The sequence below is a fragment of the Myotis nattereri genome (assembly GCF_964212035.1).
Source record: "Myotis nattereri genome assembly, chromosome: 8".
NCBI classification, from domain to species: Eukaryota; Metazoa; Chordata; class Mammalia; order Chiroptera; family Vespertilionidae; genus Myotis; species Myotis nattereri.
The window spans coordinates 37,580,001-37,832,672 of NC_138083.1; the positions used below are offsets into that span (position 1 = coordinate 37,580,001).

Consider the following 252,672-nt stretch of genomic DNA (forward strand, 5'->3'; position numbering starts at 1 on the left):
GCACTTCTATGACATGATTTTTAGTGGCTGTGTAGCATCCATATCTCTCCACCATACTTTATTCAACCAATCTCTTATTGTGAACATTTTACCGTGAGTCTGCTTTTCCCCTGTGAGAAACAGGGCATTGTTTATTTTTCTAAATCTTCATGTTTATCCTAATTATTTCCTTGGGACAACTTCCTAAAATTGGAATTACTGGTCAAAGTGTTTTTACACTTAAAAAGAGATAAATGCAAAATTATAGCTCTATTCTCTCTTACTACAATGAGCATGTAATAAAGAAAATTAGAAAATACAGATAGGGAAAAAACTTCATAAGTTTTCCTAATTCTTATTACCATGATATGGTTAAGAATTTCGCTATAAAACACGTGGCTTGTTTTTTTCCATATATGTGTGTGTGAATGTACACACACATAATGGGATTCCATCATACATGTTGTTCCGTAACATCTTGACCGGTGGTTTGTGTCAGTGAATTTATATCCACAGCATTACTTTTGTCAGCCACACAGTATGTCCTTCGGGGTATGATCCTGGGCATAACCACTCCTGTTGGGGAGAAGATTTCTGAGTATGAACAGTTCTGTAATGAGCATGTTTGGAGAAGATCTTTGCTTCTTATCCGCATCCATCCTTGGGCTGAAGGTAGAGGAATTCCTGGGCCAAGGGGCTTTCTGTTGTTGATCCTGGATCATTCCTGACCTGAGTCTGAATACCAAGCTGGCACAGAGGCTCAACCATGCTTTGTTGGTGTCTCCTGGACGGACCCGCCATCTATAGAACCAGGCAGGGAGCTTGTGCTGCGTGTCCTGCTCTCCGGGCTAATTGCTTAGAAAGAGGCCTTGGCCTTGAATAGGGCCTTTGCCCAGAAAGGCTCATCTGTGCTCCCAGCTCCCCACAGGAAGCCAGGCTCAAAACAAGGCTCACAGAGGCCCTGAGCTCACAGGCCAGTTGCTGGGGCTCTCCCAGCCCTCCTCATGAATATCCTGGGCAGGTCATACACCTTCTTTGTGCCTACAAATTCCCACTCCCCTGAGACCAGGGCAGCTGGAGAATAACGATGACATGTTCCCAGTCTTCATTGTTCTGAGAAGAGAAAAACTTCGTCCAAGATATTGTCGGGCAGTTGGTGCTTAAAAACTGGAGAGCAGGTGTGAGCCGCTGGCCTTGCAGGTGCAGGGCGCCCTGGCTGCTGGCCCGGAGGTGCAGCAAGTGGGTCGAGCTCCACACTGGCGGAAGGTCAGCCTGGGCAGAGGAGAGAATGGGGTGGCCAGTGTGGGAGCAGGTGGCATCATATAACCAAGGTGCTGGGGTGGGAGACAGCCCTGGCCAACGGGGAAGAAGAAGCCCAGAGAGGGAGGAGGAGGGTCGCCTCGTTCGGTGCCTCTCCATCTGCTCTGTTCTCCGGGGTCTCCTTCTGTTCAGACTTGGGAGAGGAAGCCACCTGAGAAAGAGGCAAGCTCAGAGTTAGCCAGACACAGAGGGAGAAAGTGGGGAGTGGGAGAGAGGAGGACAGAGGAGAGGGGGAGCCAGGGGAGGCAGCCACCCCAGAGCAGAGGCCATGCTGTCCAGGCCTCTCGATTGACCAGCACCAGGGTCTGAACGAAGGCCTTCCCAGGGGCCAGACCTTCCAGCGGGAGGACATTCTCAGGCAGCCCCAAAGCACGCCTTGAGATGATGCAGCCGTTGCAGCTAAGAGCCCGCACATCCCTGAGTGCAAGCGGGGGCCCTGGCTGGCTGAGGTCAAGGACCCTGGAAGGCGTGGCAAGTGCATCTGACAGCGAGGAGGCCAAGCAGGTCTGGACGGAAGCTGGCGGGACGACCTCCTTAGGCCCAGCATTTCTGTGTCTTTTCACTCGTGCTGCTCACTGAGTGCTTGTTTACTCATTCCCTCTCGAGTACGACGGAGCCAAGCCATGCTGTGTGGTGAGTTAGAATGTCAGGCTTATATGTGGAATCTAAAAAACAAAACAAGCACATTCATAGATACAGAGAACACACTGATAGTTGCCAGATGGGAGGGAGATTGGGGGTTGGGTGGGAAAGGTGATTGAGAAATACAAGTTGACAGTTACAGAGCAGTCCTGGGGATGGAAGGTACAGCATAGGGAGTGTAACCCATAATATTGCAGTGACTATGTTGGTGCCAGGTGGGTATAGACTTACTAGGGGGATCAGTTCATGAGTTACATGAATGTCTAACCACTGTTTTGTTCACCTGAAACTAATATCATATTGAATGTCAACTGCCATTGAAAAATGGAAAGAAGGACGTTGGAGCTGCTCAGTGAGAACTCGAAGTGTGGCAGCCCAGGCCATGTGCTTCAGGGGGCAGGTCTTTGGTCCGGATTAAAGTTCTGCCCCAACTGGGTCCCTTTTGGTCACTGGATTCAGGTGAGGTTCACCGCTCCGTAGCTTCTTTCCTCTTTCCTTCTCCCGCTCTGTGTTGGGAGCAGCGGGTGGGCAATGGTGTGCTTCCCTCAGAAATACCCACCTGCCCCGGATGGTGTGGAACGTCGTCCCCTAAACCCAAAAGTTGCACATTTGAATCCCGATCAGGGCACATACCTAGGTTTCGGGTTCCATCCCCAGTCAAAGCACATATGGCAGGTGGCCAGTCAATGTTCTCTCTCACATCGATGTGTTTTCCTCCCTCCCTCCCTCCCTCCCTCCTTTTCCTTCTATCTAAAAATCAATAAGCATATGCTCAGGCGAGGATTAAAAGGAACACCCACTGTGCCCACGCCTGATTATGGAAGGCAGGGTGGGCGGCGAACCCGGGAGTCTGTCGGCCACCCTCCCCCGCCCTTTCACCCGGGAGGATGGGCTCAGAGAAAGGACATAGGCCCTCCCTTGGCCCCTTGAGCTTGGGATGGTAGCGTGGGGAGAGCGGGCCTCTCACCTGAGTGGTCTAATAAAAATATCAATAGCTGGCATGCCTGGCACCATCGCAAGTATTTAAATGTAGGGCCTCACTCTTCACAAGAAGTAGGTCTGCTATCGTCCCCATGCCATACACGGAGAGTGAGGCACAGAGATGAAGTAACTCTCTTACCCCGAGATCTGGTAGCCAGCAGGTGGCAGAGCTGGATTTAGAGCTCACATTGTCACACAGGCTCCACATCCTCTGAGCTCTGAGAAGCCTTCGGGTCTGTCCCTGGCTTCCCACGATCGATCGTTCTTTCTCTGGCCTGGGCCCTGGAGCCCACCGCCTGTCTGGGCCACCCCGCTCCACCCAACAGCAATGTGCTCCCTGAAGGCAGCAACCCTGTCCTGCTCCTGGCTGCGCCCCCAGGGCCTAGAATAAGTGCTCACAGCATAGTAGCTGCTCCGTCAAACTGCTGAATGGCGAGGAAGATCTGCCGTGAAGAAGGTGTTACAGGTGGCGTGGTGCCGCCACAGGCATTAGGGCAGTGGGAGGCTGGCGCCAGGATGCCGGGCCAATCTCACCTGTGTGGGGCTGGAGACGTGACTTCACACCTCTGCGTTTCACTTCCCCTGTAACATGTCACAGTGCCTTCCTCCGTTGTGGGGCTCTGAACAAATGCTCCCTGGGTGTGTAGCTGCTGTCAGTATTCTGTTATTACCCGAGGACGCCCCCAGCATTCGACCCTGGGTCTGGCCACTCCTGGTTCTGTCTCCACGCCCTCTCTGATGCTGCCAGGGGCCTGAGGGGGTGCTGGGCGGGACCAGGCCCTCCCCTTCACCTCCCGTCAGGAAAGACTCCCTGTGGACACCTGTCTCCTGCAGCCCCAGCTGCTATTCTTAGTCCCTCCCCGTATTGCTCATCACCAGGCATTTTCCCTCCTAAACTGGCTCCTCGTTGCCATAGGAACTGGGGGAGGGTGGAGATGGGGGGAGGATCCTCCCCCACGGAAGGGAACTTCATTTCGGCTGTTTGGGAGCGGCTGGCAGCGCCTGGAGGAGCTTCTCCCACTGCTTCTCCCCCTTCCCAGACCCCTCCCTGAACAGCATGTATCCTGCCGCTTAATTTATCCAGCATTGTGATCAGATTTAGCAGAGTGCTCAGTGTGTGGGGCCGGCCTGCATATTCATGAGCTGTTCATTCATGCCAGGCGGCAGGCGCCATGGGCAGCGACCTGGGTCCACGGACCCCACCTGAGATGAGGGTGACCTAGGGTCAGGGGTCACGGGCGCTAGCCGGAGCTAGGGGACAGCGTGTGTGGGCATCACTGGGCGGAGGCTCTGGAACCAAATGGGGTTTAAATCCTCCTCTGCCGTTGCTAACGAAGTCTTTTCACCTCTCAGTTTGCTCATCTGCAAAAGGGAACAGTACCGTGCCACCCTGGGTGACTCAAAGGATTGGATGAGATAATAAGGAAATTATTATTGGGGTGAGGTTCAGCCCATTTCACTGTCATTCTTGCTGCTGCTGAGCAGTGGTTCGTCTGGTCTGGTTCATGGGGTTCTCAGGAAATAAGGCAGCAAGATGGTGCATAGTTCTGTTCTGGTGGGTGTGAGGACCCGTGTGGGGGTACTTCTCTCCGCCCTGTGCCTTTCCGCTGATCCACGCTCCCCGAGTGAGCACTGAGAGGTCATCTCCAGGAAGGCAGGAGAAGCACCAGGAGCTGCCCGGCCTCTGGGGAAGGGCCGCAGGGACCACTCGGATGGGTGAGCCCTCCCAGGGGCTGGCATGTCCGTCAGGAGGCCCAAGCTCTGGAGGGAAGCGGGGCTCTTGGCTCCAGGTTCTTCCGGGCCATGGGGATTTCTGTATAGATTCCCTCCATTCACGTCTTCATTCGGTCAGTTTCCTGAACCCAGAACCATGATGGGCACGGGGCCATGCCTGTCGGGAAGGAGAGCCCCGTCATGAAGGAGGTGCCGCCGGTGCGGACGTGCCAGGGTCTCCGGATGAGCCAGATCGGCTACTGTGGAAGGGCAGAGGGGAGGCTTCCCATCGGAGGCGGCTTTAGGTTGAACCTGGAAAACGTGGCTGCGTAGAGATAGGATGAATGAGAAGGGCATGTGGGGCCGCGAAGGCAAAGGCCTGGTCATGGAACTCTACTTGGGAGGTGCTGGCCAGATGGAGGCTGGGGGAACCCTGAGCCCTGGGCAGAGCGGTCCTGGCTTACCTCCGCCATCCCCTGAAGGAGGGCCCAGGAGGGCTCCCCGCTGTCTTTCACATGCAGGTGTGCTCGCCGGGGCCACAGTCCGCCTGACGGGGAAGGGGAGAGAGCGGCTCTGGGTCTCTTGATGAGTCTACAGTTAAATCAGAACAGATGCCATGGAGCCGTGTTGTCATTAGCGAGCTGGTGAGGCTACCAGTGATTCCCCGGCAAACCAAGAGCCCTTCCCGGTGGCTGTGGCCCGGCCCTGCACAGGCAGCCATCAGGGGCAGAGACAGACTAAGAGGCCAGAGCTTCAGCCAGAAATAAGGAAACCAGCAGCTCACACTCAGTCGCTGGCAGAGTGTCCCCATCACTGTCTTAGTTAATCATGACAATGGGGTACTGTTATTTGCTCCTATTTTACAGATGGAGAAACTGAGGTACAGAGAACAAAGGGGTAAGAAGCTGGTTAAGTATATGGATTAAAAATTTTTTTAATATCTTTTTATTGACTTCAGAGAGGAAGGGAGTGGGAGAGAGAGAAACATCAATGATGAGAGAGAATCACTGATCAGCTGCCTCCTGCACACCCCCCACTGGGGATCGAGCCCGCAACCCAGGCTTGAACCATGATCTCCTGGTTCATAGGTCCTGTGGGCAGTGGTTTCCAACCTCCAACAGGATCTGAGGTTTATTGCACCGATAACTGTTAAAGTCCTCGATTCTTCAAGTGATTTGCTTTAAATATGATCAAATTGAGTGAATTCAAAGCTCTTCATGTAACGGTATTGCCCCACTTACCTGCGTTCTTGAGTGGAAGGTAAAGGAACAGTTACCTGGAGCTCCCAGAAGCTCTCTCTCTCACCTGTGCCTCAAGCCAGGTGTCACTGATGTGCTAACGGCCACTCACCTATGACACAAATGCTTGTCTGAATGCTGCTGTATGGCAGAGGCTGGTGTGCCCTGCCCTCCTGCCAAGGTGCCGCTGATGGCTTCTCTGACCCTGCCCGGAGGTGCCCTGTCCTGCAGTAACCCACACAGTCACCCTCCCCTGCTCCAGGAGCCACCTCAACCCAAGGGATGTGAGGTTGGGGTGGAGAAAGACATCCTCACCCCTCACGGATAGTCGCCCATGATGGTAACTCAGGCATGAGCACCGCGCTTGGCCTGCCTGCCTTTCCCAGCTCATTCCCTCATCCCAGCTAAAGTCTTACGCCCTGGGCCTCAGCCAGGTTCTGCATTTGGGAGAACAAAGCCTACGACACCCGCCAGCAGTATGTGTGCCGTCCTGACCTACAACAGCTTTTTTCTCTTTTTTTAAAAATATATTTTATTGATTTTTTACAGAGAGGAAGGGAGAGGGATAGTTAGAAACATCGACGAGAGAGAAACATCGATCAGCTGCCTCCTGCACACCCCTTCATGAGGATGTGCCTGCAACCAAGGTACATGCCCTTGACCGGAATCGAACCGGGGACCCTTGAGTCCGCAGGCTGACGCTCTATCCACTGAGCCAAACCGGTTAGGGCCTTACAACAGCTTTTAAGAGATGACAAAGCCCGTGGATGCCCTCGGAGTGTGTCCATCCGGGGACTGAGGACCAAAATGTGGGGGCCGGAGGCTCTAGGTGGGGAGGCGCTGTCAGCAGGCGGTTCTGGTGAACGGAAGCTGGTGGCGCATGGAAAGACCAGGGACAGAGCGCTTTGCTGTGGCGGCCTCAGCTCAGAGCCTCAGGAGTCCCTGCAGACCTTGAGCGAGGCTCTGTGCTCCGCCAGGGAGGCCCTGATTTGCCCAGCGGTCACTGGGGGCACCTGCTGTATGCTGAGGATACAGCAGACAGCACGTGTCCTTGCCCCTGGGGAGGTCAGTGTCTGTTGGTCAGTTTATGTCACTAAGTTTCAGAGTGGGGTTTTTTTTTGTAAGAGAAACAGAACTTTAACATTTACTATTTATAACAGATAACTACTACCCCTCCCCAGTAGGAAAATCGGTGCTGAATTAGGGTCTCAGAGTTGAGCCAGGGGACCCCAGAAAGGCTGCAGTGTCCTCCTTCCCTCATGTGGGAGCCAGCCCAGTGCACCTGAGGGTTTCCGCTGTGTCCCCACGTGCGATGGTTCTGCAGTGGTGACTGGAACATCCTCCTCCACCTGCCAGGCCTGCCAGGCTGCTGGGAGAGGTCATGGGAGGGTCTGAGCCTTGGGCGGCACTGAACCCGGTGTCAGTCCACATGGACCGAGCATGGGCAGTGGCCTGCACGCGCTCTCCTTCCCTGACTCTTCAGGGTGGAATGAGGTCACTGCCAGGTGTCCTGGATTCCCTACAGACAGGGGTCAGACCCAAGCTGGGGCCCCTGTGGATGAGGCAGGGCCTCAGAGCAGGAGAGCGACCCCAGGCAAAGCGCGTTCTGCTCCATCTGAGACTGGCCTGGTTTGCTTCCAGGTTTTGTTCTTTTTAAAACTGGTTCACTCAGTGGGTATTTAAGACAAAAACCACAGACCTCGGTCTGATTCAAGCAGAAAAAATAGTATTGGAGGCTGGGAATCCGACAGATCTAGGTTGAATCCCAGCTCTGCCACTTACCAGCCGTGTGGTCTTGTAGTGGGGATAAGAATAGCTTTCACCTCGTGGGTTTGTTGTGAGAAGAAATGAGATGAACTATGGAGAGCACCTACTGGGTGCCTGGCACCCAGTAGGTGCTCAATAAGTGTCAGTTACCTTTCCTTATTTCTGAGCAGAGTATGGCTGTAGCCAGTCTCGCTCCCATCCTCAGGGCCTAACAGTGAAATACTGGTTATATCCTAAGTGCTCAGTCAGTGTGTCTTAAATGAATGGTGAATTTCTCAAAGTCCTTTCAAGTCTTCTCAGCTCATTTCTTTCTTCTTCTTCTTTTTTTAAATCTGCACCCGAGGACATGCATTGATTTGAGAGAGAGAGACATTGATGTGAAAGAGAAACATCAATCGGTTGCCTCCTGTATTCACCCTGACCAGGGGTCAAACCCGCAACCGAGGTACGTGCTCTGACCAGGAATTGAACCCGCAACCCTTAGGTGTACGGGATATTGCTCCAACCAGCTGAGCCACCCGGCCAGGGCCCAGCTCATTTCTAACCTCTATCCGCAGGCTGACTCATGTCTTTCATCAGGTCTGGGAAATTCCTCGAGTGCTGCCTCTCTCCCTTCTCTCTGTTGTCTCCTTGGGATTCCAAGTAGACATTGTGATACCTTCCCAGTCTATCCTCTGTGTCTCATCTCTTCCTTTTTCTCTCTCCCTCGCCCTCTCCTCCCCTCTCTGCTGTGTTCTGGATCGTTTCTCCCGACTCCAGTTCACATTTTCCTCTACATCCGAGGTTAAGCTGCTGCTTAACCTTTCTAAGAGTTTTAAACTTCCAGTTAATATATTTTTTATTTCTGGACGTGTGACCTGGTTCTCTTTCAAATCTGCTTGTTCTCTTTGGAGAGCCTCTTGCTCCTTATTGGTGTTTTTGACTTTTCCTATTATTTCTCTAGACACATGATGGGTGTTTATTTTATATTTCCAGTCCGATAATACACATATCGAAAGTCCTTGGGGATCGACTCTCTTGTTTGCTGTTTCTTCTGTCTTGCTAAGGGTGACGTGTTTCTTAAAGGCTTTGAATTTTTGAAAATTGTCTGTGGGAATTCACTGAGGACTGGGTTGAGGGGTTTTCTTCCAGGAGAATTTGACTTTGCTTCTGTTGTGCATCTGGGAGCACCACAGACCTAATTTTGTATTTTTTATACTTTTAAAAATTGAGCACTTTTCTTAAAAAATTAAAGTCCACAAGACGTGAGAGGGATCACTATTGTAACAGCGGTCATCACTGATTAGCAGTGACACTTTATACACATGGAATAATGCAGGGTTCTTTACCTTGATGTAACATTTGTGAGAGTCATCCATATCGTTGTATGTAGTGATAATTTGTGGAATATTTCATTGGATAAATATGCCACAATTCATTTATCCAGTTCCCCGTTATGGACATTTGGATTGTTTTCAGTTTGGTGCTATTGTGAATGAAACAGCTATAAGCATTGTTGTCTATTACTTTTGGTGAAGATAAGCACTTGTTTTTTATTGAGCAAACACTCAGGAGAGAGATTATTGGGCGATTCGGTATATGGACGTTGGCTTTCATAGATTCTGCCAAACAGTTTTCTGGAGCGGTTGTGCCAATAGCCACTCCCATGAGCCACGTATGAGTTCCAAGTGTTCTCCATCCTCACCAGCACTTGGCATTGTGGTTACTGGTTGCTGCTGTGGTGAGGGTGCAGTGATGTTGTCCTCTGGCTTTCATTTGTATTTTCCCGATGATGAATGGCATGGAACTCCTTGTATATGTATTGGTTATTTTGATACCCTGTGTGATACGTGTTTAAACCTGTTTCCCTCTGTGTTGAATTTACTGGAATTAATTGGAATTCACTGGGAAAGTAAAGTGGCACGTACTCCACACATGTAACCCCTTGGGTGGTGTGTAGGGCAGGGTGCGCTGGTCAGTGGGCTCTTGGAAATTTTTTTCAAAAGAACCTGATTTGTAGCATATTCTTATTTCATGTAAACACGCCAAGCCTGGCCAATTTCAAGCTACCAACTGAGTGGGTCACAAAATTCCTGAATATTTAACAAACTAGTAGCCCATTGCACGAAATTTGTGCACATCAAAGGGGAATTAATTAGAGGAAATATTTTAATATTGTTATTTGTCCTTTCTCTAGAATAGAAGTGTCAGAGATGAAAGAAAATTAGTAAAATGTATATGAAAATCTTCTTCCTGTCAGAGTCTGAGGCATGCCACGGGACCCAGAGTCAAGTCCCTGCACACCCATGTGCACCTCGAAATCGCGTGAGACCCAAACCCGGCCGGCCCCACCCCCATCAAGCCCTTCCGGGTGTGGGGGGTGCAGCTTCAGGGCCCCCATCAAGCCCTGCCAGGTGGGGGGCACAGCCTCAGGTCCCCGTCAAGCCCTGCTGGACGAGGGGTACACCCTCAGGTTGCCCAGGACGAGGGGTACAGCCTGAGGTCCCCCGGCCTGGTGCTGGGGCAGGGGACACGGCTTGAGGTCCCCCAGCCTGGCACCAGGGCAGGGGGCGCAGGTCCCCTGGCCCAGCCCAGCGCCACTTAGCCTCAGGTCCCTGCTGATTGCTTGTTTCGGCTCGTTACAGGAACCCCGCCTCCTCTGTGGGTGCAGCCATCTTGTGACGGTGTGACAGAGTGAGTGTCAATTTGCATATTACCTCTTTATTATATAGGATGGCTCCCCTGAGCCAGTATGGATCATCTCTGTGACACCAGAGTGGAAGTAGCGCCTGGAATGAAAGGAATTGATATCTCTGCAGCAAAATATGCAAATTCTCACACTGACTGGTATAAAACAGACTCATAGCAGTTGAGGTCAGATTTTTGCCTGCAATGAGTCAACCGCCAATTAACAGTAAAAGAAGAGCTTTCAATTTACAGAGCTCTTTGGGTTTTCACAGTGCACATAAAAGGTTGTGGATCCGTTTCTGCTTCTCGTCCACTGATGGCAGACTTGCTGACGCTGTTGGGGCATTTCAGGAAATCCTCTTGAACTTCTGTGCAAAGCAGCAAACCATGATTTTGAGCTAACTGACCTCCACGGTCCCTTCTAGTTCTGGGAGTCTACAGCTAAATAGTCAAGAAGTATTCCACTAACTGTCCACTTTGCTTTATTTCTGTGTTAGCATTGCTGAGGAATAGAGTCTTCCACACACAACTTCTGCAACTAGTGACCCCAAAGTTCACTACACAGCTCTTCCCACAGAAGGTTCTGGAGTCAGGCTGCCTGGACCCGAATCTTGGCCCCACCACTGATGTCCCCTTTCACTGGGGACAAGTCACAGATCCCTCTGTGCCTCCGTTTCCTCATCTGGTCATGAAAACTGAGGGTACAAAACACGGAGTTCCTGGAGACCATCCCTGGACTGCCTCACACCTGAGGCCCCAAGTAGCATCAGGTGTCTCAAGTCAGAGTGGGAGGGTATCGGGCAGATGGTTGTAGTGGCCACAAGAGGACCTGACCTTGCCCACGCTGGTTGCAGGGTTGTTTTTCCATCTTTGCACTTCGAATGCCCACAGTGGTGGTCAGGGCAGCCGCTTGGTCAGTGGCATGCGGCCCGAGGCCACTCCCTTCCCTCAGGAAACCCTATGCCTGCAGAGAAATACCCCGCCCAGCCTTCCCAGACCTGACAAACGTTGGGAGTTCACCACATGAGCTATCGCAGACACGATTTCTTAAGTCTTTTTCTTCCCCCTGGAGCTGCCATTTAGATCTGTCTCCTCCCTCTGAAGGGTAGTGGCAGCTGTGACAGACCTCGTGTCCTGTGCTGTCCAGCCCAAAGGACGAAGGATGCTCACCTGCCCCGTGTGGAGGCCGTGCCTGAGCCTGTGAGGCATGAGCATGCCCAGTGGCCCCTCCACAGGCCTTCATCATCAGACTACTCGATGCATATTTTTCAAATTGGGTTGTCTGTCTTTTTCTGATAGATTTGTTGTTGTTGTTGTTGTTAATCCTCACCCCAGGATATTTTTTTATTGATTTTTAAAGAGAGTGGAAGGGAGGGAGAGAGACACATTGATGTGAGAGAGACACATCGATCAATTGCCTCCCGAACACCCAGATCAGGGGTCAGGGATCAAGCCTGCAGCCGAGGTACATGCCCTTGACCGGAATCGAACCCAGGACCCTTCAGTCCACAGGCTGATGCTCTATCCACTGACCCAGACCAGCTAGGGCTTTTTCTTATAGATTTGTAGGAGCATTTTATATGTTCTGGATATGAGCTTTAGGCAGATACATGTATTGAAAATATACCTTCTCCCAGTCTGAGACTTGTCTTTGACCACTCCTTAATGAAGAGTTTAATTTTAATGAAGTCTTCTTTGTCATTCATTCATCATTAGTCTTTGTTATATCTTCTAGGAGATCTTTAAGAAATGAAGATATTTATCCATGTTTTCTTCTAGAACTTTTCTTTTAATTTTTGTGTATGATGGAAGGTAAGGGTCAATTATTTTTTCATATGCGTATCTAGTTTTGACAGCAATATTTTTTGAAAGAACCATCTTTTCCCCACCAAATTGTATAAATTGTTACATAAATGGAATCACACAGTATGTAACCTTTTAGGATTGGCTTCTTTCACTCACCTTTAATTCACTTGAAATATACCCGTGTTGTTATGTATATCAATAGTTTGCTTCTTTTTATTGTCACCCACTATTCCATGGGTGGATGTACCAGTTTGTTTAATCATTCACGCAGTAAAGGCTATCTGTCTGAGTTGTTTCCAGTTTTGGGTTATTATTATTATTTTTTAAAAATTTAATCTTTATTGTTGAAAGTATTATATATGCTCCCCTTTGTCCCCCATTGACCCCTTCTGGCCTGCCCCCACCCCAACCCCAGGCCTTTACCACCCTATTGTCTGTGTCCATGGGTTATGCATATATGCATACAAGTTCTTTGGTTGATCATTTCCCACCCACCCACCCTCCCGCCTTCCCTCTGAGATTCCACAGTCTGTTCCATGCTTCCATGTCTCTGGATCTATTTTGTTCATCAGTTTATTTTATTCATTAGATTCCACATGAGTGAGATCTTGTGATACTTGTCTTTCTCTGACTGGCTATTTCCCTTAGCATAATACTCTCCAGGTCCCTCCATGCCGTCTCAAAGGATAAGAAATCTTTCTTTTTTTATTGCTTCATAGTATTCCATTATATAAATACTCTGGCTTTGTCCAGAAGGTCATCCAGAAGGTCATTTGGCTATCTGGTCTAATTAGCATATTATGCTTTTATTATTATTGATACCACACCTTTTTTATCCGCTCATCTTATTATTAATAAAGTTGTTGTGAGCATTCATGTACAGGTTTTTGTGTGAACATAAATTTCTATTTCTCTTAATTTATATATTATTTATTAATTTATTTATAAGTTGCCCAAGAGTGCAATTTCTCGGCTGTATGGTAATTGCATGTTATACATATGTGTGTGTTGCGTGATATCTATATATATAAAAGGCTAAGCAACCAGCCAACTGGCTGGTAGGTATGACGTGCACTGACCACCAGGGGGCAAACGCTCATCGCAGGAACTGCCGAGCGACAGCAACTTTGCAGAGTGCCCTCTCGCACTCTGGGACCCCTCGGGGAATGTTGGACTGCCAGTTTCTCTGCCGAGGGACCTCACCTGCCACAGGAACCCCACTCACTCCACAGATGCCCTTCGAGCCCCGGTGCCACCCCGGGTGCAGCCGGCTGGGGAGGGACCACGGGAGGTTGGCTCCAGGGCATGTCTGGCTCATCTCACCCAGTCTCACCCCACCAGCCACCTTCTAATTAATTTCCTCTCAATGTGCATGAATACGTGCACCAGGCCTCTAGCATTTATATATTTGAGCAGTGTAGGTTCACAGCAAAATTGAGTGGAAGTTATAGAGGTTTCCCACATATTCCTTGCCCCCACTGTTGTTCAGACTCTCCCATTACCAATATCCCCCATCAGAGTGGTATACTTGTTATAATCTACTTGTTGTGTATCTACAGGGATACATCATTATCACCCAAAGTCCATAGTTTACATTAGGGTTCACATTGGTGTTTTACACTGGGTTTGGACCGTGCATAATCCACCATTGTGGGATCATGCAGAGTAGTTTCACTGCCCAAGAATTCTCTGCCTATTCATCCTTCCCTCTCCCCAAACCTCTGGTCATTACTGATCCTTTTACTTTATCCATAGTTTTACCTTTTCCAGAATGTCATACAGTTGGAACCATACAGTCTGAATCCTTTTCACACTGGCTTCTTTCACTTAGCAATATGCATTTAAAGTTCCTCCATGTCTTTTCATGGCCTGATAGCTCATTTCTTTTTTGTGCTAAATAAGATTTTATTGTCTGGATGTACCACAGTTTACCTATTCTTCTACTGAAGGACATTTTGGTTGCTTTCAAATCTTGGCAATCTAGGTATATAAAAGCCTAAGCGACCATTACGACCTGTCAACCAAACAACTGGTCAAACGGTTGCTATGACGATGCACTGACCACCAGCGGGCAGATGCTCAATGCAGGAGCTGCCCCCTGGTGGTCAGTGCACTCCCACAGCCAACCTCCTATGGCTGGCCAACCTCCCATGGTTCCTTCCCCTCGCTGGCCAGCCCTGATTGGCCCCAATCGCCAGCCAGGCCAAGGGACCCCATCTGTGCACGAATTTGTGCAGCGGGCCTCTAGTTATGAATAAAGTGCTATAAACATTCATATGCAGGTTTCTGTGTGGACCTAAGTTTTAACTCATTTGGGTAAATGTCAAGGAGCATAATTGCTGGATCATGTGGTAAGAATATGTTTAGTTTAGTAAGAAACCAACTTCCAAAGGGGTGGTTTTATTTTGCATTCCAACTTGCAATGAAATAAGAGTTCCTATTGCTCCACAGCCAGCTGTTTTTAATGTTTTGGATTTTGGCCATTCTAATAAATATGTCGTGGTATCTCATTGTTGTTTTAATTAGGAATTCCCTAGTGATGTGATGTTGAACATCTTTTCATATGCTTACTTGCCATCTGTGTATCTTCTTTGGTGAGGTGTATGTTTGTTTGTTTTTGCCAATTAAAAAAATATATTTTTTAAATTGATTTCAGAGAGAAAGGGAGAGGGAGAGAGAAACATCAATGATGAGAGAGAATCATTGATTGGCTACCTCCTGCACGCCTCCTACTGGGGATCAAGCCCACAACCTGGCCATGTACCCCAACCAGGAATTGAACCATGAGCTCCTGGTTCATAGGTCGACACTCAACTACTGAGCAACATTGTCTGGGCCCATTTTTTTAAATTGGGTTGTTTGTTTTGTTACTGTTGAGTTTTAAGAGTTCTTTGCATATTTCCTATAACAGTCATTTATCAGATATGTCTTTTGCAAATATTTCCTCCCAGTCTATGACTTGTCTTCTCATTCTCTTGACATTGTCTTTTACAGAGAAAAAGTTTTTAATTTTAATGAAATTCAGTTTATCAATTATTTCTTTCACATATCATGCCTCCGTGTTGTATTTAAAAAGTTATCATCATACCCAAGGTCATCTAGGTTTTCTCTTATGTTATCTTCCAGAAATTTTATAATTTTGCATTTTAATTTAGGTCAATGATCATTTTTAAGTTAATTTTTGTAAGTAGTGTTAAGTTCTGTGTCTAAATTCATTTCTTTTGTATATAAATGTCCAATTGTTCCAGCATCATTTGTTGAAAAGACTGTCTTTGCTCCATTGTATTGCCTTTGCTCTTTTGTCAAAGTAAGTTGACTATAGCCCTAGCCGGTTTTGCTTAGTGGTTAGAGTGTTGACCCTTGGACTGAGGGGTTGTGGTTTGATTCCTGTCAAGGGCACGTACCTGAGTGGGACTTGTGCGGGAGGCAACCAATCAATGTGTCTTTCTCGCATTGATGTTTCTCTCTCTCTGTTTCTCCCCCTTCTTCCACTCTCTCTAAAAATTAATGGAAAAAATATTCTTGGGTGAGGATTAACAACAACAGCAACAACAAAAAAGATAAGTTGACTATATTAATGCAGGTCTACTTCTAGGCTCTCAATTCTGTTCCATGGATCTATTCTTTCTCCAGTACCCCACTATCGGTTACTGTCGCTTTATAGTAAGCCTTGAAGTTGGGTATTACCAGTCCCCTGACTTTGTTTTACTCCTTCAATATCGTGGTGGCTATTCTGGGTCTTTTCCTTATCCATGTAAACTTTAGAATCAGTTTGTTAATATCCACAAAGTAAGTTGCTGAGGTTTTGATTGAGATTGCATTGAATCTATAGATCAAGTTGGGAAGAACTGTCATCTTAACAATATTGAGTGTTTTTATCAATAAATGTGGACTATCACTCCATTTATTTAGTTCTTTGATTTCTTTTCATCAGAGTTGTTATAGTTCTTGTACATGTTTTGTTAGATTTATAGCTATGTATTTCAGTTTGAGAGGTGCCAATGTAAATGATACTGTGTTTTTGTCGTTGTTTGTTAATCCATTGATTTTTGTAGAGAGTGAAAGAGAGGGGAGGGAGGGAGGGGAGGAGGAAGGGAGAGAGAGGAAGGGAGGGAAGGGAGGGGGAGAGAGAGAGAGAGAGAGAGAGAGAGAGAGAGAGAGAGAGAGAGAAGAGAAACATTGATATGAGAGAGACACATCGGTTGGTTGCCTCCCACATGTGTTCTACCCGGGGCTGGGGATCAAACCTGCAAACCTTCAGTGTGAGGACTGGTGCTCCAACCACTGAGCACATCCGCCAGGGCAATGATATTATGTTTTTTAATTTTAAATTCCATGTGTTCATTGCTGCTATATAGGAATTGACTTTTGTATTTTAACCTTGTATCCTGCAACCTTACTATAATTGTTTATTAGTTCCAGAAGGTCATGTTTAGTTTTATAAAAAACTGTCAAACTATTTTTCCGGAGGGCTACATCATTTGACATTCCCACCAGCAATGTATGAGTGCTAGGTCTCTGCATCCCTGACAGCATCTGACGCTGTCACTGCTTTTTACTTAGCTGTTCTGATAGGCATGTATTCACATCTCATTGTAGTTTTTCCTTGCATTTCCTACTGGCTATGCTGACTATCTTCTCAGTGCTTATTTGCCGTCTGCATGCCTTCTTTGGTAAAATGTCTATTCATGCCTTTTGTCCATTTTCTAGTTGGATTATTTTTTCACTGTTGAGTTTTGTGGAGTTTTTCTTTCTTATATTCTAGATAATAGTCCTTTGTGGCAAGCATTTTCCCCAAACTATAGTTTTCAGTATACCCTGAGATCTAGTAATGTTATTTATTCTTTACAGCTTTATGCTTCATCAATGTACTCTCTACAATTTTTAAAATTTTTATTGAGTTTATTGGGGTGACATTGGTTAATACAATTATATGTTTCAGGTGTACAATTCTGTAATACATCATCTGTGTATTCTAGTGTGTGCTCACCACCCAAAGTCAAGTCTCCTTCCGTCACCATTTATCGCCCGTTTACCCTCTTTTACCTTCCCCTCTGGTAGTCACCATACTGTTGTCTGTGTCTATGAAGGGTTTTGGTTTGGGGTTGTGGTTGTTTTGGTAGGAAATTATAAGGGTCTGTTTTATACATGAGGAAATGGACGCTCGGAGAGGTAGGCAAAGTCACATAGCCAGGAAGTGGTAGATCTGGGATTCCAGTGCAGATCGTGAGACAGGAGAGCTGTGGGTCGTGGACACACAGGAACGGAGAAGTGATGCCTCAGGAAGGTGGTTAGTCCAGGGCTTGGCTGCCTGTGTTCACTAGAGGAGGGCTATTCATGCCTATCTAGGACAAATCCATTTCTTTTTATTAAATTCAAAATGAATAACCCATTGTGCTTTTGGCCAGCCGCTGGAGCTATCTCAATCCCACCACAAACGGCAAATCCTCTAGCTGGAGAGAAGCTCGCAGCTACCTTCATCCAGGCAGGGTCATTCTGGACGGATACCCTTTCCCTTTCTCATGGTAACTGGCCCAAATGGCCCTGGGGATTTTAGCCTATGCATTTCCTCTCCAAAAAATTAAGTTGTCTGTCCCATACAAAGAATTATTTGGATAAGAAGATGGCTGTGATTATGGAGTTTATTTCTTTTTTTTAAATTGAATTTAAAAAAGGGAAGAGTTGGGGGTGGGAAGAGATTAACCAAAGAATGTATATGCATATATGCATAACCCATGGACACAGACAATATTGGGGAGGGGGCGGGAGCTGGGTGCAGGGGGGTCAATGAAGGGAAGAGGGGGACATTTGTAATACTTTCAACAATAAAGATAATTTTTTCAAAAATAAAAACAGCAGGTTAAAAAAATTGAATTTATTGGGGTGACCTTGGTTAATATAATTGTATAGGTTCCAGGTATACAATTCTATATCATCTGTATTCACCACCCCAATTTATAGTCTCTACAACTGAAAGCCGTTGGAATTTCACATAAATTTTAGAATGAGTTTATCAAGACCTTGAAAGGATTTTGGTTGGGATTGGGACCTAGAGATTAATGTGGGGAGAAGTGGCATCTTTCGCATGGTGTGTCTCCCAGTCCATGAACACAGCATCTCTCTCCATTTGTTCAGGTCTTTAACTCTCCCTGTAGGGTGTGTAATTTTCACTGTAGAAGTCTTGCACACCTTTCATTAGAGTTATTATTCCTCAGTATTTGATGGATTTTGGTGCCCTTGTAAATTGTATTATTTATTTAAATCTTATTTTTGTTTGTCGCTTATATATGTAAATACAATTGATTTTTGCAAATTGACTTAGGTTGCTGTTTCTTGAGATTCTACTCAGGTGATTTCCTTATTTCTCTGGATGACCTCTCTTTGAAAGACCTTATCCACTCCATGCCTTCAGTCACTCTGTCTCCAACCCCAGCCTCTCCCCTTACTGTCCATTTTCCTGGACATCTTCTTGAAGCCTCTGGACAACTGGGATGCTCCTTGGCACCCAAGCCATGGTCGTGAAGGCAGAAAACCTAGCTCCATCACCCACTCAGTGGAACCCTTGGATCAGTCATCACCACTCTTGAAGCCTGGAATTTTCTCTTTGAGAAAAATAGTGTTGACCTCACAGAATTGTTGGAAGGTTCCAGGATTGGAACCTTCTTGGTTGCAATCCAACCAAAGAGTTGGATTGACAACTCTTTGTAAAATGTGAGCCGTGGAGCCCACAGGAGGAGCAGCACTCACTGTGTATCCCACAGACACCACGCAGGACACGTCCCGGTGTGCTTTCCTCCTCCTTCCCTCCTTTCCCTTTGCCCAGACCTCCCTTCTTAAGGGCAGCCCTGCCACCCACCCACAGGAGAAACCCGAGCCTCATTCCTGCCTCCTCCCCTTCCCTCACCCACATCAGAATCATTAGCAACAACTATTGACTCTGCCTCTTTGACTTGTCTCTTAACTGTCTCCTTCCTCTCCCTTCTCACAGCTCCAGCCTAGTCCAGGCCCATCATCTCTCCTCTGCACAGTTGTGGTGCCCTCCTACCTCTTACCCCTCTTGACAGCCATCATCCACTCTGACCACCAGGGGAATCTTCGTGAAACACATCTTCCCTGTGCTCTGAGCCCCATCATAGCATCCCGGGTCCTCCCAGATGAAGCCCAAGCTGTCCACCTGCCTCTCAAGGTCTTTCCTCTCAAGCCCCTTCTCTGGCCTGAGCTTTGCTGCTCTCCCCACGCTGTTTGCTTCTCTCTGAATCCCCTGTGCCTCCTCCCTGTTGTCCGTGCCAGCCCTCTGCCGAGAACTCCTGCCTCCCTTCTCTGCCTGCAGTGGGGTTGCCACAGCCACTGAGGTGAGACCCACACTGCAGGGTGGGAGGGTGAAAGGCAGAGTGTAATCTCTGCACACACAACACACGGCATTTTGATGTGACGGGGGTCCCACTTTTGCCAGAAATCTTTGGGAATAACCTCTTCTCCCCTAGGCTTAGCCATCAGATATGAGAGTTGCCTTGAAACCTAGGATTCAAACAAGTGGGTTCAACCAGATGGACTGCTGGGGTTGGGCCAACCAGAAGCTCCCAGGGCTTTGGGCTGGCCTGATGCCAGCCGGATGAGGTGTTTCTCCCAGGTGCCCTGAGGGGGATCCAGAGACTAAGGCAGGTGGGATTTGGTTGTCCCTCTCCTCAGGCCGGTGGTGCAGATGCCCTGGTGATGTCAGCCTCGGGGCTGGCTGGAGAGGGCTGAGGCCAGAAAGGGGCGGAGACCCACCCGTCCACGTCCCTTTATTTCTCCCCTCCCCTCCCATGCCCCAGGGCAGCGCTTGGTGCAGGTCTCTGGGGCATTTCCAGCAAGTTGTCTTCTATTTTTAGCACAATCTGGGCCTTTATTCTGGTTCCACCACTTGGTCCTCGTATATCCTTGGAAAAGTGAATTTACTTCTTTGGGCCTCAGTTTCCCCTTTGAAAAATGGGACTGGGGTTTTGGGAGGATCAGCTGGAATGGCCCCTCTGAAGTGATTGGTGCTATTGATTGAACCCACAGTGACATTTTTATCTTTCCTGCCCTCCCACTTCCCCAAGGGAGAAGCCTTTGTCTTATTCATACCTGAGGCACTCCTCCCGCCGCTGATGCACAGGAGGTGCCATAGTGTTTTCTGAGTTGCATCAGGTAAGGGAGAGTGATTTGGGAGGAATGGGTAGATGTGGGGCACGGGTGCCCCTAAGTGCACGTACCCATCCTGTCGCACAGGCTTTCATTTTTGAGGCCTAACATCCAGGCTCAAATACTCTTTACTTGCTGTGAGACCTGGGGCATGTGATCCGGGAACTGAGGTGTCCAAGCCTTAGTTTCTCTTCTGACAGGGGGCGCTGAGTGATCCCCACCTCAAAGGGGTGTGACCAGAGTCAGGCCTGGCACACAGTAGGTGCTCAGGAAATGGGAACCAACCTGTCCTCTTCCCTCCCTCCCTCCCTTCCTTTCTTCAATGTGAGAGATGTCTCCAAGGAAACGGGAGGAATTATTTTAAGAAAAGAGCTGAGGGCTTGGGTGGGAGCAGATGGTGGCTCAGGCATCTGGAGGCAGAGGCAGGTGGCTCTGGCCCGTCAAGGAGACAATAGAAACCAGTGTCTCCCCATCCCAGAAAGCTCCAGAGCCTGGAGGTAAACCTATATGGAAGAGCAGAGAAAAAGCATTTCTAACATCCCCTGAGCAGGGACAGAGCACTGGACCCGGCTGTGCATTTGACTCACTCGATGACCCTAGAAAAGCCCCAGCCCTCCTGCTTGTTGGCCTGTAGGCAAGCAGGAGGCCCTACTGCAGAGGGCTGGACAGGGAAAAGGTAGGACGGGGACGGGCTGAGTTCCAGGCTTGGAATCATGTGAGTGAAGATACCAGGGTGCTCCTGAGCCTGGCAGAAATTCATCATTCATTCGCTCACTCACTCATTCATTCAGTTCACATCCACTGGGCACCTTCCTGTGGCAGGCAATGAACACACCTCATTTCAAGTCCTCCTCAGAACATCCCTCTTGTGATATTTTTGTCTCCATTGTACAGATGAGAAAACCCAGGCTCTGGGAGGCCAAGTGCATTGCCCTGGTTCACAAAGAAAAAGATTCTTTCCCAGTCTTGTCCTCATTTTCCATAAATGCCCATCACCTTCAATTGAAAATCCTGACTCCTCAAAGGACCTCAAGGTCATGGTGATCCAGTCCTTGCTGATCTTTGCGGCTTCACCTTTGAACTTTTGAGACTTTAGCCGCAGTGAGCTGTCCATCGTGGCTTCATGGACCCCATCTGGCCTTTGTGTATACTGCCCCCTCATGATGGAATATCCTTTCTGTCCTCCCTTTGGTCATCAGGCTAAATCCTGCACAACTCAGACATCACTCTTCCTGGAGGCCTTCCCATGTTTCCGACCCTAGGTCAGGGCCCCTCTGGGATTGGTGGGTTTTCTTGGGTCTCCCCTGAAGATGGCCAGCCTCCTGAGGCCGGAGGTGTTCCTTCTGCTACTTTGCGTCCCCGGTGCCCAGCACAGGGCTTGGCCCACGTGCGTGTCAGTGAACACGAGTGAAGGAAGGAGATAAGGAACCCTCTGGGGTTCCCACTACTGGCTTTACTCATCTCTTCTCTAAACATTTCCCAGGCGCCTCCTCCATGCCAGGCCTGATGTCCCTTCATCCCAGGGAAGACAATAACTCAGGCTTGCAATTCACTTTGTGGTTTATAAAGAGCTTCCACAGTAGACACCACTACCACCCTGCAAAAGTAGGTGTTCATGCTTGTGTCCATCTTTCAGATGTGGAAACTGAGGCCCAATGAGGTTGGATGACTTACCCAGTGACAGCCAGTATGTGACAGAGCTAAGATCTGAACCCAGGCCTGCTCATTCCATATCCCATACTCGTGTCACACTGTGAAAGCAAAGCAAAACAAAGCAGAAGAATCTATGAATGCTCAGAAAAAGTGGAAAGTATAAGAAAGAAGGAAGGGGGCAAGTCCTATGTCCCCCCTCTAGGGTATATTTTATTAGTAGTTTGGGGATCTCCTATTTATTTTAGCTGAGCCTATGGGTGTAAGGAAGTGACCTGGCTAAGGTCACACAGATGCAAGCAGCATAGTCAAGGTCCCAGACTGTTGGAGGCCACAATTTAAGATCAATTCAATGTGGCCCCTGGCTTCACAGAGCTATTTTCAGTCTCATAGGAGAGATGCAAGCATACAAGTGTGTCTTTGGTTGGGTTCCCCCCAAAAGTAGTCCCTGAGCCAGGAACTTGAGTGCAGGTATTTATTTGGGAGGTAATCCTAGGAAGCAGGATGGGGAGAGCATGGAGGGCATGATGGGGTGGGGAGAGAAAGTAAATAAAAGGTGTGTTAGTGAGCAGCCACTGTAACTCCATCCTGCTGGGACCCTTCTGAGACACAGGGAGGAGATGCCTCAGAACTATCTCCCCAAGCAAAGGAGGCTGGCGTTTACCTGCTGATTCCTGAGGATTGTGCCTGAGGGCGGTAACTCCCCTGCATTCCCAGGTTGTCCTGTGCTGGGACAGAGAAAATGCAGAAAATACCCCAAGTAGAGAGACTTGGTGATTGCTTGCAGGAGACCAATGTCTTGGAGCTGTCCGACCTTCCAGCAGCTGTGGCTGGGACCCAGGGTGGGCACCGAGTATTTGCAGCGAGGTATTAGAGAAGGTGTCTGACTGCGTCTTCCTACCCACGCTGGGAGTTTCTAGTTTGCAATGCCATCCTGTGTACATGGAATTTACTAAGTGGGTAGATCCTACGTGTTCTCACCACATTAAAAATGGGAGGTAATAAACTGGACTGAGGTGATTATTCCACAATATATGCACATATCAAAGCATCAAGTTGTGCACCTTAAATATACCCAATTTTTATTTGTCTATGACACCTCACTCAGTAAAGCTGAAGAAAACAAATGGTTGTTAATACCATGGGGGTGGGGTGGAGGGGAGATGAAGTATTTTGGGGCTACTAACTGGAATGGGAAGTGGGGCATAGAGAGTAGGGAAGATTTCCCCAGAATAGGTGACTTTTGAGTTAAATTTTGAGATGCGAGTATTCAATGGGGAAGGGGCATGCCATGAAGAAGGCCCCTCAGGCTGAGATGTGAAACCACTTGTCTTCAGGAGAGACTGCAGAGTCTGTGCCCGAGTAATGGGATTTGACCAGACTGGATTAGGAGAGGGTGCAAAGGCCAAATGATGAAGGGCTTCATATATCAGGACAGGCAGTCCAAATGTTCTCCCCAGGTGGTAGGGAACCAATGCAGGGTTCTGCTCAGGGGAGGGACACAGATCTATGTTTAGAAGATCTCTCTGGGGCTGGTGTGGAGGATGGACTGGTGAGGGGGAGACTGGAACAAGAGCCCTGCAATGGTGGCTGAGCCAGGGCAGGGGCAGAGGAGGAGGAGGGGTCAGACATAATGGCTGTTTAAGAGAGAGAAAGCTCAATGAGGGAGGTGGGATCAGGAGGGGGAGACCAGTCCCCCTCGCTGCAGGAGCTCAGGGAGACTCCTCCCTCTCTGTTTCCCCAAGGGGCTGGCCCAGGCTGACCAGATGCTTGGTTGACCTGGGGCCAGGCATCCCCTGGCCCAATCTTGATGGATCTGGACATTGTCTGGTCTGGTCACAAGCCAAGTCTCATCATTAGCTGGATGTGGTCACTCCCTGGATCTGGTCATTGTCAGGGTTTGTCATTGTGCAGGGCTGGTTGTTACCTGCTACCTAGGGACTCTCTCCACTTGGTTTGAGTCATTCTTTCCTCTTCCAGGATCCCTCTTGAAACCACGGCTCCGGCCTCGGCATGGTCTGAACTGGTGGGCTGATGGCAGGAGTTGGTAGAGAATCTGACATCCAAGGCACCACAGCCTCTTCCTTCTGGGCCCCTGGGCTGTGTCGGCAACCATCCCATAGTCCCACCACTTCTGCTCTCCTCAGAGCCCTGACCGCTTCATGCTGTGCTTGTGTTTGAACACCCTTTCCCAAGTGGACCTGCTTGTACTCAACTCTCTCAACATCTCTCTTTGAGTCTCTCTGTCTCTCTCTTAAAATATGGACCTCAGGTGCACACAATTGAATTTAAAGTATCCTTGGTTCATGACATGATCTCAGCATTGGTCTATGAATGGCCCTGTGTATATGGTATGACACAATATAGTGTAAAATACAGCAGGATATATATACCTGTAAACCACTGCCCACCCCAGGAACTAGAACAGAACCAAAATCTGGCATCACCTCTGTGCTACAGCCCAGCCCATCCCCCAGCTCTCTGCTAAATCACTAATATTCTGCATTTTGAATTTCTCCTTCTCTAGTTTATTTGCTTTTAGTTTCATTACATGTATGAATGCCTAAACAATTTCTTATTTGTTTTTATTTATTCATTTTATTTGAAAAGGTATACTGTATACAGTCTTGTCCTTTTTTTAAATTCAATGCTATGTTGGTGAGAATCATTTGTGTCATTGTATGTAGTTGCGATTCATTCATTTTGAAGGCTGTGTGACTATCCCACAATTTATTTTCTCATTCTTCTGTCAATAGATAACTGGATTGTGTTCAGGTTTTCTGCTACTACAAACAATGCTGCTATGGAGAGATTAAAAATGGCGGCAGAGTAGGTGGATGCTGCATGGACATGCTCCCAGGAACAAGCTGGAATTACAACTGAAATACGGAAAGGCTCCCTGTATAATCAATGGAAAACTCACAGGAGAGAACCCTGATACCCAAGGGCTGAAGGTGGAGCCCGCATAGAGACTGGTAGGAGGGGTGGAGGCACGAAAGGGCTGGCCAGGCACCCACAGACAGGAACTGAAGTCCCGGAGAGATATCTCAGCTGTGGAGGGAGGGGGGAGTGCCACTGAGAACTCTGGGATCCAATCCCCAAGCTGGGCTCCAGAGCAGAGAGCACCAGAGCTGAGGGGTGCTGTCTGCCAGGGAGTGGCAGCTGAAAGTTCCAGCATCTTCCTGAAGGGCCAATGCACAAAAATTCCCTGTGGAGCCACCCATCTTGTGCTCTGGCAGAGGGAGGGTGAAGTGGACTGCAGCTGTGAGAGCAGAACCCAGGACTGAGGACTCGGGGGATCGAGCTCAGAAGGCAGACACCCCAAGTTTCCTGGGCTGAGTCATTCCCTCATGCAGTGGAGGACATCTTTCCCACATAGACATTTGCCTTGCCTGGGGAGAAGAGAGTCGACACACCCTATTGGAAAACACCTTGCCCTGAGGCCACGTAAGAGATTAAAAGTAACAGTTAGCCTCCAGGCAGAAGAAACTGCCCCACCCTGTTGGGAAAAAAAAAATGCTCTCACCACACCTGAAGATGATTTCCTGGGGGCAATTCAAGTCAGAATCCTATTAGTCTGTAAAGCAGTGGTTCTCAACCTTCCTAATGCCACGACCCTTTAATACAGTTCCTCATGTTGTGATGACCCCCAACCATAACATTATTTTCATTGCTACTTCATAACTGTAATTTTGCTACTGTTATGAATCGTCATGTAAATATCTGATATGCAGGATGTATTTTCATTGTTACAAATTGAACATAATTAAAGCATAGTGATTAATCACAAAAACAATATGTAATTATATATGTGTTTTCCGATGGTCTTAGGCAACCCCTGTGAAAGGGTCGTTCAACCCCCAAAGGGGTCGTGACCTACAGTGTAAACAGAGGTGGTCTCTGGAGGCTTTGAGTCTTTGCCTGATCCAGTTAGTCAGAAACAGCCTTTAACACTGTCCTGCATTAGAGATGGAGAGGTGTAGAGGATCTACCTAAAACATAGTCACAAACCCAGACAACCAAAATGAGGAGGCAAAGAAACCCTCAAATGAAAGAACTAGAGAATTCTCCAGAAGAAGAGGTAAATGAAGCAGAGATAAGAAATTTATCTGAAACAGAGTTCAGAGTAATGATGGTAAAAATACTCCACAGTATGAAAAAAGATATAGTAACTATGAAAAAAGAACAGTCTGAGATAAAGAATGACATAACACAAATAAAGAACACATTGGAAGAAATACACAGCAGATTGGGGGAAGCTGAGGATTAAATCAGTGAATTAGAAGACAGAGTTGAAAATAACACTCAATCAGAGAACCAAAAAAAAAGAGCAATTAAAAAACAGGAGGACAGCTTAAGGGAGCTGTGGGACAATGTTAAACATAACAATATTCGAATAGCAGGTGTGCCAGAAGAGGCAGAAAGGGAGAAAGGAATAGAGAAGGTGTTTGAAGAAATAATGGTAGAAAACTTCCCTAACCTGGTAAAGGAAAAAGTCACACAGGTTCAGGAGGCACAGAGAACCCCAAACAAGAAGAACCCAAACAGGCCCACACCCAGACACATCATAATTAAAATGCCAAAAATTAAAGACAAAGAGAGAATCTTAAAGGCAACAAGAGAAAGGAGAACTATTACCTACAAAGGAGTTCCCATAAGGCTGACACCTGATTTCTCATCAGAAACTCTACGAAGGCCAAAAGGAAACGGCATGAAGTACTCAAGGTAATAGAAAGCAAGGACCTGAGACCAAGATTACTATATCCAGCAAGGCATCATTCAAAATAGATGGTCAAATAAAGAGCTTCCCAGACAAAAAAAAAAAAAAATGCTAAAGGAGTTCATCACCAACAAGCCAGCATTACAAGAAATGCTAAAGGGATTGCTGTAAGGGATTGCTGAGAAGAAGAAACAGAGAGAGAAACCTAGCCATACAGAATTAAAATGGCTATAAATAAGTTTCTCTCAATAATAACCCTATATGTAAATGGGTTAAATAAATCAAAAGGTGTAGGGCAGTGGTCTGCAAACTGTGGCCCCTTGAGTGTGGCTCTTCCACAAAATACCACGTGCGGGCACACATGTACAGTGCAATTGAAATTTTGTGGCCTCACTCAAGGGGCCAAAGAGCCGCATGTGGCTCGAGAGCCGCAGTTTACTGACCACTGGTGTAGGGTAACTGAATGGAAACAATGCTGCTATGGATATTCTTGTGCATTTCTCCTAATGCTCTGCAAAGTGTGGTCCGGAGACCAATAGCTTTGGCTTCATCTGGAAACTTGTTAGAAATGCAGAATCTTGGACCCTGCCCTAGGCCCACCAAATCAGAGTCTGCCTTTCAGTAAGATCCCAGTGGCCTTTCTCTGGGCGTTGGCCCAGCATGTGTATGTAGAGGTTTCTCCCACAGTGGGTTTGCTGGGTCACGGGGTACACTGGTGCACTTCCCCTCAATCCTATAGAAGAGCTGCAGGGACCTGCATCTTCCTGACACTTGGTATTGCCAGAGTTTGGGGGGGGGGGGGTGGCAGGGGCGGGGAGGGGGGAGGGGGAGGGGCTTGCCAGTGGAATGGGTGTGAAGTGGCATCACATCATTGTCTTGATTTGCATTTCCTTGATGACTAATGAGTTCAGGCACCCCTTCTGTGTTTATGGGCCATGTGTTTTCCTTCTGCGAAAGACCCTGTAGTGTTTTTCTCTTTCTCTTAAGCTCTCTCAATCCAATACCTGCCTTTGCACTTACTGTTCTCTTAGCCTAAAATACCCTTCCTCTTTACTGCCTGGTGACAGTTCTTCCAGGAAGCCCTCCCTGACTGCTGCTTAGGTTGTGAGCCTCTTAAGCCTTACAGGAAAATTTGGTATCCCTGTCCCACCATTTTATCTCCTAGAGCCTCTTCCTTGCTGGAGAGATTGCAAATCTGTAGGCTTGGCCCCTACAAAGTTGTGGAATTTTTTTATTTTTTCAATTTAGTTGCCATAATTTAAAATGTGGGAGATTTTGCATTTTAAAAAAAATCTGAATTGCTGATTTCTCTTGAAAAAGAGAAAAGATGTACTCCTGCTGGGCCTCATTTCCTACATGGCAACAATCAGCTGGCCCTGAGTAGAGGCTGCCCCTGCCAGATTGTGTGTCACAGTCCCCGTGACTCCATGCTCACGCCCTGCTTAAATGACCTGCCCAGGCCCTGTAGGCATTTAAGTTTGTGATCCTTGCCTAAGTATGCCAGTTGTTTATTCCTCCAAATCGCTCCCATCTTTTCTCTCCTTCACATAACCCTGTCCCTGCTCAGGCCATCAAACCTCTCATCTGGACAGTCACACCAGCCTCCCCTGGCTTTCTTCCAGTTCACTGACCAAGTCACAATCCCACTCAAGAACCAGCAATGACTACTCATTGCCTTTCCAGACACCACCTGACATTGTAAAAAAAAAAAAAAGTATATGTAATCATGTTCACAAAAAGTCTAGAGATCAAAAGAACAAATATCCATGTACCCACCGCTCAGCTTAAGAAATAAACCAGTTTAACTATATTTGAAGTCCATTTTACATTCCCTTCCCTTTCTCCCTCACGGTCACTTCTCTCTTGAATTTGCTATTTATCACTCCCATGTGTGTTTTTACACTTGTATTACATATGTATGTGTCCTTAAACAATATATAGTATTATATTACACTAGTGGCCCCGTGCACAAATTCGTGCACATTGAAAGGAAATTAATTAGAAGAAATATTGTAATATTGCTATTCGCCCTTTCCCTATAATAGAAGTGTCAACCAAATTCACGATCAACAATGACAGATCCAAACACACGCGTGTGACTGGTGCCAGTGAGAGCTTTATATGTATCGCGCATGCGCAAGTCAACTTAGCCTTTTATAGATATAGAATAAACTTGCTTAATTAGACCTGCTTTCTGATTCAGCTAAACCTTTTCCAGCCCAGTGAAGCACCCCAACTTCTCTTTTAGGTAATTGTCAGCAACACAGTAGTAAATATCAACATGAAGCAGATTATTATTGTAGATTACGTAGGGAGAACAAAGGGTACAATATTTAACTGCAGCAGTATTTAACTATATTCTGTGCAGTGAAAAAACCTGAAGTCATTTTCAAGGTCCACTATTTCTTACCTCTTCAGTTGGGTCAAGTTTCTAAGCTTTCTCAATCTCTGTTTTCCAGGTAAGAAATAAAAACCAATTTAACTATTTTGGGTTTATAGAATATAAACCAAATATAGTTAAATTATAGAATATAAACCAAATATAGTTAAATAGAAAATAGAATTTCACCGAGTCTCCTATCTACCTACTCCAGGACTTCTGTGAGAATCAAATGAGATGAGGCATGGGAAAATGCTTCACAGACATTTGGTTACAGTGTAAAATGTTTCCACCTGGTTATAAAGAAGTTGTGTTCCTGGGCTGAGGAAACTCCAAGGAGGCTAGTCACTAGGGAGAGGAAGCTGGGCATTGCTACTTGATGTCATTACCCGGATGGACACTTAGCACATTAGCCATATATATATATATATATATATATACACACACACACACACACACACACACACACACATATCAGAGAGAGAGAGAGAGAGAGAGAGAGAGAGAGAGAGAGAGAGAGACACTAGTGGCCCAGTGCACGAAATTTGTGCGTGGTGGTGAGGGTGGGGGTGTCCCTCAGCCCGGCCTGCATCCTCTCCAATCTGGGACCCCTTGGGGGATGTCCAACTGCTGGTTTAGGCCCGATTCCTGTGGTATCGGGCCTAAACCGGCAGTCAAACATCCCTCTCACAATCCAGGACCGCTGGCTCCTAACCACTCACCTGCCTGCCTGCCTGATCGCCCCTAACCACTCTGCCTTCCAGCCTGAACACCCCCAATTGCCCCCACTTCCAGCCTGATCACCCCCAACTGCCCCCCTGCCAGCCTGATTGCCCCAACTACCTCCCTGCTGGCCTGCTCGCCCCCAATTCCCCCCACACACACCAGCCTGATCGCTCCTAACCACCTCTGCCCCGCTACCATGACTTTGTCTGGAAGGATGTCCAGAAGGTCTCCTGGAAGGTCTCCTGGTCTGATCAGCATATTACCCTTTTATTAGTATAGATGTTTTCAAACTTTATATACAGCTGGCATCAAACTGTGTTTTCTTCTGCAACTTGGTTTTTTAATCCAAAAATATATTTTTTTTATTTTTAAAAACTGTATTGAAGTATAAAATTCATACAAAGAGTACTCAGATGACAACTTAGAATTTTCACAAGATGAATGAACAGTGTGTTTTTGAGATTTATCCTATGTGCATGCGTGTGGCTTGAATTCAGCTGTTTTGAGGATTATGGTGTGGACAGCTTTCGGTTGTCTGAATGCTTCCCTATGTATCCGGTCTCCAGATGATGGACAGTCAGGCTGTGTTCGGTTTTTCACTATTACAAATGATGTTGCCATCAACATCCTTGTACGCGTCTCCTGGGGCCTTGTGTGAGGTATTCTTGAGGCAAAGCCTGCTCATTTTGACCTGACCTTATATTAGCAGGTCGCCCTCCAGCCCTTGGCTCTCGGTGGCTCCCAGCTCAGATGACAAGGTCTTCTAACCTGCTTCAGGCAGTTCATTCTTCTACCTACTGATGCCTTGCCCAAACGACAGCCACCTCTTTGCCTGCCATATACTCTCCCTCCCCTCTCTTCCCCCCAGAACTCCAAACCCACATTTCCTTCCAGGCCCTGCTGAAGCCCCACCTCCTCCAGGGAACTCTCTTGGGCAATGTTGGTCCTTATGGTATCATCTCCTCTGAGTGACATCCTCTCACCACAAAGACAGAGACAAACCTAGACCAGGCATTGGAAATGATGAAGGGAAGCAGTGATGGACCGTGAGGGAGTGTGAGCAGCTAGAATATGCAACCAATTGCCCTGGGCCTTGATGGATGAATAGGAGTTTGTCTGGTAGAGATGGGAGGGCATTGCAGACACAGGGAAAGGCAGAGAAGCACTGGAACAGACATTTCTGAGATGAGGAATGTGGGCAGGGTGGGCACGTGTAGATGACGCTGGTTGAAAAGGGGCTCTGAGGACACTTCAATGCCATCCTTCAACACTGTTGTGACTCAATTTGCATTCAACTGGCATTCTTGGGAGATGGCTGTGTGTGGGAGCCAGGGAGTGTGGGAGCACATTCATTTGACACCTACTGTATGCCAGGTACCAGCAAGAAGCTTGCATCCATTCTTTCTTTGGTTCCTCAACCCCAAGTTTGGGAGGTTATACTAGTGTTGTCCACATTTTACAGATGGAAGAATCTGGGGCTCAGAAGAGTCAGTCTGTAGTCCATGATCTCAGAGCCCCAGGAGAGGTAGAGTGGGTACTCAGCCCAGTTCCATCTGACTCCAGGGGTTTTTAACTCCTCTGGTGCCATAGACAAGAAGGCACCTGGGAGAAGGTTCTGCAGGAAACCCGTCACCAGGAGGGGGGCACAAGTTCCCAGAGGCAGGAGCCCCAAGTTCAAATCCCAGAGCCCTCCGGGCTTGCGCATGTGCTCCGGGCCGTTTCTTCCAGTACGGGCCTCAGTTTCCCTCCTCCGTGGGCCAGCCATCGTCAACAAAGGTTCCTCCTCACCCGCTCTGTAGCCTAGGGCTCCAGGCTTCTGCACTCCCGCAGCCCTGCTGTGTGACCTTGTGCCAGTAGCCTACACTCTCTGGGCAGTGGACGGAGGATCTCTAACTGCCCTTCCTGTTAGCGACTAAGCTGCGCTGGCTACGGAGACCCTTCCCCTCCCCCAGGGTAGCGGGGCATGAGTGGAGGTGAGCGCTAGAAACAGCGCCCGCCCCCCTCCCATCACCAGCCCCAAGCCAGTGGCCGAATCCACGCCTGGTTTTGGGCGCAGCCACGCAGCCCCCTCCCCCGCGCGCTTCTCCCCGCCTCCCCGCCCCCCCTCCCCGCTGCTCTCGGGGAGCCAGGGCGTGCGGCTCCTCCTCCCGCAGCCGCATCTGGGGCGCCGCGCCGGCCAGAGGAGAGGCATGGGGCGCCCACGGGCCGGGACCGGGGCCTAGGCGGGCGGACCTGCGAGTGGACCGAGAGGCGGCGGCGCAGCGCAGCGGCCAGCGGGCCTAAGGCAGCCGAGGCGCCGGGCGCAGGTGAGGGCGCGGGGGTGGCGCGCGGTGGCCCTGAAACCCTTTCTGAGGCTGGTGCGCCCCGTCCCTCCGCAAGACCCCAACACCTGGTTCTTTTCCAGGATAGACCTCCCTAAGCCGAGGGGTGACACTGGCGCAGAAAAGCCCCCCCTCCCCGCCCCCAGCAGTTTTGTCTGCTGAGCCCCTAATCCGCGGGGGCAGCTCTGCGGCTGGGAAGCCCCCTTCTCTGGGAAGGATCTCCCCAATCTAGGTCTCCCTGGACCCTCAAATGAGGGGGCGGTGGCGCTGGGGCCCGGAACCCCCTCTCAGGGCCAGACCCCGCCCCCCCTCCCATTCCAGCTCCTATTCCCCCCAACTCCCCATGTCAAGGGACTGCCAAAGCTGGGAAGCCCGACCCTCGATCTGCAGGGCGGCCAAGGGATGAGGCAGACCCCTCTGCATGGCCCACCACCCTTGGAGCTAAGGAGAGGGAGCCCGGCCAGCGCGGGGCCGTTCCTCCATGCAGCCCCGCCGCCTCCATCCCACCGCGGTAGTCCCGGAGCCTGCACAGCAGGCGTACCCCCTTCCCAAGCTTTTCCCCGGGACCTGGCATCCGGGGAGGGGGCGAGGGCAACCTCCACCCCTCCGGCGCTGCATAGGGCCCCCTCCCCGTTCGGTCCTCAGGAGGCGCCGAACTGACCTGAGCACCTGGACTGGGAGGGAGGGTTGCTCACATGGCTATGGGAGGCCCCCACGTGCGGCTCCCCCGCCCCCCGTGGTAAAAGGGGTTCGCGTTCAGAGCGGATGGCAGGTGGACCAGGTGGCCAGAGAGGACAGCTGGGCCCAGATGTGCCTTCTGAGAGGGGACATGTGCTATCTGGACATGTGATGTCCCCTGGCCTCTTTGGACCACCCTACCTCCTCCGACCCTCCTCCATCCTTAACATTCCTCTCCCTTCTCCCATCCTTCCTCCACTGCCTGTGCTGCAGCGGGGCTGCCAGGGACTGTTGATGTTATGGGGGAAATGAAATGCCGGAAGGGGTGATGGGTTGGCGAAGGCCAGTTGTTGGGGCGAGAGGGTGAACGAGGGGGCCGGAAGATGGGAAGCCTCAAGCTCCGAAGGCAGCCCTCATGGGGGAAGGGTTCCTGCACCCCCCTGCCTACTAGTGGAAATGACAGAGGGGGAGGGGGCTGCAGTCCCCAGCCCAAGGGAGGCTGTGCTGGCCTGCCTCTGCGGCGGCACCTCCCCTCCCCTCCCAGTTCCCTGGGTCCAGGCTCTCTCTGCCTCTGTGCCTTCACCTGTGGGAGGAGCTATGCTTCTGCCCAGCTGGAGGTTGTATGAGACCATCCCGGAAAGTGGCTGTTGGAGGTGCCCACTTTCTGTCCCACAGAGGGGACTGTGGGTTGCCTGGTCCCAGGGTGGCCCAAGCGGCCTGAGCCAGACGGCTGTGAGCAGCAGAGCTGGGTGCGGCCGCAGAGCTGAGTGGCCGATGGGTGGCTGGAGTGCTGGGAGCCACAACCAGGCCCCGGAGCTGGCTGTTGTCCAGTTAGCAGCAGATGCCGAGTGTGTTCCCAGCAGCTCCTGGGGAACACTGCTGTGCACAAGGGGCAGGTGTGTGTGCACGTGTGCCTGCACTGTGGCAGGGGTGCGCCAGGGCTCCTGGGTCCTCCTGGAGCCAGAGACAGCAGCTCAACTTCTGCCGGTGTGGCTGTGTGTGATGTCCATAGCACCCTCCCCTCATTCACCCATCAGAGCCCAGGCTAGGCCTGTGCTGGGTGCTGGGGACATGTGATGGCTGGATGTGGTCCCCACTCTCAAGGAGCCCTTGTTTTGTGTGGGAGGCAGTCTGTGCTGGGCATTCGGGACAGGCATTAGGGCCAGATTAGGGAGAAAGTGTGGGGTAGAGTGGGCCTGGTGGCTGAATTGTGTGGGACCCAGGGCAGCATTGAGAAGGAGCTGCAAGTTTGAGGGCTGTGCCCTGGCTGTGCCTGACAGTGGAGTTGGTGTTTTTGAAGAGGCCATGCAGCACTCGGGAACTAAGGATAAACTGTACTGTAGACCTTTCAAAAGACTCAGTGACGTATTGGAAGCACCAGGGGCACCCACTCTATCTTGTTAGGTTCTTGTGTGGTTTATGGGCCATTTGCTTTATAAATGTCAGCATCTCTACATGATGGGAGGCTCTGAGGAATTGTGTTGGGTACTTTATGTGACAGGAAGCAGGTGGTCTCTATCCGTTCATTCATCTGTGATTGATAGATTCATTCATTCACTCAAAAAAAACATTAAAAATAGCATTATCTGGCTAAGTACATTTAAACACTTCCACTTAAACATTCTGAAATGTGAATTAATAGAATCATTTTAAGATATATTTTTTATTGATTTCAGAGAGGAAGGGAGAGGGAGAGAGAGATAGAAACATCAGTGATGAGAGGGAATCATTGATTGGCTGCCTCCTGCACGCCCCCTAGTGGGGATCAAGCCTGCAACTCGGGCATGTGCCCTTGACTGGAATCGAACCTGGGACCCTTCAGCCCGCAGGCCAGTGCTCTATCCACTGAGCCAAACCGGCTAGGGCTGAATTAATAAAATCTTGAGTGCAGATTTATTTTTTTTTTAAGCACACAGAAGATACCAAATAAATGCCTACAGCTCCTAGGATGAAGCTCAGCCTCCTCCCCCAACTAGCCACCTGTGTAGCCACATCTTGTACCCCCCTCTCCTCCCTCTTTGGCTCCTGTTCCCCTGACCTGCTTGCAGTTCCTGGAACAGGCCATGTTCCCTCCAGCCTCAGTCTTTGCACGGGCTGGTTCCTCTGCCTGAACATCCCACCCTGACCTGCACTTACCTACTTAGCTACTACTCATCATCCAAGTCTCACCTTAGCCATCATTTCCAGAAGAAAACCTTCCTTGATACCCAGGCCAGGTTGTGTCCCTGTCACCACCTTCACAGCCCCTGGGGCCTCTGCCTTCACTACCCAGTCTCCACTCATTATTGGGTGCTTCTTGGTGTGGTTAGTGTGGGGAGAGGCAGGGCCACCTCTTCAGGTCATTCCCCTGGCGCTGAGGACCGGTCTTGGTTCTTCCTGCGCCCTCAGTCCATTCGTCTTGGCTAAATAAATGGACGAACATGGTCTGGGCCAGACTAAGTTGAGGGCTTGGGGGTAGGGCGGAAGCCTTGGCCAACCCCAGTTGCCAATGTGACCATTCCCATGGGTTCCTGGCCTTCACCTGGGTCTGCAAATCCAGAGGCATTTGGCTGACTTCTGTGAAAGTTATAAGCTCATGGCTTCTAAAATCCCAGTGTGTTTGTGGGACCCCAGATGCTTTAGAAGAGTATGGGGGGCCACATGTGGGCAGGACCCTGTGTTTTGGGGAGGAGGTGTCAGTGACCAACTAGTCGGGCATTTATTCCTGCAACAGTTCATTTGCTCACATCATCACCTGCTTACTTGTTCATTTGTTCTTTCATTCACTAGGTCACCAACTGGTCAACCCTCCATTTCCTAGTCTTCAATTTCTTCTTTAGGCCACCAGGGCTCTCAGTGCCCGGCTGTATGCCAGGGCTGGGGACACTGAGTCAAACCCAGGGGCCCTGTCCATAAACTGTAGTCATCTTGCCTGGCCCCTCCCAGCGAAGGAGGTTGGTGCGGTCCCAGTGCTGGGAAGGGGCCTCTAGTTTGGACCTGTGGAAGTGCTTCCTGGAGGACGGCAGGGGATCTGGAGTGGATTTTGGAGGATCGGAGGGATTTGGGTCGATGGAGAACAGCGGGGAAGGGCACTGCTGGCTGAGAGGATGGCCTTGGTAAAGGCAGGGAGGCAGCCCAGGGTGAGGCAGGCTTGGGGATGATGGGTCACATGTCCATTTAGGAGGAGGCCCTCCAGAGCAGGCCATAGGGAGACTGGTCATGGAGGAGGACAGTGTGCCATCATGGTGGGCATCCAGTCTATGCCAGGAGCCCTGCTGTTCTGTGTCCCTAGATCAGGGGTGGGGAACCTTTTTTCTGCCAAGGGCCATTGGATATTTATAACATCATTCATGGGCCGTACAAAATTATCAACTTAAAAATTAGCCTGCTTTGTTTGGTCAAACATGTAATGCCTTGGTGGGATCAGGCCAAATGATTCTGCAAGCCTTATATGGCCTGAGGGCCCGATGTTCCCCACCCCCGCTCTGGATGAAGCATGTCCCCTCTCTGGATTCAGTTGACGACCTGAAGGCTTGGACCCAGTGATCTCAGAGGAGCCCTCTGTGTGCCCTGCTGGGGGAGGGAGGGAGCTGACATGGGACCTGACGGCCCAGGAAGGGAATCTTCAAGGCCCTGCTCCCCTTTGGGCATGCGAGGGGCTGTCACAGGGCAGGCTTGGCTTGCTCTAGTGGCTTTGGAGGGCTTCGAAGGGCAGCGTGTGTTAGCTTCAGAGGCATGGGTCATCGGGGCTGACGAGGAAGAGACATTCCAACAGAAAGCCCTGTCAGAGGGGGAGCGTGCAGGGGCTGGCAGGGTTGGGAGGGAGTGCCCCCTATGTAAACTCTCCCTGCACCTTTATTGGGAAAGGCTACCACCCAGGAAAGGCTTCCTGTGCGTGGCCCAGGGCAGCCCACCACCCACTTCATCCCACTCTTGTGGAGGCCCCTCGAGGAATCACACGACTAGGCTTTCTTTTGTTGTGGTGTGTGGTGTGTTCTGCTCCTACACCCCCTCCACGGTGACCCAGGCCCGGACTGAGGCCTGGAGGTGTGTGCAGCACTCTACAAGTTTGCAGAACAGATTTCATCCCCACATCTTCTAGCTACTCCCAGGGCAGGAATGAAAAGGGGTAGTGTCTCCATTTGACAGATGAGGAAACTGAGGCTCGGAGCAGTGGGTGGCTGCCCAGGGTCACTCAGAGGAGGGGGGTTAAACCCGCAGCGCAGGAGCCCCCTGCCACTGGGTCCCTGGGGGTGCCAGCGGGCAGGGCCCTCTTGCTCACTGATCATACATCATTTCATGAGCCGATGAGTGGGTCCCTGGATCCCTCTGTGCCGGGTTTCGCAATGCCGCCTCCTCCCTGCCGAGTTGTCTGACGTGGCCTTTTCAAAAACCCAAAATGAATGGAAGCAAATTTTGTTTGGAGAATTTTGCTACACCCTTCACTAGGGCTGGTCGCAAAACCAGGCTTGGGGATCCCTGCTGGTGTTGATGATAATAATAATAACAACAGTGTCCTTGGCTAACATCCATTCATTCAATAGAGCATCATTGACCTGACCATCTGCCAAGAGTTTGCACATTGCTGGGCCCTTGATTTCGTGAGCGTCAGCTCTCAGCACCTTAAATCCAGCCTCTCCTTTAGTCCCATCATGCCCTACGGTTACGATCCCCATTTTACAGATGCGGTCACTGGGGCACAGAGAGCTGTCGTAAGCTGTCCAAGGCCCACAGGTGGTGAGATGGCAGCACCAGAATGCAAATCCAAGCCGGTTATGTTTAGGGTCTGGTCTTAGTCCCGGAGGCTCCCTGGCGGGGGAGGGGGAGGTGACATGGGTGCTGAGAAGTGACCACACCTGCAGTACAGAGGGAGAACCAAATGCTTGGTCTCTGGAACCATTCTGTGAAGGGGCAGACCACACACACACGCACACGTGTGTACACACACACACACGCACACACACGCGTACACACACGCACATGCACACACAGCAGCCCCAGGACCCAGCCACAGGGAACGCGGTGGTTGTCTTCCCTCCCTCAGTGAAGAAGCCTGCGCAGGAGCCCAGCTCGGAGTTTGCTTCAGAAATGGCTAAAGCGACCTTTGGTGTGTGAAGGGTCATCTTTAAAAAATACATCATGTGGGCAGGTTCTGTCTTTGGTGGTAGAAATGGGGCAGGCATCCTGGAGTATAAATAAAACACAACACCATGTATCGAGTACCTGCTGTGTACCTAACACTGTGCACACAACAGGGGCTCAGAACCACTCCCAGCAAGGTGCTTGTGATTGTGCAGGGCTGAGGGGTGCTCTGTGCCACCAGGTACCAGGGCTGGGGAGCGAGAACTTGACCTCTGGTCCGGGTGTTTTTCTTTCTGTCGTGACAGATGAGCCTGCACTGAGGGAGGTGGTCCCAGGGGATGGGGACTGGAAGGAGGGTGGTGAACTGGTTTGCTGCTGTGTCCCCGACTGAGTGCCAGCATCTCTCTGCGCATCCTGGTCTCCATCTATTTGTTGGGGTGCTGGGGTTAGGTCTCCAGGGTGACTCTAGCGGGGAATGGAGCTGGGCTTCTGTCTGGGTGGTGCAGGGAGCCCTCATGGTCCTCACCCCTGACCCTCTGCCTGGCCTCCCACCTCTCCCTGTCCCCCAGCCCTAGCCAGAGGGAGGGAGCCTTTCCTTCCGCCCACTGCAGGCTGACTGCGTGACGTGACGCAGCAACCCAGGGCTCTAGAGCGCAGCTTGGAGATGGGATTCAGGTTTGCTAAAGACAGGGGAAGAAAGGTTCTTCCCACCACCCCCAGCTGCCTGCCTGCTGCCTCCCTCCCCGGGCTGCTGCCAAGCCCTGGCACCTCCTCAGCTCTGCCAGATCCACTTGGGTGGTGGGAGACTCAGGGTTGAGGCTCAGCTGAACGGGGCCCAAGTTCTAGTCTCAGCGCGCCGGGGCCTCGCTGTGTGGCCCTGGCATGGCTGCCTGCCTTTTCTGGGCACGGTGTCCTGTGAGCGATGGGCTCCGGGATTCTGAGCTGACGGGGCAGCTGTGCAGCGGTGGCTCTGAGGGGGTTGCCTGTGACTGCTGTTGGAGGGACAGGGCTGTAGTCCAGACATGGGATTGGGGTGAGCTCCAGGGCCTGGGCCGCATGTGCTCTCCATGTGTGCACCTGCCGTGAGGGAGCAAGGTGCTGGGATCATCCCATCTTCTATCTGGGAAATAGGCTGTACGCTGGTGTGTGCTGGAGTGAGGATTTGAACTCAGGTCTGTGTGACTCAGGCATCCAGGTGGGAAAGCAGGCCCCAGAGAGGTCTGTGAGCCTCCCCGTTCTCTCTCTGGGTCTCGGTTTCCCCATCTGTGCAGTAGGTGTGGAGTGAGGGGTTGTGGCTGCCCCTGCCCATCTCTGGGCCCTCACTGGCTCTGCTGGGAATTTTCTGAGCCTCTCACCGACCTCCAGCTCCCATCCTCAAAGCCAAGGTGTGAAGGCAGGCGAGAAGGTGTCAGCATCTCACGCCTGCCTCTCCTCTGGGGAACCTGCCACCTTTGGGGTGTGAGAGATTCCTGGAGGACTGGGACTGTGTGAGGCCTTCCAGGGACAGCTGGGCCGGGCAGAGGCTGGTTGGCTCTGGGTAGCCTGTGGTCTTGGCTGCCGTGAGGCCAGGCCCTCTGCCTGTCTATGCATCTGACCCTGTGTATCTAGTTCACCAGGGACTCTGGGCGAGTGCAGCGTGGACAGGGAGGTAGGGCCGCCCTGGGCCCTTTCCCACCCCTGTTTGTGCATGTGTGTGTGTGGGAGGGGTATTTGTGCATGTGTGTGTGGTTGTGTGTTGTGTGTATATGGTATGAGGTATATGTATATGTGGGGAGTGTGTATATGTATGTGGTATTCGTGGTATGTGTGTGGCGTGTGTGTTTATGTGTATATGTGGTATATATTTGGTGTGTATATGTGTGTATGTAGTGTGTATATATCTGATATGTGTGGGCATGTGTGTTTGTATGTGTGTGGGTATGTGGGATATATGTGGTGCGTGTATGTTTACGTGTATGTGGTGTATGTATTTGTGTATGTGGTGTGTGGGGGTATGTGTGTTTATATGTGTGTAGGTGGGGGTGTACATGGCATGTGTATGGGTATGTGTGTATGTGGGAAGTGGGAGGCATGTGTGTTTATATGTGTGTATGTGACATTGCCCCCACTGAGGCCAGGCCTTTTGTAGACTGTCAGATCCTCTCAACACTGGGAGGCAGATATTATCATTACCTTCCCTTTCTCTCTTTCTAAGTATCATTCAACAAACATGTAAGTGACTGCTGTGGGTCTAGAGCAGCCGTGGGCAAACTACGGCCCGCGGGCCGGATCCGGCCCGTTTGAAATGAATAAAACTATTGAAAAAAAAGACCGTACCCTTTTATGTAATGGTGTTTACTTTGAATTTATATTAGTTCACACAAACACTCCATCCATGCTTTTGTTCCGGCCCTCCGGTCCAGTTTAAGAACCCATTGTGGCCCTCGAGTCAAAAAGTTTGCCCATCCCTGGTCTAGAGCCAGTGCTGAGCATAGCTCAGTGAACGAGCCCCTGGTGCCCGTGAAGCCACAAGCCTCTGGGGAGGCTGGCAGTCATGCCATAAACACCAAGGATGCCTGCAAACCCACCTCAGTGACAGCTGCTGCCACCACTGGGAAGTACAGACCTGACCAGCCGGGGGCCGGGAAGGCTGCCCCAGGAGGGCACCCTGGAGCTGAGACATGAGAGTGAGAAGGAGCTAGCTGGGTGGAACAGCCTGGCCGAGGGCCTGGGCTGGGGTGGCCTAGAGAGTTGAGGGTCTGAGCCTGGAGAGAGGAGGAGGGGCTGGGCCTGAGGAGGACCCAGGCCTGAGGAGGACCCAGGCTGCGGGGCTGCAGATGGGCTGCCGATGCCAGGTGGGCTGGGGTCCTGGCTGAATGTGGATCTGCTCACCGAGGGGTTTCTGGAGGGCCCGCCCTGGCTGTGGCTGCAGAGGCCTTGGCCATCACTGGGTCCAACTCAGGGCATTGAAGCAACTTGCCTGGGCTCCTGCAGCGAGTCAGTGTGGAGATGGCCTCCTCTTCACAGCCTCTCAGCTCTCCCTGTGCGGTGCTTCCCCTGAAAGAGCTGGAGCCCCAGAAGGTTCCAGAGCAGGCAGACTCCCAGCGCTCTCCTGGCCGGTCACGCCCAAGCCTTCCCGGCACTGGCTGGGAGGGTTAACTGTCTGCCTGCCTGCGGAGCCAACTGACCTCTGCTGATCAGTGTGTGGCCAAACTCTGCTGATGCTGGATAGGCAGGGGCCAGGGCAGTGGGCAGCCTGGAGTGGGACGGTGGTGGGCAGGGGCACCGCACGGCCGGCAGCCCTGAAGCGCCAGGAACCACTGGCCAGGGTGGGTTTGATAAATGACAAGGCCATTCCTGGGGGCTGATGGGGAGGCAGCTTTGTGCCTGCAGCCCTTGGGGTGGGGCTGGGGTTTGGCTACAAAGCAGAAATTGGTTTCCTTCCCGCCCACCTCCCCCTCTCAGGTGTCTCTTGGCTTCAGTTTTTATACCCTCTACATGCAGGCAAAGTGACTGATACAGAAACCACACCTGACCCCTCTATACCCTGTCAAGGCCCAGAGCCTGGAACAGTTGATGCCTCTGTCACCTGCCTCGGTGTATTCCTGCAGCCCACCCTGCCCCCATCATGCCCTCACCTGCAGCTCAGCTGAACGACTTGGGACTCCCAGGGCACACCATGTCTCTGGCCCCAGCCTCTGCATTGACTGTTCCCTGTGACTGGAAAGGCCTTCCTCAAAGTCTTCGCTCAGTAATTCCTATTTGCTATTTACTACTGAGCTCAGCCTCCGCTCTCCCCACCCCCCACCCCAGGAGATCTGCCCTCTCATCCCACGGAGTCACCTCGCCCAGACTGCAGAGGCCCACTGTGAGGTCCACTTGGTGTCTGCTCCCCCACCAGGCAGGGGCCCCTCCAGGCAGGGCCAGGCTGAGGCCTGGCACACAGTGGGCACACAGCTCACGAGTGTCTGCTGAGCCCAGTGGCTAGAGTACAGCATGTGCCCCTCCAGGTCCTTTCCCACAGAGGGCCGGGTCACGTGGCAGCTGTCTTAGACAAAAGCCAGGTTGACGTCCCATTGTGGCCCCTCATTCCTTCCCTCCCAGGCCCATCTGGGTGCCGTGAGGTGCTCAGGGGCTGAGCAAGTGGGAAGTTGGCTGGTTGGTTAACTTATTTTAGCTTGTGGGCCCACCAGAGCTTTTTTTTTTTTTTTTTTTTTTTTTTTTGCCAATCTGAGAAGCCAGCTGTTGGAAAGGAATATATTTCTCCTTCTTTAGGCCCCTGAAATTTTGGGGTCTGTTTGTTACTTCAGCCTAGTCCACACTGACTAATACAAATATCAGCTATGTGCCAGGCATTGTCCTAGGAATAGTAATATTCACCTCTTGAGGGGCTGCTGTGAGAATCTAATGCAAACTAGTATGTGAAGGCCTTTAGCTTTGTGTGGCACAGGGTAAGCTCTGTGGATCAGACGAGTTATTTCCGGTCTGCTCTTCTGTCTGAAACAGAGAAGCTGAGGCTGGGAGGGAGGACCCCTGGACAGACTGGGGGCCGCCAGTGGAAGCAGCCCCAGCCTGGGTCACGGTGAAGCTCCCGCTCCGGAGCCCTGGTCACTCCCTCCGTCTCCCCAACTGAAGGCTCACCTTCTGTGTTCGTTACCTATTGATGCATAACAAATTACCCCTGAACTGAGCGGCTTAAAACAGAAATGGACATTTAGATCTCTTTCTCTCACACACACAGTCTACCTCCAGAAGCCGCTTTGAGGGAATCTGGCTCAGACTCGTCATCGAGAGGGTGATGGGAGCGATGCTGGCGGTTTCAGTGAGGTCTGGGCCAGACCTGGGCGTCATCCGTCTCCCCAGCACCCGCAGTGACTCTGGGCCCAGGTGAGGCACGAAGAGGGGGTGTGACACTCCTAAGGTCACTCCGAGACCAGCCTGGCACCCTCAGGACCCACACTCTTACCCACTGCTCCATCCTGCCCAGGGTCAGAGCGGGCGAGGGTGGGGAGGGAAGGCTCCCGCCCTGTGGGGTTTCAGTGCCTGTGTAAAAATGCGGTGTTAATAGCAGTGAGTATTTATGTGCAGCCATTTTAATGCACACGGTTTTTTCTGGTTTTGTTTTTAATCGAAAGAGCAAATTGAGCGGAAGGTGGCCACTGCCTCCGTCCCAAGGGCCCTGGGGAGGCTTTTTGGAGCCACAGGCCGACCTCCCAGAGTGGCCACCGCAGGAGGAAGTGAGCCGACTCGGAGGGTTGGCCCGAGTTGAGTCCTGGCTCTCCTCACCAGCTGAGTGGCCTTGGGCAGATCACAGAAACCTCTTTGAGCCTCAGTTTCCCCATCTGTCCCCATGGGAGAACAGTGTCACCGCCTGCCTTGGAGGCTTGGTGTGAGGGTTCAGTGAGGTTCTGTGTGTTAAAGTACCTAGGACAGGGCCCAGCACATAGGAGGTGCTCAAGAAAAAGCAGCCACTGTTGTTATGCTCTGTCATGAGCCCCTCAAGACACATGCACGCACACACACACGCACACGCACACACACACACTGGAGCCCTCTGGTGTCCCCTCCCCCAGGCCCTCCTCTGTGTCCCCTCCCTCCTCGCTGGCCTGGTTTGTGCATGGCCCACATTCAAGGTGGCAGCTTTTCAGTGGGAGACCAGGCAGTGGGAATCCTTGGGGAAGCCCACCCAGGCCCACCCCTGACCCTGGGCCTGAGGGTGGGTGGACTCCTTCTGCCAGGGCCAGTGGCTGTGGGCCTGTCTGCAGGTGCTCCCCAAACTGCAGGCCTGCCATCCTCCCCCACTCTCTCCCTGTGTGTCCTGCATTGGGGAGCAGATATATTTAGACGAAATACTTTGTTCTGTACAAATTCCACCTCTACTGTGCTTCTGGCTGAGGGAGGCAGGGCCTGTGAGCAGCCTGCCCTGTACCTGGAGTCTGGGCGGCCTCGGGAGCTCTGGGGGCTGCTGCCGGGGGACAGGGCATGCTGATCCGAGGGGTTCCAGGTCTTCCTCTCCACCTCCCTGTCCCCTAGGCCCACAGCTCTCTGACCTTTGGCCTCCAAGTCACAGTTACGCTCAGTCCTCCGCTGCCCTCTCAACACTCAGCACACGTTCTCCCGTGTGGAGTCAGTGGTCAAACGTGGACTCCTGTCTGCTGTGGCCAGGCCCTGGCTGGACTCTGGGGACTTGGAGATGACGAATGAGGGCCTCCCAGGTGGCCACATCCTGGCCTGGGAGAGGGATCACAGGCCACCAGGACAACATCAAGACACCTGTGATGGTAGCAGGGAGCCCTGGGACAAGGGACACCAAGCTGGGGCCGTGGTCAGGGAAGGTTTCTTGGAGGATGGTGTGGTTCGAGCTGAGACCTTTAGGTTAAGTGGGAGTGAGCCAACACTAGAGACAGAGGAGGCACTCCTGGCCAAGGGAACAGCGTGTGCAAAGGCCACACGTTAGCAAGGACATGGCTGCACTTGGGAAAGTGGAGCAGGGAGGTGGGCAGGGACTGGATCTCACTGAGCCCTGAGTGTTGGGCTGGGGGTCTTGCTCCCCAACTCCCTCCCCTACCCTGGGCACTGGAGAACCTGGGAGACCTTCCACAGCAGGGCAGCGGCCAAGTCGTGTGAGCAGGCAGGGCTGCCGGGCAGTGGTCTACCTGCTGCCCGCCAGGCTTGCTCCGCTCCCACGGCAGATGCGCGGTGCCCAGCTTGGTCGGGTGGGAATCAGAAATAGCTCACACGTGCTCAGCGCTTGGTGAAGCAGCTCCCCCCTCCCCCGCCTCAGTGCATTCATCTGCACCGAGTCAAGGACAGCTCAGTGCCTGCGAGCTGGGTGACCTTCCCCCTCCGTTTATTAATATACCGCCCACTGGGGCTGCAGGCAGAACCGGGAGAGTGTGTGGGTGCTGGGAAGGTACAGACAGGGGTCCCCCAGGAAGGGAGATGCTGAAGGGCTGCTGGAAAAGGATACCTGCCCGCCAGAGTACTGTCCAGCCAGATAAACCCCAAGGTGCAAAAATGAGTGTAAATTCCCTGTAACCCACCTCCCTCTGGTGACCACCAGTAACATTTTGATGTCAGTCTTCCAGAAGTCTAAGTCGGTCTGCCCTGGCAGATGGATTCACTCATTCATTCATTCATTCATTCATTCATCGAATATTTGTTGAGTGCTCACTCCATGCCAAGCCCTGTGGCAGGCAGAGGGGACATGGCTCTGAGTGAAACAGACACTCCCCTGTTCTTAAGGAACTCAAAAAACAGGAAAACCAGCAATGAGGCCGACAGGGGAGGGTCGCAGGATCTATGAGCACAAATGAGAGGTCCCAGCCCAGACTGGGGGGTCAGGAAGCCTTCCTGGAAGAGGTGACACTGTGCTGAGGGATGAGAAGTTGCCCTAGCAAAGAGGAGCTGGGGACAATCATTCCTGGTGGAGAGAATGGCAGATGTGCAGGCCCTGTGGTTGAGGGCAGTGGTGTTTTCAGGGAAGAGAAAGGAAGAAGGGGTGGCTGGAGTGTTGAGGTGAGGAAGGAGGACAGAGTGAAGCATGAGGGGATGGTGGGGACCATACCATGTGGAGCTCATGGGTTAGGGCAGTGGTTCTCAACCTTCTGGCCCTTTAAATACAGTTCCTCATGTTGTGACCCAACCATAAAATTATTTTCGTTGCTACTTCATAACTGTAATGTTGCTACTGTTATGAATCGTAATGTAAATATCTGATATGCAGGATGGTCTTAGGCGACCCCTGTGAAAGGGCCGTTCGACCGCCAAAGGGGTCACGACCCACAGGTTGAGCACCGCTGGGTTAGGGGGTTTACATGAAAGCATGGGCTCTGCTTCATGAACACAAGGCCTGGGTTCAAATCCAACTCAGACACTTAAGCCGGCCAACTCCACGCAAGTTACCTAAATGCTCTGTGCCTCAGTTTTCTCATCTGTAAAGTGGGGCCAGGAATGGTCCCTACCTTCTGAGAATGAAAAAATATAATTTTGAAGTCATCTGTAGATGAAGTGCATATGTGCTGATGATTTTGCATAAATCAGGTCATATTAGTCCTGTTCATCTATAGCTACTTTTCCCCTTGATATTGGCCATCTTTCTGAGTCAGTGGCTACAGAGTATCATTATACTTAAAATGTTGTTGTGCAACGTGTTGTAGAATGCATTAATTTCAATTGTATAGTATAGCTTGATCAATTGTATAGTATAGCTTGATTAATACATTCATATATGTGTGTGAATGTCGTGTGTGTGTGTAAAATACCTATAACCTCTACTCAAATCAAGATATAAGATATTTCCAGCTCCCCCAGAAGGCTCTGTCATGTCTTTTCCCAGTTAACTCCCCACCCTTTACCCCTAGAGGTAACCAATATTCTGACTTCTACAACCATAGCTTAATCTTGCCTGTTTTGGACCTTCAGATCAATGGAGGATGCCTCTTCTGTGTCTGGCTTCTTGTGCTCATCACTTTGTCCATGAGGTTCATCCACGTCGTTCGTTGGGTGGGTTGGTAGTTTATTCTATCATGTCTCTGCCTAGTCTTCCACTGAGTGAATATTTCCTACTGTATCCACTTTCAAACAGCCCCTCCCACAAAGAGTTCCAGGTGCTCCACAGTCTCACGAGCACGCTGGTAGCTGCGGGGGCTCCACTATGCAGTCATTTCTAATAGCTGTGGAGCCTGGCTATGCAGTCAGACCACCTCAAACCAGCTTCCAAATGACGTTTAGGCTGTTGCCAACATTTACATGACTTAAAAAAGTTAAAAAAACAAAAAACAAAGATGAAGCAATGAAATAAAAATTAAAAAATAAAATAATGGAAGCCACCTAGATGTCCTTCAATAGATGAATGAATAAATAAATTGAGGCACATCCATTTAATGGAATATTTATTATTCAGCAATAAAAAGAAATGAGCTATCAAGCCACAAAAAGACATGGAGGAGCCTTAAACACAATTACTAAGTGAAAGGAGCCTGTCTGAAAAGATTACATACTGTCTGATTCCAACTATATGACATTCTGGAAGATGTAAAACGATGAGAGACAGGAAAAAGATCAGTAAGGTTGCCAGGGAAGGGAAGGAGGGAGAGATGAGTAGTTGGAGCAAGAGGATTTTAGGGCAGTGAAACTCTTCTGTATGATACTGAAGTTCATGACATTATACATTTGTCAAAACTCATAGAACTTTACAATACAAAGAGTGAACCTTAAGAGTAAACTGTGGACTTTAGATAATAATAATAATGTACCAATATTGGTTCATCAATTGTAGCAAAATATACCACACTAATGCAAGATGTTACTAATAGGGGAAACTGTTGGGGGTATGTAGAAGGCATATATGGGGGAATTCTTGTACTTTCTGCTCTTTTTTTCTGTGAATTTCAAATTGCTCTAAAAAATAAAGCTTATTGCCCTAGCCAGTTTTGCTCAGTGGATAGAGCATTGGCCTGTGGACACAAGGGTCCTGGGTTCGGTTCCGGTCAAGGGCACATGCCCGGGTTTCGGGCTCAATCCCCAGTAGAGAGCATGCAGGAGGCAGCCAATCAATGATTCTCTCTCATCATTGATGTTTCTATCTCTCTCTCCCTCTCCCTTCCTCTCTGAAATCAATAAAAATATTTTTAAATTAAAAATAAAGCTTATTAATTTAAAAATAAATAATAAAAGTAAAATGTAAAAGTATTAAGAAGGAAAAAGAGGAAAACAGCAATCACTGGAGGTGTCCACGGTCGTGCTGGGAACCTGTCCCGCTGCTTGTTCCGGGGTGGTTCTCTTCGTGCTGGGATGACACTCCAGACACGTTTGTGTCTTCATTCCATTCCCTCTGTCCCTGCTCATTCTTGTGGTGGAAGCGCATCCCCAAATTACTTGAAACTCTCCCTGAACATCATGTTTAGTGGCTCCCTAAAGTGGAAGGAGATTTAAATTCTGATGATGGGATTGGAGCCATTGTGTTTGGAGGAAAAAAATGGAGCTTGATAAAGTGATGTTATTGTGGCGTCTTGGAATATGAGTGTTACATTTTAGGAGAAATGATTTAGCATTACAGCATCTTACTTGATACCAATTGCATCTTAGAATCTCAGTACAGTGATCTTCAAATGACAGAATGAGGTGTATTTACATTCTGGAGATAAATGATCATGGGTCTTTGAATAGATGAGACTAACATTTCAAGACTCAAAAGAATTTCCGAACCTCTAAGTTGAAAAAATAGTCAAGGTATTCACCCCGCCTGGTGTTGCTCACTGGTTGGAGCGTCAGCCCTTGGGTTCGATTCCTGGTCAAGGGCAGATACCTGGGTTGCAGGTTCACTCCCTGCCCCCGATTGGGGCCTGTGTGGGATGCAACCTCCCTCGCTCTCTTCCACTCTCTCTGAAAAGCAATGGAAGACGTATCCTCAGGTGAGGATTAACAATAACAACAAAAAACCAGTCAAGGTATTTGAGTGTAACTTATCCCCCCCTCCCCCTTTTTAAAAAGCTTTTACTGTGGGGTAATTACTGAGGGGTAATTGCCATACAATAAATCACAAATATTTAAAGTGTTCAAATTGATAAGCTTTGACAAATGCACCTGTGGAACCATCACCGCAATCAAGATAATGAGCAGATCCATCACAACCAAAGGTTTTTTCCACGACCCTGGGAAATCCTCCCTCTCGCTCCTCTTCCACCCCTTCCCCCTCCCATTCTCTTGCCCCTCCCCTCCCCAGGCAAGCATTCATTGTGTTCCTAGAATTCTATATAAATGGAACCTTACATACTCTTTTTGTTTGGCTGCTTTCACTCAGCATAATTATTTGGAGGTTCATCCATGTTGTAACATGTATCAGTAGTTCATGCTTTTTTTATTGCCGAGTAGTATACCATTGTATTGATTTGCCACAGTTTATGTATTCATTTACTTGATGGATTTTTGGGTTTGTTTCCAGTTGGGGCTATTACAAATAAAGCTTCTATGAATGTGTGTGTACAAGTCTTTGTATGAACATATGCTTCCATTTCTCATGGGAAAATTCCTAGGAGAATGACTGGACAATATAGTAGGTGTATGCTTAACTTTTTATGAAACTGCCAAGGTATTTTCCAAAGTGGGTGTACCCTTTTAAATTCCCGCTAGCTGTGAAGGAACATTCCAGTTCCTCCACATTCTCGCCAACACTTGGCATAGTCTTTCTAAGTTAAGCATTCTAATAGATGTGATATCTCATTGTGGTGTTAATTGGCAGATCCTTAATGACCAAAGGTGTTGAGCATCTTTTCATGCGCTTATTTGCCACTTATGTATCTTCTTCGGTGAAGTGTCTCTTCAAATATTTTGCCTATTTTTAAATTGGATTGTTTTCTTATCATTGAGTTTGGAGGGCTCTTTTTGTATTCTGGATACAAGTCCTATAAAGGATCTATGTTTTGCAAAGATTTCCTCCTCACCCTCTGTCTGTGGCTTGTCTTTTCATTTCTTTAAGAGTGTCTTTCAGGGCACAAACATTTTTAATTTTGATGAAGTGCAAGTTACAAATTTGTTCTTTTATGGATTGTGTTTGGTGTTGTTGTATGTAAGACGTCTTTACCTAACCCAAGATCATAAAGGCTTAGTCTATGTTTTCTTCTTGAAGAGAAATTTTAGGTTTCATATTAGAACTATGATCCATTTTGAGTTCGTTTTTATAAATAGTGTAAGGCATGGATTAGATTTCACTTTTTGCTTATAATTATTCATTTATTCCAGCACCGTTTGTTGAAAAAAAACAAACAACTGGGTTTACTGCATTGTCTGTGTTCCTTCATCAAAAATCAATTGTTCATATGTGTGTGGGTCTATTTCTGGACTCTCTTCTGTTCCATCAATCAATTTGTCTATACCAGTATCAAGTCACACTATTTTGCTCCAACTTTGCTCTTCTTTTTCAAAGTTGTTTTGACTATTATAAGTCCTTTGCATTGCCACATGAATTTTAGAATTCACTTATCAATTTCTACAAAACTGCCTGTTGAGATTTTGATTGAGATCGATTTCAATCACTAGGTCAATTTTGGGAGAAAGAACAGTTTAACAATATTGAGTCTTCTAACCCATGAGGAAGGTATCTCAATTTATTTAGGTGGGTTTTTTTGTGTTTGTTTTTTTTTGTTGTTGTTTTTTAATCCTCACCCAAGGATATTTTTCTGTTGATTTCAGAGAGAGTGGAAGAGAAAGGAAAGACAGAGAGAAACACATTGATTGGTTGCCTCCTGCACGTGCCCTGACCAGGGTCCTGGCCGGGGAGGAGCCTGCAACCAAGGTACATGCCCTTGACTGGAATCGAGCCCAGGACCCTTCGGTCCACAAACTGACATTCTATCCACTGAGCTAAACCGGCTAGGGCTTAGGTGTTTTTTAAAAACATATCCAGCAGTAGCAATTTAGTTTCCCATATTTGGGTCTTTCACATCTTTTGTCATATTTATTCCTAAGTATTTCATATTTTTGATGCTATTATAAAAAGTATTTTTAAGTTTTAATTTTTTTATTATCTTATGTAATATATAGAAATAAAATTGCTCTGGCAGGGTAGCTCAGTCCGTTAGAGCATTGTCCCGATGCAACTAGGTTGTGGGTTCAATCCCTGGTCAGGGCACATACAAGAATCAACCAATGAATGCATAAATAAGTGGAACAAATCAATGTTCTCTCTCTCTCTCTCTCTCTCTCTCTCTCTCTCTCTCTCTCTCTCTCTCTCTCTCTCTCTTCCTCTCTCCCTCTCCCTTCCCCTCTCTCTATAATCAATCAATAAAAATTTTAAAAATTTAAAAAATTGATTTTATATATTGATCATGTATCCTGTATGTTGGTAAACTTATTAGTTATAACATTTTGTGTGTGGATTCTATTGGATTTTTCTATGTAGGTGAGCATGTCATCTACAAATAAAGATAGTTGTTTTTTAAAATATATTTTTATTGAGTTCAGAGAGGAAGGGAGAGAGAGAGAGAGAGAGAGATAGAAACATCAATGATGTAAGAGAATCACTGATCAGCTGCCTCCTGCATGCCTCCTATTGAGGATCAAGCCTGCAACCCAGGTATGTGCCCCGACTGGGAATCGAACCTCTGACCTCCTGGTTCATAGGTAGACGCTCAACCACTGAACATGCCGGCTGGGCTAAAGATAGTTTTATTTATTTCCAGCCTGGATGCCTTTTGTTTCATTTTCTTGCCTAATTGACTTGGCAGGAACCTCCAGGGCAATGTTGAATAGAACTGGTGAGTGGACATCGTGTCTTGATCCTGACCACAGAGGGAAAGCGTTCAGTCTTTTACCATAGAGCATGATGTTAGCTGTGGGTTTTCCCTTTTAGTCTTAGCTAGCATTTTTTTAAAATCCAGAATGAATGTTGGATTTTTGTCAAATGCTTTTTCTGTGTCTTTTGGGATGATCACATGGTTTTTATCTTTGGTCTGTTAGTATAATTAATTAGATTGATTGATTCTCAAATGTTAACTAACCCTGCACCACTAGCATGAGCCCATTTGGCCTTTTAATATACTATTGTCGAATTAGATATGCTAACATTTCTTTTAGTATTTTGGCATTTATGTTCATGAGGGATCATAGCAATTTTCATTTATTAAATTTGTCTGGTTATGGTATCAGGACCCCATAAAATGAGGTGGGAGGTATTTCCTTTCTTCAATCTTTTATCAGAGTGTGTGTAGAATTAGTATTATTTCTTCCAAATGTTTGATAGAATTTCCAGTGAAGCCATCTGAGTGGTGAGTTTTCTCTGTGGGAAAGTTTTATCTACAAATTCAATTTCTTGAATAAATAGAGGACTATTTAGGTTATCTGTAGCCTTTTGATGAGCTGTGGTAATTTGTATCTTTAAGGAATTTATCCCTTTTACCTACATTGTCAAATTTATTGGCATAAAGTTGTTCATAATATATCTGTTATCCCTTTAAAAAAAATAACAGCTTTATTGACATATAATTTACATATCATACAGTTTACCTATTTGAAGTGTACAAATTGGTGGTTTTTAATACCATTGTACACAGAGTTGTACAACCATCACCACATCAATTTCAGACCACTTTCATCACTCCCCTGCAAAAATCCATTCTTATTAGCAGCCACTCCCGGGTCTCTTACCCACTCCCCTATCCTCAGCCTTAAACAACCACTAATCTATTTTCTGTGTCTTTATAGTTGATTATTCTGGATATTTCATATACACAGAATCATACGATGTATGGCCTTTGGAGACTGGCTTTTTCCTCTTAGCTTAATGTTTCCAAAGTTCATAGAAAGTGTAGCGTGTAACAGTACTTCATTCCTTTTCATTGCTGAATGGCACTCCATCGTATTAATCCACATTTTTTCTATCCACCCATCAATTTAAAAACATTTCGGTTGGCCCAGATGGTGTGGCCCAGATGGTGTGGCTCAATGGTTGTCGACCTATGAACCAGGAGGTCATGGTTGGATTTTTGGGCAGGGCACAAGCCCAGGTTGTGTGCTCAGCCCCCAGTCAGGAGTATGCAGGAGGCAGCTAATCAATTATTCTCTATTTTTCTCTCTCTCTCCCTCTCCCTTCCTCTCTGAAATCAAGAAAAATATATATTTTTTAAAAGACAAAAACATTTGGGTTGTATCTTCTTTTTGGTTATTATGAATAAAGCTGTTTTGAACACTGTGGACAAGTTTTGTGTGGATATATGCTTTCATTTTTCTTGAGTATATATCTAGGAATGGAATCATTGGTTCATATGGTCTACGTTTAATCTTTTGAATACCTACCGGGTTGTTTTCCAAAGTGGCTATTTTACATTTCCACAGCAGTGTCTGAGGGTTCCAGTTTTCCCAGATCTTCACCAACATTTGTTATTGTCTGTCTTTTTAGTTCTATCCATCCTAGTAGATGTGAAGCAGTATCTCATAATTTTGATTTGCCTTGCCCTGATGGCTAATGATATTGAGCATCTTCTCATGTGTTTATCAACCATTTGTATTTCTTCTTCCAAGAAATGTCCATTAAAATCCTTTGCAAATGTTTAAATTGGGCTACTTGTCTTTTTATTATTGAGTTGTAAGAGTACTTTATGTATTTTGGATACAAGTTTATTATCAGGTATATGATTTGCAAATATTTTATCCCATTTTCTCGATTGTCTTTTCATGTGTTTTTTTATCCTCACCCCGAGGATATGTTTATTGATTTTTTTTTAGAGAGAAAGACATCAATGTGAGAAAGAAACATCAATTGGTTGCCTCCCTACTGGACATTGAACCCTCAACCTCTTAGTGTATGGGATAATGCTCCGACCAACTGAGCCACCCACTGCCCGGCCAGGGCTTTTTTCATGTTCTTGATAGTGTCCTTTAGCATAACAATAGTGTCCTTTACAGTCTTTTAAAATTTTGATGAAGTCCAATTCACCTGTTTTTTTTCTTCTGTGCGTGTGCTTTTGGGGTCATATCTAAGAAACCATTGCCTAATTCAAGGCCATGAAGATTTACACTTCTGTTTTCTCATCAGAGCTTTATAGTTTAAACTCTTACATTTAGGTCTTTGACCTATTTTGAATAAACTTTTTGTACTTGGTGTGAAGTTGGGGTCAAACTTCATTCATTTGTATGTGGATATTAAGTTGTGCCAACGCCATTTGTTAAAAAGATAGGTCTTTTCCCCATGGGATGGTCTTGGCATCCTTGTTGAAAATCAACTGACCATAAATGCCATGGTTATTTTTTTCCTGGACTCACAATTCTGTTTCATTGATCTATCCTTAAGACAGTACCACACTGATTGATTACTGTAGCTTTTTAGTGAACCTTACTATCCTTTTATTGTCTGTAGTGATGTCACCTCTTTTATGCCTGACGTTGGCAATTTGTGTCTTCTCTCTTTTTATATTTTATGTATACAATTTTAAATAAAATCTCTTTTATATTTTATTTCTTTGATCAGTTGGCTAGAGATTTATCAATTGTATCGATCGTTTCAAAGAACCAGTTTTTGATCGTCACTGAGTTTTCCCTATTGCTTTTTTGTTTTTTCTTTTATTGATTTTTATTCTGATCTTTATTGTTTCCTTTCACCTACTTAGTTTGGTTTAATTTATTTTTCTAGTTTTATAAGGTAAAAGCTGAGGTCATTGATTTGAAACCTGTCATCTTCACTAATATAGACAGTTAGTGTTACAAAGTTTCCCCCAAATACTGCTTTAGCAGCACCCCACAAATTTTATGTTGTCTTGTTTTTATTTTCATTTAGTCCAAAGTATTTTCTGACTTCCCTTTTTATTTCATTTTGGCCTGAGGGTTATTTAGAAGTGTAAATTTCATGTCCAAATATTTGGGTATTTGGGGGGAATTTTTTGTTACTGATTTTTACTTTAATTCTATGTGATCATAGAACATACTTTATATGACTTGAATTTTTTTTAATATATATTTTTTATTTCAGAGAGGAAGGGAGAGGGAGAGAGAGATGGAAACATCAATGATGAGAGAGAATCTTTGATTGGATACCTCCTTCATGCCCCACACTGGGGATCGAGCCCACAACCCTGCATGTGCCCTGACTGGGAATTGAACCATGACCTCCTGGTTCAACACTCAATCACTGAGCGACTGGACCTGGCTTGAATTTTTAAAATGTATTAAGACTTGTTCAGTGGCCCAGAATATGGTCTATTTTGGTGAATGTTCTATGAAAAGAATATGTATTCTCCTGTTGTTGGGTGAAGTACTCTGTAAATGCTAGTTAGGTCAAGTAGATTGATAGTGTTGCTCAAATCTTCCATATCTTTATTTATTTTCTGTTTACTTGTTCTATCAGTTCTTAAGAAAAGGATATAGAAATCTCTGACTGTAACTGAGGATTTGTCCATTTCTCCTTGCATTGCTATCACTTTTTGCTTCATGTATTTGGAAACTTTGTTATTAAATGCATAAATACTTGGGGTTATTGTCCCTCATGATGGATTGACCTCTTTATCATTATGAAATAACTTACTTTACCCCTGAAACATACTTTTTCTCATGTTAATGTCACCTTCCAGTTTTCTTTTGATTAGTGTCAAAATGGTTTATATTTTTCCATCCTTTCACTTTTAACCCATATGTGTTTTTATATTTGAAGCGCATTTCTTATAGGCAGTATATAGTGGGTCTGTTTTTTTATCCAACCTGAAAACCTCTGTTTTTCAGTTGGGGTATTTAGACTATTTACATTTAATGTGATTGTTAATATGGTCAGATTTAAATCTTTTATCTTGTTATTTGTTTTCTATTTGTCCTATCTGTTCTTTGTTTCCCCCTTTCCTCTTTTTCTGCCTTTTTCAAGATTATATGTTTTTATTAATTTTATTTCTCCCTTGTTGATTATTAGCTATAAATCTATTTTATTACTTTAGTGATTGCTGTATAGTTTATATTATACATCTTCAACTTATCACAATCTGCTTTCAAATTATATCATCTCATATATAGTATAAGAAGAATATTACATTCTCATGCTATTATTATGTATTTTACTTCTACATGTTATAAACACAAAATTACATTGTTATTATTTTTATCAAAACAGCCAGTTATCTTTTAAAGAGATTTAAGTTATGAGAAAAATAATCTTGGATATTTACCCATGTAGTCACTATTTCCGGTGCTCTTTATTCTTTTTGTAGATCTGCATTTCTTTCTGATATTATTTGCCTTAAGCATGAAGGACCTTAACTTTTTTTTTTGTAGTGTGGGTCTATCTGCTGGTGATGAATTCTTCCAACTTTTCTATGTCTGAAAAAGTCTTTAAGCTTCACTTTTGAAAGTTATTTTTGCTGGATATAGAATTCTAAGTTGATGGATTTTTTTCTTTAGAGTTTAAAGATGTCTTCTCACTTGCATTATTTTTGACAAAAAATCTGTCATTCTTATTTTTGTTCCTCAGTATGTGATTTTTATTTATTTTTTTTACCTGACTGCTTTTAAGTTTCTTCTCTTCACACTGGCTTTGAACAATTTGCTTTACCTCGGTGTAGTTTTCTCCATATTTCTTGTCTTTGGAGTCACTGAGTTTCTTGAATCTGAAGGTTTATAGTCTATCATTTTTCACACAGCAGAGTGAGATTCAGGCACAGAGAGGAAGTGTCAGGGTCAACAGCTTGGTGATTGCCAGTCCTGGCTCGGTGTCTCTGTCAAGTAGGCCAAGGAATATCTGCATTTCAGGACATTATCTTTTCCAGTGGGACTTGCTTCTGAGGTCAAAGTACACAGTGACAGTAGCCAAGGTGTCAGTTGGCTCGGTATAATTCGATGACTGGGCTACTCCTGATACCTCCTGTGCTGAGACACGGGGCAGCAGGCCCGGGCCAGTTGGGCCCCAGATCCACACTAAGAAGAGGCTAAAAATACACAGAAAATTTAAATAAATCAGAAACAGTGATGGTACATTCCGTTTGTCTATCAAACTGGCAGGTTTTAAAAAAAAATAAAGTTCAGCCTGGACAGTCTAGGGAAATAGGCCTTCCTGGACTCTGTTGGCAAGGGTGTAAATCAGGACCCCCTTTTGTAGGGCAGGTTGGTATAGAATTATCTCAAAACTTGGGATTTCATATATATTTGACCTGGCAATTCCGGCCCCAGGAAATTATCAAAAGAAAACAGTTTAGGTTATTAGAGCCAAAAGATGTGAGTGTGAACCTGGCTGTACCAGTGACCACCTGCGTGACCTTGGGAAAGTTACTTTATCTCTCTGAATCTCTGTGCCAGTAAAACGGGGATTTCATCTCTCTATTATTACCTGGTTGTAGTGAGGATGAAATGAGATTATACGAGGGTTAAATGTAATAATGTGAGGAAGATACTCAGCACAGAGCTAAGCACAGAGCAAATCTTGTGCTGCTGAGGGAGGTCTTGATGATGATTATGTATAGAAAATAGACAAGAAGGATGTGTACCAAAATATCAGACGTGTTCATCTCCGGGAGACAAGTCATTTTATTTTCCAAGAGCCTTTCGGTTTTCTTCCAGTTTTACGCAGTGAACATATATTGCCTTTGTAATAAGAAAACAATGGCGACAGTTAACACACGATGTGTGTCATTCTTCCACAGCCTACCTTTGAAGGCGGTGAGGAGCCCGATGGGCCAGGCCAGAGAAGGGGCAGCGGGGCTGGAATGGACTACGTGACCAGACCCCACTCCCTAGGCCAGGGCCTGGGTTGGAATCTGAACAAAGGCCATGGAGGGAGGTGGTGGAGAATATAGACTCTAGGGCCCGACCTACTTATTCATTTACTGTGTGACCTCAGCCAAGCACCTTCACCTCTCTGTGCCTCAGTTTCCTCATCCATAAAATGGGCATAAATAGGATCTACCTCATAGGGTTGTTGAGGCTTTTTGGTTTTAAGTGCCCAGTTGACAGTAAATGTTAGCTCTTCTCACACTGTTATTATTATTACTATTATTATTATCATAGTCATTCATTATTACCTCCAAAGCAGATGGAGAGCAGAGGGGATTGGCCAAGTGAGATAGATAGCTCAACCCAGCTGGGGGCCTTTGAACAGGCCACCGCTCCTCTCTGGGCCTCAGATACCCCCTCTAACCAATGGGGATAGTAATTTCCACCTTATAAAGAATAAACAGGTCCCCATGTCTAATGCCCACACACCAAAAGGCACCTAATGTTTGTTCTCTTCCCTTTGTGGATGGCCTATTGTGTCAGACAACAAGGAGAAGGGTGGGAGAGGCCATGTGGCCAGGCTGGGATAGGGTCAGGTGCCCCAGCCACCCAAAGGCCCAGGCCCCGAATCCCAGCTGCCTCTCAGTCCGCTCCCCCGCAGCTGTGGAGGGAACAGGAACAACATGGGAACATTAATCTGCCTCATTAACTCACTTTGCTCCAGAGTTGTAGCAATTAGACCTGCAGTCTGGGCAGCATTAGGAGCTGGGCAGGGGTCACTCAGGCTGCTGGCACCCTGCCTGCCCAGCCCCTGCTGACCACTTGCTCTGTCCCTGGGGAGAGGGGCCAGACAAGGCGGTTTTCCTGACATCAGAGTTTCTTGGCTTCTGTTCACTTACAGTCATTCACGTGTGTTTATTGAGCACCTACTATGTGCCAAGGAGACTGTGCCTGCCGTGGTTAGGTGTGGCTGGAAAAGAGTGGGGGAAAGGATCAGGAGGCGAGGTCGTAGAAATAAGGGGGGCATGGAGCTGCAGGAAGGTCTTGGGCGTTTTCCTGAGTCCAGCCAGAATCATCTGAGAACTTGGAGTGAGGAGGTGACGAAATCAGATTTGCATTTCATGAGACTTTTCATCAGGAGAAGGGGTGCCTCGAGGAGGCCAGTGGGGGCTCAGAGGGGAGAGGAGTTGCCTAAAGGCAGAGCTGGGCCACCCAGATCTCCAGTCCATCCAGCACCTCCTCTCCCACCCGAACCCCCTACCTGTCAAGGCCTCCTCAAAGCCAGTGGCCGCAGTTTCCCAAGGCAAGGCAGCTTGTTAGCATCTCACAGAATCCTCTCTGCCTGCTGCCGTGTATATTCATGGAGCTTCCAAGAGGAGGCTCCAGACAGGAGACTCTTTCCTTCCCAGAGCGAAGTCTCACCCTCTCAAATGCGGGAAATGTCCTCTGGCTGGAAAAGGACTTAATATTTTTTCCCTTCTTTTTTACTAGTTAGTACAAGAAAGCTGCTACCTCCCGTTCTGACAGCTGCACCTGGCTGGTTCAGAGCCTGCCTGGTGGGTTGGAGAAGGTGGGGGTGCTTCAGCATCCTCCTAGGCCACCCGGCTTTCGCTTTGGAGTCATAGAAAACGGGGGGCAGAGTTCATACAGGGCATCAGAGCAGCCTACTCACCCTGCTTAGAATGCACCATGTAAATGCAGCTCTTCTCCTTGCACTTGGGTGTCTTTGAAAATTTCAGAGTAAGGAGTCAATAAAGGGGTTTTTATTAACTGCAGGCTGGGATCCTTGGGGTGAGGGCCACCCCCTCCTTCCTTGTCAGGCTTCTCTAAGTGTTGCTGCTACTGGGAAGTCTGCTCCCCGAGCTCCTCACTCCACCCTTTGCACGTGCTTTCCCTCATGTCTCCCGGATTTCTGTTAATTATTCAAGACTTAGTTCCAGTGTCACCTCCTCTCAGAAGCCTTCCCCGATTCCTCCAGGCAGTCATACCTGCCCCCGCCTCTGAGAGCCTCTTGTGCATCTTCCCTCACCAAAAGCCCCTTCACACACACACACACACACACACACACACACACACACACAGAGTGCACAAACTACGCTTTAGGTGCTATGCTCTGTTTTTTGCCCAGGGTATCGGTTCGATTGCTTGTGTCCCATGAGGCATGATTATCCCACATGTTCATGAGGAAACAGGTTACTTGCCCACGGTGAGCAGTGGAGTGAGGATTCGAATGAGTGTAAGACCACGTGGTTCTCTCCCAAATGGCATCCCAGCTCTGCCCTGCACGTCCCATGTCACTTTGTAACACGGGTCTTTTTGTCTGGTTCTCCCTTGGTGGCCTGGGAGCCCCCCTTCACCACCGCCCCCCCAAGGATAGGTCCCAGGCTCTGGATACTGTGAATCCTGCTCAAGGTTGGCACCAAGAAGGCACTTGCCAAATGGGCAAAACCTAGATTCGCCATCTTGGAGATCATTTCCCTGGTCCCCACCATTATGGAGTGAAGGCACAGACCTGGAGTCTCATGGAGCCTGCCTGTAGAGCAGGAAACTCAGGGAGCTGCAAAGCCCCCTCCCCCAACCTACCCACAGGGATGACCAGATGTCTGGGGAGCAGCGTCTCCTTGGACAGCAAGAGGTCGTGTTTGCTGGATTGTTCAGCAAGCATTGATCGAACACTTAGTGTGCCAGGCACAGTGCTTGGCACTGGGGGCACAGCCAAGAACAAACCAGACCCAGTCCCTGCCCGCACAGAACTCTCATATGAAGGGCAGAGGGTGAACAGATGAGAAATTGACAAAAATGCTGCCATGTGGAAAATAATTATGGACAAGTTTGGGGGTGGGCGAGTATTGGAGATTTTTTGGGGAAGTGTTATTGAGGCTGAGCTCCACTGGATGAGAGGGAGCCAATCAGGGAGATGTGAGCTACAGTGTCTTCCGGGCAGACTGTGCAAAGGCCCTGAGGTAGAGAAAGGCTGGGCTCCCTAAGGGAACATGTGAGAGAGGTGTGGCTCAAGGGCCTGGGGGAGGGGACCATGGGAGAGGAGGCGGGAAGCCATTGGTGGCATCTAAGGCAGTGGAGACAGGGTTTGGTTTGAATGCAGTTTTCAGGGGCCCAGATGGAGGCTGGTGTAATTTTCAGGGGAGATGAAAGTGGACTAAGTCAGGACAGGAGCAGGGCCAGGTAGATTTTAGTGGCAGGGCCCACTGGCTTTTGTGCTGAGCTGGGGTGAGGGGAGAAAAGCGATGTCTGGCTGAGTCCTGGAGGTCGGGGACGCGGGCCCTGAGATAGATCCGGTTTACACAGCCAAAGCCCTCCTTGTGAGGATCCCCATCGCGGCCCAAGAACGGCTGGGTCCCTGGCACAGGGTGGACCCTTTCCCCGAAGCCTGTCCCTCCCAGCCAGTGTCTGCGACTGACGTGTCTAGTGGAGGTGAAAATCATGCCTCCTGCCTGTGCCCCAAATTGCCCCCTGGGGTTGGCAGAACACCAGGTGCCCATTTTAATTTTCCGACAGTCTTACTGTTTTATTGTTCCTATTTGAGGTTTTATTATTATTGCTGCTAATGGTTTGAAAAGGCCTTTTAATTAAAGCTGCAGGTTAGAGCTGGTGCCTGAGCCCCTGGGATGGGTGGGAGGAGGCCTTGCTGAGTGCTCACTCCACCCCTTACAGAGCTGGGAGCTTCTCCGCTGGAGTCTGCAGCCCCTTCCTCAGAGCTAAGGCAGGGGCCCTGACACTGAGACCAGGCCTCAGCCCTCCTGCTGTGATGCAGCCTTAAGATTTTCCCAGAACAGGTCACATGACATTAGCTTCCTGTTCAGAACATTCAGGGGCTCCCAATGCCCTTCCTGCAGGGGCCTGTGGGCATGGTGGTGGAGAGCTTGTGGGACACATCTAGGTTTGAATCTTGTCTTTGCCACTTACTGGATGCAGGACCTTGGGCAAGTTGCTTAAGGGCCCACAGCCTCAGTTTGCTGATCTGTAAAATGGGAATGCTGCGTCCCTACCTCTTAGGGTTGTTAAGAGGAAAACAGAGAAGATCCAAACATCTGACGCGGACTGAACACTCTTGTAAACGGAAGTTATGTTGTTGTGGCTACAGGATTGTGAGGCTCACGTAGCAGGTGCTCTGGAAATGTTAGCTGGTCTTGTCACTAATGTCCTTGCCTTCTTCCCTCTCTTCTCCTCCTTTTGTCCTGGAACACGCAGGAGACTTGACCTGCTCTTTACCTTTGCACATGCTGTTTCTCCATCTGTGGTGCCTCCCTCCCCGTCGCCCGCCTGGACACCTTCCAGACCCAGGTGTCAGTACCACCTCCACCCTGGGACCTCGGTTCTCAGAGTGGCCTGAGCATTCCCTCTTAGGGAACTTGATCTCCTGCCTCTAACTGCTGATTTCCTCCCAGGGGTACAAGCTCAGGTGCCTGCAGAACCCGGCAGTTCAGGGCAAAGAGGAACGTTGTGGAGACGAGGACTGCAGCCCTTATATAAGACTTCTGCTTCCAAGAGCTGCTCCCATCCTGTGGCCGGGCTTTGCTCCCCACCCCCTGGCCAGTTCCCTTTGGAGGGTTTGCCAGTCCAGCTCACATTTATTGAGGATCTACTGTGTGTCTCCTTGGGCTACAGGGCACTTCCTGCACTGACTTCCTCCATTTTCATCTTCAAACCAACTATGCCATCTTTCTGTGCCCGTTTGACTGGTAAGGAGACAAAGGCTACAGAGCTGAAGTTTCTCACCCCCAAGGTCACCCAGTTGACAATGACTGATGTCCCATACTGTGCACACACACTTGACCAATGCTGGTAGTTCCATCAGTATCCACTTCTGGCCCAGGGACTTGGCACTTGCTGTTCTTTCTGCCTGGAATTTTCTGCCCCCAGTTTTACAGAGCTTCCTCCCTCATCATTCAGGCCTGAGTTCAAATGTTACCTCCGCAGAGAGCCCCTTGTCCCACCTTTATCCTGCTTTGTTTTGCCCTATGACAGTGGTCACACCCTGACATGTTATACATTTGTTTAATTTCCATCTCTCCCACTGGACTTCAAGGTCAGCAACCCATTTGTTTTGCTCACCTCTTATCTCCAGTCCCTAGAGTGGTGGCTGGTATACACTACCAATAGGTGTTGTGGCTGAGCGACCGCAGACTCTCCTGACATGTGGCCTGTGGGTGGGACTGAAGGGAGGGTGTCTTGGGGTCCAGCATTCCCAGGGGCAGGGTAATTAGAGGGCCCTCCTCTGCCCAGAGGGAAACCCCACCATCAGCCTCTCTCCCTCCTCTGGTTTCTTTTACTCCCTGAATGTGCCCTCAGGACTATGGCCCTGAGTCCAACCAGAGCATTGAACCGGCTTGGCTCCTGCCTGATGAGCACACACCCCTTCTCCTTCCTAGGGCTGCTCAGCCCAGCAGACCCCACACGGCCCCCACCAGCACCCAGTCTCTGCCGTCTCCTAAAGTCTAGTCCATTGGAAGCTTTTGGACGTGGTGGGGAAAGGGAAGCTACACCTGGGAGCTGGGAGGATGGGGGAGAGCAGGTGGATGAGAGCCACAGCAGCATTCCCCCATCTGGATAGGGATGTGAACCCACTTGCAAATTAGAAACAGGCTCAGGAAGGTCAAGTTACTTGCCCAAGGGACAGAGCCAGATTCAACCCCAGCATTATTTACATACCTATGGGAGGTCAGACTTGTTCCAGCCCTGAGGGCAAAGCTAGAACCCAGTGTATCTGGGGTCACTCACCCAATCAAATGACATTATTGTGACCTGTGTTATGCTCTATGTGGGATGGGAGGGGGTTGGGACTACTGGGGTGGGCTCTGGGAAGGCAGTCCAGATTTGGGGCTTGAAAGATGAGCAGGTATCCCCTAGCAGTTGAGGAAGAAGTAGGGGTGGGGGGGGGTTCCAGGTAAAAGGAAGGCACGCCCATGGGAAGCTGGGTCAGCAGCCCCTCCTGTGGCTGCTTCAGGGGCTGGAGGGTGGGGTTTGGGCCACACAGAAGGTGAGGACACAGGCTCCTCTAGCTATCCTGGCTCTGGGATCCTAAGCGTTGTTTGCTGTAGCCGTGGAAGGAGCTGTAATGATAAGACCTCCCTCTGAAGGGGGAGCATCTACATTCAAGATGTTTTAAAGCCCAGACCTACCCCTCTGTCACATGTCCTGTGAGAGCCCATAGGCAGGGCCCACTCATATACCCTCTGTGTCCTTTTGGCCTCGCAAAGAGGAAGAAGGCTTAGACGGGTTTTTGCCTGTCACCTGGGAGTGAGGAGGAGCCAGGGACCCTGTTGGGCGCCCTGAAGCTCTGGGCCCACCTAGTCTCCCTTCATCCTCTTCCCCAGGCCAAGAGGGAATGGGGATTGGCCTGTTCCAGGAAACACAAGCTGAGGCCCCAGAGGGATGGACGCAGAGGTCTGGCTGCTCTGAATTCCTGCCCTGGCTTCATGCCTGCACGGTGTGGGCCAGCAGCCCCTGCCCTGCGCCTCGTGGTCCTGGGCTGTCCGGGAAACTGAGACGTCAGAGGAGTGAGGGAGAAGCCCCTTACCCTCGTGTGATGTGCTAGACACAGTGGGAAAGAGCTCGTGCTGCGGAGACTCAGCTGCAAGTGCAAGGTGGAGCCAGGCAGGCCCATGTGGAGTCTGCCGGAATAATAGTAAAAACCACCAGTCATTCATTTAGTGAACATTTATTGAGCACCGCTTGTGTGCAAGGCCCTGTGTAGACTTCTCTGCCCTCAGGGAGCCAGTCCAGTGGGGGAAACAGTTTTCATATTACCACAAAATAAATAAATTTAACCGTGCAATAAAGTGGAGGGTCCTGATCTAATTGAGAGTGTGTGTGTGTAAGGTCCTTCCTGGGGAAGTGTTGCTTGAGCTAAGCTCTGAAGAATGAGTGACAGTTACCCAGGTGAAGAGGAAGGGAAGGGCATTCTGGGTACTGAGAACAGGCAGACAAAGGTGCTGAGGCAAGAGCGAGTCGGACAAGTGTGAAGGCCTGGGAAAAGGCTGGGAGGCTGGCCCACGGTGAGCCCGGGAGTGAGAACCAGGGGAGTGAGAGCCTGAGGAATGAGGGCTGAGGCTCGGGAGGAAACGGGTAGCCTGTGCAATGGCAGAACTGGAAGCTAGAGCAGGGAAGGCAGTGGTCTGATTAGCATATGATCATGGCAACCCTCATGAATATACTAATCAATCTGGGGAGGGGTGGGTGGGGGAGGTGTCTTTCCTCTGTGGCCGAGGAGGGCCTAAGTTCCCAATACCTGCTTCTGGGAATGGAGCCCCAGGTAGAAGTGGACTGGGGGTCCCTACATCCCCAACGTCAGCTCCTCCCTTCTCCTGGCTATCTCCCAGTCTCTGCACACCTCCCTCTCTCAGGAAAGTGGACACCACGGAAGTGGGAATGATACGGAGTCCTACACACTGAGGATCAGGCCCCATCTCGTGACTTGCCTGCATGGGGCCAGCTTCACAGGACCAGAGCAGCATGAACAGGACGTCAGTGACTCCCTCTCCCAGGGGCACAACGTGGGAGGTGGGAGGACGCAGGGGGGAAGCCACCAGAGGGTCCATACAATCAATAGCCCCAGGCCCAGGGCCCCTGGACATGGGCCCCCAGCTAGGTCGGGGCCTCCACTGGTCTCGGTGTGCTTTAGTCCCTGTAGTCACAGAGTGGCCGCCCCAGGTCAGAGATGTTGGTTGTACCCCAGCCCTGTCCAGACTCCTGGCTGAGTTTAGGGGTAGGGATGGGGGGGTCAGGACTGAAAAAATGTGAGAAGGAGGGGAAGAAGCTGCTTCCCAGACAGGGCCTGAGACCCCAGGTGGTCCCTACAGCTAGGCCTCGGGGCTGTCAGGAGGCTGCACAGGTAAAGGGGGCTCAGGAGCCGGTGTGCTTCCGCAGGTGCTGCATCCAGCGAGCGGGCGGAGGGGGCGGCATCATTAGCTGTCACAGTTAGCGAGTCAGGCACCGCTCAGCTCTCAGTCCGCCCCAGGGGTGAAAGGGAAGGGGACTCGGCCAAGGTGGCAAGGGAGCAGGTTGCGCCAGGCCTCCTCACTGCCTCCCACTGCTCCGCCAGGCTCCTCCTGGGGCCAACAGAGCTCAGGCAGAAGCTCTGAGGAGGGCCTGGAGGACTTCTTCTATCGCCCTCCTTACACAGAGCGGGGAGCTGAGGCCCCTAGAAGGAGCACACGCCCCTTGCTCTGTCCTCTGCCCACACAGCTCTCTCTTCAGATCCTGGAACATTGTACCAAGCTGCTCCCTACCTCAGGGCTCTGCTCAGCTATCCCTCTGCCCGGATTCTTCCCAGTTCTTAGCCATCAAGGATCTCAGCTCACAGGGTCCTCCTGCAACCCTGTCTTGGCCTCTGGTTTTCTCTGTCCCAGGCCCTTGGGACACCTATCATGATTTATAATTGTTTTACCAGTTTTGTCTCTCACCCTTGCTAGGAGGTAACTGTGAGCTCAGAGTCCACATTGGTCTTGTTCAGTGTTCTAACCCAGCACCTGACACAGCACAACAATAACCATAAAAATACTTGCTGTCCTGAGCAGGTACTGTGTGCCAGGCCCAGAGCATCCACCCGCATAGGCCTTCGGTCCGCCCTTTGAGAGAGGCAGTGCCCATCATTCCCGTTTCAGAGACGAAGAATTGCTCCTGTAGGAAGGGGGCAGGATTTGGTCCCAGGCAGTCTGCCCAGAGCTGTGCTTTCATATAGGCTCAGCCCCCTCACTCCCTCTACGCTAATGCACACAGTAGGCACACACAGTAGGCGCTTGGTAAATATTGGTCGGGTGAACATATAGAAGGACAGGCTTCTCCCGGGCTCACCTAGACATGGAGGGAACAGCCAGCCAGTCGCTGCAGCTTCTGCCTCCCAGCGTTATCAGAAGCCACTGGGGCATCACCCTCAGCACCCAGTGGGCACCCTGACAGCCTCCGCCTTCCTGCCGAGTGGTGGCCAGGCTCAGCCCCCTGGGCACCGCATTGGATTTCCTCCTCATTTCTTTGAGCAGATTGAGGAGCGGGAGCAGAGGCAGCCTGTCGGGCCGGGGCTTCGGAGACCAGAGCTTTAATTTCCCAGGGGCCTCATGGCAGCTGGAGCAAACCCCTGAGGCCGGCAGAGGGGGCTGTGGACGTAGGTGCTGCAGCCAGCGGGGGTCTCCCAGGGTTGGATGGAGCTGGGTGGTGGATCAGCCCCCACACCTTCTCCCTGGGATGAGGTCTCCCTGGTGAAAGGGACAAAGACCAGAAGCCGGAGCCTCCACATACTTGCTGTGTGACACTGGGTGAATGACTCCCCCTCTCTGTGCCTCAGACTCCTCTTTGATAAAGTGGGGTGCAGGATGGCTCCAATCTCTTTGTGCACTGGGAGGACCTGGGAAGCTGGCGGGTGGGGGGGGGGTTGTTAATGGGAAGCTGAGGGGGTAATTTGTTGACTGAATGAGAAGGGAAACAGGAAGAATAGGCAGGGGGAGGTGGCTGAGTGGGTACCTGTCAGGGTAAGCGGAGTCTGTTCCAAGCGGGGGGCCTCAGCCTGGCAGCTTTTTCAGCTCCCACCAAAGCCACCTGGTGACAGCCTCAGAACCGCCGATATTGATTAATGGCCACAAAATGCCTGGGCGCCAGCAGCCGCCCCACTCGGTGGAATCAGCTGTGATTTATAGGATCGGAGTCCTCAGAAAGCAACTGTCTGAGCTCAGAGAAACCTCAGACAAATGGGCCAGGGTAGGGTGGGGCCTGGATAGAGGCAACCACAGCCAACTGGAAGGTCTCAGAGACAGATTCCTCTGACCCAGGGTCCTGGTGGAGAACCTGAGGCCATAGAGGGCAGGTGACATGCCGAGGGCCACTCAGCAGAGGGATTGCTCAATGTCAGGACTTGTTACTCGGCCGCTCGAAGCCTGAGGCGCCCCCAAAGCTGCCTGGTGCACACATTTTGTGTCCCTGTTGTTTGCTGGCAGCACAAACCAAAGCCTCCGTGCAGAGCTGGGAGGCACGTTGGGCTTCGCGATGGCCAGGGCCTCTCAGAGGAGGTGACTTACGTGCTGAGCCCTGAGGTATGAGCGGGAGCCAGTCATGTGAATGCTGAGGGAGAGGGAACTGCGTGGGAGACCAGCGGGGGCCGGAGCTCGGAGGGGAAATGGAGGCCTGCATGATCAGGGAAGAGCAAGGAGGGCAGGGTGGTGGCTGGGGCGAGTGAGGGAGATGATGGTGAACAGAGCAGAGGCTGATTAGACCCCCAGCAGTCTTGGGGGCCCCAGCCAGGGGTTGGACCTTTCCTAAGTGCACTGGGAAGGCTCTAGAGGGGTGCCAGCAGCTCTGCCTCACATCACATCATCCAACGACCCCTTCACCTCTGTGTGAAAGTGAATTGGAGGAACACACAGGGAAACAGGGAGCATTCAAGGCAGAGGTGGCTGAGGAGGACCCAACCCTGGAGCTGGGGTGTGTCCCTGGGTTTCCACTTGAAGCCTGTCACCCACTGTGGGCAGTGACCGATTCTAATATCTCAAAACCTGTTCCAATCCATGGTCCCCTGGATGCCCCACACCAGGGCCTGGGGCCCCGTTTCATAGAGGCATCACCACATCAGACCAACTTTATGACTTGCTCAAGGTCACCCAGCTTGGAAGGAGCAGAGCTGGGATGGGAAGCCAGGCTTCTGGGTTCCACCACTCTTTAATGCCTTGCTTGTCCCTTATCTCCCACCTGAGATCAAAGCTGTACCTCCTCAGGGGAAAAATGGGTTTTTTGAGGCTGCAGGAGCCCCCTGTTGGGTGGATTTGAATTATATCTGCGTGTGCGTGTGCACGTGCGCATGCTCCACTCAGCAGGAAATTTGGGACGGGAGCAGCTTGGGTACACGTCGGGCCTTCTCTATGCTGAGAAACCAGGCCAGAGCTGGAGGGGCCCCAACAGTACTGTCCCAGCCCCGCCCTCTCCATGGCACTCAGATGCCCGCTGGCAAGGGCACTGGCAGGCACTGAGTGGCTGCTGGGCTGTGGCTGCAGCTGACACACATTGTCTGTGGGCCCTTTCATGTCTCTGCCTGTGACAGTGGACCCTCCAGCAGGGCAGAGAGGTCACTGTGGAGGGAGTTGCTCACCGGCCTCAGGTGTGGGGGAGTCCTGCTCCCCTTGGCGGGGGAAGCCTGGCTTTCCCGGGTGACACGTGGTAAGTCAGGTCCTTCCCTGGTCCTTAGTTGCCCCATCTGGTCAGTGGGAGTGGGGTTGGATAGATTCCGTGACTTCAAAGGTACATTGGAATCTCTGCTCCCCATTCATTAGTGTGTGATCTTGGGCAACTAACTTTACTTCTCGGAGCCTCAGAATATTTATCTGTATTTTTATATCCATTTTAGTACTTACTTTACAGGACTTCCGTGAGTAGGAGGCAGGTCAATCTCTTAGAAGAGCAGGCATACACCAGGCACCCAAACAAAATTAGCCTCCTGAAATAATAACAAGTATACAATCTAAAAATAATGCCTGGCATTCACTGAGCCTCTCCCCACACCACCTACTGCATTCACTCTTCACTACAGATCCACAGGTCACTATGGTTACTGTCCCCATTTTACATTGAGGGAACTGAGGCACAGAGGCAAAGGGCAGGGCCAAGATCACAGTTCTGGGAAGTGTGGAGCCTAACTGGTCATGGCTCCCTGCCTGTCCCCGGGTACTAATCTTCTTTCCTGGATTACAACCCCTAGAAGAACTTGCTCCTGGAAGTGTTTGCCAAGGGGGACCCAATCTTGGGAGCCTGGCTTGGTTTCAGCACCCCGGACAGCGCTACGGGCCTCCTGGCTGGTGCAGAGGGCCTAAGGCAGTGGTGGGCAAACTCATTAGTCAACAGAGCCAAATATCAACAGTACAATGATTGAAATTTCTTTTGAGAGCCAAATTTTTTAAACTTAAACTATATAGGTAGCTACATTGTTATTAACTTAATTAGGGTACTCCTAAGCTGGCCTTTGCTAAAAACGTCCTCAATCTGATTGAGGTACGTTCGCTGAGGTCGACCCCTTCCAACTCTCCCATCCATACTCGTCCTGTATACTTGTTTCGTCTATCTCCTTTCCGAAAACCGACTTCTGCTCATGGGCCACGAAGTTTCAATCGCACTGTACGTGCGCGCCCGCACGTGGTATTTTGTGGAAGAGTCACACTCAAGGGGCCAAAGAGCCAACCACTGGCCTAAGGGGGTAGAACTGAGTCACAACTGTTCCTGGACCCTGAATGGCAGGTTGTTTTCGGGGGGGGGGAGGGGGCCCTCTACCTCAGTTTCACTATGTGGAGACAGCAGGGCTCTGGATGAGCCAGCAAAGGGCCCACCTATTGCCCTGACTCAAGGAGTCTGCTGGGCACAGGCCCTTCCTTCTGGAAGGAAAGAAGCCAGGACACCACTTCTAGGTCCCAGAATCACCACACCCTCACCTTAGGCTCCAGTATCACCATGGAAACAGATGGAGGATGCACTCCTGAAGACCCAGCTCAAGGAACTCAGTCCAACTTGGCCTTAGGAAGCCCAGGGTCAAGTTTGAAGGGACCTGAGGTCACCACTGGCTCTGCTCTCCCACTGTACAGATGAGGAAACTGAGGCTCAGGGAAAGAAGACTGGATTCCTGGGATGTATGAACTGGAAGGTTCCCAGGGATCAGCTGGCTCTATTGCCCCATTAGATAGCTGACAGAGGACAGATGAGAAAACCGAGTCGAAGGAACCATTCTCAGGGAGGCCTGCAGTAGGTACCCCCTGCAGTTGTCTTCCGGAGGAATCACTGCTTTTCCTGCCTCGCATGTGCCATAATCTGAAAGTATGTGTTTTTGTGTGCTTGGTCTCTCTTCCCTGCTGGGAGGTGAACAGAACTAGGACTGCTTGTTCATGGTCATATCCCAGGACTGATGCATATCCCAGGACATGGTGGTTAGAGTGTGGACTCTGAGGCCAATTAGCCTGGGTTCAAATCCACCTCTGTCACTTACCAGCTGTGAGATCTCAGGCAGGTCACTTCTCCCCTCTAAGGCTCAGTTTCTTCATCTGTTAAATGGAGAGAATGAGATGGTGCAAACACTAATCCTGAGTGTGGTGAGTGCCAGCCAGTGTCAGCACTTGTCTTTGTTACCAGTGAACAGGTGCTTGATGAATAGTGAATGAATGAGCAGGATCAACCTGTCAGTTCAACCTGCCAGGATCAACCTGGCTTTTCCCCAGGACATTAGGGGAAGCCGCCTCCTGAGTCTATTGCGGGTTTTTCATTCCAGTGGACGTTTACTCTCCCGCCTTGGACTTTAGCACACATTGGAATCCCTTGGAGGGGCTCAATTATAGATACTCCTGGCCCCAGCAAGACCCCTGGGATCCGACCCACTGTGGGCAGAGCCCAGGGTCTGCATTGTTATGGGCACCCAGGCTTGTCACCAGGAGCTGGAAACTGCCGGGGCTGCCTCAGGGATTCAGTAATGGGCTGGTGAACAGAGGAGGCAGCCCTGTTCACCTCAGCAGGCCTTGCTCCACAGGCACTGGAAGCCTGAGCAAGGTGCTGGGCCCAGGAGAGGGAAGGATAAACCCCGGAGAGGAGCCACCAGGGAAGGCCTCCTGGAAGCAGCAGGGTTTCAACCAGGCCTTGAAGAGTGGGGTGATGTTGCCCAGCTGAGAGTAACAGATGGCACCGTGGACGGGGGAGCAGCACGCACAAAGTGGTGGAGGCAGGAAAAACAGGTTGTGCCTGGTGTGTGGTGTGGGATGAGCTAGTAGAGGATACACTCAGAGAAGTAGGTGGGGTTTATCTGGATCGCCAAGGGCCTCAGATGCTATGTCTTACACAAGGCCTCCCCCCCCACACACACACACACACACTTCCTTTCTCTGTTTCCCTTTCATCACTTGAAGGTCTTAGGACCAACTTTTCCCCCTTCCCAGTTCTTTCCCACCTACCTCTCTCCTCTCAAAACCACTCATACCCTGACCTTGAAATCTGTTCTCATGAAATCAATCTATGCTGAAGTCACAGTGGCCAAAAATGGGATGATTTGGTGGAGATGGGGACCTAGGGGTGAGGAACTGTGTCTTATAACTGGGGCTTTCAGTACCTGAGCCCAAGGCAGGGACACGAGTGGTGGGACGCAGGCATGATGGAACAGGGAGGAGGCCAGCATCTTTTCACGGGTCATTGTGAGGATAAAAAGTGATGATGGATATCAAGTGTCTATCATTTATACTGGCACATAGTAGGTGTTCAATAAATAATGTGCTCACATGTCATGATTTTCCCCGGAAAGTTCTGGAGTAGCTATTAACAGCTTCCCTTTCAGTTGTATAAGTATCCTGGTCTGGATAATAAAGTATATGGCCATTGCATCAATAAATAATCGCTATTTCTTGGGGAGCTAAATTCCCCATGGTAATTCTGGGAAAGCGGCATCCCCAGGAGATGAGCTGCCTTCCCCACATGACGTCCTTCCTCCCCACCCAGCCTCACTTTCCTGCCTCTGGAGGGACAGCCCCACTGGCACCGTGGTGCTCGCACCAGCCCCTCCTCCCCACGGCCTCCAACCAGCGAGTGCATCTCACAGTTGCCACACATTCAGCCTGTGGGTCCCAGGCGGCTGCTTGATTTCCCTCGACATGTCTCTGGAGGAGATGCCTGGGGACAGGAACATGGTCTGCAGAGGGAGGCAGGTGGCTGGCAGGTGCCAAGGCCAGTTCGTCCCCCTCACTCAGCTTGACCTTGAGCCTGTCTGGCCCCACTCTTGGTACATTTCTTAGGTGCAGAAGAAACAGTTCCCTATGCATGTCAGGGACAGATGAAGTAGTAGATTCGTACCTACTGAGTGCTGTGGGAGGTGGGAGCAACTACCTGGACCCAGTGAGGGCGGTCCCTCCTGGGCAGGGCAGTGGGGTGACCTCCTTCCAGCTCATCCTCCTGGCCCTAGGGACATTTCCTCCGCGTGCTTAGCAGCTGCTCCATTCTGGCCTTCTTGAGACTCAGAATTCAACTTCCTCAGAAACCTGGATTTGCAGGTGCCTATTAAAAATGCATGCCTCACTCTCCTGGTCTGTAAAATGGGCCTGTATTACTCACCTGTTATGTCTGTGGGGGAGAATCAGATGACATGACGGCTCGTCCACTGTTCCGGCAGGTGACATCCCTTCGTTTCCACAAGCATCAGCACAGGCCTCTGTACATAGTCGGTGATTACTAAGTGCTCCCTGGCAGATGGCAGGGTGGAGATGTGTGCTGAGGGGCCCTGTCTTCCCTTTGCAGAGGCCAGAGGAGAGCACAGTCGCTTGCTGCCTGATTCGTCCTTCTTTGCTTGTGAGACCTCTGTGACCCCACCCTGCTTGTCACCTGACAGCACCATGAGTCCCCGACTCAGGAACCCTGAAGGCCTGAGGGATTAGATGCCAGGCCAGGGCAGCTAGACTGAGGGGGCTGGGGAATGGTGGTCTGTGGGCCCAACTCGAAGTGTTAATCCCAACTCTAACATGTGCTTGTTGGCTGACTCAGGCAAGTCATTTCACCTCTTGAAACTTCCAGTTCCCTGCCTGTAAAATGGGAATGATAGAAGAGTTCATAGAGCCAGAGAGACCCAATTGCTTGGCACAGAGAAGCGAGTGGCACCTGCTGCTGCCCCTGGGATTACCTGGTTGGAAGGACCTGGCATGCCATTGTAATGGTGCTGTAAATGGCAGACCCCCTAAAAGACAATAGGGCAGGTGCTAGGTCTCACTCTTTCATTTACTCAGCAAATATTTATGAGCACCTACTATGGCCCAGTCACTGGGCTAGGGACTGTGGATACATTGGTAGGAAAGGGATCTTCCCTTCTGGGCTTAATTTAGGGATGGGCTTATCTGAGCCAGGCAATAGGTATGATGGACTTCAATGGCAGGTGTTAATATATGCTATCAAGCAGGGCAAAGGGATGGGAGAGCAGGCAAGGTTAGAGGATTCTGGGTCCAGGCCCCAGACAGCCTCTCTGAGGAGGTGACTTGACAGAGACCTCAAGGAAATAAGGGCAGGAGCCATGTGGATATTCAGGGAATAGCAAGTGCAAAGGGCCTGGGTGGTAGTGGGTTATTACTAAAGAACAGCTTGGAGTCCCGTGTGGAGGGAACAGAGGGCTTTATGGGGAGGGAGTGGTGGGAGGCGAGGTCATATGGGTGCCTGGAGGCCAGACTGTGTGGGGCCCTCACTCTGAGTGAGACGAGAGTCACTGAGGGCTTTGTGCAGAGACTTGTGTCTTAACAGGACCCTGTGGCTGCTGTGGAAACGAGGCTGAAGAGATCAAGAGTAGAGGCAGGGAGGCCATGGGAGACCACTGCCCTGCCAGGAGAGAGATGGTGGTGGCTGGACCAGGTGGTGCAGTGGAAGTGGTGAGGACTAGTTGGATTCTGGAGAGGTTTCGAAGGTCGAACAGGATTTCCTGATGGATTGACTGTGGGGGGAGAGAGAAGGGGAAGGAGGGAGAGTCGGAGGAGAAAAGACAGAGAGAAGAGATAGTGTTAAAAACCATGAAAATGGAAGAGGTTACCTGTGTTGGCAGAAAGGGGACCGAGTTTGGGCGATTAGAAATGTGTCTGGTGAACTGAAAACCAAGATGTAGGTCTCAGTTTTAAACATAACATCAAGACATAAAGAAGAATAAAACCTTTCCTGTCACCTCCTCCATGCCCAGCCTGGCCCTGGGTGCTAGGCCCCTGAGATGCAGCCATCATTGTCCTGGTTGGTGGGCAGTGGCCCCGAGCAGGTTGGGAGCCAGCTCCAGCTTGCGTGAGCTGTCTCCCCAGTGTGAGTAGCGGCACTGGCGTCAGGCAGGCTGCCTGGTTCCAGGAGGTTCCATGAGCGTGTGACTGCGCTTGGAGTGACTGCATCTGCCCCCACACTGCAGTGTCTCTTCCTCTTCCCAGCGACACCAATCAAGACTGCAGACCGTGCTCACCGCCTCCGCTTACTCCTTAACCCACCGCTTCTGCCTTTGGTTTCCACTCTGCCCCCGGCTACCTGCTCCCTCCTTCCCCTCCCAGCCGAGCTTCTCAGGGTGTGGATTGCACTCACTGACTCCAGTTACTCCTCACCCACTGCAACCTGCATCCCACCCACCTCTCTGTGGTCACTGTTCTCACCAAGGCCACCGGGACCTCCTTGGTTCATCTCTGTCCTCGCCTCCCCCAGGCTGTGGGCGGTGGAACAGTCCCCTGACACCCCTCCACAGCTTGCTGGATCTCTGATCGCCTCTCAGCTTTCTGGCTGCTCCATTTCGACACCTTTGCTGGCTTCTCCTCCTCCGTCAGTCCCTTAAGTGTCTCTGTTTCTCAGGGCATTGTCCTGGCTGCCTTTTCTTTTCAGACCACACCCTCTCCAGGACTCTCATGGATGGCATTTCTTATGCACCAGAAGCACCTCTTACTCAGCAAAGAAATCACAGCATTTCCACTCAGCCCTGCCCCTGCCACTCTGGCCCCTGACTAGTGAGAGGCACCATCATCCCTGTATGGGCCCTCATGGCTACACCCCAGCATCCCTCTGCCCCCTTTCAACCTTTCTAAGTAACAGCCTTATTGGGGAATAATTGTACATACCATAAAGTTCACTCATTTTAAGTATTCATTTTGCTGAGTTTTAATAAGTGTGTACAGTTGTGCAACCATCACCACAATCCAGAAGTTTCCTTGTGTGCGTTTCAGTCAGTCCCCACTCATGTCCCAGGCTCCAGGCAGCCACTGATCTGCTTTCTGTCTCTGTGGTTTTGCCTTTTCTAGAAAGCTCATCTAAATAGAACCACACAACACGTTTGTGTCTAGCTTCTTCCACTCAGCAGCTATTTTTTGTTTGTTTGTTTGTTTTTGTTCATCTGTTGTTGCATGTGTCAGTACTTCACTCTTTTCTGGTGCTGAATTTTATGGATATATAACATTTTGTGTATCTGTCCCTGGGGCATGTGGATTTTGGGCTGTGATGAGTAATGCTGCTACAGACATCCATATACATGTTTTTATGGGGACATACACTTTTGTTTTTCTTGCATTCCTCTCTTGTTTCTACCATCTTGCCAAACCCTGATTTCCACTGGAGGAGCCACCTGGTCTCAGGAAAACTGACTCTTCCTCCCCAACTCAGGGACTGAGCATGTGACCCCAATTAAGCCAATCAGTGTGTTCCATTCCCCAGGCATGATGATTGGTTCCTAGATAGGCATGTGACATAAGCGAGTCCAATCAGAGTGACCCTTGGGACTTGGCTGGAAGAGAAGTCCTTCCACATGCCCCGTGGTGTTATTTGTTGGGAACAGCTGCAGCTACCGTGCCTGCCTGCAGGAAGCCAGACTTAGGAGGGAGCTGACATGGAGAAGGACTGGGATGAGAAAACATTAGCGAAACAGAGCTGGAACCTTGATTGAACTGTGCCTGAAGTCCACCATGATACGAGTTAATCAGTTCACTTTATTGTTAAAACCAGCTTGAGATGGCTTTTCTTGTTCTTGTTTATAGTGCAGGGGTCAGCAAACTATGGCCACGGCCTGCTTGTTCTTATAAAACATTTGTTGGAACATAGCCATGCCCATTCACTTATGTATTGTCTGTGCAGCTTTGGAGCATTGACTGGCCTACAAGCCTAAAATAGTTACCATTGGTTCTTTAAGAAAATGTTTGCTGACTCCTCTTAGAGCCGAAAGCTTAGTACATTAAACCCCTCCCCCGCCCCCACCTTATCCGCGGTTTTGCTTTCTGTCATCTTAGTTACCCACAGCCAACCATGGTCCAAAAATATTAAATGAAAAATTCCAGAAATAAAAATTCCTAAGTTTTAGCCCAGCTGGCGTGGCTCAGTGGTTGAGCATCAACCTATGAACCAGGAGGTCATAATTCGATTCCCGGTCAGGACACATGTCTGGGTTGCAGGCTTCATCCCCAGTGGGAGGCGTGAGGGAGATGGCCAATCAGTGATTCTCTCTCATCATTGATATGTCTCTCTCCCTCTCCCTTCTTCTCTTAAATCAATAAAAATACATATATTTTTTAAATTCATAAGTTTGAAGTTGCACACTGTTCTGAGTAGCATGATGACATCTTGGGCTGTCTGCTCTGGCCTCCCCCGGACATGAGTCATTCCTTTGTCCAGCATTTCCACACTGTATACACTACATCTGTTAGCCTGTATATGTCTGTAAGTCACTTAGGAGCTGTTTTGGTTATCAGATGGACTGTCAAATATCGTGGTGCTCGTGTTCAAGTGACTGCTATTTCACTTAATAATGACCCCAAAGCACAATAGTGCTGCTGGCAATTCGGATATGCCAAAGAGAAGCTTTAAAGTGCTTCTTTTAAGTGAAAAAGTGAGTATAGTATAATAAGATATTTTTAAAAAGAGGCCACATAATAACTTTTATTATAGTATATTATTGTAATTCTTCTATTTTACTGTGAGTTATTGTTAATCATTCTCTTCTTGTGCCTAATTTACAAATTAAAGGTGTGTAGGTAAAGGAAAAAGCAAGAATATAGAGGGCTCGATACTATCCACGGTTCTAGGCATGCACTGAGGGGTTTTGGATAAGAGGGGACGACTGTGTTCACTGTATCTCCTTAGTCACTCAGAGCAGAAACCTGGGATTCACCCTTGACTTCCTTTACCCCTTCCTCCACATCTCACAGCCCCAAGCCCTGAATCTGTCCCTGTCCCCCTGCTCCAGTGCCCCTGCCCTCGGAGACACTGCCAGCTCTCACCTAGATCACACCGCCACCTCCAGGCTGCCCCACAAAGCTACTGGTGACCTTCCTCCCACCCAGACTTGACTAAGGCAGTGAACCCTCCGCTGCTCCCAGGGTCAAGGCCACACTCCCTGGACTGTCATTGCAGGACCCTCATGATGGAGCCCCAACTGCGTTTCCAGCCCTGTCTCCTCGCCCCTTCCTCCTCCTCTTCCCCAGGGCACACAGACCGGCCCCCCACCTGTGCAGAATCCTCGCAGTTCCCAGAACCTGGCATGCTTTGTCCCTCTTTCTCTGCCTCCAGTGCCCTCCCTACGCTGCCCACCTAGTGAACTCCCGTGCATCCTCCCAAGCCCAGCTAGAGCCTCACCTCCTTTCCGATATTTCTCTCATTCCCAGGTCGGTCAGGGCCCCCATGTGCCCCCGGGCTTCCTTCCAGGGCAGCTTCCAGCACCTTGGACTGCCACCCCCACTGTCTAATTCATCTCATTGCCTTCCATGTGGCCTGGCTTGGGGTGTGCACAGAGTAGGGGCTCAAGGAATGTTTGTTTGTGGATCACACAGTAGGAACTCCCTGCCTTCTGCATCAGGCTTTGAATGAGGGACCGTCTGGGCTCTCTGTTAACAAGGGGAGAATGAGGGGCTGGAACTTCCCCAGCCCCCAGGCAGGATCGCCTTCAGAAAGTGCAGAGAAACACCTTCCAAGACGGACAAAATGAACCTTCCAAGACGGACAAGCATGAGCTCCGAGAAGGATTCAGAGGAAGGAAAAGCAGGGCAGGTGAGAGTGGGCCGCTGCGGTGGGCCCTGAGTGCGGAATAGAAATGAAGGGATTACAGGGAAATGTCATTCGGTGAAGATCACCCGTGGCCTCCGGAAGTCAGGGGGCCAGCTGAGAGGAGGCCAGATGGCCAGTGAGGGGGCTGCTGGTCCTGTCAGAACTGCAGAAGGTTTAGGGATTTATGAGACTGGCCCTTTGGAGGATTTGGGGAACATCTGATTTCCAAGTCCTCAACAGAAACACATTTGGACACCAGCTGGCTTGGGCCTGGGTGAACCTTCCCAAGAAGCAGGTGTGGGGGATCCAGGGCAGCACTGGCCTGGGTGACCAGCCAGCTCTGCCCTGACCCACTCTGGGGGTCTTGGCTCCCCCCTCCCAGGCCTTAGGCCCACACTCAGTGCCCATTCCAGAAGTATGTGCTCACGTGAATCCAGTGCACAGAGAGGCAGAGACAGGCCAGGCCCGAACGCCGCTGCAGGGCTACAGTGAGGGGCGAAGGATGCAGTGGTTGTGAAAGGGCCTTGCAGATTGTGAAATACTGTGACACCATGCCATGTCCGCTCCTCTGGGCAGCCATCCTGGACTCCCCTGCTGAGCTGATCCACCCTGTCCACACCCGGCTCCTCACACAGTGTGTAAACCTCGTCCTGGCACCCAGCCGCTCTGTCACAGACCCTAATGCAGGACATGTCCCGCCACCAGGCTGAGCTCCTTGGGGGCAGGAGCAAGTGTGTCAGTCTTCCACATCTGGCTCGGTGCCTGGCGCAGAGCGGGAGTTTGGCAGCTGGTTCTTGAATGACCTTGAATTGTAAAAAAGCAATTAGCTTGTGAGTTCTGGGTAGCCTGGGTTTATCAAAGTAAGGACCAGGTGGCACATGGTAAATTTCTAATGAAATGACAAAATGTTTTGTGAGTTGTGGCTCAAAAAGTGTGAGCATTTGGAAATGCAGTCTCGGGGCTGAGAATGTTAAAAGCCGTGTGGTCCTGCGCTATCCAGTACGGTTGCCACAAGCCACAGGCAGCTATTTAAATTTCACTTTATTCAAAATTCAGTTCTTCAGTTGCACTAGGCACATTCCGAGTGCTCGGGAGCCACATGCGCCTCCTGTTGGACAGTGCAAATGAGAATATTTTCGTCATTGCACAGAGTTCTCTTGGACAGCATTCCTCAGGACCTTGAAAATTCACATCCATGTGTGATCTTTGGCCCTGATAGTTGGGGGGCTTCCAAGATTTGGCGGGGGAGAGCTGGGACTCTGGAGTGTGAACAGACAGGGTTTGAATCCCTGCTCAGCCATTTTCTTGTTGTGCAGTCTGAAACAAAGGAACTTCCATATTCTTCTTGGGGCTCAGTGTTGTCATCTGCAGAATGGGTGATGGTACACTGGAGCAGAGCTGTGCGGTGGAGAGGACAAAGCTGTGTCAAGAGCTCCTGGGTGCTCTGTGCGAGGAGCTGCTGTTATTCACAGGCTGGTGCCCTAGAGCTGTCAGAGAGCGGGAACAGGCTGCACATGTCAGAAAAGTCTTGAAATTTGGAGCGAAGCTGCCCATACTCCTCAAAACTACAGGCAGGGCATGATGAGTTCATCCGGGCCTTGGGGGCCAGTCTGGGGTAGTGGCCAGTGGGCATGACTGGCTGGGGGCAGTCAGTGGGTGAGAACAAGGCTGAAACTGTGGGGCTGGGGCTGACAGAGCCTGGGAAATCATGGACAGGGGCAAAGAAGCTCACTCCAGATCTCCCAGATGCTGAGAGGGGCTTTGCAGTCTAGCTTAGCATGCACTTTATGTACAACTCTCTGCTGTCTACTAGCTGACCAGAGCATATTAACTAATAATAATATGAAGACTAATAGCAACTGTATTTCCTGAGCATTTTCTATACACCGGCACTGTGCTAAGAGATATAATATGTATATGCATTAGCTCATTTAGTCCTTCGTAATCGGTCTGTTAATGTTCCTATTTTATAGCCAGGGGGCACTAAGGTCACTTGTTCAGGGTCACAGGGTGGTGGAGCTGGGGTCTACCGGGGCCCGTGGTTTAGATAAAGTCCGCCCTCCTTATCTACCTGGGCCTAAAGCCCCTGCAGAGCCGGCCTAGGTTAGCTCCTAACCCTTCACTCGTTGCTCCCCACCTGTCTGGTCAAGTTCCCTCGACACCCAGGCTCTCCTTCCTATTTCTGTGTCCTTGTTGTCACTCAGTCTAGGTGACCGCCCCACGTCCCCTCTACCCTCCACAGATTCCTGTTCACCCTTGGAGACCCTGGGAAATCTTGAGGCCAAGAGCTGGGTCTGAGTCATTTTTTGTGTCATAATGTCCAGTATGCAGCTTGGTGCATTGGAGACCTTAATAAATTGTGGGTGGTAGATTGATGGGTGGGTGAGTGAGTGGATGGAGGGGTGGGTGGAGTGGATGAATGGTGAGTCTGGGCAAGTAGATGGTTGGTGGGGGGTTGGCAAAGTGAATGGGTGGCTGGTGTGTGAGGGATGTGGATGGCATGTGGGTAGATGGGTAGCTTGTGCTCAGATGTCCTGAGGCAGGATGGGGCATGAACTGAGCACAGAGCAGTGGGCATGGAGAGAAACTTTGTGATTTGAGAGACATCCGTGAGGGGCAGGTTGGGGGAGAAGGTGATGAGATCCATTTTGGACGTGGGGGCGTAAGGGGCCTACAGAGGGAGAGCTGGGAGGCCGCCGGGGGGATGAGTCTCACTTGGGTGCAGGGGTGAGGCCGGGCTGCACAGAGAGATCTGAGAGGTCCGAGTGGATGCGGGTCAGAGGGCCGGAGGACTGGCCATCAGAGGAGGCCAAGGAACCACGGTCCCTAAGGCAGAAGACCCCGGAGGAACACAGCACAAGCGGGGAGGGCACTGCCAGGTCAGGAACAGCCATAAATCATTGCAGGTGGTGCGTCTGGGCAGCCAGTACCGAGGGAGGCAGGCAGGAGACTCAGTGCTAGAGGTGGGCCGTAAAGGGCGACCAGGTGGAGAACGGCCTGGGGAGCAGTTACCCTGAGCCGGAAACCCCGCAGGCAGAGGCAGGGAGCAGGAAATGAGCAGGTTATGTCCCTTGGAGCTGGCAGCAGGAGCTGGAGAGCAGGAGGCGCCACATCTTTGCCCTGTCCCAGCCGGTACCCTGTGGCCACAGCCTCCAGGGTCTGGGAGGACTCAGGGGGAATTTGGGAGCTGTGTTACTTTGGACAAGTCACCTTCCCTCTTTGGGCCTCAGTTGCCTCATCTGAAACCAGAGCCATTTGCCACTTGCCTGGTTTGCTGAGAGGAGTAAATGAGATGTGGGGCGGGGTGGGGGTGGGGGGGTGAAAATACCCCCATGCATGTGGAAACCCCATAAATGCTATTTTTAAAAACTATTTTTTCATTTCGGTTCAACTCCACATTATATTTATTGAGCTAGAAGGCAAGCCCATTTTGTATGTAAATTAAATTTGTGTATAACCAATACCATTTTACCTGGGCCTGGGAGGCCATTTATTATTTGAGGAGCTCTAAGTCGAATCCTTTTGAAAAGCCCCGGTTGCTTTGTTTTTTGAGGAAGGAGGATTTTGACTTTTCAGGCTTGCAGAGTGAGGCTTTTATTTGTTCCATGTGCGTTTTGAAAAAATCCTCCTGGCTGCTGCACAGGAAATAGACCGAGGGAGGCAGCAGGGTGCCTGGGGAGGCGGCCCGTGCTGTGGTCTGAATGAGAGATGGTGCCGCTGGGACAGGGGTGACTCTGGCGATTAAAAGGAGAGGATTTGAGAGATATTTAGGAGGATAAGAAATAAAGGACATGGTCTTTGGTTTTACAGGTGAGGGGATGAGAGAGGAGGCAGAAGGGACATGGGAGCCTCTTGGCTTCTTGGTTACTGAAGAGGGTGAGCTGGTTCCAGGTCCCAGGTCAGGCACTGATGCAAGAGGGCGAGGTCTCCGGCGAAAGTCACACCCTGGGCCTTGGACACAGAGAGCGTGAGGTGTCCACATGGTGGCAGGCAGAACTGCCCGTAGGAATTTGACTATGCAGACCTGGAACTGCAGCTGAACCGGAGAGAAAAATGTCAGTGGCAGGAAGGAGGGGAAACGCAGAGCGCATGACAATAACTGTTTACCCAGCATCGAAAATACATGTTGAGCAAAGTGTTCACCGAGCACCTTCACATGCCGGGTGCTGTGCTGGGCTCTGGGGATCTGGCCGTAAACCGAAGAGACCAAACTCTCTGCCTGGTTGGGCTGACATTTTAGTGGGAGGGGCAGGCAATAATCAGGATCAATCACTCATTCTCATGTCCTGTTACATAGTGGCAGGTGCCAAGGAGAACAAGAAAGCCGGGAGGATCAGGCCCTGGGAATGTTAGGTGGAGTGGGGGGGAGGGGGGCAGTGGTATCAGCAGACATGGAGGTTGTGCTCACTGAAATCACTGACGCTCACCACAGCCGCACGAGGAAAGTGCTGTAATTACTCCCATTTTAGAAATGAGCAACCGAGTCACAGAGAAATTGAGAAACTTGCCCAAGGTCACTCGGCTATGGAACTGGCAGAGCCTGAATTTTACCTCAAGCCCATGCTCTTCAGTGAAGAGTTTTAACCATTATGCTGAACGGCCTCTCATGGACAAGGTCAAGTCTCAGCAAAGATCTTAAGGAAAGGACGGCATTAGGCTCACGGACATCTGGGCAACCAACATTCCAGACAGAGGAAGAGCAAGTGCCACGCCCCGAGGAAGCAGCAGGGCTGGTCTATTTAAGAATCAGCACCAAGGCCAGAGCAGCTGGGGCAAAGGGGGGAACTGGCGGGGATACCTGCGGCATTCGTAAGGCTGCCAACCGTTAGTGGAGGTGAGTGAGGCCATGGAGTGTTTATAGCAGAGGGTCAGGATCTGATTTGCGTCTTAACCTGCTTCCTCTGGCTTCTGTGTCAGGAGCGACCGCAGAAGCAGGAGATAAGAGAGGACATGGATAATCCAGGTCAGAGATGATGATGGCTCCGTCCACAGTGGTGGAAGCCGTCAGGTGGTGTATGAATGTCTTGATATAATGTGCAGGTGGATCCGGTAGGAGTTGCTGATGGCTTGGATGTGGAGGGTGAGGGAAAGAGAGGCATCAAGGATGACTCCAGGATGTGGGCCTGAGTGACTGGAAGGAGGGGGCGGCTATGGGAGGAGCCACTTCATAAAGTACTTTCCATGGCCATTATCCCTTTTATTTTATTTTTATTTTTGAAAGGTTTTCTGTTGTTAGGCCAACCTTTGCTCAGACATTTAGTAAAGGAGAACAGGTTTTCCTCCTAGCTTTTTTTTAAAAATATGTATATTGATTTTTTTACAGAGAGGAAGGGAGAGGGATAGAGAGTTAGAAACATCGATGAGAGAGAAACATCGATCAGCTGCCTCCTGCACACTCTCCACTGGGGATGTGCCCGCAACCAAGGTACATGGCCTTAACCAGAATCAAACCTGGGACCTTTCAGTCCGCAGGCCGACGCTCTACCCACTGAGCCGAACTGGTTAGGGCCATTACCCCTTTTAATCCCCTGGCTACTCCCTGAGGTAGACATTGAGACTCTCAGGTTACTTGACTTGCCCACTTATCACTTGGCCAGAATGTGGTGGAGCCAGGACCAGAAGCCAAGTGTGCATCACAGGGTTTGGAATTTCGATTCATTCATTCGCTCAGCATCCATTTCTGAGCACCTCCTCTACGCCAGGCACTGCGCTGAGTGTTGACAATGCTGACGAGGGACAGCGATCCCTGCCGTCATGGAGCTCCCAGTCTGGTGGAGGAAGCAGGGTCAGCCAGTCATCATGGAAATGCTTTCCTCACCTCAGCACGACAGGTGGCCGGAAGGAGAAAGCAAGGGACCGAGGAGCCAGTAACCGGACCTAGTTGGGAGGTCAGGGAGGGGGTAAACATGGAGTGCAAAGGGCTCGGGATAGAGGGTCAGGGGGGTCATGGGAGGCTTGTTGGGGAACACTCCCTCGATTCCCAGGCCATAGCAGGAGAACCCTGGGAGGACTGCAGACTCCCAGGGAACAGCTACCCATTTGGAAGTCAAAGAATCTTTTCTTTTTTTAGTGTTGGATTGTTGTAACAGCTTTTTTTGAGATATAATTCACATACCATATAATTTATGCATTTAACGTGTACAGTTCAGTGGTTTTTAGTATGTTCACAGAGTTGTGTACCTATCACCACAGTCCGTTTTAGAACATTTTCATTATCCCGAAAGGAAACCGCAAACATCTGAGCTGTCATCCCCTCCCAGTCCCCCCCTGGCAACCACTCATCTACTTTCTGTCCCTCAGAGCGGCCTGTTCTGGACATTTCCTCGAAGTGAAATCATACACTATGTGGTCTTCTTTCACTTCACATAATATTCTCGACGGTCATCCATGTTGGAAGTTCCAGAATCTAAACGCCATCAGTGCTGACAGGGACGCAAGAGACTGTCTTGTGTGGGGCGTTCCGGTCCCTCAGCAAGGAAGTAGGGGGCCTCCAAGACAGGTCTCGGGACCCCCAGGTCAGGGCCACTGCCCTTCTGTCCTGCACAGGCGCCTCCCTCTGCTCTCGCCTCTTTTCCTTCAGCTTTGGGCTCTGGCTGGTTTTTGCTAAAAGTGACAACTTGCTTGGGAGCACATCCTTCCAAGCCCTGGATCCTCATGCCTTGGCAATTTCATGCCCCGTGGTGCACCTTGAAATCTTTATGCAACTTTAAGAATCTGTGTCCACTAATTCAGAATTTTTGGGGAGTTAGGCATTTTCTTTTCTTGCTACTTAACCACTTTTCATCCAGACGGCTATGCCTGTTTGTCTTGGTTGGTGACCTTCCTCTGGGGGAGGCAAGGGTTCAGTGCCAGGTCTTGGAATTAGATGCTCTGCCTCCTCCTCGGTGTGTGTGCCCGTGGGTAACCACTGAAACTCCCTGAGCCTAGTCCTGCCTTTGGAAAATAGTGATAACCTTGTAGGGCTGTGGGGAAAAGGAAAGGCTGTCAAGCTTGTGAAGGGCTTGGCAAAGAGTGGGTGCAGATACAGGCAGTTAGAGAGGTGAGGGCTTTCCAGGGCCCGGGCATGACCAGGAGAGAAGGATGACCCACCCCCACCACTGATGGCCCCGTTCTCCATATTCTTCCTGTGTACCGACCCTGTTCCTCCCCTCGCACGACTGAGAGGTGGAAGCCTGGGTTCAGATCCTGGCCCAACCTCTTGGATTCTGTGCCCCCGCAGAATTGGTTTCCATTGTGTCTCAGTTTCTCCACCTGTAGAACGAAAGGGTGGAGGGAGGGGGCATGCCACTGAGGCCTCCAAGGCAGCCCAGAGGCTCCTGGGAGGAGGTTATGGGATGGAGGAGCCCCTTTCTTCTCCCAGGAGGACTGGGTCCCTGCTGCTTTGAAGATCCAAGCAGGAGCGGTGGCACCTGTTCAGGAGAAGTGGGTGGAGAGGGACACCTGGCTTCCCTTCGCCTCTTGCACAAGATGTGTTATGTGGGAGGTGATGGAGGTGATGATGCAATGAAGGGCCTCCTGCTCTGAGTGCAGGGACAGGGACAGAGCGTCTCCTCGGTGCCAGGTATTCTACTTGCATTGTCTTTTTAATCCTCACAGGAGCCCTCAGAGAAGGCACTCTTTTTCATTTTTTTTTAAGTCCTCACCCAAGAATATGTTTCTTGATTTTAGAGAAAGGAAGGGAGAGAGAAACATCGATTGGTTGCCTCCCATACATGCCCCAACCAGAGATCAAATCCATAGCCTGGTTATGTGCTCTGACCGAGAATCGAACCCGCAACCTTTTGGTATATGGGACGATGCTCCAACCAACCGAGCCACCCAGCCAGGGCAGAGGAGGCACTCTTAATACCATTTGACAAGTGAGGAAGCTGAGGCTCACAATAGGACAGCTGCCTGCCCAGTGTCATTCAGCAAGTGAAGGGCTGAGCTGTGATTTGAACTCAGGACTGTTTGGCTTTCCTGCCTGGCCCTATTCAGAGAAAATGAGGGAGAAGCAAGACAGGGAGGATCAGAGCCTTTGAAACCAAGCTTCCCGGCTGCTGTGGGGATTTGGCTGCTGTGGGGATTCTGTGGGTGGTAAGAAAGGCATCATAAATATGCATGACATGCAAATAGGCCTCTGAAAAAACAATGTGGGGCCCACATGAGCCGGGATACCAGAGTACTTAGAAAAGCGTAGTGTACAAACACTTGGGTTTTTATGATTGCTGCGTGGTGTGTCCATCCCCAGGGTCCCAGGACCCATCAAAGGGTCTCAGGGTGGAGAAATTATCCCAGGCACCTCCTAATTGACCTTCTCCCCCATCTCTGCAGGCACTGGTGCCTCCCCTTCTGCCAGCTGCCTGGTGGTAAGAACTTGGTCACTCCCAGCACTGCAGGGCCCTGTCCCACACTGGCCACTGCCTCTGATTGAGTGCCTGGAGGGATGTGTGTGCCAGCCCTCGGTCCAGTGCCCGCTCCTGAGGTGACGCCTGCTGGTTCCCGACTGGTTCCTGTTTTTCCTCTGCACGTAGCCCTCTGGTTGGTAAGTAACTGGGTCCGCCGTCCTGGGCACAGTTGGGAAATGCCCAGTTTTGCCACCCAGTGACACCCACATGCTGGTGAGGGGATCTCAGTCCAAGCTCAATTTATGATTTAACTGCTTATCTGTCCAGTCCTCCCAACAACCCAATAGGTGGACATAGTGATGGCTTCCTTTTCGTAGAGAAAACAGCCTCAGAGAGGGGAAGCCACTTGCCTGAGGATACACAGCCAGCCCAGCTCTGTCTACCTCAAAGGCCAGCCCTGGCCACACCCAAGGGGCTGGGCAGTTGGTGATATGGGCTCAGGAAGAGAGGGGGAGGGGTGAGCCTTGCTGGGGCTGAGGCGAGGCCATCAGAGTTCCGGAATCTTGGGGGTCCCTGTTGTTCCTGCCCCTCCAGTCTGTTCTGCCCACATCCCCCCAGTTCCCACCTGGACTGACTCCAACACAGGATGAGGTGCAGGGCCCGGCAGCCTCTCTGACCATCCGTCTGAGGTTGTGCAGCCCACCCCTGGCCACACACCACGCCTGGTCCTGTCATCTTTCCCACAACGATGATCCCGAGAACATACCCCCATTCAGTGCCGGCCCAGCACCTGACACTCACCGTCTTCCTGCACCTCAACCTACCGCCACCTCCCGGGCCACACAGGCACAACTAGTCTAGGTCACAGACGAGGATGCCATGGTTCAAATGAGGGTCACCAGCCACCAGCCAGCACTACATGGGACAGTTGGTTTATGATCTGCCTGTTCATGTGGCCTCTGCTCCCAAGGGTGAGCACTAAACTGCTTCATCCCCTACTAGACAGCCAGGTACCCAGCACAGAGTGGGAACAGTCAATAGTTGTGGAAGGAAGGAAGTTCCTAGATGTCCCTTCCCTCCACTGGACATCATCAGGAGCCCTGAGCCCACGGGCCTTTTAGCTGCTGGGCCCTGCTGACCCCAGAGAGCATGCAATGAGCTCAGGCCTTCAGCAGGGTGGCCAGCCCCTCTGGTCTCTATTCTCTCATCTGCCAACAGCTGCCCAGCCTCCCTGATGGGATGGTTATGAGGAGGAAAAAGACTTGTAAATATGTATCATATGCAAATATTATAGGACTAGAGGCCCGGTGCACAAAAATTTGTGCACTCGGGGGGAAGGGGGCGGGGGTCCCTCAGCCCGGCCTGTGCCCTCTTGCAGTCTGGGACCCCTCGGGAGATAACGACCTGCTGGCTTAGGCCTGCTCCCGGGTGGCAGAGGGCAGGCCCAATCCCTAGGTGCAGCCCCTGGTCGGGCTCAGAGCAGGGCCAATTTGGGGGTTGGGGCACCACCCCCTGTCACACTCAAGGCAGGGTCGATGGGGAGGTTGAGGCGCGACCCCCTGTCACGCACAGAGCAGGGCCAATCCAGGGGTTGGGGCACTGCCCCCTGTCACACACAGAGCAGGGCCCATCAGGGGGGTTGGGGTTCCGTACCCTGTCATGCACAGAGCAGGGCCCATCAGGGGGTTGGGGAGCTCCCTCCTGTCACGCACAGAGCAGGGCCCATCAGGGGGTTGAGGAGCTCCCCCCTGTCACTCACAGAGTAGGTCCGATAGGGGAGTTGGGGCACCGTCCCCTGTCACACACAGAGCAGGGCGGATCAGTGGGTTGGGGCGCCGCCCTCTATCACCCACAGAGCAGGGCCGATCAGGGGGTTGGGGCGCCACCACTCTCACACTCAGGGCAGGACCGATGGGGAGGTTATGGCTCTACCCTGTCACACACAGAGCAGGGCCGATCAGGGGGTTTGGGCGCTGCCCCCTGTCATGCTGATCCCGGTGCCGGGAGGCATATTACTCTTTTACTGTATAGGATAGAGGCCTGGTGCACGGGTGGGGGCCAGCTCGTTTGCCCTGAAGGGTGTCCTGGATCAGGGTGGGGGTCCCCACTGGTGTGCCTGGCCAGCCTGGATGAGGGGATGATGGCTGTTTGCAGCTGGTCACACACCCTTCAGGGTGGGGGTCCCTACTGGGGTGCCTGGAAAGTCTGGGTGAGGGGCTGAGGGCTGTTTTCAGGCTGGGGGTGACTGAACTCCGAAACGCTTCTTTTTTCCTTTTTTTTTTTTAATTCTGGGACAGCTTTAGCTTGAGGCTTGGCTCCAGCTCTTAGGCCTCCGCTCCTGAAAGTAGGTTTCTGGCCTTTGCATACAATGTTGCGAATCTGCTGGCTGAAGTCGGCAGTATTTGTTAAAATGTTTCAAACTGTAGGCTCAGAGGCCTGCAGCTGCAGGCAGGGAACTCCGTCACTGAGGCAACCAAGCCTCATGTTAGTTTCAAGCTGCCTGGCTGCCGGCCGCCATCTTGGCTGACAGTTAATTTGCATATCTCGCTGATTAGCCAATGAAAAGGGTAGCGGTCGTACGCCAATTACCATGTTTCTCTTTTATTAGTGTAGATAATAAAAAAGCATGTGAAGTTCGCTGTAGATAATGTAAGTAGAAGTGCTTCTTCAAAGCCAAGGAGTGCACTTGTGTGGTGCCAGCCTTATTATTAATAACCATGAAAAGAGCCCTATTAATTAGCTGCCCCCAACCCAGCTCCCCTGATCGGTCCCCTGGCTTATTGTAGGGACTGCAGACAGCAGCCGCATTTGTCTGAGAAGCTGTTGTGGGAAAAGAAGTGATGACATCTCAATCTGAGAGCTGTGGGTGTCTGTGGGATTTAATCATTTGCAAATTCTCCTGGCTGTGCCCCAGTCCCTGCGTGTTCTCCCCAGGAACTAGATGTGTAACAGGAGCCACCTGAATAACGTCGAGCATTTCTTGAGCAATTACTATGTGCCTGGCATCTCACTAAGTGCTTCCTTTTCTTCATCATCTCAATTAAACTCAGTGTCCACCTCTGTCCCCCAAGCCAGGCACAACCAGAGGGGCAGGATGTGGCCACTGAGAACACAGCATAGCTGGCAGCCCTGCATGTGTGGCCCAGTGACGGAGAACGGGATTCCTTGGCACGAGCTGGGGGAGCAGCCGTCAGCATTGTGAGGAAAGATGGAGGCCTGGGCGGCAGCGAGGGAGGTGTTACTGCTGCTATTTTGCTAACAAGCTAGTTATTTAAAGAACAGCCAAAGCCCAAGTCGGGAAATTGGATGGGGAGTCTCCATGCTCAGGACAGGAGTCCGGGAGCCTGGCTCAGTCAGCGCAGAATAGCCCTACTTCATTTTTTAATTTGCTTATTGTTACCAATAATAGTAATAATAATAGCACTATAACGGTAAAAAATTGATTATTTTTGTGGAGAAAATAGGCCATAAGGCAGGGGTGGGGAACGTCCGGCCTGTGGGCTGTATAAGGCCTGCGAAATCATTTGGTCTGGCCCTGCCAAGGCAGCTGCAGGCGGGACTTGAAATTCAATAAATCTAGGAGCTTTCCTCATAGCAACATAAACTTACTTTAAGTGAATGATGTTACAAATACCCAAGTGGCCCTGGGCAGGAAAAGGTTCCCCACCCCTGCTGTAAGGCTTGGGAGGGGGCTCAGGAGTGGCTTCTGTGACACTGCTCTATTTATTGACCCAGGAGGTGGTTACGCAACTCTTTGTTTCGTGACAATTCATTCAGCAAGCATTCCTGTTTTATGCACTTTTCTCTATGCGTTATACGTCACAGCAAAAAGGCTGAAAAGCGACTACAGTAATAGTTAATATTTTTTGAACACTTCGTAGATGCCAGGCTCTTACTGAGGGTTTCGGCTCATCTCATTGAATCCTCACGGATCCTCACGGATCCTTACGATCCCCATTTTACAGAGGAGGAAAGTGAGGCTTAGAAAGGTGCAGTTACTTCTCACGCAGCCAAAGAGCACTCAGGTGCAGGAGAAACCGGACAGGCTCAGGCCGACATCACTGGCCGTGTTTGAGGATCGAGGGCCAGGAAGCTCCCCACCAAGGGCAGGGTTCCTCCACTTGTTCCTCAGACCTGTGTCACTGCCTCTTGCATTTTTAAGGCTTAGGAGGCCAGGCAGGTAGCTGTGACTATAGGCAGCAGAGGAGGCATCTGGGAGTCTGCCAAGGGATCAGAGCAGGGCATTTAACCATTTGACAAGTGTGGGAGGATAGGAATGGGTCATCCCTGGGAACAGGGCAGGGGAGAAGGCCAGGGCATAACCAGGAATCATTCAATATAAAAAGCAGTCATCCAGTTGAGATGGAGTCAGACCCAACCTCTGAACTAACTGTATGTGGCCTGAACTGCCATTTCCTAAGGGCCTACTATGTGCTAAGCATGTCCATTATCTTCCTTAATCTTCAGAACAACCCTGTGAGGTCAGTGGTGTTAGCCCCATTTACAGATGAGGGAACCAAGGCTTGGAAAGAGGAAATGACCGGCCCAAGGCCACACAGCCAGTGAGTGGAGGCTTCTCTGCCAGCTCTCCCAGGCTCCAGCACCCCGTGTGTCTCCTGTGTGTGTGGCAGGTACTGCTCGATGCTGGGGTCCCAGCAGGGCAGGCATCTGGCCTGGAAGCTCCAAGCAGTTCTAAGCCAGATCTCTGGGTCCCTGAACTGGTGCTGGGGACATGGCCTGGAGGGTGGCATGGCAGAGGGTGTCTCTAAGCCCTGAAACAGGGGCACCTGCTCTGCAGATGGGGCGCCAGCCCCCGTGGCATTCCTGCATTCCCAAGACATTTATTGAGTGCTAGTCCCTGCTAGTCGATGTCCCTCACAGAGCACACAGCCTTGGACAGAGACAGATATTATACAATCACCCAAACAAATAAGCTGAATAAGCAGAGACTCCATCATTGCAGTGAGGGACGTTAGCATGGTGACGTTATACAGATGAACAGGATAGGGGGGCCTGATGACATGGAACGGTTCAAGATGGCTTCTCTAAGGAGGTGGCCTTTGAGCTGGGACCTGAAGGGTGACAGGGGGTTAGCTGTGCTGAAGGGTGTTCCTGGCAGCATTGGTGATAACAGGACAATTGGGAACCCAGTTGTCTATCACCAGGGGACTAGTTACATTCATTTACTGCAGCCGTACAGTGGCACCCACTGCAGCTGTTCGAAATGGGGCCACGGATCTCAACTTCCTGTTGCAGAAAGAACTTCACAGTGTGTTACAGAGTTGAAAAAGAAGAGGTTATAAAACAGATACCATTTTTTTTGTAAGAAGTATGTGGGGCATGGGGACATGGGAGATCTGCATTGTCTTCTTCATACCTTTCCTGGGTTTGGCGATTTTCCTCAGTGTTAGATCTCGGGAAGGCAAACAGGGGCTTTTAGGAGTTCCACAGTCCTGCCTGGAGCAGTTCTCCAATAAAATGAGATAAGATGTGGGCTGGGGAATCAGCAGATCTGACCACACCTCAGCTCTACCACTTCTTGGCTGTGACCTTGGACAAGTCACTTGCTCTCTCTGATGCTGAGTTTTCCCTTCTGTGAAACAGAGACAAGAATGCCAGTGTGGGGGTGGCTGTGGGGCTTCGGTGAGTTAAAACATGCAGAGGGCTGGAACAGTCTCAGTGTTGGATCGCCGGGGGTGGCGGCTGTCACCACCGTGCCCGCCAGAGGTGCCACCTACTCTGTGCTCATCATGTCCTGCCTGGGCTCTCAGTGCTGACTGGTCCCACAGGCTCAGCTCTGAGGGTCAGACCCAGTTGGGGGATGAGGCCCAGGGAAGTGGACCACTTAGCTGGGCGTACACAGCCAGCTGGACCCCAGACCAGCACCACCCCCAACCCCTGAGCCCCGAGCCCCAGCTTTCTCCTCTGCAACTGTATGTAGGCCTGCTTCCTAAGGATTGGGAATGAGCATTCTCACCAGAGATGCTGTTCTGGGGATACCCTGGCCCTATATTTGCTTGTTTTGGGTTTGTTTTGTTTGTATTTGCCTGTTTTTGATAACCACTACACCTGCCCAGGAAGAAAGATACTACCTATGGACACAGAGTCTTAAAACGCAGAGAGAGAAACTTACACTGGTGAAGTCAAACTCTTAGAATGTGGAATCTTAGTCATACATAATCCAGCAAGAGCAAACTTATGCATTTTACAAGTAAGTTCACTGCACTTTCTTAATGACAGTGATAAATTAGAAACTGCCCAATTACCTACCAGCAAAAGATGGTTAAATAAATTATGGGCCGGCCAGACAGTGGCGTTCTCAGACATGGAAAACATGTCTGTGGCGCCTTGTTGAGGGAAAAGTAGGAGGATAGAAAACGGTGAATATTGTACGATCTCGGGTTTTTAGGGAAATAAATAAATAAATATATGCATGTTCTGCCAAGAGAAACACCCAGAAGGAAAACCATCACATTGTTCATGGGGGTTGCCTCTGGATGGTGAGATATGGACAAGCTCTATTTTTATTTTTGCTTGTATCATTCAGGTACTTTCCAAGTACAAGTGACAGAAAACCCAGCCCAGACGGATTTAAACAAAAATGAAATGTATTGGCTTGTAACTGTAAAGTTCAGAGGTAATGGCTTCAGGCTCAGCTGGATCCAGGGGCTTAGACCCTTTACCAGGACCCGATTTCTCTCACTATTTCTCATCTCTGCTTCCTCTGGGTTGTTCCGTGTTCTTTTTGTTGTTGTTGTTTTTTTAATCCTCACCTGAGGATATGTTCTTATTGATTTGAGAGAGAGAGAGAGAGAGAGAGAGAGAGAGAGAGAGAGAGAAATGTTGATGTCAGAGAGAAACATTGATTGGTTGCCTCCCATATGCAACCCAACCAGGGATCAAACCTGCAACTTAGGTATGTGCCCTGACAGGGAATTGAACCTGCCACCTTTAGGTGTGTGAGATGACGTTCCAACCACTGAGCAACCCAGCCAGGGCAATGTCCCCATGTTCTTATAGGGCTCTTTTGTACAGAGATAAGATGCCTGTCCAGAGGAATATGCAAGACTTCTTCCCAGGTAGCCCAAATACAAGTCTCAAAACTTGAGTCTCGGCATTGATTGGTCAAATTTGGAGGTGTGCCCACCCCTCAATCAATTGCTCTGGTTGGCAGCCTGGGCCTATGCACCGCCCCCAGCTGGGGATGGTGTCAACACCACCAGAACTTCACCAGTGGAGAGTGGGGAAAGAATAGCTCCCCCAAACAGAAATGTGTGCTGTAGCCTAAATAGGCCAAACAGTGGCTAAACACAGCAAATTTGCCTCCTGTACTGATCTGAATTTCCCAAGATGTGTGACTTTCATAATCAGAATAAAACAATGTACCTACAGAAAAGAGTCCTGAGCACAGAACTTACAGTCAGAAGCTCACTGAGGCAGCTTTGGGCTCTCAAAATCCGAATCTCTGAAGTGCCAGTCCAGCTCAGGAAACGTTGGCCCTCTCTGTGTCAGGGCCCATGCTGGGCTGGCAGGGAGCTGTCCTGGCCCTCAAGGGTCTTGCCGTTTTGAGGGGAGCGGGAGAGGCCCATCGATGATTTGTCTGCAATGTGAGTATATGCACAAAAGCCAGACTGGGAGCAAGGAAGTCTTCCTGGAGGAGGTGACACCTAAGCCGAGTAGCTAAGAAGAGTACGGAAAGACCATTGTTGCAGGAGAAATATGTCAAGAACGTGTGGCGGGAGAACATATAGTGGATGAGCGGCAGCAGGTCCAGACCACAGGGGCCTTGAATGCCAGGATAAGAGCTTGGACTTGATCCTGAAGGCAGTGGGGCATCTTTGAGGGATGTTGTGGAAGAAGGGACATGTCAGCAAGCTCAATCTGGCTGGTACTGAGAGCATAACCTTGGAGAGGTCAGGTCAAGGCTCCCCGTGGGTAAGGAGAGAAAAGACCCAGTGGTCCCTCAAAGGGCCCTTCCATATCCCCTGGTCTAAATTATTTTCTACCATGGATCAGAATTTCTGATCCAAAGGTGTCCAGCCATTGCTTGCACATCTTCAGAGATGGGGAGCTCACTTTCTATTCCTTCCGCCTCTGATTAGAAAGCTCCTTCACCCGATCAAGTCCACAATCCTGCCACTGCCTGACTCACACCTGGAACATTTCCCACTCACCTGCCTCTGAGGTCTCTCCCCGAAGTAACCTTCCAGGGGATCTGGCAGGAGCCTGCCTCTTTAGGCCGTAGTGTTCCAAGACCAGGAAGCCCTGGGTGACTGCATACCCTGCTGGGAGCTTGAATGGAGTGGGGAGGGCAGAGTCACATCAGCCTGACAGCAGAGGGAGTGTTTAGGCCTTTGGACACACATCTGCGTCAGTCAGTTTTCCAAATGCCCTTTACATTTACAATCTAAAACCTGTGGCTGAGCTACCCCTACAACAATACAGAGCAAATTAGAGGCAGGTCTGGAACAGGGACCAGTCTCTTCCACCCCTGCCCACTCCCTGGCCCTCCTGCTCACCTCCTCCCACTCTTCAGGGGAGCCCTGGTTGCTTCATCTGCTCAGACTTAGGCAGCTTTTTTCTGGAAGCTCCAACCCTCCCAGATCATCCCCTGATACCCTTGTAAATTTGGAGGCAGCCAGCAAAATCCTCAGGAATCAAATGTTTTGCGACTTTATTTTGACAGCAGCATTTTTTGTTTCTGGTACATCAATGCTGAGACATGCATGAGCCCTGTTTTATGGGTCATCTCTGATACTTCATCGTGCCCCAGGGTTCTCATTTAATCACTCATTTTCACACTCCACAAACGTTTATTAGCACCTGCCAGGTGCCAGGCGCCATGCTATGGAGATGCATTAGAGCAGCCCCTGCCAGGGGAGTTCACCATTCAGCCACGGGGAGAGGCATCTCCATCAGGGGAGCAAGTGCTCTATGGCAAATCAGCGGGAGGTGCCCATCACTCAGAGATCTCTGGGCCAGGTCAATTGGTTCTCACCTGCCTCCTGCTAAACTCTGAGGCCACAGGGCTTGGAGGTCGGAGCGTTCAGCCCAGGACAAAGCTTGGAAGACCTCAACTATTGGGCTGGGGAGTTTGCATATGATCCTTGCGGTAGAAGGGCCCAAAGGCAGGGCAGACCTGAGCGTTAGAAAGGTCCTTGCATTGGACTGGTGACAGCTGGGGGTGACAGTGGGCAGGACCCCGGGGGTGGTGCAGACGGGTGTTCAGCAGGGAGATCTAACAGGACTGGGGGGCTTAGTGGGTGCTGCAGAAGGGAAGAGGGAGGGTTAAGTTTGATCCTGGGAGGGGATTGACGTGGGTTTGGGTGCCCGGTGGACCAGTGTCCAGATGAATCCTGGCAGAGGCTGGGTCAGTGTCCATGAGAGGGCCCGCAGGTAGGGCCAGCAGGGACCTCTTCAGCTGTCAGGACACGTAGAGCAGCAGCCCAGTGAGAACTCCAGGTTCCTGTGTCCCCATCGAATGACTGGGACAAGTTTCTACCCCTTGTGTAGCCTGTTTGTTCGTCTGTAAAATGGAGTGATGGCAGTGTCTTCCCAGTGTTTGTGAGGAGGGTCAGAGGGGGTTGTGTATTGGGCAGGCCTTGCACGGTGCCTGGCACACAGTAAGTGACTGGTTACCGTGGTCATCGGCGCAGAAGTGGCCAAGGGAACTGGGGTGTGCCACCTGCAGAGGGGAAACCAGGGACCTTGAGGGGCCTTGCTCCCTGCCTTCCTGTCCCTGTGGAGGAAGGCTGGTGTGGGCCTGCCACTCAGACCTGGGGGAAAGCTCTGGGGAAAGAGATTCTAGCTTAGACTAGGAAAACCTTTTGGATACAAATTGCTCATTGCTAATGGGTGTGGTGAGCTCCCCATCACTTGGAGTATTTAAGCAACAGCTGCATCACAACTTGACGGAAAAGTCTGTAGAGCATTTGTGATTGAGCTGAGGATCTAGAAGGTCCTTTCTAGCCCAGAGAGTCTGATTTCCTGTTTTTCCTCCTCTGAGCCCCAGCTTTCTCATCCGTAAATATGGGGGAAATAGCAGCCCCTATCTTAGAGTTGGTTGCAAAGTTTAAGTGAAATCATTCAAATAAAGTGCTTAACCCAAATTTAGTTCATAACAGGTGCTCCGTGAGTAGCGCTGCTATGGCCATCACTGATGTTACACTAAATTCTTCCATGTGTTACTTTCATCTGAGGGCTTCAGTGTGCTCATCTCTCAGCCAGGAGCTGCTGCCTGCCTGCCTTCCAGGACCCACTCTCTGCCCTTCTTATTGCCACTGTCTCTGTCTCCAGTCCCCCCAAAAAAACCTCCCGGGAGGTGGTAGGAATTCCAGACCCTCTGGGCCCCTTTTAGCTCTTGCTTGAGCGAGAGTTGGCAGGTTGGGGTGGCGGGCGCCATCCGCCTCCCATATGCTTCCTGCTATTTAGAGGAAAACTCTCCCTGCGTTCCTCCAACCACACGGGCTGACATTTCCAGACAGACGCTGGAATCGGCTCTTTGGGGGATTGGCAGATAAATTTGGCCACGGCTTTTGGGAAAATCTTCAGCCTCACTGGGGAAGCGGAGCCCAGGCTCACTTGACTTCCGTCCACCCCGCGACTTCCTCTGGGGGCTGGAGTGCTGCCCCACAGCCTTGCAGATGAGGGTAAGTCTTACCAGCCAAGCCTTCTCCCAGGAGAGCTTCTGCTCAGGGAGTTGTGGCCTCCAGCTCTGCCTTCAGAGGCAGCAGGGGTTTGCAAGAGGAAGCCGTGTCTCCTCCCCCCCTCCCTCTAAGACCGAGAGCCTGGACATTGCCCTCATCCACTTGGCAGAGGAGCAGATTCTGGATTAGAGACCTGAGTCCAAGGCTACTTGCATCTCTGTGACCTTGGGCAGGTGGCTCCACCTCTCTGAGCCTCTTTTTCTTTATCTGCAAAATGGGGGTGATAATAGAATCTGTCTGATTAAAAGCCCTTAGGATGGTGTCAGGCTCGTGCTAAGTGCTTAACAAATCCTAGCCACTATTACTGTCATCCTCGTCATTGTCATTATTATTATTTGGCCAAGAACAATGCCTGACACATAATAGGGGCTCAGTAATATTCGTGTTTTTCTCTTCTCCTTTCTTACAGCTATAGCTACTTAGGGAATACTGAGACATTTCAAAATTAGCTCAAGTAGGAGTAACCAGTGGCAGAAATGCAAGAATAAGGACATAATGAGTCTGCCATGTCCAGGGTAGAGTATAGTTGGCCAGTCTCCCCCCACCGCCCCCCCCCCCACACACACACACACATACACGGGTGCTCACACACACGCACACTCACAACACACTCTCTGTCCCAAAGTTTCATTCACCCCCCGCGGCAGTCTGGAAGGCCCATCTGCTTGAATTCTGTTGGTGCTGAGATATGAAGCCATACCCTGAGGACATGAGACACAGAACAGCTTGGTTTTGATGGACGGGAGGGAGAGGAAGGCCTGGCTGGAGGCAGAGCTGGGGGAGGCTCTGGGCACCGACTGCAACAGGAGGGTTCAGGGAAGCTTGAGTTCTATTTGGCTGGAGTAGAAAGTGGGTGGCGGGAAGTGAGTTTGAGCTTCATTCAGCACCTCCTGACTGAACCTGAGCAGCGGGCCTCATGCCAGGCACTGGGGGATTGATGGGAAAGATGGGCTTGTTTCCTGCCCTCAAGAAGCTCTGAGGGCAGGAAACATGAAAACAGTGATTAGCTCAGAATTAGCTCAGGTAGGAGTAACCAGAGGCAGAAATGTAAGAATAAGGACATACAGAGGCTGCCATGTCCAGGGTAGAGTATAGTTGGCCAGTCCCACACACACATAATTAACAAGATTCTTGGTTGTACTCAAAGAGACCCAGAGGCTGAGAGAGAGAAAGTGGCATGGGATGGTGGTAGTGGGCACTGGATGGTCAGAGAGGACCTCTCTGTGACCTGAAGTTGGAGCTGATCCTACAAATGCGGATTGGGGTAAAAGGTGGGGAGCAGATGGAACAGCAAAAGCAAATTCCCTTAAATTCCCTGGGAAGGTGGCAGGAGCACGATCCTGGGGGCCTAGAATGTCCGAGCCAGTTCGACTGCTCTTGAGGAAGGTCATTCTGGTGATGGGTGCAGGAGCCTGGTGAGGAAGAGCTGGGAACCAGATCTGTCTGCAGAGATTGAGAGCCTGCTGTGCACGCTTGCAGGCAGTCAGTGGGGACTGTGGACCAGGTAGAGCAGAGAGGAAAGAGAGCACTTCACTGGGGTCACGATCTGAACAGAATCCTGAGACTTGCCCTGTCCGGTTTGGCTCAGTGGATAGAGCGTCGGTCTGAGGACTGAAGGGTCCCAGATTCGATTCTGGTCAAGGGCATGTACCTTGGTTGCAGGCACATCCCCAGTAGGGGGTGTGCAGGAGGCAGCTGATTGATGTTTCTCTCTCACCAATGTTTCTAGCTCTCTATCCCTCTCCCTTCCTCTCTGTAAACAATCAATAAAATATGTTTTTTTTTTAAAAGAATCCTGAGACTTGAAACAGGCCGATTGTTTTTTTGTTTGTTTTAAATATATTTTATTGATTTTTTACAGAGAGGAAGGGAGAGAGATAGAGAGTTAGAAGCATTGATGAGAGAGAAACATCGATCAGCTGCCTTCTGCACATCTCCTACTGGGGATATGCCCGCAACCCAGGCACATGCCCCTGACCGGAATCGAACCAGGGACCCTTCAGTCCGCAGGCCGATGCTCTATCCACTGAGCCAAACCAGTTTCGGCGAAACAGGCCGTTTTTAAGGGAGGATCTGGACCTGTGTGTGATGGAGGTGGAGTCAGGTAAGAGAGGAGACATTGGGGGAACTCAGAGCCAGACCCCAGAGCTCAGGAAGAGTCTTAGAGGAGAGCCAAGTGCTGGGTGTGGGAAGGGCTTCCTCACTGCCTGGAACTGCAGGCAGGACTGACAGCACCCACATGACAGAGTGAGTTCAGGCTGAGGCACACTTATCTGCATTAAACCCAGAGGCCAATTCAGATCGTCCACCTGCTGTGTGTCCTTGGGGAAAATCACTTGACCTCTCTGAGCCTCACTTGTTATAATACCGAATCAGTTGGAATCTCATTTGTCTGCATGTAACAGAAGAAAAAAAATAACAGTGATATAAACACCCAGGAGGTTATTCTTCTCATGTAACAGGGATCCCAGAGGCAGGCAGGCCAGGGCCAGAGCATGTGGTCAAGGGCCCAAATCCCAGCCACCCTGAGCACCTATCTTTCATTCTCATGGCTACAAAATGGCTGCTTCACCTCCAGATCTTGTGTCTGAATTCCAGACAGGACAAAGAAAGTAAAGACGGCATGCTCTCTGCATCTGCCCTTCTTATCAGAACAATAGATTTCCTAGAAGCCCCACTCAGCGGACTTCTGCCTGCATCTCATTTGCCAGGTGCGGTCACATGGCCACCTTAGCTGCAAGGAAAGTGAGTGAAATGATGTTTCTAACTGGGCACTTCTGTTAATTAGGCAAAAGGAAAGAATGGCTAGCAGGATCCCCTTTGAAGCGTCCACCTCACAGGGGCTGTTGGGAAGATTCCTCGAGATAATTAATGTGCATGAAGCATTTAGCACCTGGAATAGAGCAACCTCTCAATTATTAGTGGCTGCCTTAGTTATACTGTTCTGCCTGCATTCACTGCCTCCCTCATTCACTCAGCAAGCACATGTGATGTTCTTGGAACGGCATACGGTCCTGGAGACATGACAGAGGCAGTCCCTGCCCTTTTGGCACTTATACTTAGTCGGAGAAACTCGAAGATTCACTCCTGCCTTTGCTAGTCCTGAAGACCTTGACCTAGCACCTGGCACATAATAGGCATTCAACATGAGTAGTGATCATCATTGTCGTTGTAGTTTCATTGCTGGGAGGACAGAACAGGCATTTACTGAGCCCCTATTATGTGCCCAGGTTGGTGCTGGACACACAACCTCATTTTATCACAACTCTGAGGAGGAGGCCTTGTTCCCATTTCTCAGAGGAAGACACTGGTATTCTTGTGTGCCTTGTCTTCCTCTTCTGCTGTCTCAGAAGTACTGAGTCGCTGGTTTTGCTGGGGGCCCCCTGAACAAAAGCCCTGGGAGTCCTTGAAGAAGGCAGCTCAAGGAGTTTGCCATGAGACCACAAAGGCAGCCAGCGAGGTCAGAGATGGAGGCGGTCAGGGCAGGAATCTAGCTCTCATCAATGGGCGAGGGGCAATAAAACATGGCCTCCAGGATGAGTGATGGTGTGTGACAGGCTGAAGGCTCAGAAATGCTTTTCCTCTTTAGTCAGTGTCTTGAGAACAGGGCAGTGAGCCCAGCCCTTGAGATGAGGTGGCAGCAGGCCTGGCCCTTGCTGCCACTCTGGGCCATGACACGCTGCCCAGTAGCATTCACTACTTGTGTCTGGAATGAGTCCAGAAGTAAAAAAAGAGAAGGCTTGGGAGGCTTACCTGGCTTGGGGGGGAAGGGTTCCCAATAGAGTAGCCCCAGAAAGCCTCCCTGAGGCACCTCAATCACTGGGGGAGAAACAAGAAAACAGGCCTTTGTAATAAAAAACTGCAAATGGGAATAGAAATGGAAGTAGCTCACTCTGGGCCTTGCAAATTGCAGAGCAGGTAACTACCTGGGAAATAGAGGTTTTCAGTGCCACCGCGCCCCCTCCTGGAAGGAGGGGTTTTGACACCAACCTTGGTGTTGGGCTGTTTGGGTGCTGACAGGTGAAGTAGCCCAGTCCCTGGTGTCTCTGAGGGCAGAGGGTGTTGTCCGTGGTGCTGAAGAGAGTTTGGCCTCATCCCAGCCTCCTGGGATGCTATCCATGGTTCTGTCTTCAGAGTTCTCATGAATCCTTTCCAGGACTCGGGGTTTTGGGGGACCAGCTAGGAGGTCAGAGGCTATGGCCCTGGCATTGATCAAATCCAAGCAATATCCAAGATAGGATTCTGGCCCATGTTATTGTCTACCAGGCACCATTTTAAGAACATTTTATGCATTATGCATTTTATTTCTTAGCATCTACCTACAGGCAAGGTACTCATATGTATCCCTGTTTTAGATGTGAGCAAAATGAAGCTTAAAGAGTTTAAGTAACCTGGCCATTCTATTTCCCTCTAGCCTCAGCTTCCTCAGTCATAACAGGAAGGTTGTTGGTACCATTACACAAGTGAATGGATGAGGCCCAGCCTTTGTAAACTGATGCAGGGGTGGAGTGTCGATGGTTAAAGATATCCTCTTAGAGTCTCACCAGGTTTCCTGGAAGGTGTGAGATTTGAGCCAGATCTGAAAGGGGGTGTGCAGCTCAGGGGTGGTATGGAAAAGAAGGGAATGCTTCTTTACTGAGCACCTGCTATGATCCAGGCCCTGTGCTGGGCATGTGACATATCTAGTCAGTCTATCCCCATGAGCCCAGTGGGAAGAGTAATTGGTTCCATGTTACAGATGTGGAAGGAGAGAGGAGAGACTTCCCAAGCCTGTTACTTAGCTAGAAAGTGGGGGAGTTAAGAAAAGCCTTAAAGACTAGAAACCACAGACTTGAACATCAGGCTGGAAAGCATCCTGGGTGTCACCATGTGTGGCCCAGAGAAGGGGCGTGACCTGCTGGGGGCATCGATTCGGTAGCAGGACACAGACTGGATTTGGCTGCCTTTAGCATCTCTTCTCTTGGGTCTGTGGCACCGCCACTCTCCCCTCACCACTGGCCTAGGTTCCAGGGAGGTGAGAATTAGTGTTGTGTTGCAAACAGGGACTAGATGTTAAATAAGCCTGAAATTCAAAGCCTGGATCTGCCATCTGTGAGCTGCCAGCCTCAGATAAGTCACTTACCCTCTCTGGGCCTGTTTCCCCATTTCCAGCAGCAGGGCGCTGTCATCACTGCCCTGCAGGGTAGCTTTGAGGATCAGAAGAGACAGTGGGTGGGAAAGAGCTGCCAAGTTAGTTGTTGTTTGTAGAAATAAGACCCAGAGAAGGTAGGGAAGACCCCCACCACCACCACCACCAAGGTGGCAGAGAAAGTATCAGAAGATATGCATGGAGAAGGGCCTAGAAATGCCACCCTGAGCCGCCAGTTCCACTTCCCAGTGGGGTTGGCCATCAGGCTGGGGCAGCACCTGGCAGTCCTGCTAACAGACATTCCTTCAGGCAGACAGGCGCGAGCTGTAGAGCCAAGTGTCCCCGTGGGGATCAGTGGCCGGGCCAGCTCTGGCTGTTCCCCGACCAGCTACCCTCACAGCTCCAAGCTTAATGCAACCCACAGGGCTGCTGTCATGCCCAATTAGGCTGTCCTGGACCACCTTCTCTCCAGGGTCCTGTTGTGACCATCTGAGGCCCTGGATGTGATCATGGCTACGCCCCTTGGCAGCTCTTTGGCTTTGGGGAGGAAGAGGCCACCTGGTCTTATGATCACCTGTGGCCTCCAAGATCTGACTCCCTAGCCCAGCCCAGGAGGCCTTAGCTCTTGGGCCCAGAGATTTGGCTGCACCCTCCCCACACCTTACCCTGGCTTCAAGGCCTGGCAGTAAAACAACGTAAAGAAGGAAAGAGGGAAAGTGGCAAGTAATGGAGAAGAACAGGGGGAAAGGGAGGCAACTTAGCATCCCCAGCGACCTCCAGCCATAGCACCCACTCCTCCCACCTGCACTTTACGAGACAAGCCTGCCTCGTGCACACTCTCCTGGGAAGTTGTCAGCAGCCCATGCAACCAGCAGGACACAGGATCATCCCCATGTCTCAGCCCCCGAGAGACAATGTGATAGGGGGTCTGAGGTGAGGGCTCAGTCTGGGGCCAGGGTCAAGGGTCATTCTGGGGCTGGAATCATAGTGGAATGCTTTTCATGGCAAGGATACAACTTGAGGCCTTGGCCTCATCTCCAGCACCCATCGACGCAGAGCAAGCATATCTAAGGGAGGGAGAGAGGGAGGGAGGGGAGGGAAGGGAGGGGAGGAAGGAAGGAAGGAAGGAAGGAAGGAAGGAAGGAAGGAAGGAAATGAGGGAGATAGGTGGGAGGGGTGGAGGGGGGAAAGGAAGGAAGGAGGGAAGGAAAGGAAATGCTGAAAGGCTTTCCAGGCAGAGGGAACTTTCACAAACCCAAGCTTAGAGGTATCATTTGAACAGTTTTCCATAAATTTTATCATAAAAATGAATTTCTGCCTGGCTGGCGTGGCTCAGTGGTTGAGCATCGACCTATGAACCAGGAGGTCATGGTTCAATTTCTGGTCAAGGCACATGCCAGGGTTGCAGGCTCGATCCCCAGTGGGGGGCGTGCAGGAGGCAGCGGATAGATGATTCTCTCTCATCATTGATGTTTCTATCTCTCTCTTCCTCTCCCTTCCTCTGTGAAATCAATAAATATATATATATTTTTATATATATAAAAAAGTCAGTTTTTAAAAAAAAAGAAATTAATTTCCTTTGCACTTTGCTTTTTTCACTGATCATGTTTTCAGTGGTTGGCAAACTGCAGCTCAGCAAACCGCGGCTCGCGAGCCATATGCGGCTCTTTGGCCCCTTCAGTGTGGCTCTTCCACAAAATACCAACTTCTGCGCATGGGCCACGAAGTTTCAATCGCACTGTACGTGCGTGCCCGTGCATGGTATTTTGTGAAAGAGCCATACTGAAGGGGCCAAAGAGCCGCATGTGGCTCGCGAGCCGTGGTTTGCCGACCATGGATCTAGCCACGCACAAGTGTAGCTATCATTCATTCATTTCTTCCGCTGAGCAGTATTCCATTTGTACGTTAATGCCAGGTTTTGTCCATTCTCCTGCTGGTGGACATTTCGGCATTTCCATTTCTTTACTGTAAGCAGTGTTGCCATGAACTTCCTCATGAGCGTGCATTAGTGTTTCTCTGGAAGCAGATTTTCTGTTTTAATAAGCACGGCCAACTTGCCTTCCAAGGCAGTTACGCCACTTTGCACTCCTGTTATGGATGTATCCGAGTTCCCATTTCCTCAGCACCTCACCATCAGTTGATTTATCCCTCTTTAATTTCGCCAATCTGCTGGGCAAAAACATCTCATTGTCATTAGCATCACCCAACTATTAGAGAGGCTGAGCTTCATTATATATTTAATGGTCATCTGAATTCCCTGTTCTGCAAAATGCCTAATTCATATACTTTGCCCAGTTTTTTATGGGTCACTTATATTTTTCTTTTTTTAATATATTTTATTGATTTTTTTTTCAGAGAGGAAGGGAGAGGAATAGAGAGTCAGAAACTTTGATGAGAGAGAAACATCGATTCAGCTGCCTCCTGCACACTGCCTACTGGGGATGTGCCCGCAACCAAGGTATATGCCCTTGACCAGAATCGAACCTGGGACCTTTCAGTCCGCAGGCCGACGCTCTATCCACTGAGCCAAACCGGCCAGGGCACTTATATTTTTCTTATTAATTTGTTAAAGGTGTTTATATATGTGGACACTAGTCCTTGTTATGTTTGTTACAAATACTTTCGGTGTGTTGCTTGTCTTTTAATTGTGTGTCTTTTTCACGCAGAAGTTTAAATTTTCGGTGTAGTAACGCATCACTTTTCCCTTTATTTGCTTTTACTTCTTTGCAACTTGTTAAAAAAGGCCTTCCCCACCCAAGGTCATAAAAATACACTATATTTCCTTCTAATAATTTCACAGTTCTGTTTTTCTTTTATATTTCACATTTAGGTCTTTAATCCATCTGAAATTTTATATTTGCATGTGGTATGACATAGGGATCTAATTTTATGTTTATGTGGATAGCCTATTGCCCTAGCAGCTTTAATGGAATATTTTATCCTTTCCTCGCCGATTTGAAATGCCATCTCCACTTTATGTTTAAGTGCCCGTGTATTTATGGATTAATTTCTGGAAGCTCTGTTCGGTCTCATTGATCTCGTTGTCTATTCCAATCCTACACTAATTACTGTACATCGTTGTTTTTCAACAGAGGCATATTGGCATTAGGGGTAGGACAATTCTGTCCTGGCCTGGACCGTCCGGCTCATTATAGATTCTTTAGTATCACTGATCCAGTCCTTGCACTCAATGCCAGTAGAAGAATGCCCATAAGTCACTGTTACATCTGGAAATGTCCCCGTCATTTCCAAAGGCACCCTAGGAGGGCAGGCCTGCCCGCTGTTGAGAACTACCACAAACAGCTGTCTGATGTGGCTTCATATCTGATGGAGCAAGCCCTTCCCCTGCTTCTTGATTCTCCTTTTGCATGATCTCTTTCCATTCTGCTTTGCTGACAGGAATGGAATCCATAGCATGATGCTCTGTCAGGCACCTCTGGAGCTGGGACTCCCTTCAACCAAGGCAGCCCATTCCTTTGGGGGAAGGGGACCTCTGGTTGTTAGAAATTACTGTCTTACACTGAGCTGAAGTTGGTCCCCTGCGATGCACTTGCTTCCCAGGGACCCACAGAACACAAGTCCCTCCTCCTTGGCCAATCCTTCATGGACCTCAGGGAGCAGACATTTCCCTTCCACCTCAACTCTTCTCTCCAGACTCACAAAGTCAGTAACTTCTGTTCCCTCCAGTGTTCCTCGAGGACTTGGCTTCAGTGGCAGGCAGCATGGTGTGTCTGAGTTTGAGTGCGGACACACTGGGTAGAATTCCTGCTCTCCTACTGATTAGCTGTGTGACTCTGGGGAAGTCAGTTAACCTTTCTGAGCCTCACTCATTAAATGGAGATAATAGAGCCTCCACCTCATAGGGTCAAGGAAAGATGTAACTGATTCAAAGCATGCAAGTCCTAGGTATGGTGGGATTGCTCAAGAAGCAATAGCTGTTGACATTGTCCCTGTGAGTGTTGCTTCTCTGTGGCTCTTGTGGTGGTCACTGTCCCATGCCAACCCATCAGGAGAACTGAGAGTAGCACCCAGGTGGGCTCTGGCCAGGGCAAGGACCACCATTGCCTCCTCTGTCTGAGAAACTCAGATGGCCACATTTGCTGCTGGGCTGATTGTGGGGATGACAAACAGGAGTCAAGGCTGAATTTATTGACCCATTAGGAGGGTGCAGCTACCATCAAGCAAGATGGGGAGACTGTGGGAAGAGCAGGTTGGAGGGGACAGGAGTACGGGTTTGGCCACGTCAAATTCTAGATGCCTACTCAACGTCCAAGTGGAGATGTTGAAAGGACAGTTGGATACAGGAGTCCGGATTTCAGGGGAGGGAACCAGGCTACAGACGGAAATGTGTGAGTCATCAGATCTTCCCAGATCTTTTTCTCTGCCATTGTAAAGATGATGTTGTATTTTGTGTGCTTTTCTTATAAATAGAACCCTACTCTAGTTGATCTGCAGCCTTCTTTTTTCACATTTCCCGTGGAGGATTTTTCCCAGGTCAGCACACAGAGACGACCTCGTCCTTTTTCAATATGAGGGCTGCCTAATATTCCACAGCGTGGATGGATGGAAATTATGTTTGTTAATCCTCACCTGAGCATACTTTTTCCATTGATTTTTAGACAGAGTGGAAGGCATGGGGAGAGAGAGAGAAAAACATCGATGTGAGAGAGAGGCATCGATTAGTTGCCTCCCGCACAGGGATCGAGCCTGCAGCCGAGGTACATGCCCTTGACCAGAATTGAACCCGGGACCCACTGAGCCAAACTGGCTAGGGTTGGACACCGGCAGTTTCTTGCCTTCCTCTCTCACTCACTGCACCTTGAGCAACCTTGCAAAGGTCTCCTTGGGATGGGGGGCGGGGTGGAAGGAAGCACAGTAGTTGTCAGGTTTGGGAGTCAGGGAGGTTCAAGCCCCAACTCCAGCCCTGTCTCACCATGTGTCCAGAGCGAGTCACTTCCTTTCTGTAAGCTCTGCTTTCCCATCCACAACACAGGCCCCCTCTCCCGTGAAGGAGTGGTGGAGATTATAGGAGATGATGGATGCCAAGTCAGGGGCTTAGCTGAGACTGTCATGGGCTAAGCACTTGCTCTTTGTGAACTCTAGTAATTATCATATGCAACTGTGAGTCTAAGCTGTGAAGATTTCCCCATTCATTCCCTTGTTTCTGTCCTGCCTAGCTTCTTTTTTTTTCTTATATTCCCTTTTGTAAGTAAGAAAAAGAAACAAGAAATTAGGAGGAGAGAAAATAAAGATAGAAATGAGATCATTCAAGTTATACTTTGCTAAAGGTAGGCTATAAATTTGCCTCAGAGCTTCTTAGTAGACAAAAAAAAAGTGTGGGGGCCGGGCAGTACAAGAGGTAGCATGACTCACAGGGCTCTTGAAAGAATGCAATTAATTGTTCAGTTGTGTGCAGAGTGGCCATGTCTTCAGTGCCATGTATATACTAAGTACAGGAATGGTGTGGGCTGCTACAACTCCAGTCTCCAAAGGATCCGAGGTTCAGGGGGGCTGTGACTGTGGGACCCTAGAGACCAGGATACCACGAAGCGGGGAGCCTGAGCTCTTGGCCTTCCAGTCCTTGGGGGAGACAGCGAGGGCCACACCCACCCTTCTGCATGGCAGAAATGTGCAAGCTGGACCAAGTGGCAGTGCATTTCAGCTGGGAGAAGGCTTCCTGGAGGGAGTGGTATTTGCCTTAGGCCTCGAAGGCCGGTAAGACTTGAATAGTGGAAATAAAGGCAGAAGTCATGAGATCCCTGCCATGTCTTCCTAGGAAAGGCGCAGCAGTTCATGGCCTCTCACAGATAAAGGGAACTTAGAGATTTGCGTTAAACTGCCCTCCCCATGGTGGGAAACGGAGGCCCAGAGAAGGCACATAGAGAGGTAGGGATGCAACAGGCCTCAAAACCAACCCTGTGCCTCCTTGACCAAGACTAGTTCCCTGCACCCCACACCCCCACTCACCAGGGCTCCTGCTCTGGGCTCTGACCCGCCTCCTGCAGGGCCATTAACCACCCGCTCCCTGCCACGTGCTGTCCTTATATTTAACTCCCACGTTTGCTTACAGGGGCCCAGAATAGCAGCCCTGGGACGAGGGGGCGGGTCGTGCCTCCTCTGCCCTTCCCTCTAGTCTTAACTGAACTTCTCTGCGTCATAGCTCCTTCCCCAGGACGGAGCAGGGCCCTGGATCCTGGGCCTCTGTGTCACTGCAAAGAGAGCTGGCTTGTCCCTAAGTAAGACTCAGATGTAAGAGCCACAGTACCCACCCGGGGAGTCCTGGGTGCATACTGAGCTCCAACTTGGATCCCAGTCCAAATCCTGACCCTGGCCTCAGACTGATTCTGACCCCTGACCCCACGCTGAACTCTGATCTTGCCCCAGATGGTTGGCAGTAAGGGACATGAATAGTTGGGGTCAGCCCCTTCCCCCATTACTGCTAGAAAGCTGAGGACCCTCCAAATCAAAGGCCAGTGGTTCCTGGCTCACTGTGCCCTGAGGGTTCTGTCTCAAACACCTGCCCCCCACACCTTGGCTTTGGCCTCAGATGCCTGGAGACCAGTAGCTGTGGGTAATAGACAAACCATTCAGTCCTGCCCTCTCTGACCCTGAACTCTGCATCCCCAAATGGGCTGCCAGCACAGCTGAAAATCTCCCTCCCCCTCCTCCTCATTTGCCTCCTAGCTAATTCCCCGTAACACGTGATCTGTGGTGAGGGCTGAGATATTTATAAAATCTGTGTCCTTCATGATACAGCCAACCCCAGGGACCAGGGCCTGAGCAGCTCTATTCATTCTCTAAAGCCCCAAAAACTTCAAACCACATCCGCCTCAGAGAGCCCTCATCACAGTCCACCTGTCGCCAATTGAAGTCACAGCTCCTGCATTTCAGAGCTGCCCCCTCTCTTTTTCCCTGCCGGACTTGGAACATTATTCCCAGCAGACGCCAAGCCTGGCTGACTGGCTGAGCGGAAGGGAACGGGCGCTGGAAGCCAGCAACTCGGCTCCCGGCTCCCGGCTGGGTGCCTGCGATGACTCACTACCCATCTCTAAGTGCTAATCTCTTTGTCTTGCAAAATGGAACAGTGGCCCCTAAATCCATGGGCTGGGAAGTGGGATTCAGTGAGGTCCAAGGTGCTCAGCTTAGGGCTGGGCAGAGAGGAGCTACATTGTCCCACCCCCACCAATACCATGCGAGCAAGTGGGTAGGACCTGCTCTCACTTTCCCGCAGCCTGTCACGGTGCCTGCAAATGCATCAGTTGGGTTGTCTAGAATCTCAGTTAAAATACAGCTCACCAGGGGAGGGTGGCAGCTTAAGGCTGCCCTTTTGAGAAATTGCAAAGGCTTCTGGGAACATCCTGACTTCACATGGTGGGCCCCAGGGCCTGCTGGGTGACAGGAAGCGAGTGGTTTGGGGTCATGCCCCTGAGCAGTCCCCTGTACCAACACCACCTTCACCAGGAGGCCAGAGACCTCAGAGGTCTTCCAGGCCATCCCTTCCCCTCCTCACATTCTGCCAGCACTCCTCTGGCCTCGGCCTGTAGTCAAGTTCACCTTCTCAGGCAGCTCCTTGCACATTTGGAATTTTTCTTAGCTTGTGCTCTGAAGACCCAGGGGAAGAAAGCCCTAGGTAATCTATGCTATCAGAGTTCAGTTTTAGAGTCACAGTTTTAGGGTCAACTCCTAACTTTTTGTTATTTGCTATGCGACCTTGGGCAGGTCCCTCAGCCTGTGTCCTGTGTCCTTTTCTGTAATATGCAGAGGATGCGAGGTGATGTCGGTGAGGCATCTAGAACAGGGTCTGACATGTGGTCAGAACCTGATCAACAGTTGGGTTGGAGGATGCAGGCGGAGGGCAGGATGCCTAGGCTGGAACGGGCACCTGCCCAGAGAGCGGGGAGGAGCCCACACTGGGCAGGGGCATGTCTCTGAGCAGGTGGTGCAAAGCCAGGCAGACAGAGGGAGAGGCGCTCTGGGCCAGTGGGCACTGCTGAATCGATGTCTGAAGGCTTGACGCCCACAGGCTGTCATGGTGACAGAAGCCTGGGTGTAGAGTGGCAGTTGAGGCTGGAGAAACCGCCTGTGTCATGTCACATAGAACCCTTGTTATTGGGCTGCAGCCTGTGGTCACCATGGAGGCACTGAGGGGATAGGAGGCCTGGACAGGTGGCATGGATTGAAGGGGCTGGACTGGTATGAACTTCCTGACAGGTGAGGGTGGCCAGGTCCAGGGTTGAGGCAACAGGGATGAAAGGTCCAGAGATGGAACTGCCAGACTTGGGCAGTTGGCTAGAAGGGAGGGGAGCAGGGGGACCTCAGCAACCAGCTCAGTGCTAGAGGCTGCCACTAGGATGGGGACACAGAAGGAGCAAGTCTTCCAGACAAGATCCAGAATTCAGTTCAAAGGTGTTGAGTCTCTGTTGACACCCCGGCATGGCAGCCAGGTGCATGGATCCTCAGCATCGCTGGGGTTCCTTCGTCACTCACTCATTTATCGATGCACTCGTTCACTTGAAATACATTTATTAGGTGCCTGCTAAGCTTTGGGCACTGTATTAGGCCCCACGCTATTGCAATGGAAGGATCCAACCCCAGCTTTCATGGGCTTCTCAGTCCATTACAAACAATACGTAAAATAGATGAACAAATGCTCTGAAGACAATAAACCTGGGTGACACGGGAGCGGGGGGTGGGGGAGAGTCCAATGCCTGTCTCTGAGGAGATGGCATTTGGGCTGAGTCCTGAATGAGAGGAGGGAACAGGCACATGAGGATCTGGGCCGAGCGTTCCTGGTGGAGGGAGCAGGAGTGCATGTTCCCTTCCCCATGGCCCAGGAGGGGAGAGGACGCCAGGCAGGCAGTTGGCTGCGAATGGGGGACAGGGAAGGAGTGTGTGGCCTCCTGAGGAGTTGGTTTTGGTCAAGAACTCAGGGATGAGGTTGGGGGCAGGGTGACTGGAGAGCTGGGAGTCATTGAGGCAGAATGAGTGGTTAAAATCCTAAAACGGATGAGGTGCATTAGGGACTGGGGGCTGAATGGGGAAGTCTGGCCTGGCCAAGAGCCCGGGGAGGGCTCCACTGCAAGTGTCCCTCGGGCCTGACGGGGTCAGAGGCCTGAGTTAGAAAACCCTGATCCCTCCACTCTCTCACTCACTGTGTGGCCTGGGCAGGTCTCCTTTTCACTGAGCTTCATTTGCTAAATAATAACATTGATACCTGATCCCCAGAGGGTGATGGTGGGAGAGAAAAGGGCTGTGTGTTTGGGAGGCGCTATGGTGATCTGGAAGTCCGCACCTCTTGGTGAGCTGGAGAGGGCCCGCTGGCCTGGGTTTCTGGACTTGTTCCTCCTTCCCCCTGGTCTCCTGGAGGCCATGCAGAGAGAGCCGACCCGGCCTGACTCGGGGAGCACTGACCAGGCTAGAGCTTGTCCCAGCCTCGGCCTGGAGCTGGAGCTGGAGCAAACTGAGGCAGAAGTTTGCACATGAAGGAGAAGGAAAGGGAGGGAGGCGCCATTCATCCAGTAGCTACTGTGTGGCTGCATCCTTTGGGCACCTTACACTTGTCTTGGAATTAGGCACGGATTGAAGTCTGTATTGTTCAGATGGGGAACGGAGGCTCAGAGAGGGACGTGACCTACTCAGAGTCACACAGTGAAAGAGTGCACTCCAACCCTAGCCTGTCTCTCAGCCAGCCCTGCGGCAGCTGTGGAGGGGGCTCAGGGACTCATCTCCTCACCAGCCGCAGTCTCGCCCTGAGCCCTACTGTACATACAGGGAAGGCGGACTTTGGTGGCAGCCTCCCATCCCCCATGCCACACTGGCCTCTCTGTTACCCTGAACCTGTGAATCTTTTTCTTGCTTCTGGGCCTTTGCCCTTGTTCCCTGCCTAGACCCATATCTATATCTCCCTGACTCCCTCAACCCTTCCCTCCCTGTCTCTCCCTGCTCCCCACTACCCACCACATACTAGTATCTCACCTCATCTTATCCTGTCGTTTCCTACTTACCCTTCATACCATGCATCAAGCCTTCCTTTCTCCAGAAAGCCTCGTCTGACTTGCTCTCCTTAAATGCTCTCCTTAAATGCTGGGCCTGCCTACCCCATCTCTCGAGCCCTGGTCACTGCTGCGTTTTCATTCATTGTGTGGTTATGTGTCTATGATCTCTCGCCCCTGAGAGACTGACTGGTTGCCCCTAAGGGCAGGGACCATGTTTCTTATGGTTTCCACCGGGCCTAACCCAGAATAGGGCACAGGAAACACTGGTTGGATGGGTAGCTGGTGCTGCTCTGTGCCTCTTGTCCCGTGGGGCCCTGAGGCTGTAGGGGGTACAGAGGAGCTGCTGGTCCTTCTGGACACCTGTCCCTCTCCCTCCTCCTGAGACAAACTCCATGGTCCCCATCCCCTCCAGGGTGTGACATCTATTATGAAGCAGTTTCTGAGATGAGCCAGAATTGCGTGGGCTCTGTAGTGCGTGTGTGCGCTCATGGCCCTGGGTGCACGCACATGGGCCTCCGTGAGTAATTCCAGTGGTGCTTCCAAACACTGTCTCCATGGAGAGGCCACCCCCTCCCGCCCCAGCCCCAGGTGGCTTGCCTCTGCCACCCCTTCCAGTTCCCCCGTTCCCCTCCCGGCTTCTCTGTGACCCAGATTCAACCTGCCTCACCTCCCACAATGTGGGGTTCCAGCTTCTGAAAACTCGGGGTTCAGGGGCCTCTCCCCAAACATGCCTCTCACTCACAGTCAGCTCCAGGTTCCAGCAACACTTGTTGAGGCCACATGGAAAGAGAGTGGGTGCTGGCGTGTGACTGCTGGGATGGAACCCAGTTCTCCACCCTGGCTGTGTGGTCTGGGGACACTGATGGCCCATTTGGAGGATCCAGTCTTTACTGTGGCCCAGGGCCCTACAGGATCTGTTCCTCCCCTTACACACTCCCCCTGGCTCCCTCACTCCTGCCACACTGGCCCCTTGCACTAAAACCCTCACCCAAAACACACTGACACACACTTTATACACACTCTGACACACTCCCATATACTCACACTCTGACATGCACACACTCACACACATTTATACTTACACGCTCACACACATACTGATCCACTCTCATATACTCTGAAACTCTGACACACTGACACACACTCACACACAGCAGTTGCTCCCTCACTTTTGCACCTGCCATCCTTCTACCTGGAATATTCTTTCCCCAAGTATCTCCAACTCTCAGTCCTCACTTCTGCCCAAATATTGCTTTCCCAGAAATCCTTTCCTGACCACCCATCACACCCCCTCTTCTTCACCTGCTCTAATTTGCTTCCAAGAAGGTATTGTTACCTGACATTACCTTATATGCATTTCTCTGTTGTCTGTCTCTCCCTGTAGAATGTGAGCTCTTTGAGAGCAGGAACCTGGTCTGTGCCCTGTATCCCAGAGCCTGGATTGCCTGTCATATGGCCGGTGCTTAATAAATGTCTGTTACATGAACAAATGAGCGAGCCTAATTGCTTTAGCCTAGAGCCGGCCTCAGTGACAGTGTGGCCACCATCCTTTACCCCAGAGCACAGTGGAGCTTGGTGAGTGCTAGTCGGGTCTGAGCTGGTACTTCAAACACCTGATCACTCTGGTCCTCACAGTCGGCTCCGTGAGGTAGGCACAAATATTATTGTTCACACTTTCCACCTGAGGGCATGGGGCTTCACGGGGTCCCGGGGTCCCTGAGGCTGGCCGGGCTGATGAGGTTGGAGCCCAGGCTTGCCCAGTCCCAGCCTCCAAGCCCAGTGCTTGCTGCCAGCTGCTAGGTCACCGCCTGCAAATGCAGCAACCTTGGAAGCCCCATTTAAATAGCATCGTGGCAGTGGGCACTGCAGCCTCTGGGGAAGGAGGCAGCTCCATGCCAAGGAGAGAGGTCGGGCCCTGGGGGCTGGAGCTCTGAGTTTTAGTCCCAGGTAGACCTCCTTGTGGGGTGACCTCAGGCCAACAGATGCCCCTCAGTACCCCAGGGGTGCAGTGAGTGAGGTCACTCAGCCAGCTTGAGACCTCTTCCAGGCCCAATACTCCTGCATCTAAGAGAACAATCAGATAGCGAAGGGGCCAGGTGCCTCCAAGCTCTAACCCCCTCACCCAGCACACACATGTACATGTCACACATACACACACACACACACACACACACACAAGATCCCCTGAGCGATAGAGATGAGGAAGTTTGACCTCCTTCTGGGGTAATTCCAGGGGCCCATTGAAGACCTTACACCCAAAGGCAACCTTAATCAGCCTCAGTTTCTTCGACTATGAAACAGAGACCCTAACAAACCCTACCCACTGTCCCAGGGCTGTTGTATTCAAATGACTTGGAGGAGGGAGAATGGCCTTTGTGAGCTGTGACAGTTCACCAGCAGCGACACCCCTATAAGAGGAAGCTGACCTGTGCTCCCGGGGTGAGTTGCTGGAATGAAAAGGTGCAGGGGAATAACCATATGATAGGCAAGTAACCTGAGGCTTGGATCTGGGGCTCGATTTCTCTAAAGTGGTTGGAGTAAGTTATGCAAGCATCAGTGGGGAGGGAAGGTGGGCTCCCTGGACAGACACCCCTGACCTCATACTTTTCCTGAGGCTGCCCTGCCCTCCCTCACCTTGGGGCTCAAGGTCAGTGCACATGGGATTGCCCCAGAGCTTGTTAGAAAATGTAGGTCCCGAGGCCTGGCTGGTGTTGCTCAGCGGTTGAGATGGACCCATGAACTAGGACTGGGCTTGGATTACCTGAGATTGAATGGGGATGAGAAGACAAGGGTTTTATACTCAAGAGAACCAGGTTGCGTTGCTGACTGCTTCCCAGCTTTGTGACCTTGGGCAAGTCACTTCTATTCAAAGAGCCTGGGTTTCCTTATCTATAAAACGGGCCCATATTCCCTGCCCTGCCTGCCTCACAGTGTTTTTGCGATCTCTGAAGTGCTTTGCACATGTGTGTCGTTGTTGGGCCAACTCAGGGAGAGCTGAGAGCATCAGGCTGGGGAGCAGAGCTGCCTTCCTCAGGGATGATGAGCCATGGGTGGTCCTTGAGCTGGGGAAGGGCAGCGAATCCTGTGCTTGGAGCTGCAGAGAACTTCACAGATCCTTCATTCAGCTCCATCAAATTCAGTAACTATTTGTGAGAGGTGAATCAGTTTCAATGCTGAGCCAAGTTGTAGTTCATGAGCCAATTCCAGTGCATTGCATGGTGTGCAGATTTGAGGGTTCCAGGCTTTATCCATTCAGTGAGGTGCGCTTTCGATTAGCCATGTCTACCCAGGTGCAGGAAACACCAGTGGTGGCAAGTTCTATATCTGCCATTCAGGCTCTAGTCCAGAGGCTCTCAGAGGACAGCCTTACCCCCACCCCCTGCCCCACGCCCCCCCGCCCCCAGCACATACACACAGGGACCAGTTTTGTTAGCACAGTAATTGCTAGGCACTACTAGCACGTACAGGGCAGAGAATTCTCAGTGAAGAATCGTCCCACCCGCATCCCACATGACTTTCAAATGTCCGGCCAGCCATTCCAGCAGGCAAAAAAAAAAAATGTTTCAAATTCCCTGAACCTATTCCCTCACTATGTTTTATATGCTTGCAGGAATTAAGTGCTGTGCGGTCTTAATATACCCAGAAGGGTAACTTCCATGTATACCAAGGAAAATATATGCTTTGCCTGCTCAGAACTTTACCAGGACTTGGTCTCCATTTTAGAAAAATCACACGCCCTCCAGCTGGTGGTACTTGTGATATTTGAGTAGCTGACTCAGCAGCACATCTTTCTCTGTGTGCATTCGCTGTCACCAATTCTGCATGTAGGTGCCAGCTTCTGATTCCTTTATTCCGCCTTCTAGTGAGTTGGGTCCCAGCACTCACACTATATTATAAATCGCATTCCTCTCACTTCTCTTTTATGTTTCAATTAGGGCATTGTATTTTTTTTAAAATTATGTGTGTGGGTAGGTAATATCTGTGAATTTCATCTCAGAATAATAAAGGGGGGCATTACCAAGTATTTGCTATAAAAATGAGATTTAGGCCCTCACTTGTTTGGCTCAGTGGATAGAGCATCGGCCTGTGGACTGAAGGGTCCCAGGTTCGATTCCGGTCAAGGGCATGTGCCTTGGTTGCAGGCACATCTCCAGTAGGGGGTGTGCAAGAGGCAGCTGATCGATGTTTCTCTCTCATGGATGTTTCTAACTCTCTCTCTCCCTTCCTCTCTGTAAAAAAAATCAATAGAATATATATTTTTTTTAAAAAATGAGATTTGGGGTCTCATGGCTTTGGAGGGGCTTGAGAACTACTGCTGTGGGCCCACTCCTCCCTGTGAGGTGGGAAACCGAGGTCCGGGGAGGGAAGAGGCTTGTCTTTGTTCATATGGCAAGTGGGAGGCAGAACTTGAAGTTTGTACTTTAGGAAGATTTGTCTCCCTTTGGAATGGGAGGGACACGGAGGCAGGAGACCAATGCAGTGCCTGGGGCAGGCGGTGGGGGGGGCGGGGGGGGGGGCGGGTTGGCTGTGGCCCTGGCAGGAGAAAGAGTGCAGAGTTGAGAGATGATTTGGAGGCCCTGCTGGCACTGGCTGTGGGGTATATGTGTGTGTGGGGGGGGGGGGGGTGCTTTAGTTCTTTCTTGCGGAATTCCTCCCTTTGCCAGAAGAGCTGGCCATCTCTGGCTGGGAACCTGAGAAGAAATCAGGCCACCCCACAGAGAGAGGAGACAGATCTCCTGCCACTGCCCCCAGAGCAACCAGAGACCCAAGCTAGGCCCAGCCAATCGGGCAGCCGTCGGCCACACCAGCTCCCTCCCAGTCCTGCTCCCTAGGAAAATGATGAGTCTGTTCCGAAAAACCAAATATCTTACAATGAATCCAATTAGATTTCATAGGCACATGAAAACACAATCCATCTCAAATGTCCTTTGAAAACCTCCAGCCACAGATAAATATTTTATTCCATTCCAAGCAGTCCCAGGCAGAATATCAAGCAGCATCCAGTCATCTCCCTGCCGGGTGCTGCTGCTTTAGGCCGCGTGTGACCTCAAGCAGGTGTCTCTTCCTTCCTGCGAATCACATGGCCTCACTCGCAAACAGGTTTCCTACCACCTCCGTCCTGCTTCTCTCTCCCCCCAACCCCACCCCACCCCATCCCCCGTGGTGCAGAAGCTCATGTTCATTCATCTGACAAATAGTCACTTGTAGCTCTGTGGCTAGCATTGTGGTTGATGTAGGGGGCACAGCTGTGAACAAGGCAGGCCAATCCCCACCCTTGCAGAGGAAGGGACAGAAATAAACACGTAAACAAAGACTGCTTTGGATAGAGATGAGATTTTTCAAAGAACACAGTCCAGTTGCCGCATTGGAGAAAAATAGGGAGCACCTGTAGACTTGAAGAGTCAGGGAAGGCCTCCCAGGGGAGGTGACACTTGTGCCAAGATCGGAAGTGGGGGAAGTATTCCAGATGAGGGCTCAGCAGGCGCAAAGGCTCTGAGGTGGGAAAGTGCTTGGTGAGTCTCAGGACAAGGAAAAGCAGTGTGGCTGGAGCCGAGTGCGTGAGGCGGAGGAGGTGTGAGAGAAAGCTGGGGACAGTGGCAGGACCCCCCGGGTAAGAGGCGGGTTCATGCTGCATCTCTGTTCAACAGATGAACTGTGAAACCGTTCCCAACTGCAAATGAGCAGGGCTGGGGAGACATGCATCGCCCCAGTAGGAGGGGCACTGAGTCGTGCGTTTGGGCCCAGGTTCCCTGCTGTCGCTCTGCAGATGAGAGCACATGGGCAGAAAGGAACCGGCCCTTATCTAAGACACCTTTGGACCTGGGCAGAGTTATTAGGAGTTCCAATCTCAGTGCCACCACTTACCAGCTGGGCAAGTCACTTCACCTCTCTAGGGGCTCAGTTTCCTCCCCTGCAGGGCTATTAGATGGGCACACGTGTCTGGTGGATCATATGGGCCCAGTGAATGAAATAGTTTGTTATTATGCTGTCATCTCCATTGTATTGACTCATTTACTCCCCCCAGTGACGCTTTGTTACTCTCCAGATCTTACAGTGGCTCAGAGAGGTGAAGCAACGTATTCAAGGTCACACAGATGGAGGAACGGAGATTCCCACCTGGGTCTGATGTCTTCTGTAACGGTTACTACTTTCTCTTGGCCACTCAGGTCTGTGGTCATCTGGACAGTGGCTTGAAGAGAGAGCACAGAGTAGGAAGCTGGAGTCCCATCCTCTGAAAAAGGAAGGCAGAAGGAGGGGTGGCCATGCGCAGGCTGTGCATCTGGCAGAGGAGGAGGCCGGAGGGGATGCAATCTCTGCACGGCCAGCTCAGAGCAGAGGGTGCTTGTGTCTTCTGTAATCCCAGAGGGCAAAGCTGGGGCCCAGGAGGAAATCTCAGGGAGATAGAAAGTCTGAGCTGCCCAGCGGTAGAGAAGATAGCTTCCTAAGGTAGTGAGCTGCCCATCCCTGGAGGTGTGCTAGCAAAAGTCAACATGTTTCCAGAGGAAATGTCTAACATTGCTGCATAACAAGTAGCCCAAAAATGTAGCCGCCTACAACAACAATAGAAATGTATTATCACATGGTTTCTGAGGGTCAGGAATTTGGGAGTAGCTTAGCTGGGTGGTTCTGGCTCAGGAATCTCACATGAGGTTGCTAATCAAGATGTCAGCCAGCCGGTGAAGAGACATGAGAGGTGTAGAATAAGTGGGAGGCCCCCGGCGCCCCTTCCCTGAGTCCCCTCTCGCGAGGGGGCGGGGAGGGGGGCACGCCGGCCAGTGAAATACCACTACTCTGAAAATAAAAAAAAGAAAAGAAAATAAAAAGATGTCAGCCAGGCCCGGCCAGTGTGGCTCAGTTGGTTGAGCATCGTCCTTTGCACTAGGTCAGTGATGGCGAACCTTTTGAGCTCGGCGTGTCAGCATTTTGAAAAACCCTAACTTAACTCGGGTGCCGTGTCACATATAGAAATTTTTTGATATTTGCAACCATAGTAAAACAAAGACTTATATTTTTGATATTTATTTTATATATTTAAATGCCATTCAACAAAGAAAAATCAACCAAAAAATGAGTTCACTTGTCACCTCTGACACACGTGTCATAGGTTCGCCATCACTGCACTAGGAAGTTGCCAGTTTGATACCTGGTTGCGGACTCGATCCCCAGTGTGTGTGTGGTTGGGGGGGGGGGGGCAGGGAGGAGGTTGGGGGTGCAGGAGGCAGCTAAACAATGTTTCTCTCTCACTGATGTTTCCCTCTCTCTCTTTCCCTCTCCCTTCCTCTCTCTGAAATCAATAAAAACATATTATTTTTTAAAAAATATGTTAGCCAGGGCTACAGTCATCTAAAGGCTTGACTGGGACTAGAGGATTTGCTTCCAAGCTCCTTTGCAGGGCTGTTGGTAGGAGGCCTCATTTCCTTGCTCCAGAACCGGTGGAGAAGACACTCCATAGGGGGAGTGCGTGTACGGCATGGGGGCTGGCTCCCCCAGAGCTAGAGATCCAAGAGAGCAAGATGGAAATGACAATGTCTTTTAACCTGGTTCTGAAGTCACATACTGTCATTTCCATAACATCCTATTGACAGGTCAACCCTCGTCAGTGTGGGTGGGGACTGGCTGTCTAAGGCAGTGGTCGGCAAACTCATTAGTGAACAGAGCCAAATATCAACAGAACAACGATTGAAATTTCTTTTGAGAGCCAAATTTTTCAAACTTAAACTATATAGGTAGGTACATTGTTATTAACTTAATTAGGGTACTCCTAAGGCTTAGGAAGAGCCACACTCAAGGGGCCAAAAAGCCACATGTGGCTCGTGAGCCACAGTTTGCCGACCAGGGGTCTAAGGGCATCAGAACGAGACAGACTCTCTGGGGGCCGACATGGAGGCCGGTTATCATAGACTGGATATGAATCAACACTCCAGCATCAGGTGTCCCCTCCAAGCCTGTGGCAGGGTGAAGGCAGGGTCAGTGTTTCAGGTCAGCTGCAAGGCCCCAAGGATGGAACTCAGGAGCAGGGTATGCCAGAGGGGACAGTGGAGGCCATGGTCACTCCAGAATCACTGAGGGGCACTGAGGGAGGTTGCAGGATATTCCTCCAACCCCGAGGGTGCTGTCTCCAGGCACCAGGCCACCTCTGATGTGGCCAAGGGGTGTCACAGGGACAGGTTGACTGCAAAACCCACACAGATCAGATCCTATTTGATCCATCTCCCCTTCTGGAGATCTTTTTTCTGAAAGTTTCTCTAAAGAGACATTGTGTGAGGGGGTGAAGTGGAGTGAGGGAAACAGGAGGGATGGGGCTGTTAAGATGAGTTAGTATCTGTACTTGGAACAGAGTCTGACACACAGTGAGGCTGTATGTGTTAGCTGCTGTAAGTTTTGTGTTCACATGCGAGGGGAGGCATGAGAAATTCCGTAGTATCACAAGACAACCCTGTGAGCATCGGCCTAGCTAATAGGAGGTGCTTACAAGTATTTGCTGAATGAATGAATGAATGAGTGAGTGAATGAATATGAGTAAGCTGCCATCCCAGCCTGTGGGGGCCCCCGTCCAGTGGGGACCCTGACACTCACTCCAGCGCAGTGTGCAAAATGATCTACAGCCTCTGTGAGGTGCAGGAGCTCCTGGAGGGAGAGAGCCGTTTGGGCTGCAGGCCAGAGGGGCAGCTGGTGAGCAGGTCAGGGAGCGCCTCTGGAGGAGGTGGTGTGTGAGCGGGTCTTGCTCCAGATCCGGTGGAGAAGAGCATTCAAGGCAGAGGAACAACACACACAACAGCCAGGAGGGAGCATGGCCTGGGAAGAGTGGTCGATGTGTGGTGGAGATGCTGCCGCAGAAGTGGGCAGGGGCAGGGTTGCAAAGGGCCTTGAATGCCGAGAGGAACGGGGCAGCCAGGGAGGGGTCCTTCATAAGGGAGGACATGGTGGAGTCTGGAGACATGTTCAAAGCAGAAACTCTGGACTTCGGCAACCTGGGTTCAATCCCAGTTCTACTACCGACATCTCTGTGACCTTGGGCAAGTTACCCCTCATCTGTGAAACAGAGGTGCTGACATAGTTAGCTACCCCATGGGGCTGTTGAAGTGAGTCGGACACATAGTGAGGCTGTGCTGGTGTTAGTTATTGTACGTACTGTATGCATGCGCTATTTCGTTAACAAAGGTGGATGGGCCGGGGAGCCTGCAGGGGGCTGGGGACTGTTGAACCAGAGCTGATGAGGGTCCAGTCGTGCAGAGGACATGGGAAGGGAGTAGATTAGGGTGGTGGATGCTGCCACCCTAGAACAGCGGTGACCTGGTAAATGTGGGAGAGAAGAGACGATGGAGTGAAGGCACCCCAAAGTTGGCAGGAGCCCCCAGTCCAGGGCATGCCTGCTCAGAAGCCTCCGATGACTCCCAGGAGCCTGCAGCTTATTATTTTTAATAAATCTTTGGGATAGGTAATATGTTAGCGTGGACCTAAAGACTAGACGCAATGTGGTGTCCTGGATGAGACCCCGAAGCAGAAAAAGGACATTCATGAATTGGGACTCTCCGAACACAGTTTGGAGCTTAGTTAATAGTAATGCATGAATGTTAAGTCCTTAGTTTTGACAAATGTCCCATTGTTACGTAAAATGTTCACGTTAGAGAGAACTGGGTGAAGGTTATCCTGGAACTCTGTGCTATCTTTGCCACCTGGAACAATCTAAAATTATTCTAAAATACAAGTCTTTCTTCTAAATGCTAAAGAAACGTAGTAAAAGTCCCCCTACTACCCTTTCTTCCACCCATCCTGTTTCTAGCTTTTGGGGGACCCTTCCACAGATACGCAAATGAGCAATATTCTTTTGCCTTCTCTTAGACAATTAGTACCATTCTGTAGCAGATGCTGGGTGCCCTGCCCCTACCACCTCATCTCCCTGTCTGGTTCATGCCCACTCCCTCCTCTGGAAATACCCACACCTCTAGCTGAGGCTTCGTTCCAGCCTCCGGGGGAGGTGGCAGTGCCCCGGGGAGTTGCTGCCCCCGGGCAGCCCTCAGCTAGTTCGGTGCAGAGCTCCTCGCTGAACTGAGCGCAGTTGCCCGCAGCTCAGGCCTGTGTGCTTCATTGCTTTCCTTGTTTTCTCACTGTGCTTCCTGGATCACCTCCCCAATAGACTCAAATCCTTGGCCAGGGCCTGCTTCAGAGGGAACCCAGACTAAGGCAAATCCCATAGCCCTGTCCTGCCCTTTGCTGTTTTCACTTCGCAGTGTATTTTGAAAGGTTTTTCCTGTCAGGACTTACAGCTGCCTTATTCTTTTTACAGCTGCATAGTATTCCATAGTGTGCTGGGTCATAATTTGCTTAGCAAGTCTCCTACTGGATATTTGGGTTGTTTTCAGGCTTTTGCTAATACAAACAATATTTTAAGAAGAACCCTGTGTGTAAGGCAAGGCCCTAGAAGTGGAACTGCTAGTGCCAGTGGCCTTTGGGGCCCTGCTCTACTTTGATGGTGGATGGCTTGCCGTTTAAATCTAGAGTCCCTAGGGGGTTACCATGGCCCTCCCCGATCTGACCCAGGCATCTGCCTCTCCCACTCCCTTAGAGCTTTCCCCTCACCACTGGGACAACTTGCTGTTTCCAGCACTGCCTCCATCTCTCACCTTTGACCATGATTTGTCTATGCTTGTCCCTTTATGAACGGCTCTCCCTCACACCTTTATCTGCTGAAATCGTACATGTCCTCAGAGAGCTGGCTGAAATGACACCTCCTCCAGGGAGCCCAGTAAGTATGAAGCCCTCCTTTTGTTGGGCTGCACACCTGGCTTCGACATGTCCTGGAATTTATTTTTATGTGTCCTCTGATTGCTATACATATTTCTGCCTCCTGCACTTGGCTGCCTGTTCTTGAAGGGCTGGAACCCTCTGAGTCACGGAGCAGGCCCCATTAATGTTGGAGGAATTGAATTAAATGTGCTGGCAATTGCTGCATCCTGACCATTTTGTTCTGTCATTTGCCAACACACCCTTCCAGGATGGTCCCTCAGTGGAGGCCAGAATAAAACAGACCGAGGCAGGTGACCTCTGGGTCTTGCCTGCCCTACAGTCAGAATTCTGAGGCCGGAGAGCGGGGCAGTGTGTCCCCTGGATGACCTTCCTGTAATATTCCTCTCCCAGGAAGGTCATGGTGAGCAGGCAGCTAGAGGTTGTGTCCCCTGAGCAAGCCCAAGCTTGGGGCGCTCATGAGGTGGTGGCAGATGGGACATTGTGACCTGGAAGCTGAGAGGCAGCTCAGGGAGGTGGCTGGAGGCATGTGCCTCTATTCTCCCTCTGTAAAATGGGCCTAATGATAGGAAGCACTTCATAAGCTGGTCTGAGGATTCAGTGAAATAATTTATATAAAGTAAAGAGCATTGATACATAAGCTTCGGAAAGTTCTGGAAAGACTTTTGGGGTTCCTGTAAGAAGCACAGCTCCTCTTTATCGAGCACTTGCTGGAAACGTCACTGGGTGCTCTGCACGCACGCTCTTGCTAAAGTTCACAAACACCCTACAAGTGAAAAACCTTAATTTTTAAATTGTGGTGGAATACACACAAAATTTGCCATCTTAAACCTTAAAAGTGGTATTAAGTACATTAACAATGTTGAGCAGCCATCACCACTATCTGCTTCCAGAACTCTTTCATCGCCCCTGACAGAAATCTTGTGCCCATTAAAAAATCACTGCTCACCCCCCATCTTGCCAGCCCCTGGCAACCACTGATCTACTTTCTGTCTCTATTAATGTAACTGTTCCGGGCATTTCATATAAATGGAACCGTACAATACCTAAGCTTTTGTGTCTGGCTTTATTTTACCTAGTGTGATGTTTTCAAGGTTCATCCATGCTGTATCGGCACTTCATTTCCTTACGGCTGAATAATATGCCATGATATAGCAAGTGCAGTATCTTATCCATACTTTCTAGGTGAGGAAACTGAGGCTCAGAGAGGCCAGCTGACCTGCATCGAGTCACACCACTGGCAGGAGGTGGAGCTGAATTCTAACACCTGTTCTCTTTTCCCCTAACGCCTCAGGGTGGCAAGCACTCTGTCCCCAGCTAGTCCCCTTAGCCCAGTGGTTCTCAACCTTCCTAATGCCGCGACCCTTTAATACAGTTCCTCATGTTGTGGTGACCCCCAACCGTAAAATTATTTTCGTTGCTACTTCAGAACTGTAATTTTGCTACTGTTATGAATCGTCATGTAAATATCTGATATGCAGGATGTATTTTCATTGTTACAAATTGAACACAATTAAAGCATAGTGATGAATCACAAAAACAATATGTAATTATATATGTGTTTTCCAATGGTCTTAGGCGACCCCTGTGAAAGGGTCGTTCGACCCCCAAAGAGGTCGCGACCCACAGGTTGAGAACCGCTGCCTTAGCCCCTCACAAAGGCCCCACTTGATTGGGATAATCATCCCGTTTTCTAAAGGAAAATTGAGATGCCCTGTGAGGTGACTTGCCTGGGGCCACACTCTGAATTGGCTAGGACTCCCCATGAGCACAACAATGAATATTACTTTGAAATGGCAGCTGGGAATGGTTACTGAGGTCCCCCCAGAGCCTGCTGGAAGGGGACAGGGAGATGAGCCCTGCCCCTGCCCCTTTCCCAGCCTTATGGTCGTCCCAGTGGTGCCTGGGGAGCTGTCCCTGGGGTTGATGGGAGCACACTCTGCAGCTGTGGCCAGCTGTCCCCCGCCATCACTCCAGGGCAGTTTTTTTGGCTTTTGTTCATCAGCAAAAAAATCATTTCTGTAGACCAGCACCTCCTCCAGGCGTGCTGACTGCTGACTATCCAGTCTGAGCAGCGGGGTGCTGGGGTGCAGCAAGTGCAGAGTCAGGAGACCTGAGCCCCTTGCAGCCTCCACCTGCTGTGTGACCTTGGGCGAGTCCCAGGCCCTGCCTGAGCCCAGTCAGCAAAGCGTAGCATGACAGGTCCAGTGCTGAACAACATTCCACAGTTCGCAGGCTTTAGAGAGGTTTCTATGGGGCCTGCAGAGGGCGGAGACCCCTCCCTGCCCGGCTCCAGTCCCAGGCGAGCATCCTGAGCAGCAGCCGCGTGCCGTGACCCAGCTCCAGGCCAGCACTGTCCCCAGAGCTGTCTGAGGTGGAAACGGTCTGGGCTGCACTGAGCAGCTGGCAGCCACTAGCCAAATGTGGCCACTGAGCCCCGGAAATCCGCTGGTGCAACTGAGAAACTGAACTTTAATTTTTTTTAATATATTTTTTATTGATTAAGATATTACATATGTGTCCTTGTCCCCACGTTACCCTTTACCCCCCCCCCCCCCGCTCATGCCCTCACCCCCCCGTTGTCCGTGTCCATTGGTTAGGCCTATATGCTTGCATGTAAGTCCTTTGGTTGATCTTTCCCCCTTACCCCTCCCCTCCCCTACCTTCCCTCGAAGGCCCGACAGTCCAATCAATGCCTCTCCGTCTCTGGATCAGTCCTTGTTCATCAGTTTATGTTGTTCATTATATTCCACAAATGAGTGAGATCCTGTGGTATTTATCCGCTCTCCAGTTCCATCCATGCTGTGGCAAATGGTAAGAGTTCCTTTTTCTTCTTCCTCTTCTTAAAGAATACCTTTCAGCATTTCATATAATGCTGGTTTGGTGGTGATGAACTCCTTTAGCTTTTTCTTATCCGTGAAGCTCTTTATCTGACCTTCTATTCTGAATGATAGCTTTGCTGGATAAAGTAATCTTGGTTGCAGGTTCTTGCTATTCATCACTTTGAATATTTCTTGCCACTCTCTTCTGGCCTGCATGGTTTCTGTTGAGAAATCAGCTGACAGTCGTATGGGTACTCCCTTGTAGGTAATTGACTTTCTTTCTCTTGCTGCTTTTAAGATTCTCTCTTTGTCTTTTGCTCTTGGCATTTTAATTATGATGTGTTTTGGTGTGGTCCTCTTTGGATTCCTTTTGTTTGGGGTTCTCTGCGCTTCCTGGACTTGTAAGTCCATTTCTTTCACCAGGTAGGGGAAGTTTTCTGTCATTATTTCTTCAAAAAGGTTTTCAATATCTTGCCCTCTCTCTCCTTCTGGTACCCCTATAATTCTGATGTTGGTACGCTTGAAGTTGTCCCAGAGGTTCCTTACACTATCTTCATATTTTTGGAATCTCTTTTCTTTTTTCTTTTTTGGTTGGGTATTTTTTGTTTCTTTGTATTTCAAATCTTTGACTTGATTCTTGGGATCCTCTTGTCTGCTGTTGGATCTCTGTAAATTATTCTTTATTTCAGTCAGTGTATGCTTAATTTCTAGTTGGTCCTTTTTCATGTCCTGCATGGTCTCACTATACTTATTGAGGGATTCATTAAATTTATCGGCGGTTTTCATAAAATTCTTGAAAAACCTTATAAACGTGGCCTTGAACTCTATATCCAGTCATTTGCTTTCCTCCATTTCTGCCATTTGTGACCTGTTTCTTTGTCTCCGCATTTTGGCTGCTTCCCTGTGTTGATAGAGTGGCCCAACGCGCCAGGTGTCCTGTAGGGCCCAGTGGCTCAGCCTCCCCAGTTCCCTGGGGTGGACACTCTTGGTGCACTCTTGGTGCCTTGGTTGTTGTAGGATCACTGGGAGGAATTGACCTCCAGGCCAATTGGCTGTGAGAATCAGCTGTGTCTGAAGTGGGAGAACTTCTGTGCTGAAGACACCCTTCTGGGGCAAGACTTGCTTCAGTGGGGCTTTGGTGCTCACTGAGTCTGCTCCCTGAGTGTGTCCCTTATGGATCTGAGGAGTTGCAATCTGGATGGTCCCCCTCTGACCACTGGATACAGTGGCTCCTGGATCTAAGGAGGTGCTAACTCAGCTTCTGCCTGAGGCCACACAGCAGGAGCCACGAAGAGGCTCAGCTGTGAAGCAATGCAAGCCGCTGCGGGGCCTTGGGCCTTCTCTTGGAAGTTCCGGGTCTGCCTGGCTCGGCTGCAGTTAGGTACATTCACATGCAAAAGCCTCTGCCGCAGCCTGGGTGGGGCAGGGTCTCAGGGAATCAAAGGGCGGAGCAAGCAGCTATGGCTGATTCTCTGCCCAGCCCTAAGGAGTCCCGCGTCTCAGTGACCCGATAATTGCTGCAAGCACCTCTGAGGGAAGGCCGCCCTCAAGTTCGCCCGCTGCCCAACCAGCTTCTCCCTGTATGAGTCCTGGGTCCCCAGAGACTTCCCGGAACCGCAGTTGAGAGCAGTCGGGAGCTTGTGATTCAAAAAGACAGCCTCGTCCTCAGGTGCCACCCCCTTTCCGCGCGCGCGAGCCGCCGCCGTACCTCTGCACTTCACCTCCGCAGCTCCTCTGGCTCTCAGTGTGCTTTTCTTTCCTTCTAGTTGTAGAATTTACACTCAGCCAGGCTTCCTGTTGTTCTGGATGATGTCTGCTCTGTCCTTTGCGGTATTTTCCAATTGTTGTGGGAGGCGGCAATTTCCCGGTGTTTATCTATGCCGCCATCTTAGTTTCTCCTGAACTTTAATTTTTATAGAATTCTATTTAAGTTTAATTAAATGTCTAGAGCAGGTCAAGACAGTTAGGTTTTGAGAACATGAAGAGGGGGAGGTCCACTCAGAAAGTGCCCACAGCCCAGAACACACTCAGCCCTTGTTGGTTGAAGATCTCTAGAGAGTACTGGCCTGGAAGTCTAGGGGCCTGGAAGTCTCGGGGCCTGGGTTCAAATCTCAGCTGCCATCAACACGCCATGTGAACCAGGCCAAACCCCATTCCCTCACCTGAACTTGTAGGTGGCTAAACAGGGACGGTCTGCCTGTGGGTGGGTCCTGTTGGTGAGGACAACAGCAGCAAACACTTGTAGAACACTCGCTGTGTGCCAGGTGCTGGGCTAAGCCATGTGTGTTACCTCATTTATCTCTCCCAACCACCCTTTCAGGAACTGGGCTCAGGGAGGTCCATTAACTGGCTCAAGGTCACCCAGCACCAGGATTCAAACTTGAGGAGGCTGGTTCCAGAGCCCACATTCTCAGCCTCCTGACCTGGAGGGTCAGGGCTGTATGCATCCTCCCTGGGGCCACCACAGGAGTGGCTGGAGCGGGACAGGCCAGCCAGGCCTGCAGTGTCAAGTAGCAGCCCGGAGTAGTAGCCCCAGGTGAGGCCTGAAGGTGCAGGGGTGTGAGGAAGTCACGGTCATAACCCTCTCCTCCTCCCAACTCAGGCTTTTCCTAGGTGAGGACGGAGGGAGTCCTGGCTTGGGTGTCGGGAGAAGAAACTCAGATCAGACCTCATTAACTCCATCTCAGCCACAGACCCTTCTTCCTCTGCCCTGTGTCCCCATGTGCCTTCTAGCATGCGGTGAGCATCAAATTCATCATCTCAATCCTGACACTTTTCGGAATGAAACAGGCAGTAGCCATGAGGGACTCCAGGACAATAGGGAGAACCAAAGCAGGGCATCTGTCACCCTCCTCGCCATGAACATGTACAAGCGCCATCTCTGTGCAGGACCCTTGCTCCTGGTCCAGAGGGACACTCAGAGCTGTCTGTGGTTCCTTAGGCTGGTAGCTCCCATCACAGGGAACCCAGAGGAGGCCTCACCCCCATTTGCAAGGTCATGGAAGACTTCTTGGAGGAGGGGGTGTCTCTTCTGAACTTCAAGGATATTAAGCAAGGAAAGAGGCTTGGGACAGTGTTTTCAGGAAGGTTCTGGGGAACAAAAACACCAGCCCAGTCCATCTGGGACCCAGGCATGGAGAAGAAACAAGAAAGGGGTCTGGGGCAACCCAACAACCAACTCCCTTCCCTGCTGTCAGGCAGCGCCAACCCTCTCCAGTTCCTCTCCCTCTGAGGCTCCGTCTAACTACCTCACTCACTTAACGACTGCTTAGCGCACACCTACTATGTGACACTGTGTGCTTCGTACTGGGGGTACAGTGGAAAATGAAACATGCATGGTCCCCCCAACTCTTAGAGCCCACAGAGCATAGAGAGACAGGTGTTAATCAAGTACACAAGGAACCAAGCAGGTAATGAGAGAACCTGATTAAGTGTTTTGAAGGAAATAAAAAAGAGGGTCAGTCCAGCTGGTATGGCTCCGTGGTTGAGTGTCAACCTATGAACCAGGAGGTCATGGTTCAATTCCTGGTCAGGGCATGTGCCCAGGATGTGGGCTCGATCCCCAGTAGAGGGTGTACAGGTGTGCAATTATTCTCCCTCACATTGATGTTTCTCTCTCTCTCTCTCTCTCTCTCTCTCTCTCTCTCTCTCTCTTTCTCTCCCCCCCTCCCTCCTTCCCTCCCTCTCTCACTGAAATCAATAAAAAAAATTTTTTTAAAAAGGGGGAGTGGAGAGAGAGAGCAGAGTGGGATGGAGGGACCATCTTAGACATAGGGGTCAGGAAAGGCCTCTGAGGAGGCAATGTTTGAGTAGAGACGAATTGACAGAAGCAGCTGGATATGTGAAGAGTTAAAAGGAAGATTGTTCAGGTAGAGGGAACAGCATATGTAAAGCCCTGTGGCAGGAAAGAGCTGGGGTTGCTAGAGAAGTAACAAGTGAGGAGGCTGGCATTTTGCCTGAGGTCATGGGAAGACCTTGAAGGGGTTTAAGGGATCGGGGTGAAGAGATTCTCTTGGGGAATTTTAAGGGATTCCTCTGTAGTCCCTGTGTTCTGAGGTTCTAGGTCCGTGTTTTCTCCCGTCTTTTCTGTGTCTGCAACACAAAGATGAGTGCAGGGGGTGGGAGGTGACCTCTGAAGCCTCAGGAGAGTCCAGGCAGGTTTAAATTCGGCACAGTCTCGGAGAGTCCTGTAAGCAAGCCTGTCCCCACCAATCCCTCAGCCCCAAATCTGCACCCTTCACCCCAAAGGAGCTGCAGCACCCACATCCTGGGCCCTGTGTTGAGAGTTCACTGTCAGGATGGGCGACACCGGAATTGGGCTCCAAGTGGAGGAGGGGGCCTGAGGTGGGGACAGTGCCGGTCACATGTCCCAGGCAGCCCAATCCAAGGCATCTTGTTGACAGAACCACCAGTTAATTGAATGTCATGCTTTTCAAACAGTTGCTATGGACACAGACTTAGGTTGGAAACAGTTTGGACCTTGACCCATCAGGATAACGGAGCTGTCATAAATGAAAAGGATCCTGGAACCTCCACCTGGAGAGCAAGGCTGTGGGCTTAAGAGTCCGATTAATTCACACCAGACTCCGCCCGCTGCCCGCTGTGGGGCCTGGAGCAGGTGACGTTAGCCATCTGAACTGCTTTTTGTCTTCTACCATGGGTGTATTCGTTACCTATTTCTGCATAAAAATTACACCAAAAGTTGGCATCACCTTAAAGCAATAAACATGTATTATCTCACACAGTTTCTGAGAGTCAGGACCCCAGGAGCAGCCTCTGTGGGTGGTTGTGGCCCAGGTTGCCGTCAAGCTGTCAGCCAGGGCTGCAGCCATCTGAGGGCCTACTTGGGGCTGGAGGATCTGCTTCCAAGGTGGCTGACAGGTAGGTTAGTGCTGGCTGTCAGCAGGTGGCTTCAGTTTTCCCCACGTGGTCCTCTCCTCTGGGCTGCTTGAGTGTCCTCACAACATGGCAGCTGACTGTCCCCAGGGCCGGTGAGCCAAGAGAGGAAGGCAGAAGCTGCATGTCTGCTCTGACCTACCTCAGAAGTCACATGGGTCATCTCTACAGTGTCCTGTTAGTTACACAGTCAGCCCTGCTTGTGTGGGAGACAGGGCTGTTCACAAGATCACGAATACCAGGAGCCAGGAGGGGGGGATCCCCAGAAGGCATGCTGGTGGCTGGCTACCAGGTGCACCCACCGTCCCCACCAGGAAGAGCTGCAGTGAGGATTAAATGAGCTCATGTATGGGAAGCACCTAGTACACAGTAAGTGCTCAATAAAGGATCCCTATGATTGGCTTAAACTGAAAACTTACCGCCCGGTAACTGCCTCACTTTCTGCATCATTGCTAGGCACCCTCAAGACCTTCTGCCACTCTTTCATTTAGCAAAAGCTTCTTGAGCCTCTACTGTGTCCTTGCTGGGTGCTAGTGACAGAGCAATGACAAAGACAGGCCCTGTCCCTGCTGTTCTAGACATAAACCCAGGTGATACAGCAGAGAGGGCTGGCAGGTGAGGAGCTGCTTTGGTCGGTCTCTCTGCAGGGGTGGCCTGTGCACCAAGACCTGTTTGTTTGGAGTGAAGGAGAGTTTGTGTAGTGGGGGCAGAGGGGAGACAGAGCATTTCAGGCAGATGTATCAGTAAGAGCAAAACCCAAGATGGGAGTTAACGATCCCTGTTCAAAGAACAGAATGGATGCCCAAGGGAGCAGGGGCAGGAAATGAGGTCTGGAAAGCAAGAAGTCAGAGGAATAAGATTGACTTTTAGCCTGAGAGCCATGGGAGTCTTGTCATCTGGGTGAGAGACGATGGGGGCCTGGCCCCAGCAGGGCTGTGGATGTGGTGAGAAGTGGTGAGGTTCTGGGAAATGTTGAAGGTAGAATTGTTTTCAAAGGATTTGTTGTTGAATAGGATGTGGGGGTGAGAGAAGGAGGAGTCAGGGATGAGTCCAAAGTTTCTGATCTGAGCAAGCAGGAGGATGATGTCATCATAAGCTGAGCTGGGAAAATTGTAGGGGGAACAGGTCAGAGTAGGCAGGAGAACAAGCATTTGATTTTGGACCTGCCAGACACCAGTGCAAGATGTCAAGGAGGCAGTTAGAGATATGCGTCGGGTATTTGAGAGAGAGAGAGAGCGGAAGATGTAAATTTAGGAGTTGTCAGGTATAGGTGGTGTTTAAGTCACGAGTTCGGATGAGATCAGTCGGAAAGAGTGTAGAGGGAAGCCAAGCACACAGTTCCTCTAGCGTTTAGAGGTCAGAGGAGGAGAAGCCAGCAAGCAATGGAGCAGGTGTGGCAAGAGATGTGGGAGGAAAATGGGATGGGTACCCAGAGATGAAGTCACACCTGCCCCTCTCTACCTCTACCCCTTCCCCTATCCCAGGCAGCACCAAGGCTCTGGAGGCCCCAGCGAGCCCATCCTTTCCTTCCCACATTTCATCCTTTCCTTTCCACATTTCATCCTTCAGAGGCCTATGCAGTGGCTGTGTCCTCCAGGGACTGCTGTGAACATACTAGAATGTTTGGCCATACCACCCACATCATTTCCAGCCTTTCATCACTCAGCTCACCCTCCCACGCCCCACTCTAGTTGTCTTTCTCTTAACAACAGCACTCAACATTATACAGGACTATCTTCTCCCTTCATTAGGACTCTCTATCTCTGTTAATGCAGCCGTAGACAAAACCAGCCTTTCTAGTAGCACCAACTACAAAAGATATGAGTAGGAAATCGTAAGACATCTGGGCTGATTAAAGGGAGGGGCTGTGAAGAAGACAAATGGAAATGGTAATGTCTGAAAAGGGGGTTGCATTCAATCAGTTTGTGGGTCTTGACAGTCATACCAAGGAGTTTGGACTGAGGAGGGAAGAAAATCCACCGAAGGTTCTAAATTAGGGAGAGAACACAATCAGACGGGTTTGGGTTCATGCTGGGTTCTGTCCCTAGCCTTGTCCCTGATTGGCTCTCACATGCTCACAGGCCAACCCTGGCTCCAGGATGAGCTGGGATAGGGCAAGGAGGCCCCACTGTGCAGATGAGAGTGGCAGCTGCCGACACAGAGGCACCATGGAGCAGCAAGGGCTCCCAGGGAGGCAGCAGCTTCACTGGTTTCTCCACATTTCCATGAGGGCAATGAGGCTTATATTAATGAGAGGTAATTATGGGCACCCGGATGGGCCTAACTATAGCTCAGAGACAAAGGGAGCCGAGGCAGCCAACTGCTTTCCCTGCAAGGCCAAGGCCTGCCTATTTTAAGACCTCCCCAAGGTAAGGTTCCCATCACCCCTGGGTGTTGGGTGGCCGAGGGACTGACACCCAGGGTTTCAGGAACCCTGACCAAGAAAGCTCAGAGGGAATCAGTGTGACGGGATGTCCAAACGACCTTCACTCAAACCCCCTACTGCTTAGAGATGGACTGTGAGGCCAGAGAGAGGGACCAGTCTGAGGCCACAGCAAGTAAAGAGCAGAGTCAGGATTTGAATCCAGGTCCAACTGTGTGCACTTTCCACCATGCAGGGCAGTATCCCTCCCCTGGAAGCTTGACCTGTCCCCAAGAAGCACTGCGAGGTGATGAGGAGAGAGTGACTGATATTTAGTTACCAAGCACCTAGATGCCAGTGGCTCTCTACAGGACACCACAATTAATCCTTATCATAACCTCAAAAAGGAAAAGTCATCACCTCATGTTATAGAAGAGGAAACTGAGGTTTAGAAGGAGTAATTACATCGACAAATGTCCCAGGGCAAGGAGGGAAAGAAATAGACTCGGTTATGTCCTATTTTAGGGCCAGGAAACACCCTGAGGTTTGCATGGGAAGTCTCTGGGAAACACCTGTGACAGGTGAGGGCTGCAGGATTGGGCAGAGGGAGGAGTTGAAGGGAAATGCAGGTACAACAAGGGCCTCAGCTAATCCCAGGGGGAGCTCTGGAGCTGGGACAGCCCTTAGGGTTGTTCTGAATTGGCCAAGACAGCCAGGCCTTGGTGCCCACACATCAACCAGATACTGGACTCGGGCTGCCCCTGAGGAAGGAGCAGGACCTTGGTGAGGCATCTCCCTTTGGCTGAGAGCAAGTCCTGCTGGTACCCAGCTATGCAATATCAGCAGCCAGTGCTCTTGGCAACTGGAGATATGAGTGCCTCAGTCTGAAGGGGAGACCTGGGCAATGTCCACTGCCTGCCCATCTCCAGATCCTTTCTCATTCCTCTGCCCCTCAGATGAGAAGAACCAGCTCTTTCCCACAAGGAGGTTAAGGGAACATGGACTCGTGTTCTTTGTGGAGCTGACAGGCCAGGGGATGCTGGGTGGCTGCATCAGTGTTAATGAGGCCATCGGTGCTAATGAGGAAAGAAAGAGTGAGTAGCTGTTCCAGAAAAGTTGAAAAACATGACCTATTAAAAGCCTATAGGGACAGAATAGGAGAAAATACTTGCAAATCATGTATCTGATAAGGACTTAATATATAGAATGTATAAAGAAATCCTACAACACCACCAAAAATGACAGAACACCCAATTAAAAATGAATAAAGGGCCCTAGCCAGTTTGGCTCAGTGGACAGAGCATCAGCCTGAGGACAGAAGGGTCCCAGGTTCGAGTCCAGTTGAGGGTATGTGCAGGAGGCAACCAATTGATGTGTTTCTCTCACATTAATATTTCTTTCTGTTTTCCCTCTTTCACTCTCTCTAAAAATCAATGAAAAAATATCTTTGGGTGAGGATTAAAAAAATAATAAATAATATAATTTTTTTAAATGAATGAAAGACTTAATATAGATTTCTCCAAAGGAGGTATATAAATGGCCAGTGAGCCCATGAAAAGATGCTTAATATCATTAGTTATCAGGTAAATGCAAATCAAATCCACAGTGAGATACCAGTCCATACCTACTAGAACGGATATATTTAAAAAAGAAAAGCACACGTGTTGGGCCCAGCCTGTGTTGCTCAGTGGTTGGGTGTGACCCATGAACCAAGAGGTCACAGTTTGAGTCCCTGTCAGAGCACATGCCCAGGTTATAGGCTTGATCCCCTGTAGGGGACATGCAGGAGGCAGTTGATTAATGATTCTCTCTCACATTGATGTTTGTATCTCTCTCTGTCTCTCCTTTCTTCTCTTTCTAAAATCAATAAGAACATATTCAAAAACAACAACAAGTATTGGTGAGTATGTGGAGAAATAGGAACCCCACACATTGCTGATGGGATATAAAATGGCACAACCACTGTGGAAAAACAGTTTGGCAGTTCCTCAAAAAATTAAACACAGAATTACCATATGACCCAGCAATTCTACCCCAAGGTATATACCCAAAAGAATCAAAAGCAGGGACTCACACAGATACTTGTATGCATTGTTCATTATAGCATTATTCATAAACCAAAAGGTGGAAACAACCCACATGCCCAACAGTAGATGAATGGACAAACAAAATGTGGCATATACATACTATGGCATATTAATCAACCATAAAAAGAAATGACTTTCTGATATATATATGCTACAATATGGATCAATCTTGAACACAGTATGCTTAGTGAAATAAGCCAGATACAAAAGGACAAGTGTTCCGGCCGGGTAACTCAGTTGATTAGAGCATCATCCCGATACGCCAAGATTGCAGGTTCGATCCCCAATCAGGGCACATACAAGAAGAAACCAGTGAAGAGATAAATAAGTGGAACAGCAAATTCCTCTTTTCCTCTCTCTCTCTAAATAAATTAATTTTTTAAAAGAAAAAAAATGTTAAACAAAAGGACAAGTGTTATATGATTCCAGTTATGTGATATCTAGACTGGGCAAATTAATTGAGATAGAAAGTAGATTAAAAATCACCAGGGACTCGGGGAGGGCAGAGAATAAGGAGTTATTGCTTAATGGTTATAGAATTTCTCTTTGGGCTGATGAACAAAGTTTGGACATTGGTAATGGTGGTAGTTGCACAACATTGTGAATGTAATTAATGCCACTGAACTGTACACTTACACATGGTTAAAGTGGCAAATTTTGTGTTCTGTATTTTATCACAATAAAAATAAGACCCATGGGAAATAGGTAAATCCATAGAAACAGAAAGCAGATTGGTGGTTGCCAGGGGCTGGAAGGAGAAGGAACAGGGAGTAATTGCTTACTTGGTATAGCGTTTCCTTTTGGGGTTAAGAACATGTTTTAGAACTAGATACACAGCACTGTGAATGTACTAAATGTCACTGAATTGTACACTTTAATATGTTATGTGGATTTCACCTTAATTCTTTTTTAAGGGAGGAAAAAATATCTGTGGGGAAATGAACTCTATGAGATGAAGCCAAATGGGTACTTGCCTTTCCAATGACACATTTGTTAGGTATAAGAAAGTCAGGCAATAAGTGAATTAAGTTTCTAACTCAAAAGATGAACAAGGTATTGGAGAAAAGAAAGTTTCCTGGACCCCAGCGTGGGAGTGACAGAAGCAGAGCATACAGAGAAGGGATGCCATCAGGAAACATAACCAAGGCAGAATCACTGTGACTCGGGGACTGTCATAGTTGGGGTTCCCCAGACACATGCCCAAGACAAGGATTCAAGTGCAAGTACTTCATTTAGGAGTAGACAGCTCAGTGTGGGAGGGGAACGTAAGGCAGGGAAGGAGAGGCAGCCAATGAAAGGAGCGTTATCAGCCTTGGCCGGGTGGCTCAGGGCACATGCCTGAGTTGCAAACTCGATTCCCAGTTGGTTGAAGCATCATCCCATACACCAAAAGGTTGCAGGTGCGATTCCTGGTCAGGGCACATATCTAGGTTTCAGGTTTGATCCCCAGTCAGGGTGCACACAGCAGGCAACCGATTGATTTTTCTCTCACACTGATGTTTCCCCCTCTCTCCCTTCCTCTCTCTCTAAAAATCAATATTTTTAAAAATCCTCAGGTGAGGATTAAAAAAAGAAGAAGAAGGGAGCATTATCAAGCAAATGACCACTGTGGGCAGCTGGAGCTCAGCCTCACTGGGCAGCTCCAGGAGACAATGTCTGAGGCTGGGGGAGGTGGCCAGGGGCCCAGGTTCACACTCATGTGGTCCTCCTAGAGGACCAACACCCTATCCCCTCCAAATCCAGCTGACCCCTTTCTGTCTTCTCTCCCCAGGATAGCCGCTGCCCGGGAGAGGTGACCCGGGCACCCCGCTAGGGTGACGGCCCTGCCCCAAGGGCCGAGATCATGAAAGGCCTCGGTGACAGCCGCCCCCGCCACCTCTCCGACAGCCTGGACCCACCACACGAGCCCCTGTTTGCAGGGCCTGACCGCAACCCCTACCTGCTGTCGCCCACAGAGGCCTTTGCCCGGGAGGCTCGCTTCCCTGGGCAGAATGCTTTGCCAGGGGATAGTCTCTTCCCACTCAACAACCAGCTGCCACCACCAAGCAGTACCTTCCCCCGCATCCACTATAATTCCCACTTCGAGGTGCCAGAAGAGAGCCCCTTCCCCAGCCATGCCCAGGCCACCAAGATCAACCGGCTGCCCGCCAACCTCCTGGACCAGTTTGAGAAGCAACTGCCCATCCACCGAGACGGCTTCAGCACTCTCCAGTTCCCCCGCGGTGAGGCCAAGGCCCGGGGCGAGAGTCCCGGTCGCATCCGTCACCTGGTCCACTCGGTCCAGAGGCTCTTCTTCACCAAGGCACCCTCAATGGAGGGCACAGCAGGCAAGATCGGTGCCAATGGCAGCAAGAAAGGTGGCTTGGAGGACGGCAAGGGCCGGAGGGCCAAGAGCAAGGAGCGGGCCAAGGCCGGGGAGCCCAAACGGCGCAGCCGCTCCAACATCTCGGGCTGGTGGAGCTCCGATGACAACTTGGACGGTGAGGGTGGTGCCTTCCGCAGCAGCGGGCCAGCCTCCGGGCTGATGACACTAGGCCGCCAGGCAGAACGCAGCCAGCCTCGTTACTTTATGCACGCCTACAACACCATCAGTGGGCACATGCTCAAAGCCGCCAAGAACAATACCACTGAGCTGACTGCCCCACCACCCCCGTCCGCACCCCCGACCTCCTGCCCCAGCCTTGGGGTGGGCACTGACACCAACTATGTCAAGCGGGGCTCCTGGTCCACTCTGACCCTCAGCCACGCCCACGAGGTGTGCCAGAAGACCTCAGCCACCTTGGACAAGAGCCTGCTCAAGTCCAAATCCTGCCACCAGGGTCTAGCCTACCACTACCTGCAGGTGAGTCCCTTCAAGGGTCAGAGTGGGGGAGGGATGTGAGGAAGGCACGGTTGTGAGGTCCAACTGGGTCACAGATTCACTTGGAAAGTTGTTTTAGTCAGGCCTCTGTACCCCCCTAGGAAATGGGCGACCCGTGATACCTGCTCATAAGGGGATTCCTTCCACTGGCCATGCTCTCAGCAGACATTGATTAGGTCCCTTCTGAGATCAGCCCTGAGTGGGGACTAGAAATGTCCCTGCCCCGTAGAAGACAAATCTGGAAGCTGTGCCATCTACCCACCTCATAGGAGCAATTGCATGGTGTTCTAATTACCAGCCTCCTGCTTGCTACTCCCACCAGACTGGGTTCCTGGAGGACAGGGACCAGATCTGGTGCAGCTGTATGCCCCCAAGGCCCAGGACAGGGTTTGGCATAGAGGAAGTACTCGGGAAATGTGAAGGAGAGAGTGGTAGATGGACAGACGGACACTTAAATGAACAGAACTAGAAATAAATAAGACATAACCCCAATTGTCAGGATGCTTGGAGAGAGACACATGAACAGTCATGTCAATGTGAGCAGGATGTTCTGGGGAGAAGCACGGAGGGCTACAGGAGTGCAGAGGCCCTAACCCAGTTTGGGGGACGAGCTTTATTCTTTCAAACACGAATGTTTATGGAGGCACTTGTGCACCAACTGCACACTCAAGGAAAGAGGCAGAAAGCTCAGACATCTCCGCTGCCACACATCCCCCAAGTTTCTCAAGGGAACGGAGATGTCAGAGCCCAGGATGTGGGTGGAAGTTAGAGGAAGCAGATTCTAAGTACATGTCAAGATGGAAGGGGCAGCTTCTGTAGGTAATGAGCTGGCATACCTTGGGGGAGGGGAGGATATGCCAGTGCAGGCCTGGCCAGGCTTTGGGAATACATTAGATGCGTTTTGAACCAATGAACATCAAAGTCTGACAAAGGCCTGAGTTCTTGTCATTCTATATAAAATTCCAAAGCAGTGAGACTAAGGGGGAGAAAGGCTATTTTTTTAATAGGGAGAAAATGAAATCTAGGTAGTACTTTATATATTTAAGGCTTTTATGGCTCTCAATCCACTTCCTAGTTTAGAAATATAAGCAAGAGTTTTGGGTGACCTGGGTCTCTCTCAAAATGGTATGGTTGGTCTGATCATGTGAAAATGCTTCCAAAACACCATGAAAGGGTGAGCCTGCAGGCCCTGAGGCTGCGCTGCTTGCTTGCATACAGAGAGGGAGATGGGTGGGGGCTATGGTTGCAACACATTTTGAGCAGAAATATACAAGGCCGTGTTCCCAGGGACAGATAGAGAGGTAGGGAGGCTGGACTAGCAAATGGTTTGGGGATAAAATGTACAGGCTCTCGTGACTGTCCGGGTAGTCAGCCGGGGAAAGGGGTTTGAGAAGGCTGGAGGGAGCCCCTAGGGTGGGAGTCCAGAGATTGACCATCCCTCCCTCAGCTGGGACTTGGCCACTGGCAATGTGGTATTTATGGTGCCTGTGCAGCCATGCTGATTTGGGGAGTGTGCATTTGTGTACCTAGTGAAGAATGGATACGTTGTGTACACTGAGAAATATGCGTACCTGGGCATCCACGGTGAAGTATAGACCTAGTGAGGGTGTGTCCTATGTGTTGAGGAAAAGATATGGTGATCTGGGCACATGTTGAGATGTGTCCATGATGCAATGGTGGCAAGCATGTATGTGAGATGTGTGAGTATGCTCCGGGTTCACGTTGTATACATGTTGAGGGGTGTACACATGATGTAGGGGCTACTGGGGTGCATCCTTGGTGAGATGGGTGTGTATGGGAAAGTATGCTTGCTCTCAGATATGTACACAGGACAAGGCCTGTTTACTCTGTGCTGAGGCACTGAGGTGCATGTAAGTGCTGAGATATGCATCCTCATTCATCACGAGGTGAACATCCACTGCGTGTACATGTGTGTATTAGATGAACGAGGGGTGTAGGCTGTGGGTGCAGCCCTGGAGCAGAGCCTGGCCTTAGAAGGACAGAGGGGTTCCCCTCTGTTGGTTTCTGCCACTGTAACCACTGTGGACTAAGACTGCCTCACAGCTGTGATCTCACTTGCCCTTATCACAACCCCTTCCACAGGTGGGATGCCCGAGGTTCAGAAGGTAAAACCCCTTTCCCAGCTTACCAAGCGGCTGCTCCATCCTGGAAGCCAGCTCTCCAGTGCCTCAGTTTACTGACCTGTGGGATGAGGGATTGTGATTGGCTTGGAGGATGCAACCCCCATACTGATATGCCATCGTTCTCTCCCATCCTAAGGCGGGGTTCTTGGTGTCAGGTCTGGGGACCTCCCTCAGGCCTGCTGTTCTCATCTGTGCAGCGGGATGGATCAAAGCCACCCTCTGAGATGGCAGGGGAGGTGATGAACACTGGCTACTCAGGAAGGTAGCTGCCGTGGAGGCCTTTGTGAGCATACATCCTTGGGCAGTTTTGCTGGGGCACCCAGCCTGGATCCATGGAGAACTCAGGTCGTAGATGGGCAGGGACTTGCGTATGTACGGCCCATAGAGAAGCTGTGGCAGAGCCGGCTCTGGAACCCAGCTATCCTTCCCAGCCCGGGCTGCTTCCATGGCAGTGCCCAGCACCAAAGGCTGAGCTCTCCGAGCTGGGGGGCCCGAGGCTGAGCGGCCGGCGCTTCCCCGGAAGTGTCTGTGCTGAGGCCGTTCCTCCCATCCCCAGGTGCCCGGCGGCGGTGGCGGCGAGTGGAGCACCGCACTGCTGTCCCCACACGATGCGGACACCACGGCGGAGGGCCACATCCCCTGCCGACGCATGCGCAGCGGCAGCTACATCAAGGCCATGGGCGACGAGGACAGCGACGACTCTGGCGGCAGCCCCAAGCCCTCACCCAAGACGGCGGCGCGGCGCCAGAGCTACCTGAGGGCCACGCAGCAGTCGCTGGGAGAGCAGAGCAACCCGCGCAGGTGAACGCGCAGTCCCTCCCCCTAGAGCCCCGCCCAGGCAAGCCCTGCCCCGAAGCCCCGCCCTCTGGTCCATCACGTCCAATCGGGCCCCAGGAGATCTCAATTCTCATCTGAGCCCCTGCCCCGCCCGTGAAAGCCCCACCCACAGGTTAACCCGGCTTCATTGGAGCTCCGCCCCTTCAGGTGAGCCCTGCCCGCACAGGAATTCTTCCCCTGGGGAAGCCTCATCACGCTTCCTACCAGCCCCGCTCACAGGTAAGCCTTACCACCTAGGTGAGCCCCTCACAGTTATGCCCCATCCCTGGGAACCTCTCCTTCCTCCTTTTCGGCTGCCCCCAGAGAGCCCAACCTCACAGATGAATCTTGCCTCAGATCCAGGTGAACCCGAGCCCACAACGATACGAGCCCCCTAGGTGAACCCGCCTTCACATGAGCCTCCTACCTGAGATGCCCGTCCTTAGGTTGGCCCTTGCACTTGGATGAGTTGACTTTGGAAAGCCCCTCCATTCGGTGAACCATCTCATAACTGCCCCCCCCTCCCCGCCCAGTTAAGTTCTGGCCACAGGTGAGCCTCATCCTTTGGTAAACCAGGAAAGCCTCTCTAGAGTGACTGGCCCAGGTAAACCCTACCCTTAGGAGTGCCATCCCCAGGTGAATCCCACTCTCACATAAGACCTGCCCCAGGGAACACTGTACTTCAGGCGAGGAGAACCAAGGTCACCACTTATGTTAGCACTGCCCAGGAAAGGTCAGAGGCCCCTCTGCCCATCCCTCTGTAATGGACCCCTGGGGTGAGCTCCAAGATTGGGAAGGAGGGAGGATCCAGAAGTCAAAGAGAGATAGACAGCCTTCACCTGTCCCATCACCCGCCTGCAATTCCACTATTCAAGCCTTATCCTGTTGCTTTAAGACTTGGAAGAGTTCGTGAAAGTGTGAACAAATGAAACATATGCACACAGAAAGCAGCAATTAAAATGTTAGAGAAAGAGGTGAGGCGTTCACATGCAGAAGTCGCCATGGGGATTAGAACAGAAAAGAATGAGAGGCAAGTTATGGAAAGTCTATCGAATGAGTACAAAACGGGTGAAACTTGGTATAGGGGGTTCAAAGTCCACTGAGGAAGAAAAACAGAAGCAAGTCAGAAACAAACAAAAGAAAGACTAGGGAGAGTTAAAGGAAACAAGCTTAGTCCTAGTTCCCCAACTACTGGGGGCGTAGACCCAGGCTTCATGGAGGAGGTAGTTTGGGAGGACTGAGACAGAGGAAAGACAGGCCAGGCGACAGCAGGACTGAGGCAGTGAGGGGAGAAGCCAGGAGTCTCGCTGGCTGGGACAGAGGCAGGGAATGGTCTGCTGGAGGGAATTCAGGACACTACTGGCCAGTCCCAGGTCAGTCCCTCTCTGAGCCTCATTTTCCCCATCTTTAAGTGAGAGGGATGAGCTAGCTGATCTCTAAGACCTCTTTTAGGCCTGAGACCCCACAATTCTATGAATGACCAATGGACACTGATGTTGGAGAGGTGGTTAGGACCAGGGCAGAGGCCCTGAATAAGAGGAAATCAATCAATAATGGTAGCAGTAATAGTACTGAGGACCGTCTGCTAGCACTTGCTGTACTCTGGGATCTACTGCCCCAGTGCACTTTAATCCGCATCACTGAATCCTCCCCGTCACAGCCCCGCAGGCACGCACAGTGTCATTCCCACTTAATAGGTGAGGAAACTGATGCTTAAACAAGGGTGATGACTTGCCCAGGGTCACCCAGTGAGGAAGCTGGACTCCAATCCAAGCCCGTCTATAGCAAGAGCCTGAGCTGTTGGCTGCTTGGACCTTGTCCCCAGAGCAGTGAGGGGGTGGGAGGGGGCAGAAGCAGGGTCAGGTAGATGTGAGAAAGATGGAAGAACAGGGGCCATGGAGAGAATTGGTGAGTCTTCAGGGGCCTGGTGGAGGCCACCTGAACATCCTGCTGAAACTGATGCCCTTTGGGCAGCCCTAGTCTGAGTCAGTGCTGTGGGGTCTTGCCCCCACCTCCTCTGTCCAGCCCCTGGAATTGCCCCAGACCTGCAAGGGAGGGGACTGTAGCATTGAGCTGGTGTGGGCCACCTCAGGATTGGAACGGTCAAACGCAAGCTTATGCTGCCACCTCACGGCTGCAGCGGACATGACAAGTGTGTACCTCCTGCACCTTCCAGCCTCACAAGGCCTCCAAAGGCAAGGAGTGCTCCCCTTGCTCACTGCCCAACCATCACTACCACCACCACCATTACTCGGGCTGGCAGTGACCTCCATTTTTCTCTCTGCCATTTGATGACCTTGGCTAGTCTTTCCCCCTCTGAGCTTCAGTTTCCCAGGCTGAACAGTGGGTGAGCTGAGCCCTGTCTGCTCCCCACCCCCACCAGGAGTCTGGACCGCCTGGATTCCGTGGATATGCTGCTGCCCTCCAAGTGTCCGAGCTGGGAGGAAGACTACAACCCCATCAGCGACAGCCTCAATGACTCCAGCTGCATCAGCCAGGTGAGGGTGGTGGGCAGCCAGGACAGTGTGCTTGGCAGACAGAGCCCACCTCTCACCCAGGGGGACACACATCAACACCCAACCCCTGTTGAGTGGTCTGCATTGTGCTTCTGTTTAGTCTGTTCTCGGAGCTACCTATGTGTGTCTCTCTGTCCCACTGACTGTCCTGCGGCTGGTGAGCGGTCACAGGGCCTGACATTGCATGGCCTAAGGTGGGTCCTGAGGGAGGGCCCACACCATGGTTGTAGACGCAGGAGCCCTGAGGTTAGGGACCTGGAGACCTGGGTTTGGGCCCCATCTTGTCACTGACTAGAGGAACCCAGAACAAGTCGCTTCCTCCCAGACCGTGTTCCCTGATTTACTACAAGAGGGTGGTAATTTCTATTTCAACAGGTCATGAGGAATCAATGAGATAATGAACATAAAGTGCCCAGCAAAGGGTCGCTACCTTTATGGTGCTTATCGCTATCTTGCTGTGTGACTTCACACAAATTGCTTCTCCACTCTGGACTACTAACAGCAATAAGCATACGGTGCTGCACTTTTAATTCTCAGCTCCTCGAACCCTCACAGCCACCCCCAGAGGGGGCATTATTACTTTTATCCTCATTTCAAAGATGAAGATACTGCAACTCAGAGAGGTGAGGTCACACAACTAGGAGGAGGCAAAGCTGGGTAGGAATCCAGAGCTGTCAGACCCACCTCTGGATCCCAGCCCTTGCCAGGTGTTCAGTACTTTAGAGTTTGCAAAGGTGGAACTAGCCAAGGCTTGAGGGCTTCCCCCATGGAGTGGACTTGGAGACAAGGCCCAGAGGGAGCATACTCCGGCCAATAGTAGTACAGCAAGGCAGCGAGGGCAGCCAGATGCGGACCCAGCCTTCTCTCTGTGTGCAGTCTCATGGCCCAGGCTAATGGACTGCTTAGAATCAGAAGGCTTTGGAACCCCCAACTCCTCAACACTCCATTATTCCTAGTCTGGCCAAACCTTTCCCAGGCCCCCAACCTCAGATTGTCATTCCCAGACTCCAAGGAGACTGACCTCAGGTGTGGGGAGGGGTACAGCATCCCAGACATGGGACCCTCTGCCACCCTCATCCTGGCCCCACCAAGTCTTACCTGAATAGTTGTCCTGGCCTCCATGCCTGCCACCTCCACTGTGGTCTCAGTGGCCAGAGAGAGCTTTTAAAAGACTTAAGTCAGGCCCTGGCCAGGTAACTCAATTAGTTAAAATGCCATCCCTATATGCCAAGGTTTGGGGTTCAATCCCCAGTAAGGGCACATTCAAGAGTTAACCTATGACTGTATCAATAAGTGAAACAAATAGATATTTCTCATTCTCTCTCTCTCAAATCAATAATTTTTTATTTTTTTAATATATGTTATTGATTTTTTACAGAGAGGAAGGGAGAGGGACAGAGAGTTAGAAACATCGATGAGAGAGAAGCATCGATCGGCTGCCTCCTGCACACCCCCTACTGGGGATGTGCCCACAACCAAGGTACATGCCCTTGACCAGAATCGAACCTGGGACTCTTCAGTCCCCAGGCCGATGCTCTATCCAGTGAGCCAAACCGGCTATGGCAATTTTTTAAAATTACATATACAGTGGCCTGTCCACCGTGGCTCAGTGGTTAAGCATTGACCTATGAACCAGGAGATCAAGGTTTGATTCCCAGTCAGGGCACATGCCCAGGTTGTGGGCTCAATCCCCAGTATGGGGAGTGCAGGAGGCAGCCAATCAATGATTCTCTTTTATCGTTGATGCTTTTATCTCTCTCTCCCTCTCCCTTCCTCTCTGAAATCAATAAAAATAAAAAAAGAAATATACAGTGAAAGACTAAAGTCAGATCACACCCTACCCCTGCTCAAACCCTCCCATGGCTCCCACCACACCCAGGTGAGAGCCGGAGTCTTTACTGGGTGCTGTGAGGCCCTGCCTCCCTCTGGGACATGATCTCAGTTTGCTCTGTGACTCACCCTGCTCTGTCCACACTGGCCTCCTCTCTGCTCCTTACACATCTTATCCCTGCCCAGGTCACTGCATTTGCTATTCCCTCTCCCAGGAGCACTCTCCTATCAAATCTTTGCATGGCTGACTCTTCCCTGCATTTCAGGTCTTGGCTCAAATGTCACCTCCTCAGAGGGGCCTGCCCTCTCGTGTAAAGTAGCTGCCCTCTCGTGTAAAGTGCTTCATTTTCTTGGCAGCACTTATCACGATCTAGAATTACATTTGTTTACTTCTTTACTGAATATCTGTCTCACTCTTAAGACTGAGAGCTTCCTAAAAGTGAGGGCCTTGCTTGTTCCCCACAGTGTCCCCAGTACGGGGCACAGGGCATGCAGGTGTGTGCTGGATGGACAGCTTCCCTCCCTGTCTCTCCCATTCTATCATGTTCTCTTCGCTCGGCTCTCAGTCTTCCTGTCTGTACCTGTCGCCCTCTGTTTTTCTCTCACCTCGTTCACATTTTTCTCTGACTCTAGTGTGTCTCATTTCCATGTTCCTCTCTGGGTCTGTCTGTCTCTCTCTCACACCCATCTTCATCCCCTGCCTGGCCCTGGCATTTGGAACATTTTTGTCCTTTAGCTACACAAAAAGGCACAAGATATCAGCCAGGCTGGGGACCCCAGCAGGTCTCTCCTATTACCCCCTGACTAGCCCCAGCTCTGTCCTAGCATAGGGTCCTCTGAACCCCCAAACATTCACCCCCAGAAGCTTGAGCGACCTGAGCCAAAGTCAGAGATTTGTCAGCTCTAAGCTGTGTCTCTGCAGCCTTGATTCCTGTCTGAGAGAGCTTGTCCCACCAGGCATTGGACTGTGCAGGCCCTGACCAGGGAAGAGAAGGCTCTGGGCTCTGTCCCTAAACTACAGGTCCTGGGAGATGCCTGCCAGGTAAGAGGCAGCAGACAGGGCATCCGTGGTGCCAGGGGCCAGACCACAGCATATTACAAATCCCCTGAAGGAGTGAGCCTCCCATCCCTGGAGGAAGCCAAGTGAGACCTCCTAGCACCTGGGCTACAGCCAGTCTGAGGAAGAGGTTAGACCAGCCAGCCACAAGTTCTATTGCAGCCGAGCCTGAACAACCAAGCCCAGCCCCAGCCCTGGTCTCCCCATAACCCTCCGCTTCTCTTTCTGCAGATTTTCGGACAGGCCTCCCTGATCCCCCAGTTGTTTGGCCATGAGCAGCAGGTCAGTATGTTTACCATTTTTTCGTACCCCAATCCCAGAATCCAGAGCTGGGTCTTAGGTCTGGCATCTGGGTGATCCTAGCTCCCAGCCTGAATAGGTAAAAGCAGAGCCAGCACCAGGAAAGCCACTTCCAATGAAGGTGGAGTCTAGACTCATGTTGGCGCCTTAACCTTCCACTCCTTGCCCTATTGCTTCACTTCTCTATGCCTGTTTCCTCCTCCCCAGAATAGGAAAGAATGGGTGAGGTTCTATGAATAGGGTAAGAAATAACTCCAGGACAAGGGGAAGCATTCCCTGAGTCTTCTGGCTCCCTCCCTCCTCACCTCCCCCAACGCTGGGGAAAATCCTGGGCAGACTGTTTTATTTGGACAGGCTGAGGGCTGGTGGTATTGACCTCAGCCCCGAGATGCCCTAACTTTTCTCCTTTTTGGGCCTTTAAAGATGTTGGGACTTTCTGAATGCAGAGACTTTTCAATTTTACAAAAGTTGATGGAGGCGGGGCCAGTCCTGGTATTGTCTTTGGTAAGGGTGCTTCCCTCCCATGCACACTCATCCTGCCCCTGGAAGTGGCCCTCTCCTACCCCCCCCCCCCCATTGACCCTCTCCTCCCTCCAAGCCCCAAGACCAAAAACTAGAGCAGGAAAGGTGCTCTGAGCTCAACCCCTCATTGTGTCCAGGAGTAGGCAAGGGACTTGTCTAAGGCCACATTCTACAAAGGCAGAACTAACTAGGACTGGGCCCCATATTGCCTGATGCCAGACATGGATGCCTTATGTGCCTCCCACCCCAATGTCACATTATCCTCGAAGGTCTTTGGGAGTCCACAGTAGGCCAGGCAACCCACAGGGCAGTTCCCTGCACACAGTGTGTCCTCAGGGATACACATGCCCCCAGCACTGACCATGTGACCCACCCCCACCCCCACACCGCCAGAGTGTGCAAGCATCTTAACCAACACTTACAAATCCTTGCACTCACCCCACAGAGCTGCCCATGATACTAGGTACAGGTTAACAGGTGCTTACTCTCCCAGACACTATTCTAAATCCGTGGTATTAATTATATCACTTAATCTTGATAACAATCCTATGAAATTTGGTCTATAACTAGTCCCCATGTTATACCCTCGATCTTAGCCAAAAGGCTGAAAGCAGTATTAGCCTCCATTTTATAGGTGGGGAAACTGAAGCACTGAACAGTTAAATGACTTGCCCACCTTCGTATTGTGAGGAAATTATGAACCAGGGATTGAAACCCTGGCAGTCTAGTTCCAGAGCTGAGCCATTACTGTGAAATTCCAAAGCAAGACCTCATTGCCCTTGGCAGTCACAAGGGCCTCTCAGTATATCTCAGGTCGCGGCGTTGGAAGATAAACACCTATCTCTTTACTAGCCCCTGCATTTTTAATATGCCACACTGCCTTTTAATTTATCAGCACGACCCAGAAGAACTTTCTGCAGTGATAGGATTGTTCTGTAACCTATGCTCTCCAATAAAGTAGCATGAGCAAGTGAAATGTGAATAAGGAAATGAATTTTTTATTTAATTTTAATTAATTTAAACCTAAATAGCCACACATGGTTACTACTGTAACAGCTTTAGACCTTTCCAAACATATGCTTGCTTGCAATTGGGCGATGTCATTTTACTTGATGCAGTCAGACAAGTACACAGGCATTTCATTTCATTTAGATGGAGAAACACTGACCCAGAGGATAGGGATGGCCTGAGATCACACGCCCGGTCCAGAGCAGAGCTGGCCCAGGCCCAGCTCCATCCTTCCCTTCACATGGTGCTCAGTCATGGGCTTCCTCTCCTGTAGCCCCAGGCCTCCCCCAGGACCTCTATCCAGTGTCTCTTTTTGGCCAGCTGACTCCTCGGCTTATACTTTGTGATCCCCAGTTACCAACATGACCCAAAACATGAGTCAGGCAGATGCTTCTAGAACGCTTGGAGAGTGTATGTATGGTGAGGACCCTCTGTGCTCACACCTCCAGCTGCAGATTTGTAGGATCTTCATCAGTCATCTTTGGAAGAACACTTAGAAGTCATCTAGGTGAGATTAAATTAGATGTGAGATGGCAAATAGCAGCCATTCTGGAATTCTCCACACTGCCCATGGCAGGCATCACTAATCTGTCCTCACTGCCACTACCCTGGTCCAGTCTTAAATTCTCTCAACAGACTATCCCAGCAGTTTCATCTCTGGCCTCTCCCTCCATTCCAGACCCCTCCCCAGTATCCACTCTGTATGCCAGGGCTGGATTAATCTTCCTTAAATATGCATTTGGAGTGTTTGATTCTGTACTTACTCACTGGGTTCCCCTGGTAAGTGTCTTCCCCTCACTGCATATGGTATGAGTTATCTCATTAATCTTGATAACAATCCTATAAAATTTGGTCTGTAATTAACGCCTATTTTATAGATGGTAAATATTTATAAATTTTAAGATAGTAAATATCTAGCACACCTATTGGCACCCCTCACTCCAGCATTCCGAGCAGACATTAATAACTGATTATAGCCCTAGCTGGTTTGGCTCAGTGGATAGAGCGTCAGACTGCTGACTAAAGGGTCCTGGGCTCAATAACGGTCAAGGGCACATGCCCGGGTTGCGGGCTCGATCCCCAGTTGGGGGCGTGCAGGAGGCAGTGGGTCAATGATTCTGTCATCATTGATGTTTCTATCTCTCCCTTTCCCTTCCTCCCTGAAATCAATAAAAATATTTTTTTAAAAAACAATTTATTATAGCATACATTCCCCCACTAAATTTATATGTGGCCGCAAAATCTATCATCCATCAGTGTGGACACACAGGTATAATCTAGTTAATATCCTGGAAACTATCGTTAACAGTTTCTCCTCCATTGTAGAGATGGGGAAAATGAGGCCGGGAGCGAGAAGGGCTGTGTATTTCCAAGGGCTCATCTGCTCATCCCATTCTGAGATGGGACGGGGAGGGGAGGTGGGCTGGGTTGCGGCCCCACAGACTCCACAGCCCAGCACCAGCACCTGAGCCAACCACACAGCAGCCCGGCCCTGGGTGAGCAGAGCTGGCCCCTGACGCCTGCCTTTGCCTGGACAGGTACGGGAGGCGGATCTGAGCGACCAGTATGAGGCGGCCTGCGAGTCGGTCTGCAGCGAAGCAGAGTCGACAGCGGCGGAGGCGCTTGACTTGCCGCTGCCGAGCTACTTCCGCTCCCGCAGCCACAGCTACCTGCGCGCCATCCAGGCGGGCTGCTCGCAGGAGGAGGACAGTGTCTCCCTGCAGTCCCTCTCCCCTCCACCCAGCACCAGTAGCCTCAGCAACAGTCGCACGCTTCCGAGTGAGTACCGAGTTGAGGGGAAGGGTTTTGTTTTGCTTTGCTTAGGGGAGGGGCAGCCAGTGGGAAATGCTGGGGAGGAATTCGCGGTGGGCTGGCCAGGATTGGAGGGATGATTAGGAGCAAAAGCAGGAGGCCTGGGGGCTGAACTACTCACCAGCTGGCGAATTGGTGCTCAAATGGGGGTCACAGCGGCATTTGCCAGCACTGGTGGCCCGGGAGAGGGGACTGGAGAAGGCCCCAGCTAATGGGAAGTACTTGGTTGCCAGTGGCTGTCAAGACCCTGGCTCAGAGCAGCCACCTACTGGTGGGCTGGGCTCACTGAAGCTCTAGGCGCCTGTTTGCATTAGTTCCGTTTATGCAAACCTGTGGGGAGGACAGGACCCTCCAGAGAAGGCAGAGCCTTCTGGGAGAGGATGGGATCTGCATTGAGCCTTCTCAAAAGGCGTGAGTTTGCAGGTTTCTCTCATACTCTTCCTGATACTTGTTCTAAATCCTCTGGCGATAATGCATGCAGGATCAGGTAAGAAGAGAACCTGTGTCACAGAGCAAGCCATGAAAATCAACAAAATCAAGGCCAAGGAAAATCATAGCACAATATCTGGTTCGGTAGAGAGAGCTTTGAGCTTACTCTGGCTAGCTGATTCTCTCCCTGAGCCTGTTTCCCCATCTATAAATAGTAAATTGGGGCATAAGCCAGACCCTAGGGGGCCCTTGGGGAGATGAAATTACGACTGAGTATAAAAAGTGTTTATCAGGGCCTTGCATGCACTAGGAGCTGACAAGTGGTAGCTGTTATCAGACTGGACTCTGAGCTTCCTAACAATTGAAGGCAACTGGTGTTGGATTGTTGTCAAAAGAGAGACAGCTGTTTCAAGTACTTAATTGGTGTTTGATGTTCATAAATGAACCTGAATCCTGTGGATAGTCTACACACAGGAAACCAGCTTGTTGACTGAATGAACTGGTCTTTTCAGGGGGGCAGAGCAAGAATCCACTTTGTTTACCTATTGCCTGGGTGATACATGGGCAGATCCTTGAGCTATCTCCAGCCACTTTTAAACCTTAAGGAACAGTCTCCTTTGCAGGTATTATGAGCTCAGTCTGGTCTCATTTCAAACTTGTCTACCTCAGCATCTCGTGCACCTGCAGCTGGGTGTGGTAGTCAATGTCTTCTCTGTTCCTTGTTCTCCAGTGGCCGTTACTGGTCCCTCCAGGTGGGAGGGCGAGGTAGCTAGTGCAGATGCTGTAAGCTGGCTCTTTCTCCTATGTGGTGCTTTTGGAGTTTCTCCTATCCTGCAGGGCCACATGGTGCCTTCTTTTCTGACATGGGCCATGTCCCTCCAGCCCACTGTTTCTCTATCCAGTGGTCCCCCTCCTCCCCACTCAGCCTCTTTTTGCTAGGGGGCCTGGCCCTGCCAGGCAGCCACTTGGGCAGAATTCTCTGAAGACAGCTCCCGCCCTGCTTTCTTCCTTGGCTCCCACATAACCCATGTGAAATGAGGCCTTTGCCTTGCAGCACTCTGAAAGTATGGATTGGTCTGCTCTGAAAGTACAGCCTTCCTCCTAGAACTGCTGTCACACACAGGTAGCCCTGCCAGCCACTCCATTTTAGAAGTCTACAAGCAAATGACCTCTAAAGGCCCAGGTCTATGGCCTTCAAATCCGGGGGATCCCTGCCAGGCTCTTCCAGGCCTCTACAGTCCCCATAGGAGCCTCGGGGACATGATCAGATTTCCCACTTCATCAGGCCCATGAGAAATTCTCTAAGTACAAAGTGGGCCTGGGGGGACATATAGCACCCTAGCAATTTTCTTCAAATAAACCCTCATTCACTAATATCCCCCCACCCCAATCACTCATGAATGAGCTGAGGATGGATGATGGGCTACATGTCTCAGAACTATTTGGGTTCCTGTATTTGCAGGGGGGCAGATCTGGGGGTGCTGGGGGGGGGGGCTATTGCTAGAGTAGTACTGTATAACAACCAACCACAAAATCGGTATGATACAACAGTTAACATTTATTTCTTGCTCCCAAGTTTGTGAATTAACTGGGACAGCTCTGCTTCTGTGGCTGAAGGGTCCTCCTGTGATCAGTGGCCTACCCAGGGCATATTCTCATGGTGATGGCAGGAGCACTAGAGAGCAAGCCTAGCTATACATGCACATTTCAAGGCCCCTGCTTGTATAATATTTGCTAAAATACTATTGGCTAAAGTAAGTCATATGACTGAGTTCAAAGACAAGGGATGGGCCAAAGCTGGTTTGGCTCAGTGGATAGAGTGTCAGCCTGCGGACTGAAAGGTCCCAGGTTCGATTCCGGTCAAGGGCATGTACCTGGGTTGCGGGCACATCCCCAGTGGGAGATGTGCTGGAGGCAGCTGATCGATGTTTCTCTCTCATCGATGTTTCTAACTATCTCTCTCCCTTCCTCTCTGTAAAAAATCAATAAAAAATTTAAAAAAACAAACAAAACAAAAAAAAACCAAAAAACAAAGACAAGGGATGGAAAAGTACCTCCCACCTTTGTGTCAGAAACTGTATTTACATGGCAAAGGAGTGAAGAATCAGGGTCAATAATTCAATCTACTACAGTCCACTCTCTTGGCCATACTGACTTAGAAAATACGTTTATCCTCAAAACTACCCCCCACCAACCCCCGAGTTTCATCCAATCGTAACACCAAGATCTCATGACTTATGTCAGGTCTGGATGTGACTCCTCTGGATTGAGTGACCTAAAATCTAAAGAGACAGTTGTCCACCTCCTACCCGTAACTCTCCACACATCCAGCATACATTGGTGAAATAGAGACGAGATAACTGCAATGCACACTCCTGTTCACAAAAAAAAGAGAAAAGGAATTCAGAGACTTACTGATCCCTGGCAGTTCTGAAGTTCTTCTGGGCAAATGTTGGATGAATACTCTGGGATAGGAAATTACCTTGATGAGGCCCAAGCTGTACCACGGGAATTGACTCCCTAACCCATTGTTCTCAGCAGCTCTCCGTTCTGCTCTCTGAAAGCCTTTCCTGTTCTGTTTGCCTTTTTGGCCACTTCTGAAGAGAACATTGAAGAATGTGCTCTTTAGGCAGCTGAACAACTTTCTTAGCCTGCTTTCTCCCTAAAGGGAGTTAGGGACCCAGATGTCTTTTTACACCTAGAATGGTCTCAGTCCCTTCTGCCTAAGCTGATCATAGTTTTGGCTGCACACCTATCTCAAACATTTTATGGGTTTCCTATGTATTTGATTCCACTTAACTCCTTGTGCCAAAATCACACCCACAATTATTTTTGAGTCATGCCAGTCTTTCTAGATTCAATTATGACTACTTTGGTACATCAGGCCAACTCCTTTCAGCTTTCTGGAAGCCCTTTTGAGCAGCTAAGAGGATCCACTAGAGCATCTTATTATTTTAGAGTATTAATAAAAGATGTTACAACCACACCCTTGATTTGATCTGGGCCACATGCTGTATCTTAACTGGCCATCACCTTGGTTTGATCTTTGTCCTTTGCCCTTGGTTTCATTTGTATCTTAATTTGAGAATGACTTACTAGCAAGAGAGGCTGGAGTTAACAGATTTCTTTTCCAACTCAGCAAGTTCTGGGCCCTCTATATCCCCTCTACACACTCCTTAGTCCTTTAATGGATTTTCTTTCTTATACAACGTTATCAAATGCACCCAAAGGAGCCAGCTTTTGCTTTCAACGTTTTGCCTGGAACCAACCTTGCCCAAATCTATGTACTTTCTTCAGGTTACTGTAGATTGACAGTGTTACCAAGCATTTCATCTCTACATGATATGGGTTACCTTTTTTTCAAGCCTACTGTAACATTTTACCTAATACTCACCACTTGGTCTCAGTGTCAATGCTACATACTTCTGTTGCTAATACACCCTACTCCTGGTACCAATTTCTGTATCTGTCAGCTATTATCACAATAACGCTGTGTAACAAATAAGCATGCTTTTTCAGTGGCACACAGTAATACACATTTTTTCTCATTCATGAGTGTTCAAGTTGTCTGGTTCTGTCCTACATCCTCCTCCTGGAACTAAAGGGTGCCCCTAGAATCACTACCCTAGCCAGGGCATGCTCTTGTCATGGTGGTGGCAGAAGTATAAAAGGGAAAACCCCACTTTGCAAGCATATTTCAACTCTCTTTCACATCTACTCATATTTGGTTGGTTAACGTAACTCGTATTAGTCCAAGGCCAAGGTCCAGGGAAATATGTCTCACCTTTTGTGGGAGAAGCTGCAGTTACATAGCAAAGACATGTAAGGGTTGGGAATTGAGGCCAAAATTTCAATCAGTCATAGCCCGCCCCCTCAGCACAGCCCTCATGGATGATTCAGCATCTGGCTTTATGTGTAGGGATATGGAGCTTTGATTATTCTCATTTGGGGTTTTAGCCCAAACCAAAACACTCAAGAAGGTATCATGTAACAACATCTTAACCTACCCAGACATGTGTGCACATATGCACCTACTTACAGGCATATATATCGTTTTGTACCCTTAGACCTCTATATGATATGAAAATATAAATAAAAACATATGCACACTGATATTCTCATATGTACACATTATATCTACATACATCTGCACACACACATACGTGTGGGTCTCTAAGGCTCATGCCACCTTCTCAACTATGAGGACATCATGCCTCTAGCAGATTTGAGCCACCAAATAATTTCACTGCCTACGTTTCCCTGGTCAGCCCTCCCTCCAGGTCTCCGCAGTGGCTCCTCTCTCCTCCACCTGCAATCCCCTCATGCTCACAAAACTCATCTCCCTCACCAGGAAAAGCAAAGCCACCATATTTTCAGATCTGTGCTCGGAGCTGCAGCTGGTCCATATGGTACCTTTGTGTGCTGGGTTAGTAAAGAGTGCCCCCGCCACCACCAGACACTTAACTGCCATCTCTTGAAAAATTGCTCTGATGTACAGTTTTTTGGTTTTTTTTTCAGAATAAGACCCGTTAATGCCATCTGCTAGAAACTTGTCATAATAAGTATATAATTTAATTATGTCTTTATTGTGAATGGCACACCCCCTTCTATGTGGCATCCTTAATCAGTGTAAAACTTGCACAGTCCTGCCCATAATCACCTCTCTCCATATAGAAACACACAGGCACACAGGCACATCCTATTCAGCCACTGTCTTCCCTCAGGGGCCACATTGGTCAGAAGGCTGCCCCCTTTCCTTAGCATCTGTCTCCAAGGAGTGAGCAGTCTGGGCACCACCACCACCTGCTGAGGGGCATGAAAGCTCTTTGTCACTTTCACATGGGCACATATGCAGGCAGGCAGATAGATGTAGTGCGGGTGGGGGGTCGGTGTAATGAGACAGTGAGAGCCTGGGAGGGTGGACCCCTGGGGAGTGGCCATGGGCACGACATGGAGTGCCCACCCACCTCCTCAGAATTGGCCAGCTTCCCAGCTGCCAATGCCACAGCCACCCCTTCTTTCCCTCCCCCTTTCTGACCCAGATTCCACATTCCAAAAATAGCTCTGGCAGGTGACTGGCAGGCTGGGTCAGCTCCAGCTGGGATGGTGGGGAAAGCAGCAGCTTGGCTGCCTATACATGCCCCTTCCCAGCCAAAGAACCTACCTGGGAGAGGCCACAGGGGTTCATCACCCCCCAGTCTGCCTTATCCTGCCTCCTCTCTCTCTGCCTCTGAGAAAATAAAGAAGAACAAAGAAAACCTCCCTCCACTCCTTCCCTTCTCTCCCTCTGCCCATCTTCCATTCGTGCTCATTCTCCTCTCCTCTCTCCCTTCCTCCATCCCTTTCTTCTAGCTCCCCCTCCCACCCCTCTCCCCATCTCTCTCTCTCCCCACCAGCTCAGCCTTCTGGTCTGTCTCCCTCAGCTCTGTCTCTCCCTGCACCCTCTATCCCTTTCTTCCCTCACAGTTTCTGGCCCTCCCCTCCCACCAGCCTCCCTTTGTGTCTCTCCCACTCCTACTGAATCACAAGGGAGGCTGTGACATCACCCCAAGTGTGGTCATGGTAGGCTGCTGGGTGGCACCCCCAGCTCCTGCCAACTGCATTCTCTGCCCCTACACATGTGCACACATGTGTACACACACATACAGATGCACACACACACACTAGGGGTCACTCCCTGGCAGTGCTTGCGCTGGGTGCTCCTGCCCTGGGCAACACCCTTGCTCGGGCTGTAAGTTCTAGTTTTAGCTCTTCTGTGTCACTCTGGGCGGGCCCCAGCCCCTCCCTGTGCCTCAAATTCTCCATCTATATTGTGGAGCTTGGGTTTGAGGATCCTTGAATATCTCCTATCCAAGTCACAGAATGTTCTGTCCTCCCTTCTTTGTTCCCCCCTCCCTCCCCTCACCCTTGTTGAACTCTCCCAGTTTCTTCTCTGATTCACTCCTCCTCCATAGACACAGGAAGGGAGGCTGACTACATTCCAGGAAGCAGTCAACCCTTCAGTCAGCCTTGTCTTCTAGTCCTGTCCTTGCTAGGTCTAGCCCTCCACAAAACTGTTTATTACACCACAGGCTCCTGTCAGACTGGACACTCCATCCGCCAGAGTGTTAGTGCCGAGAGGACCTCAAAGACAGACTTGTTCAGAGATGCAAAATAGACTTCAACTCATGTCATCTCTGATCCCTGGAGCTCAGGGCTGAGATTTAGTTCAGCAGAGAAGTGTGCTGCCATCGATTAGTGGTGTCTGCCGTAGCCAGGATAGTTGCGCATATCTGACATTCCAGATTTAACCCAGTTAACCTCTCTCACACATACATGCACATACACATTTACTGATACTTTACAAAGAAACTGCAGCCTAGAAAAGGTGAGTGTGAAGTCATGGTCACCCAGTTAGTAGGTCAAGCAGGTGTTTTCCACTGACTTGAGTTTGCTATTATCGGGGGGGGGGGGGGGGGGGGGGGGGGGCACTCAAGTCCTGGTAAAGAGGTATAGTGTGGCCACAGAGTTTCAGGGAGAATTATCAGGCAACATGGGCAGGATGCATCAGATAAACACTAAGTGAATAGTACACGTGCAGCATAGGACGAGTAAACTTAAATTTTCAAAGTCTTAGGACTGTGCCTGGCCCAATAACTCCCAGTTGCTTTTGTTATTAATATGCCTTTAAGCAAAAACCAGGACAGTGGTGTCTGAAACACTGTATTGTCTTCGGTATGATTCTTTTCTCCTTTTTATTTTTTTAACCATAAAAATTGTATTTTATTTACATAATTTCCTATGAAATAGATTTTATACACTTGAGATTGAAAGTTGAAACTGCTTTTCCCACAAAATAACTGAGGATCACATTCTTAGTTCTTTCGTGATATAGTAATAGTAAATCATTTTAGAAAATTAAATGGCATGTTAAAGCTAATTATTAGCACTTACAAATCAGTAAATTTATGAAAAATCCTATTATGAGGAAATACATAAAACACCAGTTGAAAGTGAAACTTGAATGGAACATGCTGGAGAATATGAGACATTCTTTTCAATAGGTTTACTTTATATTCGCACTGTGGTTGGCCCAACATGGTTATCACCATTAAAACAGATCCTTCAGCAACCAGAAATTTTATCTTTTTTTAAAATGTTTTTATTGATTTTTAGAGAGAGGGGAAGGGAAAGGGATAGAGAGAAACATCGATGAGAGAGGAACATCACCGATCAGCTGCCTCTTATACTCCCCACTGGGGATCGAGCCTGCAATCTGGGTTTGTGCCCTGACCAGGAATCAAACTATGACCTCCTGATTCATGGGTGGATGCTCAACCACTGAGCCACACCGGCTGAGCTGGATTATCTTTTTTATTTTTTTTCCTAAAATAAAAAAGCAGTCTATGAAATATGAAATAAATAAGAATAGTCTGGAAGTCTTCTAGGGGCCCAATTTCAGTACAATGGCACTTTCCCATTCCTCTATTTCATAGAGCACTTCATTTATCCACTTGGAAAAAATTTATTTTTTTATATCAACTTGAGTCAGAATCAATGTTCCATTTGTGAGTTTTCCAACCTCTTCATTCCATCCACTTGACAAAATACTGGGAGCTGATTTCTTCTATTTGGATTTCCTGCCTTTCTGCCCTTTCCTCTTCTTTTTCTTGAAAATATCTATGTCCTAGGCCAGTGGTCGGCAAACTGCGGCTCGCGAGCCACATGCGGCTCCTTGGCCCCTTGAGTGTGACTCTTCCACAAAATACCATGTACGGGTGTGCACGTACAGTGCGATTGAAACTTCGTGGCCCATGTGCAGAAGTCGGTATTTTGTGGAAGAGCCACACTCAAGGGGCCAAAGAGCCGCATGTGGCTCGCGAGCCGCAGTTTGCCGACCCCTGTCCTAGGCTATTCCCCTTTCTTCTTCCTTTGCTGCCTTTTTTTCTTAGATCTGCTCCTACAAAACCTTGTAATTCACATTATTCTTTTTAGGAGGCTGAGCATAAGGGCTTGTTCCTGTTCAGGACTCTTTTCTTTTCCATAACCCATGATCTCAAACCTGTGTACTTCCAACTGAACCTTTTCTAAGTTAAATTATTGTATAACTACATCTTTCTTTCTCCTTTCCCCCACCCCTGGAGGCATTTCTTTTTTCTTTTCTTTTTTTATTTCAGAGAGGAAGGGAGAGAGAGGGAAAAAAAATGATGAGAGAGAATCATCAATCTGCTGTCTCCTGCACACCCCCTACTGGGGATTGAGCCTGCAACCTAGGCATGTCCTGATTCATGGGTAGATGCCCAACCACTGAGCCACATGGGCCAGGACTGTGTGCTCTTTTTGATCCAGCTTCTGTTTTGTTATTTCTGCTGTGGAATTCCACCACTGCTACTTGCTGTTCTTTAGGGAAGAGTTGATGCTGCAGCACAAGGGACCTGTGGTCCTGCTAGGGCACCAGTGGGGGTCACAGCAAGGGCACACTGGGCTGTTCTCTGAGCTCCTAGAGCAGTGGTTCTCAACCTTCCTAATGCTGCGACCCTTTAATACAGTTCCTCATGTTGTGGTGACCCCCAACCATAAAATTATTTTCGTTGCTACTTCATAACTGTACTTTTGCTACTGTTATGAATCATAATGTAAATATCTGATATGCAGGATGTATTTTCATTGTTACAAATTGAACATAATTAAAGCATAGTGATTAATCACAAAAACAATATGTAATTATATATGTGTTTTCCGGTAGTCTTAGACGACCCCTGTGAAAGGGTCATTCCACCCCCAAACGGTCGCGACCCACAGGTTGAGAACCGCTGTCCTAGAGGAAGCTGGAAGGCTCTTCCTCTGGTCTCTTACAGGAGAACCAGGAGGGGGAGCTGGCTCTGCCCTTAACACCATTGAAGTCCCCACATCTCTCGTTTCCCCTTTTCTTTATGATCCTTTTCGGTTCTGCTTCATCTTCTGTGTCTCCAAAGCGTTGAGGTTCTGGAGCACAGCATCCAGGGGCGTGTGAGAAGAGGGAAGGAGGAGGACCCCAGACCCTGCTTCTGTGCCATTGTGGGGCCTGACTCCGTGGGACAAGGAAAGCCCGCCTGAATGCCCTCCTTTCCTGTTTGACATTTGGAACAGAAATGCAGAGAGAAGGGAAGGAGCTTGCCCAGGTCACCCAGCCAGGCAGGTTGAGAAGCAGGAGCTGGGTCTGTGGATGGCAGACCCACTGTAAGTGCGGCCCGGAGGGATGAGACCCGCAGAGAAACAACTCCGGGGCAGGACTGTGAGGAGGGGACCCTGGCTGGGGAGAAGCAAGGCCCCGGAGGCCCGGGAGGCTAGGAGGGTGACTATGGATTCGGGCGGTACCTACTGCACTTGCCCTCCAGGGCACCGCGGGGTGTAGGTTTTACGATGTCAAGCCGGAAACGAAGGCTCAGGGAGGCTGAACGAACGTTCAAGGTCACACAACCCTCCAGAGGCTGAGCCAGGATTTAAACCCCACCTGGAGGACTCGGGGTGAGGACAGCAAAGTGAGGATGGAGCAGCGGGGACAACTAAAAACACTTAGGACGTAGAGTCGGTCGTACTAGAAGTCTCGTTTGACCCTACAGGGGTGACAAGACCGCCGCGGGCGCTTGCTCTGGGCCTCAGTTTCCCCCAGTGGTGGCGCGGTGTCGCAGTGGTAAACGGATGCGAACTCACCCCGGCCGCCTCACGCACGGAGCATGCGTCGCGTTCCAGCTGGAACCGGTTAGGCTGCGGCGTGAGGGGCGGAGCCCCCCTCCCGCGCTCAGGCCTGCGCGTGCCGACGTGGGCGCGCTCCCTCTCTCGGTGGGCCTGCTCGGGCGGGATCGAGCGCCTCGCGCGCCTGCGCACCGGCCGAGCCGCGCGTGCGCGCGAGGGGCCCAGTGCCCAGCCGACTGCGCGCGCCCCCGTCCGCCCGCGACGCGCGCGCGGCTGACGCGGAGGGCGGGGAGAGGCGGGGCCGACGCGGGGCTTTAACCCAGAGGCCCCGCCCCTCGGGCGTACAAAACCGGAGCCTCGGGCCGGGCCGCGTGAGGGAGGAGGGTGAGTGCCCGCCGCTGGCCGCCGCTGTCGCCAGCCGGTCCGTCACTCCGTCCGTCTGTCCGGTCCACGTCGTCGCCGCCGCCTCCTCAGCCCGGACGCCCGGGGCCCGCCCGGAGCCGCCCGGAGCAGCCGCGGCCCCGCGAGGAGACGGGCGCCGCCCCCGCCCGGTCCTGCCCCCGCCCTCCTCCCCGTCTGTCCGTCCGTCCGTCCGTCAGTCCACTCGCCCGCTCGCGCCTCCGTCCTTCTGTTCGGCCAGACCTCGGGCCGTCTCCCCGCTCCGCCCGCTTTGTCTCTCCCCGGCCGCTGTCTCTTTGTCTCTGCCCCGCGCTGCCTCAGCCCCTCCTTCGCTCCCCACACTCGGGTCCCCTCGCCGCGTTCCTCTCGGCCCTCAGCCTCCTTTCCTGAACTCCTCCATTCCTCAGGACCCCCTCAGAGCGCCCCACACCTCTGGGTGCTTTTCCTTCAGAACAGCCTCCACACCCCCAGGGCTCCCCCACATCCTTTGGGGGCCTTCCCTTCCATCTGCACCCCAGGTCCCTGAGGTCTTGCCTCTTAGCCCTCATTCCCCCAGGGTTTTTCCTTTTTTTGGTGTCTCCTCTATACGCTGGGATCTCCGAGATCCCTTGGGGTCTCTCTCCTTGGACCCCCTCCCCACCCCAAAGCTCCCCAGCTCCCGGGCTTCAGCCCCTCCCTGCCTTCCCTTGGTCTGTCCCCTGTCACTGACTCTCCTTGTTCTCTTTCAGGCCTCTGCCCCCCCCCCCCACATTTATCTGGGTGAGGATCCCCTGCTTTGCTCTCCCTGCCTCTCTGCCCCCACATCTGTCTCCTTGCTCTCACCATTCCGTGTCTCTTGTGCTGAAGGCCCCCTTTTGAACCTGCTCCTTTGCCCAGAGCTCTTGGCCCCTTCGTCTCTCTGCCCAGCCCCCTGTCTCCTCTCCTCTGTCTCTCCCTCTCCCCTTTTCTGTCTTTGCCGGTCTCTGGGTCTCTGGCCCCCATCCGGCCCTCATGGCTTTGTGTCTGGAGCTCTTGAAGCAATGTGAGTGGTGGGGTGTCCGGGTCGGGCGGAGTCTGCCTGCAGGCTGGCCGTGGCTGAGGCTCCCTGGGGTTGGCGCTGGGCGAGGGCTGGCACGAGGGCCGGACACTGTGGGCTTCCCAACAAAGGGGGCCAGGAGGGGCCGCCCGCGGATGGAGCTGGGAGTGGGTGGCCTTCCTGCTCTGAGGCTTCTGCTTTAGTTGCTTGAGTGTGCGAAGGGTGTCATGAGCTGGGTGTCCCTGCCTGCTTGGCCCTGCATGGCCTGGCACTTGGTGATCGCTTGTGGGCAGGCCTGGGCTATTTTGGAGCCGGCAGGATGTGATATCACTTGGGCGTTTATTTAGACCCGGCTGGGGGTGGGGGCTGCGTTCTTGCCAACTTGAGTAATGAAATGGTGCAGGGGGGTGCGGCCTCCTAGGCAGCTGGGCCGTGGGATTTGGTGCCAGTACTTTGCAGGCCACCAGACTGGGCAGGTGAGCAAGGGTCTGTGCGGCCTTGGCCTGTCTGAGCCTCTCGGTGAGGGTGAGGGTAGAGAGGAGTTGTTCTTCATCTGACCATCCTTGAGTATTGGGTTTGGTGGTCTGACACCTCTGGGCCTTCGTTCTGCCAGCTTCAGTCGTGTGACCTTGAGTGAGACCCTCAACCTCTCAGCCTCAGTTTCCCCATCTGTTTAAAGAGAATAATTGTGCCAGCCTCACAACGTTGTCTTGATCAAATGAAACATCTGTAGACATGCTCTGTGAACTCTCACCCTCTTTACACTGAGCTCCACAGAGGGAACGCAGCTTGCCTGGGCTACATAGCTAGTTTATGGTGTAGCTGGAACAGGGGTCAGGGCCCAGGAATCCCCATCCAGAGTTCTCTACCCTCCACTCCATTACTACCTGATTATTCAGGAATACACCTGCCGCTATGATAGGGCAGGAAGTAGACCATTCCGTATTTATGCCCTCATCCTGGTTGCTCTTTGTCAGTTTGTAAAGATAGGCAGGTATGCCCAGCTGGATGTTTGTGCTGGGAGACAGTTGGATTTTCCATGTTCCGTCCCATTGTTGTTCAAGGGATTTTTCCTTGTTTGGCCAATGGCATTTGGGAATAGTCACTTGTGGTTGTAAGCCCTAGCGGCTTTTCCTGCTTCCCTGTAGAGTGATGGGACAAAGTCCCCAGCTGAGAAAGGGTCCACACTCAGCTGGGGTCTGCTGTCAGGGAGCCTTAGATGTCCCAGAACTTTGGAGGAGATGAGAGCAGCTATTGTAGCCCCCTTATCTTATGGAAGAGGCCCAGAAAGACCAGGGACCCACAGATGGCCAAACCAGGACTCCTGGGTACTGTTCCGTGGCATTGCCTCTGAGGAGGTCACTGTCAGGCTGCTGTCACCTGCCCACTGGTATATAATGACAATTTCTTACACCCATTGACCTTTTACTGTAGACCTATGCTCGGCATGCTACACAGACTACTTGCAGTGGGGAGAAGGGGCTTGGTTCCCGTCTAGAAGTGAGGGATCAGGGTTCTGGTCCCCACATCTCACCTATTCTCAGGGAGACATCTTTCCCCTGGGCTTCAGCTTCCTTATCTGTAAAATGGGAATCATAATCCTTGTCCTAAGACTGGTTCTGAAGTCATGGAATCCCTAAAAAAATTCTGTGAGGCAGAATGCCAAGGTTCTATTCCTGCCTCTGATGCAGTGTGATTTCAAACAGGAGTCCTCCTCTATGTATTTTTTCCTTCTAAAAAAAGGGAGTTGGGCCTGTTCTCTTAGGTGCTTTCAAGCTGACATTTGAGGATCCTAAGGTAATTCAAAGGTCACCTATCTGTACCTACATCTCATCTTACCTGTTAAAAGTGTGCTTGATCACAGAATAAGAGGGAGAATAGATTGAATGCTGTCAGATGTGTGCTGATGATGTGCTGTGGGGTTTTGTAGGAGAGAAACAAAGGGAGAGAAAGGAGTCCAGGAGAAGGCAGTACTTGAGCGGGGCCTCTATGCCAGGCATGTTCTGCCTTTTAAACAAGCATATCTCAGAGATACTGTGGGGTCAGTTGCAGACCACCACAATAAAGTGGGCTATTATCTTTTTGCTGTTGGAGCATCTTGCCTTCAATTTGTAAAAACACAACATCTGTGAAGTGCAATAAAATGAGATATACCTGTACACAATTTCCCAGAGGGTAGGAATAGTGTGGATTTTAGAGCCACAAACACCTGGTTTTAATCAGTCTCTATCACTCACTGCCTATGTAATCTTAGTCAAGTTACTTTCTTTGAGCTTCAGTATCCTCATCTGGACTCAAGATAACCATATTTACAAAGTAGGATTATAGTGGAGATTAAGTGAGAGTATATATAAAAAACACCCAGTACATAGTAGGCACTTAATAAATGTGAACTTTCACCTCCTGATAATATCTGGATCACTTTTTTGTGTGTGAGATCAAGACAGATGCCCAGCCTCTCCCCCCACTCCCTATGGTTGGGGTTCTGGTAAAAGGAAAGCACCTCTGGCTGTTGTAATAAATAATAGGAGTAATCCTCTAATCTCTCACTTGCTGTGTGAGGCATTGTGTAATCTGCCAGGCTCTTTTCTGACCATTGTTCCTCACAACAGTCCTAGGAGGAAGTCGGAAGTGAAAGGAGTTCTCCATTTCACAAGTGAATAAAGGGCCCAGAGAGGAACAGGTAGCTTCTCAGGGTACCACAGCATGGCTTTGTTGGGGCAGGCTAGCCCAGACTGGACTTCGCCCACAGCTTTGCTACAGATTGATTGCTTCTGCCTGATAGACTACCCGCTCAGGCCACCTTCTCTGGGTCTGGCATCTGTTCTGCTAGAAGGGTTTGCTTGACATTTCCCCAGCCTCTGAGCTCATCTCAGATTTAAATGGGACTAACTGGAGGCTGGATAGGGGACTGAGTCACCACCTTCCCTGGCTTTCTCATCCTGAGCAGTAACCAGACACACCCAGAGGGCCACTGAGTGAGTGAGACCTACTGGTTGTAGACACCACACGGGACAGACTTTTCTCCCTGAGCTCCTACTATGGTGGCTCCATGTTTTTCTTTAATCCCCAGAGATCTGGAAGCACAGGCCACAGTGAGCAGTTACTGGCTTGGCCTTTCCTGCTCCCAGCCTTTATTTGTGCTTACCCTCCCTCTATGGTGCTCTCCCCTTTGAGGCCCACGGTGTGAAATGCACCTCCTCCAGGAAGTCTGCTGACTCTGGGTCAGACTGTGAATCAGTCCCGGGTCCACACTTGCTGAAAGTATGACCTTGGCGGGTCACTTTACCTCTCTGTGCCTCAGTTTCCTCATATATAAAATTTAGGTTCCTCATCTTTATAAAATTCAGGTTCCTGAGCTCCATTTCCAAAGATTCTCATTTGGCAGGCCTGGGGCAGGAATCAGGTTTTTAAACCAACCTTTTGGACGAGTCTGATGCGGAGAGTCTTTGGACTACAGTTCTATAGTTTGGGGAAAGCTGAACTGAGAGTTTCCTGTGTGTGTATCACAGTTGGGCTTGTCCCTACTGTGTGACCTTGGAATGATCAACTTTTGTACCTTTGTTTTCTTCCCTGTCAAATTGGGGTAGAAATACCTAGCTCACAAGTTGCTATGAGGATGAGAACTCATGTAGTTAAAGCCCTTCAATAAATGGGAACTTGTCTGCTACACTGCTGTTCACTGGGTGTCAGGGTCTGTGCTAAGCAGTTTATGGCATCTGACTGCATTATTGCAGCAATCCTATGATATGGGTACCAATGTTATCCCCATTTTACAGGTGAGGAATCTGGCCCTTCGTTATCATCTTTGTTTTGGGCAGGATTGGTTGTTCCAGAACCAAGTTATCCTTCTGCTGCTTAATCCTGGCAGCAGACACTCAGGCCTAGCCAGGGTGAAGTCTGTGGAATTGAACACCTGGGAAGGAATGCAATCCAGTTGTCAGCAGGAATTGAATGAGGTTGATGAGGTATGCAATGAGTGCCTCTCAGGTTCCAGGTTTTCCAGTCTGACTGTGGCTGCTTCTTTCCCCTTTACCTGTGTTGGAATTAGCTGGTTCCTCACCCACCAGTTCCTGGGAACCAAGGCTACCTTAGACATAAATAAAATTCATATTCTAGAACTAAAAGATTATTGTTTCTTGTTCACAATAAGGAAGCAGGGAGGTGGCAAATAAGGACGTGCCTCGGGTCCCAGATCAAGACGATGCGAAGGCCAGCCTCTCCACCCAGGTCTCCCTCATTTCTGTAAATCACTGGTCCGGTGGAAAACGAGCACTGAGGTATGGTTTGGCCAGTGAACAGTTTCCTCTTGGGACAAGAGCAAGAGAAGTGATCCCAGCCCTGGCCAGTGTGGCTCAGCTGGTTGAGCGTCATCCCAGGCACCAAAAGGTTGCCAGTTCCATTCCTGATCAGGGCACATGTCCAGGGTATGGGCTTGATCCCCAGTAGGAGAAGGTATACAGGAGGCAGCCAATCAATGTTCCTCTCTTACCGATGTTTCTCTCTTTCCCTTTCCCTTCGTTGCTGTCTAAAATCAATAAAAGCATTTTTTTAAAAAGAGAGAGAGAGAGAGAGAGAAGTGATCCCAAGTGGTCAGAGCTAGACTTGACTCAGTCTGGAGCTGAATTGGGTTTGGAAACCTTTTCTAACCAGGGCTGGGAGAGCCCTGGGCCAGGCTCTTTGGCGATGGGAAAGAACAGATGCCCTCTGCCCCTGGAAACTAACTTATGGTCTGACAAGAGAGACAAGGCTACAATTACAAGAGACTGTGTGACAGTCTATAATTAAGTGTCTGGTAAAGAAAAGCATTGTCTGAGAAGGAAGAAGTGAGTGTGAGCCAGAAACAAACGGGGCTAGATTCTAAGAGACAGAGGGTAGGGCTGACATTCTGGAGAATGGTTTGTACAAAGTTAGAGGTACAGGTGCTGGAAGGTAAACAGTGAGTAGATTAGTTCTGCTGATGCATCACGGCTCTGGATAAAAAATCTGGGCAAGACCAGGAGGTTGTAGGCATTGTTGAGCTTTAGCTGAAAAGCAGAGGCTTTGGGGAGCCACAGAAGGTTTTAGAGCAGGGATAGTACAACTGGATGATTTTCTTCAAGATGAATCAGGCTGGAATTAGAGTGAAGCTTTGCAGGCATCCAGATGACAGAAGAGGACGAGGTTCTAGTGGAGCCCTTGGGAGTGGGAAGAGCCAGTTGGGATAGCAGAGGATGTTGTGCTCCTCCCTGAGGAGAGCTCAGCTGGGGGCCTAATGGGCTAAAAGAAAGATATTGGGTGTTGCTGCTTTGGGGCAGGAAATAACAGTCTAAGCACATTGCTTGCACACCTGCTCTATGCCAGGGTCTCCGGATGTTCTCATGAAATCTTTACAATAAGCCTGAGGCAGGTGGACTTAACCACCTCTATTTTACAGATAAGGAAAATGTGGCTCAGACCCAAGGCTGACTGTCTGCAAACCCTGACTCTTCCCACAGTTCAGCTTAGCTTCTTGGAAAGGAAACTCCTACTCTTAGGGTCCCAAGAATCTAAGCCTTCTTGCCTCTGGCCTCATATATGTCTGGTCCAACAGTGGGCAAGTCCATGCCTGGACTCATTGGGATTCTCAACTACCCCAACCAGAGAGGGTGTTTCCTGGCCCAGCCAGAGGAATCAGTCACCAACAAAGGTAGGAAAGGACTTGTCCCAAGGTGCCCCTCAGGACAGGAGAGCGAGGTGATGGAACTCAGTTCCCATTTCCTAGGCTGCAGCCAGGGATATCCATTGGGCAGAGGAAAGGGGAAGGGGACTGGTACATACTGAGTGGCTACCATGGGAGGTAGCAATGTTTGGTCCATTGTGCTGCTAGAACACTGAAGATGGCCACTCATTCTCTGTGTGCCCCCTGAGCTGGGCCTCATCCTCGGGTCATGAGGCAGAGCAACACATAGTAGTCATAGCCTCCATGGTCGCCTCACCGAACTCCTCCCTGCCTCCAGTAAACCCCCAGATCCATATGCCAGTCTTCTTTGGCAAATACTCTCTAAGTCCAGCTGTGGTCAGGATACAATTGTAACTGCACCCCTGTTTTTCATACCAAAATCTGGACAAAGGTTTTGATGAGGGATTTTGGTGTTCCTTTGGAATAGATCCAGTCTGAGAAATATCATTCAGACATTGTAACAGTGGACTAGAGCAACATGTGCTATCCCTGTCATTTTATTAATTTTACTGTTTGCCAAATGCTTTCTCATAAACTTGATCATTCTCCTGTATATTCATTCTTTTTATTTTGTTTTCAGAACATTGATTGTGGATACTTAATATTTGTTTAGTTTATTTGCAGAGCACTTTTATCCACCTTATTCCAGTAGATCCTTATACAACCCTAGGAGATCATTACTATTCTTATCATCCTCATTTTCCAGAGTGACTTGACCAAGGTCACTCTGGGATTCACTGGCTGAACTACTCATTTATTCAGCTAATATTTGTTACGTGCCTGCAGTGTACTAGGTGATGAGCTGGCCCGGGGGATACAGTGGCAAGCAGAGCTGCCTTATAGACTTAATTTCTGACTTCCCAGAGTCCACAGTATCGCAGAGGCCTAGCCAGGATCCACCCCAGTGCTCCTGAGCTCTCCACCCTGAGTTCCTCCCACTGCAGACCCCTGTACTTTGAGTCTGTAGCTTAGATCTAGACTTTTGTAACCAGTGATCCCTCAGCCTAGAGCAGTGGTTCTCAACCTTCCTAATGCTGCGACCCTTTAATATAGTTCCTCATGTTGTGGTGACCCCAACCATAAAATTATTTTCGTTGCTACTTCATAACTGTAATTTTGCTACTGTTATGAATCGTAAATATCTGATATCCAGGATATATTTTCATTGTTACAAATTGAACATAATTAAAGCATAGTGAGTAATCACAAAAACAATATGTAATTATATATGTGTTTTCCGATGGTCTTAGGCGACCCCTGTGAAAGGGTCGTTCAACCCCCAAAGGGGTCGCACGACCCACAGGTTGAGAATCGCTGGCCTAGAGCATCATGGTAAAGCAAGCCAAAGCAGCAGGTCTCTGCAAACTGAACTTCAAAAGTGACAAAAGAAGTCTTCAGTAATAACTTAATTATTAATAAGAAAGTGAGGAAGGGCATCTCAACAAAAGGCCATCTGCTCTTTCTCCCCTAAGGGAAGTTGCCCAAGGTCTGCTGTACCTAAGATCCTGGCCTGAATTTTCTGCAGCCTCCAAATATTTGATTACAATGTGCACAGGTGTGGAGCTCTGTGGCCATGTGCTGAGCTGGGGACCCTCCCTGCCTACTTTAATATTAAATGAGTTAATAAAGGCAGATTCTAGGATATCAGGTACTACAGAGGACTCTGGCTCAGCCCCCTCATTTCCCAAGAGTAGGAATCAAGAGTAGGAGGGGCCCAGCGGGTATGGCACAGTGGTTGAGCATCGACCTAGGAACCAAGAGGTCACCGATTCAATTCCTGGTCAGGGCACATGCCTGGGTTGCAGGCTCAATCCCCAGTAGGGAGCCTGCAGGAGGCAGCTGATCGATGATTCCCTCTCATCATTGATGTTTCTGTCTCTCTCCCTCTCCCTTCTTCTCTGAAACCAATAAAAAATATATATATATAAAAAAGTAGGAGTGGAAGGGACTTATCAGTATCACACACTGAGGGATCTTCCTTCCCTTTCATCCATCTTATTAGCCTATCTTTACCCAGACTTTCAAGTAGAAACTCTCTCCTCTCAGCTGTACCTGTTCCACGTTCAAAGCCCTCTTCAAATCCTTCCCGTGCCTTAATGTCAAGTTTTTCCTAAGTTTTCCCTGACATTTCTTTCATGCCTAGAACCCTACAGTGTCCAGTCTGTGTGTGTGTGTGTTGCGGGGGGAGGTGTGGGTGGGGACATACTCTCAGAGGCTGACCACCTATTCTACAAGGCTGGGCCAAGCAGTCTTTGAGGAGATGTCAAAATCCAGGGGCCTGGGCTCTGGCCCCAGGGAGTCTGATGCTTGAGACCTAGAGGAAGGCTTCACTGGGTGCATTTTTCTGGACTTATTTTTGTGTGTAAAAATTATATTTTTAGCCTGACCAGTGTGGCTCAGTGGTTGAGTGTCAACCTATGAACCAGGAGGCCATGGTAATTCTCTGTAGACACACACAGGTCCATGGCCTCCTTTTCCATGACCGTGTGACAGTCCATCTGTGGATAGACCACTAGGTATTCAGTCCTCTGCTCAGGTTCATTTAGGTTGTCCCCAGTCTTGTTGCTATGAGCAGTGCTGCAGCAAGCACTCTTCCCTACATGTCTATGTTTGTGCATGCGTATTTGTGGGAGCCATTCCTGCAAGTGAAATTGTTGTTTGGAGGAGTCTGTGCACCTCAAATTTTGTTATTTTCAGATTGCCTTCTTTTGCATTCTGAAAAAGTATATATTTAAAAGTACCTTGCCCCGACCCCTGGATTCAAATTCATTTCCTTGGTTAAGAATCACTATTCTCATCCAGCCCAGAGAGGGCAAGGGGGTTGGCTAGTGTCACTCAGCAGTCCTCAGCCACTGAAGTGTCTCAAATAAGATGCAGATGGGAAGAAGTGAGGAATGAAAGGAAGAAATGGGCTGAAAGGGTGGCAGGAGTAGATCCAGGATTGGGGGAAGGGGACTCTGTTCCGGGTATTTTGGGACCTGTTTGTGACTTGGTCTCCAGGGAGAGGTGTCCCCCCTCCCCTGCTGCATCCTCCTTCCTGAAGTTCTCTGGTTTGTGCCGCACCTGCTTGGCAACAGCTGGGCTATGAGCTCTTTCATACAGCAAATGTTTACTGAGTTCCTGAATCCCAAGGCTGGCTTGGCCACAGTTTCCCAGCCCTTCTCTGTTTCCTCATCTGAAAGTTGGGAGGTTCATCACTGCCTTCTCATGTCACCAGGCTAGGAAGACTTGGTAAACCAGCCATTAGTAAAACACCAAAAAACAGATTACAGAGGTCTTAACTAAACACTGTGCCAGGCACATAGGGTTAACAGAGTCTGAAGTTTGGCTGTTGTCAGTCTTAGCAGATGGCTTGGTCAGCCCTCAGGCTGAAATTTTGGGGCAGCTGTTGGTGTCTCCTCGTGCTGTGCCAAGATAGGGTCAGGCTGATACCTACAGGCTTCCTGAATTTACTCTTCCTCATGTTGCTGGGACTCCTGGTCTGTTAGGATAAAAGATGTTCAGATGACAAATGAGAGAGGTAGTCAGGGAGACCAGGAGGGTCTCCACACTGCAGCCAGAGTTTTGCCTCCTCCAAGCCACCAAGAAGGCCCTTTGGGGTCCCTCATGGGTCATTTTTACAGTTCCTTTTCAGTCCTTAGTGGTGGCAGGAATGAGAAAGGGGAAGTTCTATCATTTTTCAAGTTTACAATGACGTTTAAAATCACCAGCCTATCAATGGGGAAGCTGAGGCCTGGAGTTGCTGGCCTCCTCCCAAATTTCCTTTATTGGAGTTAAAGCCAGGTGTTCAACTCTTCAGGGCCTTAACTCTCAGCATCTTTCCCATGTTGTCCCAATCTTTAGTTTCACTTTGGGGTTAACAACTAAAGTGAAAGAAAAAGGCAAAGCAGGAAGCAGCTGCTTCAGATCCAGCCCAAGGGCGGGCACCAGGATTCCCAGACCAAGCTGGCCTCACTAGTAGGGGGCAAGCCTCTTCCCCACCTTTGGCTCCCACCCTCATTCTGTAGTCCTGGATGAGTGGGAGCTAGGTGGAGCCTCAAGGGAGAGGCCCCAGGCTGCAGCCAGGCAGTGGCGTTCTGACCTGGCCCAGTGCTGTCTGGGAGACAGCCAGTCCAACGGGTTCCTGGTGAAGTCAGCTTCACGGGGGTGTGGCCTCAGGTGGGACGCTACTGCCTTTTAAACTCCCGTCCTTCCGGGCAGGGCTGAGCTGTAGCTGGGCCTGTGTTGGTCTGGGAAAGAAATTCTGGCCTTCTGAATCCAGCTTTCACAGGACAGTTCCACTCTCCCTGAAGGTAAGAGCTGGTGCCCTGGCTCCACCACGAAGACTTTAAAACTTTCAGTCTCTGTGGGCACTTACCTCAACCTCTGGTGGTTTTCTCTTAAGGACCCAGATAGCTTGAAAGTCTTTTTGCCCTTTCCAGTCCCAGTCTTGGAGAGGACAGGAAGAGCAGGAGCCATGGCTTCCTGCTATGTTGATAGGTGACCTCAGGTAAGACCCTTTCCAACTCTAGACCTCAGATCCCCCATTGTCTCTTGGCAGAAGGGATTTCCTTCTAGCTCTCCTATTTAGTGGAATTGATTTGGTTTCTTGGAAGCTAGTGAGAGAGTATCATAAACCTGGTTTACTAGTAGTTGACTTGAGTATTTCAAAGATTAGCTGTTATCTAACAAGCTGGGGTCTTAAGTTCCTGTTTCTCTGTGCTTTTTCTAAGGCAATTCTCAGACTTGCCAAAGCAGATATGGTATCAATGTTGTTGCTTCAACAAATATGATTTTTGTGTAGTTCTTTTCTCCTTTCCACAATCACAAGGTCCCCAAACACAGAGCCAGTTTGGTTCAAGTCCACTCCCTGAGGGCACATGCTCGAGCACACAGTGGGTGATCTGGAAGTTGTTGTTGAATGACTGTATTAATGATACACACCTGGCCATGTTGGTCCCTGGGAATGCAGAAAGCTGGCATTTATTTATAAAGCCCAAGGGTCTATAGTTGAGCCAGCACAGCGAGGATAAGCCTGTACCCCAAAGGTCATGCAGACCTGTAGTTAAGAGCAGAGCTCTAGATTCATACTGCTGGGGTTCAGATCTTGAGCTGCTGCCTAGAGCTGTGAGACCTTGGGCAAGTTGCTTAACCTCTCTGGGTCTCAGTTGATAGAGATGATAATATTACCTGACATTAGTCTCAGCATGAAGACGAGAGAGAGAATGTGTATAAAGCACTGAGCACAGTGCCAACTGCTATTATTGATATCCACAGGAGAAAGAAGAATTGAAATAACTGAAGACTGTCCATGTCCCGAGCCTGTAAAGATGTAGGTGGGCTGGGTGGGGTGTCTGGAGGGGATTTGGTCATTTGATTGCTGTTTGCTGAGTGTGGGACTCTGATTTCGAATATGGAATGAATCTAGGTAGGCTTTAGAGAGGAAGTGACCTTCAGAACCTCAAAATATGGGTAGGCTCTAGGTCAGGGGTGGGCAAACTTTTTTACTTGAGGGCCACAATGGGTTCTTAAACTGGACCGGAGGGCCGGAACAAAAGCATGGATGGAGTGTTTGTGTGAACTAATATAAATTCAAAGTAAACATCATTACATAAAAGGGTACGGTCTTTTTTTTGAATAGTTTTATTCATTTCAAACGGGCCGGATCCGGCCTGCGGGCCGTAGTTTGCCCACGGCTGGTCTAGGTGGACAGAGATTTTGAGGGACAGACACTCTGGGTAGGGGAAAGGAGGATGCTCAGGATGAAGGAGAGATGGCAGGAGTTGGTTGTCCAGAGGCCAGGAGAGCTGACATCAAACTATAGAGGCCTGCCCAGGGCCGTTAGAGTCAGCCAGGCACTCAGATATGGGTTTGTTTCTTCAGGGTCATCACTAGGCCAGTTTCCTGCTGGGGCCTTGATGAGGAGCCCATTGTTGAGTATGTTGGGCATAGATTGATAGTCCAGCCTCTTCTGGAACTTCTTGTCTTCCCCAGCTTCCCACGCGTCATGATGCAGCTCAGGGGTGTGGTAGCAGTGCAGGCCAGGGTAGAGTAGGAGGAGTGGGGCTTGTCTGACAGCACCTATAAAGGCAGGGCCACTGCTACTGCTGCCCCAGCACGTTCCTCAAAGGGGCAGGTGAAGCATTGTGTGGGAGCAATCCCGAGGAAGAGGATTTGGTTCATCCCAGTCAGCTCCTCCCTCCTCCTCACCTCACCTCCACTTCTTCCAACAATCAGCCATTCATGTGCTCAGAGTGCGAAGTGCTGAGCCAGGGAGAGAATAGGGAACAAGATAGACTTTCCTCCTGAAGCTTCCATCCAGCTTGGAATCCCCATCCAAGCAGGTAACAAAATACTATCAAATTGAGATAAGAGCCCTGAAGGAAACAAATAGGTGCTGAGAACGACCTATTCAGAAAGGATAGGGAAGACATCTCAGGGAAGGTGAAGCGGAGAGCAGGAAAGAGGCAGTCGGGGCAGGCTGGGAACAGGATTCAGGACCCTGAGGTGGAAAGTGGTATATTGAAGGAATTAGGCTAGAGGTACTAGTACATCTGGAGCAGTCTGCAAGGTCAGGCAAGACCTAGTTAGGACTGAGGCAAACAGCTTTGCTCACCCTATAGGAGCCAAAAGAATTAAGAGGTGTGATAGTGAATGTGCTACAAGTGGTTTTGTTTTAAAATTAATACCAGAACTGCCCAACCTGCATGGTTCAGTGGTTGAGCATTGACCTATGAACCAAGCGGTCACAGTTTGATTCCCAGCAGGGCACATGCCTAGATTGCGGGCTCAATCCCCAGTGTGGGCGTGCAGGAGACAGCCGATCAATGATTCTCTCTCATCATTGATGTTTCATCTCTCCCTCTCCCTTCCTCTCTGAAATCAAGAAAAATATATATAGTTTTAAAAATTAACAACTCCCAAATACTTCTTATTGGTTTTTATACTGATCATAAGTCATCAAGAAAAGGCTTCTTCAGCTCTCCGAATTTATTGTTAACTTCCTTTCACATACTACCTCACGGTTTGCAAAGCCCTGTTGCTTCTATTGCTGAGAGAGGAAGGTTGCAGTTTTATCACTATTGCTGTTCTCAGAAATAATGTAACAGAGAGGCGATGTGACTTGTCCAAAGTCAGCTTAATCAAGAGTTGCAGTCGCAGTTCATTGTTTTCTTCTATTCCACAATACTGCTTCTGTGTAAAAAAACCAAATGAGCCCTCACTGGTTGCTCAGTGGTAAGAGCATTAGCCCTCAGATTAAAGGGTCATGGGTTCAATTCCAGTCAAGGGCACATACCTTGGTTGCAAGCTCAATCTCCAGCCCCAGTTGGGATGTGTGCAGAAGGCAACTAGTCGATGTGTCTTTCCCACATCCATGTTTCTTTCTCTTGTCTCTCCCCCTCCCTTCCACTCTCTAATAAAGTCACTGGAAAACAATATCCTCAGGTGAGGATTAACCAAAACAAAAAAAAAAAAAAGGAAGAAAGAAAGCCAAAGGGGAATTTTCTATTTCTTTTTAGCAAAACTGCCATTCCAAATGATGCAGTTTAAAAGTTTGGGTATAGAATGATATAATAGTTATTGCATTGGGGCAAAGGGATTAAAATGACTTTTTTCTATTTTCTATATTATACAATATATTACAATTAATTATTTTCTTAAGTTTTAATATTTTTATCTCCACACAACTCTCATCTAGCTTCTTTCCAGTATTCTGTGGTACTGACACATTTATCACTGCCCTTGTAGACCTCCAGTCTTTTTTATTCTCTGTTTGAATTCTTTTTTTTTCTGTTACCTTAATCTTAGGAAAGAGATTGTAGGCAGGTTGTAAATTAGCCCCTGCTCACAAATATATTTAACTCAAATCAATTAAAAAAAAATTTTTTTTAATTTTTTTCAGAAAGGAAGGAAGAGAGAAATATCAATGATGAGAGAGAAGCACTGATCAGCTGCCTCCTACATGCCCCCTACTGGGGATGAGCCCACAATCTGGGCATGTGCCCTGACCGAAATCAAACTGTGACCTCCTGGTTCATAGGTCAATGCTCAATCACTGAGCCAGGCTGGCCAGGCACAAATAATTTTTTTTTAAATTAATACTTAATGTAGTTTTAAATATTTTATTTTGTGAATCTTGGGTTTGGGGTGAAAAAAATCAAAGCAGTATGGTAACGGGCTCATTTTGTAGGAACTCTTCAGTGGACTCCTCAGCCCATTTTTTTAAAATTGTGGTAAAATGCACATAACAAATTTTTACCATTTTAACTCCTTTTCACTGTACAGTTCAGTGGCATTAATTACACTGACAGTGTTTTACAACTCGCTACCATCCATTTCCAGAACTCTTTTCATCTTGCAAAACTGAAACTCGATAGTCATTAAACAACTCTCTGTTCTTCTCTTCCCTGCCCATGGGGCAAGCACTATTCTACTTTCTGTCTATATGAATTTGAGTACTCTAGGTATCTCATTCACTAGCCCATTTTAAGGGGGTATATTAGAAAGGGGGAGTAGCAGGCCGGTGTGGCTCAGTGGTTGGACGTCGACCTATGAGCCAGGAGGTCATGGTTCAATTCCTGATTAGGGCAAATTTCAGGCTCGATTCCCAGTACGGGTGTGTAGGAGACAGCTGATCAATGATTCTCATCATTGATGTTTCTATCTCTCTCCCTCTCCCTCCCTCTCTGAAATCAATAAAAATATATTTTTTAAAAAGGGGGGGTGAGTAGGTGGATATCTCTGAATAATTAACTCTTTCAATGGCGATCAATTCTCCAAGTTAATGTACACTGCAAATCTAAGCTTTATGTGACAGATTCCCAGAGTTGTTAAAAGACATCTCCTGGGAAGGTTTTCTCCATAGAGACAGTCTAGGTCTCAAAGCCCAGGGTGGCTTTGCATGGAGCCTGGCCACAGTCCCCCGTGGAAGTGGAGTAATGGAATGGGGAGGACTGTGGACTAAATCATAGGACTTAGACATAATTCTTCACTTAGCAGCTTACTTGCTGTGAGATTTGGGCCAAGTCCCTCCATCTCTCTCAGCCTCAGCTTCCTCCTCTGAGAAATGGGACAATATTTCCTGTCATGTGTACATCCCAAAATCAGTAAGACAGATAATGGACTTCCCTTTAAAGTCTTGAGAATCCTAGCACAGTGTTCAAATGCAGTTAAATGCAAGGAAAATGGGGCTCCTAGTCCCCATTTCACAGAAGCAGCAGAGACTTGGAAGTGACTTGCCAAGGTCATTCAGCACTTGTGGTAAAATTGGCTGAAACCCAGCCTCTCTCTCAGTCTACAAATTGCAGCTGTGTAGGGTTCCTTGTTGGTCAGTCTTTCTAAGGACAGTATACTATGAAACAGATGGTCGCTTTCCCATGTTACTGGATTTAAAATATTGCTCAAGAAGCTCTGATATCAGTGGGCCTGTAAGGGAGGACGAGGGGTAAAGGTTTTGGTGGGGGATCTCAAAGATAGTGATTCTGTATTACAGGTATAAAGTCCTAAAACATTTCTTTGGTGATCATCTTGCCCAGGGACAACAGATACCTTGCACTTGGCAGTTACTTCCAACATTAGGCCCACAGCAGATAGCACCAATCACAACTCTCTCCCTGAGCCTGAACACAGCTTCAGGACCCTTATTAACATAGTCAGGCACAACCAATTAACCAGAAGTAGCACACCCTGTGGGACCTGTAACATCACCAGCCTTGTACTAGTATAATCCCCAGCTTTTTTTTTTTTTTGACAATTTTTAAAATATATTTTTATTGATTTCAGAGAGGAAGGAAAAGGGAGAGATAGAAACATCAATGATGAGAGAGGATCATTGATCAGCTGCCTTCAGCAGCACCCCCCCTAACCCCCCGCCCACTGGGGATTGAGAGCACAACTGAGGCATGTGCCCTTGACTGGAATCGAACCTGGGACCCTTCAGTCCGCATGCTGACCTCTATCCACTGAGCCAAACCGGCTAGGGCCAATCCCCAGCTTTTACAGATGGGTGGCTGTCCTGGGAGGGGGTGGACTGTTTGAGGGGTGATGTCACAAGTCTCTTTGTGAGAGGGGAAGAGATTGTCAGGATAGCCCAAAGCCTGGGGAGGTGATTAGTATGCTTGCAGAAACATCAGGGCGGAACAGCTCTCAGAGAGGTAAAAGTTGTCAAGGTAAAGTCCACTTTCATCAGATGATCTTTGGGATGCTGGCTTGGGCTTGAGGTCTTAGTGAAGGTGCACTCTAGCCAGATTCCTCCAGCAGAAAGGAGAGACCAGACTTCTCTTTCACAGTGGCTTCTAAGCTTTGTAGGAATGTGTGTGTTGGTCTTGCTTGTTAGTAAGCTTGTATTTTTGTTTCTTGTGAGACTAGATGCTGTGAAAGTTGAACTCTGGGTATTGAAACCTGTAGGGGTTGCTCTCAGCAAATAGAACATGACTTGCTCTGTGATGCTGAGCAAATCCCTCAGTCTCTCTGAGACTGTTTCCTCAACAGCGCAAGAGGAGATGGTGAAAACATCTTGTGGGGGTCAAATATAAGACTCAGGTATAAGGATCTTGGACAGTGTGATTGGGCTACTGTAGTAGCCACCAATTCCTGAGCAAACACTAACATCAATAGCTATGACTATTAGCTACTAATATGTTCATTGATTTTTTTTTTAGGGAGGGAAGGAAGGGAGGGAAAAAGAAACATCGATGTGAGAGGGAAACATAGATCAGTTGTCTCCTGTATGCACCCTGACCAGGGATCGAACCCTCAACCTAGGTATGTTCCTTGACCGGGAATCAAACCCGCAACCCTATGGTGTAAGGCCCAACACTCCAACCAATTGAGCCACCCAGTCAGGCCTCAGCCAGTTTTTAGAGTGTGCCTAACATTGTGCCACTGTGGGGGCAGGATTCTATGGATAGGGTGGGGAGATTGGTGACCTTCCCTTGAATAGGTATTCTTTCAGAGTTCATCCCAAATGTCAGGATGTTGTGTTCTTAGAGGTGGTTGGGAAAAAAATCGAGTAGAAAGAGGTAGGGGGTGTGAGGGAGAAGCCTGTACCCATGACTTGTCCCAGCACCTCTGCCTTCTGCTTGTCAAGTCGCTTCTTACAGACTTCTCTACTTGCTGCATCCTTAGGGTAGTCCAGGGGAAAGGCCCTGCAGGACTGTACCTCTTTTGGGGCAAAGTCAAAGATAGGGCCCTATCTCATGTCAGCAGGCATTTGCCTGGGTACCTCTTCTGGGCCAGTATGAAAACCAGGTGGATCCTTTCTTCATGGGCTCAGATCTAAAGGGAGAGGCCTGCCCTAACCAGTTTGGCTCAGGAATAGAGCATTGGCCTGCGGACTGAAGGGCCCCGGTTTGATTCCGGTCAAGGGCATGTATGTCAGTTGCAGGCTCCTGGCCCTGGTTGGAGGCATGCAAGAGGTAACCGATCACTGTGTCTCTCTCACATTGGTGTTTCTTTCTGTCTCTCCCTCTCCCTTCCATTCTTTCTAAAAATCAATTGAAAAAAATATTCTTGGGTGAGGATTAAGAAATAATAATAAATAAAAAGGGAGAGGCCTAAAAAACAGTGTGATGGGAAGAGCCTGTGGTACAATCTAAACTTGGGGTATTGACCCAATGAGGGGAACCAAGGTGGGGGGGGGGGCAGTCAGGAAAGGCTTTTTTAAATTTTTTAATATATTTTTATTGATTTCAGAGAGGAAGGGAGAGGGAGAGATAGAAACATCAATGATGAGAGATAATCATTGATCAGCTGCCTCCTGCATGTCCCCTACTGGGGATCGAGCCTGCAACCTGGGCATGTGCACTGACTGGAATTGAACTGTGACCTCCTGGTTCATATGTCAGTGCTCAACCACTGAGCCATGCTGGCTGGGCAGGAAAGGCTTTTTTTGAGAGAGTAATGCTGGACCTGAGACCTGAAGGAGGAGGAAGAATTAGGGAGGTGGTAAAGGCAGAAAGCAGCCAGTGCAAAAGCCTGGAAGCTGAGAGCCTGGTGTGTTGGCATGAAGAGGGTAGTGGAGAGAAATTAGAGGGATGCCTGGTAAGACAGGCATGTCAGTAGTCAACACCCTGAAACAGTGGTCGGCAAACTCACGAGCCACATGCAGCTCTTTGGCCCCTTGAGTGTGGCTCTTCCACAAAATACCACATGCGGGCGCGCACGTACAGAGCGATTAAAACTTCGTGGCCCATGCACAGAAGTCGGTTTTCAGCCTGGGCGAGTCTGTTTTGAAGAAGTGGCATTAGAAGAAGTGGGGGTACGTTCGCTGAGGTTGACCCTTCAGATTGAGAACGTTTTTAGCAAAGGCCAGCTTAGGAGTACCCTAATTAAGTTAATAACAATGTACCTACCTATGTAGTTTAAGTTTAAAAAATTTGGCTTTCAAAAGAAATTTCAATCGTTGTACTTTTGATATTTGGCTCTGTTGACTAATGAGTTTGCCGACCACTGCCGTAGAGGGATATGAACCCTTATTTCTTCCCCAGCCAGTAACCCACAGCCACTGGTCTGTGGAATCTCTTTAGGGCTGGGACTGGGCAGTTGCTCTGCGGGCCCCTTGCTAAGGAGATGTGTGGGCCTCTCAAGTGATTGTAATCACATTTCCTCACCTGCCAAGGCCTTTCCTCCCTGTGTACTCAAGTGATTCACAGCAGTTCTAGGGCAATGGACAGGGCAAGCTAGTATTGTTCACGTTTTATAGATGAGAGAAATTGAGGCCCAGGGAACCTAAGTCATACAGTGAGTGAGTGCAGGAACTAGTGCTTATGCTCAAGGACTCCTAACTTACTGGCCATGCCTGTATGTCAGCAGCAGGTATTGGGAGGATGCAAGTATCAGCTGAGCACATATTCTGAGGATTAGTTTATCATCTCAGGTGGGGGGGCTCTGGACTGCCAGACTTCCCAGAGAAAGGTGTTTTAAGCGCTTACTGTGCTGTCTGAGGCCCTGGTGTTAGTCCTCACATCATTTCCCGTGTAGCTAGGCTGTGTGAACAATTTTCTCTGTCTTTTCTGCCTATTGATAACAATTCTTTGGAGGCAAAAACAAAACAAAACTTGAATTATGAATGTCACATACACAAAAATGATGTCTGATGTTACATCCAGAACGGGGTGTGAAGTAGGAGGGCAGAGAAAGAACAAACATTTCTGGCAGGAAGAAGTCTTAAAGATCACACCCATGGGTGTTTTGTTTGAGTCCATCTCTAGCATCTCCATCATGCTTGTGTCTACCAGCCGTGGGCAAACTACGGCCCGCGGGCCGGATCCTGCCCGTTTCAAATGAATAAAACTAAAAAAAAAAAAAGACCATACCCTTTTATGTAATGATGTTTACTTTGAATTTATATTAGTTCACACAAACACTCCATCCATGCTTTTGTTCCGGCCCTCCGGTCCAGTTTAAGAACCCATTGTGGCCCTCGAGTCAAAAAGTTTGCCCACCCCTGGCTCTAGCCTCATCTCCTAGGCAGCTCTGCTTCTTAGAAAGTGCCTCCTAATAATAAAGAAAAATCTGCTTCCCCTTAACAATCTCCACCTTCCCGTCCCCCCTCTGGTTGTAGTGTGACAACCTGTAACTATGTGTATATGTTGATCGTCTTCTGGGTATTTGAGGACAATAGCCATGCCTTTCCGAAGTGCCTCTCTCTTCCAGACCACTGCTCCAATCTCTCTAAGCCAGGGATGGGCAAACTTTTTGACTCAAGGGCCACAATGGGTTCTTAAACTGGACCGGAGGGCCGGAACAAAAGCATGGATGGAGTGTTTGTGTGAACTAATATAAATTCAAAATAAACATCATTACATAAAAGGGTACGGTCTTTTTTGTTTCTGGTTTTATTCATTTCAAACGGGCCGGATCCAGCCCGCGGGCCATAGTTTGCCCATGGCTGCTCTAAGCCCACCCTTGTGTAAGACTAGGTGTGACTCACAGTGCACATGTGTCACACCCCATTTGTAGCAAATCTGTAACAGACATCACTAATCAGTCACAGTTCTCTTGTTCAGTCAGTCCCAGGCTTTCTCATGCAATGCTGCTCCATGTGGCTATACCCAGTTAGTAGAGGAGGCATTTCATTGTGGCTTCTGTCCTTTATTGTGAGTTTCTTGAGGACAAGGATTACTCACCCTGTGTCCTTAGTGCCTACCCAGTGCCCAAAGTATGGTTTCCCCTCTGTAAATAAGCACTTGTCATATGGGATGGATTTGAAACTTGTCCCCATGTGGATTGCCCTCTTCTTGTCAGGCTCCAATTTGGCAATGTCCCTTTTCCGGAATCACCAACAGTACCCACATTATCCAGAGTTTAGTGCAGGCTGCCCCCTCCCTGATCCTGCACTTTTTTCTGTAGCGCAGTCTCAGACCATGTGTCTGTGGTAGGCAAGAGCTGTGAAGGCATTTTTCCACACATGCTGCCGTCTTTTGTAATTCTTACTTGGGGTTCCACACCGAGGATCTTAATATAAGCTCTGAGGATGAGGCCTTGTTCCTTCCTGTGTATCTGTCCCCAGCCCTGGCATCAAGGCACTCAACATTGCCTGTGTTGACCTGAACTGAACTCATGGTTTTCCCCATTCAATTCTGTACTGTTCATTTCATCCCATCTCTGCCCAGGGTTCTTGGCTCCTGATTCTGTCACCCAATATGCCACCTGTCACTCTAGACACAGTGAATGAGCCTGTTAACACCGTCTTTCTATTCTGGGATACGCTTGGTCATTCAGAATGATGAAAGGAGCCAGCAATCAAGGTGTGCGGGATCTGGCAGTGTCTGGCTTTGCACACTGGACACAGGGGCCTGTGACAGCTTGTAAAAAGCCAGGCTTTTGTGATGATCCATCACCAGGGTTTGAGACCAGCCCTCCAGAAGTGAGAGTAGTTTTATGAGGCTCTTCTAAGTAGTACTTCCCAAGCTAGGCTCCTGGAACCATAGGGCTTTTGAAAGGCAGCAACAAGGTTCACATGTTAGAACCAGTATTTTAAAAGCCAAATAGTATTTTTTAAAATATATTTTATTGATTTTTCACAGAGCGGAAGGGAGAGGGATAGAGAGTTAGAAACATCAATGAGAGAGGAACATCGATCCGCTGCCTCCTGCACACCTTCTACTGGGGATGTGCCCGCAACCAAGGTACATGCCCTTGGCCGGAATTAAACCTGGGACCTTTCAGTCCACAGACCGACGCTTTATCCACTGAGCCAAACCGGTTAGGGCTCAAATAGTATTTTTAAAGCCAAATCTTGCATTCTCACCCCTCACCCCCCTTCCCACTACCTCACCAGATCAGACAGGGGCTGTATACGTCAAGTTTTTGCATTAGACTGGAACCATAGCAGCCAGTAACTCTGGCCATCTTCTCCAATTCATCAGCACCCACTACTAGTAGTTATAGCTGTAATGTATGAGAAAAATCATGATCCAATAACCACAGCTTGGAAGCTGGCATCTCTTAAGCTTGGACCCCCAGGGGTGGTGGTAATAAGGTGTCCTGGGGAATAGGGCAGGGGCCCTTGAGCAGAGCTGTTGACAGAGCCAGCTCCGCAGGTGGGTCTCTAAGGATAAATAAGACGAGGGTTGTGGCAGATTCCAACACAAAATGGGCGAGGGGTAAATGTTGCCTGGCAGGTTGCAGTAGTAGTGATTTTTGAGAAACAGAATGCTATTTGGGGACTTCTGATCAGGAGTTAGAGAGGGCAGAGCTCTCAAGGGCCTTCCTGGCCTCTGAAGTCAGGCTGGGAACCTGAAGGCAACTTCCTTCCCTGTTGGGGGTGCACAGGGTGCAGACAGGGAACATACCCACATTCAGAACCTCAGGTAAGGGTCCTGGCTCTGCCACCTGATCCTCAGGGATTTGCCTTTCAGATCCTCGGTTTTCTTGTTTGTACTATGAGGAGGTCAAATTAATCTAGTAGTCCTCAAAATACCATGTAGGCATTCTGTATGGATTTAAAACGGAAAAATGGTGCTGCTCCCAGAAACCCCAGGCCCTTTGGGGGCTTCCAGAACCTGGTTTAAAATCACTGGAATTACAGTCTCCTAGGACCACTCCTCTAGCCCTGGAATTTGGAAGCTCCACATACTTATTTTGATCTCAAGTGCCTGGTCTCCTGTAGATTTAAACTGTGACCTCCATCCAAGGCCAACTATGTGACATGGGACAAGTGCCTCACCTCTCTGAACTTTACTTAGAGGTTGTAGTGAGACTTCTCCAAGCTGGGGATGTCCTAGGTGACTGGGAAACGCATGTCAGGGGTTTTGGTATTTCTGGTGAGAGGATGTCTGGGACCACACATCTGAAGAAAGGCCTGAGGAGAGGACAGTGGGCAGCCAAGGTCACAGGCAGGACCGAAAACCTTTCTCTTCCATGTGCTCAGGTTCTGGTCCAGGGGGTACCAGGCCTCTGCCCCCATGGCCAGCAGAGACAGAGGCTTCCATCATCTAACTCATTCAGAGAAAATCATCAAACCCAGGGATAGGGGTCCATAGTAGCCGTGACAAGAGAACTGGCCTAGCCAAGAGCTCAACCACATCCTGCTAGGTATCACCTAACAGGGCAGTGTGGTGAAGTAGTAGCTAACAGCAGCTGGCTCCAAATCATAAAGACTGAGCTCAGATCCTTTTTTGTGACCTTAGGCTAGTCACTTCTTTGAGCCCCACTTTTCTCCTCTTTAAAATGGAAGTGATAAGCCTGGTGACGAGTTGGTGAGCTAATATAATTAAAGCACTTAATGCAAGGTCAGTTCATTAATTAAAGCACTTAATTCAAGGTCAGTTCATGGCTAATCCTCAGTCAGGAGTAATGCTCTGAAGATTGTGAAGTCTTTTGATGAGCAGCTCCCCATCCTCTGAGAACCACCTGACCTGAACTATAGGGTTCATGTGGGGAGCATTGTTTAATCCCTTCCTATAGCCCCTCTGGCTTGAACATGTCAGGACAAAAACCCTCACACCCTTGACCCCAACTGGGGTGTGAACAATGCTTCTGAAGAGCAGCTGTCTCTAGAGGGTCAGAGAATGTGGCCCTGGCAACCAAGCATGTCCCTTTTAGGCAGCTGCACCAGGCCTATGGGGAATGGTCATCTGTGCTCCAGATGGGGCTCTCCTGCCACCTATGTCCTGGTGCCAAGAGCCTGAACCAGACCTGGCCTGCCACCCAGAAGGGGCTTTCTCTGCTTTCACCCAACTGGACTTGAACACCACCAGAAGCACCTCCTGACTGCCTCAATTTCAAGGTTCCCAAGGGTCTCCTGCCTTTTCAAGGAAGAGGCTCTTATAGACAGGCTTTCTGGGAGCAGGGGGAGAGGGGCTAGAGCCTCAGAAGGAGCAAGAAGGTCTGAGGGCAGCTGCTCTAGCAATCACAAATTGTGTGCCACAGGCCATGGTAGGTGACAAGCATGGACCTGCACAATATTTTTTAAAACTTTGAATTAACTACTCCATTTTAAAATTCAGAGGTTTGTTTATTTTTGTAAGTCCAAAATTCTGGCTTTTTGCACACATTTGGTAGCTCTAACAATGCTGGACCCACATCTCTACATGGCAGCTTTGGGCCAGAAGGGGTTAGATGCCTGGTCTCCTGTAGACATTTAAACTGTGACCTCCATCCAAAGCCAGTCCACTTAGCTTACAGCTGGGGAAACTAAGGCTCAAAAAGGATCAGACTCTGTGTCAGGTAGTCAGACACACAGCCCACCATGGCCAGTGTTGAGTTTAGAACCTTGCAGTGTGGCCTCACAAAGCAGAGCTTTTGTAACACTGCCACTCATCTGTAAAACATCAGTGATAAATATCTACCCTACTAGGCCTGTATCTGGAGTAAAGTAGCACCTGGCCCAGGACTCACTCAGTAATGATACTTTTAAATCTGTACATATGATATACCTTGCCTGGAAAATGTTGCTGGAAGCACTGCTTACTTTCTCTTTCTGTCACCTTTCAGAAATGGTTATTTTTCAAACAACTTCTGATGCTCAGCGGTTAGGATTTGTTCACCAGAGCTGACCAGCAGACCCTGAGCGACAGATGAATGATTACTCTGACACAGGTGTGCTGTGAAAGAGAGGGCTAAGGGACTGCCTGGCTAGAGGAACCAGAAAGCCCCATTTGCCTGCCTCTTCAGGCTTTTATTGTAACAGCAGTTTGGGATAAAATTTATCTTTTAGATATACAATCAGTAGGGTAAGTAATCTTGGGAGGACACATGTGTCTGCAGTGTCCTTTAAACAAGGACATCTAAAGATTACGCATAAATATTCCAGTAAAGCCGAAACCGGTTTGGCTCAGTGGATAGAGCGTCAGCCTGCGGACTGAAGGGTCCCAGGTTCAATTCCGGTCAAAGGCATGTACCTTGGTTGTGATCACATCCCCAGTAGGAGATGTGCAGGAGGCAGCTGATTGATGTTTCTCTCTCATCAATGTTTCTAACTCTCTATCTCTCTCCCTTCCTCTCTGCAAAAAATCAATAAAATATATTAAAAAAAAATATTTCAGTAAATACCCAAGGGTTCATCCACACATATACAGACTTGTTTGGAAAGGCCAAGGAATAATTAGGGGCGGTCACCTTCAGCCAACTTCTCTTGGTTGGAATTTCCTCCTTAGAAACTTTCCAACCAAGTCTTGAGCTTCTCTACATTTGTTGAGTTCTCATTCTCACAGTCTCACTGCCCAACTTTAAGCAGAATTGCTCAAGGCTCTACCTCCCACCAGATTGTGTGTGTCTGTCTATGAGTGTGTTGGAGGCTGACCTCAAGGGAGTTCAAAGTCTGAGCCAACTTAAGAGTCAGAAGTAAATCATTCAGTTTCCCTGAGTCTCATTTTACCCAGCTATCAAATAGGAATTTGTTCATTCATTTAATAAATACTGAGCCCAGCAATATATTGGGCCTGGTGCTAAGAAGGTGTCCTAATTTTATGTGATAGTTAAAGTCTCCAAGGGTGGGGACCTGTATTAAGATACTCAGGATCCTTGCCCTAACCGGTTTGGCTCAGTGGATAGAGTGTCGGCCTGCGGACTGAAGGGTCCCAGGTTCGATTCCGGTCAAGGGCATGTACCTTGGTTGCAGGCACATCCGCAGTAGGGAGTGTGCAGGAGGCAGCTGATCGATGTTTCTAACTCTCTATCCCTCTCCCTTTCTCTATGTAAAATCAATAAAATATATTTTAAAAAAAAAAGATACTCAGGATCCTTATCTGGTAGGCAAGAGAGGCAAAAGACAAGTGAACCAATCAGTTGATCAGTACTTGAATAAAACAAACAGGATTCTCAGAGAAAGCGTAACAGTTTTAGATATGGTGGTCAGTGAGCCCCTCATTTGAGTACGTGACATCTGAGCTGAGACCTGAAATCAGGATGAGAATAAGCAACATACAGACAGAGACACACACAGTCTGGTAGGAGGAAGAATTGAGCAACTCTGCTTAAAATTGGGCATGAGGCCCTGACCGGTTTGGCTCAGCAGATAGAGCGTCGGCCTGCGGACTCACGGGTCCCAGGTTTGATTCCGGTCAAGGGCATGTACCTTGGTTGCAGGCACATCCCCAGTGGGGGGTGTGCAGGAGGCAGCTGATTGATGTTTCTCTCATCGATGTTTCTAACTCTCTATCCCTCTCTCTTCCTCTCTGTAAAAAATCAATAAAATATATTTAAAAAAATAAATTGGGCATGAGATCATGAGAATGAGAGCTCAACAAACCCTAAGCACTGAGCATCATAAGTTGTTTGAAAAACAACCATTTCTGAAAGGTGGCAGAGAGAAAATAAGCATGCAGTGGGGGGGGGGGGGGGGGAGGTAATTATTTCAAACAGAGAATAAGAAGTACAAAGGTCCTGAGGTAGGTGCGTGTCTAGAGTGAGGAATAGCAAGAGGCTGGTGAGGCTGGAATGGAATGAGCGAGGGGAAAGTGCAGGAACTGAGGCTGGAGAAGGAGGGCATGGGTCAGTTCCTATTGTAGGCCGACGTAGGCAATGTGGAGTCTCTCCTTCATGAAGTAGAGAGCCTCTGAAAAGCTTTAGAAAGGGGAGGAAGCAATTCAATTTATATTTTAAAATATATTTTATTGATTTTTTACAGAGAGGAAGGGAGAGAGAGAGAGAGTTAGAAACATCGATGAGAGAGAAACATCGATCAGCTGCCTCCTGCACATCTCCTACTGGTGATGTGCCCGCAACCCAGGTACATGCCCTTGACCGGAATCAAACCTGGGACCTTTCAGTCCGCAAGCTGACGCTCTATCCACTGAGCCAAACCGGTTTCGGCTCAATTTATATTTTAAAAAATTCCTCCGACTGCTGTTTGGAGAGTGGTTATGGGTGGGTTGGGCCACAAGCAAAGCAAGGAGGCCAGGGGTAGAAGGTGGAAGCCTAGACCAGTCTGCTGGGGATGAAAGAAGCAGGTCCCTGTTAGATGTGCTTTTGTCTGGGAGGAGGAGGAAGAGGGAGTGCAAATTCCCAGGCTTCTGGAGTATGTAACTGAGTGCATGGTGTCCCTCTTGGAGAGTTAGGCCAGTGTGGGGGAGGAGAGGATTCAGATTCATGCTGTACATGCTCAGCTTGCCATGGCCTTAGCACTTCACCCAGCGCTGCCTAGTGCACTGGGCTATTGAAATAGGAAGTGATACACCCTCCCAGCTGCTGTCAGGTCTGCATGCTGTAAAATCCTCTTGACTGCAGGCTAGTTTAGGGGGACTTTATGAGGGATTCTGGGTGCAGAAGGAAGATGCCTCCATTTTCACTGCCCAGATGGCTCCAGGAAGCCACGGACCTCATCTAAGAGGAGGTAGCCCTCTCAGGCCTCCTTGCCTCTGTCCCTATCTTCCCTTCACCAGCTAAATTATCTAAACTCCACTTTGCCAAGCTGTGCCCTGCTCAAATCTGTCTTCCTGTATCTGGGGCTATGCTGCCCTGCTTCTTTGCTCAGAGAGGATCCCCTCGCCTGAAAGCACTGCCTTTCCTTGTCACTCAGTGTCTCTCCTTCCAGACCCAGTCAACCTTAATGTCTTCCCAAAAGGATGTCCCAAGGAGTGATCATTCTTTCCTTCATCCAGAAACCATGGTAACAGGAGTTACAGGGACCCACCCCATGATTACACAAAGCATCATCATCATCATCATATCTGTCATCTCCTTGGCTCCTACACACAGTATATTGATTGGATATCTCACCCCATTTGCTGAGTGAAACAATTAACGTACCCAAGGCTGCTGCCTCCATGTGACCCTCACTTGAGTTAATGCAATGGATGGGGTACAAGGTAGTGGTCAGCCTTCAGGCAACCTGGGTTCAAGCCCCAGCCCCAGCACTGCCTAGGCTGGGAGATGAGCCAGGATGAGTTGCTCCACTTCTCTGAACCTCACCTTAAAGTGGGGTAATGACAGACCTACCTCTCACATATACCCATTTGGAGGATTCACTTGGCCAAAGTATTGTCAATGCTCATTATTCATGGTAGTTATGTTCATTAAGTCTCAGAAACACTGAGATAGCAAATATTGAACCATTGCTCCTAGGGGAAATGTAGGGACCTGAAAGCCTTGATTGATTTTCACCCACCAATCAGCATGTAACCTTGTTTTGTGTGTGTTTCTGTTTAAGGAATACTAGACAGCACTTCAGCGCTACACTTGGGGAAGGGGGGCATTTTAAACAGAAATCACCAACAAAAAGCACAAAAATGTGAAAAAAACAGCACTAAAGAGACCAGGAAAAGAACACTTGGTTATAACTTGAAGCTAAGCTAACTCTTAAGGCACAGTGAGGGATGTGACTTCCAGACTGACACAGTGGGAAAGTGGGGGTCACATGGGCTGCCAGTAGGAAAGTGGCTCTGAGAAGGCAGTCTGTCCCTGATCTGGACCTAGCTAACTGAATTCTCTCCCAGCTTCCCCTGCTTTGGGGGAAGAAGCAAAGGGAAAGAGGGAGGAATTTGAGGCTGGATGGGTGGGAGTCTTCAGTACTATTTGTACCATATACAAATGAGTTGCTGGATTTAGCTGTGTGGTTTGACAGGTTATGCAGTGAGAGAGGGCATGGGATCTTATAGGTCCTCAGCCTCCCTCTGCAAAGCCTATTCCTAAGGTTGGCAGAGGCAGCAAAAAGAGTTTAAGGAGTTCTGGCTCTGTCCAGCTCTGTCCCTTCATGTGGGGCCTTGAGTGGGCCCCATTGCCTCTTCTGCAAAGCCTGCTGTCATGGCTCCCACAGTCTGTGGTCCCCTGCATCCATCCCTATTCTAGACCTCTTCTTCAGTCCCCTGCCCAGTTTGGGCCCCTGGGAACCAGCAAGCACAAGGGCTATGCTAGGCCTCAGGACTACTAGCAAGTGCATCTTGGCCTCCAAGGCACGTGCAGGGGGCCAGCTCCCTGGGTTTGCTGTGTCCTCCAGTCATAGCCCCTCTTCTGAACATCTGAAGCTCTGTTTAGCCATCTTATACACCTTGACATTAAAAAACAAAATGCAGAAACAAAATTTATTCTGGCAGAATAAATAAGGTTTGCTGGATAAAATCTTGGGGCAGAGGCAGAAATGAGACAAAAGGACTCATTAGAAGAAGCAAGGACTTACACAGTGTGGGGCAGGGAGTCTGGGCTGGATGTCTATGGCCAGGACAGGCTGCATGGAGGAGGCGTCACACACTGGCTTCTGTCTGAACCTTGGCATGAGGGATTGGCATGGCCACGATGGGGGCAGGGAAGCATGTGGCTCCTGGGGGTGGTGGTTCAGTGTACACATGCTGCTGTGGCTCAGCAATGCTTCATTCAGGATCTCTGAAAATATAAAACACAAGGACCAGCTGGAGGAGATGGTCACACTGGAGGGATGTTCACCTCTAGGCTTCCAAGGCAAATCTGAAAGTCTTCCAGAGTGAATGGACAAAGAGTTGGACCTACATGCCAAGGGGTTAATTGTGGCACATACAATGTCTCCCTAGGGCAGGAAGGGCAATAGTCACAGTCTGGCCAAGTCCAACATCTTGGGTCTCTGGGGCACTTGCTTCTTCTAAAGTTTAATTGGCAAATGTTGGTTGTGCATTTCTGGGCTGGACACTGGTCCACTGACACACACAGGACACACTCAGAATCATGGCCACAGCCCTGAGTGCTCCAGCTGACCCTCAAAGAGAGGAAAGGGGCAGACTCTGCCTGAGCCAGAAAGAACTGAGGGTGAAGAACTGGCTGAAGTATGAGAATCAGGGAGGACATGAAAAGGAATTCTGGCAGAAACAAGTGCATGTGCAAAGGCTTGGGTGCATGAAGAGTGAGCTGTGTTTGGGAAAGTGCATTTGGCTCTCTGATGCTGCAAGAAGCATGCTGGGGAGTGGGAGGACAGGAAATGAAACTGCACAGATAGGTGAATAGGTCCAAACCGAAATTGTCCAAATTTGGGAGGCAGTTAGAACCTTGGATACTAAAGTGCTGGGAGCTTTCACTAAATAACTGTGACTTTTGGGAACTGGGTGCAGGGTTTGTATCAATGATGAGATTAATTTTATTATCCAACAAATATTTATTGAGAGCATTCTGTACTTGAAGTATTACTCTTGGCCTGAGATTACGACCTGCTGTGCCAAGACAGACAAGAGTTCCCCCACTGTTCTAGTCCTATAATCATCAAGCAAATCCCTAAATGAGCTAAGACAAATGTGATAGGTCCTCTGATGGAGATCCTGAGTGATACGAGAGTAGAGGGCAATCAAAGGAGGCCTCTCTGAGGATGTGACAGTTGAAACGTGAGGAGGTGAGAGCAGCTTTCCAGGCAGAAAGAACATGTATAAAGCTGGGAGGAAGTGTAATGGGTATGAGAAACACAGGATGGCTGGAGTGTGATGTTGGAAGGGGCTGGGGAGACGATGGCCTGTGTAACTAACGTTTCACGCATGTGAAATGAGAGGTGTCCTATGCAGTCAGGTCCCATCCCCATGCCCTAGGGAGGACAGTGCTCATTAGCCAAAGGATGCCTGCCACCCAGAGAGCCCATGAGGCCCCGAAATCCTCTCTGTTAGTTACACTGCCTATCTGGCTGGGACCTGTGCCCCAGGAGACAGAGAATCCAAGATAAGTTCACTTTTCCTCCTATCGCATCTGGCCATCTGGCCTGGCCTCCCGATAGTTTGCTTTCTGTCTGAGTGGCTGCCTCAGCCAGGGCTCACGGCCTCTGAGAATACGTCAGAAGGACTCTGGGCCTAGACAACCCTGAGAGCGAGATTAGAAAGTTAGTCCTCATTCAGTCCAGACCCCAGACTGTGGGCAACCCCATTGTATCCTGGGGTGGGGAGGTTCCCTCTTCCACACAGATCCCTAAACACAGACAAATCAATTCCTGAAATCCCCAGTGAGTCCTGGCTTCAGCACTCCGCTCTCAGTGTCCAGCTCTTGGGGGAAACTGCCCCTCAGCTAATCAGAGAACCACCCATCCTCCCTACCAGTGGCTGGGGAGTGGTAAAATTTTGGCTCCCACCCCTATAACAGAAACCAGTAGGAGCCATGCCAGCCCTGGGCCTGTCTGAGCCTTAACCCCTGTGATACAGCCTGTGTAATCACTGTGCATATATTTAGTCTTTTGTCATTTCATCACCTGTGCAAGTTCATGTATCCACAGTCAAGATACAACAGTTCCATCAATTAACACACACAAGGATTCCTCTTGTCACCTTCTTATAACCACACTTACATCCCCACCTCTTGTCCATCACCCTCTCCCCCAAGCTGCCCCATAACCACCAATTTGTTCCCTGTCTCTATAATTAGGTGATTTCAATAATTTTTAAATATGCTTTTATTGATTTCAGAGAGGAAGGGAGAGGGAAAGAGAGATAGAAACATCAATGATGAGAAGATAATCATTGATCTGCTGCCTTCTGCACGCCCCACACTGGGGATCGAGCCTGCAACACAGGCATGTGCCCTGACTGGGAGTAGAACTGTGACCTCCTGGTTCATAGGTTGACACTCAACCACTGAGCCAGGCGATTTCAAGAATCTTTTAAATAAAAGTATACAGTATGTAACTTTCTGAGATTGCTTTTTTCACTCGGCATTATTCACTTGTTGCTTATATCAATAGTTCATTTATTTTTATTGCTGAGTAGTAGTCCATAGTCTGGATGTACCAGTTTCTTACTGTTATTCACCCACTGAAGGACATCTAGGTTGTTTCCAGTTTTGGGTGATTACAAATTAAGCTGCCATGAACGTTTAGGTTTTTGTGAACACTTTACTATTTCTATGGAATAAATGCCCAAGAGTAAATTGCTGGGTTGTATGGTAATTGCATGCTTAGTTTTAAAAGAAACTACCAAACCATTTTCCAGGGTGATTATGTCATTTTACATTTCCACTAGCAGTATGTGTGATTCAGTTTCTCTGCATCGTTGCAAGGATTTGGTGTTGTCACTGTTTTTTATTTTAGCCATTCTGTTAGATTTGTTTAGTGATAATCCACAGTGACAGATGGAGAGATTTTGTGTCTTGTCCATAGCCCCTGTGGCACCTGGGCCTCGTTTTGTGAGATTCCATTGGGCCTTCGCCCTTTCCATAATTGGTAGCTCCTTGAAGTTAGGCTTAACCTCACTCATCTGGCTCCTGCTCCCAGCCTGGCCTGGACCCGTGGAGAGGCTTGTTCCAGTCCTCATGGGGAAAAGGCAGTTGAGGTTAAGATGCTGAGAAAAACCACTGGATCTAACTCAGCCCTTCACAGCAAGTAGCTCCTGCTGTTTGAAAAGCACCTTCCAGCCCGGCCAGTCTTGCTCAGTGGTTAGTGTCGACCCCTAAACCAAAAGGTTACTGGCTCTATTCCTGATTAGGGCACATGCTCAGGCTACAGGTTCAATCCCCAATAGGGGGCATGCAGGAGGCAGCTGATTGATGTTTCTCATAGATGCTTCAATTTCTATCCCTCTCCCTTCCTCTCTCTCAAAAAAATAAACACATTTAAAAAGAAGAAAAGCACCTTCCATTTTGAGCAAAAAGTTCATTAAGAAGCCATCTGTGGGCCTTTGGTGTTTTGTGCCCCTGCTGTGAGCCAGCCCTAGGACATGCTGGGAATGGGATTCAAAGATTACATCAACTCCCACCCATGGCAGGTCCTGGTTCCCTGAATCTTGGTGGAGAACGGAAAGTCAGACCAGATGTGATGGTGTCTTGAGGGAGGCAACTGGTGTATAGGTTTTCACACAAGAGGAGGAGGTGGTATGGGAATGGCAAGATGGGAAAAGGGTTAGCTGGGCCCTGAGGGATGTGTTGGTCTTTGCTCAGACATAGATGGGACATCCAAGTAGAGAGAACAGGGGTAGAGGGAAAGTAGAGTAGAAGGAAAGGAGCAGTAGGTCTCTCAGTGAGCCTGAGGAAAGCAAGGTCAGCCATTCCTTAGCCGTCCTGACCTTCACTCTGGTGCCACTGCCTCCCCTGTCGGGCTCTGTCACAGCCTCTGGCACCATGAATTTCATCTCCTAGCCCATTCCACAGCTAGATAATACCATTTTGTGTGACTGTGGTGAGGTGGAGGGTGTCTTTGGTCCACGTTGGCTTCCCCCACTAGACTTGGCCTTGGCGCCTAGCATGAGGGTGGCCAGGGCCTATGTCTGTCTTGGTCATGGCTGTGTCTAATCCTCATTCTCCTGCTCCAGAAATCCTTGCTGAGGGAACTGCTGAGGCCAGGGCTAGAGCCAGGTCAGGTAGGGCTTCAGACTTGAAAGGGGCTTAAGAGAGTTGGGGGGCCTCACCTTGTCCCTTGCCCTCCTCTCATCCATCTGCAGGTTCATCATGCCTAGTAGCGTATAAGAAGACCCCACCACCGGTCCCTCCACGTACCACATCAAAGCCGTTCATCTCAGTCACGGTCCAGAGCAGTACTGAGTCTGCCCAGGATACCTACCTGGACAGCCAGGACCACAAGAGTGAGGTGACAAGCCAGTCGGGCCTGAGCAACTCGTCGGACAGCCTGGACAGCAGTACTCGACCGCCCAGTGTGACACGGGGTGGAGTCACCTCAGCTTCTGAGGCCCCAGAACCACCCCCAAAATATGCAGCTCTGAAGAGTGAACAAGGGACACTGACCAGCTCCGAATCCCATCCTGAGGCCATCCCCAAAAGGAAACTGTCATCTATAGGAATACAAGTAGGGGCTCCTTTTTGCACTCTGTGTCATCAACTCGCTCTGTGCACCTGTCTGCGTGTAATTACATCTGGTGAAGGCCCACTACGTCTCCTGGGTGAAAGTGGTTTATCTGTGTATTTGGGGGGATCTAGTCGCAAGTGGCCAAATCAAATTCCACCCTTAGCCATACCTTCCTTGAGTTTGCCCACACGTGCTGCAAAGTCTGCAACCGTGGATACCTGTCCTTCCTCCTCCAATGGGTCATCCCAGTGAATGTAGTTACACTCAGCCAGCCATCTCCTGTCCGCTGTTTGTCCACTGTCTGTCCACTCCACCTTTTGCCCTGCCAGCCAATGCGTGGGAGGCGGGACTGGCCTAACAGTTCTCTAATCCAAGGTCAACTCAGGTGTGGAGGCCACAGTCCCACTTGGCAGTGGGAGCAGCATGGAGCGTAGACACGGATGGGCCGGGCCCAGGACCCAGGGCCCTTGAGCCACAGGGGATACTCAAGGGGAACTTTGCCCAGAGCCCTCTTGGACCCTGGGGACAGGTAGGTGGCTCAAGGCACCAGGCCTACGTCAGATTGAGAAGTGTGATGCCGTTCCAGATGCCTCCCTCCATGGGAAAGGATCCAGGGAGATAACTTTCCAGGACCAAGTGGCCAGAGCCAGGTCTGCTCACTGGAAGCCCAACTCACTGTGCACCCATGGCCATGATGACACACAGCAGGGCTGGGTGCACTAGCTTCCCCTCCACTGCTTCACTGCACCTCCTGCATGCACCTAGTGTCAGCAATCTGTTTCTATTTAGTAGAGCTGGGAAAAGTTGGGCCCTGCCTTGCAGTTTTTAAGAGTTGCTCTAAATCCAGATTAAGAGGATTCTCCTTACTCTGGCTAGACCTCCAGACTAAAGTGGAGCACACTTGGCAGAAAAGGCAGCTACAGTGGGCCAAGAGCTTGAGGAGGTGGAACTCCCTCCCGACCCGACCCCCCCCCCCCACTCACTCACTCCCCCCCCCCCTCCTGCCTCAACCCCAGGGGACAGTCAAGAAGATGAAGGTGGTGTGCATTGTGGCTTAGGTTTGGAAGGGATCTCCATTTTCCCAGCCGCCCCTGAGCAGGGACATGGCCAAGTAGATAACAAAGCACTAGAATGCCAAAGGAACGTGGTACACAAAGGGGGACTGAATGGACCAAACAAGGCTCACTGAGCAATTTCTTGCACTTGCCTGAAATTTTTTCCCCCCAAGAGGCAGCTCTGGATTTCAGTTTCTCTGCATATATGAGGAGAGAGTTGGCCAGGAGACACTCCTGTTTTTGGGCTCCTTCATGAGGGATCCAACCCCTGCCCTATACAGTGCTCCAGGAGGGATTCCCAGGAACACAGAAAGTAGCCTCATCTCTGACCATTAGTCCTGACCACCCAGAGTCTTTGGGTAGCTCTGTCCTCTCCTGGCTAAACCAGATGCTCTCACCTTTCTGGAAGGTCTGAAGGAGAGTTAGGCTCATCCTTGATTCCTTTACTCAGAAGTATACACAGGGATAAGGACTGTAGTTCTTGGGCCCATCCTGGGCTTCCCCTTCCCGGATCCACCTCTACCCCCATTCCGTGCTCTTGTCCAGTGATGCTGCATTTCCCAAGCTTGTTTTTGCTGAAGGAGAAATGTGGCCACATCCCCATGGCGAGGAGGAGCCTGGTGCTCAGTCCCCTGCCCCAGAAAGCTCCCTGGCCCCTACTTCTTCCATAGAGCCAAGAGACTGGAGAGTCTCCAATTTCCAAGGATAACCTGGCAGCCCTTGTCCCATTCCTTTGTGCCTCAAGCCCTGAGTCAAGTGTGGGTTCTCCCTCATTCATGACAATCATGGAAGGGCTGGCCTGGCTACTCCATGGCCATACACCTTTATCCCAGAAAAGAAAGGCAGGCCTAGGGCATTATCGTTGCTGTGTTTCCTTCTACTTCACAGGAGTATAGACAAAGAGTGCTAGCTTTGCACTTGGCCCTGGCCCTTCCTACCGCTTCCCAGGCAGACCAGTGCTAAAGGTAACCTCAGCCAAGTGTGAGTGAGGCCCAGGAATGGCATCTTATAGAGTCCAGGGACTTTGCCATCTTTCCCATTGGTGACCATTTTCAAACCCAGAACTGCTGTCCAAGTTTTGCCCCTAGTACAGGTACCTCCAGCCTGTCCTTCAGCTGCAGGGTTGGGGAACTGAACACTGTTGCCTTGAGACAGCCCCATCTTCAACTACACCAGATAACGGCTGTGGCTTTGTGTGTGTGTGTGTGTGTTTTCTTTCTCTTTCGTCGTCCTTTCCCTCTCTCTCTCTCTCTCTCTCTCTCTCTCTATCTCTCTCTCTCTCTCTCGCTCTCTCTCTGATGCGTGTAAAGGAGAGGACTAGAAGGAACGGTTCCCACCTCTCGGAGGACAACGGACCCAAAGCGATCGATGTGATGGCACCCTCCTCAGAGTAGGGAAAGCCAGTCATCTCCACCCCATCCCACCTCCTGCCCGCCTCCGCGCGAATGAGCAGTGCCCGGCTTAACCTGGTCCAGCCTTGGGCCCACGTGCAGTGTCCGCATGCCTCGTGTTCGTCTGTCCAAATGTCCGTTTGCGTCGTCCCACTAATGTGAATTTCAGCATCAAGTGTGGTGTTTGTTTTTTATTTTTGTCTTTGTCTCCGTGCCGTTGCTGTCCTTGTCCTTCAATAAGGTTGACTGCATTCAGCCAGTGCCAAAAGAGGAGCCCAGTCTCGCTACCAAATTCCAGTCCATCGGGGTTCAGGTAGAGGACGACTGGCGGTAAGTCGTATGGAGGTGGTGGCTGCTTCTCCCCTCTCCTCTTCCTCCCTCTGCTGTCACCTCCCCTGTGCCTTCTCCTCCTGCTCTCCCTAACCCACTTCTCCTTGCTGAATTTCTAATAACCAAGCTGGGTTTGGGTGTGGGCTATGGCCCATGAATGGGAGGCCGGGCAGGCAGGTGGGTGGGTAAATGAGCAGTTGCTCTGTGAGATGAATCAGCCCACGGGGCCACAGCTGGGCTGAGATGTGAGCTACCCCAACGTTGGTGGTCTTCCTGGCCCCACTGCAGCAAACAGACAACCTTATATGACCTTGTCCTTGTGTGTGTATGCGTGTGGGTGTGGGCGGGGCCAGGGCTGAGCAGAGAATGAGACGGGGGCTGTGGGACCCGCTTCAAGCGCATGGTGAGCAGATGATGCATCCGTTTCTCTGTCTCCCGTGTGTACGGGTTGGGGTGGCTTCTGATCTCTGGCTCTCTTGGTAACTCTTATCTCTTCCTGTCCCCACCCCACTCCACCCCCCACCCACAGAAGCAGCGTCCCCTCTCACAGCATGTCCTCCCGACGGGACACCGACTCCGATACCCAGGATGCCAATGACTCGAGCTGTAAGTCATCTGAGAGAAGCCTCCCAGACTGTACCCCACACCCCAACTCAAACTCCATCAGCATTGATGCCGGCCCTCGGCAGGCCCCCAAGATTGCCCAGATCAAGCGCAACCTCTCCTATGGAGACAACAGCGACCCTGCCCTAGAGGCATCGTCACTGCCCCCACCCGACCCCTGGCTTGAGACCTCCTCCAGCTCCCCGGCAGAGCCAACACAGTCAGGGACCTGCCGCCGAGATGGCTACTGGTTCTTGAAGCTGCTGCAGGCAGAAACAGAGCGGCTGGAAGGCTGGTGCTGTCAGATGGACAAGGAGACCAAAGAGAACAACCTCTCTGAAGAAGGTAGGTGCTACAAGGACATTGTCCTGGGTGAGGGGAGAAGGGATGGACACTAGTTCTCCAGCTTCTGACCAGACGGCCTCAAGCCTCCTAGTGGGAAGGGTCCTTCAGATTCTCTTCCTGCATCAGCTGTGAGCTTATCTCTTCCCCCCCCCCCCCCCCCCCCATCTATCCATCTACCTAGCCAAATCTTTTTCCAGAGAAGACTTATGGCCATAGCTGCCAGTTAAGTAGGCTGTGGGGTCAGTCACACCTAGATTTGAATCCTAGCTCTTTCCTTACTAGGGAAGTGACCTTGTTCAGGTTACTCTGAGCCTGTTTCCTTATGTTATGTAGAGATAATCCTACTCTCTAGCTGCATAAGCAAGCACATTGTGAGGATTGAATGTGGCAATCATGTAAAGGACCCAACAAAGTGCTACAGTACCATAATTATGCCTTCAGCAGCTCTGTATTGAGCACCTAGCAGAAAGGATCTGTGGGCCTCAACAGGGTTCAAGGAACTATGAATTGGTGAGACAGAAGTCATCTACTTTTCCACTTATGTTTCTATCTATACCATGCCTATTTCTAAATATTCCCCTGAGAAATTAGTTCAAGAAAACTAGAAATATGTAGGGAGCCTAAATTCACAGGTGGTTAATATATAGGAGAGTGGCGATTTGGAGGCAGGCTCCTGTGGGAAGCTCCAGGCCACAGTGCCAGGAACCACACCTGTATTGGCCTGGTTCAGCCAAGGCTGCAGTCTTCAGCCAGCCCCTTGCACAGAAAGTCCAAGAAGACCAGGTCTGCAAGGTATCCAGAGGGTCGGAGCCAGCATCTCACTGACCCCTGATGGGATGGGGCCTGAAGAAGCACCCTCTGATGACTCAAAGAGTGCTTCAGAGTCACTGTTTTCACTGTCCTCTAGGCCAGTTCCTATCTTTTTTTTTTAACTAAAGCATTAGCATTCTTGGTTGTTTATATTGATTTTTAGAAAGAGAGGTAGGGAGAGAGATAGAGCTAGAAACATCAATGAGAGAGAAACATCGATCGGCTGCCTCCAGCATGCCCTCCTACCGGGGGTCCAGCCCGCAAGCTGGGCATGTGTCCTGACTGGGAATTGAACCAATGACCTCTTGGTTGAGCCACATCAGCTGGGTCAGTTCCCACTGTGTGTGTGCAGGGAACTGTTGTGAGGTATATACCTATTACTTTTTACAATAGTATTTTAAAAATTGGAACGGAGACAAGGATCAGTGAGAGCACTAAAAGGCTAACAAGCCACCCAACCCACTGCCCTACCTTAGCCTTATCCACTGTCAGCCTCATCAGCTGCATATTCTGTGTTTGTACTTACCTTCACATTTCTTCTTTTAATGTGATTACCTTTTATTTCAACTCTAAAATTCATTATCATTATATATTGATTTCCTGCTATCATAGATGAGTATTTAGCTCTGTCACCTCCACCTCCTGTCCTACCCTCCATATATTACATCACAGTTTTGGGTTAAATAACAACCAATATTTCTGTTTACTATGAGCATGTATATATTGTTCACTGCAGAACCAAATAATATATTATGGTTTCTTTTCTTGTTCTTTTTTTAATATATTTTTATTGATTTCAGAGAGGAAGAGGGAGGGGAAAGATAGAAACATCAATGATGAATCATTAATTGGCTGCCTCCTGCACACCCCTCACTGGTGATCGAGCCCACAACCCAGGCATGTGCCCTTGGCTGGAATCGAACCTGGGACCCTTCAGTCCGCAGGCTGACGCTCTATCCACTGAGCCAAACCAGCTAGGGCTATTTTCTTTTCTTACACATTTTGTTTTTCCTAGAATGAATAGTTGCCCCATCTTTCTTATATACTTTATTTTCTAAACTCTTATTTGTAATTTTTTCATATGCTCCACCAGATCTGCTAACCCTCCAGATGTGCACACATGATTTCCTGTTTTCCCTGCTGTCCTCTCCTATCCTCTGCTCTGATCTAGCCAGGTAGCTTTCTGGGCCTGCTGCCTAGCTGCTGTCCAGTGACTTCCCTTTTGGTCTTGGGACTGCCCTTGGCCACTTTCCCATGATGGACATCATGCTTTTTGGACCACATGTTCTTTTGCTTTCTTGGCATCAATCAGTCCCTCATCTTACTAGAGCATACCTTCAACTGGAGGTAAATTTTTGGAAACTGCCATGTCTTTAATTCAGACCTCACACAGTTTGCTGGGTGTAGAGTTGAAAGTAATAAATAAAAATTATATATAAATGTATTTATATGTATATACAATTTATATATATATATATATCTACACTAATAAAAGAGAAAAATGGTAATTGGCGTACGGCGATACCTTTTTCATTGGCTAATCAGAGCTATATGCAAATTAACTGCCAACTAAGATTGGCAGTTAACTGCCAACTAAGATTGGCGGTTAACTGCCAACAAGATGGCGGCTAATTTGCATATGTAGGCACAATGGAGGGAGGCAAAAGGGAAAGCAGGAAGAAGCCCCCTGCCACTGACAGTGATCTGAAACCCAGCGGGGAGGTAAGAGCTGGGGGGCAGGGCAATGGCGGCCCTGGGGTCGCCTTTGCCCTGCCCCCCAGCCATGATCAGAGAATCAGGCGCCTTTGCCGCCCTGGCCAGTGATAGCAGGAAGTAGGGGTGGAGCCAGCGATGGGAGCTGGGCACGGTCGAAGCTGGCAGTCCCAGGAGCTAGGGGTCCCTTGCCTGGGCCTAAAGCGAAGCCCACGATCGCGGCGCCCCCCGCTGCCACTGCAGGTCCCCGCTGCCTGGGCCGGACGCCTAGGCCAGAGGCGTTAGGCCTGGGCAGGGGCGGAGCCTGCAACCGCGGGGAGCTGGGGGTCCCCTGCCCAGGCCTGACACCTCTGCCGGAGGCCTCAGGTCTGGTCAAGGGGCCGATCCGGTGATTGGTGATCGGAGGGTGATGAGGGTCAACTCCTCTGGCCGAGGCATCAGGCCTGGGTGGGGGGCGGAGCCGGGGATTGGGGGGATATGATGGTCCCCTTGCCCAGGCCTGAAGCCTGGGTCAGAGGCGTCAGGCTTGGGCGGGGGCTGGAGCAAGCGATCAGAGGGAGATGGGGGTCCCCTGCCCAGGCATGATTCCTGGGCCAGAGGCCTCAGGCCTGGGCGGGGGCCAGAGCCAGTGATCGGGGGGAGATGGGGGTCCCCTGTCCAAGCCTGACACCTCTGGCGGAGGCGTCAGGCCTGGGCAAGGGGCCAATCAGGCGATCGGAGGGTGATGGGGGTCAACGCCTGAGGGCTCCCAGTATGTGAGAGGGGGCAGGCTGGGCTGAGGGACACTCCCCCCCCCCCTTCACACCCAGTGCACGAATTTCGTGCACCGGGCCCCTAGTATATAAATAAAGTAGAAAATAGTTTTCCCTCAGAATCTTAAGGGCTGTATGTAATGTGTTAACTTTCATTGTTTGTAATGAAAAGTTTGGTGCCATTCCAATTCTTAGTCCTTTGTATTTTTTTTTATCTTGGAAGCTATTAGGATCTTCACTTTATTTATCTTGTGAAACTTCTCAATGATGTGCTATGGAATGGGTCTTTGTCCACTTATTGTGCCAGTAACAAATAGGCCATTTCTAAAGGGTGTCCCAAAATTCACACAAGAAGTAATTTTGATAGAAAACACAGGTTTATAATTAAAAATTGTAAATTTTTTATTGATTCATAAAGTATACAGTATAGGGTTATGTATGGAATAGAATATCAGGTAAATGGCCTCCACAGCTTTGCTGGCACATACGCACTCTTTTGTTGAAATTTTCCATGACTGAAATGTGGCTGCTCAGGCAATAACAGTTAATGGTGCTTGCTATTGCGACATGATAATCCAGTTTTTTGTGCCGTGGAGGCCATTTACCCGATAAGCTATTCCATACATAACCCTATACTGTATACTTTATGAATCAATAAAAATTTACAATTTTTAATTATAAACCTGTGTTTTCTATCAAAATTACTTCTTGCGTGAATTTTGGGACACCCTTTATGTGGGGACTCGGGTCTTCCATTTCTGAGAATAGTCTTTCATTAATTTTAAAAAATAATTTCCTCTCTTCCATTTGTTTTGTTTTCTCTCTGTGAAATTCCTGTCACTCAGATGTTGGACCTGCTGGATTGATCCTCAGTCTCTGATCTATTTCTCCTAGTATCTATTTTTTTGTTCTCTTTCTAGAAAGCTTTTTCTTTTTTCTTATTTTCCCCCACACTATAAAGACTTGAGCTATGCCATAAAATTCACTCTTTTAAAGTTCAGTAGCAGTTAGTACACTCGCAGTGTTGGCAGTGTTGTGCAACCATCACTGAAAAGAAACCCCATAACTATAATACATGGTAATTGTGTCTGGCTTCTTTTGCTTTGCATAATGTTTTCAAGGTTTATCCATATTGTAGCATATGTCAGTACTTCATTCCTTATTTCTGAGTAACATTCCATTTTATGGATATACTACATTTTACTTATACAGCCACCTGTTGATGAACATTTGGGTTATTTCCATTTGGGGGCTACTATGAATAATGCTGCTGTATGAACATTTGTGTACAAGTTTTATATAGGTATATTTTTATTTCTTTTGGATATATACCTAGGAGTGGAAATGCTAGTAACTCTATATTTAACTTGAGGAACCTGCAAAACTGTTATCCACAGAGGCTATACCATTTAACATTCCCACGTGAGGGTTCTAATTTCTCCACATCCTAACCAACTCTTAACAGTATTGGTATTTTTTATTATAGTCATCCGAGTGGATATAAAGTAGTATCTCATTGTGGTTTTGATTTGCATTTTCCTGATGGCTAATCATGTTGATCATCTGTGCATGAATAGAGGAATCTATTGAGGTTGGGAGTTTTTCTTGACTTTATTTCCAAACTCTGTCCATCAAATATTCACTATGGTCATCTAAATAAGAGCTCTTTCTTATTCTGTTCCTTTTTCATAAAATTTTTATCCTTGTTTTATGGATAGAGCTATACATATACACACATACACACACACACACACACACATATATATATATATACACACACACACATAAACATATATACATATATACGTATACTAGTATGTGTGTGTTGTGTATGTGTGTGTGTGTGTGTATGTATGTATGTGTGTGTGTGTATATATATATATATATATATATATATATATATATATACACACACACATACACATACTAGGGGCCCGGTGCATGAAATTCATGCACTCAGGCAAAGGGGGCTGTCCCTCAGCCTGGCCTGTGTCCTCTTGCAGTCCAGGAGCCCTCAGGGGATGTCCGACTGGGGAGCAAGCCTAAGCCGGCAATTGGACACCCTTAGTGCTGTTGCAGAGGTGGGAGAGGCTCCCACCACCGCTGCTGCACTTGCCAGCCGTGAGCCAGATTCTGGCTGAGCGGTGCTCCCCTTGTGGGAGCACACTGACCACCAGGGGACAGCTCTTGCATTGAGCTCCTGCCCCCTGGTGGTCAGTACGCATCACAGCAACTGGTCAACCGGTTGTTCGGTCGCTTAGGCTTTTATATATATAGATACACACACACACACACACATATATGATTTACATAAACATTTTTAACTTCTCATTTGACCCTGTATTGTCTCTATTTCCTTTAGGGTTCTTTTTATATTAGTCTTTTGGGTTAGAGGCTTTTCGGGAATGTCCAGTGATCTTTGATTATTTACTTGTATTTAAAAGTGAGGAATTGACTCAGGAGTAAGAAGGGAAGAAGCCGGAGATTGCTGCTTTTGTTGTAAGCCTAGTGGTTCCACTTGTTTTTTACTTTCATGATTTAAGTTAAAATAAAACTTAATTTTAGAGTTTCCAAAAGCTAATTATATAAAACAATAAAAAGAACAAAAGTCATGGTAATATGCTGTTAATGTTAGTAATATATGGTAATAACATCAAAGATGAAGAGTCATTATTTAAGCATCAGGCCGAAACCGGTTTGGCTCAGTGGATAGAGCATCGGCCTGCGGACTGAAAGGTCCCAGGTTCGATTCCAGTCAAGGGCAGGTACCTGGGTTGCAGGCACATCCCCAGTAGGAGATGTGCAGGAGGCAGCTAATCGATGTTTCTCTCTCATCGATGTTTCTAACTCTCTATCTCTCTCCCTTTCTCTCTGTAAAAAATCATTATTTAAGCATCGGGATCAAAACCCTTTAATGGCAGGATAAAAGCTATTATGAATAATGTTATGTTCAATCATTTGAATATAAAACTAGGTAGTAATATCCTGACTTTCATTTCTGATGTTAGTAATTTGTATCTTCTCTTTTTCTCTTAGTCTGCTTAGCTAAAGGTTTGTCAGTTTTGATCTTTTTTTTAAAATATATTTTATTGATTTCTTTTTTTTTTTACAGAGAGGAAGGGAGAGGGATAGAGAGTTAGAAACATCGATCAGCTGCCTCCTGCACACCTCCTACTGAGGATGTGCCCACAACCAAGGTACATGCCCTTGACCAGAATGCCCTTGAACCGGGAACCTTTCAGTCCGCAGGCCAGTGCTCTATCCACTGAGCCAAACCAGTTAGGGCTTGTTGATCTTTTTGAAGAAACAACTTTTGGTTTCATTGATTTCCCTATTTTCTATTCTCTATTTCATTTATCTCTGCTCTAATTTTTATTATCTGTTATTCCTTCTTCTACCTTTGGATTTAGTTTATTCTTTTTATAGTTTCTTAAGTGTAAGGCTAGGTTGTTGATTTGAAATCTTTTTTTTCTTTTTTTAAATATATTTTTATTGATATCAGAGAAGAAGGGAGAGGGAGAGAGCAGAACATCAATGATGAGAAAGAATCATCCATTGGCCACCTCCCGCACACCCCCCACTGGGGATGGAGCTGCAACCCGGGCATGTGCCCTTGACCGGAATCGAACCCAGGACCCAACAGTCCGAAGGCTGACACTCTATCCACTGAACCAAACCAGACAGGGCTTTTTTTTTTTTAAAAAAATGTAAGCATTAATAGCTATAGCACCACTTTTGCTGTATCATGTAGGTTTGGTATGTTGTGTTTTCATTTTCATTTCTCTCTAAGTATTTTCTAATTTCCCTTGTGATTTCTTCCTTGATCCATTGGTTGTTTAAATGTGTTGCTTAATTTCCACAATTTTGTGAATTTTCCAGTTTTCCTTTTGTTATTGATTTCTAACTTCATCCCATTTGATCAGAGAAGATACTTTGTTACCTTCTTTAAAATCTTTTGAGTCTTAATTTATGGCCTGGAAAATGTCCCATGTACACTTGAGAAGAATATGTATTCTATTGTTGTTGGGTAGTGTTCCGTATACGTTGGGTAGTTGCTTTGTTGTGTTGCTTAAAGTCCTCTATTCCCTTACTTATCTTCCATCTAGTTGTTCTATCCATTATTGTGAATGGGGTATTTAAGTATCTATTCTTGTAGAACTATTTCTCCCTTCAGTCTGGCAGTTTTTCCTTCATATATTTGGATGGTCTGTCATTAGGTGTTTATGTTTGTATTTCTTATATCTTCTTGCTGTCTTGAATGCATCTTTGATTCTTAAGAACACCTTCTGTATTCCAAAAGTATAGAGATTTTTTTCATGGTTTCAAAGTTTGTTTTTTGTTGTTGTTGTTTTCTATTGACGTCAGAGAGAGGGAGAGGAAAAGAGAGATAAAAACATCATTGATGAAAGAGAATCATTGATCAGCTACCTCCTGCACGCCCCCTACAGGAAATTGAGCCCACAACTTGGGCATGTGCCCTAAGAATCAAACTGTGTCCTCCTGGTTCTTAAGTCAACACTTAACTGAGTCACACTGGCCAGGCCAAAGTTTGGGGTTTTATTTATTTATTTCTATGTAGGTGTTTAATCCATCTGCAATTTGTATTTGTGCATTCTAGGATCTCATTTTATTTTTTTTCATATGGAAAGCCAGCTGTCACAACACTAGTTACTGAAGTCTTTACTTTTCTCACTGGTTAGTAATGCTAGGTCAATCACAACCTCTGCCAGATTTTAACATATGCAGGGGTGTGTTTCTGGGCTCCATTCTGCTCCTCTGCTCTTTTGTCCTTTTCTGTGTTAATACAACTACAGTTACCATAGCTTTGTAACACGACTTGGTATCTAGTAAGGTGAATCCTCCTTCCTTATTCTTTTTGTCCAAAAAAGAAAACTTAAATTACATCTTCACTCATCTAAGACTAATTTTAGAATTAGTATGTCAAGTTCCTCAGAAAAATTTGTTTGATTAATATCTCTATGAAAGTCTTAATATATTTTATTAGATTTATTCCTTAATACTTTTAGTTTTTGATAGTAAAATGAAATTTTTTTAAATCTTCATCCACAGATATGCTTTTTTATTGATTTTTTTAGAGGGAGAGGTTGGGGGGGAGACATTGATAAGTTACCTCCCACACCCCAACCAAGGATCAAACCCACAACCTAGATATGAGCCCTGATCAGGAATGGAAACTGCAACCTTTTAGTGCACAGGATGACAGCCAACTGAGCCACCCTGCCAGGGCTCATTCTATATGATAAAAGCCTAATATGCAAGTTCTCCCCTCGGGCAGTGGCTTGACCAGGAGTTCAACCAGGAGACTGAGAGTCGGACCGCTCACTATGATGTACGCTGGCCACCAGAGGGTGGGGCGGAATACGGCGGGTGTCAGCGGTACTGGCAGTGGGCAGCAGTCCTGATGGGCCCCAAGGAAAGCAGGACTGCAGTGGGATGGTGGAGCTGGTGAGTGGGCAGCACCAGGCCAAGGCAGGTACGAGCGGGGCCCAATCACCTGGCCCATCATCCCACAGGTGGCGACCAGCAGCAGCTGTGGGGGGCTGAGCCACCGCCCAGCTCCCAGGTGCTGAGGGAGCTGGGCAGGGGGCCCGGCCCCAATTGATTGCCCGCAGGCGGGATGGTGGAGCAGGTGAGGGGGCAGTGCCAGGCCAAGGCGGGATGCCAGGCAGGGCTGCAGAGCTGCGAGGCTGGGGGCGTGAGCTGGAGCCCGATCTCCACAGGCCACCCCGAGGGACCCCACCTGTGCACGAACTCTTGTACTAGGCCTCTAGTTTTTAAATATTTATGTATTCCAATTTGTTATTGCTAGTAGATAGAAATGATGTTTGATCCCTGTACGTTGATCTTGTGTCAAGCAGCTCTGAATAATTCTCAGTTCTCTTGGATTCACATCATAAATGATCATAGTGTTTGTTAAAATGGCAATTTTGCCAAAACCGGTTTGGATCAGTGGATAGAGCGTCGGCCTGCGGACTCAAGGGTCCCGGGTTCGATTCTGGTCAAGGGCATGTACCTGGGTTGCGGGCACATCCCCAGTGGGAGATGTGCAGGAGGCAGCTGATCGATGTTTCTCTCTCATCGATGTTTCTAACTCTCTATCTCTCTCCCTTCCTCTCTATAAAAAATCAACAAAATATATTTTTAAAAAATAAAAATAAAAATAAAATAAAATGGCAATTTTGTGGGTCTCTAATCTTACTGTGTCTCATGCATAGCTTGTCTAACTGCAAGAACTTAAGGACATTGTGAAATAGTAGGAAGAAATAGCTTCTCTCCTCTGGTCCTAACCTTCATTAATTGAGCAGTTTACTGAATACCTACGATCTGCCAGGCACTGTTCTAGTTTTTGGTGTTTAGTAGTGAACAAAATAAAGTACTGCCCTCATGGAGCTTGCATGGGCGAAGCAGTGTTGCTGTCTCATTTAGGGAGGTCAGAAAAGGCCTCCCTGGTAAGGTGATTTGAGCAGAAACCTGAAGGGCAAGAGGTCTTAGAGATCTGAAGATCAGATGTAATTGCAGGGGCAGAGAATCCTATTGTGGGCAAATGATGGACATGTTCCCGGCCTAGGGAAGGTGGCCAGTGTGGCTGCAGCAGTGAGCAGGAGTGACTGGTGAGGTGGAAAAAGGCAATTGGAACCCAACTGAATGAGGGTTTTAAGAAGGTCAGCTGTGTGCTGCTGATGCTGAGGGGCATCACTGCAGAGTGAGAAAGTGGGAGGAGGCTGAGGAGAAATCTGTGTGAGGAGAAATCTGAAATGGTCCTCCGAAGAGTGCAGGGGCACTGAGGGAAGGCTGCAGAGGGAGAACTGGAGTGGGGCAGGGTTCAAACTGGAAAGGTTCATCTTTCCCTTTGACTGCTTTTTAAGAGTTCCTCTTTGTCTTTGGTTTTACTGTAAATAAGTGTGGATTTGCTTTGGATTCATTTGAATTTCAGACTCTGAGGACTGGTGTCAGCCATTTCTGGAAAATTCTAAATCATGATCTCTTTGAATATTTTTCTTCCATTCTCTCTATTCTCTTCTTTTAGAATGCTGATATTCTCCCTCTCTCTTCCAGGCCTCTCAATTACTTTCTTCATTATAGTTTCTCTTTAATACATGTAACTTTTATTTCTTAAAAAATAAGGTACCCTGCCCTAACCGGTTTGGCTCTGTGGATAGAGCGTCAGCCTGCAGACTGAAGGGTCCCAGGTTCGATTCCGGTCAAGGGGCATGTACCTTGGTTGCAGGCACATCCCCAGTAGGGAGTGTGCAGGAAGCAGCTGATCGACGTTTCTCTCATCGATGTTTCTAACTCTCTATCCCTTCCTCTCTGTTAAAAAAAAAAATCAATAAAATATATATATTTTTAAAAATAAGGTACCCAAGTGCAGTCTTATGGTTAGGAGTTCAAGACTTTTTTTTGTATTCCCACTCTACTTTAGACCAAGCCAGGCACATCCTGCTATCTCCGGCAAGGGGGAGGGATACTCATTTTATTTTCAGCAGCTTAGCTATTCATTTAATCAAGCAGTTTGAGTGTTTTACATTGTTTACCTTGGCCTCTCTGGTTTTCAGCAGCGTTTATTCATGTGCTGCTTGTAGTGTACCCCTTGTTTCTGTGATGACCTAGTTCCAGAGCTCATGTTTTATCTCTTTCTATTGTCTTGCATCTGTTGGGAGCACCTCAATCTCTGCTTTGAACTGTTTTCACAGACTTAGAACTAAATGTCATATTTTTCATCTACTCCCTGGCAACAATTTTCTGGTGAATGTTCACTTGCCACTTGCAGTTCCTATAATACCTGTTTAGCTCCTATGTTGGTTCCTCTTGTCATTAGCTCATTATGGGAGGGCTGCTTACCATGCAAAGACCTCCCCTGCCTGGGTGCTGAACCAGGTTCAGGAAAGCCCTGCTACAGTCCACATCCCCTTTCATTTTAAATAAGAGATTATTGGCCTCGCCTCTCAAGGTGTGCTACTTTGGAGAACTCAAAACTGTCACCGATATCTGAGACCTTCAACCTCAAGACCTGTCCCTGTGTGGCTACCAGCGCATGGTCATGTGGCAGCAGTTCACATTGTGCTCCAGGTTCTATCAGATACGATTTGCATTTCCACTTCTTGTTTACTCTGTTTTGCTTTTCAGGGATTTCTGAGAGGAATGGGAGGTGGTATTTCTTTAGGCCACCACTTTAAAGTCACACTAAAAGATCAACCTGTATTCCTGGCTAACTCTTCTTTTGGGAGTCTCTTTGCTTATATCTTATTTAAGACTTTTACATTTATGTTCATAATGAAAGTGATCTGTTCTTGGCATGTCCTATCTGCTGTCAGGGCTCCTGAAATTAGTTGTGTCATTTTCTATCTTTACTTACTCTTTGGAAGAGTTTGAATATAAGACAGGGATTATCTGTTCCTTGAAGGTTTTGTAAAACCTCATCTGTAGCCCTAGCCAGTTTGGCTCAGTGGATAGAGCGTCAGACTACAGACTGAAGGGTCCCAGGTTCGATACTGGTCAAGGGCACGTGCCTGAGTTGCGGGCTCGATCCCCAGTAGTGGGTGTGCAGGAGGCAGCCGATCAATGATTCTCTCTCATCATTGTTTCTATCTCTCCCTCCCTCTCCCTTCCTCTCTGAAATCAATAAAAATATATTTTTAAAAAACAACAAAAAAAACCTCATCTGTAAAACTACATAGGCCTGGTTTCTTTTTCTGGAAAGCTTAAGTTCCGCTTCACTGTTTGTGTTTTTTTGCTTCACTTTTTTTTTTTTAATATATTTTATTGATTTTCCACAGAGAGGAAGGGAGAGGGATAGAGAGCTAGAAACATCGATGAGAGAGAAACATCGATCAGCTGCCTCCTGCACATCCCCTACTGGGGAAGTGCCCGCAACCCAGGTACATGCCCCCGACCGGAATCGAACCTGGGACCTTTCAGTCCGCAGGCCAACCTCTATCCACTAAGCCAAACCGGTTTCGGCTTGCTTCACTTTTTAAAAACAGTTATTTACCTAATCAGATTTTCTATTTCTTCTTGAGTCTATGAGAGTAATTTACATTTTTCTGGAAAAATTTTCCACTTAAACTGTTTTCAAATTTATTGCCATAAAATGGAGTTCATTTTTATGTATTGTTTGCGTTTTTCACAAAGACCAACTGCCATCTATAATAATAATAAAAGCATAATATGCTAATTAGACCAGCCGACCTTCCAGATGAAGCTGGGGCTGTGAAGGCCGAGGCAAGCCGCCTCGGCTGCAAGGGTGGAGCCCCTTGCACGAATTTCGTGCATTGGGTCTCTAGTCACTTAATAATGACTGGTATCGCAAGATGGGGCAGGGAGATGGAAGCTATGACCGTGTCCTGCCTTCCACCCAGGAAACCTGTGCTTGGCTCAGTCAGTCTATTCCACCTTCTCTTTCTCAGTCTTAGGAAAAGTCCTCAGTGCTGTGGGCAGTGCCCAGCTACTGATGTCCCAGAAATTCCAGCAGTTCCGGGGCCTCTGTGAGCAAAACTTGGTGAGTGTGATTTTTTCTTACTCCACAGCAGGGCTTCTAGCCTTTGGCAGCCTGCCAGCTCCCTCAGCTGAATTAACCCCTCTGAGCCTCTGTGACCTCCTTGTGGCAATAGAAAGGTGATGACAATGCCTAGTGCAAGAAAGGGGCCAGGAGTGGTCTTTTCAGATCGCTAAACCTTTTGAAACAGAAAACTGATATAAAAATAGCCAATGAAAGTTAAAGTTCAGTTAGCATTGATTTATTTTATTAGGCATATAAGAAAACATCTAAGAAAACAGTCAAGGTAAGAAATTTTAAAATATCACCACTAGGCTTGATGGGTTTCCCTCTTCCTCACCCCTTCCTGCTGGGAGTGTGAAAACCTCTCTCCAACTTGCCAAAGGGGCTGTACTCTTAGAGGTAGAGGGCAGTGTCAGTGTTCGTCTCCAGGACCTGTAGGGGTTTGGCTTGGACAGTCATGATGAGGAACATGTTGTCAGAGAACAAAATGATGGGAGGGATCCTGGCTTCTCCCCACCTGACTGTGAGACCATGCCAGGGACTTCTGTTTTCTCCCTGTAAAATGAGAACTGTTGTTGGCCTGGCATGCATGAGGGGCAGGCGGGCCTTCCTCCCTGCAGCCCTACCGTGGTGGCAAAGGCCTCAGTCTCCCATGTATGTGCAGAGCCTACTCTCATGATAGGACTTGCTCTTTCTCCCAAAGATCTCCACCATCAGGGCTGGTAGTGACCAGGAATTATGCCGGGCGCGCTTGGGCCTTTTCTCTGCGTCTCGCATGGAGGGGGAGACGTGAACCTGCTTGTACAAGTTAGGAGGCGCTTTCAGGATTAAAGAATAATGAAAGACAGACATAAAATTAGATTAAAAGCTTGGGCTGGGTGTGATGTCTGCCCTCTGACTCGAGACACAGAGAGAGCCTGCCCTCTGATGGAGGGACAGACACAGAGAGTGCAAGCTGTTTATTATATACTCGAATTACAGGAAGTTACATCACATCTGGGTGGGCCTTCGACATCATGAGATCCATCCCCTTACCACTGGGCGGGAGAGTCAGACTGAGTGGCGTCCAATCTCTTGACTGGGTTCCGCCTTCAGGGCGTGGCTTTGCCCTTGCACTTAATTTTAGCTGACGTAAATTAAGCCAGATTAAGCCAGTGTTTACTAATGGCCCTTAACAAGGAACTACCTTAATTCACTCATGCAGTACTGACCCTGGGCATAGGAGAGCTAGACTAGGCCCCAAGAGACCCCAACCGTGGCCGGGGGGCAGGACATGTCTCTGCCTTGCTTGTCCCACTGATAACGCTCTGCCCCACAGAACCCTGACGCCAACCCACGTCCAACAGCCCAGGACCTGGCAGGGTTCTGGGACCTGCTACAGCTCTCCATCGAGGACATCAGCATGAAGTTTGATGAACTCTACCATCTCAAGGCCAATAGCTGGCAGCTGGTGGAGACGCCCGAGAAGAGGAAGGTGAGCATGGAGCAGTGCGGAGGGGAAGTCCAGGGACAAATTCCTGGTCGGCAATAACGCTGCCCACATCGGTCAGTGCTGCTTGGCTCCCTTCTCCATGTGTCGTCTTTGAGCTGGGGGCTCACGTCCATCCATGCGTGGGGTCCATGCTCAGCACTCATCCAGCATGCTGCTCTCTCTGTGTAGTGAGGCTGCCCTCTGAAGTTTGCCACTGCATGTTCAGAAAATGGGGCTCCTTGGAGAGGTGCCCACAGCCTTGAACACTAGAATAGGCTGTTGAAACTCCAGAGGCAGAAAAAAGGTCCTTCTCCTGGGGCTACGCAGGAGTATACCAGAGCCAGCTCTTCCCTGAGGCCCAGGTTCTTCTGTAAAACAGCAGAACCAGTGACCCTATGGTGACTGGACTGTGGGCCTTGGAAGTTCTGATCCCCTAGAATAGCATGTGGCCTGAGAGTTGGAGGCCCTGAATTTAATCCCATCTCTGGCTGTGACTCAGATCATTCCTGCCTGAGTCTCAGGATCCAATGGTTCAGAGCAGGGGTGGAAAAGGTCACCTGTCTATCCCTTCCTGCTGGAACATTCTAGGATTCTAAGCTTGCTTTTTGTTCCTATGCCTGTGCTATTCCCACTATCATTGCTTCTTGTGGCTTCCTGATTCCAAATGTGTGTTGCTTGTGCCCAATGCGGGGAGGCTGGGGTGGAGACTACAGCTGCCAGCATATAGGGAGTGGTAGTGCCACACCAAAGGTGGCACCTTTATTTTATTTCTCTTCCCTCCTCACTGTCTCACTAAAGGAAGAAAAGAAACCACCCCCTCCGGTCCCAAAGAAGCCAGCCAAATCCAAGCCGGCAGTGAGCCGCGACAAGGCCTCCGACACCGGGGACAAGCAGCGTCAGGAGGCGCGCAAGAGACTCCTGGCCGCCAAGCGGGCAGCTTCCGTGAGGCAGAACTCGGCCACAGAGAGTGCGGACAGCATCGAGATCTACGTCCCTGAGGCCCAGACCCGGCTCTGAGACCAGGAAGCAGGAAGCCAACAATTTTCAGTCATTTTAAAAAAAAAACAAAAACACACAAACTAAATACGAATGGAACAAAATTTTCTCAACCTTTAGTATGGTTATTCTATCTAGAGACCCTGAGCCAACTTTCAAATTGATGCATACAAGGGCTCACAATTTGGCTTTTTTGGGTCCCTCCCAGCTTTAGGTTATGAAGACTTCACACACAAAAAAAGTCAACAAAAACACAAAACTATAAAACTTTCTTTCCTCTTGCTGGCCGTGGTGGACTAGATGGAGGGACTTCAGCAACGCCCGGCCCAGCCTGCAGGTTGCAGTCTTTTTACTTGTTCTGTCTAATGAGAACTTAAACGAGCTTGTTTACAAGACGACAGTCCAAGGGCAGCCTTGGGCACCTGCCATGTCCTTCCTTTCCCAGCTACCCTCACGCTGACCTCGAAGTTTTCATTCTTACGTTTCTTTCCCTTCAGAGCTCACACAGGGGTCACCATCCCGGCTGGTGGCTTTCTGGGTCTCAGCCCTCTTTGCAGGGGAGAGCCCAGAGGACAGAGATGGACACATGTTCCCTCCCCACCAAGTGCTCACACACAGTCACACATGTGCACACACACAGATGTAGGTTCCTCTCAGCAGAAGCAACCCCCACCCTGTGATCTGCCAGCCCTCAAGCAGGCGATGCATCTCCCTGAAAAGATGAGGAGGGTATAAGTATTTGGGAGGGAAATGAGATAAAAACTACAGTATCACATTCCAGACTCCTGCCTTTTTCTTCTCTCCAGCCCTTCTTCCAGCAAAATGTATGGCTCAGTGACTCACAGAGGACACTTGAGGGACCCCATTTGTCTGTCCCTGGCTAAGCCTGTGTACAGTACCCGGGGGGCAGGCGGCTGTGTCTGTAGTATGTGTACATATGCACATAGACCTCTTAGAGTGTATATTTAACAAACACCCATCTGCTCACCATGCCCACCAGCGCCACCGCTGGCTCTTGGGGCACCTGGCAGGAGGCAGGTGTGTGAATAGCATATATTTTTACATGTACTATATCTAGGTGTGTGTACAAGTGTGTGTAAAAATATATACTTTGTGTGTAAGCAGCCTTTTTTTTTTTTCCGTCTCCCACCTGCCCAGCCTCTAAGTTTTCTGTTCTGTTCTTCTTTTTTTTTTTTTTTTTTTTTTTTTTACCCCATCCACCCTTCTTTCTCCCCTGCCCCCTAGCCCCACTCCCAGGGTGTCATGAGCCCTGAGCTGCAATGGCCCCGGTCTGTGGGGAGGGGTGGGGAGGGCAGGAGGAGGGGAGGGCGAGGCCCAGCCTGCAGCAAGCTCAGTGCACGAGGGCTGCTCTCTGCCGGGTGTAGGCTACAGCACTGGAGACGTTCTCGTGTCCAGCACTTGCTGCAGGGGCCCTGGGTGAACTGAGGGCCTGTTCTGGGGCTCCATCCCAGTTTGGCCACCGTCTGTGACCTTGGGCAAGTCACTTGACCTCCGTGTGCCTCAACTTCCTCCTCTGTAAAATGGGGACAGTCCCTGCCCCTCCCTACCTCACAGGCATGTTGTGAGAATAAATGAGGTAACGTGTACCAAGGGCTCATGGTGTTATTGTGGTGGGTGGGCCAGGCTGGGAGAAGGCAGGGGGAGTAGACTCCCCAGAAGACTAAGCCAGACTCCCTCCCAAACAGCAGCTCCATGAAGACAGCGGGCCTGGGCACAGGCCGTGATTCCAGCTGTCAACAGCTCCATGATCCTGGGCAAGAAAATCAAGTTCTCAATTTCCTCACCTGGACACGTGTACAGCATCTACTTACTGGCTTCCTCTGATAAATAAATGCGTAATAGCTGTTGTATGGGAACTAAGATGGGCTGCCCTCACTAACAACCAGACCCAACTCTGCATATGTCCTGGGATGGGGTACTCGATACCCTCACCCCCACAGCTGCCTCCACCCTGACAGTGCACTGAACGTGCCTCCCGAGGAGTTCCTCTACCAGGCCCAGCGCCCACAGTTCATTCAGAGCGCTCACTCTGGTGGGGAGACAGACACTGAACCTGCATCCAAGTCTACAGCAGGTGGTAGCAAGCTGTGGGGACCTGCGATGGCACCACCAAACCTGCCTGGCCAAGAGCACTCTGGTCAGCTGGAAGGACGTGGGTGTTCACTAACTTCTGCGGACGGGGATTCTAGGCAGAAGGATGGGAGGCTCTGATGCCCTGTGGTGAGAACATGCCTTTTAGAAAGGCCTGGGGCAGGCTAGGTTGCAGACACTTGGTCTCCCAGTGACTCAGGCCCAGAGGATGCACAGAGCGACCTTCCCAGGAGCTTTACTCGGGCTGCCCCCCCTCCCCGGTGGGGCCTCTCAGAGCGCACCCCAATCCTGTGGGCCAGACCGCTCGTGCTCAGAATGCGTGCTCTCATCTCTGGACCCTGTTAGTGACGCTGAGCAGTGACCATGGGTAGCTCTGATGAACTAGAACTGGAGCCTTCATGGGCCTACCCCTACCCTGAGATGTAGCTGGGGGTGACTTAAAGGGTAAGTGAAGGGGTTTCTTGGGCACAGCCACTCAGGGTGTGAGTGAATGCAGGAGACAGCCAGGCTGGATTAAAGGGCAACCATCCAGCTGGCCGCACAGCTCTCCCCATGCCGGGCCTGTGGGGCCAGGGTAGACTGTTACCCCTCCGAGCATGAGTGTTGCTGCTGCAGCAGGGGAAGGGCCTTGCGTTTTGGTCAGGTTCTTAGGGAAGGACCCTGGACTCCTTGTATCAGCCCGGGGGGGGGGGGGGGAGTGTCTGATGTGTGGAATCTGGGCCCCCTCTCTGCCCCTGGCACAGCAGTGGAGGAACCCCCTGCCCTGATTTGAAAGAATAGTATAATGAACACCACACCATGTCCTTTACCCAAAATCACCAATTGTCAATATTTTGCCATAGTTGCATCATCCCTCTCAGGTACATACACAGTTTTCTCGCATCCATTTGAAAGTAAGCTGCATCCGCCACGCTGCTTCACCCCTATACAAATACCACACAGCTCCTGAGAACAGGGACATCCCTGCATGACCACAGTTCTCTCACCACCCTCTAATGCAGGGGTCCTCAAACTACGGCCCGCGGGCCACATGCAAATACAAATATTGTATTTCTTCCCGTATTGTTTTTTTACTTCAAAATAAGATGTGCAGTGTGCATAGGAATTTGTTCATTGTTTTTTTTTAAACTATAGTCAGGCCCTCCAATGGTCTGAGGGACAGTGAACTGGCCCCCTGTTTAAAAAGTTTGAGGACCCCTGCTCTAATGCATCAAAATTACAACTAATATACAGAACAACTATCATCCAGAACTGGGAAAGCTGGCTGAGTGGAAGCACTACAATTAGGGAGGTATAGAAGAAAGCGCACTGAGACTGGTAGGAGGTGCGGAGGCACAGAACGGGCTGGTCCAGCACCCGGGTATGCTGCTTTTTTAATCATGAGGAAGATCACCGCTTTGGAGGCTGCCTGGAGGAGCAAGGAGTCCCAGCTCCACACCAGACCCCCAGCCCAGGGTTCCGAGAGCTGGGGAAAGAAGACCCTACAGGCAGTAAGAACTACAGACTGTAAAAACATGTATGAATTGGAGCTGAGTGATACACAGGCTGCTAGAGACCCAAATGCTCCTCTTAAAAGGCGGCACCGCAAACTGAATTTACAAGCTCCCACTTGTTCTGAGCTCCAGTGTTGGGCAAGGCTCTGGAGGACCCAGACAGGTACGGGAGAAACTGGACTGTCTGGCATCAGGGCAGGAACACAGGGCTGGCTTTCTTCCAGACTGAGGTGCTCCCAGCAGTCATTGTTTCTGTGCTGGGACCTCCTGGATGCAGGGCTGACTGGCAGACATTTCTGTTTGCTCTGCCCTTGTGATTCCCTGAGACCCCCACACCCACCAGATTTACAACCCCACCCAAGCTGTGTGCAGTGGCTTTTGCATATGAATGGCCTGTCCTTTCTCAGCCTAAACCCTATCAACCAAGCAACAGCTGGGTCAGGGAGCCCCAAAGCTATCAATAAAAGGCCGGCACCAACACCAGCCTGCCTTTCTTCACAGCTGGGCCTTGTCTGGGCACTTCCAAATCTGATACAAAGAGGAGAAATCTGCAGATCTCTCTGTAGCTCCTGCTGGGTGGCCCTAGACCAGGGGTGGGCAAACTTTTTGACTCGAGGGCCACAATGGGTTCTTAAACTGGACCGGAGGGCTGGAACAAAAGCATGGATGGAGTGTTTGTGTGAATATAAATTCAAAGTAAACATCATTACATAAAAGGGTACGGTCTCTTTTTTTTTTTTTTTTAGCTTTATATCATTTCAAACAGGCCAGATCCGGCCCACGGGCCATAGTTTGCCCACGGCTGCCCTAGGCAGTGGCTCACTTTGCACCTCCTTGGAGATCCAAGAGACAGTGTACCCAGTGATCAGTGTGAGACCATACCAGATTACAACTCTTCACATCCATAAGTGACATACTCAAGGGGCAGATTCAGTGAGCACCAAAGCCCCAATGAAGCAAGTCCTGCCTAATAAGGGTGTCTCCTGCACAGCAGCTCTCCCACTGTAGTCACAGCTGGTCCCCACAGCCAGTTAGCCTGGAGGTCAATTTCTCCCAGTGATACCAACAATAATCAAGGCTCAGCTACAAGACTGTGCACACAGCCCACAAAGGGGTGCACCAAGAGTGTCTACCTCAGGTGATTGGGGAGGCTGAGCCACTGGGCCCTATAGGACACCTAGCACACAAAGCTACTCTATCAACTCAAGGAGACTTAGCAGCTACCCAATACATAGAAACAAACACAGGGAAGCAGCCAAACCTGGAGAAAAAGAAACATGTCACAGATGAAAGAAATGGAAGAAAGCAAAATACTGGATATAGAGTTCAAAACCACAGTTATAAGGTTACTCAAGAATCTTCCAGAAATCTCCAAGGAACTTAGTGAGACCTTCAAGGATCTTAGTAAGAATGCCAAAAAAATGGAAAAGGGCCAGTCAGAAATTAAGCATACACTAACTGAAATAAAGAATAATATACAAAGCTGAAACCGGTTTGGCTCAGTGGATAGAGCGTCGGCTTGCAGACAGAAAGGTCCCAGGTTCGATTCTGGTCAAGGGCATGTACCTGGGTTGCGGGCACATCCCCACTAGGAGGTGTGCAGGAGGCAGCTGATCGATGTTTCTAAATCTCTATCCCTCTCCCTTCCTCTCTGTAAAAAATCAATAAAATATATTTTTTTTAAAAAAGAATAATATACAGGGATTCAGCAGTAGACTAAGGATCCCAAGAATCGAGTCAATGATTTTAAATACGAGGAAGCAAAAAACACCTAACCAGAAGAGCAAAAAGAAAAAAGAATAAAAAAATATGAAGATAGTGTAAGGAGCCTCGGGGACAACTTAAAGCCTACTAACATCCGAATTATGGGGGTGCCAGAAGAAGAGAGAGAGCAAGATAGTGAAAACATATTTGAAGAAATAATGACAGAAAACTTCCCCTACCTGGTGAAAGAAATAGACTTACAAGTCCAGGAAGCACAGAGAAACCCAAACAAAGGAATCCAAAGAGGACCACACCAAGACACATCATAATTAAAATGTCAAGAGCAAAAGACAAAGAGAGAATCTTAAAAGCAGCAGGAAAAAAAGTTAGTTACCTACAAGGTAGTTACCCATATGACTCTCAGCTGATTTCTTAACAGAAACTATGCAGGCCAGAAGGGAGTGGCGAGAAATATTCAAAGGGATGAATAGCAAGAACCTACAACCAAGAATACTCTACCCAGCAAAGCTATCATTTAGAACTAGAGGTCCGATAAAGACCTTCACAGATAAGAAAAAGCTAAAGGAGTTCATCACCACCAAACCAGTATTATATGAAATGCTAAAGAGTATTCTTTTTTAAAAAAAATTTTATTATTGATTTTTTACAGAGAGGAAGGGAGAGATAGAGAGTTAGAAACATCGATGAGAGAGAAACATTGATCAGCTGCCTCCTGCACATCTCCTACTGGGGATGTGCCCACAACCCAGGTACATGCCCTTGACCGGAATCAAACCTGGGACCTTTCAGTCCGCAGGCCGACGCTCTATCCACTGAGCCAAACCGGTTTTGGCTAAAGAGTATTCTTTAACAAGAGGAAGAAGAGGAAAAAGGTAAACATAAAAAAAATATATGAACAGGAGAAACAAAGATGGCAGCATACGCAAACACCTGAAATTGCTGCCTTGCACAACCACTTCAAAAATACAACTAAAAGACAAAACAGACATCATCCAGAATCACAGGAAGGCTGGCTGAGTGGAAATTCTACAACTAGAAGGACAGAGAAAAGCACACTGAGACTCAGAGGAGGTGCGGAAGTAAAGTGCAGAGGTATGGAGGCACACGTGGAAAGGGCTGGCAACTGAGGACGAGGTTGTCTTTTTCAACTGGGAGGGAGACACAAGCTCCCAATGACCCTGACTCCAGTTCTGGGTCAGTCTCTGGGGACGCAGACTCATACGGGGAGAAACTGGACTGTCTGGCAGTGAGCAGAACTCAAGGGCAGCTTTCTATCATTGGGGCTTTCAGCAATTACCACGGGCCACTGAGACCCGGAACCTCTTAGGGTAGGACTGAGGAGCAGCCATAGCTGTTTGCTCCGCCCTGTTGATTCCCTGAGACCCCCGCCCCACCCAAGCTGTGCGCAGAGGCTTTTGCATATGAATGGCCTGGCCCTTTGCAATCAAAAATTACCTAACAAACTGCAGTTGGGTCAGAGAGACCCAGATCATCCAAAAGAAGGCCCAAGGCCCCACAGCAGCTTGCATTGCTTCACAGCTGGGCCTCATCTGGGCACCGCCAAATCCCAAACAAAGAAGAGGAATCTGCAGATCTCTCTGTATCTCCTGCTGGGTAGTTTCGGGCAGAGGCTAAATTAGCACCTCCTTAGAGATCCAAGTGCCAGTGTACCCAGTGGTCAGAGTGGGACCATCCAGATTACAACTCCTCAGATCCATAAGGGACACACTCAGGGGGCAGATTCAGTAAGCACCAAAGCCCCACTGAAACAAGTCTTGCCCCAGAAGGGTGTCTCCAGCACAGAAGTTCTCCCACTGTAGACACAGCTGAATCTCACAGCCAATTGGCCTGGAGGTCAATTCCTCCCAGGGATACCTACAACAATCAAGGCTTAACTACAACAAGACTGTGCACAAAGCACACAAAGGGGTGCACCAAGAGTGTCCACCTCAGGTAATTGGGGAGGCTGAGCCACTGGGCCCTATAGGACACCTAGCACAGAAAACCACTCTGTCAACACAGGGAAGCATAAAAAATGCGGAGACAAAGAAACAGGTCACAAATGACAGAACCGGAGGAAAGCAAACTACTGGATATAGAGTTCAAAATCACAGTTTTAAGGTTTTTCAAGAATTTTCTAGAAACCGCAGATAAATTTAGTAAGACCCTCAATAAGTCTAGTGAGACCGCCGATAAATTTAGTAAGACCCTCAATAAGTCTAGTGAGACCCTCGAGGATATGAAAAAGGACCAACTAGAAATTAAGCATACACTGACTGAAATAAAGAATATTATACAGACTCCCAACAGCAGACTAGAGGATCGCAAGAATCAAGTCAAAGATTTGAAATACGAAGAAGCAAAAAACACACAACCAGAAAAGAAAAAAGAAAAAAGAATCTAAAAATATGAAGATAGTGTAAGGAGCCTCTGGGACAGCTTCAAGCATACAAACATCTGAATTATGGGGTGCCAGAAGAAGAGAGCGAGCAAGGTATTGAAAACCTCTTTGAAGAAATAATGACAGAAAACTTCCCCTACCTGGTGAAAGAAATAGACTTACAAGTCCAGGAAGCGCAGAGAACCCCAAACAAAAGGAATCCAAAGAGGACCACACCAAGACACATCATAACTAAAATGCCAAGAGCAAAAGACAAAGAGAGAATCTTAAAAGCAGCAAGAGAAAAACAGTCAGTTACCTACAAGGGAGTACCCATACGACTGTCAGCTGATTTCTCAACAGAAACTTTGCAGGCCAGAAGGGAGTGGCAAGAAATATTCAAAGTGATGAGTAGCAAGAACCTACAACCAAGATTAGTTTACCCAGCAAAGCTATCATTCAGAATTGAAGGTCAGATAAAGAGCTTCACAGATAAGAAAAAGCTAAAGGAGTTCATCACCACAAAACCAGTACTATATGAAATGCTGAAAGGTATTCTTTAAGAAGAGGAAGAAGAAGAAGAAAAAGGTAAAGATACAAATTATGAACAACAAATACACATCTATCAACAAGTGAATCTAAAAACCAAGTGAATAAAAAATCTGATGAACAGAATAAACTGGTGAATATAATAGAATCAGGGGCATAGAAAGGGGAGTGGACTGACAATTCTCGGGGGGGAAAGGGGTTGGGGGTGCAGGAAGAGACTAGACAAAAATCATATACCTATGGATGAGGACAGTGGGTGGTGGGAGTAAGGGCAGAGGGTGAGGTGGGAACCGGGTGGAGGGGAGCTATGGAGGGGAAAAAGAGGAACAACTGTAATCTTAACAATAAAGATTTTTAAAAAAAAAGAAAAAATATGAACAACAAAGTGACAACAAATACACATCTATCAACAAGTAAATCTAAAAATCAAATGAATAAAAAATCTGATGAACAGAATAAGCTGGTGAATAGAATAGAATCAGGAGCATGGAAATGGAACAGACTGACGATTCTCAGAGGGAAGGGGGTATGGGGGCTGTGGGAAGAGATTAGACAAAGATCTTTTATGTATGCAGTACCTATGGACACAGACAATAGGATGGCAACGGCCTGGGGTGGGGTGGGAACCAGGTGGATGGGAGCTATGGGGGGGGGGTGGAAAGAAGGATATCTGTAATAATCTCAACAATAAAGATTTAAAAAAAAAAAAGCACAAACCACTGTTGTAAGCTCAGGTGATCAGGAAGGCTGCACCACTGAGCCCTACAGAACACCTACTACATAAGGCCACTGTATCAAGTATGGAAGATGTAGCAGCTCTACCTAATACAGTGGAACCCCATTTCTCTAACTTAATTCATTCTGGAAGGCTGTCTGAAAATCAAATCATTTTTCCCATTAGAAATAATTTAAATTGAATTAATCCATTCCAGACCCCCAAACAACTCCATCTATTTTTTAAAATTAAATCTTTTTTTAAAAATATATTTTATTGATTTTTTTGCAGAGAGGAAGGGAGAGAGATAGAGAGTTAGAAACATTGATGAGAGAGAAACATCAATCAACTGCGTCCTGCACATCTCCTACTGGGGATTGTGCCTGCAACCCAGGTACATGCCCTTGACCGGAATCGAACCTGGGACCATTCAGCCCGCAGGCCGACGCTCTATCCACTGAGCCAAACCGGTTTGTTTAATAAAATTAAATCTTTATTGTTCAGATTATTACAGTTGTTCCTCTATTTTTCCCCTCATAGCTCTCCTCCACCCGGTTCCCCTCCCACCCTCCGCCCTCAACCCCCACCACCGTCCTCATTCATAGGTGCACGATTTTTGTTCAGTCTCTTTCCGCATCCCCCACAGCCCTTTCCCCCTGAAGAATAGTCAGTCCACTCCATTTCTATGCCCCTGATTCTATTATATTCACCAGTTTATTCTGTTCATCAGATTATTTATTCACTTGATTTTTAGATTCATTTGTTGATGGATGTGTATTTGTTGTTCATAATTTGTATCTTTACCTTTTTCTTCTTCTTACTCTTCTTAAAAGATATCTTTCAGCATTTCATATAATACTGGTTTAGTGGTGATGAACCCCTTTAGCTTTTCCTTATCTGTGAAGCTCTTTATCTGACCTTCAATTCTGAATGATAGCTTTGCTGGATAAAGTAATCTTGGTTGTGGGTTCTTGGTATTCATCACTTTGAATATTTCTTGCCACTCCCTTCTGGCCTGCATTGTTTCTGTTGAGAAATCAACTGACAAGTCGTATGGGTACTCCCTTGTAGGTAATTGACTTTCTTTCTCTTGCTGCTTTTAAGATTCTCTCTTTGTCTTTTGCTCTTGGCATTTTAATTATGATGTGTCTTGGTGTGGTCCTCTTTGGATTCCTTTTGTTTGGGGTTCTCTGCGCTTCCTGGACTTGTAAGTCTATTTCTTTCACCAGGTAGGGGAAGTTTTCTGTCATTATTTCTTCAAAGAGGTTTTCAATATCTTGCTCTCTCTCTTCTTCTGGCACCCCTATAATTCGGATGTTGGTACGCTTGAAGCTGTCCCAGAGGCTCCTTACACTATCTTCGTATTTTTGGATTCTTTTTTCATTTTGCTTTTCTGGTTGGGTGTTCTTTGCTTCTTTGTATTTCAAATCTTTGACTTGATTCTTGCGATCCTCTAGTCTGCTGTTGGGAGTCTGTATAATATTCTTTATTTCAGTCAGTGTATGCTTAATTTCTAGTTGGTCCTTTATCACAACCTCGAGGGTCTCACTAGATTTCTTGAGGGTCTCATTAAGTTTATCAGCGGTTTCTAGAAAATTCTTGAAAAACCTTAAAAGTGTGGTTTTGAACTGTATATCCAGTAGTTTGCTTTCCTCCATTTCTGTCATTTGTATCCTGTTTCTTTGTCTCCGCATTTTTTATGCTTCCCTGTGTTGATAGAGTGGTTTTCTGTGCTAGGTGTCCTATAGGGCCCAGCAGCTCAGCCTCCCCAATTACCTGAGGTGGACACTCTTGGTGAACCCCCTTGTGGGCTTTCTGCACAGTCTTGTTGTAGTTAAGCCTTGATTGTTGTAGGTATCCCTGGGAGGAATTGACCTCCAGGCCAATTGGCTGTGAGAATCAGCTGTGTCTATAGTGGGAGAACTTCTGTGCTGAAGACACCCTGATGGGGCAAGACTTGCTTCAGTGGGGCTTTGGTGCTCACTGAGTCTGCCCCCTGAGTGTGTCCCTTATGGATCTGAGGAGTTGTAATTGGATGGTCCCACTCTGACCACTGGGTACACTGGCTCTTGGATCTAAGGAGCTGTTAATCTAGCCTCTGCCTGAGGCTACTCAGCAGAAGCCAGGTGTAAAGCAACACAAGTTGCCGTGGGTCCTTGGGCCAGCTGCAGTTTGTTAAGTAATTTTCAGATTACAAAGGACGGGGCCTTTCATATGCAAAAGCCTCCTTGCACAGCTTGGGTGGGGCGGGGTCCCAGGGGATCAACAGGGCAGGCAGAGCGAGCAGTATAGCTGCTCTCAGTCCTGCCCTCAGAGGTCCCGGCAATCTCTGTGAGCGCCTCCGAGAGAAAGCTGCCTTCGAGTTCCAACCGATGCCAGACAGTCCCGTTTCTCCCGAATGAGTCTGGGTCCCCAGAGACTCACCCGGAACTGGAGTTCAGAGCTTGAGACTCCCTCCCGTTTGAAAAAGACAATCATGTCCTCAGCCGCTAGCCCTCTCTGCATGCACCTCTGCACCTTTGTATTTTACTTCCGCACCGCACCTCCTCTGAGTCTCGGTATGCTTTTCTCTTTCCTTCTAATTGTAGAATTTCCACTCAGTCAGCCTTCCTGTGGTTCTGGATGATGTCCGTTCCATCTTTTCGTTGTATTTTTTTTCTTTCTTTTTTAAATGTATTTTATTGATTTTTTTACAGAGAGGAAAGGAGAGGAATAGAGAGTTAGAAACATCGATGAGAGAGAAACATCGATCAGCCGCCTCCTGCACACTCCCCACTGGGGACGTGCCCGCAACCAAGGTACATGCCCCTGACCGGAATCGAACCTGGGACCCTTGAGTCCGCAGGCCAATGCTCTATCCACTGAGCCAAACCGGTCAGGGCCTTTTAGTTGTATTTTTGAAGTGGTTGTGCAAGGCAGCAATCTCCAGTGTTTACCTATGCCGCCATCTTGGTTTCTCTCCAACTCCATCTTTTAACCTTCCTTATACACAGTACTAGTATATGTATAATGTACTGTTTATAAATAAGCACTTATCATAAATTTATTAAACTACCCCCTACTAGCTTTAAACAATTTTTTTTATATATCACTGCCTCAGAAATGCTATCACCAGCTAACTGCTTTTCATTTATCTAATCAACAATAGTTTTTCTACCTATTCAATTGCCTGTAATTGTTGTTTTGTGAGCACTTTCACACCCTTTCCATCATTAGCACTCTTGATGGCCTCTTTATGTTTTAAAATTGTGCTAATCATCGATTTAACCAGCAACAAAAGCATTCTCTCCTTTGTTTGTTGCCTGAGATGCTATTTGTCATGCTGAGGTATCAGCATGAAAGGGTTGGCAGGTTGAAAACCAACTGAAGTTTTGGTTTGACAACTGAGACATTTTTTCTGTGAACAACTTGGTTGAAAACTGAATTGTTCGAGATGGGAGAGGTATGAGAAACAAGGTTTGACTGTACATAGAAACATACACAGGGAAGCAGACAAAATGAGGAGACAAAGAAACATGTCCCAAATAAAAGAATAGGAGAAATCTCTAGAAAAAGAACTAAATGAGCCCTAACCGCTTTGGCTCAGTGGATAGAGTGTCGGCCTGCGGACTGAAAGGTCCCGGGTTCAATTCCCATCAAGGGCATGTACCTGGGTTGCGGGCACATCCCCAGTAGGAGATGTGCAGGAGGCGGCTGATTGATGTTTCTCTCTCATCGATGTTTCTAAGTCTCTGTCTCTCTCCCTTCCTCTCTGTAAAAAATCAATAAAATATATTTTAAAAAAAAAGAACTAAATGAAATAGAGTCAAGGGAGAAACCAAGATGGCGGCATAGGTAAACACTGGAAATTGCTGCCTTGCACAACCACTTCAAAAATACAACTAAAAGACAAAACGGACATCATCCAGAATCACAGGAGGGCTGGCTGAGTGGAAGTTCTACAACTAGAAGGAAAGAGAAAAGCACACTGAAACTCAGAGGAGGTGCGGAAGTAAAGTGCAGAGGTACGGAGATGCACGTGGAAAGGGCAGGCGGCTGAGGATACGGTTGTCTTTTTCAATCAGGAGGGAGTCTCAAGCTCCCGGCTGCTCTGAACTCCAGTTCCGGGCGAGTCTCTGGGGACGCAGACTCATACTGGGAGAAACTGGACTGTCTGGCATTGGGCAGAACTCGAGGGCGGCTTTCTCTAAGAGGTGCTTGGAGTGATCACCGGGACACTGAGACGCGGGGCCTCTTAGGGTGAGACTGAGGATCTGCCATAGCTGTTTGCTCCGCCCTGTTGATTCCCTGAGACCCCTGCCCCACCCAAGCAGTGCACAGAGGCTTTTGCATGTGAAAGCCCTGGCCCTTTGCAATCTGAAAATTACCTAACAAACTGCAGCTGGGTCAGAGAGACCCAGAACTTCCAAAAGAGGGCCGAAGGCCCCACAGCAGCTTGCATTGCTTCACAGCTGGGCCTCATCTGGGCACCTCCAAATCCCAAACAAAGAAGAGGAATCTGCAGATCTCTCTGTACCTCCTGCTGGGTAGTTTCGGGCAGAGGCTAAATTAGCACCTCCTTAGAGATCCAAGTGGTCAGAGTGGGACCATCCAATTACAACTCCTCAGATCCATAAGGGACACACTCAGGGGGCAGACTCAGTGAGCACCAAAGCCCCACTGAAGCCGGTCTTGCCCCAGAAGGTTGTCTCCAGCTCAGAAGTTCTCCCACTGCAGACACAGCTGAATCTCACAGCCAATTGGCCTGGAGGTCAATTCCTCCCAGGGATACCTACAACAATCAAGGCTTAACTACAAGATTGTGCACAAAGCCCACAAAGGGGTCCACCAAGAGTGTCCACCTCAGGTAATTGGGGAGGCTGAGCCACTGGGCCCTATAGGACACCTAGCACAGAAAGCCACTCTATCAACACAGGGAAGCATAAAAAATGCGGAGACAAAGAAACATGTCACAAATGACAGAAATAGAGGAAAGCAAACTACTGGATATAGAGTTCAAAACCACACTTTTAAGGTTTTTCAAGAATTTTCTAGAAACCGCCAATAAATTGAGTAAGACTCTCAAGAAGTCTAGTGAGACCCTCAAGAATATGAAAAAGGACCAACTAGAAATTAAGCATACACTGACTGAAATAAAGAACAGTATACAGAGTTCCAACAGCAGACTAGAGGATCGCAAGAATCAAGTCAAAGATTTGAAATACGAAGAAGCAAAAAACACACAACCGGAAAAGAAAAAAGAAAAAAGAACCCAAAAATATGAAGATAGTGTAAGGAGCCTCGAGGACAACTTCAAGCATACCAACATCCAAATTATGGAGGTGCCAGAAGAAGAGGGAGAGCAAGATAGTGAAAACATATTTGAAGAAATAATGACAGAAAACTTCCCCTATCTGGTGAAAGAAATAGACTTACAAGTCCAGGAAGCGCAGAGAACCCCAAATAAAAGGAATCCAAAGAGGACCACACCAAGACACATCATAATTAAAATGCCAAGAGCAAAAGACAAAGAGAGAATCTTAAAAGCAGCAAGAGAAAAAAAGTCAGTTACCTACAAGGGAGTACCCATACGACTGTCAGCTGATTTCTCAACAGAAACTCTGCAGGCCAGAAGGGAGTGGCAAGAAATATTCAAAGTGATGAATAGCAAGAACCCACAACCTAGATTACTTTACCCAGCAAAGCTATCATTCAGAATTGAAGGTCACCTAAAGAGCTTCACAGATAAGAAAAAGCTAAAGGAGTTCATCACCACCAAACCAGTATTATATGAAATGCTGGAAGGTATCCTTTAAGAAGAGTAAGAAGAAGAAAAAGGTAAAGATACAAATTATGAACAACAAATACACATCTATCAACAAGTGAATCTAAAAATCAAGTGAATAAAAAATCTGATGAACAGAATAAACTGGTGAATATAATAGAATCAGGGGCATAGAAAGGGATTGGACTATTCTCGGGGGGGGGAGGGTGCGGGAAGAGACTGGAAAAAAATCGTACACCTATGGATGAGGACAGTGGGGGGGTCTTGGGGGTAAGGGCAGAGGGTGGGATGGAACCGGGTGGAGGGGAGCTATGGGGGGGAAAAAGAATAATAATCTGAACGATAAAGACTTAATTTAAAAAAATAAATAAAGTAAAAAAAAAGAAATAGAGTCAAGCAAATTACCAGATACAGCCCTGGCTGGTGTTCTCAATGGTTACAGCACCGCAGTAACCATTGAAAAGTCACAGGTTCAACTGACATAGAAAAGTCACAGGTTCAACTCCCAGTCCAGGGCACGTACCTGGGTTGCAGGTTGAATCCCTGGCCCCAGTTAGGCCATATGCAGGAGGCAACCAATCAATGAATCTCTCTCCCATCTCTCTCTCTCTCTCTCTCTCTCTCTCTCTCTCTCTCTCTCTCCCTTCCTCCCTCCCTCCCTCCCTCCCTTGCGCTCTCTAAAAAATCAATGGGAAAAATATCCTCAGGTGAAGATTGACAAAAAATAATTTTTTAATGGGTAAAGGATTTTTTAAAATATATCTTTATTGATTTCAGAGAAGGAAAGAGAGAGAGAAACATCAATGATGAGAGAGAATCACAGACTGGCTACCTCCTGCACATCCCCTACTGGGGATTGAGCCTGCAAACCAAGCATGTACCCTTGACCTGAACCGAACCCAGGACCCTTCAGTCCACAGGCCAACATTCTATTCACTGAGCCAAACTGGCTAGAGCCAAAAAGACATTTTTAATTAAAATTACCAGGTACAAAATTCAAAACAGTGGTTATGAGGATGCTCAAGGAACTCACTGTGAACTTCAATAGCATAAAAAAGGACATGGAAACCATAAAAAAGAACCAGTCAGACATGAAGGATACACTAACTGAAATGAAGAATATATTACAGGGAATCAAGAGTGGAGTAGATAAAGCAGAGAATTAAATCAGTGATATGGAAGCTAAGGAAGCAGAAAAAAAACAACACACCAACAGAAAAGCAAAAAGAAAAAAGATTCCAGAAAAATGAGGATGTCTAAGGAGCCTCTGGTACAACTTCATACCTACCAAAATTCACATCATGGGAGTGCTGGAAGGAGAAGAGAGAGAGCAAGAAATTGAAAACCTATTTGAAAAAATAATGACAGAAAACTTCCATAATCTGGGAAATAAAATAGACATACAAGCCCAGGAAGTGCAGAGGGTCCAAACAAGAGGAATCCAAAGAGGCCCACACTAAAACACATCATAATTAAAATGCCAAGGGTTAAAGACAAAGAGAGAATCTTAAAAGCAGCAAGAGAAAAGCAATTATTTACCTACAAGGGAGCTCCCATAAGACTGTCAGCAGAAACTTTGCAGGCCAGGGGTACTGGCAAATAATATCAAAGTGCCCTGGCTGGTGTGGCTTAGTTGGTTGAGTGTTGTCCCATGCACTGAGAAGTCACCAGGTCAATTCCCTGGTCAGGGCACATCCACAGATTGCAGTCTTGAGCCCCAGTATAGAGTGTGCAGGAGGCAACTAATAGAGGGTTCTCACTCATCAATGTTTCTCTCTCTCTCTCTCTCTCTCTCTCTCTCTCTCTCTCTCTCTCCCCCCCCCTTCTTCTCTCTAAAAAAATCAATTTAAAAAAACACATATTTTAAAATTCACTCCCTCTCCCCCACCTCAGGATTTGCTATGTCCCTTTATTTAAAAAAGAAAAGGAATACGAAAAGAAAAGAAATAATCAAAATGATACAAAGCAAGGACCTAGAACCATGATTACTCTACCCACAAAAACTATCATTCAGGACAAAGAACTTCCCAGACAACAAAAAGCTAAAGGAGTTCATCACCACCAAAGCAGTATTACAAGAAATGTTAAAGGGTCTCCCTTAAAAAGAAGTAAAAGAGACATGAACTCCCCCTCCCAGGAGTAAGCCCAAGCCTTTCCCTTCCCCCTCTTCTTCCCTCTCAGTCATGCATCTCCAAAACTCTAAGGCAGCGGTTCTCAGCCTGTGGGTTGCCAACCTGTGTGTCATGACCTCTTTGGGGGGGGAGTCCAACGACCCTTTCACAGGGGTCACCTAAGACCATCGGAAAACACATATATAATTACATATTATTTTTGTGATTAATCACTATGCTTTAATTATGTTCAATTTGTAACAGTGAAAATACATCCTGCATATCAGATATTTACATTACGATTCATAACAGTAGCAAAATTACAGTTATGAAGTAGCAACGAAAACAATTTTATGGTTGGGGGTCACCACAACATAAGGAACTGTACTAAAGGGTCTCGGCATTAGGAAGGTTGAGAACCACTGCTCTAAGGGATCCTATAAGATTTGCAACCAGCCTAACCCCAGCTCATCCCAAGCTAACCTCCTGAATCTGTCTCCAAGTCCCACTTTTTTTCTGACTTCTTAGTGAGCCAAAGCAGTCCCATGAGGGCTCTCTCTCCTGTTGTTTCTTCTATTTGAGTCCTTCCTTGCTTCACTGTTCCCAGCTTTAATAAACATGCTCTCAAAATAAAAATATGAACAAAATGTCCATAAACATATATATATCAACAATCATTTTAAATGCAAATGGACTAAATGTTCCAATCAAAAGGCATACAGTGACTGTATGGATAACAAAACAAGACCCTTACCTATCCTGTTTACAAGAGACTCACTCCAGACTGAAAGACACACAGACTGAGAGTAAAGGGATAGAGAAAGACAGTTCATGAAAATGGAAACAGAAAAACAAAGAAGCTGGAGTAGCAATACTTATACCAGACAAGAAGACTGTAAAACAAAGGCTGTAACAAGAGACAAAGAAGGACCCAACAACTCCACTTCTGGGTATTTATCCAAAGAAACCCAAAACACTAAATCGAAAAGACATATATACATCCCTATGTTTACTGCAGTATTATTTGCAATAGAAAGACAAGGAAGCAACCTAAGTGTCCATCCATAGATGAATGGATAAAGAAATGGTATATACAATGGAATATGACTCAGCCATAAGAAAGAATGAAATCTTGCAATTTGCAACAACATGGATGGGCCTAAAGAGTATTATGTTAAGTGAAATAAGTCAGACGGAGAAAGACGAATGCCAGATGATTTCCACTTATATATGGAATCTAAAAAAAAAAAAAAAAAAAAATGAACAGCCCTGGGCAGGTAGCTTAGTTGGTTAGGTCACCATCCCGATATGCCAAGGCTGTAGGTTTGACCCATGGTCAGGACTCAATTAGTGAGCCTAGCCCGTATGGCTCAGTGGTTGAGCATCAACCCGTGCACCAAGAGGTCGTCGGGTTTGATTACCAGTCAGTCAGGGCACATGCCCAGATTTGGGCTCGATCCCCAGTGTGGGGCATGCAGGAGAGAAATATCAATGTTTGAGAGACACCTTGACTGGTTGCCTCCCGCACGGAACCCGTAGGGGAGTGGAGAGCGAACCCACAAGGGAGGTACGTGCCCTTGACCAGGACTTGAACCTGGGGCCCTTCGGTGGGCAGGCTGACACTATAACCACTGAGCACACTGGTCAGGGCTGGACAGGGTACAGGACTCTTTCAGCCACTCTGCCACTGCAGCCTCATCGCCACCCTCCATTGTACAGGAGGTTAGTCCTGCCTAACCCCCAACTGCGCCCCTCCCCGCAAGGGCCTGACTGGTGGCCCTCGGCCTGAGGACAGCGGCTCCTCTCTGAGGCGCCTCTTCTCTGGGCCTGGAAAACAGTCCTACTTGGTCTGGCGGAAGGAAGGCCTTCCCTGGGGATGGCGCCCGGCAGTGGGGCCTCGAGGGAAAGTTGGGGGTAGGGTCTGAGAACTGGAGGTCCCTGGATGCTTGCTGGCCTCGCTGGAGAGGGGACGGCCCAGCTAAACCCCCCTCCGCAGGCTGCGGGGACGAGAGGGGGGCACTTCACCCCATCTCCTCCCCCATCTCCAATGAAGGGGGGCCGAGGATCACCAGTAGCGCCCCCGCCTTCCAGCCCAAAGGCGGAGGCCAAATAAGGGCCGGATTGGCTGCCCAGGCCCCGCCCCACAGCGCGCACATTCTTCTGCCTTGTAAGGCCGGCAGCCCGCCCCGCTCGCCCGCCCCACCCCTCCCCGACGGCCTCCGCACGGCTTCCCACCGGCTCCGGCTCCGCACCCGGCTCCGCACCAGCTCTGCGCACCGGGAGTACCTTCTCCGCACCAGGTGGGCGCCTCCCAGGTGGCCTAGGGAAGGCGGTATGACGGCCGGATGGGATGTCGGGGAGTCTCTGGGCAGGGACACCCGTTGTGGGTTTGGGGCTGCGACGTGGCTTGGGTCCCACAGGGATTCTGGCGGGGACCGGGCAGCAGGGGGCTGTTGTGGGCTCTGGGAGCCAGTGGTCCTTTGGCAAAGGAAGACTGTCGGGTCCCTTTGCTGTGGAGTCGCCAAGCCCAGGGCTCCAGGTGCGGGAATCCAGCAGGGGGCTGAGGTCGCAGGTGTTCCCTGCCCCGGTAGACAGACCGTGTGTCTCGGACAGAAAACAGCCCCCTCAGGCTCCGCGAGATCCCTCCAGAACATACCTGTCCTGGGCAGGGGAGAGGGATGGATGGGGTAACCCCACCCCAAACGCACGCACCAAAGCTGTGTGCCAGGCACCAGGCTTCCGGGCTCTGGGCCATCTGCCCATTTGTGCCTGTTGCCTGGGAAAGGTCTGCCAAGGGCCCTAGGGCTCACCCCTGGGGGGCTCAGCCCTAGAGGCTGGACAGGAGACTCCCGCCCTGCTCTTCCCCAGCCCTCCAGCTACGCTGGCTGCTCTGAGTCAGGTAACAGCCTCAGATGAGGTGGCTCACAAGTGAGGCATCTGGCACTGACAGCCTCAGGGACCATGAGGTAATGGGGGGCACAGGCCTTGTCTTTGCTGTTATGGGGGGAGGTGGCTCTAGTTACAGCCAAGTACCAACTCTCTGATCCCTGGTGTCCAGGACCCCAGGTCAGGGCAGGTGATGACCCCAGGGCTAGGGGCCCAGCCTCTCTCTGACCCCAGTCCCTCCACCAAGCCTAGAAACTGCCTCTGGTCACACAGAGATCTCAGCTGCCACCATGAGCCTCTTAGGATATATGTTTCCTTCTATGCTCAGGGCCATTTGCCACCCACTGACCGAGGTCCAGCCCCAGGGTCCTGGCTTCCAATTGGACTCTACCCCTCTCATGGGCGTTCTACTTCCCTTCTTTTTTTTTTTTTTTTTTTTAAATATATTTTATTGATTTTTTACAGAGAGGAAGGGAGAGGAATAGAGAGTTAGAAACATCGATGAGAGAGGAACATCGATCAGCTGCCTCCTTGCACACCCACTACTGGGGATGTGCCTGCAACCAAGGTACATGCCCTTGACCAGAATCGAACCTGGGACCCTTCAGTCCCCAAGCCGACGCTCTATCCAGTGAGCCAAACCGGCTAGGGCTCTACTTCCCTTCTTAGGTCTCAGTTCTTTTAACTGCACATTGGGGCACTGCCCCCCCCCCCCAAGATTGCTGGAATGGACAAACTGTATAGTTGTAAAGTTCTGTGCTCTCAGTCATGAAGGCAGAGGGGCCCATCCAGTGTCAGAGCTGTGGTGAGCTCCTGGTCATTCCTGCCTCTGGCTGTGGCTCCCTCCTCCTGGCCACGTCCGCCCTAGAGCTTTGCAGCTGTGAGTGATGATGACCATCACAGCCTCTGCCGGTCCAGCGGGCTTCTCCTTGGCTGCCTCCTGTGGGTGCCATCAGTCAAAGTCCCCGAGAGCACCCGGCTCAGGGAAGGATTGGGCCCCTGAAAGCACTAAACCACAGGAGGGAAGGCACTCCCTGCCGATGGTACCATCCCACTCATGGTGAGAAGGGCTTCTGCCTGCCTCCCGGGAGCATGTAGGGCCAGGTGTGTCGGCCACGGGGGACACGGCAGCCCGTGTCTCATGACTACAGGCATCTGTGGCCCTGGGGAAGGGCTGGGGATGGCCAGGCTCCCATCTCAGGAATTAAGATCTCAAAGGCCAAAACCAGAGAATGTCTTCAACATGATCATACAGAGGCCTGGAGACAGCTCGGGGAGCACTCACAGCCACACAATTTGGGGTTAAAAAAAAAAGGCGGAAAAGGCTTTCTGGAGGCCCTGGACCAAGGGATTCAGCACAGGAAAGAGGAGGCAGCAGCCTGGAGCTTGGCCAGGCCCAACTGCCCCAGCCAGGAGCCATACAAGCACTTGGCCTTTAGGGGCAGTCCCCACAACCACGACAAGGGTTCAGGGGAAAGCCCCGTGTTGGGCCTTAGTTTCCCGGTCTGTACAGTAGGGACCGTGGACCAGCCACAGTTGCCCTCACCATCATTTGACAAACAAGCATCTGTTAGCCCACTGTGGGCTTTGGTGTACATTGGGATTTACGGCAGCCTGACTGATGGTGAGGGAGAGACCTTCACATGCTGGTTGTCAGAGCAAGGTGAGGAACTGCTCCCCAAGGGGTATCTCAAGAACTGGGCTGGAGAAGGAGCACATCCAGGGGGAGAGTCCAAGAAAGAAAGTCTGGGGGTATCTAGGGTACAGCTTAAGGTCCAGCTGGGCAGGACCACAGGGGCAGGAGGGACAGTGAGGGTCCCGGGGTCAGCCAGAGAGAAGGGTCTTGAATACCAGGCTGAGGGCCCAGACTTGCTCTGGGTGATGGTGGAACCTTTGGGGGATTGAAGGTGAAGTGACAGGTGCAGGTCTCAGTCTGTATGGATAGAGGCTAAGAGACCAGGTCTACAGAAGGGGGACAAGAAGCTGGGTTCTCAGCCTGAGGGGGCCTCACACCCCTAGAAGCACTGAGGAGTGAGAATAGGAGTAGGGCCACCCACCTAGAGGCTGGTCAAGTGTGGGCAGCTGTGGGAGGGGACGTGCCCAGAGCACTGGCCTTCCAGAACCTCCAGAGCAGGGAGCACAGAGGGGTGGGGAGGAGGAATGTCAGGAATGCAGGGCCACAGATCCAGCTCCTTCCTGCTGGGGGGGTGGCAGGGAGCCCCACCTTGTCATTTGAGAGATGAACAGTCCGTAAGTGCTCTTAAGGATTAAAAGAGATAAGCATGGAAATGGTTGGCATTGAACCCAATCCTAAGCGTTTTACCCAAACAGTCACAGCAAAAATAACGTACTCTGTGCCTGGCACCATTCCAGGGCCTTCCTGGGCGCTAAGTCAGTAATCACTGCTTCTGGGCCCTCCTCATGTCCCCAGTCCCAGATGAGGAAACTCACTCCGAGAGACAGAGGACGTTAAAGGGCCTTGCATGTCTGCTTTGGGATGAGCTGAGTGGCAGGAGCCCCAAGCCTGTGGGAGGCCTTGGAGGCCAGGCACAGACACTGACAGTTGCTCTGGCCAAGTCACAGGCTCTCCCCCCACATGCACTTCCTGCAGGGAAGCCCCACCCACTGAAGCCAAGATGTCCAGTAAGCGAGCCAAGGCCAAGACCACCAAGAAGCGGCCACAGCGGGCCACATCCAATGTCTTCGCGATGTTTGACCAGTCCCAGATCCAGGAGTTTAAGGAGGCCTTCAACATGATCGACCAGAACCGAGATGGCTTCATTGACAAGGAGGACTTGCATGACATGCTGGCCTCCCTGGGTGAGTAGAGACGGGGTGGGTGGGGTCTAAGTGGGCCCGGGAAGGTTCTGCATCTGGAATAGGCTGATGGAGCACTTCCTGTGAAGTGACATGGGGTACCCACCCTGAGAGTAAGTGCCATTACTTTCCCCACTTAACAGATTGGGAAACTGAGGCATGGCAGTTCAGCAGACAGGCTCACTCCAGGGCAGGACTGCCTCAGGCAGATGTGTGGATTGGGCTGCCTTATACCATTTCATTTAAAGCAGGGGTAGGGAACCTTTTTTCTGCCAACAGCCATTTGGATATTTATAACATCATTCACGAAATATAATTTAATATAAATTTATGTTGCTATGAAAAAGCTCTTAGATTTGTTGAATTTCAAGTCCCGCCTGTGGTTGCCGTGGCAGGACCAGACCAAATGATTTCGTGAGGCTTATAAAGCCCAAGGGCTGGACATTCCCTACCCAATTTAAAGAAAGGGGTCAGAGACTAAATAAAATCTGAACTGCATAGACTTTCCATTGTACGGAGGGGGAAACTGAGGCTTAGAGGGGAGGCCAGAGCACCTCTGTTCCTTCAGAGTCACCTGTGCCAGGCTCTCAGAGCCTCTCTGACTCCCGTGACTGCCCCAGAATCAGAATCTTAGAGCTGAAAGGGCTCAGGAGTCTAGTACAATTCACCATTGCTCAGATGGGGAAACTGAGCCCAGAGGCCAGGCCTCCAGACACCACCACCCTAGCCTGTGGCCCTGCCCCACAACCGTCCTCACATGCAGGCCAGACAACCACCCTCAGCCCCAGTTCCAGGCGCCCCCTTTTTCCAGATGGGAGCATCTGAGCCAAACATTGGCTGGGGAAGGGGGAGCCTCTGGCAGCAGAGAAGGCAGCCTGTGGTATTCAAGCCCCTGTGTCATCCCCTGGCACTGCTCCTCACAGCTGGGTGGCCCCACTTGGTGCCTGTGGCCCTCATGCACCCACAGTGTTGTCTGGTGGGAGGACTGGGCAGCCCTGAGTGGGAAGGGTGACATCAGACACTGCCCCCCACCCTGGGCGCCAAACCTCTCCCAGCTTCTGGCCAGACTTACTTGAAGGTTCCCTCCCCATGGAGGTCACCTACAGGGAGGAGGACTGAGGCCTGATGAGGGGAGGGGCTGTGGGTCCTGAAGTCCTAGCTCCTCCCAGGCCTCACCCATCCCTGGGGACACAGCAGGGTGAGTGAGGCTCAGAGGAAACAAGGACACGGAGATTCCTTCCCGCTTATGAGAAGGGCCCTAAGCCCCAGAGACTCGCTGACAAGCCCTGGGTGTCCACACAGAAAACTCACACTCCTGTTCACAGCTCCTGTCAGTGGGTCCACTGACCACTCACCGCCTCTGGTTAAGAACATTGCCCTCAGGTTAAAAAACAAGAGCAGCAAATAAAATAGGAAGAAGCAGCTCTGCAGGTATCAGAGTGTAAATTTCAAAGCAATTCTATTGAGTAGATGTGACCATCATTCCCACTTAACACATGAGGAAACAGAAGCTCAGAGAGGTTTAATTTGCCCACGGTCACACAGCTACGAAGTGGTAGAGCTGGGATTTGAACTCAGCAGTTGATTAGAGTCCATAGGACTGTGCTAATAGTTATGTGCATTTACAACCATTGCCTTCGCCATCTTCTTAATTCTCCTAAGAGGCCGGAGAAACGGAGGCACAGAGCCTTTGTGAACCAAATCTCACTGTTTTAACCACTTTTGAAACAGAGCCTAGAATCTGGGGTCTGGCTGCCTGGGTTCGAATGCTGGCTCCACTCTTTCCTTGCCGTGTGACCACAGTCACCTCACCTCTGTGCCTCAGGTTCCACACACGTGAAGTAGGTGTAGGAACACTGGCCATACAGGGAGGTGCCAAGTTAGTGCAATAAGGCCGGTGAAGCAGCGGACACAGTGAGCAGTCAGCAGATGGTAGCTCTTACATGTTCGAGAGCGTTCCCACTCTCAGAGATCAAGCCCAGAGGAGGGGACGCATCAAGGCTCCCATGAGAACCCCAAAGAGAGAGCAGTCAGACAGCTGGCTGCCCAGCAAGATGCCTACCAGTTTATACAACTTCCTATCACCGGTCTGTAGGACTCACACACTGGGCCACGAAGGGAGGGCCAGGGGTGGGAGAGGCACAACAGGCATGAATGCCTCCCCCGCCACAGGGAAGAACCCCACGGATGAGTACTTGGAGGGCATGATGAGCGAGGCCCCTGGACCCATCAACTTCACCATGTTCCTGACCATGTTTGGGGAGAAGCTGAACGGCACGGACCCCGAGGACGTGATCCGCAATGCCTTTGCCTGCTTCGACGAAGAGGCCTCAGGTGGGCAGCCTCCTGGAGGCCTGGACGGGGCTGGGGCTGAGCCCCTCACCTGGGTACCCCCATGTATACACGTGGGGCTGGGTCATGCCGGGGCTTTGGGGCCGCTGCCCCCACAGGCCAGAACATAAATCGCCCATCTGCTGGTTTGGGCACCCGAACTGTAAAAGACACGTTGTTCCCTTTCCAAATGCTAAACCCAAAGAGTCCACATCCGCCAAGCTTCCCACTTCTCAGTTCACCTGCTGGCCCAACACACTCTGTCTCTGCTTTAGATTTTTCCAGAAACCAAACGGTTTCAGGCCCTGCTGGCCGACAAGGTACAGACACCAGCCCACATCCTCAAATCTTCAGAAGGACTTCCCGTCCCACAGCTAGTTTCCCTGGGACAAGCCAGGGCGAGGCTGGCGGTGGTAGTTTCACAGTTTCTTGGGGACCACAGGCCTAACTGTGCTTGGAACATTTTCCTGACTGCCTTCACAGCACTGTTTTCACCCCCCATTTTCCAGTTCAAACAGGCACACCAGAGAGGGTAAGTAACTTGCCCCAAGTCACACAGCTAGGAGGAAGGGGGATCAGCATTCAAATTTGGGCAGTAGAACTCTGGGGTTCATGCTCCAAAAGCAGGACATACCCAGTCCCCCACACTGAGCCCCAAGTTCCCCACAGAAACACCTCCCAGACAACCCCACTGCAGAACTCTACCTTCTAGGGCCCTGGCGAGCTAAAACTGACCAGAGGCCAGGGTTGTTCCCCACCCCCATCCCCCATCCCCCACCCCCAATATGCTACAAGGTCTACAAGGACTGGTGGGAGTGCTGAGGGGTAGGGGATGTTGGCTGTGTCCCAACCTGCGTCCCTGTATCTCATGTACCTTGTCCCCACCCCCAGGTTTTATCCATGAGGACCATCTTCGGGAGCTGCTCACCACCATGGGTGACCGCTTCACAGACGAGGAAGTGGACGAGATGTACCGTGAGGCACCCATTGACAAGAAAGGCAACTTCAACTACGTGGAGTTCACCCGCATCCTCAAACACGGTGCCAAAGACAAAGACGACTAGGCCTCCCAAGGCCCCCATGTCCAGCCCCTGTCCCAGTCACCTGCTCCACACACACACAGTCTGCACCTGCTCATGCCCAGGGGACCTACTCAGGGGAGCCTCCCTCTGAGGGATTAGGGCCCAGCTCCCAGTGGAGGAAACAGGCCCAGAGAGGCAGTGCCAGGCAAGGATCACACAGCCGCTGTGAGGCAGGTGTGCCCACTGGCCCTCCAAGGAAGGATCATCTAGGGAGCTGGGCCAGAGGGCTGGGCCTGAAGGTGCCAAGGGAAGACCCCGAAGGAGAGCCCAGGCTCGGCTGTTGCCTGCCCATCCCCGGGCTGTCCCCACAGGAAGGGCCCTGTGCACCACTTCAAGTGCACCCCATGCGGGGCATGAAGCCCTTTCCCAGACACTGCCACAAACACGAACCTCACCCCACACGGTCCTCCCGAGGACAGGGTGACAGAGCCCCCTTGCCCTGCCCAGAACACCCCACCCACGGGGAGTGGGCTCCTCCGAGAGGCGGAGTCTAATAGAAGGCTGAACACTGCTTTGGTCCGTGTGTCTGTGGTCTGTGAAATAAGGGCCCAAGAGACTCCAAACAACCTCCCACCTTCTCCCATCCCCAGCGGCTGCCCATTCCTCCCCTCCAGCCCCGACTCCCAAGGTCCAGCTGTGACCAGACCAGCAGCTTGGAGTGGACAGAGGTGCTGAGAGAAACAGCCTCCTGGGAGGTAGAGGGCAGAGTGGGAGGAACTACAGGAATCGCCATAGCAAATCCCAGTGGGGGTTCTGGGCCCCTGAGGGGGCAGGGGTCAAGGTCATACGGCCGTTAGGAGTAGAGTCTGCATCTCCAGGGCCACCTCAGTGTTCCTGGAAAAACAGTCTTTGGAAACTGGGAAGGGCACATCCCAGTAGCTCAGGAATAGAGGTGGGACTGAGCTGGTTTCACAGATTCCTGAGGTCAGCTCCAGGCAGCCACCAGGGGTGCTCTGTACTGCACTGGCCATGGCTAGAGGGTCATTTCAGTCACATGACTAGCAATACAGCTGGCACAGCTTTTTACACATGCAGGAGTCTGGCAGAGCTGGGATCCCTCTTGCTTTGAATGATGGGGACACTGACAACAGTGCCTGGGGCTTAGGAGGAATGGAAATATTGCCAGAATGAACTAAGAAGGGCAGGGACTGCCTACGGTCACCTAGTGTAAGTGGGGCACAGGGAGGGCTTGACCCCACCTTCGGGACCGCTAGGGGGGTCAGGCCAGGACTGGACACATCCCACGTGACCCCAGCAAAGGTCAGGGAGCAGGTGAGGGCCTGCCTGGCTTGGTCCTACTGCCTTCCCTGAGGGTCACCCAGAGCCATTCAGCCACAACACACAGTAAAGGCCTGAGATCAGCACTAGGGGGACCCCACCCTGGCCCAGGAGGCCCTAACCTCCTACAGCCTCTGCTCTACCTCAGCACTAGGCCCCAGTCAGAACCCCATGAAACCCTTCTTGCCTCCAAACTGAGCCCGAAGAGTCCCTGACCTCAACTCCACACAGAGCCAGCTCCAATCAAGTTCCAGCTGGGCCCCCAGTACTACCCCAGGTTTAGTCCCAACCCCACCCTGACCCTGGCCCTAGCCCTGAGTGACCCTCAGCTCAACCCAGTGCTGAGCCTGACTACCCACTCACTGCAGCCGGCCCTGAGGGAGTCCCAGATCACTGGCCACACAGGCCTGACACAGGGTCACAGGTCATTCTGCAGAGCCGCTGTGGAAACCAAAGGCTTTCCTGGAAGAAGGCAGGGACATGTGGTTCCCTAACCACATTGGTGGAGGGACAGACAAATATATCAATGGAATGGAGAGTCCAGAAGCAGACACACACATCTGTGGAACTTGTTATATGACAAAGGTGACAGATCAGTGGGGAAAGGAGGGACTCACTAAATGGACCTGACACCCACTGAAGGGTCTACAGTGAAAACATTCCCAATACCAAGTACTGGTGAGGGTGAGAATGGGGAACACCTAGAATTCTCACACACTACAGAGGGGTACAAACAGGTACAACCACTTTGGAAATTTTTGGCTAAAGCTGAACAGACATCTACCCTAGGATTCAGCAATTCCTGTCCTAAGTATGTACATACCCAACAGAAATGTGGACACATGCTCACCAAAAGGCAGGTGCAAAAATGCTCACAGCAGCACCACTATAATAGCCCTAGACTAGAAGCAACCCAATCTGCCCAGCAGAATGAACAAAGGAATGACAATGAACCACAGCTCCATGCATGGATACATCTCACCAACAGGTCAAGTAAAAAAACCAGGCACAGGATTCGATCAAGAGACAGAAACCACGCTGGTTATTTCAACAGAGATTACTTAATATAAATAATTGTTAACTAGGTATAAAGTTTAAGTTAAGTAACAAAGGGTAAAAAGAGAACACAACACAAGCTTTTTGAAAATATGGGTGGAAGTATAAGACACAACAGAAAATTTGAATAGAGTGATCCACACAAAGAAAGTGAAAATATTTGCAAACCATGTATCTCATAAGACACTTGTATATAAATAACTCACAAACTCAATAAAGAGAAATAACCCAATTTAAAAATGGCGAAGGATATGAAGAGACATTTCTCCAAAGAAGATATGCAAATGGCCAGTAAGCAAACAAACACAACGATGCTCAACATCACTAGGCATTGGGAAATGGATGGCAATAATAACAACAACAGAAAACAGCTAGTGTTGGGGAGGATGTGGAGCAATCGGAGCCCTCTACACCGTGGGAAGAAGTGTAAAATGGTACAGGTGTTTTGGAAAATAGTCGGACAGTTCCTCAAAAGGTTAAACAGAGACTTACCATACGACTCAGCAATTCCACTCCTAGGAAAATAACCAAGAAAATAAAAGCAAACATCCACACAAAAACTTGTACACACCAACGTTTATACAAGCATTATTCAAAATAGTTCCCCCCCCCCAAAAAAAATAGAAATAACCAGATGTCCAGCAACTGATGAATGGATAAGTAAATATGGTAGCGCCACACACTGGAACATTATTCAGCAGCTAAAAGAATGAAATACTGATTCACACTACTACATAATATATCTCAAAACACCATGCTATGTGATAAAAGTCCATAACAAAAGACTACATGCAGTGTGGGGCAAAAGTAGGTTTACAGTTGTTTATGGAAAATAATACAATAATCTAATAAAAGAGAAACATGCAAATTAACCATACCTCTGCTACACCCACAAGCCATGCCCACCACCCAATCAGGAGCAGATATACAAATTAACCCGATGAAGATGGCAGCAGCCATGGAGCTGGAGTGAGCAGGAGGCTTGGGTTGCCCCTGGCAATGGAGGAAGCCAAGCTTCCTGCCTGCCCTGCTGGCCCTGAGCTCCGCTCAAGGCTACAAAGTTTCAATTATAGAAGGTAAATAAATCCCAAATACCTGCTTCCAGCCTGTGGCCATGGCCAGCCTGAAAACGGCCATCAGCCCCTCACCCAGGCTGGCCAGGCACCCCAGCGGAACCCTCACCCTGATCCAGGACACCCTTCAGGGCAAACCAGCTGGCCCCCACCTGTGCACCAGGCCTCTATCCTATATAATAAAAGGGTAATATGCAAATTGACCCTAACAGCAGAACAACTGGGAATGACTGGTCACTATAACACACACTGACCACCAGGGGGCAGATGCTCAATGCAAGAGCTGCCCCCGGTGGTCAGTGTGCTCCCACAGGGGCAGTCTCTCCCGCCTCCTCTGCAGCGCTGAGGATGTCCGACTGCAGCTTAGGCCTGCTCCCCGCTGGCAAGTAGACATCCCCCGAGGGCTCCCGGGCTGCCAGAGGGATATCTGACTGCCAGCTTAGACCCAATCCCCCGGGGAGCAGGCTTAAGCCAGCAGGTGGACATCCCCCGAGGGGTCCCAGACTGCAAGAGGGCACAGGCCGGGCTTGTGCACTGGGCCTCTAGTCCTATATAATAAAAGGGTAATATGCAAATTCTCCATAACAGCAGAACAACCAGAACGACCACTGGACCAGTCACTATGAGGTGCACTGACCACCTCTTGGTCCCTTTCCCCAGCCAGCAGGCTCTGATCACCTGATGGCCACCTGCTGCAGGGGCAGGCCCAGCGAGAGGGCGGGAACAGCTGACCTCTCAGTCCCTTCTCCCGGCCCTTAGGCACCAATCACCCGATGGCGAATGGGGAACCGGGGGTGGGTGGCTGCGGGAGGCAGGGCCGGCTGCAGGCAGCTGGGGAAGATGGCCCTGATCACAGGCCAGGCCTAGGGACCGTATCCATGCACAAATTTCGTGCGCCAGGCCTCTAGTTAACTATAATATAAGAACAAACCTGTGTTTCAAGTACTCACAACTGTACACCTACTTTTGCCCCACCCTGTATTGCAAGATTCTATTGATATGACATGTCCAAATCAGGCAAATCTATGGAGAATAAGGGAGATTAGCGTTGGCCTATGGCTAGGGTAGGGAGGGCGCAGAGGCCAGTAAAATTCGATTGTGCTGATGGTTGGGCAACTCTTTAAATATACTAAAATTAACTGAACTGCACACTTCAAATGGGTGAATTTTATGGCATGTAAATTACCTATCAATAAAACTGTCAGAAAAAATAGTAACTAGTTCTAAATAAATAAATAAATAAATAAATCCCTCCTAAGCTACCGTTTTTGTAAGGTTTGTTTTTTTTTCTCCTCAGAGGCTAGTACATTTGTATTCTTAGAGCTTCAATGTCAGAGAGTGCGGTGAGCAGCGGAGGGGCCTTCTCCCCCAGGCCCTCCGCCCCGGCCCCCCAGAGGCCCAGCAGCAGGTTCCGTCCCCGCAGACCCAGAGCCCTCCCTGCAGGTGCCCACTGGCCAGGCCCAGGCCCGGAAGCAGCAGGAGCCTCTCTCCCACCCCCACCTCCATCTCTGCCACCTGATGGCAGTGGCCTCCCCCAGGTGCATCGTATGGACCGCAGGGTCTCCAGGCCTAACCCTCCGGGGCCTCAGCGGAGCCCCCATGAAGCCCAAGGACGAGACCAGCCCCCAGGATGAGAGGAGCCCCTCATGCACAGAGGGAGGCCGTTAGGGCCTCGGAGGCCGAGAGGCGGGTCTGCGTGGACACAGCTCGCCCACCCTCAGGACTGGGCACCTGGGTGGGCGCCCGGGGTGACTCCTCCGTCCCAGTGGGAGGAGACCTCACCTCGTCTGGACCACGATGGACAAAGGCCTTCACGGGCCGAAGGTGAGCAGAGCCCCCTCCATGGCGGGTGGAGCGGTGAGCGGGCCTTCGGGCGGTTGGTCTTCGTTCTACTATAAACCTCGGTGTCGGAAGAGAAATGGCAGGAGAATATGCCACATCTGGCTACTAGGAAGGGCCCACCACCCTTTGCGAAGATTTACTGGCCCTTTATAGGCGCCTGTGTATATAATATGAAAAAGCTGCTCTCAACTTTCCCCCTAACCTTTCAAGAGAACTTTGCTACATCTAGGCCTTCTAGTGTATGACAAAGTAGAGTTAGAAAAGCACACTTCTTGCAAATGCCCATTTTTTAAAAGGAATGTCTTCTGGAAATGACTTTGAGATGGAATGGTCAGACTACCTCTAGAAATGGCATGTGACATGGTCCACGCTCGCCCCGGGGGTGAGAGGACCCGGAGAGAAGACCTTGGGCAGGAAGAAAAGAAGGTTCTGTGCCAGACTGGTCATAATTAGAAGACATTTTCATATTATAACCATTGTTTTATGTGTGCATTTTATTCCTCACTACTGTATAATAGTTGACAATGCCAAGTATTTTTTTGAAATATGTATCTTTCTACATGTTCTCAAAAGCATGATAAAAGCAAAGGTAGTAAGTCCTCCCTGGCCAGTGTTTCTAACTGATTAGAGCATCCACCCAGGCACTGAAGGGTCATGGGTTCGATTTCCAGTCAAGGGCACCTACCTGGGTTGCAGGTTCAGTCCCTACCCTATCAATGTTTCTCCCTCTCCCCCCACCCCCCTTCCTACTCTCTCTGAAAAGCAATGGAGAAAATATCCTCAGGTAAGGATTTTTAAAAAAAACAGAGGTAGCAAAAAGACATTTTAGAAAATATCTTGCTAAAAAAAAAACCTGTGGTACACACAATGGAATACTACTCAGCCATAAAAAATGAAGGAATCTTGCCCTTTGCGACAGCACGGATGGACCCGAAGAGCATTATGCTAAGTGAAATAAGCCAGTCAGAGAGAGACAAGTACCATATGATTTCACTAACAAATAGGAACAGACTCATAGAAAACAGACTGATAGCTGTCAGAGAGGGGAGGGGAGGAGGGAAGTAAAAATGGTGAAGGGATTAAGAAAAAAAAATTCATACACAGACAGCAGAATGGTAATTACCAGAGGGAAAGGGGGAGAGGGGAATAGAAGAGGGTAAAAAGGGGATAAATGGTGATGGAAGGAGACTTGACTTAGGGTGGTGAACACACAATACAATATGTAGATGAGGTGTTATAGAACTGTATACCAGAAACCTATATAATTTTATTAACCAATGTTGCACCTCAATAAATTCAATAAAAAGAAAAAAAAGAACTTCCATGTCTTTATTTTCTGGAATTTTTGTATTTCCTTATATTTATGTAAGCCCCATTAACTCCAATAAACCAAACAAAGCTGCTTGCATTTAAGAGATGTTACAATTTCACTTACTAATTAGCATACTATGGAGGTAGAAATATTTCAGACTGGTACAAACACAATGAAAACTTTCAGCTTCAGTTCTACAACCTCAGCCACCTGCCAAAGTAAACCAAGAAACACAAAAGCTCCCTGGTCCACATCTCAGCAGGCTATTCTTTCAATGCTTCCTGATTCTGTTTCTCTCAATCTTTTCTTTTTTTTTTTTCAATCTTTTCTTAATTGACTTGAGCTCACAAATAGATAAACTATCGAAAAAACACTAACATCCGATTCTCATCTCCCAACTGACGGAGAATAGACACCCCACTGTCCCTGACAGACATCAACAAATAGACCCTAAAACCAATTGTCAATCATCGCTGCCAGCATTGGGAGATAGCAAAGATAACACCAGAAGAGTCAGAAGAGGGGAGGGAGGGAGATGGCACAGGGCCAGAAACAGTCAGTGAAGGTAAAATTTTACTGATGCTTAAAATTCACTCCAGGGGCCAGAAAACGGTGCGCCTCAAACAGCCCCAAGACCCCTTCACAGACAGCACTTCCCTGGCTCTGGCAGGCCAGCCCACTGCACATCACAGCGGGATTTCCTCCAAAACTCAAAGCACGATGCTCAAGAGGTTAGACATGACTCGGGCATTCCACAAAATGCCTAACCAGTACCCTCAAAACTCTCAAGTCATAAAAAAAATGGAAACAAGGCAAATATCCTTCAAACAGTAAATGACTAAGCCAAGATAAGCCAACTGTGGTACATTCATCTTCCATCAATAAAAAGTAACCAACTGCCTACAGGTATACAACATGAGCGAACTGCAAAGACATTATGCTAACAGAGCGGAGTCGAAAGGCTATACTCTATGATTCCATTTATATGAAATGGACACGGAAAAGTATAGGACAGCAAAGATGCCAAGAAAGGGAATCCTCACACACTGCATGTTGGGAGACAGACGCCAGGCAGGACAGCACCCGTGAATGAGTACATCCCTCATGACTCAGCCCGTCTACTGGAAGCACGGCCTGGAGGGGCAGGACAGCATGTTCGCTGCAGCGGCACTGATGGCAGCAGGGCGTTGGAGGAACCTAAGAGACTGTCACAGGGGAATAAATGAGTGAAATGTGACAATGTGATGGATGCATGCTGTGCAATACCATGTGGCACTCTGATGCAATGAACTAAACATTCAATGGTTAGATATGAAAAGCAATGTATGTGTGTGTGGGGGGTGGGGGGGGACTGAGAGCTATCTCCCAATAACTTAAATGTCATTTTTAAGCATGCACAGGATTTTAAGGTACTGTACATACATTTTCCAAGGAGCCAAAGAAAACATTTGAGAGTGGATCTGTGCTAAGCTTGGTGGGAAGGGGGATATTCCAGGGCATATTTTATACATCAAAATAAATCTGAGGAAAGAAATGTAAACAACTCATAATTCTTCATATGATACCCCATTTTACAGAAAAGGCTTTGGGGATCCAAGGTCACCTTGAAGAGATACTGGTGTTCAAACCCAAGTTAAGTGGGGTTAAGTTCTGCAAATAGTATACTTGCTCTGGCTGGTATTGTTCAGTGGTTAGAGTGTTGACCTGCAGACCCGAGGGTTGTGGGTTCAATTCCTGGTCAAGGGTACATACCTGGATTGCGGGTTTGTTCCCCAGCCTGGTCAGTCAGGGCATGTGTGGGAGGCAACCAATCGATGTGTCTCTCTCACATTGATGTTTCTCTCTCTCTCTCCCTCTCCCTCCCCCCTTCCCTTCCACTCTCTCTCAATGGAAAAAAAATATCCTTGGATGAGGATTAATAACAATAAAAAATATATATATAGTATCATATTTACTGGCTTATGAGTAAGATACACAAATACATAAGATGCATCCCAATATTACATGGAAAGTTCTGGGGAAATAATTTTGAGATCAGAAGTAACACAATGGAAGAATTAAGAGAACAAAATTAGGCTGCAATCCTAGTTCTGCTGTTTATTAGCTCTGTGAATTTAAGCACACTATTTAATGTCTTTGAGGCCCAGCTTCTCATCTATAGATGGGGATAACAACATCCACCACATAGAGTTGTTATAAGGATTAAATAAGTTTTTAGTTATAAAATATATAGAACAGTGCCTGGTACACAGAAAGGGCTACTTTTTAAAAATTTATTACATAAAATGAAATTTAAATACACGTATCGAATGTAATCTTAAAGTGGTTTTATAAGAGAGAAACACTTTTGTTATGTAAATACAGTTTAGAGGATTCTAACAGAAATTCACAAGCCCCGGAAAGGACAAAAATCCCAAAAGCTAAGAAAAAATGACATCAGTGAATAGTAATACATTGTAAGTAATAAGACACACTGGACTTGCCGGTAAATGAAGCCCATTTCATGCACACAATGATATAAAAGAAAAATGCCAAGACTGCATCCAAATTAATAAAAAGCAAGTCACAATGCAAAAATATACTGAAGGAATATTTTTTATGTGGTACCTGCAGCAAAAGTACCAGCTGAAAACCCATTCTTGCAGGATGGTGTGTGTTATCACACTTCCCCACTAGGGGTCGCCCAAGGTCACCCAGAGAATTTGGGAGGAAGAATTCAATTCCCAGCCCATCTACTTTCCTGGACACCAGCTGTCTCTAGGACCTGCAAGATGCCTCCTGCTCCAACATGCTCAAGGATACTGATTCCTCTTCAGACTACATAAAACTTTCGCCTTTTACCAAAATGCTCAAGGGACCAGTGGACCCAGACTCAAGGAGCCCTTAAGAACCTAAATGAAGGGATTCTTCAGTCCGGAGTGCCCAAGAGCCACAACCAACTAAACAAAGCATAGTTTAACTGTGTATGTAAGCCGTTGGTCAACTTAAAGCTAATGTTGATTAAAGGTAACCATTTGTAGCCCATCAGTTGGGTGGGTATTATCCCGAGCACCAAAAGGTTGCCGGGTTGATTCCACGTCAGGGCACATGCCCGGGTGCCACTCGATCCCCAGCGAGGTGTGTGCAGGAGGCAGATCATCTATGTTCTGCTCTCACATCCCGGTTTCTCTTTCTCTCTATGTCCTTTCCTCTCTCTCTCAAAAATCAGTACAAAATATATTTTTTAAAAAGGTAACCATTTGTTACATTTGTTTCTCTTTAGTATTGTTTGTCCATGTCCCATAGTTGTTTTTTTAAATAAAATTTACCCACTTTAATGTGCAAAATGAAATTAATTTTAGCAAATGGTAATGGGCTTCCTTCACTTGTGTTAACAAGGTTTGCTGAGAAGTAGGGAGACGCGGGAGGGGTGTAGGGGAAAGTGATTCAAATGAGAAGACTATGCACAACCAGGGCATGCTTGTAGGCGAGAGGCTCCAGGGCCCAGGGTGATGAGAATGAGAACTACTAGCAGTCTGCAGGCATTTGGGACTTCCCCAGAGTACAGAATAGAATTTCCAATGGTCTTATCAAGACCAGGGCAGGAAGATCCAGCTGACACAGAACATCTGGGTGAGTCCATAATGACTGTGAACACAGGAGCTGGAGGAACACCTGAAGACCCACCTGCAGAGGCAGGGCGGTGGGTGTGAAGTTAGGAGCATGGGCTTGGGAGTCACTGTCTGGGTTTAAAAATATGGCCCGTTACTAGAGATAAAGAGGAAAGTTTTATAATGATAAAAGGGTCAATCCTTCAGAAAGATATAAAAATTTTCAATATATATGCACCTAACAAAGCACCAAAATATATGAAACAAAAATGGACAGAAATGAAGGGAGGAGTCAATTCAACAGTAACAGTTGGAAACTTCAACACTCAACTTTCATTAATGGACAGAATAGGCAGAAGATCAACACGGAAACAGAGGACTGAACAACCTGGTAAAGCACTGAGACCTAACAGACATCTGCAGAGCTCTCCACCCAACAAATGCAGTACACATTCTTCTCCAATGCACACAGGCCATTCTCCAGGAGAGACCTTTGTCAGGCCATAAGCAAACCTCAATAGATTTAAAAGGACTGAAATAATACAAAGTATGTTCTCTGAGCACAATGGAATGAAATCTGAAAACATTAACAAAAAGGAATTTCGGAAACTTGCCAGCAGGTGGAAATGATACAACATACCCCTAAACAATCAATGGAAGATGGAAAGAAATCACAAGGGAAACTAGAAAATACTATGAAATGAAGGAAGAGGAAGAGAGAGAGAAACATTTATATAACAGCAACACACTGATCAGCTGCCTCCTACAAACCCCGCAGGGGATCAAGCCCACAACCCAGGCATGTGCCCTGACTGGGATTCAAACTGGCAACCTTTTAAAAAATATTTTTATTGATTTCAGAGAGGAAGGGAGAGGGAGAGATAGAAACAATGATGAGAGAGAATCACCGATCAGCTGCCTCCTGCACGCTCCCTACTGGGGATCAAGCCTGCAACCTGTGCATGTGCTCTGACTGGAAATTGAACCATGACCTCCTAGTTCATAGGTCAATGCTCAACCACTGAGCCACGGGGGCTGGGCAAACCAGCAACGTTTAGGCACATGAGATGACGCCCAACCAACTAAGCCACACCAAGCAGGGCAAATGCTTTGTTTAAAGAATTTTTTTCTATTAATTATGATACTTCCAAAAACAAAATTGTTTTACATGTATGGGTGCATTGTTTTTAATGTCATAGTCACTGTTGATTTAGTCCCACAGCCCACTGTTTGCATCCTCTGGAGCCCAGTGAGGACCTACCTCATATTATCTCCATCTTCCAATTCCCACTGTGGTTCCACTCCCAATAGTTCATCACAGCTAAAAGGCACTAGCCTCAGTAAAGCCCTGCACAGGATGAGAAAAACTGCCTTTGTCCTGAAATGTGGAAAAGTTTTTCACATCTGATTTAGTTAAACTTCCTTCTAAGACATCATTCCTGTAAGTGCTTATTCTTTTTCTTTTCTTTTTTAATGTTGTATTTGTTTGTTTTTTAATTTTTAGAAAGGAAGGGAGAGGTAGAGACAGAAACATCACTAAGAAACATCAACATTGCCCTAGCTGGTTTGACTCAGTGGATAGAGCTCCGGCCTGCAGACTGAAGGGTTCCGGGTTTGATTCCGGTCAAGGACACATGCCTCACTGCGGGCTCGATCCCCAGTAGGGGGCGTGCAGGAGGCAGCCAATCAATGATTCTCTCTCATCATTGATGTTTCTATCTCCCTTCCTCTCTGAAATCAATAAAAATATATTAAAAAAAAAAGAAACATCAACATTGATCAGTTGTCTCATGCACACCCCCCACCAGGGAACAAACCCATAACTAGGGCATGTGCCTGGACTAGGAATTTTATTGATTTCAGAGAGGAAGGGAGAGGGAGAGATAGAAACATCAATGATGAGAGAGAATCATTGATCGGCTGCCTCCTGCACACACACACCCCCCACTGGGGATCGAGCCTGCACCTGAGCATGTGCCCTTGACTAGAATCGAACCCAGGACCCTTCAGTCTGCAGGCTGACGCTCTATCCACTGAGCAAAACCAGCTAGGGCTACTTTTTTTTTTTTTTTTTTTAATCCTCACCCAAGGAGTGAGCATATTTTTTCCATTGGTTTTTCGAGGGAAATGGGGGGGCGGGGGGAGAAACATTAATGTGACAGAGATACATCAACTTGTAGCCTCCCATAGGCAGCCCAACCTGGGATGGGGATCAGACCTGCAACCCAGGCACATGCCCTGGACCAGGAATTGAACCCGGGACTCTCTGGGGTGCAAGCCCATACTCTACCCACTGAGAACTCTGGTCAGGGCTAAATGCTTACTTCTTTTAAAATATATTTTATTGATTTTTACAGAGAGGAAGGGAGAGGGATAGAGAGTTAGAAACATTGATGAGAGAGAAACATCAATCAGCTGCCTCCTGCACACCCACTACTGGGGATCGAGCCTGCAACAAAGTTACATGCCCTTGACCGGAATCAAACCTGGGACCCTTCAGTCCGCGGGTCAACGCTCTATCCACTGAGCCAAACTGGCAAGTGCTATGCTTATTTTTTTAAAAAGAAGATTTTCAATTCAATAACCCAACCTTCCACTTTAAGACACTGGAAAAGAAGATGAGCAGAGCAAACTAAACTTAAATCAAGAAGGAAAGATATAATAAAGTTCAGAGCAGAAATTAATGAAATAGCGAATAGAAAAACAGAACATTAACAAAACCAAAAGTTAGGTTTTTGAAAAGACTTCTTTTTAGGAATTGACAAACCCTTAGCTAGACAGACCAAGACAAAAAGGAAGAAGACTCAGAAGTACCAGAATCAGAACTGGAAGAGGAGACATTACCACTTGTTAGCGGAGGTAGCTAGATGTTAAGGAGGAAGCAAAGGGAATCAGACACTATTACACATAATGAAACTGGGGAGCATGATCCTGTTTGCTTCACCATGAACCTACAGCTTCACACACACTCCAGGGCTCACAGCACTCTCTCCAATGGGCTAAACATCCCTCCTTCCCACCCTCAGCACCAGACTGGCAGGGGCAGGAGGAGGGAAGCATGTGTGCAATGTAAGTAAAATGTCGCAGGGAGAGTGCCTGCCTGTAGAGGCCTGTCAGTCTAGCCTGGGGAAACAATGGATATAGGTCAGGGGGTGAATCCATCAGAAGCCCGGAAAAGCTTGGCAAGTTGATTGGTTATTTTGAGAAAGCTCTTGGTCCTTCCCAAATCCAAGAAGATATAATCCCCAAGGACACAAAGAAGAGTTCTCTCGCCCACCCAGTAACGCACTGGCACTGGCCGTTGTTCAGGCTTTCCCTCTGGCCCAGGAACACGCAACCATGCTGGTCTAGCAGCCAATGGGGGCCACAGCAGATTGTGCAGGCTCCAAAGGACTCAGCTTTAACAGGTAACAGACATTCCTGACACTGGCCTTGCTTTGGTCCCGATGAAGACAAGATTAGACTTTTTCCATGGCAGCCCTGATGGAGATTGGACACTGAAAACCCGGGGCAGCCTTCCAGAATAAATCTTGCCACACCACAGTCTCCCCTGCATGGATCCCTGAAATGCTTTTCTCACGAGCCTGTGAAAGAGCATCATTTCCGCCAGCAACAAACTTACAGAAATAAAATCTTATCTCCTCCAATGACCAGTGTATAATGGCAGGCAGGTTACCTGCCTCCATCTCCTCTACTCTTCAAAAGGTATTTTTCTCAAAAGGCTATGAAGAATAAACAAAATAATTTATGTCAAGTATCTAGTCAAGATCAATTAGTCATTGCCACTCCAGTTGCTTTCCCTCATCCAGTCCTTCAGCCATCTGTTTTGTTGGCTCTCCCTTCACAATAGAACCAACTGCTTCTTCACCTCGTCTACCTCATCCCAAGTTGGTCCAAGT

General features: G+C 49.4%; 2 protein-coding genes across 19 annotated transcripts; both read left to right on the forward strand.

Annotated features, from left to right (window-relative positions):
* The first annotated feature begins 31,965 nt into the window (after positions 1-31,965).
* DLGAP4 (DLG associated protein 4) lies at positions 31,966-214,264 on the forward strand. 17 transcript variants are annotated; one of them, XM_081097068.1, is made up of 13 exons: positions 31,966-32,058; positions 85,762-85,972; positions 136,289-137,359; positions 140,078-140,322; positions 142,721-142,835; positions 145,972-146,022; positions 149,109-149,349; positions 193,310-193,671; positions 196,037-196,116; positions 196,977-197,395; positions 210,099-210,190; positions 211,509-211,664; positions 212,460-214,264. In XM_081097068.1, the coding sequence occupies exons 3-13, from the start codon at positions 136,361-136,363 to the stop codon at positions 212,676-212,678; spliced, it is 2,979 nt and encodes a 992-aa protein (XP_080953194.1). In that variant the 5' UTR covers positions 31,966-32,058; positions 85,762-85,972; positions 136,289-136,360; the 3' UTR covers positions 212,679-214,264. The 17 variants fall into 17 exon arrangements, with proteins under 17 accessions (XP_080953194.1, XP_080953185.1, XP_080953198.1 ...); XM_081097059.1 differs by lacking the exons at positions 31,966-32,058; positions 196,037-196,116 and adding an exon at positions 196,359-196,447 and having other exon boundaries at positions 85,909-85,972; XM_081097074.1 differs by lacking the exons at positions 31,966-32,058; positions 85,762-85,972; positions 136,289-137,359; ... (3 more) ...; positions 149,109-149,349; positions 196,037-196,116 and adding exons at positions 159,807-160,016; positions 171,837-171,891; positions 196,359-196,447.
* Positions 214,265-231,650: 17,386 nt separating this feature from the next.
* On the forward strand, positions 231,651-241,093 carry MYL9 (myosin light chain 9). Of its 2 annotated transcripts, none has more exons than XM_081097958.1 (4): positions 231,651-231,806; positions 235,004-235,212; positions 237,382-237,543; positions 238,432-241,093. In XM_081097958.1, exons 2-4 carry the CDS (start codon positions 235,029-235,031, stop codon positions 238,602-238,604), a joined length of 519 nt encoding a protein of 172 aa, XP_080954084.1. In that variant the 5' UTR covers positions 231,651-231,806; positions 235,004-235,028; the 3' UTR covers positions 238,605-241,093. The 2 variants fall into 2 exon arrangements, with proteins under 2 accessions (XP_080954084.1, XP_080954083.1); XM_081097957.1 differs by lacking the exon at positions 231,651-231,806 and adding an exon at positions 233,752-234,055.
* The last annotated feature ends 11,579 nt before the right edge of the window (positions 241,094-252,672 follow it).

What these genes read in the sequence shown, in the direction of transcription:
- DLGAP4 (XM_081097059.1), top strand. Translation starts at nt 136,361, where the DNA reads ATGAAAGGCCTCGGTGACAGCCGCCCCCGCCACCTCTCCGACAGCCTG. An exon ending in GAGCAGAGCAACCCGCGCAG is followed by an intron (nt 140,323 to 142,720) that starts GTGAACGCGCAG and finishes CACCCCCACCAG; the next exon opens with GAGTCTGGACCGCCTGGATT. An exon ending in GAACAACCTCTCTGAAGAAG is followed by an intron (nt 197,396 to 210,098) that starts GTAGGTGCTACA and finishes TCTCTTTCTCAG; the next exon opens with TCTTAGGAAAAGTCCTCAGT.
- MYL9 (XM_081097957.1), top strand. Translation starts at nt 234,036, where the DNA reads ATGCTGGTTGTCAGAGCAAG. An exon ending in ATGCTGGTTGTCAGAGCAAG is followed by an intron (nt 234,056 to 235,003) that starts GTGAGGAACTGC and finishes CACTTCCTGCAG; the next exon opens with GGAAGCCCCACCCACTGAAG. An exon ending in CTTCGACGAAGAGGCCTCAG is followed by an intron (nt 237,544 to 238,431) that starts GTGGGCAGCCTC and finishes CCCCACCCCCAG; the next exon opens with GTTTTATCCATGAGGACCAT.